This window comes from Perognathus longimembris, chromosome 18 (assembly GCF_023159225.1).
Source record: "Perognathus longimembris pacificus isolate PPM17 chromosome 18, ASM2315922v1, whole genome shotgun sequence".
In the NCBI taxonomy this organism is placed as follows: Eukaryota; Metazoa; Chordata; class Mammalia; order Rodentia; family Heteromyidae; genus Perognathus; species Perognathus longimembris.
In genome coordinates, this window is record NC_063178.1 from 23176635 (window position 1) to 23464992 (window position 288358).

Sequence of the window (288358 nt, forward strand, 5' to 3'; positions counted from 1 at the left end):
ATAATTAGAATAAGCAGATTATCTATCAGCACTATATACACAATACACACAGCAAAGCCAGAAGTGGAGCTGTGGCTCAAGTGGTAGAGTACTGGCCTTGAACTCAGAGAGGCTCCGGGACAGTGCCCTAGGCCCTGAGTTCAAGCCCCAGGACTGGCAAAAAAAAAAAAAAAAAGAAAAAGCACATGTCAAGATTTAGCTAACATGGGCTGGGAATATGGCCTAGTGGCAAGAGCGCTTGCCTCGTATACATGAAGCCCTGGGTTCGATTCCCCAGCACCACATATACAGAAAATGGCCAGAAGTGGCGCTGTGGCTCAAGTGGCAGAGTGCTAGCCTTGAGCAAAAGGAAGCCAGGGACAGTACTCAGGCCCTGAGTTCAAGGCCCAGGACTGGCCACAAAAAAAAAAAAAAAGATTTAGCTAACAGGTCATATCTTAAATCATTGAGGCTTTCAGCATACTCCTAAAAGAGCAAAATTTAAATTTCCAAGTACTGTAGGTAAGTTTTCTGTTAATAGTCTATTAAGTACTATTGTTCATTTGCACATTGGTTTTAGTGTCTTTACTTTCCGTTACCACTCAACCTTATTAAAATATAGTTGATGAGGATAATGCAGGTTTAAAATTATTATAGAGATAGTTTAAATAGTCATTACAGTGACCATTATAATCAGGGCTATGTCATTGAAGCCATGGGTTAATGGTTTTGTGGAATTTATTTTTATAATAACTACTAGATTTAGTGTTTCTAATAGTTACTCTTTCTAATAAAAATGTTCAAACTAGTATTATAACTTCAACTTTTTTCCTATTTGAGAGCATAGAATTAACAATTGTCCTTTTATGCTGTGTCAAATAGTAGGAAGAAAAAATGTCTGTGGAATGAAAGACAGATGGCTAAAACCATTCTTCCCCTACAGGCCTTGGACAAGTTAATTCGGAGCACTGTGTAGTGGGGATTACTACTGATGATTATTTTGGAATGGGCAGAGCAGATTAAAGAACAAGCCGGTGGCTACCCAGGATTTCAGTCTGATAAGACTTAAAACCTTACTGGAAAAATAGGAGAAATGTACAATGAGCCTGTTCCAATGCAAAGTGCAAAGCCCTTTAGTACAACCTTACAGTTTGCCATTACTTACCCGGCATGTGCAGCTACAGTCACCTGAAATTCTGCTACCAGGTGTGGCATATTGTAATGGTGTATAGAGAGAATAAGCGATTTGCTGTCTAAATTTTACAACATTGTGGTTTCAGATTCTTGTTAAGGAGAAAAAGAGAAACAGAATAAGAGAACATTGACTACTCAGAAATCTGCACTTTTTTTTTTTTTAGAATTTGTCTCCCCAAATATGGCTCTTTGATGTAAATATCTTTTAGCTAAAGTCAATGAAGAAGCACCAATCACGAAAAATATTATCCTGTCTTTCTGCAGGTAGGATATGAATTCTCTATTACTAAAGACAACACTAGAGTTGTAGCCAAGCGTCAGGACCAGAAGAATATGCCTAAACCTTCCTGTCTCTATTTACCTTCCCAAAGTTCCTCACCCTTGGAATTACTTCCCCTTGTCCTACCCTCCTTCTCCACATGTGTTGTCCTTTGTTAAAGACACTATGTGAATCAGAGTTTTGGTTTTGGTTTTTTTGGTTGAGGTTGGGGGGGTGCGTGCGTGCGTGCGTGTGTGTGTGTGCGCGTGTGTCAGTACTAGGGCTTAAAACTCAGGGCCTTGTGCTCTTCACTCAGCTTTTTCACTTGCAGCCTGTGTTCTACCACTTGAGCCGCACCTCCCACCTTTTCCAGGCTAGTTGGAGATGAGGCCTCTCTGATTTTTCTGTCAAGGCTGGCTTGGAAACATGATCCTTATCCCTTAGCTTCCTAAATAGCTAGGGTTACAGGCATGCGCTTCTGCTGCTCACCGCGCTTACACGAAGAGTTTTAAGCTACTGCTTTACTTTCATTGTATTTTCCTCTGGAAGATATGCATGGCACAATTAATATGCTTTCCCATGGTTAATGTTTTTGTTACAAGGCGGCATCCCAAGTCAGCACTTGAGAGGGTTAAGGAAAAAGGTAAATCCCCTCCCAACAGCTACTATACAGTTTTAATAGAGAATAATTTTCTTTCTGCTCCTACTAAATGTTAAAAATATGTATACAGAAAATGTTTGAAAAAAGTGCTTATGTCACTCAGCCTACTTATGTTAGAATTAAAGATGATGAAGAACTTAGCAAACATAAAGGATGCTTAATAAATAATTTTTTTGAACCCTTAGAGGTCTACTACTTCTTGAAATGTTTGCTTTAATGCTGGATGTGGGAAAAGGGTAACCTGGACATTAATGCTCTGAAAGATCCTGAAGGACACTGAAGCCCCATAATCATCCATTTGCCAAAAAGTACTATATTATTTTCAGCCAGTCACAAACATGCTCAGAACCCAGATCTACAACCTCTCCCAAGATGTTGAGAGCAAGAATCTGACCAGGAGTTTAAGCAAGAGTTTTGGGAGAGTAGTGTCTAAGGATTTTAACCCCAAGAGATCTTTTAAAATATCCTTCAAAGCTAAGCACCAGTGGCTCATGCCTGTAATCCTAGTAATTCAGAAAGCTGAGATCTGAGGATTGCGGTTCAAAGCTAGCCCCAGCAGAAAAGTCACTGTGAGACTCTTTTTTTTTTTTTTTTTGGCCAGTCCTGGGGCTTGGACTCAGGGCCTGAGCACTGTCCCTGGCTTCTTTTTGCTCAAGGCTAGCACTCTACCACTTGAGCTACAGCGCCACTTCTGGCCACTTTTTATTTATGTGGTGCTGGGGAATCAAACCCTTGGCTTCATGTATATGAGGCAAGCACTCTTGCCACTAGGCCATATTCCCAGCCCCCGACTGTGCGACTCTTATCTCCAATAAACTACTCAGAAAAAGCCAGAAGTGCTGTGGCTCAAGTAGTAGGGTACTAGCCTTGGACACAAAAAGGCTCAGGGACAGTGCATAGGCCCTGAGTTCAAGCCCCAGGAGCAGAAAAAGCATCCAGCCATGATGATACAGCCTATGCCCAGTGCTTGGGAGGTAAAAAGCAAGAGCATCTCAAGTTCAAGGTCAGGCTTGGCTACATAACAAGATCCTCTCCCCAAAACAGACAAGTCCAAGATACGCTTAATCTCTAACCAGCAAACTGCCAGAAGTGGAGGTGTGGCTCATGTGAGTAGAGCACTGGCCCTGAGTAAAAAAGCCAAGTGATAGCACAAGGCCTCGAGTCCAAGATCCAGTCATAGTAGGGAGAAGCAAAGAAGAAGGAAAGAAAAAAAAAAACAACCCACAAAGATACATCAAAGATTCGAACTTTAAATAGCTCATCCAGAAGCCCATGAATGAAGCTTACCATTTCTAAACCCCACTCAGCCACTGATCAGCATTTCAGTTCATTCATAAACATCAGAAGATCAAGAATACTTGGAGATCTTGTGGCTGGGGATATGGCCTACTGGTAAGAGTGCCTGCCTCATATACATGAGGCCCTGGGTTCAATTCCCCAGCACCACATATACAGAAAATGGCCAGAAGCGGTGCTGTGGCTCAAGTGGCAGAGTGCTAGCCTTGAGCAAAAAGAAGCCAGGGACAGTGCTCAGGCCCAGAGTCCAAGCCCCAGGACTGGCCAAAAAAAAGAATACTTGGAGATCTGGAGAAAAGTCTCTTAAAAGATAGAGGGGGAGGGCTGTGAATATGGCCTAGTGGCAAGAGTGCTTGCCTCCTACACATGAAGCTCTCGGTTTGATTCCCCAGCACCACATATATGGGGGGAAACGGCCAGAAGGGGCGCTGTGGCTCAGGTGGCAGAGTGCTAGCCTTGAGCGAGAAGAAGCCAGGGACGGTGCTCAGGCCCTGAGTCCAAGACCCAGGACTGGCCAAAAAAAAAAGCTAGAGGGGGAGATGAAGGTGTAGCTCTGTGGTAGAGCATGCATTTGGCATATGTAGCCTTCAGTTTAATCCCCATACCAAAAAAGAGAAAAAGAGCCAGGTGCCGGTGACTCAGACCTGTAATCCTAGCCATTCAACAGGCTGAGAGCTGAGGAGCCCGTGGTTCAATGTCAGCCCAGACCAAAAAAAAACAAACAACCGTGAGACTCCTATCTCCAGTAGACTACTCAGAAAAAGCCGGAAGTGGCGCTGTGGCTCAAGTGGTAGAGTGCTAGCCTTGAGCAAAAAGGCTCAGGGACATTGTCCAGGCCCTAAGTTAAAACTCAAAACCAGCAAAAAAAAAAAAAAAAAAGTAACTTGTAGGCTATATGGATATTTTACACAGGAACCTGTAAAGTATTACCACTGCCAGCTGCTGGTGACTCACACCTAGTTGCTCTGGATGCTGAAATCTGAGGACAGCAATTAGAAACCAGACTAGGCAGGAAGGTCCACAAGACTCTTATCTCCAATTAAACTCCAAAAAGCTGGGAGTGGAGCTGTAGCTCAACTGGAAAAGTGTTATATTATTAATATAACTGGACATTGAAAAAGATGCTGCAACATCGATGACAGCTGATTGCTGATAGGAGAAGGGAAAGCAATAGTGAAGGTTATTTGCACATCATGAAGTACCATAGTGAAATCCGTTGTTGTTGCTGATGTATACTTGAAAGGACAGGAAAATAAAACAGGCTTGGATGTAGGCACCAACAGAAGCATAGAGGGCTAAGGAACAGGCTGAAGGAAGATGGGTATAGTCTGTGTAGTTTCCATGTATGAAAATAGAACAATGGATCTAGATGTGTAGCAACCATCTTGCAGGCATAACAGAAAAACTTAAGTATGGCAGAAGACAGAAGAACCCTAACTCCTGAACAAGACTGTAAAAGCACCATACCAACTCTAGGTTTCCTACCTCTGGATTTCTTGACCAAAAACATTTGGTCAAGCCATCCAATTTTTACAAGCAGCAGACACTGATGTTCTTTTTTTTTTAAAGCAATACTGAAATTCAACTCCAGTGCCTTGAGCTTGCTAGGCAAGTATTCTAGCACTTGAACTTTGTCCCCAGTCTTTTAAAAACAACTGTGTGTGTGTGTGTGTGTGTTGACAGTAGTTTGAACTCAGGGCCTCATGTTCAGCTTGTTTGCTTGGCTGATGCTATACTACCTAAGTCACATCTCCAACTCTGCCTTTTGTTGGTTATGTTGGACTTTTTATGTCCAGACTTTTTTTTTGCCTGTGCTGGCTTTAAACGTTGATCCCTCCAAGTAGTTACAATTATAGATATGAACAACAGATGTCCAGATATTTTTCTTAATTTAGTTTTTGAGATAAAATCTTAACTGTGATCTCAAATGAAGATCCTCCTATCTCTACCTCCAAATAGTGGGGAGCAAGGTGTAAGCCACCAAGGCCGGCTTGGAGTACTTACATTTTGTTTAACCTTATTTTTGTGTGTGCATATGCCAATCCTGGGGCTTGAACTCAGAGCCTAGGCACTGTTTCTGAGCTTTTTCACTGTAGGCTGGTGCTCTACCACTTAAGACATGGTTCCACTTCCAGCTTTTTGGTGGTTAATTGAACCGTTCAGGGACTGTCCTGCCTGTGCTGGCTCCAAAATGTGATCCTCAGATCTCAGCCTCCAGAGTAGCAAGGATTACAGGCTGAGCACTTGTATCTTTAAAAAATGCAAGAGGAAGAAAAAAAAATCCAAGAGGAGGGGCTGGGAATATGATCTAGTAGTAAAGTGCTCGCCTTGTATACAAGAAGCCCTGGGTTCGATTCCTCAGCACCACATATATAGAAAAAAGCCGGAAGTGGTGCTGAGGTAGAGTGCAAAAAGAAGGCAGGGACAGTGCTCAGGCCCTGAGTCCACGCCCCAGAACTGGCAACAAAAACAAAAACAAAATCAAAGAAGTTAACATTTTTACCACTATCTGTACAGTTACGTGTACTAAAAACAGAATTCTTTCACTGTTAAAAGACCAATGGTATATATTCAAGGTGTCTGTTTAAGAGTATATTGAAGGGCTGGGGATATGGCCTAGTGGCAAGAATGCTTGTCTCGTATACATGAGGCCCTGGGTTCAATTCCCCAGCACCACATATACAGAAAATGGCCAGAAGTGGCGCTGTGGCTCAAGTGGCAGAGTGCTAGCCTTGAGCAAAAAGAAGCCAGGGACAGTGCTCAGGCCCTGAGTCCAAGCCCCAGGACTGGCAAAAAAAAAAAAGAGTTTATTGAAGACAAATGGGACTACTACAAATTAAAAAGTTTCTGCACAGCTAAGGACATAGCCACCAAAACAGAAAGACAGCCAACGATATGGGAAAGGATATTTACCAGCACAGTAACAGACAAAGGCCTGATATCGGTCATCTACAGAGAACTCAAAAAACTTAAGCCCCTCCAAGCCTAATAAACCTATTAGGAAATGGGCAAAAGAGCTAAAGAGAGACTTCACAAGAGAAGATATAAAAATGGCAAAGAAACATATGAGGAAATGCTCAACATCCCTGCTAGTAAAGGAAATGCAAATAAAAACAACCCTGAGATACCACCTCACCCCAGTTAGAATGGCCTATACTCTGAACTCAGGCAACAACAAATGCTGGAGGGGCTGTGGGGAAAGAGGAACCCTTCTCCACTGTTGGTGGGAGTGCAAATTAGTACAACCACTTTGGAGAACAGTATGGAGGTTTCTCAAAAAGCTCAATATAGGGCTGGGAATATGGCCTAGTGGCAAGAGTGCTTGCCTCCTACACATGAAGCTCTTGGTTCGATTCCCCAGCACCACATATATGTAAAACGGCCAAAAGGGGCGCTGTGGCTCAAGTGGCAGAGTGCTAGCCTTGAGCGGGAAGAAGCCAGGGACAGTGCTCAGGCCCTGAGTCCAAGGCCCAGGACTGGCCAAAAAAAAAAAAAAAAAAAGCTCAATATAGACCTACCCTATGACCCAGCCATACCACTCCTAGGCATCTATCCTAAACAGCAAAATCCAAGATATCAAAAAGGCATTTGTACTTCCATGTTTATCGCTGCACAATTCACAATAGCCACAGTATGGAAACTACCCAGATGCCCCTCCACAGACGAATGGATCCAAAAAATATGGTACTTATACACAATGGAATACTACATAGCGATTAGGAATGGTGAAATACTGTTATTCGCAGGGAAATGGTCAGAACTTGAACAAATAATGTTGAGTGAGACAAGCCTAGAACACAGAAAACAAAGGGGCATGATCTCCCTGATATATGACTGTTAACAAAGGGAGACGGAGAGACAGTAGAGACCAGGTCTGTGAAACCAAAAACTGCTTGTCAAATGGTATTCCCCACAGGATTGGGGCAGCGACCCAACAGTATGTAACTAAAACCAAACAATTACTCAATATATAAAGGTCAAAAATTGACCTCTCAGTGGAATACAATAGCTCAAAAGCTATGTATGTACGTTCATATAAGACTACTGTCAACATATTGTCTAATGTCGACATTACGTTTAAAGCCCTAGGCGAATTTTCTTGGGCGTAGGCTACTGTATATGTTCTTGGTACATTGTGTATTGTATATATGTCTACCTGACCTAGGGAAGGGAAAGAAAAACAGGACGTAAGATATCACAAGAAATTTACTCACTGCCCTACTATGTAACTGTACCCTTTTTGCACAACACCTTGTCAAAACATTTTTGTTTAATTAAGAACTAAATTACAATAAATAATAAATTACAGAAAAAAAAAAGAGAAGAGCCATCAGGGCAGGGATAGGAAACATGCTAATGAGGCAAAAGGATATACACAGAAATGAAAAGGTGGTTTCTTCTAATGTTTCACGGTAATTATTTATATTGTAAGCACATTTCATTTTTTAATGGTTTTGTTTCAAAAGCATCCCCAAATTATTTTCTTCCTTGCATGTTTATTAGAAAGTATACTCAACTTCAGTGGTTTGTCATGCAGTAAACAATGTAGTTTTCTGTATGGTCAATTTTATTAACAAGGAAGAATTTTTTCTTACGTTGAGATAAATATGTTTTCTATACTACAGAATTACCATAGGATGGGAAACACTAGTGTGTGGGCATTCAGCTTTTTGCCACCATGCTTTTAAAAGAAGTTGTAGTGTTCACAAGTCAGTGAAAGAAATGGAGGAACACAGGGTGAACAAATTTAGCAGTGGTACTTAGTAGAAACTACATTGAAAATGAACTACATTGCTTGGAGTGGAGACAGAGGAAAAAACTGGGAAAGAACAAAGAAGAGGTGACATTGTCCAAAAAGGAGTCTGATGGGTGACCACAGGACTCTGGCACTATCGGTTTATTTTGAGCAAGAGAAGAAAGAACATTAATGAAAGTAGAAGTGATTGAAAAGCTTTTTATTACTGGACTAAAGAGTAATTACAGTCAACAGGAGGAAAGTTACATAAGATTCAGTTCTTCAGGAAATGCAAAGTATGATGACTTTGTACACCTGACTAGGCCACTGTATACAGATTTTATGAATCAATTAAGTTCTGGAATTAGTTTCCCTCACCTACCAAATAAAAAACTGACCTAGATTAGTGGCTTTCAAACATTTTCAACTAAAATCCCTAGCAGGGAATTCAAGCTGTCTTGCAGCCTCTGGGTGTGTGTATTATGGGTGAGTGTGGAGTTATGTTCAAGATAGGATCATGCTCTACGCAAGTCTCCTATTTGTGCTTTCCCATGTTGCTGGGGATGACAAGCTTACACCTCTGAGTCCAACCATTGTTAGAGATAGAGTATCAAGAAAGCTTTGCTGTTGTTGTTTTGAGGAACTAGGGTGGGGGGTAGGTGGGGGAATGGGCCTGGGGCTGGCCTTGAAATGTCATTTCTATCTCTCAAGTAGCTAGAATGAAATTGAGCCACCACATCTGGCTATGCATCATACATTTAAAAAAAAACAAAAAACGGGGCTGGGGATATAGCCTAGTGGCAAGAGTGCCTGCCTCGGATACACGAGGCCCTAGGTTCGATTCCCCAGCACCACATATACAGAAAACGGCCAGAAGCGGCACTGTGGCTCAAGTGGCGGAGTGCTAGCCTTGAGTGGGAAGAAGCCAGGGACAGTGCTCAGGCCCTGAGTCCAAGGCCCAGGACTGGCCAAAAAAAAAAAAAAAAAAACAGAGTTTATTGAAGGGCGATAGGAAATTATTTACTTGGTATAAGAAAACTAAAATTTTGATTGAATCATTAATAGTCTCATGCCAGTTTCTGGTTTTTATCAAATTAACAGCATGGCTATATTTAGTCATGATTATATGAATTCCTACTATTCTGATTTAATCCTTAGAACACAGTTAATGCAGTAACAGTGACAAGTAACAAAAACCATCTCATTTCTCATTAACCTTTTATTTTTAATTTAGTTTTACAATAAAGAAACAGAAAAGTAGTTGATAGTTTAAAAAATACCATAGCTGTCAATTTAAGATTCAAAATGAGGTTCTTGTTAAATAAAACATTAATACTATACCCTAATTACACCTTTTATATACAAGAACTGTGTGCAAAGTGCTTTTCAAACTATAAAATAAAACTTTGGAATAAGATGCAATTTATCCCTAGGAGTTAGTTAACCTTGACTGCTTGTAATGAATCACAACTGTTTTCAGTCTTAATTTACATTTTACTCATTTACAGACTAAGAAAAACCCACCATTATCTGATACCAAGTTGATATCTAATTAAAAAAAAAAAAAAGCCCTGATCCACAGATCTAAACTTTGTCTTTACACCTAATTCAGTTTCTTGCTTCATTTTTTTCTAGTTAAGTAGAGGATAGTTGTTACTTTTTCAGCAAAGATTAGTAGATCCTTTTGGACAGACCTATTTTAATCAAGGTGGGATTTAAATTTGTTTTTCTTTAAATCATCAAGTTTAGGCAAAGCAAATTGTATTTTCATATTTTTTCTTCAAAGCTCTACCCTGTATATGAGAAATGGATTCTTTCTCTTTTAACCCTCTGAACACAATGCTAACCGCACCATCATCCGTACTAAGAATGCTCAAACCATTTGCTAGGAAAACTTTAAATCAAAGAAATCAGTAAAATACAAAGAATGGCTGAGTATGGAGTTTGGGAAAATACAGAGGAAAGATGATTTTCCAATTACAGCCTTCAAGGATCTTCCTTTTGGTCTAAAGGTGAAGGGTGGGATAAAGAGACTTCAATTTCCACTAGTGAGACATGCCTTACATATATGGAAGCATACGGTCTGTTCACTTGCAAATCTTTCTGACATTCCTGTGAAACAGGTACATACACATATTATACCCCGAAGGAAAAACTGAGGCACTAAGAGGTTAGGAGTCCAGTCTATGTGGTTCAACAGTTGCAGAAAGTGATTTTCATGTTTCCTTTATAACCTTGGTTAAAAACAGTATAAATAAGTTTTTGTTGGATATTTTAAAGCACCCTAAGAAGCAGAAACCAGATATCCTCACTTAAAGAAAAATGATTACAAAGAAAGAAATGCATGTGTTTAACTTAAAATCTTAGTAATCATCTGCAGGCCCAATATACTTTGAAACCTACACTAGGATTTAAAAAAAATTTTTTTCATTCTTCATCATTTCCATCAGCAGGTTATGTATGTTGATGAATTATTTGCAAAAATTAAGTCTAGTACAAAGGACTCTGATTTATAATCATGATGTCTGAACACCAGCTCTGAGTTATGAGTGTCCAAGAAGATTACACACAGCCCAGAAAGGAGCGTAAAGGAGATTCTTCTTCTGGTAGTTTCCTACTTCTCAGCATGGCCAGTCACTAATATCAATCAATTTCACCTTATTTGAAATTCACACTTCATTTTCATTCTCTCTCATATTTAGTTCCAAAAATGAAAAATATTTACTTATGTATCTGATCTCATAATCACAATTGTACCTTTGGAAAGCAGCTTATATTTCTCTATGCAACATAATCAGGTAAACTACCATAATTAATAATTTAATGTCTTTCAAGTTCAAGAGAGTAGGGTAAATCTTTGTATGCTACTTATAACCTAGTTGAGACTGATTATTCAAGTATCAGCAATATGAGTCCTTAAAATGTTATCATTGTGTAGTGCCAAAAATATATATGTATATATGTACACAAACCAAACTACTGGACAACACCAAAAAAAAAAGAAATGTAATCATCACAAACTAAGATTTTCTTGTGAATTCCACATCCATTTCATTCTTAAGTCATCCAGGCCCGGCAGTCTTCTTGGGTAAAATTATTTCTTCAGTTCAGTTTTCTTTAAAAAAGAAAATAGAAATCAATTTCCTTTGAGTATAAATGTAACATGAATAAGAAGCACATCTCTACCAAAGAATGTGCTGGATGGTAATAGGGTAATGTTCCAATTTAAGATAAAATTACAAATGATAATATGACTTAGCCCAATAGAGAAAATAGCCTGTGCTAACTTTAGCAGTTTTATTTATTCATTTTTAGAATTTATGATTCTGGGACTGAGTCCAGGACATCTTGCATACTAAGGACACACTCTACCACATGCTATTCCATCACCACTCAGTTTTATCCTTGTGTTTTGTTTTTTGCTGCCAAAGGCTTGGGTAATGTCCCTGAACTTCTTTTGCTCAAGGCTGTCTATCTTGATAGACTGACATCCAGTTAAATGATTGATAGACAGATAGATGTAGTAATGATTTCAATGACAGCAGAATTAATGACCTATTAGAAAAAACAATAACTGGGGCTGGGGCTATGGCCTAGAGGCAAGAGAGCTTGCCTCGTATACATGAGGCCCTGGGTTCAATTCCCCAGCACCACATATACAGAAAACGGCCAGAAGTGGCGCTGTGGCTCAAGTGGCAGAGTGCTAGCCTTGAGCAAAAGGAAGCCAGGGACAGTGCTCAGGCCCTGAGTCCAAGGCCCAGGATGGCCAAAAAAAAAAGAAAGAAAGAAAAAACGATATCCTTGTTAACAAAGAACACAACAATCTCTCAAGGTTCAATGCTATAAAATCTCCATACTCTCCCTAGCACTCTAGATGCTGAAACGCCTGAAACTGATGACAAACTCATTTGTCTCTAGAAATACTCCTATGCACCTCCCTTTGGCGGCAGGAGGGTTGTTTTAAACAATCAGATTATTCCTTGTGTTCGGCAGTGTTCGGCAGTAATCCTCTTACGTACACCACCTTTAGTGTGAATGACATTATAAATAATTCAATCATTTTGCACCTTGCAGCAGGAAGAAAATAGGCCCTGGAGAAAGAGACCTGAAATGGTTGGCAAAGTCAAGGCACATGTGGTTAGTTCTAAAGGCAATCTGCTCTGCAGTTGTAGTTGCTACAAAGTCATCAGCAGATTTACAATAGGGTAACAATTTGGTTTCAGAATCCACAGTCTTCTAATAGACTAGAATAAACATAAATCATCACCTTCAAAACCTCAGAACTTTTTTCAAGCTTCAAGCTCTTAAGATGTTTGGGGGTAGGGTACAGAAGAAAAAATAAGGCCTAAAGGGGAATCTAAGGTTTAATACTTAGCACAAACAACATTCTGAATACTAAAAGCATCACTGGCAACCCAAAGGACAAGGGTTTTCTTTGTAAGGCAGGATTTTACTATGCACCCATGGCTGGCCTTGAACTCCCAAGTGATGGGACAAAAGGCAACTCTGAAAACTACTGATTTGAAGGCAAAGTTGCTTCTAATCACTTTTCTTTCCTGCTCTGTTCCAATTCATAAATTTACTATAGTTTCATTAGAGACACTGAACCTTTAATCAAGAGGTCATAAATAAAAACCGGTTGGGAGTGGGAAGGATATCAGGAGGAATATTCTTTAGGCTGGGGAAATGGAGGGAGAGGCAGGTAGAAGTCAGACCCATAGGGAGGGAAATGAACCTTCATGTGCAGCCAATATGGAGGCGCTTTCTGGGTGAGAGGCAAAGGCTGAATTAATGTCTGCTATCTTTTCTGTTGTTCTCTGTGACTTCTTTACCCCCCAATATCCACCCTCTAGTCTCCATTTTATAAGTCAAACACACCTACACACACATACAAAAGAAAATTAAAAACAGAATATAGAATATGTGAACAGAGGTATTCACAGGATCATCTGAAGAACTGAAAGAGATGCTTAGGTGAAATAACCTTTTACAATACTTACACCAGCAATAAGCAATGTGTATGTGTAGATGTGTGAACTGTGGATTCAACTCAAGCCCTGACTCTTGGATTTTTGGTCAAGGTTAGTGCTCTACTGCTTCCAGCTTTTTGGTGGTTAGTAGGAAATAAGTCCCATAGACGTATCTGCCCAGGTTGGCTTTGAACCATGATCCTCACATCTCAGCCTCCTGAGTAGCTAAGATGACAGGTGTGCTCACTCCAGTTAGAATGACCTATACTCTGAACTCAGGCAACAACAAATTCTGGAGGGGGTGCGGGGAAAGAGGAACCCTTCTCCATTGTTGGTGGGAGTGCAAATTAGTACAACCACTTTGGAGAACAGTATGGAGGTTTCTCAAAAAGCTCAATATAGACCTACCCTATGACCCAGCCATACCACTCCTAGGCATCTATCCTGAACAGCAGGTCCCAAGATATCAGACATTTGCACTTCCATGTTTATCGCTGCACAATTCACAATAGCCACAATATAGAATCAACCCAGATGCCTCTCCACAGATGAATGGATCCAAAAAGTATGGTACCTATACACAATGGAATACTACATAGCGATTAGGAATGGTGAAATACTGTTATTCGCAGGGAAATGGTCAGAACTTGAACAAATAATGTTGAGTGAGACAAGCCTAGAACACAGAAAACAAAGTGGCATGATCTCCCTGATATATGACTGTTAAGATGGGGTGACGGAGAGACAGTAGAGACCAGGTCTGTGAAACCAAAAACTGCTTGTCAAATGGTATTTCCCACAGGATTGGGGCAGTGACCCAACAGTATGTAACTAAAACCAAACAATTACTCAACATATAAAGGTCAAAAATTGACCTCTCAGTGGAATACAATAGCTCAAAAGCTATGTATGTACGTTCATATGACTACTGTCGACATAATGTCTAATGTCGACATTACATTTAAAGCCCTAGGCAAATTTTCTTGGGCGTAGGCCACGTGGCTACTGTATATGTTCTTGGTACATTGTGTATTGTATATATGTCTACCTGACCTAGGGTAGGGAAAGAAAAACAGAGTGTAAGATATCACAAGATATGTACTCACTGCCCTACTATGTAACTGTACCCTTTTTGCACAACACCTTGTCAAAACATTTTTGTTTAATTAATAAATAAATTACAAAAAAAAGATTACAGGTGTGAGCCACTAGCACTTGGTTCTATTAAAGTTATTTTCAAGTGGACATATGGAGTCTACGTGGACGTAGCAGAAACTTAATTGGTTCATTCAAACACAAATCAATAATAGTGAACAAGGAGCCGGAGGCTGGAGGCTCACACCTGTAATCCTAGCTACTCAGGAGGCTGAGATCTGACGATTGTGGTTCAAAGGCAGCTGGAGCAGAAAAGTCCCCTTGCGACTCATCTCCATTCAAAAACTGGAAGGGGGCTGTTGCTCAAAGTGGCTTAAAGTAGTAGAGCACTAACCTTGAGCAAAAGAGCTCAGGGACAGCAACTAGGCCCTGAGTTCAAGCCCCATGACTGCCAAAAAAGAAAAAGAGAAAGAAAGAATGAACAAGGAAGACTGAAATAGCTCACTCAAGGTATGGGAATTTCGGTCTGTCACATATTGTAACTGAAGCAGTGGAACACTGCTTACCCATTTTACATAATAAAATAGCATACTGTAATCCAAAAATTTGGGAGACTGAGGCAGGAATAATAAGAAACTTGTAACTAGTTAGAGAATATGTGTTTACTACACATTCTCATCGCTGTCCCATTGCTTTTCCCCACGTGTTGTGACTTCCTGTGACATGGTGATGAAACACTAAACACTTAACCAGTGCGGCCACTTGCGAAGTACTGGTCCTGTCCACCCAACCAATGGACAGTAATTCAGTTTATACAGCTTTCAGCTGACAGTACTTTTCAGATTTGAGGATTTTCCTGGCCTCGGGTTTATTTCTGAATAGATGAACTCAAGGCTCTTTGAGAGATTTTAGTCTATTATTCCCAGACCTATTTGTGTTACCTCCTGTCAAACCAAACTACTCTCCTGGCCTCATAGTAATCCCTAAATCTAGACATACTCAAACATCAGACTGAAATTTTTTCTACCATCAATATCTGTATTTCAAAGGTTGTTAACATCAAAGGGCCAAAAATAAACATGATTTTTTTTTTTTTGCCATTCCTGGGGCTTGAACACAGGGCCTGAGCACTGTCCCTGGTGTCTTTCTGCTTTAGGCTAGCACTCTGCCACTTGAGCCACAGCGCCACGTCTCGCTTTTTCTGCTTATGTGGTACTGAACCCAGGGCTTCATGTATTCAAGGCAAGCACATTACTACTAAGCCATATTCCCAGCCTCAACATCAGATTTTAAGAGTGTTATTTCCTCAAAAGTCACAAAACTGAAGCATAAAGTCTTCACCTTGTTGTATAAATTAAAGTTGTAAAACTAGGTCCAACGATCCCATGTGAACAATTTTCAAGTCTAACAAGTACTCAGAAATCCAGATGACATTTCCCAAGTTTTGTAATCTCAACATCCATATGAATCTTTCAGTCTATGAAATAATCTATTACTTTAATTGCTGCTTAAATACTGTCTACTATAAGTTGTAAGAGTTTATATACTATTTCAAATTATAAAACCATAGTATTACCTTCTCCTTCTTTGATAATATAAATGCACCAACCACTGGGCAATGAAAGGCCATATAATAGCAAAAGTGAATGCACCAGGAGACATCTCAAAGGGCCACCAAGATGGTCGCTGAGGGGGGAAAAAAGCTGTCATTAATCTACTTACTACTGCATGCACAAATTTAAAAACATGCCAGAATTTTATAACTAAAACTATTGACAAATCTTTCCTGATAAAGAAAAGAGGGTATTTTTCATTCCACAGCATAATTCAGCACCTCATAAAGTACACTTCAAACTTAGATAAGCATATCCCAAAAGACTTTTATAACTTTAATGCTCTAACTGGTAGACTTTATTTGAAATGATTTAAGTAGATCATATAATCTAAATCTATTGTAATTTATATAAAACCCTGACAAGTTGTACAAGTCATTTCTTACCTGTGAGGAGGGCTGGCTACTAGTCTGTGATGCTGCTGATTTTGCCTGTGAATATAGATCAAAGGAACTTAGCCTTGATAAAGCAACAACACATCGTTATTTATGTATTTATTTATTTATTTATTTTTGGTGGGTCGTGGAGCTTTAACTCAGGGCCTGGGGACCGTCTTTGAGCTCTTTTTGCTAAAGGCTAGTGCTCTACCACTTTGAGCCACAGTGCCACTTCTGGGTTTCTGGTGGTTAATTGGAGATAAGAGTATCATGGACTTTTCTGCCTGGGCTGGCTTTGAACTGCAGTCCTCAGTTCTCAGCCTTCTGAATAGCTAGGATTATAGGCATGAGCCCACCAGTGGTTCACAGTAATTTTTTTAAATTTCCTACCTTTTCATAAAATAAAGGGCTAAAATAGTTTATTGATTGTCCTAAAACCCATACTGCCCAAAAAACAAAATCCTTAAAACTGTAAGCTGAACATAAACCTTTCTATTTTATAATTCAAAGATAAATATATATACACACATATATATATGTATATACATATGTAGATAGATATCAAAATAAAACCTCAATTTGAGTCTAAACCCTTTCTTCTGAGTCCAAGTCTGGCTTTATAAAAGCTCATGCTGGCCTTAAGATCAATAATACCACATTAAAATAAAGAACCACTAGCTTCTCTTTGGTTTCTTTGCTGGTTTGTCAGTGCTGAGGATAACGCAGGGCTTTGCACATGCTTGTCAGACAATCTACCAGGAAGCCATATCCTCATCCCTATGGTAATGTTTATTTTGAAACAGGATCTTGAGGTACAGACTGGCCTTCAACTTATTATGTAGCTCAGGCAGGACTTGCACTTGCAATCCTTCTTTAGCCTTCCAAGTAACTGGGATTACAGATGTGTACCACCATGTTGGGCTCAAAAACAGGACTTTTTGGGCTGGGGATACAGCCTAGTGGCAAGAGTGCTTGCCTTGTATAAATGAGGCCCTGGGTTCAATTCCCCAGCACCACATATACAGAAAATGGCCAGAAGTGGCGCTGTGGCTCAAGTGGCAGAGTGCTAGCCTTGAGCGGGAAGAAGCCAGGGACAGCGCTCAGGCCCTGAGTCCAAGGCCCAAGGCCCAGGACTGGCCAAAACCAAAAAAAAAAAACAGGACTTTTTAATGACCTTACACATTAGTAAAGGTTTATTAGTTCATCAAACTGCAGTGTTTAGCAGCAATTATTTTTCGAATACTAAGTATCCGATCCTTTCCCACAATGTAGTTCTACCACTTTGTGCTCTGAAAATTTCCTGTTACTTTAAGCGGTATTTAGCTTTTAAGACAGTATTCCCAAAAGTCGGTCCTTTTTACTATTCATAAAAGTCTCCCCACATTCGTGATTTCTGTGATTCTGAGCAGCACCACATATATACGGCTTTACAAGGACCAGCAAGCGAAGAGACGCACCCCGAAGCCTTACCTGCGAGGCAGTTAGGGTTTCCAGTTTGTGAAGTCTCTGGAGGACATTCTGCATGTCCTCCTGCAACCTCATGAGCACCAGAGCGATCTGCTCGTTGAGGCTGCCTCTTGATCCTCGGTCAGAGCCCCAGCGTTCCCCGTCACCTCCGCTTCCCATCTGCCGGCCCTTGGATCCTTCACTCAGGTGTGGGGTTCTGGGTCCTGTTTGAAAGCAGTCACACAAGTTAGCCTTAAATGAGACTTGTAGAAGCAGACACTATATACATGTTCCTGTCATTTCTTTAAGACCTTACTACAAAATAGAAGAAACCATGATATAACTTTTAGGATTAAAGAAACATACAGCCAGGGCCTACTGGCTCAAACCTGTAATCCTAGCTACTCAGGAGGCTGATATCTGAGGATCATGGTTCAAAGCCAGTCAGGGCAGGAAAGCTCATGAGACTCTTATCTCCAATTAAGCGCCAAAAAGCTAAAAATGGGGCTGGGAATATGGTCTAGTGGTAAAGTATTCGCCTCGTATACAGGAAGCCCTGGGTTCGATTCCTCAGCACCACATATATAGAAAAAGGCTGGAAGTGGCACTGTGGCTTACGTGGTAGAACGCTAGCCTTGAGCAAAAAGAAGACAGGGACAGTGCTCAGACCCTGAGTTCAAGCCCCAGGACTAGCAAAAAAAAAAAAAGATAGAAAAACCACACTGCCCTACTATGTAACTATACCCTTTTTGCACAACAACTTGTCAAAAAATTTGTGTTCAATTAATAAATAAATTAAATTTTAAAAAAAGATAGAAAAAGCTGGAAATGGAGCTGTAGCACTAGTGGTAGAAAGCTGTCTTTCAGCAACTGGTACTCAAGGACAGCACCCAGGCCCTGAGTTCAAGCCGCAAGACTGGTGAAAAAAAAAGGAATATATAAACTATCAATATATATTTAAATTACTTACAAAAAGCCTATGTGTAATATACTAGTATATTACTACATGGATATAATTTGCAAATAACACACATGTTCACAGGAGAGGCTACAAAAATTTTTTTCCTAAAAAGTTAACAAGATTCAAATTCCTCTCAATTGCTAGAATTTCAGGTATAAAATCTTAATCTATGGGGCTGGGAATGTGGCTTAGTGGTAGAGTGCTTGCCTAGCATGCTTGAAACCTTGGGTTCGATTCCTCAGTACTACATAAACAAAAAGCTGGAAGTGGCGCTGTGACTCAAGTAGTAGAGCACAGAGAGGTTCAGGGACAGTGCCCAGGCCCTGAGTTCAAGCCCCAGGACTGGCAAAAAAAAAAAAGAAAAAAGAAATCCTAATTACTCTTGAAAATGTCACCATGCCTTGCTGTGTGAAAGGGTTCTAGCAAGGCTCAGTCATACACATCTACAGTCTCAGTGACTTAAGAGGCAGAGATCAGGAGGACTGCAGGCCAGTCTGGCTAAAAAGTTAGCAACGCCCCTTCTCAAGGAGGAAGGTGTGGCGGTGTGTGCCTACTGTAACCACAGTGACACGACAGGTAGAAGGCCTGCAGTCTAGCTAGGCCTGGGGAAAAAAAGGTCAGATCCTCTCCAAGAAAATAACCAAAGCCAAAAAGATCTGGGAGAGTGGCTCAAGTTGTAGAGTGCTTGCCTGCTAGTGTGAGATCATGAGTTCAAACCACCCGCGCATACACAAAAAGATTCTATCTGAACACTATGCGTTCTCTAACTCAAGGCACTATTGCAGCCAGTCTGCTGCCCATTATACTGAGTTTTAAAAAATTTCATCAATTCAACTTCCTCTTCATTGAATTACTTCGTATACAAGAAGGGAATGCATTTCCTATGTATCCTCAAAAAGACTCTGTAGCTTTCTACTAATTCTCCATTCCTTTTTTTTTGTTTTGTTTTGTTTTGTTTTTTTGGCCAGTCCTGGGCCTTGGACTCAGGGCCTGAGCACTGTCCCTGGCTTCTTCCCGCTCAAGGCTAGCACTCTGCCACTTGAGCCACAGCGCCGCTTCTGGCCGTTTTCTGTATATGTGGTGCTGGGGAATCGAACCTAGGGCCTCGTATATCCGAGGCAGGCACTCTTGCCACTAGGCTATATCCCCAGCCCCTCTCCATTCCTTTTTGATTACTGGAAAATGTCATAGTCTAAAGCCAAATTCTTTACCTAGTTTCAGGATCTGACATGGTAAGTTTTTTTTTATTGAGTAGAGAGATATGTAATGCCCATGCATACATTTTACTCTCCCCAGAAGTCTCTAAAGCTTTTCACTTACTGATTTATAGTGTGCTGACGAAGTTACTGATCATACACTATATTCAGAACCCTAAAAGTTCTAAGAGATAAGAGCAGTGAGCAAAACACAAGGATATTAAATTCCTGTGATTACAGTTAAATGTGGCTGGGCATGGTGACATATACTTATAATCTCAGCACTTGGGAGACTGAAACAGAACGATCACTTGAGCCCATGAATTTGAGGTCAGCCTTAGCAACATAGTGAGACGCTTACTTAAAAAAAAAAAAAAGGTCTCTAGAAGAGTGAAAAAGGAAAACCATAGCCTGGCTATTAAAATGGTAAGGAAAATAATACGGAATAAACATTACAAGTTTATATATTGGATCAAATGCAAAAAAGGAGAATCAATGTTGCTAATAAATAAAGTTTAAAAATAGAATCGTTTTTCCTAATATTTTCAGGAATGAACTACCATGTCCGAGGAGAGAACTGGCCTAAAGAAAAGTAAGCAGACATTATGCAAGGATAACTGACCTTCAGATAACAATTGCACATCAAATATAACGGTGCTGCTCTGATCTAGAACTTCTCCCTTTTCTCTTTTAGTTTCTAAACCAAGGGCGCGGTGGGTGAGGGGAAGCGCACCTCTTCCTCTTCTGGCAGAGAACTCCTCGCTTTCTCCCCCTCGCTTCTCGCGGTGTGGTGTTCCACTGTTACTTCTGCCATCTTCCCCGCCATGCTTTACTTCACCCTTCCCTTCAACCGCTGCCATCTGCGCGTTCCCAAGACTGCCAGTTCCAGAAAGTCCTTGAATATCTTCAGGAAAACCATAATTTTCCAAGTGCTGTTTGGGATGACCAGCCGAGTAATATTGAAAGGGTCCATTATTTGATGTAAAGCTGTCAAAAGACTACAAATTTAAAATGAGGTTTCATTAAATGTGAACATACTTTGTTTTGTTTTGGGGTTTTTTTTGTTTGTTTGGTTGCTTGCCAGTCCTGGAGACTGAACTCAGGGCCTGGGTGCTGTCCCTGAGCTTCTTTGTGCTCAAGGCTAGCGCTCTACCACTTGAGCCACAGTGCTACTTCAGGCTTTTCCTGTGTAGTTTACTGGACATAAGAATTTCAGAATTTTCTGCCCGTGCTGGCTTCGAACCATGATCCTCAGATCTCAGCCTCCTAAGTAGCTAGGATTACAGTCATGAGCCTGTGCCTGGCTCAAGTGAACATAAATTATATAGCACCAAGTTTTCCTGATAAAATAAATATTTTCCTAAAAGAAAATGTGTTCAATTCATATTTGACTTCCTAGATACAAAAAAAAATGTGGCAAGGAATGGTGTTATCTCTAAGTATACAAACCAAAAAAAAAAAAAGAAGAAAAAATGGCATCTAGTGTTTTTATCGTTTATTGTTTTCAGTTTTCACTAATTTCAGTTTGGCCTCTGTCTCTCTTTTTTTTTTTTAATTTTTTCTGGTCCTAGGCCTTAAACTCCAGGCCTGGGCATTGTCCATGGGCTCCTTTTGCTCAAGGCTAGCACTCTCCTACTTGAGCTACAGTGCCATTTCTGTGGTTAAATGCAGATAAGAATCTTACAGACTTTCCTGCTCAGGCTGTCTTTGAACCATGATCTTAGCCTCCTGAGTAGCTATGACTACAGGCATGGGCCACTGGTACCCAGCTGTCTTTATAATGTGTATGTGTGTGCAACCACACACACGTACACACATGTATATAGGTTCTGGGGCTTGAACCCAGGGCCTCTTGTTTTCACTCAACTTTCTTTATCAAAGCTGGTGTTCTACTAGAGTCACATCTCTAGTCCAGCATTTTGCTGGTTTCTTGGAGATAAAGTCTCTTGGACTTTTCTGCCCAGATTGTCTTTGAACCTTGATCCTCTAGACCTCGGCTTCCTGAGTGTCAAGGATTATGGATATGAGCCATTGATCCCTGGTTTATCATTATTTTGCCTATCTGTGCCACTCCTTTGTATGACCTTAGTTTTAAAGTTCTTTATGCGCTTTAAATTTTTGAGAAAACTAAAAGATTCAAATACATTTATGAAAAGAGGGAAACAGAAAATTAAAAATATCATTTCAAGAAGGCAAAAGATAAATGATAGGATACCTTGAACTTCTTTAATTCAACAGGGGTAGAGGAAAAGGTGGATAGACATAAAAACGCCAAAATCAGATATAATTTTCAAAAACACTTTCACAATTATCAGAAATAGTTGTAGTAGAAAGAAAAATAATAAACTTTTAAATAATAAATTTTTAAACTTTTTCTTTCATTCCAGAGTGTTAACTAAATTTTGAAGATATTTCCACTAATTCTTTTTTGTGTCTATACTGAGACTAGAACTCAGGGCCTCGACGTCCCTTAGATTTTTCACTCAAGGATCATGTTATCTCACTTGAACCACACCTCCACTTTTGCTCTACTGGTACTTAATTGGAGATCATGGACTTCCCTGCCCCGGCTGGCTTCAAACCAGGATTCTCAGATCTCAGCCTCCTCAGTAACTAGGTTCTGGCGTGAGCTACTGACACCTGGCTTCTACTGAAAACTTGAATGCAGTGGACTGTAGTCGATATGACAAACAGACTTGCTTGCTTGCAAACCATTCCCTTTCCCTCATCGGTCAGTGTTCGTCAAGGATGCTTGCCCCACAATTCCCGGAACACTCATAAACATGCATGTATTACAAGTTATAATAGAAAATTAACTGTTATTAAGTGTTCTTTGGATACTTTAGAATGATATACATTTTAAACCACAAAATATAAATATTCGAACATTTTAAGGTTATGTTTTTCAAGGTGATAGACAGAATGTACATCTGCTATTAACAGAAGTTCTGAAGCACATTCTGATATACCACTCTGAAACCTTACCAATCAAAAAATGTCATTTTTACCTCTTCTTGTCCAAACTGTTCCATAGAATCACAGTAAACTTCACTGTCTGAATCACTTGTCAAATGCTGAATTCCTGAAATATCTTCAACATGATCATCATTTATATCTAAATATGAACAAATGTCCAGGTAGGATAATTATATTCTAATAGAAGAAAAATTCACTTTTATATTTCATTTTCAAAATTAATCCGCTCTATATTATGTCCATACTGGGAGACAAATTTGATTTTTTACATCACACTCTATCTACTCTATCTATCTATCTATCTATCTATCTATCTATCTATCTATCTATCTATCCCATATAGCCTCAAACTCACAATCCTCCTGCCTCAGCCTTCTAAGTGCTGGAATTCCAGGCATACAACCACTTCTAAGTTATATTATTTATTTTTTTATTTTTATTTTTTGCTAGTCCTGGGCCTTGAACTCAGGGCCTGAGCACTGTCCTTGGCTTCTTTTTGCTCAAGGCTAGCACTCTACCACTTGAGTCATGGTGCCACTTCCGGCTTTTTCTATATATGTGATACTGAGGAATCGAACCCAGAGCTTCATGTATATGAGGCGAGCACTTTACCACTAGGCCATATTCCCAGCCCTAGTCAGTAATTCTTATTTGAAAACATTGCAAAGTATTTCCTATTGAATTCTATGAAGCCATTGTCTGGATAAAACCTTAGAAAAATTAATAATCATATAAGACAAAAACAACTACCACACAGGAAGTCTAATTTGAAATGTAAATACTCAAATTTGTTACACATTGGTTTCTGGGTAGAATTACAGCAACAGTAATGATTGTGTACAGACATACCATTGACTCACTCTAGACCTCTAGAAGATAAAAGACTAGCCAAGTGCCAGTGGCTCACACCTACTCAGAAGGCTGAGATCTGAGGATTATGGTTCGAAGCCAGGCCAGGCAGGAAAGTCTGCAAGACTTGTCTACAATTAACCACCAGAAAACTGGAAGTGGCACGGTGGCTCAAGTGGTAGAGCACTAGCCTTGAGCAAAAAAGCTCAGGGACCATGGAAAAAGGGAGGAAGTGAGAGATGGAGGAAAATCCTATCAGGAGAACTGGAGGCGTGGTTGAGGTGACAGAGCACTTGACCTGTAAACTGCAGGTCATGAGGTCAATCTCCAGTACTGTCAAACAGCAACAAGAATAACAAAAATAGATCAGGAATAAAAATGTCAAAGATTTTTAAAGTATCATGTAAGAACATAGTAAGAATATGTCCTAACAAGAGCTCTGGACCCAGAGGCATGATGGAATATGCCTAGAATCCCAGCACTTGAGAGGGTGAAGCCAGAGGATCACAAATTCACAGCCAGCCTGTGATGCATAGGAACACTATGTCTTAAGGAAAAAAAATCCTGATAGTAATTCTCTGCCTCTCAAAGCTACACATTCTTTTCAAATTTATTATGTGTGTGCATGTGTGTGTGTGTGTGTGTGTGTGTACATGTAATTGTATTGTTGTTATTAAGGTAACGAACAGAGGGGTTACCATTTCCTAAGTCTGTTAAGGACTTGTACAATGTCACCTCTTCTTTTGCTTCCCCCCAGTTTCCCCCTCCCGTCCCTGCCCACAAATTGCATAGTAGTTCATTTTCCACATTATCTACTGAATACCATGAGTGCATTTGTTCACCCGTCTTCCCTCCCTTTCTGCACCACCTCTTTAAAGAAAGCAAAAACAAACAACAATAACAAAAAGTCATGGTTTCCATTTTTCTGGAATTCATTTTGATAAAATATTTCAAATGTTCACAGGAGTTCTACCTTTGGCTTTCTCCCCTAAGAGCATCCTCCTTTTGTAGAACTGTTTGTAAGTGAATGCCTAGAGTCCTGTATACATTATCATGTCCAGTTTTATTTTAGATCTTCAGAGCTAAACATTCATACTATTAATAAACTCTTAAGATATTACTCAGTAAGTTTTGCTGAATATCTCAAAATTATTAAGAGAATAGTGGAGTCATAGGAAAATGACTAGACAAAGAAGTATTTGAAGATAATACCTTCATGAACACAGACAGCAGTGTTTCCAGTTGGCTCCAAGTGCTGCTCTATGGCTTTTCCTTCTTCATCATTTCTGCCTTTCAGGGAAAAATCAGGATGAACTTTATGCTGCATATCCTGAACAAAGCTGTCTTTGTCACAGCCATTAGTGACAATAAGTTCCACATTCTTATCTGCAGATTTCTTCATTTTCTTATCTTTTATGATAAGAGAGATTCAGAAAAGTTCACAATAAGTCAACTCTTGCATAAAATATACTAATAGCCATTAGTCATTTCCCTCTCAAGGATCAGGGAGATAGGGGCTGGAAATATGGCCTAGTGGCAAGAGTGCTTGCCTCCTATACATGAAGCCCTGGGTTCAACTCCTCAGCACCACATATATAGAAAAAAGCTGGAAGTGGCACTGTGGCTCAAGTGGTAGAATGCTAGCCTTGAGCAAAAAGGAAGCCAGGGACAGTGCTCAGGCCCTGAGTTCAAGCCCCAGGAATGGAAAAAAAAAAAAAAAAACACCAAAATCTCAGGCCAAAGATCAATGGCTCATGCCTATTATGCTGCCTACTCAGGTAGATGAGATCCTGAGGGCTGCATTTAAAGCCGTCCTAGGCAGAAAAGTCTACAAGAATCTATCTCCAAAATAATCAACAAAAAGCAGAGCTGGAGGCATGACTCAATGGACGGCACCAGCCAAGCAATCAAGTTTGGGGCCTAGAACTTAAGCCTGGTACTAGCAAAAGGAAAAAAAAAAAAAACGCTCAAAGGCTGGAAAGTGAAGACAAAGCTAAATTGCACAGTGTGTTTTAACTCTTAGTGTTTATTTTTAATTTCTAAAATTACCTTCCCATAAGTCACAGAAACTCCTAACAAAGTTTTCTGAATGTACTACCCCCATAATTCCAGTGTGCCCTCTCCATCAACATAAGCCTAAATATTAGGGACAGAGTACTTGCCTAGCATGTATGAGGTCCTGAGTTTGATTCTCAGGGCTGCAAAAAACAAAAGCAAGCTGGGGAAAGGTGGCTCAAACCTGTAATATTAGCTACCCAGGAAACTGAAATCTGAGAATCACAGTTCAAAGCCAGCCCAGGCAGGAAAGACTGTAAGACTTCTAGCTCTAATTAACCAGCAAAAAGCCAGAAGTAGAGGTATGGGTTAAGTGGTATAGTACCAAGCAAGAACCTGAGGCCCTCAGTTCAAGCCCCAGTACTGTCCCTGGCTCGTACTCATGTGCACGCCATGCACACGCACGCACCACTTAACTTACTATGCAAACCTGTATTCTATTCTCTGGGGTCCACTTTAATCTTGACAAGATCCTGAGAGTTTAAATTGTTTCTGGTTCTTGGTAACATGTGCATATCCATATCAGAAACACTACCTTTTAAATTGCATGTCTTGTAGTAGGTGAATTTCCTGTGGTGTACCCCCTGTGGTCACTGTATATGATTTTGGCACATTGGATATTGTATATATGCTTATCTGAACTAGGGAAGGGAAAGAAAAATGAGGGAGGGTGTAACAAATATGACAAGAAATGTACTCACTACCTTATTATGTAACTGTACCCCCTCTGTATATCACCTTGTCAATCAAATTTAATTAAAAAAATAAAAATAAATAAATTGCATGTCTTGGCATGTACTATACTTGGTCTATTCCAGTCAGCCTTCAATTAACACTGTTTTATTTATGTGTAAGCCTGGATATAGCAGAGCCATTTGACCAACAGGCCACATCCCACGAGGTGCACTAATCTCATACAGTATCTAATCATGGCAATGTCTCAACAGTTTTTTTTTTGCCAGTGCTGGGAACTGAACTCAGAGCCTGGGCACTGTCCCTGGAGCTTCATTTTTTTAGTCAAGGCCAGCGCTCTACCACTTGAGCTACAGAACCGCTTCCAGGTTTTTCTGAGTAAGAGTCTCATGGATTTTCCTGCCCAGTCTAGCTTCAGATTGTCAGATCTCAGCCAAGATGAGAGGCATGAGTCAGCAGCACCTGGTTTGAATAACCTCTTATTTGCATAAAATTATTAACCTGACATCCAAAACTTACCATTATCACTTTGTTTTGCTCCCTTTACTTCTTCTTGGGGCTCATCTTCCTCAGACTCAGCTCCACTGTCACTGCTTTCTGCTTTGCCATTAACAGTCTTGACATTTGGAGTAGAAGTTAGAACATTACCAAGATCTAAAACAAATTGATCACTTACATCACTAATGTAGTAATAGATAATGTTTTAATTTTTAATGAATAAAACAATTTGGAGTTAATCTAGGATTTTATATATCATAGTATTCTTTTCTTGGACGCTATACATGCATCAATCAATAGACATACTCTTTCAATTACCAGTTTAAAACAAAAATGATAAAACTATCTTAAATAGTATTTGAACAAGGCATGGAATAATTGTTTTTAAGTCAGCATCATCTGAAATGGTAAAGTTAAGAGATAAATCATTTTCTTTGTAAATGATGAGACACTAGGTTGCTAAAAACCATAATGCTGTTTTTGACCATTCTAACAATCTCATCAGCGTTCTAGTTGGACTCCATTTTAAAACTTTTTGTGGGGGGAGGGGGGGAGGTGCTGGGCCCTCACACTTTCCCTTAGCTTTTTTGATCAAAGCAAGTGCTCTACCACTTGAGCCACACCTATGCTGTGGTTAACTGAAGATAGTCTCTCAGACTTTTTCAACCCTGACTGGCTGCAAACCTTGATCCTCTGATTTCAGCCTCCTGAGTAGCTATGATTACAGCCATGAAGCAGTAGCAACTTGGCCTTTCAGAATAGTTTTTGTGCGCTGGGAATGTGGCTTAATGGTAGATTGCCTGCCTAGCATACATGAAGGCCTCAGTTTGATTCCTCAGTACCCACATAAACAGAAGTGGTGCTGTGGCTCAAGTGGCAGAGTGCTAGTTAGCCTTGAACAAATGAAGCTCAGGGACAGTGCCCAGGCACTGAGTTCAAGCCCCAGGACTGGCAAACAGTTTTTGTAACGGTTTATTTATAGGGTACTGGGGATCAAACCTAGTGCCTTATGCATGCTAGGCAGATACTGACTGCCCCACTGAAATACATCTCGGTTCATATTATAAACTAAATCTTTACTTCAGTGTTGGGCTCAAATCTGAAGTCATGTGCGTGCTAGGCACAAAAGAATCATAGTTCTTTTTTTGTTTTTCCATCTCCCTCACTTTCCCTGACAGCCTAGAAAAAAATCATAATTAAAAGCAATGCTGTGCTGGTGGCTCATGCTTCTAATCCGAGCCACTAAGGAAGCTGATATCTGAGGAGTCAAGCACAGGGAGGAAAAGACCATGAGACTCTTTATCTTTAGTAAAAGAACAAAAGTGAAAAACTCTGAGTAGCTAGGTATAATCCTAGCTATTCAGGAGGCTGAGATCTAAAGACCTCGGTTCAAAGCCAGCCCAGGCAGGACAGTGAGACTCTTATCTCCAATTACCAACAAAGAAACCAGAAGTGGCACTGTGGCTCAAGAGAAAGGAAGAAAGGAAGGGAGGGAGGGAGGGACGGAGGGAGGAAGGAAGGGAAATAATAAATAAAAACATCCTTCAAAAGAAAACATGAAAAGAAATTTTTTTTTTTTTTTTTTGGCCAGTCCTGGGCCTTGGACTCAGGGCCTGAGCACTGTCCCTGGCTTCTTCCCGCTCAAGGCTAGCACTCTGCCACTTGAGCCACAGCGCCGCTTCTGGCCGTTTTCTGTATATGTGGTGCTGGGGAATCGAACCTAGGGCCTCGTGTATCCGAGGCAGGCACTCTTGCCACTAGGCTATATCCCCAGCCTGAAAAGAAAATTTTTTATATCACACACACACAACAGCCGGGCACTGGTGGCTCATGCCTGGAATCCTAGCTATTCAGGATGCTGAGATTTGAGGATCACAGTTCAAATCTTGCACAGGCAAAAAAAAAGTCAGTGAGATTTACCTCCAATTTACCAGCAAAAAGCCAGAAGCAAAGCTGTGACTTAAGCAGTAGAGCCCAGGCCTTGGGTGAAAAAGCTCAAGAAGTGTATCCAGGCCCTGAGTTCAAGTCCCAGTACCAACATTCAAATATACACACACACACACACAAAAATCACACATAAAAAAACAGTAAGTCATTTAATGTCTTAGATTAGTTTGCTATATTATAGTTAAACCATACCATAAATATACCCACATTTAAAATAAACTAGAACATCATTTAATCCATGGTATTGTAATATAACATAAAGCAACACAGAAAATAATTCAGCAAAACACAACTATAATTCGCTATAATTTTGTATATACTAAATGAACCACATAGGATGTTTTCATAACTTATCATTTAAGGATTTAAACTTTAAGAGTTTATAGTATTTAGAACTTCAGAGAATGTGTTTTCTTGGAATGGGAATTCCTGAGTGACAAATTTATATGCTCTGGAATATTGAAAATGTTATATAGATTTAATTATTCCTACCTTCTAAGTATTTAGAGATTTTATCCAATCGGACTAGCATGTAAAAAGTAAAAGAAAAAATTAGACATTTAAGCATCAGTGCATGCATAATAGGTTAGTTTCTAAATTTAAAAGGTTAACAAAAAGTCAGGCACAATGGCGCACACCTATAATCCCAGTACTCTGGAGGCTAATGGCAGGAAGATTGTGAATTTGAGGCTAGCATAAGCTAGGAAGGCCAGCCTGAACTAGAGTAATATCCTCTCTCAAAAAAATAAAAAAAGAAGGTAAAAAAAGTCCAACCTGAGGTTAAATCAGAACTCTTGCCACATTTATTATCTTCTACAATTTCATAAAATGGACCTATTACTTGCAGCAGCTCTTCAACTTTCTCAGTCATGGGCATAGTTTCAATAATCTGTAATCAAAAGGAAATAAACATTGTGAGAGCTTTGTACAACCACTTAAAGGTAATAAAATTTTTTAAAGGAAAGGTAAAAAAGCAACATTTAAACCAAAGTAATTTTTCCAGGTTTATTCTGCTTGTGTTTTTTTGTGTTTTACTTTGTTTTTTTTTTTTTTGTTTTTTTTTTTTTTTTTGCCAGTACTGGGGTTTGAGCCCAGGGCCTTAACTCTTACTTGGCTTTTTCACTCAACGGTGGTGTTCCACCACTTGAACCATGCTTTCAATTCTGGTTTTTTACTGGTAAACTGAAGATAAAAGTACCCATTTCATAAGATCTTATAAGACATGAAGGATTGCAGTTCGAGGCCAGTCAGGGCAAAAAAAGTACACTAAAATCCATCTCCCAAATAACGTGTCAAAAGTATGTAAGGATAGCCCAGATATAAGGCCTAAGGCCCAGAGTTCAAAACTCTAGTACTAAGAGAGAGAGAGAGAGAGAGAGAGCGAGAGAGAGAGAGAGAGAGCGCAGGAAGTAAGGAGAGAAGGAAATAGTTACAGAAATCCATAGGTAACAGGAGTATTTTAAGATATCTGAAACTCAGCATTATAGTTTAACTTTAAAGTCAAATACGCATTATTTCATCACCTCATTTGAAACTGTGATTATACCAGTAAACTGTAATGATGTCATTATGTAATAGAACTGGATATGAAAAATGGGTATACTTTAATATGAGAATTCAATTTTTTTTGCAGTCCTGGGGCTTGAACTCAGGGCCTGAGCAATGTCCCTGACTTTCTTTTGCTCAACCACTTGAGCCACAGTGCCACTTCTGGCTTTTTCTGTTTGTGTGGTATTGAGGAATCAAACCCAGGGCTTCATGCATGCTAGGCCAGCACTGTACCACTAAGCCACATTCCCAGCCTGGGAATTCCATTTTGTAATATAGAAGTATAGACTAAACTTTCTGTTTGTGTATGTGTGTAGGATTTGAACTCAGCCCTTGGGTACTGTCCCTTACAATTTCCACTCAGAGCTGGCTGCTACTTGAGCTACAGCTCCACTTCTGGCTTTCTGCTGGTTAATTGAAGATAAAGAGTCTCACAGACTTTTCTGCCTGGCCTGGCTTTGAATCGTGGGATCTTCAGATCGCAGCGTCCTCAGTCGCTTAGCTATGATTATAGGCGTGAGCCACCAGCACCCACCCTCTATTAAACTGAATGTAACTGGAATGGTTACCAAATGCAAAAGGCTTCAGATTCTCCTCTCTCTCCCTTTGAAAGAGTCCTTTGTTTCTGTGTTCCTGATTAGTCAACAGCCAAAAGAATTCATCTCTGCCCTCTGTATTAAAGTCCACTAAATAAAGATTGTGAAAATGTAACAAAGGGCACAACTTTGAACTGTGTATAATGAGATTAGAAAACAGCAGTGGGGGTAGAGAGCAAGGAAACAGGGGAGAGGGGAGAATGGGAGGAAGGGAGGAGAAGAGACGAGGAACCAGGCCAAGCCCAGCTGGAGTGAATGGTAGAAAAGCTGGGACTACTACTCTGGACCACACACTCCAGATTGTCCAGTGTCACACAATGCCAGCTGGGCTTAAAAGTCATTCAGTAGGGAAGATAAAGGTCTGTACTAAAAGAGAAGGAGGAAAGACCACAAGGAAAGGCAGCCAGTAAGCAGCAAGTAGATAAGATAGTCCAAAAAGCTATGACTAAGGCAGGCACCAGTAGATCATGTCTGTAATAACATTATGACTACAATGTGAAACAACTTTAAGAAAAAATACTCACCTTAAGATGAACTTCAATAAAGTAGAAAAAAACTAATAAAATTTCTTAATCTATGACTTATAGTAACATATTGTGCTATTCTTGTTTCTTAATACAAACTACCTGCATTGTCTGATAAATTATAAATCAAGTACCAGTGGCTCATGCCTGTAATCCTAGCTACTTAGAAGGCTGAGATCTGAGAATCATGGTTCAAAGTCAGGCAAGAAAGGCTGTGAGACTCTTATCTCTAGTTAATTATCAAAAAGTCAAAAGTAGAACTGTGGCCCAAGTGGTAGAGCACCAGCCTTGAGTGAAAAAGCTAAGAGACAGATTCCAAGCTCTGAGTTTAAACCCCAGTATTGGCTAAATAAATGAACAATTAAGAGCAGCTACAGATAAAGCTTAGTGAGAAACACTGCAGTATCAGGCCCTGGGCTCAAGCCCCAAAATGCCACAAAAATAAAGATAAACTAGATCGGCTTTACATACTTCTATTCTCCAATAAGAATTATTTTCCCTACCTTTTTCATTTCTTCAACATAGGCAATCATTGCCTCTTCTTTGGTCATATCACCCAATGAATTCCAAGCATCCCTAGAAATAAAATATTTTTTTAAAAGACATAAAGGTCCGTAATTTTCATTGTCTTTGTCTTTTTTTTTTTTTTTTTTTTGCCAGTCCTGGGCCTTGAACTCAGGGCCTGAGCACTGTCCCTGTCCCAGATCTTCTATTTCTTTTAAGGTGACACATTTATTTATTTATTTATTTTTATTTATTTATTTTTTTGCCAGTCCTGGGCCTTGGACTCAGGGCCTAAGCACTGTCCCTGGCTTCTTTTTGCTCAAGGCTAGCACTCTGCCACTTGAGCCACAGTGCCATTTCTGGCCATTTTCTATGTATGTGGTGCTGGGGAATCGAACCCAGGGCTTCATGTATAGGAGGCAAGCACTCTTACCACTAGGCCATATTACCAGCCATGACACATTTATTTTTTAAAATGTGTTGGAAATGTATCATGACTTAAAGTAAAACCTATTTTACGTTATGACTATCAATTATCATCAACTATCAATTATATTCTCTTCAATTGAAAATTACGTGCCTTTGGGCTGGGAATATGGTCTAGTGGCAAAAGTGCTCGCCCCGTACACATGAAGCCCTGGGTTTGATTCCCCAGCACCACATACATAGAAAACGGCCAGAAGTGGTGTTGTGGCTCAAGTGGCAGAGTGCTAGCCTTGAACTGAAGACCTCAGGGACAGGGCCCAGGCCCAGAGTTCAAGCCCCATGACCAACAAAAACAAAAACAAAAACGAGTTACTAGACTGGTAAATTAAATAGCATTTTAAAACAATTAGGTATTTAACCATCGAGTAGCTTACACCTAGAGTCCTAGCTATTTGAGACTGAGATGAGGAGAATTGCAGTTCATAGCTCAGACAAAAGTTCAAAAGTCCCCTTTACAACCAGTTCCTGAGTATGGTGACATAGGTCTGTCTTCCCAGCTAAGGGAAAATGCTAAAAGCAGAAGGACTGAAGTCCAGGAATATAACTGGGCAAATAGGGAGAATAAATGTATGAATGAATGAATGAATGAAGGGAGACTCTATGTCAAAAATAACTGGAGTAGCCAGGCATCCAGTGGCTCACACCTGTCATCCTAGCTACTCAGGAGGCTGAGATCTGAGGATTGTGGCTCAAGGTCTTTGAGATTCATCTCCAAATAACCACCAAAAAGCAGGAAGTGGATGTGTGGCTCAAGTGGCAGAGCATTAGGCTTGAGCCAAAAAGCTGAGATAGTGCCCAAACCCTGAGTTCAAGCCCCAGGACCAGCACAAAAGAGAGAAAAAGAGGGGCTGGGGATATAGCCTAGTGGCAAGAGTGCTTGCCATGAGGCCCTGGGTTCAATTCCCCAGCACCACATATACAGAAAATGGCCAGAAGTGGCGCTGTGGCTCAAGTGGTAGAGTGCTAGCCTTGAGCAAAAAGAAGCCTGGGACAGTGCTCAGGCCCTGAGTCCAAGCCCCAGGACTGGCCAAAAAAAAAAAAAAAAGAGAGAGAGAGAGAAAAAGAGAGAAGAAAAAACTGAACATGCTTTCCATCACTGATATACCTATACAAACCCCTGTTGGTTTTACTGTCTTTTTCAAGTCTTTCCTTATTTGTATGAAATTGTATTAAGAGCACTTGAAGGATAAAATTTCTATGTAGTACCTAGAACTCTGTATGCATAGAATAATATGTAATACTACTAGTAATAGCTATATCATAATCATGTCATTAAAATGGAATCTCTTTAGTTCTCTAAGTAAAATTACCATTTGTATCTTCCAATAGGATCCCAGAACCCAGGCCTTGAAAGTTTACAGGGTCCTTCAGTCGCTTGTTTATAGAAGCTATAAAACTTGAGCATCATTTCATTTGTTGGCTGGAATGATCCTGTTGAAAACATTAACGGATAACCTTACATTATATATTAGCTTAGCCATACTGTACTAATAGATATTTTACATTTAATTAGTAGTTCAGATCATTTATTTTTACCTTACTTAGGAACCAAAGTTAATTTCTCTACTCCTTTGATTAAAAAAAAAACTCTGAAATCCGAAACTTCAATAATGAAAATAAATCAGTAAGTTATACTAATATATGTTAAAATGTAGAATAACATTATTCAAAGCAGATGACAAATCAAACTTGATTAGCATAAATAAAAATTTACATGTATACTCTAGTTAATAAAAGTATAACAGTGGCTGGGAATATGGCCTAGTGGCAAGAGTGCTTACCTCGTATACATGAAGCCCTGGGTTCAATTCCTCAGCACCACATATATAGAAAACAGCCAGAAGTGGCACTGTGGCTCAAGTGGCTGAGTGCTAGCCTTGAGCAAACAGAAGCCAGGGACAGTGCTCACGCCCTGAGTTCAAAGCCCAGGACTGGCAAAATAAATAAATAAATAAATAAAAGTATAACAGTAAAAAAAAACCTGAAGTTTCCTCGGCCAAATTTTCATTTATCATTGGATAGGGAACTTTGAGTAAAGCTAACTAGTGTGTATTTTGGTAGAAAAATAATATAACAAATGTCTATAACTGACTATCTCTAAAATTTTTAAATTGTATAAACAAGCATGATAAGGTGGTTTAGTACTAATAAAGGTGGAAAAAGGAATGTTTAACATTCATAAATTGCTAAAAATTATGATATGCACATAACAGTAATTTGTAACTATGGTCCTAAAAGTTGCATTGTAGAAAAACTTTAATAATGGCACTAAGAACTTTCATATTCTATTACAAAATGAGGTTTAAAAAAAAAGCAGTTTAAAAAAGAAGATATACAAAATAGTCTATTTTTCCAAAACAACTATCAATATATACAACAAAGGATTATAGCATTTACATCAATATTAAAAGAGGTGATCCTAGGTGATCTCAGTTACTCAGAAGCCAGAGGCTGAGAGGATAGAGAAGAGGGAGATGAGACAGCAAGGCATGACCCTCATCAACAAATGGCTGGCTATCCCAGCTGTGCACAAAGAGTAAATAGGAGGGTTATGGTCCAGGCAGGCAGGCCCAGGCAGATTTGCAAAACCCTATACCAAAAAGTAACTAAGTCAGGTTGCCGCCGCCGCTGCCGCCATCGTGCCAGCCCCTCGGGTCTCAGCGAGGCTGGGTGACGCTCCAGGATGGGAGACAAGCCAATTTGGGAGCAGATTGGATCCAGCTTCATTTAACATTACTACCAGTTATTTGATAATGACAGAACCCAACTAGGAGCAGTTTATATTGATGCATCATGCCTTACGTGGGAAGGACAGCAGTTCCAGGGAAAAGCTGCCATTGTGGAGAAGTTGCCTAGCCTTCCCTTCCAGAAAATCCAGCACACTGTCACTGCTCAGGACCATCAGCCCCCACCAGACAGCTGTATCATCAGCATGATTGTGGGCCAGCTCAAGGCTGATGAAGACCCCATCATGGGGTTCCACCAGATGTTTCTATTAAAGAACATCGATGATGCTTGGGTTTGCACCAATGACATGTTCAGGCTTGCCCTGCACAACTTTGGCTGACCTCCTCCTGACCGCTTACTTATTCACGCTGTTTCCTCCTCCCTCCTTTTTCCGATACTATCACACTCCTCCAGATGCTCCAAATATCATACACAAATGAGCAAGGCTGAGGTGGGAGTAGGTGCAGTGCTCTGCCCCCACCAAGGTGTTGTGCATGATGTTTGGATGTTAGATTAGTTGCATCTTACAGGAGAAGTTTGTGTTGTACCAGCGCATGCCTTGGAAAGACTTAAGTAATGCAACAGGTTGTCTTTTTTTTTTTAATCTACTGACAAGATGCTCTAGTAACCCAAAGAAGTGAAGGAGAAAGCAGCTGCCTCACCGCCCAGATATTGATTTGTTCAGATGTTTCAAATGCCTCATGATACAATAAAACCACAAAAATTTTCTTAACAGTTTAAAAAAAAAAGTAACTAAGTCAGGAAGGGCTGGAGGCATGAATCAAGTAGTCAAGAATCTACCCAGAAAGCAAAAAGGACTTGGATTTAGCCCCCAGCACCATCAAAAAGAAAGAAGAAAGCTAAAAAGAGATATTCTTTGGATAGTAGCTATAGAGCCTATTTTATTTTTTCTTTTCACTTACCTGTGTTTTAATTTTTAATATCAAGTATGTTTTTTAAAACAAAACGTACTGTAAAGAATTAGAGGACCGGGAATGTGTTTTAGTGGTAGAGTGCTTGCCTAGCATACATGAAGCCTGGTTCAATTCCTTAACACCATATAAATAGAAAAAGCTGGAAGTGGCACTGTGGCTCAAGTGGTAGAGTGCTGGCCTTGAGTAAAAGAAGCTCAGCAACAGTGCCCAGGCCCTGAGTTCAAGCCCTAGAACTGGCACACAACACACAACACACACACACACAAAAGTATTAAAGACATAGGGTATGAGGTATAGCTCAGTGGTAGAATGCCTGGCTTGTAATCACAAGATTCTAGGTTTAAACCACAGTATTATTTTAAAAAATTAGAAATGTGACCTCTCAGTGGATCACAATAGCTCAAAAGCTATGTATGTATGTTCATATAAGACAAGGATAAGCAAACTCTATTGTTGACATTACATTTAAAGTCCTAGGTGAATTTCCTTTGGTGTAGGCCACGTGGCTACTGTATATGTTTTTGGTATACTATATAATGTATATATGTCTACCTGATCCAGGGAAGGGAAAGAAAAACAGGGTGTAAGATATCACAAGAAATGTACACACTGCCCTATTATGTAACTGTACCCCTTTTGCACAACACCTTGTCAAAAATTTTTTAATTAATAAATAAAAAATAAAATAAATTAGAAATGTAAAGACATTTTAAAAACTTGGTAGAAGGCAGACGTGGTTGTACACCCCTGTAACCCCAGCACATGGGAGGCTGATACAGTTAGCGCTGAAGTTTATGGGCAGTCTGAGAAATATTGGAAGATCTTGCCTTTAAAAAAAACAACAAACAACCCTGGGGGTTGGAGGCATGGCTCAGGTGGTAGAAAGGTGGCCAACAAGCAAAAATGTTCAATACCAAGCTTGAGTCTGAGCCTCAGAAATTTGAGAACAAAACACCAAAACCCAAAAATCTGTATACTAAACCTTGTATACTAAAAAAATGGGTAACATGTAGTAATCAAAAGCTAGTAGTTTATAAAAGCCACGGAAATTACAACATAGACAAGTTCAGAGCTGGTGTTTCAGGTTTGGTGAAGAGTGCATAATTAATTCTGAAATCACAGTAATAATTATTTACACAATATATATAAAATTAAGAGTATCTATTAGCAAACAGGGTTTCTATGATCAAATTGCTCTTTATAAAGCAGAGCGGAAAAATACAGAAGAATGGTAATCAATATATAGTACAAATCAAATGTAACAATTCAAAAACCTCCTATAATAACTTCAATAGGCCAACTTGAGTTCATTGGCTCAGATGAATGATATATACATTATAACACATAAAAACAAAAACATGTATTGGATGCATCTGTGTGACTGAGAATAAAGCAAGATAAAGTATGATCTGGCCTTAAGGTGCTTGCATATGATAATTTGAATATATGGATTTGAAAATTATGTAAGACTTCATATTCCTTTCTTTTTCTTTTTTCTTTTTGGTCGGTCATGGGGCTTGAATTCAGGGCCTGGGTGCTGTCCCTGAGCTCTTCAGACTAGCGCTCTACCATGTCCAGTTTCTTTCCACTATCACTATCATTTCTCTGGTGATTAATTGGAGCTCAGAGTATCACAGACTTTTTTGCCTGGGGTTGGCTTTGAACCATGATCCTCATATCCCATCCTCCTGAGTAGCTAGGATTACAGGCCTGAGCCACCAGTGCCCAGCTGTCTTTACATTTCTAAAGGCTAAGGTTTTATCAATCACCAATGTGATTGGATTAATTATTACCTGGGGTTCAGCTATATCAGCTTGGTTTGGGTAGGATAACAGAACCCTAAATGCTGTCCAAAAGTGCCTCTTTGGGACCCAGCACCTGTATGCTAAACACCTACTTTGCCACTGAGCTACAATTTCTAACCTCCATTTTTGCAGTGCTAGGGATCAAAGCTAGGGTCTTAGGCAATCTAACACTCTCCCCCTCACAAGTGCCATCTGACAAGTTATCTGCAATTCCTTTGTCTGTGTGTGTGTGTGTGTGTGTGTGTGTGTGTGTGTGTGACATAGAACTTGTCACCTGCCTGCTTCAGTTTCCCAAATTCTGGGATTACAAATTTGCAATACCTTTTCAAGTAAAAGGAATGCAAATTTTGCCCGGAGCTTGTTGTTCACACCAGTCAACTGAGCTCCTATAGAAGGCTGAGATCTGAGGATCACAGTCTGAAGCCAGCCTAGGCAGGAAAGTCCACGAGATTCTTAAAACTAATTAACTTAAAAAAAATTGGGACAGGGAATGTGGTTTAGCAGTAGAATGCTTGCCTGGCATGCATGAAGCACTGGGTTTGATTCCTCAGCATCACATAAACAGAAAAAGCAAGAAGTGGTGCTGTGGCTCAATAGGTAGAGTGGATAGCCCTGAGCAAAAAGAAGCTCAGGGACAGTGCCTAGTCCCTGAGTCCAAGCCCCAGGACTGGCAAAAAAAAAAAAAGAATTCAAGCCCCAGAATACACAAACACACTGAAAACTAATTTTCACAGGTTTCTTAAGAAGATAATTTTTAAGTAGGCTAAAGAAATAAAATCTAGCTAGTTTTATCAGTTTTTTTTTTTTTTTTTGGCCTGTCCTGGGCCTTGGACTCAGGGCCTGAGCACTGTCCCTGGCTTCTTTTTGCTCAAGGCTAGCACTCTGCCACTTGAGCCACAGCGCCCCTTCTGACCGTTTTCCATATATGTGGTGCTGGGGAATTGAACTGAGAGCTTCATGTGTAGGAGGCAAGCACTCTTGCCACTAGGCCATATTCCCAGCCCCGTTTTATCAGTTTTTAAAATACTACAATGGGTGCAATTTGTAACCCTAACTATATAGGAAGCTGAGCTCTGAGGATCTCCTTTTGAAGCCAGGAGAGACAGTGAAGTCCACGAAACTTATCTTTTGGCTATAGCAAAAAGCCAGAAATGGAGGTGTGACTCAAATGGTAGAGTGGCAGCCTTGAATGAAAAACCTAAGCCTCAGTATCTGAAAATACACCCTCCACACACCCCTCCCCCAAAATGCATGGTTTAGAAAAGTGAATGTATTATTTACATAAAACTCTTAGAACCATATCTTTCTATAAACTTTTTTTTTCCCTACCATGCATGAAACCCTGAGTTCGATTCCTCAGTACCACATAAACAGAAAAGGCTGGAAGTGGTGCTGTCAAGTGGTATAGGGCTACCCTTGAGCAAAAGGTCAGGGACAGTGCCCAGGCTCTGAGTTCAAGCCCCAGGACAGGCAAAAAAAAAAAAGTCATATAATTCAAAAGCACCTGACTTGAAAACTGTCTTCCTTTTCATGCTTCTCCACTTAGAAAAGAAAGACAGATAAATAAGTAGAAAAAAACTAATGGCTGAAAACTTCTAAGAACTAGTCAGACAAAAACAACACAGGCAAAAAGCTCTGCAAACGGAGAAAAAGACAAATACGAAGTAGACACATCACCATCAAATTACTGCAAACCAACGATGAAGATTTAAAAAAGAAAAATCTTGGAAAATACAGAAAAAGCACATTAAATCCAACACAACAACTCTGACTTTTCTCCCAAGGTGTAAAAAAAACACCCAGAATGAAAAGTGTGCAAAGTGTAAACACTAGCACGATGGGATTGATTACCTGCACCAAAGTAATAACTATATAGCCAGGGAGATGAACATCAATCGTTGTACAAAGGGCTAAGGGTTCTTCCCTTTCCTATCAGAAGTGTTCAGAGGTTTGAATTGTAGGCACCTGGCAAGTCTATCCCATTATTATTATTATTATTATTTTTTGTCAGTCCTGGGTCTTGGACTCAGGGCCTGAGCACTGTCCCTGGCTTCCTTTTGCTCAAGGCTAGCACTCTGCCACTTGAGCCACAGCGGCACTTCTGGCCATTTTCTATATATGTGGTGCTGGGGAATCGAACCCAGGGCTTCATGTATACGAGGCAAGCACTCTTGCCACTAGGCCATACTCCCAGCCCTATAACATTATTTTAAAATCGACTCGAATGCCACGAATCCGGGAGAACACTTGTTTACGCTCATGCAAGTGCTTTGGGTCTGATCTCCGGGCTGGGACCCGGGCGGGGGAGAGGTCGGGCACCTGCTCTCTCCATCGGAAACTTCGCCTCCCGTCACTCTCCTCCTCCGAGGGGAAAGAGGAGACGCTGGCTGGACTGGAACCCCCAAGACCGAAGGGAGGCGGGCGGGGGGGGGCACGGGGGAGGTTCCGACCCCGGGGCCTCCGCGGAAAGCCGCTCGGGCGGGGGCCCGGACACGCACCATTTTTCGGCAAGCTCTGGATCACCTTCACCGCCGCCTCGAACCTGGTTTCGTGCACCGATCGTGTGTCCGCCATGGTCAGCGGCCGGCGCCGGCCCCGGTCCCCAGGTCTGGCGGCGGGGATCAGGCAGCAGCAGCAGCAGCACCAGCTTCCCCAGAAGCCTGCATGGAACTGGAACATGGAGCGCAACCGCGGATCAACAAGCCCCGAGGAGGGGTGGAGGCACCGCGGCGCCGCGGGGCAGCCCTCGGCCGCCCTGCCCTATCCTAGCCGCTCGGCCCGGTGGCCCGGCTCCTTCCCCCTCCCCCCCGAGGGCGTGACCGCGGCCCACGAGCCGGCCCCCGAGCGAGCCCGGCCCCGCTCGCCGCCCGGAAGAGCATCCCTAGCGGCCACACCCCCCATCCCGCCTAGCCCGAGGGTCCCGGGCGCCCGCTCCGCACTCTCCCCCGAGGAGCCGCCCGCGGTCGCCGCGGTCGCCGCAGACCCCGTCGTGACGCGCGGCCGCCGCGGGGAGGGAGGACGAGTCCCCCCCCCCCGGCCGTGCGTCCCGGAGACCCCGGGACCCGGGGCCGCCTGCCCGACGACCCGCTCGCTGCTCGGTTTCGCTCGGGGGCTGCAAACCGCGGCGAGGCTGGACCGCGGACACCCAGGGGCGCGTTTCGGGGTGCGGTGGGGTGCGGCGTCCGGACCCGAAGCGGCCCGACCGCTCCTGAGAAAGGGGGACCGAAACGAACGGCCCGGAGGGAGCGCTCCGAGAGGTGGCGGCTGGGGGGAGGCGACGGGCGGGGCCGCCGGGGAGGGTGGGCGATCCCCACCGTGTGAGTTCCGAGACCGAGGGCCGTTCCCTGACCACCCCCCCTCCCCCGGCAACGTCACCCCACCGCCCCGGGGGAGGCAGGCTGGGGGACGTGCTTAGCAGTGCTTGGCCCGCACACCTTGGACGGCTTCCGCTAACCCGAGATCGGTACGCCCGAGCCGGCCCGCGACCCCGAGGAAAGGCGGCCGAGGGGACTCATCCCTTCCTCCGGTCCCTGGAAGCCGGGACACAGCCTTCCCGCCCTGCGGACGAGGACGTTAGGCTCTGGGAGCGAAATCCGCTTGGCTAGTCGGTCCCAGAAAGGGGTGCCCAGGGCCTTGGCCCACCAGCACCGGCCGCGCGCCCCCGGGCATGTACACAGCACCCCCAGGCGTATGGGGGAAGCGGACAGGGGTACCGCGGGGGGCGGGGGGGGGCGGACCGGCGTCCCGCGGCCCCGAAACCTCAAGGGTCGCCCGGTTATAAACGTCTTTATCGGCTCAGGACGGGTCAAGGGGGTGACTAACACAAATCTAGATGTGGACCGTAGGTGACTCCGGGCCTCGGAGCCGCGAGGCCGGCATTTACCTTGGTACTTGCCGGGCAGGGCCCGTCCGGTAAGGTCCCCGACGCCCGCCCCTCGCCCGGCCCCGCGGGCTTGTGGGAAATGTAGTCCTCCCCGCAGCACTTCCGCACTCTGCCTTCCGCCCACTGGTGTTCCTCCCACCTCTTCCGGTCTTGCCGGAACTCCTATTTGGGCGGGGCGGGGCGGGGGGTGGGGGGGAGAGAGTGATGGGAATGTCTTCTTCTCGCCGGGTCGCGTTAGACACTGTGTGCCGGGAATGCAGAGACTGCCCTTCTGACTGTCTGATGATCCGAGGTCGCCCGAGGGTGTCTCCAGTGAGGAAACCGAGACAGATAAAAGCTTGACTTGCCCCAGGTCCCACAATTTAACCAGTAGCAGAGCCAGGAGTCAGTCAACCCTCCAGCGGGAGACAGAACTTTCCTAATGTAGTCTATGCATTGCTCCCTCTTTTTATTTTCTTCTTGTTCTTAGGTACGTCTCAAGCGTGCATACTTATATATAAAAAAAAAGGACTTGGGGGTTTTATTTCTAACCTAAGACTTCATTTTAATAAGGCTGATGTTTAAGGCCACCTCACAGGTTATGTTAACCTTTAGGTAATTTAGTGTCTGCATTTTCTAGTGATTGCATTGAATTCCATTAGATGGTTGTATGGATTTTCTGTTGTGGAGAATAAGGATAACTTGTAAACAAAGAAAAGTTATTCAGGTTAATGAAAGGCAGCTTTTTTTGCTAAGAAGTGTAAACGATCTGTGTCTACTAATGGATGAATACAGAAAATGTGTGTATGGGGGCTGGGGATATGGCCTAGTGGCAAGAGTGCTTGCCTCGTATACATGAGGCCCTGGGTTCGATTCCCCAGCACCACATATACAAAAAACGGCCAGAAGTGGCGCTGTGGCTCAAGTGGCAGAATGCTAGCCTTGAGCAAAAAGAAGCCAGGGACAGTGCTCAGGCCCTGAGTCCAAGCCCCAGGACTGGCCAAAAAAAAAAAAAAAAAAGAAAGAAAGAAAGAAAATGTGTGTATGTATGCACTGAAATACTATTCGACTTTAAGAAGTGAAATCCTGTCATATGTGATAACAGAACTTAGAGATCATTAGATTCGACGAAATAGGCTCGGCACAGAAAGGCTCTCTGCAGGTGTGGAATATAAAAAGTTAAACTCGGAATTTGAGAGGTGCAAGGTACTTACCAGAACTTGCAGTAGAGAGACTGGGAAAAGTTTGGTAAGTGATTACTAAGTTAGAGTTACTTAAGGGCAAGAAGTTCAGATGTGATTACACAGTAGAATGTTTACAGATAGTGATCATGTACTATATATGTCAAAAATGTAGACTATGCCAGGCGCTGTTGGCTCATGCCTCTAATCCTACCTACTCAGGAGGCTGAAATCTGAGGATCTCGACTCCAAGCCAGCCCGGGAAAGTACATCAGATTCTTGCCTACAATCAACCACCAGAAAACCAGAAGTGGTGCTGTGACTCAAGTGGTAGAATGCTGACCTTGAGCTGAAGTGTGCCAAGCCCAGAGTTCAGACCCCATGACCGACAAAAAAAAAAGTAGGTTAAAAAGTTTGAGATTGGGGCTGGGAAAATGCCTAGTGGTAGAGTGCTTGCCTCACATACATGAAGCCCTGGGTTCAATTCCTCAGCACCACACAGATAGAAAAAGCAAGAAGTGGTGGTGTGTCTCAAGTGGTAGAGTGCTAGCCTTGAGCAAAAAGAAGCGAGGGACAGTGCTCAGGCCCTGAGTTCAAGCCCCAGGACTGGCAAAAAGAAAAAAAGTTTGAGGTTCTCACCATAAAAAGATATGAAAAGTGAGCAGGATGCTGGTGGCTCATGCCTATAATCCTAGCGACTCAAGAGGCTGAGCTCTAATAATTGCAGTTTAAAGCCAACGCCAGCAGGGAAGTCCTTGAGACTCTCATCTGTAACAAACTACTTAGAAAAAGCTGGAAATGGTCCTGTGATTCAAGCAGTAGAGTGCTATCTTTGTTTTGTTTGTTTTTTGCCAGTCCTGGCGCTTGAAATCAGGGCCTGAGCACTGTCCCTGGCTTCTTTTTGCTCAAGGCTAGCACTCTACCACTTGAGCCACAGCGACACTTCTGGCCGTTTTCTGTATATGTGGTGCTGAGGAATCGAACCCAGGGCCTCATGTATATGAGGCAAGCACTCTTGCCACTAGGCCATATCCCCAGCCCCCCATTAACTTTTTTTTTTTTTTTTTTTTTTGCCAGTCCTGGGCCTTGGACTCAGGGCCTGAGCACTGTCCCTGGCCTCTTTTTTGCTCAAGGCTAGCACTCTGCCACTTGAGCCACAGCGCCCCTTCTGGCCGTTTTCTGTATATGTGGTGCTGGGGAATCGAACCTAGGGCCTCGTGTATCCGAGGCAGGCACTCTTGCCACTAGGCTATATCCCCAGCCCCCCATTAACTTTTTTTAATGATCCTCTTAGGTACTCCTTGAGAGTATCTAGAGATTACAAATCTTTTCAAGAAAGTTACATATAGGGCTGGGGATTTATCTACTCAGGTAGCTGAGATCTGAAGACTGCAGTTCGAAACCAGCCCAGGAAGCAGTGAGACCTTATCTCCAATTAACCACTAAAAAGTCAAAAGGAGAGACAGGCCTCAAGTGGCAAGATTTCAGCCTTGAATGAAAAAGCCCAAGCCCTGAGTTCAAGCCCCAGTACTAGCACACATACAAAAAAATGGGGGCGGGGGGGGGGGAGCAGGCAAAAGAGTTTAAGGCCAGTTTGGGCCACATAGTGAAATTCATTCTATCTGAAAAAAAGAAGCAAAAAGAAAAAAGTCAAGCATAGAATCCTAGCTGCTTGGGAGGCCGAGATGGGTTGAGGGGGGCGGTTGAGAGGGGGGCAGTTGAGAGGGGGGCAGTTGGCCTCAAACTGAGGGAAAAGAAGTTTGTGCAACTCCATCCCAATAGATGACTGGGCCCAGAGGTGCCCTGTCACCCACAGGACAACGAGAAGCCCAAGGAGGACAATCAGAACCCAGCCCAGCCCAGGCAGAAGTAGCGACACTGTGGAAAACAATCCCTTGTGGAAAGCACTGGAGGTGTGGCCCGCGTGAATCCGTGCCCCCCTAACAAATGCTGAGACCCCAAGCTCAGTCCTCAGTACTGAAAACAAAAACGTTGTCATTCAAGTCATATTTTTGTGGAGAATTCAAGTCTTTGTACTTATTTCGGGGAAGACAAATTCAGTGAACTGTTTTCAGCCAAAATTAGAACTAAAAGGCTGTACTGTTTCTCCTTAGAGACTAAAGACTTTCCTTCCTGCAATAGACCAGCGCGTTCAATAGCAGGGAAAATGGAATAGCCCTGAACAAAAACACCCCAAAAACCTAGTTCTCAGCCTGGTGTTTATAACGTATGCCTCACGCCTGTAATCCTAGCTATTCAGAAAGCAAGGATCTAAGGATTGTGGTTCGAACCCAGCCCACGTAGACCAGTCAGCCTGGGCCAGGAAAGTCCATGGGACTCTTACCTCCAATTATACAGGTGTTTTTTTTTCCCCCCTCTGGTGTTTGTTTTTATTCACCATGTTTCCTAAGGGAGTTTTAATTTCTGTTATCCACTGAGAAGTTGGAAGAAAGCACTGCCTAGATTCCTCTTCATGATTTCGGTCTTCTCTACACAGTGGCTCACAGACAACCTCAATCTCCACACATCTAAATTCTGCTTCTGACACACACAAAAATGTTTTCAAATTTTGGAAATCCTTTTCTCACAAGAAACATCTGAGTTTCACGACTTGCTACAGAAAAGAAAATGGGAAAACGGACATTCTCTTTTCATTCTTGACATAATAGTTTACTTTCTCTCCAGAGAAAATCAATATCTCAAAATAAAGGTAGAAAAATAAGATTAAGTCACATCCTGTGTGGTAGGAAAAAAGCACATTACATGTTTGTTTTTTTTGTATGCCTTGGAAACACAGGCATAATTTATTTTGAACTATCAAGGAGGAGGACAAGAGCTGCTTCCTGAAAGTGTATAAAGCACTTTTGTGTTTATTTATTTATTAACTTACCACTCAGACTGCATTCTTTCACACCTACTCTCCCCAAGGAAGAGAAGACAGTCATCAGTGGAAAATAGAAGTTGTACAAAAGCAACCACACCTAGAGCCGGCTTCACACTCAAGTGTTAGTATGGTTCCTCAGCTTTTCATGATGAGACACTTTTCTTTTTCTTTATCGGGGAGGAGAGGACAAAAAGTCAGTCCTGGGCTTGAACTCAGGGCCTGAGCGTTGTCTCTGGGCTTCTTTTGCTCAAGGCTAGTGCTCTACCACTTGAGCCACAGCTCCATTTCTAGCTTTTTTTGGTAATTTAGTGTGATAACCATCTCGCTGTCCTTCTTTCCAGGGCTGTAGGCAAACCCAGATCCTCAGGTCTCAGCCTCCCCAGTAGCAGGGATTAAAGGTGTGACCAATGCCACTCAGTTTGAAACACTTTTCTAGTACTGAACAAATAGAAAAGGTCTCTGAAAGACCACCTTTTGTGCGTTTTCTTTCTTTCTTCATTACTTGATTTGTTTATTGTGTGTGTATGTACTGGTCCTAGGGGTTGAACTCATAGCCTAAGTGCTGTCCCTGAGTTTTTTTGCTCAAAGCTATCACTCTTCTACTTGAGCCACAGTTCCATTTCTGTTTTTTTTGTTTTGGGGGGGGTTGGGGTTTTTTTTTAGTGGTTAATTGGAGATAAGAGAAATTGCCCATGCTAGCTTTGAATCAAGATCCTTAGATCTCAGCCTCCTGAGTAGCTAGGATTACTGACCTGAGCCCCAGGCACTGGCTTTATTTTATTTGTTGTTTGTTCTTGTACTGATGCGAGATATCAGGAGCTTACCATCTCTCGCTTTTTTTTTTTTTCTGCTGAAAGCTGTCACTTAAGCTTCCACTTTTGGCTTTTTGCTGGCTAATTGGAGATGATAATCATTCTGATTTGGCTTTGAACCTTAATCTGCAGATGTCAGCCTCCAGAGTAACTACGATTACAGATGTGTGTCCCCAGCACCTAGCTGGGCTAATTTTATTTTAAAACTTTTTGTTGTTGTTGTTTTTGTGTGTGTGTGTGTGTGTGTGTGTGTGTGTGTGTGTGTGTGTGTGTAAATTAAAGCCAGGGCCTCACACACACTGAACAACAGTCATTACACTGCTGTCCACCCTCAACCTGTGCTAAGCTTAAAAGGGTATCTTTTCCTCTGAGTGACTGCCACCCAAGCATTGGCTTTCAGCGTGGCCACCTACCTAGATCCTACAGCCAGGCATGTAGGTAATACCAGTACACAATGGTCTTGGATAGTGCCAAGATAATGTACATATTTATTGTAAAATCTCCCCAGGTTGAAATTGGCAGCTATGATCGTTGTTCCTTTGATTGTCTTCTCTCACATTGAGAACTTCTTCACTAATGTCAGAATAATGCAGTTACCTTTCGGCCACTGCTGTTTCTCTCTCTCTCTCTCTCTCTCTCTCTCTCTCTCTCTCTCTCTCTCTCTCTCTCTCTCTCTCTCTCTCTCTCTGTTTTTGCCAGTGCTGGGCCTTGAACTCAGGGCTTGAGCACTGTCCCTGGCTTCTTTTTGCTCAAGGCTAGCACTCTACCACTTGAGCTACAGCACCACTCCGGCGTTTTCTGTTTATGTGGTGCTGAGGAATCGAACCCAAGGCTTCATGCATGCTTGGCAAGCACACTACCACTAAGCCACATTCCCAGCCCCAGATTTTCTTTTTGAGGAACATGGATTTCATACTCAGTAATTTAAAAATTATTGAAAAGAATCAATGTAAGATATCACAGGAAATGTACACACTGCCCTATTATGTAACTGTCTCCCTTTTGCACAACACCTTGTCAAAAAATTTAATAAATAAATAAATTTTAACCCACAAAAAAAGGAAAATAATCAAATCTCAGATTCTTTTTCAGTCATGGGGCTTGAACTCTGTACCTGAGCTCTGTCCTTGACCTATGTCCCTGAACTCTTCAGCTCAAGGCTAGTGCTCTACCACTTGAGCCATAGTGCCACTTGCAGTTTTCTGCTGATTAATTGGAGATAAGAATCTCAAGTAATTTCCTGCTCAGGCTAGCTTTGAACCATGATCCTCAGATCTCTGCCTCCTGAGTAGCTAGGATCACAGCCAGGAGCCACTGGTGCCTGGCTCAAGTTCTTTCCCCCCCCACCCCCCAGTCCTGGGGCTTGAACTCAGTGCCTGAGTAGTGTCCCTAGCTTCTTTTTGCTCAAAGCTAGCACTCTACCTCTTGAGCCACACAACTTCTGGTTTTCTGGTTGTTAATTGGAGATAAGAGTCTCACAGGCTTTCCTGTGCAGTCTGGCTTTGAACCCTGATCCTCAGATCTCAGCCTCCTGAGTAGCTAGCATTACAGGTGTGAGCCTCCAGCTCCCCTTTTTAGAACTTTTTTTTTTTTTAACTCATAGCAAGCATTCTACCACTCGAGCGACACTTCCACTTTTGGCTTTTTTGCTAGTTAATTGGAGACAACAGTCTTACAGACTTCTTTGTGCAGGCTGCCTTTGAACCGAGATCCCCTTCCCTGCCTCCCCTCCAACAATATTTATTTGTTTATTTTGGTGACAGTACTGTGGCTTGAACTTCACTACTGATGCTGTCCTGTATCTTTTTTTTTTTTTTTTTGCCCCACAATGGTGCTCTGCCACTTGAGCCACAGCTCTACTTCTGGCTCTCTGGTGGCTAGTTGGAGACAAGAGTCTCATGGAGGGGCTGGGGATATGGCCTAGTGGCAAGAGTGCTTGCCTCGTACATGAAGCCCTGGGTTCGATTCCCCAGCACCACATAGATAGAAAATGGCCAGAAGTCGGGGCTGGGGATATGGCCTAGTGGCAAGAGTGCCTGTCTCATATACATGAGGCCCTGGGTTCAATTCCCCAGAACCACATATACAGAAAATGGCCAGAAGTGGCGCTGTGGCTCAAGTGGCAGAGTGCTAGCCTTGAGCAAAAAGAAGCCAGGGACAGTGCTCAGGCCCAGAGTCCAAGCCCCAGGACTGGCCAAAAAAAAAAAAATGGCCAGAAGTGGCGCTGTGACTCAAGTGGTAGAGTGCTAGCCTTGAGCAAAAAAGAAGCCAGGGACAGTGCTCAGGCCCTGAGTCCAAGGCCCAGGACTGGCAAAAGAAAGAAAAAAAGAGTCTCATGGATTTTCCTGCCTGGGCTGGCTTCAAGCCGTGATCTGTGATCCTCACATCTCAGCTTCCTGAGTAGCAAGGATTACAGGTGTGAGCCACCAGAGCCCAGCTTGGTAATGTTATTTCAATAAGAAAGAAGGAAAAGAAATAAATTGAAGGCTGGAGTCGGTCACTCACACCTCTAATACCTAGCTTCTTGGGAGGCTGAGATCTGAGAATCATGGTTGAAAGCTAGCCAGACCAAACAACTCTGTGAGACTCTCATCTCCTATTAACTAACAAAAAGTTAAGAAATGGAATTATGGCTTAGTGGTAGAGATCCAGCTGTGAATGGAAGAACCCAAAGAGGAGTGCAAAGCTTTGCCAGGAGTTGGTGGCTTAGAGGCTGAGATCTGAGGATGGCAGTTCAGAGCCAGCATGGCCAGGGAAGTCTCTGAGACTCTTATCTCCAATTAAGCACCACAAAAACAGTAAATAGAGCTGTGGGTCAAGTGGTAGAGCATTAGATTTGGGCAGAAAAGCTCAAGGACAGAGACCAGGGTCTGAATTCAAGCCCCAGGACCAACACACACACACACACACACACACACACACACACACACACAGTGGTCGAATTTCAGAATGTCACTTAACTCCCTGTTATATTTTAGATATGAAATGTCCCCCTACAGTGTTCATGTGTTGTAAGTTTGGTCTTCAGTTGTTGGTATTAGGAGAGGGGAGAGGACTATGAGGGTGCTAACTTCTTCAATGGATTAACCTACTCAGTTCTGGCTAAGCGGGGCCGTGGAAAGAGGTAGGTTACAGGGAACCTGCATTTGGAAGGCATGTCTTGTTGCCTGACGAGTTTTTCTCTTTCTCTGCTTCCTGGCATCAGAAGATAAGCTTTGTTCCAATGTACACTCCCTGACAAGATGTTCTGATTTATCTCATGCCCACAGCAATGGGACCAAGTGACGGGGGACTGAAATCTCTGAAACAGAGCCAAAAGAAATATTTCCTCCTTCAAGTTGTTTTCCTCAGGGATTTTGTCACACGCTAGGCAGATGATTAATGCTCCTTCGAAATCAAATGTATAGGATTTTTTTTCTGAATTAAATAAATGTTTTTATTTCTCCCATTTTAGAAATGTCAACATTCAGGCTGGGAATATGGGCTAGTGGCAAGAGTGCTTGCCTCCCATACATGAAGCCCTGGGTTGGATTCCCCAGCACCACATATATAGAAAATGGCCAAAAGTGGCGCTGTGGCTCAAGTGGTAGAGTGCTAGCCTTGAGCAAGAAGAAGCCAGGGGCAGTGCTCAGGCCCTGAGTCCAAGGTCCAGGACTGGTAAAAAAAAAAAAAAAAAAGAAAGAAAGAAAGTGAACATTGGGGCTGGGGATATGGCCTAGTGGCAAGAGTGCCTGCCTCATATACATGAGGCCTTGGGTTCGATTCCCCAGAACCACATATACAGAAAATGGCCAGAAGTGGTGCTGTGGCTCAAGTGGCAGAGTGCTGGCCTTGAGCAAAAAGAAGCCAGGGACAGTGCTCAGGCCCTGAGTCCAAGCCCCAGGACTGGCCAAAAAAACAAAAAAAAAAAACAAAAAAAAAACAAAGAAAGTGAACATTCTGAGATAAGCCAGTCTACTTTCAAGTGACTTCTTCATTAGGTCTCAGTTCCCGTCTAGATAACATACTCTTGTCCCGGAAGGCAGTTAGCTTTTCGTCACTCTTTTTGTCTAGATAACATCCAAGTAAAAATCCTGAAGGGACCAATATATGAACCCAATGGTCACGTACAAGCTGAAGGAAATTAACCATGACTGCTGCAGCCCGACCCAGCCCGAGTGCCGACCACAACCAGACCACCAAGGGCAGCTGCAGCGGACTCTGTGACCTGCACAGGCAGTCAAATGTATAGGTTTAACCCCCACTATATGAGATGTGATTGTACTACGTAGTTAATAAAGTAATAATGTAACTAGATGTTAGTAGTTCATCCCTGTATTTCATAGCTTCTCAGAAGCTGAGATCCGGAAGATGGTAATTCAAAGGCAGCCTGAGAAGGAAAGTAATGAGACTTTATCTCCAAAATAACCAGGAAAAAACCAGGCTGAAAGCATGGCTCAAGTGGTAGAGCACCACCTGAAGAAACAAATCAAGCAAGCTTAGGAACCTAAGAGGAACAAAAAGGAAAAGAAAAAAGACAGGAAAACAAAGGAAGCTAGTACGGCTGGGAGCGTGGCTTAGTGGTAGGTAGAGTGCGTGCCTAGCATGCATGAAGCCCTGGGTTCGATTCCTCAGGACCACATAAACAGAAAAAGCCAAAAATGGTGCTGTGGCTCAAGTGGTAGAGGAATAGCCTTGACATAGAAAGGCTGGGACAGAGCCCAGGCCCTGAGTTCAAGCCCCAGGACTGGCAAAAAAAAAAAAATTAAAAAGGAAACTAGGTACCAGGGGCTCATGCCTATAATCCTAGCTACTCTGGAGATTCGAAGTCAGCCCACGTAGAAAAAGTCCGTGGGAGCCTCTTATCTCCACCTAGCCACTCAAAAGCTGGAAGTGGAGCTGTGGCTCAAAGATGGTAGGGTGTTAGCCTTGAGAAGCTACCAGGATATAAAGACACAGGATGAAGACAAGCATCGGCCAAGTCAAAGAGCGAAACCTCAGGAGAAACCAAACCTGGCAACAACTGTCGTGGAGCCGTCAGCCTCTAGAACTGGGGAAAAGTGTTCTGTTATGGCAACCTTCGCAGACTAAGAAATGTGATGCTTGGAAGTTGCTCACTGCCATAACCAAAACCTAACTGTGGGGAACAGAAACTTTGGAGAACTGAGTATTAATGTTTAGGCATTATTTAATGCTTAGTATGTGGAGGTAATATTCACAGTGCAGACATATGTCTTTCATGGCCTAGCAGTGCCACCTTTGAGTACAAGACTTCCCTGGGGCTGGGAATATGGCCTAGTGGCAAGAGTGCTTGCCTCCTACACATGAAGCTCTCGGTTCAATTCCCCAGCACCACATATATGGAAAACGGCCAGAAGTGGCGCTGTGGCTCAGGTGGCAGAGTGCTAGCCTTGAGCAAAAAGAAGCCAGGGACAGTGCTCAAGCCCTGAGTCCAAGCCCCAGGACTGGCCAAAAAAAAAAAAAGAAAACAAAACAAATTTTTAAAAAAGGAAGTTGCAATATTGTCTTATTCACTGTAATCCTAATTATAGCAGTGGCAGACACAAAGACCTTGTCATGGGAGTTCAGGGAAGTGTTTGGTTTTTTGTTTTTGTTTTTGTTTTTTTACCAGTCCTGGGCCTTGGACTCAGGGCCTGAGCACTGTCCCTTGCTTCTTTTTGCTCAAGGCTAGCACTCTACCACTTGAGCCACAGCGCCACTTCTGGCCGTTTTCTGTATATGTGGTGCTGGGGAACTGAACCCAGGGCTTCATGTATAGGAGGTGAGCACTCTTGCCACTAGGCCATATTCCCAGTCCCAGATGTCATTTTTATTTTTATTTTTCCAGTCCTGGGTTTAGGAACTCAGGGCCTGAGCACTGTCCCTGGTTTCTTTTTTGCTCAAGGCTAGCACTCTGCCACTTGAGCCACTGCTGGTCTTTTCTATATATGTGGTGCTGAGGTACAAGAGGCAAGCACTCTTCCCACCAGGCCATATTCCCAGCCCCTAAGTCAGTTTCTCTTTCAGATCTTGGACACTCTTTTTTTTTTTTTTTTTTCTGATTTGGAATGGAGTTTGAACCGAGTCCCTGACTTGTGAGGCAGGCAGTGTACCTCTGGAGCCGCACCTCCCGTCCCCTTAGATACTTTTCAATAGCTCATTCTTCCGGAAGAACGTGATGTTCCCGAGGAAGGCTCGACATAAAGGATCTCTTGAGACTCTCCCGAAGCCAGGGATGCTGGAAAACAAAAAAAGGACTGTGCCCAACCGAGGGAGAAGCAGCAAGTGTGCACGCCCGAAGAACTGAAGGAAGACGGACGCAGAGTCCGAGATGAAAGGGGACAGAAAGGCAGTGGGAATATGTGTGTTTATGTTAAAATTGTGATTTTTTTTTTTTTAAGAGTGCAAGGCGTCCTGGTGTAACTCGTGCCTCCAGTGTCCAGCGCAGGGCTCGGGGATTTCCTGAACCTCCCACGGATCGCTGGGGGCCGATCGGAGCCCGAGCCCCACGTGCTCGCTCAGAGGACACGGGGGAAGGTTTTCATGGGTGGACGGCCCTGACTGATCCACTGACATTTCCCTGATGGATCAAGCTGTGCCAAGTTCCTCGCTCTTCCCCGGGCACCGCACCGACGGCCGTCCTCTGGAATCACTCCCTAGCGCCACCTCCTGGCGCCATCAGGAAACTTCGAACCTAAACCACCGCGGTGGGTGGGACTTGACTTGCCAATCCTCCGGGCGCATGCGCTTTGAGGAGGAAGCCACATTGTGCGAAACTACAATTCCCAGAAGCCCATGCTACAAGGAAATAACCCCCCCCACAAACCCGTGCGTGGAGTCCCGTGGGAGGTGGGGGGGGAGGGGAGAAGGAAGGGCAGAAAAAAAAAAAAAACAACGAAGACTCGCGAGAGAATGAGGTTCTGGCGGCTGCGCGCAGAGGGTGGAGGAGGGCGGGGCGCGTGAGGAGGAAGGGGAGGCGGCGCCGTCCCACAATACCCGGCGGGAGGGCGGGCGCGCGGCGGGTATCCGGGCTGCGGGGCGGCGCGAGCCTCGGCGGACCGTGCCGCCTCTTGTGTCTCCGGAACGCGAGAGGAAGCGATGCGGAGCGGTGGAAAATGGCAGAGCTGCAGATGTTGCTAGAGGAGGAGATCCCGTCCGGCAAGAGGGCGCTGATAGAGAGTTACCAGAACCTGACGCGGGTGGCGGACTACTGTGAGAACAACTACATACAGGTGAGGCGCGCGGGCCGGCCGGCGGGCGGGCCGAGCGGGGACCCGCGGCCGGAGGGACCGGCCCACCGGGCGGGGTGGGGGAGCTGCCCCGGACCCCCGCCGCCGCCGCCGCCCCGGCCGGGCCCCCCGGCCCCCTGGCCCCCGGCCCCGGCGGGGAGCCAGCCCGCGGCCGGGCGGAGGGAGTCGGGCTGCCATACAGGAAGTGGCTGCGGTTCCAGCCGCCCGGAGCCCAGAGAAAATGGGCGAGGGAGCCCTCAGCCCTCAGCCCGCAACCGGGCGTCCCCCCCACCCCACCCCGCCGCCGGCTCCCCCGCGGGCTCGCTCCCCGCAGGCTGCGCGGCTCCCCTCCTCGCCCCAGCAGCCTCCCGCTCGCGGGGGGGGGGGTCCCGTCGGGGGGCGGAGGGGGACCCCCTAACTGCCACTCCGCCGTCTCTGCGCCCGGACAGGGCTCTAGAGGAAAGGGCCGGGACGAGGTGCGGGGCGCAGCCGAAGAAGGGAGCGGAAAAGGCAGTGTGTGTGAGTGTGTGAGTGTGTGTGAGTGTGTCTGGGCCGAGGGTGGGGTGGGGGCGGTTATGTCAGTGCAGCCGAGAGGGTGTGTCCTTTATTTATTTATTTATTTTTAAGAATTTTTGTCGTGAGTCACATCGCGCAGACCTCCCCGAGGGGAGAAGGAAGCGGGCGTGTGAGCCAAGTTCATCTTAAAAATGCCTTTAATTGAGGGTTTGTCAATCTGCGTGCTTGCCCATTTAAAAAAGAAATGTTTCCCGTCCCTTCTCAGCATTTTCACTTCTGCCTCTCGTATATGTTGTATTCTCGTTATTATTAAACAGAGGTTAGTGAATACTACTTGGGGGGGAAAAATGTCTTAAATATTCTCTTCTTCCTCCCCAAAGTTCTTCAACTCCTGGCTTCAGGAGTTAACTTACAATAGAAATACCTGTTATTGTCAATGGATTAGACAACTCTTGGAACCTTCATTGTAACAGGTTCTCATTGGTTTCTTTTTTAGTTTGGTGATTTGGAACGAATTGTTGCGCATGATCATTTTAGCCTGTGGATCTCTAATTGTGTGAACTTAACAGCTTTCAGCAGAAGCAGCCTTTTGTATCAATATTAAAGGTGAAAAGTTAGCTTGTTGTTGGTAAGGCAAGACCTAAAGTTGTTTTGAAAGGTTGGAGTTACTACAGTTTAGAACAAATATGTATACCACGTGATTAATCATGATTTTTTTTAATCATAAGTTTAATCAGTAGTTTCTGTGTTGGCAAATTCTTCTTTGTTTTATTAGTGGGTGATGCTGTCTTCAGAATATGTTGAGTGTTTCTCAGAGTCTATGTTAGTAACATTGTACCTTCAGTAGCACTACTAGGAGTTTATCTTTGCAACTTTTTTTTTCAAGCTTTCAATTTAAGGAATTTTACTGATAAGTAAACTTGTTGAATGCTTGCCATGTTTCTAGACATGGTGTTTTTCCAAGTGTGATTTAGCCTTTAAAAACGTCTTTTAAAACCTTGTAGAAATAGGGATAAAGTGTGAAAACAGAAAAGGGATCTTGTAACTTACTAATATTAAACATGTGCAACTTCCGTTCAACATAATGTAAAGATTTTGACCTGAGATGGCCCTTGATATTCTAAAAGTTTTAAAAAAGATCATGAAAATAGCTGGGGCCCTGGTGGCAGGAGGCTGAGATCTAAGGATCACTATTAGAAGCCAGCTGGCCCAGGAAAGTCTGTGAGACTCCATTTAACCACCAAAAAACCAGAAGTGGAACGGTGACTCAAGAGGTAGAATGTTAATCTTGAGCAGAAAATATCAGTGACAATTCCCAGGCCCTGAATTCAAGCCTCATGACTGGCACACACACAGGCACGCACACAGATAGATGATGTTGAAAAGGAAACCAAAGGAAATGAAATTGCCTTGCTTTTGAATACTCATTTCTTCTCTGTATGTAAGTCAGCAGATAAGTACTCTATGGAGGGTGGCTTCTTTCTGTTTTGCATATTGGGAAATCTGACAAGTACATTGTGTGGTAACTGGTACTTGTTGCCAACTGTTGGTAACCCTAACGTGTTTTAACCTGTTGGTTGTCTATTTCTTTTTTCAGGTAGTCATGTTCTGCAGTGCTATTTCCTCACCTCTGAGCCCCCTTACCTTTTCTCCTGCTAATGTCACGTAACGTAGAAGCACTTAAAAACTTCATTAGTAATATTCCTGATAGGAAAGATCATGCTAATAATCACATAGTTTCTTATATTAACAAATATTGGAGCCTAGTGCTCAGAACCAGACTCAGTGGCCCTAAGGTTGTGGGGGTTTTGTTTGTTTTTTTGGTCCTAAACCTGACTCATGAGGTATTCCCCTCTTACTGGGTTGAAATGTGGGTGGGGAAGTAAGATTCACACATAGATAGCAATGATTATCACAATACCTTTGTAGCTCTTAAACTCTGTGAAGTAGGCCATTAGTTGTCTTGCTAAGGAGTTTAGAGGGGTCAAGCTCAGACAAGCTCAAAAAATGATGTATATGTTCATGTGGTTGGTGTTGCTGCTGATTTTGGTGTTATGAATGAGGAACAAATAGTACTAGAAATAGCCATTTGGGTGTCTGTTGAGATCTTATTATAGCCTTTCTGTGACTGATTGGGCTATAAATAATACTCTTCATAAATGTATTTCTTCTTAGGGAAAGGATGTAGATACTTATGTTTTGAGTTTTTTTTTTCCTTCTTTTTTTTTGTACGTGTCTCAGGCCAGCTTCACTCTCCAGATCCTCTTATCTCAGCCTCTTGAAGCAAAGTGTGGGATTACAGAGATAGATATACTACATACCCAGCTGAGAAACTGTGTGTGCTTGTGCGTGCGTGTACATACATATTCTGACTAAGTTTTGAACTCAGGACCTTGGGCTCTTTCCAGTTTTTTGTTTACAGCTGATACTTTGCCACCTAAGCCAGGCCTCTACTCTGGCATTTTTACTGGTTAATTGCAGATGGAATCTCCCAGACTTTTTTGCTCAGGTTGAGTTTGAACCAGGATTCTCCAGGTCTCTGTCTCCTAAATAGCTGGTATTATGGGCGTGAGTTCAGCTTCCAGCTTGAGAATTTTTACACTCTCCGTGAATTGTTACTGCTTTCATTTTTTCCCTCTTTTTGGGGGGGCGGCTGGGTTTTTAAAATCCTTGGCTTGATAGGCAGGCTAGACTGCCACTTGAGCCATGTCCCCAGCCCTTTTTACTTGGTTGTTTTTTACATAGAGTTACCATTATTCTCCCCTGGCCCAACTTGGGCCACTGTGTATGCTGCCCATGTAGATGGGATGACAGGCACATAGCGCCACACCCAGCTTGTTCGTTGGGATGGAGTCTCAAAAACTTTTTTTTTTTGCCAGGAATGGCCTCAATTTTCCTTCCTTTCTAAATACACCTCATGTGTAGGTGAGATGTAATTGGGATTGAAATGTGAGCACTTTCTTTATTGGGTGATTTTTATCGCGACAATTCAGTATTTTCTCATATGTTTTGAAAGTGCAGTCTTGTTCCACTAAAATGTTTTGGCTGTAGTGAAGTTGAATCATTGGAGCTGCTTATTAAATGCTTTTGGTGCCTTATTGACTTGAACTGTATTATTAATATCAGAAATACTCAAAAGATTACACTGACTTATAAAGAGGACAAAATGTAAAAGATATGGAAGTGATATTAAAAATAATGTTTTTATATAAACAAATATTTGGCATTCCCATCTTCTATTGGTTAGAACAAGATCAAATTTTTTCTTACAAGTTATAGCAAGGACAATCACTGCTTACCTTGAGCACACTTAGGTATCTGCCTTTACTCTGTTCTTGGTTTCTGTTATGGGGACTATTTTGAGGAATAGGAAGAAAAGAAAGCTAAGTGAAGAGGAGTAGAAATTACTTAAGAAAAGTTTCTCAGGGTACAGATTATTAGGTTGGGTAATGACAGGGAAGTGTTCTATATAACTTAACTTTTCAATTTGATTTAATTTTTCTGCTGGGAATTCTAACAACAAGAGCTTTAATGAGGTAACAGGTATGTTCTAATCATTAGTCTCATAGTGGTCTTATAGTGAGCACATTAGTTTGTTTCACACAGTTCCCATGACATTTGCTTCCTTTACACATTCAGTTGTGGATAGGAGGTAAATTATGAGTAGGAGCAGGTTGGGGAAAGCCTGATCTTTTTGTTGATAGACCATTTATGCTACATAATGGACTATATCACTTAATTTTTTTAATTAAACTTTTTTCTTTATTGTCAAAGTGTGGTACAGAGGGGTTACAGATTCATATGTAAGGCAGTGAGTACATTTCTTGTTATATCACTCAATTCTTGTCTGTGCTTTTCTCCCACTCCTTTTTCCTGTCCTTTTCTTTCTCCTCTCTCACCTTTCTTTCCTTTTTACTTTGTCTTTCGGTAACAGATGAATAATCTGTTTGAAGACATTAAACATCTATCCTAAAGTTCAGTAGTTGTATGAAATAATGCATAGAGTCAGACCTAGATTTTCAAATTCTGAAACTTAAATTTTGTGTGTGTATTGGTACTTGGACATGAACTCAAGGCCTTGCACTTTTTGAGTTTCAGGACTGGTGTTGTTCTACTTCAGCTGTGTGTATACACTTTCAGCTTTTTGCTGGTTAACTGGAGTCTCATGAATTTGTCTGCTTGGCCTGGCCTCAAACCTTGATCCTCAGAGCTCAGCCTCCTGAGTAGCTGAGACTACAGGTGTGAGCCAACAGTACCTGGCTCTTAGTGTATTATTTTTTTTTTAATAAGTCATGAATAGGTTGCTTCTTGCAACATTGGGGTTAAAAAAGGATGTGTAAAGGGCTGGGAGTACAGCTCCGTGGTAGTGGGTCTAGAGTGTATGTTTAGCATGCTCAGACTTTAGCACCAAACAAACAGAAAATGTATGTGAAGAGGATGGATAGAGTAGAGGGTGTATTGTATTCTCATTCCTTAGTGACCAGGATGTAGGACCCCAGAGGATACTAAAAAAAAAAAATCCCTGGGTGTTCAAATTCCTTATAAGAAATGGCATAGTATTTAACATATAACCTACGTACATCCCATATATTTTAAATGATTCCTAGTTTAGTTGAACAGAGTACAATGTAAATGCTATGTAAATGGTATGTAGTACTGTCCAGTGAGTAGTGGCGATAAAGTGTGTACATATCCAATACAGATTAAGGTTTTTAAAAATAATACTTTGGATGAATGGTTGGTTGAATTCACAACTGCTGAACCTGCAGAAAAGGAGGGCAGACTGCAATTGATTGTGTTTAGTGAGTGAATATCTACTCTGTCATAATATTTTATAGTTGCTTTGTACTTAATCCATATGAATATTCCATGATAAGTGATGCTCTCTTATAGGTGAGGAAATTAGAACTCAGACAAGCTAAATTTTGTTTTGTATAACAGTTATTAACGGGAGGACAGAATTTCTGTCGAACTCTGACAAACTACGGGCTATGCACTTTTCATATCATTGTTTCCACATGAATGAATCTAGAACTCAGACTAGTTCAGAAATGAATAGACTCTTGTTGGACAAGTGTGGGAGCCTAACAACTCTTGTACAGTTGAACAATTTTTCTGAATTATAAAACAGGTATGTTTAAAATTTGGAGACTTGCTTGTAAAGTTTCCAAGAAAGATAGTAGTTTCAGCATTTGAAATGTTGACTATAGGAACAGCCTAATTTTTTCATTCAGCTCTGGATTCTCTTCCTTTCTGTGCCTCTCTTTGCTTGTTTTGATTTGGTGTTGCAGGTTTTTTAAAAAAAAATTATTTTTGCTAGTCCTGGGGCTTGAATTCAGGGCCTGGGCACTGTCCCTGAGGTTCCTTTGCACACGGCTGGCACTCTACCACTTGAGCCACAGCACCACTTCCGTCTTTTCCCATTTATACTAGGCAAGCACTAAGCCACATTCCCAGCCCGATGTTGCAGTTGGTATAAGACAATTTGTAGAGTAAATAGAGGCTAACCAAATAAATGTCTTGATATTTTGAATAAATCTGATTTATGTACAAACCAGATATGAGGAAATTCAAAATGATTGAGAAGGAAAAGTTAGAAGTTTTAGAGTTGGGGCTAGGAATATAGCTTAGTGGTAGAGTGCTTGCCTAGCATGTGTGAAGCCCTGGGTTCCATTCCTCAGTAGTACTACATAAACAGAAAAAGCCAGAAGTGGTAATATGGCTCAAGTGGTAGAGTGCTAGCCTTAAGCAAAAAGAAGCCAGGGACAGTGCTCAGGCCCTGAGTTCAAGCCCCAGGACTGGCACACACACAAAAATAAATTTAGAGTTGCACTTTGAAAGATTTAGTAAAGCAGTAGCTAGAAAAGTTGAGATGTAAATTGAACATTTAACTGAAGTAGGCCTGGGTTTTTTGTTGTTGTTGTTTTTTGCCAGTCCTGGGCCTTGGACTCAGGGCCTGAGCACTGTCCCTGGCTTCTTTTTTTTTTTTCTCAAGGCTAGCACTCTGCCACTTGAGCCGCAGCGCCACTTCTGGCCATTTTCTGTATATGTGGTGCTGGGGAATCGAACTGAGGGCTTCATGTATACGAGTCAAGCGCTCTTGCCACTAGGCCATATCCCCAGCCCAGGCCTGGGTTTTTTATGAGAGATCCTCAGGTACTTGTTCAGGTGACCCATACCACGTCACAGTGTGCTTAATGCTTTTGCCAAGCATGTAGGGCGGAGCAGGACCTGACCTATCATCTGAACAGTGTTCACGAATGTCTCAGGTTGTAGATGAGTAAACAAGTTTAGTGTAAGGCGCTGAGTGTAAGCCCTGATGCTGGCAGAAAGAAAGAAAAAAGGGAATGAAAAATGGCAGGCAAATTACAACTAAATGTTATTATAAGATACTTGAAATGTTTTTTCTAATGTTTTTTATGTTGATTGTAATGTTTTGAAGTTATGCTTTGACAGTACTAACAGTTGAGCGTCCAAACTGTAGTCATTGAGATCTTGCTATTTAAGTAAGGTACAAAGATAGAAATTAGTGATAGAAAGTTAGGAATTTTTTTCAGCACATGATGGAGAAGATAAGACACCAGAATAATACCATTTATTGGATTTTTTTTTCATTTATTGGATTTTGATTTAATAATAAGTTGGTCTTTTTTTTTTCTGAGTAGTGGTGGTAAAGGGGCTTGAATTTAGGGCTTTTACTTGGCTTTTTCACTCAAGGCTGGCATTCTACCACTTGAGCTACATCTCCACTGAATCACATCTCCTCTTCCAGCTTCTACTGATTAATAAAGCGTCTCATGATTTGTCTGCCCAGTCTGGCTTTGGACCTCAATCCTCAGATCTCAGCTCCTGAGTAGCTAGCATTATGGCATGAACCACTAGCACCTGGCTTACTTCTTACATCTTCTCATTCCTTCTCTGTTACTGAACTTGTGAAGTTGAAATGGAAATGTTTCATGTCACTCCCATATAAGAAAACTCCTTCATTCACCCATCTAGTAACTAACCTAACTTTTCCTTTATGGCTTAACCAACTTTAATTAAAACAGTTGCCAAAATCTTTCTCCATCTACCAGTTTGCATTTGCTGTTTTATTTAAGTTATCATTCATTTCTACTGCTTCACTGAATTTTGCTCAGTATCTTTCATGATGGAAAGCTTTTTGGACATTATTTCTTTCTCATCTTGTCGTCTTAGCATCATTTCACATTCTTCCCCTCCTCTCCCTCTACCCCGTCCCCACCCCACCCCCATGGGATCTAGCTATGCTTAGGCTGACTCAAATTTGGATCTTCCTGTGTGGCTGGAATTATAAGTTTGCCTACGGAGTCCATGAGACATTTATCTTCAATTAACTCAGAAAATGGTGAAGGTGAAGCTGTGGTTCAAGTGGTAGAGTGTGAGCCTTAAGCAAAAAAGCTCAGGGACAGTGCCTAGGTCCTGAGTTCAAGCCCCAGTGGACTGGACAAAGAAAAAAGTTTTGAGAGAATAAAGTTGGCTCACTTGCCCTTCAGCTGTCTGCAATATGAGGACATAGCCAGAGCCCTTTATCAGACTCAATGTGGTCACTACTTTAATCTTGTTTCTCAGACTTTAGAACTGTGTAAAATAACTTTCTGTTGTTTATAAATTACTCATTTTAGTATTTTGCTGTAATAGTACAAACTGACTAAAATACAGGATTCCCTCAGTGTGGTCTAAGAATCTTTATATAACAGCTTTTGTTGCTTTACGCTTGCTGCATTCATCTCATTGGACTCATGTTACAAGTTTTATTGGCTTTTTAGTTAAAAACAAAACAAAAAAAAGGGCTGGGAACATGGCCTAGTGGTATAATGTTTCCCTCCTATACATGAAGCCCTGTGTTCGATTCCCCAGCACCACATATATAGAAAACGGCCAGAGGTGGCGCTGTGGCCCAAGTGGCAGAGTGCTAGCCTTGAGCAAAAAGAAGCCAGGGACAGTGCTCAAGCCCTGAGTTCAAGCCCCAGGACTGACAACAAACTACAAACAACCTCTCATTCTGCTCAGCAAATGTTTTCTGACTCGAAAACTCATTCCTTTTGATCTGAATATTACTCATTTGTTAGATTTTTCCTTGTAGTTCATACATTAACTACTCATTTGGTAAAAATCCTCTGAATACCTACGTGTTAGTTACTATTTTAGGTATATAGAGATACAAATACTGAGCATGACCAAGTCCATATTCTTAGGAAGTTTTCCTTATGGAAAAGAGGGGATAGATAATATACACCAAAAAATTTAGTATTTCAGATAAATGAAGTTGTGCTTAAATAATTAAGTACAATGAGATGGGGCTAGAATATGGGGGTTGGGAAGGAGAACTTTGTTATGAAGGTTAGGAAGTCCTTGGAGGTAATTAGCTAAAATTTGAGGCATTGAAAAGACATCTTCAGTGTGAATATATATGGAATAGTTGTGATACAAGAAAGATCTTTCTAAGGGTATTGTGACCCAGGGGCAGTTATTGAGAGACCAGAAGAGAGAGTGGGGAGATTACCAGAGGCCAGTTTATGTAATGCCCTGTGGGTCTTGGGAGGAGGTTACATTTATTGTGAGTATGATGGAGTTATCATTGGAAATACTGAAGCTCTTCTGTATTTTTTTTTTTTTTTTTTGGCCAGTCCTGGGCCTTGGACTCAGGGCCTGAGCACTGTCCCTGGCTTCTTCCCGCTCAAGGCTAGCACTCTGCCACTTGAGCCACAGCGCCGCTTCTGGCCGTTTTCTGTATATGTGGTGCTGGGGAATCGAACCTAGGGCCTCGTGTATCCGAGGCAGGTACTCTTGCCACTAGGCTATATCCCCAGCCCCATCTCTCCTGTATTTTTGGTATTAATACTGGAGTTTGAACTCAGGGATTTGCACTCTTGCTTTTTTTTTTTTTTTCCCTCAAGGCTGGTATACTACCACTTGAGCCACACTTCTACATCTAGCTTTTTTTTTTTATTGTCAAAGTGAAGTACAGGTGGGTTGCAGTTTCATATGTAAGGCAAATATATTTTTTTCTATTTATTTTTTAATTAAATTTTATTGACAAGGTGATGTGCAAAGGGGGTACAGTTACATAATAAGGTAGTGAGCACATTTCTTGTTACACCCTCATTTTTCTTTCCCTTCCCTAGTTCAGGTAAGCATATATACAATATCCAGTGTACCAAAATCATATACAGTAACCACGTAGGGTATGCCACAGGAAATTCACTTAGAACATTAAACGTACTGACAACAATAGAATCCTTCTGTGTCCTTCTCTTGGAGTTATTTTTGCTTATCTTCATCTTATATAATCATGTGTACATAGCTGTTGAGCTATTGTGATCCACTGATAGGTCTATCCTAGACCATTTTATGTTTGTTTAGTAGTGTTTGGTTTTACATAATGTAAAGTTGCTGACCCAAACGTGGAAATACCATTTGAAAAGAAGTTTGTTATTTTGCAGACCTGGTCTCTACTGTCTCCCCCCGCCTCCCCAACAGTCAAGGAGACCCTGGTTCTAGGCTTGTCTCGCTCAACATTATTTGTTCAAGCTCTGACCATTTCCCTGTGAATACCAATATTTTATCATTTCTAATCGCTCTGTAGTATTCCATTGTGTACAGGTACCACATTTTTCTACATCTAGCTTTTTGCTGGTTTAAGAGGACATAAGAGTATCAAGATACATATGCCTAGGCTGGCTTCAAATGGCATTCCTTAGATCTCAGCCACCTGAGTAACTAGGATTACAGATGTGGGCCCCCAATACTCAGCAGATGTAAAGTTGTTTATGCAAGAATTCTCTTAGCATAGTATGTATTCTATGCTATGCTAATTATTTTGTATAGATACCTAAATTCGGGGTCTTACTGTTGTGTAAATTTCACCTCTGATGAAACTGCTGTGCTACTTTGTATAGATTTTAGCCCTACCAAAAATTTAGTAATGTTTGTATAAGTTTGATTCTTAAGCAGTTCAAATGATATGAAGCTGTAAGAAATACTGACTTTAAATACTAACTTTAAAATGATGTAATAAAGAGGCATAGTGAGTGCTACAAACCTACAATCTCAGCATTTGTAAGACTGAGACAAGATAATCTTGAGCCTGGGCTACATAGTGAGAACCGGTCTCAAAAAATGGAACAAGGAGTCAGAAGGCTCATGTAGTAGAATGCTTCCTTAGCAAGCTCTAGGGTCTGAGATCAGTGTTGTTAAAAAAAACAAAACACCCCACAACAAACAAACAGAAACACCAGGAACTACCTCAAGTGGTGGAATGTTTGCTTAGCAAGTGCCAGACCTGAAGTCAACACCTGACCTCCCCCCCCATAGCAAAATATGCAGTAATCATTTATCTCTAATCCTGTTCTCAGGTTATCTTAGTTTCTTTTTCTTTTTTTTTTTTTTTTTTTGGCCAGTCCTGGGGCTTGGATTCAGGGCCTGAGCACTGTCCCTGGCTTCTTCTTGCTCAAGGCTAGCACTCTGCCACTTGAGCCACAGCGCCACTTCTGGCCGTTTTCTGTATATGTGGTGCTGGGGAATCGAACCCAGGGCCTCATGTATACGAGGCAAGCACTCTAGCCACTAGGCCATATCCCCAGCCCCTTGCCATCCTTTTTGTTTTTGCTTTTCTTATTTCTCCTTTCTTTCCCTTTCCCTTTCCCTTCCCCTCCTTCCTTTCATTATTTCTCTTCCTCTCTCTCCTTCCTTTACCCTGCCCCTTTTTTTGAGACAGGGATCTCACTAAGTTGCCCAACTTGCCCTCAAAGTTCAGGTTCCAAATGATCCTGCACTTCAGCCTCTCAAGTAGTTGGCATTATGATTGTGTAGCATAGTATGCCTGGCTCAGCAGGTTTTTACATCCTTATGTGTGTCAGAGCAGGTTGGCAATTACATATAATCTTTTTCCTCAGGGGATTTTCTTTTGTGTCCTCTACTGATCAAGTAGATCATAAAGTATAATTATACCCAAGGAAAGCACTTGTTGATATGAGGCTATATCTTAGGTGCCTCTAGTGAGCTTGGTGTGGCAAAGAAGTAATATTGGAGTGCATATCTGAAAAATGAATATGAATTAACACTTGGTAATAAGAGGATTAGCATGTACACAGGTCCAAAGGTGAGAGAAAGCAAAGTGCCTCTTTGAACACTATATAAGGTGGTGTAGCGAGAACAATGAATAGAGCATGATCTTTCAGGATGTAGGGAGGAACCTTAGTAAGCAAGGCCCAGTCTGCTGTGTTAAGAATTTTTGTCTTTTCTGGTGAGGGTGATGGGAGGGCATTGCAAGTTTTATGCAGTGCAGTGACACCTTTTTAAGAAAAATATTACTTTTATTGAGAATGGAGAACAGATCGTAAGGAGTATTGTATTATAGATTTGAGGAAAGTCAATGATTGAGGAGGAAAAGTTAGAATTTTTAGAATTGGGGCTAGGAATGTGGCTTAGCGTTAGAGTGCTTGCCTAGCATGCATGAAGCCCTGGGTTCCATTCCTCAGCACCACATAAACAGAAAAATCCAGAACTGGCACCGTCGCTCGAGGTAGAGTGCTAGCCTTGAGCAAAAAGAAGCCAGGAATAGTGCTCAGGCCCTGAGTTCCAAGTATTTATTCATTTAATTAAAAAATTTTTTTTTTTTTTTTTTGCCAGTCCTGGGGTGTGGACTTGGGGCCTGAGCACTGTCCTTGGCTTCTTCTTCTTTTTTTTTTTTTGGCCAGTCCTGGGCCTTGGTCTCAGGGCCTGAGCACCGTTCCTGGCTTCTTCCCGCTCAAGGCTAGCACTCTGCCACCTGAGCCACAGCGCCCCTTCTGACCGTTTTCCATATATGTGGTGCTGGGGAATTGAACTGAGAGCTTCATGTGTAGGAAGCAAGCACTCTTACCACTAGGCCATATTCCCAGCCCCTTGGCTTCTTTTGATCAAGGCTAGCACTCTATCTCTTGAGCCACAGCGCCACTTCCAGCTTTTTTCTATATATGCGGTGCTGAGGAATCGAACCCAGGGCTTCATGTATACGAGTCGAGCACTTTGCCACTAGGCCATATTCCCAGCCCCCAAGTATTTATATATAAATAAGGAAATAGTCTCTATAAAATAAATGTGTTTTGAAATGTGTGTATGTATGTGTGTGTGTGTGTGTGTGTGTGCCCATCCTGGGGCTTGAACTCAGGTCCTGGGCACTGTCTCTGAGCCTTTTTGCTCAACACTAATAATCTACCACTTGAACCACAGCTGCACTTTTGGATTTTTTTGTGGTTAGAGACCAGAGCCTTATGGTCTTTCTTTCTGGGTGGGCTTCAAACCACGATCTTCAGATCTCAGCCTTCTGAGTAGCTAGGATTATGGGCACAAGCCACCAGTGCTTTGGCCTTTTTGAATAGTTTTTAGTTTGGGCAGTGAGAATTTTGAGAAAGAGAAAATGTCAAGCAACATTAAAAAAGTATAAAGGTAATTAATATGATCCTACAAAAGATTGAAATAATACGGTTGTAACAAAAGCAAAACCTAAATCTTCTTTCTTTTCTCTGTTCTGTATTTATCCTCCGCTCCCAGACTGTTGTCAAGTTTGTTTCATATGATTCCAGTTTTTGTACAGAAGATGAGGTTACTTGGGAAGACTTATCTTGCCTTAGTGCAGGCTAGATTGAAGAGGAGACAGATTGGATTCACTGACCAGATAAACTTAAATTTGTCAAGATGTTAAGAGGGTTTTTTTGTTTTGTTTTGGTGCCAGTCCTGAGGCTTGAGCTCAGGGTTTAATTGGAGATAAGAGTCTCACAGATTTTTTTTTTTTTGGTCTGGGCTGGCTTCAAACTGTGATCTGCAGATCTTAGCCTGAGTTAGCTAGGATTACAGGTGTGAACAACTGGTGCCTGGCTATAAAGAGTATTTCTTGAGTTGAGATAGCTATAGTGAGATTGGAAAAAGGAAGGCAAGAAACAGGAATCCTTTGAAAGAGATATGGGTTCTCCAAAGAAAAAGCTGACTGGGTGTGCTGGTGCATAACTACAATGCCAGAGCTTAGGAGGCTGAGTTAGGGGGATCCCAGTTTGAGGCTATCCTGGGCTACATAGACCCTTAGGGCCAGTGGGGGAGTGGGGAAGAGCTAGGGGAGCCGGGAACGTGCATGCAAGTGCTCAAAAATGTCTTATTTGACCTGAATGGATTGTCTTCTACCATAAAGTTAATACGCCTACAGCAAGTAATTTGCAGTCACAGAAGTGAGTCTATAGACCTCTTTTTCAGCGGTTAGTACACAGTTGGTTCCTGACACTTTCCAGCTTGTACTCCTCCACAATGGGATTGATTGGCAGAGCAGTGGGTTGGAGAGTAGGAATGAGGCTTGACTGTTAGCTGGCTGTGTAGGCAGACGTGGGAAGAGGAGGGGAGAAAGGAGAGAAAGACAGGAAAGGGATTCCAAGGTCTCTGACAATGTTCTATTGTGGCAGGAGATACAGGTTTCTCCTTCTAATACTCATTTTGATGTTCTATATTATCGAATATTGACATTTTTATACATTTACAAATAATACCAAAACATATATGATTTACTGTATGAATTGAAACTCTCCCTCTCTGAAAGGAACTTTTAGAAAGGATTTTAAGGAATAAGGATGTTGGATGTGCTATCTCAGGGAAAGCTCATGAAGAATAAGTTTAGTACTGGGGTTATTGGCATATGACTATAAACCCAGTACATGGCAAGTGGTGGGAAGATAGATCTTGAATTGGAGACCAGCATATGCTAGTGAGACCCTGTTTCTAAAACAAAACATTACAGAAAAAGAATGTGTTTAGTTCAGTCTTCAATTTAGTGAGTTAAGGGTGTGAGTAGGTTGAGAGGTAAGATATGCAAGTAGTAAAATCAGTATGACAATAAGACTGTCCAGTAGTGTCATGCAAAGGATGGTAGTAGAAGAGATGAACTAGACAGGAGAACATGGCTCAAGTGGTAGAACACATGCCCAACCGGGATGAAGCCCTGAGTTTAATTCCCAGTACTACACATACATGCTTATGTATATATATGCGCACACATAAATACATGTGTACACACATACACAGTATATACATACGCACACATATGTTGTTGAACTATCACTAAACTGTAGAAAAGCAAGCAGTCCAGTGTTGCCTACATTTAAAAATATAAACTATGATTTAAATGTAACTGGCAAGATGCAATTATGCTTTGCTGTATCCTGACATAGCTGTTATTTTGTCAAGATACTTGGTATAACCAACAAAAACCATTGAATAAATGCAGTAGAAAAGAATTACAGGCAATCTACCACTTGATCCATGCTCCTAGTCCTTACTTTGATTATTTTTAGATTTAGTTGTATTTAGATTGGATCTTTGCCTAGGGCTAGCCTTAGCTCAAGATCTTCCTAGCTGGGATTACAGGAATGTGTCACCATATCTAGTTTATTGAAGTCGATTTTAACTAGCTTTTTGTGTGAGCTGGTCTCAAGCCACTATCCTTTTGTTCTCTACTGCCTGAGTAACTGAGATCACAGGTGCGAGCTCTTGTACCAGCGCAGCTCCTGCGAATGTCCACCTAGAGCTTTTTTGTTGTTGTTGTTTGCTTGCTTTTTTTTGGCCAGTCCTGGGCCTTGGTCTCAGGGCCTGAGCACTGTCCCTGGCTTCTTCCCGCTCAAGGCTAGCACTCTGCCACCTGAGCCACAGCGCCCCTTCTGGCCGTTTTCCATGTATGTGGTGCTGGGGAATCGAACAGAGAGCTTCATGTGTAGGAGACAAGCACTCTTGCCACTAGGCCATATTCCCAGCCCTGCTTGCTCTTTTTTTTTTTTTTTTTTTTTGACAGTCTTGGGGCTTGAACTCAGGGCATGAGCACTATCTGGTTTCCTTTTGCTCAAGGCTAGCACTCTGTCACTTGAGCCACAATGCCAATTCTGGCCTTTTCATGGTGCTGAGGAATCAAACCCAGGGCTTCATGTATACAAGGCAAGCACTCTACCACTAGGCCGTATTCCCAGCCGTGCTTGTTCTTCACAGGCTATCCTTATAAAAGCAAAAAATAAATCTATCTGATAGGAGAGTTAGGGCAGGGGTGTATCTCAGTGGCAAAGCACTTGCCTAGCAAGAGCAACATCCTGGGTTTAATCCCCAGTTCCATAAAAGAAAAGACAAAAAAAATCCCTGATAGGGGAGTTAGTGTCAAAACCTATAGAAAGTCATAGTAGAAAAGAGGCTGGTTTATTTTTTTGCTAGTCCTGGAATTTGAGACTCCAGGCGCACTGTCCCTGGCTTCCTTTTGCTCAAGGCTAGCACTCTCCCACTTGAGCCACAGCGCCACTTCTGGCTTTTTCTGTTTATGTGGCACTGAGGAATCGAACCCAGAGCTTCATGCATGACAGACAAGCACTCTACCACTAAGCCACATTCCCAGCCCTATTTTTTAAATTTATTTTTTATTTTTATTTATTTTTATTTTTTTGTGGGTCATGGGGCTTCAGCCTCATGGCCTGGGTGCTATCCATGAATTTTACACTCAAGGCTAGCTACCTCTTTGAGCCACAGTGTCACTTCCGGTTTTCTGTTGGGAGAGCCTCACTTTCCTGCCTGGGCTGTCTGTACTATGATCTTTAGTTTCCAGCCTCCTGAGTAGGATTACAAGTGTGAGCCACCAGTGCCCAGCTCCATCTGATTTTTAAAATGTGTAAAAATTTTGAATACTTTCCTATGAAAATGTAAAAATGGACCAACAGGCATATGAAAAGATACCCAATGTAATTACTAATCAAGGAGGAAATGAAAATCAAAACCATTGTGAGGTATTATCTTAACACCTGTTAGTATGGCTGTTACAAAAAAGTCAGAGGGGGGCTGGGGATATAGCCTAGTGGCAAGAGTGCCTGCCTCGGATACACGATGCCCTAGGTTCGATTCCCCAGCACCACATATACAGAAAAGGCCAGAAGCGGCGCTGTGGCTCAAGTGGCAGAGTGCTAGCCTTGAGCGGGAAGAAGCCAGGGACAGTGCTCAGGCCCTGAGTCCAAGGCCCAGGACTGGCCAAAAAAAAAAAAAAAAAAGTCAGAGGGCTACAGATGTAACTCAGTGGTTAAACGAGGACTTGCCTGTGTGTGTAAGGCCCTGGGTTTGACCTCTAAGACCACACAAAAAAACCAAAACACAAAAAACAAACCAAACCCCAAAAACCCTAAGAGAAATACAATACTGAGCTACTTCTCAATCTTGATCTTCAGATTTTGGCCTCCTTAGTAGCTAGGATTATAGACATGAGTCACTGGTGCTCAGCTAGTCCTTTTAATAATTCTACCAACTCCCAATAGCCTCATAGGTTAACAACAAAGGTGTGTGTGTGTGTGTGTGTGTGTGTGTGTGTGTGTGTGTGTGTCCAGGGCCTTGAACTCAGGGCCTGAATGCTGTCCCTCAGCATCTTTGCTCAAGACTAGCTATTCTACCACTGGAGCCACAACTTCATTTCTGTCTTTTTGATGATTAATTGCTGATAGGAATCTCATAGATGTTCCTGCCCAGGCTGACTTTAAACCATGATCCTCAGATCTCAGCTTCCTGAGTAGTTAGGATTACAGTCAAGAACCCTTGGTGTTTGGCAGCTACCCAGCTTTTAATGCCATAGCGCAAATGAAATAAAAACATCAATTAAAAAAAAAAGTGGTTACCAAGGTTGGGTAGAAATAGGAAGATGTTAGGTCAGAAGTAGTAATAATAGCAATTTGGAGGAAAAAGATCTGATTAACTGGGTAGAGACTATAGTTAATAAAAGTGAACTGGGTGCTGGTGGCTCACAACTGTAATCCTGTTTATTAAGGAAGTTGAGATCTGGGGATTGTAGTTAAAAGCCAGCTTGGGCAAGAAAGTCCATGAGATTTCTTTTGCCAGTTAATCATCAGAAAGCCAGAGTGAGGGCTGGGAATATGGCTTTGCAGTAGGGTGCTTGCCTAGTAGGCATGAAGCCCTGGGTTTGTTTCTTGAGCACCACATACACAGAAAAAGCCAGAAGTGGAGCTGTGGCTCAAGTGGTTGAGTGCTAGCCTCGAGTAAAAAAGAAGCCAGGGACAGTGCTTAGGCCCTGAGTTCAAGCCTCAGGACCAGCACGAAAATAAATGAATGAATGAATGAATGAATGTAGTGTACTATATTTGAGATTCCTCTTAAATATGTAGATTTTAACTGCTCTTTCCATAAAAATTAGTCAAAGTATGTGAAAAGTTTTTTTGTACGTGTGTCTGCAGGTTCTAGGGCTTGCACTCATGGCCTGGGTGCTGTCCTTGAAATTTTTTTGCTCAAAGCTAGCACTCTACCATTTGAATCACAGCTCCACTTAAGGCTTCCTGGTGGTTAATTAGAGATAAGTCACAGACTTTCCTCCGTAGGCTGGCTTTGAACCATAATTAATCCTCATGTCTCAGTTTCCTGAGTAGCTAGAATTACAGTCATGAGCCACTGGTGCTTGTTTTTTCTTTGCAAGTCCTGCGGCTTGGACTCAGGGCCTGAGCACTGTCTCTGGCTTCATTTTTGGGCAAGATTAGCACTCTACCACTTAAGCCACAGCGCCACTTCTGGCTTTTTCTATGTATGGGGTGGGTGCTGAGGAATCAAACCCAGAGCTTCATGTATGTGAGGCAAGCATGCTACCGCTAGGCCATATTCCCAGCCCCCCCCTTTTTTTTGCCAGTCTGGGGGTTTGAACTCAGGGCCTAGGCACTGTTCCCTGAGCTTTTTGCCCAAGGCTAGTACTTTACCACTGGGCCACAGTGACACTTCTGGCCTTTGCTGTTTATCTGGTACTGAGGAATTGAACCTAGGGCTTCATGCTAGGCAAGCACTCTATCACTAAGCCGCATTCCCAGCCCTGGTGCCCGCCTTGAGCTAACATTTTTTTTGCTTATTATTTTTTTATTTTATGTTCTTCCCACATTTGTTCATTTCCCCAGATGTATTGTTTAAATTTGAACAGCCTTCCAAAAGATCCCACGGGAATGACATTTCTCAGAGCTTCAAGGAAAGAACAGTTAAAGGTTATTGTCACACAAGCCTGGAAAGCCTTCTAGGTTATTCTTTCCCCACAAACCCTCGATCTCTGGGACTGGATGAAAGGTGGTTGTGTCACTACATGCAATATTACCATTTTTGGAGGTTTGTGCTCCTCCTGGGACTTGACCTCAGGCTCTGGGTGCTGTCCTTGATCCTTTTTTTTTTTTCCAGCTAACATTTTTAAAGATAGGGTCTTGACATGTAGACTGACCAGTTTTAGTTCCAGATTGGCCTGAAATTCCTTTTGTAGTGGAGACTGGCCTCATTCTTACTCACCTCACTTGTGTCTCCATCCTGGGATTATAGGTGTTCACGCAGTGAATTACTTGCTCCCTTTTTAATGCTGTATCATCTCTTATGGTTTTCTCTGTTTCTGTTTTACAGTTAATACGTTCAATATCAGGAACAGGAAACACTGAAGAGCATATAGTAATTTTGTTTTTTTGTTTTTGTGCAACAGTTGGTCCAGGTTGGCCCAGATGTGAAACCACTCTCAGCTTGTCTTACCTTTTAGATCATAATCATGACAAGGTGTTTTCTTTCTTTTTTGGGCTATTAAGTATTTATATGTAATAACGAGAAAGATTTTTTTCCCCATAGTATGGTAATAAGTGACGGTTGAAGTCAGTGAAGAAGAGGAAAGGCAGTAATAAATGATCATAATAAGTTGAAATAAAGGTATAGCGATGGAAGAGAGAATAATTTTACTTCAGGAAGTAAAAAAGAGATTACTTTGCCTGTGAGTTTTGTTACCTTTAGGAGTGCGAAAAAGATTTAGAGACCTATATATTGCTGCACCTAGAAGATCTTGATAGTAAAAGCTATATTTTCTTAGGTAGATGAGGAGAAAGGAGAGAGTTTAATGTTTGAGATGTTCATAAAGTTCAATTATCTAAGGTATTTCCTGTTTGGTTTATTTTAAGTACATTGACTACATTGTTTATTTTAAGTTAAGCTATTTTAAATAGTTGAGTTTTCTTTTACAGCTGAATATGTTTGATTCCATCTTAAAGGCATAAGACAGTGATGGCAAATGGGTTTCCTATCACATGTCCAGTTCTAGAGCAATTAGTTAAGAATATTGAGAATTTGCATAGAAGACTTGTATAATTAAAATCTGTTTCAATTTCTTGGAGAAATGCTTCCTGTTTTAATCATTTTGCATTACCCTTGGAGTATGCTAAGGAAAAAATAACTCTTGGATACTAAATTTATTGTGGGACAAATACTGTGACAACAGTAATTTTTAAATCAGATTTAACTTTTAAATTCAGAATCCTTGGAGGAAATTAACTGTCTACAACTGTACTCTCTAATAAGGTAGTCATAGTCCTTGTGTGGATTTTGAACAAGGAGAAACTGAACTTTTAAGATTTTTTTTTTTTTGGCCAGTCCTGGGCCTTGGACTCAGGGCCTGAGCACTGTCCCTGGCTTCTTTTTGCTCAAGGCTAGCCCTCTGACACTTGAGCCACAGCGCCACTTCTGGCCGTTTCCTATATATGTGGTGCTGGGGAATCGAACCCGGGGTTTCATGTATAGGAGGCAGGCACTCTTGCCACTAGGCCATATTCCCAGCCCAACTTTTAAGATTTTTTAGTCTTAATTATTTTAAGTTAAAAAAATAAAACATATACAGTATTGTCTTTGGTCAAACTTGGTTTATTGTGCCAAAATATGAATGGAAAGTTTCTTACGTTAAGGTCTAGAAGTAGAACCATTTCTGCTAATACATTATTGATAATACTTAGCTAAATAATTTTGAAATAAAGGAATTTGGGAAACATAAGGAGAAATAAATAGATTTTAGTTCAAAGTGGCATTTTTCTCCCACTTTTTGGGGGGACATTGCCTCTCTATCCAGTTCTGCTGGCCTAGAACTTACTCTCTACCCCTTGCTGAGTTCAACCTCTCAGTTATCCAGTCTTAAGTCTCCCAAGTAACTTCTTTTTTTTTTTTTTTTTTTTTTTTTTTTGGCCAGTCCTGGGCCTTGGACTCAGGGCCTGAGCACTGTCCCTGGCTTCTTCCCGCTCAAGGCTAGCACTCTGCCACTTGAGCCACAGCGCCACTTCTGGCCGTTTTCTGTATATGTGGTGCTGGGGAATCGAACCTAGGGCCTCGTGTATCCGAGGCAGGCACTCTTGCCACTAGGCTATATCCCCAGCCCCCAAGTAACTTCTTGCTTTTTCCATTTTTGGAGGTGTGTGTGTGCGTGAAACATACCTGAAATTATAAAAACAGGCTAATGGGTTTCTAGAATAAGATAATTGCTGAAAATAACCAAATCTTATTCAAGATTAAACTTAATTAGTTTTATCAAGAAACTTAGAAGGGTACTTCCTGAAGTCTCTTAAAGGATATCTGTATTATGCCTATATTTTGTGGGGTTTAAAATTTTTGTTTTGGGCTGGAAATGTGGCTTAGTGATAGAGTACTTGTCTAGCATACATGATGCCCTGGGTTCAATTCCTCAGTAACACAGAAACGAAAAAGCTGGAAGTGGCGCTGAGGCTCAAGTGGTAGAGTGCTAGCCTTGAGCAAAAGAAAGAAGCTCAGGGACAGTGCCCAGGCCCTGAGTTTAAGCCCAGAGTACTGACCAAAAAACCCCCAAAAACCAAAAAAACCCAACACCCCCCCAACCCCTCTGTCTGTAAACTTAATGAGGCTATTCTCAGATTTGTACACTATATTTTTAATTGAATTGAGCTTTTTTAGAAGTAAAAATCAGTAATTTTGCTTTTCTGTAGAATGTATTCTATGAATGTTAACTGAAATAAATATTGTTTATTTGTTTTTCAGGCTACAGACAAGAGAAAAGCTTTAGAAGAGACCAAAGCATATACAACCCAATCTCTAGCTAGCGTTGCTTATCAAATAAATGCATTGGCCAACAATGTTTTACAGTTGCTGGATATCCAGGCCTCTCAGCTTCGGAGAATGGAGTCTTCTATCAATCATATCTCACAGGTACAACTTGTAAAAATCTTTAAATTTACATGTACTTAAATGGCAGCATATGTCTAAGAAGTAGTCTCAAAATTGCATAGTGACTGGTGCATTCTGGAAAATCTCAGGCAAGTTGAGTGATCAACTTTGCCCTCTTGATTCAATTAAACCAAGCTGTATGAGGTTGGTGCTGATTTGATGGTATCCTTGATTTACAGACTTTCTTTTTAGTAAGTAGAGTATACTCTTTAATAGTGATAAAATGTATAATATTAATGCATAATGTATAAGGTGAATGCATAATTCAGTAGCATAATTGTGTGCTATCATCAAATACTATGTAACATAGAAAGTTGTATATGCTATCCTTACAATTGGAATTAAGTAGATATATTTTCATCAGCTTCACAGAAAAACGAGTAATGTATTAATAAGAGGACATTATGACATCACTAGGCACTAAGAGGTTCTTTTGCTTTATTTTCTTCTTCTTCTTTTTTTTTTTTTTGCCAGTCCTGGGCCTTGAACTCAGGGCCTGAGCACTGTCCCTGGCTCCTTTCTGCTCAAGGATAGCACTCTGCCAACTTGAGCCACAGCGCTACTTCTGGCCATTTTCTATATATGTGGTGCTGGGGAATCGAACCCAGGGCTTCATGTATACAAGGCAAGCACTCTTGCCACTAGGCCATATTCCCAGCCCCTGCTTTATTTTTTTGCTTGGCCTTTTCTGCTCATGGATGACACTCTACCTCTTGAACCATACCTTTACATCAGCGTTTTGCTGGCTAATTGTAGATAAGAGGCTTTTGAATTTGTCTGCCTGGGCTGTCTTTGAACCATGATCCTCAAATCTCAGTCTCCTAAGTACCTAGGACGATACATGTGAACCACTAGCGCCTAGCTAAATTCATTAGACTTTTTCTTCTTTTTGTTGGGGGCGGTTATTTAGGAGTTAATTCTGGGCTTTGTACTTGCTAGGCAGATGCTCTACCACTTGAGCATCAAGCCTCAGATTTTCAGATCTTGCAATCTTAGGGGAACACTGATATACCATATTTTACCACTGGCAAAAATTAATTCATTGATGACTGTACATAGCTCGGAATTAGGAATTCCATACTCATTTTTTTCTGACTGATTTATAGTTATTATATTTACCTTAGTTTAACAAACATTTTTATTTTTGAGACAAGGTCTCACTATCTAGCCTAGTCTTTCCATCTTTTGTGTGATCTTTCCATCTTAGCCTTCCAAGTACTGGAATTACAGTTACGGACTATTATACCTGGCTCTACCTTTTTTTGGGGTTGGGGGTCAGTCCTGGAGCTTGAACTCAGGGTCTGGGCACTGTCCCTGAACTTATTTTGCTCAAAGCTAGCACTTTACCACTTGAGCCACAGTGCTAGTTCCTGTTTTTTTCTGTTTCCGTGTTACTGAGGAATTGAACCCAGGGCTTCATGCATGCTAGGCGTTACTCTACCACTAAACCACATACTCAGTCCTACTTTTTTTTTTGTTGTTGCTTCTTAAATCCTTTTTAAAAATTGTAGTAAAATAAACAGTTTTACCATTTTAAGTGTGCAGATCAGTCACATTAAGTATATTTAGGTTGTATAGCTGTTGCCACTATTCTTTATATGTGTGTGTGCGTGTGCATGTATACGTGTGTGTGTGCGCGCGCATGTGTGCCATGGGGGGTTGAACCCAAGGCCTCATGCGTGCTAACAAAATGCTCTGCCATTATATTATATCTCTAGAGCGTGCTCTGTCTGTCTGTCTGTCTCTCTCTTTCTCTCTCTTTATATATATACATATATATGTATGTATGTGTGTGTGTGTGTGTGTGTGTATATATATATGTGTATATTTAGTTTTTTGCCACTTTTGGGGTTTGAACTCAGGGGCTGAGCACTGTCCCTGGCTTCTTTTTGCTCAAGGCTAGCACTCTACCACTTGAGCCACAGCGCCACTTCTGGCTTTTTCTATATATGTGTTGCTGAGGAATCGAACCCAGGGCTTCATGTATGCAAGGCAAGCACTCTTGCCACTAGGCCATATTCCCAACCCTCTTCTCCAGCTTTTATTTTTTATTTATTTATTTATTTTTGCCAGTCCTGGGCCTTGGAATCAGGGCCTGAGCACTGTCCCTGGCTTCCTTTTGCTCAAGGCTAGCACTCTGCCACTTGAGCCACAGCGCCCCTCTTCTCCAGCTTTTAAAAGAAGTTTTGAGATAGCGTCTTGTTAAGTTGCCTTGTTGGGCACAACTCAAGATTCTCCTGCCCTCAGCCTCCCAAGTAGCTAAAATTACAGATATGTGTCACCATGCCTGGCCTAATAGCTTCTTTTGAGGTAAAATAAATGGGGCCTAATTAAAGCTTACAGTTTTCTTGTAGATTTTGACAGCACTTGTGTCTATGAGATCATCAACATTCAAGTTAATGACCATGTATTCTTTTGTAGCTCCTCCTTCCTATTCCCTGCCCTTAGGCTTTCTGTATGTAGGAGTTTAATTTTGTAGAATTATATATACATGGAGTCATATAATATATATCTTTTTATTTTCTTTTTTTGGTTTGCACTCAATCATTCTGAGATTCATCCATGTTGTTGCATGTAAAAAGAGCCCACATTCCCCCCCCCCCCCCATCCTGGGGCTTGAACTCTAGGCCTGGGCACTGTCCCTGAGCACTTTAGCTCGAGGCTAGTTAGTGCTTTACCACTTGAGCCATAGCACCTCTTCCAGCTTTTTCTGTGATTAATTGGAAATAAGAGTCTCATAGACTTTCCTGCCTGGCTTTGAACTACGATCCTCAGATCTCAGCCTCCTGAGTAGCTAGGATTATAGGTGTGAGCCACTGGTGCCTGGCAAGAGTTCACTTTTTATAGCTGAGTATTTTCTTTTTTGTTTTGTTACTTTTTAAAAAAAATTTATTGACAAGGTGATGTACAGAGGGGGTACGGTTACACAGTAAGGTAGTGAGTACATTTCTCGTCATATTTGTTAAACCCTCCCTCATTTTTCTTTCCTTTCTCTAGTTCAGATAAGCATATATACATTATCCAGTGTACCAAAGTCATATACAGTAGCCACAGGGGGTACACCACAGGAAATTCATCTAGTACATTAAACCTAATGACAATGATAAAATCCTCCTGTTTCCATCTCTTGGAGTTCATTTTGCTTAGCCTCATCTTATATAATCATATGTATGTATAGCTGAGTATTTTCTGTTGTTACATATTTTGTAACATTTGTTGGAAATGTGTTAGCTATTATTAAATAAAAAATTCATGAACATTTGCGCATAGATGTTTGTATGGTCAAATATTTTTGTTTCTTTTTGATAAATACCTCTGTGTGCATTGAATACTTCACATGGTATAAGGTATCTGTTTGACTTTATAAAAAAAAAACCTGCTAGATTCTTTTCCAGAGTGGTTGGTTTCTCTAAGGATATTATCAGGAATGGATTATAGGTTTTATTAAATACTTTCTGTGTATCTTCTGAAATCTATATACTATTTCTATGTATATCTGTTGAAATTGATACTCTTTCTAGTCTGTTAATATAAAGTGAAATATATATGAGATATTATATATATATATAATATCTATGCTAAAAATATATGCGTGTGCGTGCGCGTGCATGTGTGTGCCCACTGGTCCTAAAACTTGAACTTTAAACTCAGGGCCTGGCCACTGTCCCTGAGCTTTTGTGCTGAAGCCTACCACTTGAGCCACATCCCCACTTCTGTTTTTTTTTCTTTTGCTAGATAACTGGAGGTAAGATTCTTATGGAGTTTAATGTCCAGGCTGGCTTCAAACCTAGTCCCCCTCATATTGCAGCCTCCTGAATAGGTAGATTACAGCCACCCACGCCAGGCATGAGGAATTATTTTATTACCCATAGTTCTGATGGTCTTTATTCCTCTCATATTCTTTTTTTTTTTTTTGCTAGTCCTGGTTTGGACTCAGGGCCTGAGCACTGTCCCTGGCTTCTCTACTCAAGGCTAGCCCTCTTCCACTTGAGCCACAGCGCCCCTTCCAGCTTTTTCTGTATTTGTGGTACTGAGGAATCAAACTCAGGGCTTCATGTATGCTAGGCAAGCACTCTACCACTAGGCCACATTCCTAGTCCCTCCTTTCTTTTTTTTTTTTTGCCAGTCCTGGGCCTTGGACTCAGGGCCTGAGCACTGTCCCTGGCTTCTTCCTGCTCAAGGCTAGCACTCTGCCACTTGAGCCACAACGCCACTTCTGGCCGTTTTCCATATATGTGGTACTGGGGAATTGAACCCAGGGCTTCAAGTATACGAGGCAGGCTCTCTTGCCACTCGGCCATATTCCCAGCTTCCTAGTCCCTCCTTTCATATTCTTTAACTTGAAATGTTGTGTTGGAATCATGATAATGAATTTTGTGTGCTTTTGTATGTCTGAAAAAGTTTCACTTTGTTTTTTTCCTTTCATTGTTGTTTAAAATATATGTAACATAAATTAACTATTCTAACCATTTTTAAATGTATAGTTCAGTGACATTAAGTACATTTACACTGCTTATCAACCACCACCACTATCCATCTCTGGAATTTTTTTCATCTGCCTGAACTAAAGCTTTGTATCTGTTAAACACAAATTTCTATTCATCAAAAAAATCCTTTCACTAATCATTGACAAGCACAATTCTATTCTCAATTTCTCTGAATTTGACTTGCCTAGGTATTTTGCATAAGTAGAATCACATGGCATTGTCTTTTTATATTTGGCTTATTTTACTTACCATAATGTCCTCAAAGTTAATTCATGTATCAGAATTTTCATCTTTAGTATAGATGAATAAAATTCTAGTTTATGTATATGCCACATCTTATGTTTTTTTTTGTGTGTGTGTGTGTTAGAAATAACTAACTTTTGGCTATAGTGGATAGTGCTATTGTGAACCTGTGTTTTGTAAACATGCCTTGGAGACCTTTTCTTTTGGGTGTGTAGTTTGAAGGGAATTACAGGTTCATATAGTAGTTCTATGTTCAATTTTTTTTGTGGAACCATTTCACTGTTGATGTTTTGGGATGTATTTTTCCCTGAATTTTAGAACAAAATTTATGTAGGCTGGGACTTTGCTAAAATAATATTCCATGTAGTAGAGAATGTACTGTGGAGGACACCTGGAAGTCAACTAGCTGGCCCCGCCTGTTTCTCAGTCTTGGGGCCACGAGTGGCTAAGATGGCAGCGCCTAACAATAACGCGCAGCTGCTACAAGTGTCTTTGGTTATAACCCAAAGGCGGTTCTGTGGGCTGTGACACCCTGGCTCTTCCGCCCTTGATGGACAGCTCATCCCTCCCCTTCCTGCCAATCTTAGACCTGATTGGCTCCTGTGCCTTATGTTAGTGGCTTGTACTTCCCCAATAAACGAGATCTTGCTTTGACTTGACTCCCAGGCCGTCTGATTGTCCTCCGGTGAGGGAGGGCTGGGTGCAGGTGGTCTGCCGACAGTTTCCTTTCTTGGCTCATCCGGTCAGGGCATGCCTCCCTGGTCTCTCCCTCGGGGAGGCGGGGGGGGGGGGGGCTAGAGACCCTGACAATTGGCGCCCAATGTGGGGCTCGAGGAAGCGTAGGTTTAAGCTTTAGACACCCAGAGGTAAGGGTATCCCCGAAAAGATGGGGCAGTCTCACACTAAGCTTTAGATGACCCGAGGTAAGGGTATCCCCGAAAAGATGGGGCAATCTTACACTAAGCTTTAGACGACAGGAAAATGAACCAAAGACTGTTTAAGGAAGGAGAGAGGAGGGGTGTGAAGTGGAGTGGAGTGGAACCTGACGGACTGGAGGAGCAGAGTGGAAAGCTGAGTCCGGCTGCCTTGAGGAGTGGGGCAGAGCCCACCGGAGCCGGCCAGAGGAATGAGATCCAGGAGGAGGCCGCCAAGAGGAGAAGCAGCAGCAAGAAGGGCAAGAGGAAAGGGGGCCGGCCGTGCCCGGGAGCAAGCACAAGGGATTTTGCGCACCTCAAGGGCATCCGCCCCTGGAACAAGAGCAGCCTGGTGTGGGACGCGGCCTCCCACGGCTGGCAGCAGGCGAGGGAGCGTGTGGCGGGGAATGGCGCTGCGGGACAATGCGCAGCTGCTCCTCAACCGGCTGTGGGGCCCCGGTGGGAGTGTATGCAGGGAAATGGCGGCCCTGAGAACGCCGAAGACGTGACCTGCTGCTGGGCGCTGAGGAGCTCCATCGAGGACAGCTGCCCCGTGCAGTAACAGGACTCCCTCTTGAGTGTCAATCTCCCCCCTACCACCCCCCAGTAAAACAAAAAGGGGGAGATGTGGGGCACACCTGGAAGTCAACTAGCTGGCCCCGCCTGTTTCTCAGTCTTGGGGCCACATGTGGCTAAGATGGCAGCGCCTAATAACAATGCGCAGCTGCTACAAGTGTCTTTGGTTATAACCCGGAGGCGGTTCTATGGGCTGTGACACCCTGGCTCTCCTGCCCTTGATGGACAGCTCATCCCTCCCCTTCCTGCCAATCTTAGACCTGATTGGCTCCTGTGCCTTATGTTAGTGGCTTGTACTTCCCCAATAAACGAGATCTTGCTTTGACTTGACTCCCAGGCCGTCTGATTGTCCTCTGGTGAGGGAGGGCTGGGTGTGGGCGGTCTGTCGACCCTTCTCCTTTCTTGGCTCATCCGGTTGGGGTGTGCCTTCTTGGTCTCTCCCACGGGTCGGGGGAGCGCAGGGGGCCAGAGACCCCGACATGTACTATTACACAATCCAACCTGAATCTGGAGGTCTTGCACAATGCCTGACAGTGGAATGGTTTGCAGTAAATATTTACTGAATTAAAAGAAATTTCTCCTCCCCTCTTCAGGAGAAACCCCCCCTCATAAAACCCTTAGGAAAACTATAATAGAACCTTAGTTTTTGTATGATTCCTATTATAAACACTCACATATTTTGTGTAAAGATATTTGTTACTTTCCATGTTTATTAGAAATAATTAAAAGAGATCATACCGGCCACTTTCTCATTGTTAGAGTAAGTTATGTATAAAACAGACGTATTTCCTCTGCCTGGCAAATTGCCATGTCACTTTCTAAGTGGGTCAGCAATTTAACAACTTATTCTTTGGGTTTTGTATTGTGAAATAACCTCAGAATTCCTTCCTTCCTTCTTTTTTTTCTTTTCTTTTTTCTTTTTTTTTTTGGCCAGACCTGGGGCTTTAACTCAGGGCCTGAGCACCGTCTCTGGCTTCTTTTTGCACAAGGCTAGCACTCTGCTACCTTGAGCCACAGCGCCACTTCTGGCCTTTTCTATACATGTGGTGCTGAGGAATTGAACCCAGGGCCTCATGAATACGAGGCAGGCACTCTAGCCACTAGGCCATATCCCCAGCCCCTTTTTTTGTCCATTGTGGGGCTTGAACTCAAAGCCTGGGCACTGTCCTTGAGTTCTTTTGCTCAAGTCTGGCACTCTACCACTTTGAACCACAGTACCACTTCCAGTTTCCTAGTGGTTAGTTGGAGATAAAGTGTCATGGACTTTCTTTCTGGGGCTGGCTGTGAACTGTGGTTCTTAGCCTCCTTAGTGGCTAGGATTACAGGAGTGAGCCACATGAGTTTCTTTAGTATGAGAACATCACTTTATATGTAATATAATCTCAGCTACTTTGTTCCTTTATGTTAATAAGTTTACTTAGTGTTCCTCTGGCTGCATATATGTCAAGTGACAGCATTGTTGAACACTCCTTTATCCAACTATGTCTTCTAGAAGCCCTTTCAAATTCAGTTCAAATTTCACTTGTAGCATTATCACCTTTTTTATTTTTTGCTTTTGTTTTTGTGCCAGTCCTGGGATTTGAACTCAGGGCCTGGGCACTGTCCCTGAGCTGCTTTACTCAAAGCTAGCACTCCACTCTTGTGCCATAGCTCCACTTCCAGCTTTTTGGTAGTTATTGGAGATGTAGAGTCTGATGGACTTCCCTGCTCTGCTCCTGGTGGCTTTGAATCACGATCTGTAGATGTCAGTCTCCTAAATAGCTAGGATACAGGCATGAACCACAGATGACCCAGCTGCATTACAATTCTTATGTCTTTGAAGCAGTTTCATCATTGTAGTTTGTTCTCTTCTAGTATCTGCTTTTGTAAAATAACACAGTAGCTTACTGAGGGAGAAGGAGGCATGCGAAGTGTATACTTTGCAGCTGAATAATGGAGGTATAATCTCACCAGATAAACTTTGAAACAGTGACATAATTGGTTACTCGTCATGTTGCTCATTTGTTAGGTATGTGGTGATTTGTAGATTGAAGAGCTAGCAACAGTGTTTGTACTTGACGTAATTACAGTTCTTGTAACTGAAACTTGAGCTGTGTCATTGGGACTGTTGAAATTCATGCATCTCAGAATTGTGTAAAACAAGGACTTCAAATATGTTTCTCTGTAATAGTGAAATATTTAAAATTATTTCCCCTCTTGAACAGTATATGCTCTTTGTATATTTTAGTAAGTCTGTTAACAGTTTGCCAAATTAAGTTTGGGTGTAGTGATACATTTGTGTGATCCCCACACTGGGGAGGCTGAGGCAAGAGAATATAGAGTTTGAGGCTAGCCTGGGTGGGCTATATAGGTGAGACCCTGTCTAAAGGGTAAACAAACAAGCAATAAGGTTGCCAAATTCAGTTCTCATTCAGCAGAAGATATTGTAATTCGTATATATGGCTTTAAAAATAAGTTTTATAAAGTAATGGAGCTAGTAGTTGACTTGCTGAGGAGTCATGCAAAAATGTAAAGTGATAATATGACATTTTATTTGTAAGTTTCCTGGAAAATTTTATAACTGTTAAACAGAACTTAAGTTTACTTAGAAAAGGGTTTTCTTGGGTTGGGAATGATAGAGTGCTTCCCTAGCATGCGTGAAACCCTGGGTTCAATTCCTCAGTACCACATTAGCAGAAAAAGCCAGAAGTGGTACTATAGTGTAAGTGGTAGAGTGCAGAAAGAAGCCAGGGACAGTGTTCAGGCCCTGAGTTTAAGCCCAGGACTGGCCAAAAAAAAAGGGGGGGGGGGGAAGAAAAGGGTTTTCTTGGAGGCATATATTCTTAGTGGGGAAGTAAAAAAGCTTTCTTTGCGGTTCCAAATTGTTGTTCTTTAGCTATTACTTGAGTAAAGTTACAAGGAATGAAAGAACATTTCAGAACTTTGTTAGAGATTCATTTTGGTCTTAGTTTGCATGCTGGAAGGTACGAGTTTAGTTAAAATTCTTTAATGTAGCCTAAGGTTTGTTGTTTTGTTTTAGAGGTTGAGCACTTTACCAGTAGGCCATATTCCCAGCCCCTGTAGCCTAAGTTTTGTGCCAGTTAGAACATAATTTCATAATTTGGGACAAGACTTCTTGGTTTTCAATTTCAGAAAAGAAAAAAAATCACAGGCTATTCTATTAGTTTAGGGATAATTCTTCAATTATGGTGGGAAAAGTCCCTTCTCAGTGTGGATCTATGGGGAAGAGGAAGCACAATAGCTAGGTGCAGTGATACTATTTGTAATTCCCAGGGACACAGGGTAGCATAAATATGAGACCAGCCCCAGTCATAAAGGAATTGCCCTACCTTAAAAATAATGGTTACAAAAAGGAGCTGGAGACATGGCTCAAGTGGTAGAGTATTCCCTCCCTTCCCCTTAAATAAAGGACACCTCATAGGGAATGATTTAATTTTACATAGGCAAGCTTAGTTTTAGTACAGGTTACTGGAGTGATAGTATAGATTTCTAGAATTGAAGACCTAATGTTTGTGTTTTGGATCTTTTTTTTTTTGCCAGTCCTGGGGCTTGGACTCAGTGCCTGAGCACTGTCCCTGGCTTCTTTATGTTCAGGGCAAGCACTCTACCACTTGAGCCACAGCGCCACTTCTGGCTTTTTCTGTTTATGTAGTACTATTGAGGAATGGAACTCAGGGCTTCATGCATGCTAGGCAAGCACTCTACCACTAAGCCATCTTCCCAGCCCTGTTTTGGATCTTTTTTTTTTTTGGCCAGTCCTGGGGCTTGGACTCAGGGCTTGAGCACTGTCCCTGGCTTCTTTTTGCTCAAGGCTAGCACTCTGCCACTTGAGCCACAGCGCCACTTCTGGCCATTTTCTATATATGTGGTTCTGGGGAATCGAACCCAGGGCCTCATGTATATGAGGCAGGCACTCTTGCCACTAGGCCATATCCCCAGCCCTGTTTTGGATCTTTTTATATGCTAAAGTATGTAGTTGGGCCTTCAAATACCCGAAATTAGCACAGCAATTAAACATTTACTAGCTCATTTAGCATGAAAATAAAGTTATTGAAAATTAATACAAATACTTTACTTTTAGTTGATTTGAACTTAGACTTTTATATTTGTTAGGTAGACATTCTAAACCACTTGAGGCACTCCCACAGCCTATTTTTTCCTTTAGTTCTTTTCAGATAGGGTCTGGTGTTTTTGTCTGGAGCCAGCCCGGGATTATCCTAATCCTGCCTACTAGATGTGATTATCGGCACATACCACCCTATCCAGTTTTTTGAAGTCTCCCATCTCTCCTATCTTTTTGCCTAGTTTGCCTTAGATCCCCATATCTTTGTTTTCTCTGAGCAGCTAAGGGTATGGACATGTGCCATATCTTACATGTAACATTTTAATGAAAAAAGCTGTTGATGCATTTTTTTGGTGAGAATAGCATTATTTTTCCTCCAATCTCTTTTTCATGTTATTTATTTATTTATTTTTTTTGCCAGTCCTCGGGCTTGGACTCAGGGCCGGAGCACTGTCCCTGGCTTCTTTTATGTTCAAGGCTAGCACTCTACCACTTGAGCCACAGCTCCACTTCTGGCTGTTTTCTATATATGTGGTGCTGAGGAATCGAACCCAGGGCTTCATGTATACGAGGCAAGCACTCTTGCCACTAGGCCATATTCCCAGCCCCTGTAATCATTGATTTTTAAACTTAGCGTGATAGCTCGTAGAGACGAAGAATTCATGAGATATGGTTGAGAATTTCAAGATACTTTGTGTAGTTTCATCTGTCATTAATTTTCTCATGTATCTGAGGCTCTAGTATACTTGTCACAGTTTGCTAGTCTGTCTTAGACGGGTATTTTTTACTTTCTGTCCTTGTGTTTCTTGCTCTGAAAGATGTTACTTGTTCAGTTGATGTATGAGTCAAATTCCAGGAAATGGAATCCATTCCAGCTATTTTAAGTATGACTTAGGTCTTCATGAGTAAGTCTCAGCACTTGGTTAAATCTCCTCTATGGAAGCAATAAACCACTGGTGGTGTGTCACTGGAATTACTGAGTTTGAGTATCCGGTTACAGTTGTTTTTTTTTTTTTATTTTGCCAGTCCTGGGGCTTGAATTCAGGGCCTGAGCACTGTCCCTGGCTTCTTTTTGCTGAAGGCTAGCAGTCTACCCCTTGAGCCACAGTGCCCTTCTGGCCTTTTCTATATATGTGGTGCTGAGGAATCGAACCCAGGGCTTCATGTATATGAGGCAAGCACTCTACTACTAGGCTATATTCCGATTGGAGATTTTTGAAGCCAAGACAGAAATCTTTCGCCACTGTCACTGGCTGAGCTGCCACTTGGAGTCGTCATCTCCAATGCTAGATTCCTTCAATATCCAAAGAATTGGAAAATGTGCTCTTAGAAGAACATTTAGGGGGAAAAATTCTTACTTGCCAACAGGAAATAACCTAAAAGCTTATGGTAAGATATCTTCATTGGGTTTTAATTTCTATATCTCATCAGAGTATTTCATTGATAGATTAGACATTGTGTCCAGAATTCTAATGTTGATTTTACCTTTTTAACTTCTGCCATAGAAGAAGATACTCTTGAGGTAAGGGGTTGGGAGGTTGGAGTGAAGATTGAATGAGCTGGTTTTACATATGTTTAAGTTACATATCTTTAGTACTTAACATATACTATATATCATATGTAACACATTTCATGCCACATTATTTTTTCTTGTACTTTTGAAAAACAGATTGTATCACTAATTTTTTTTTTTTTTGCCAGTCCTGGGACTTGAACTCAAGGGCCTGAGCTACTGCCCCTGGCTTCTTTTTGCTAAAGACTGTCACTCTGCCACTTGAGCCACAGCACCACTTTGGCTTTTCCTGTATAATAGTGGTGCGGAGGAACTGAACCCAGGGCTCATCTATACAAGGCGAGCACTCTACCACTAGGCCATATTCCCAGCCCCTGTAGTAATTAATTTTTAAACTTAGCATGATAGCTGGCGTAGATGAAGAATTCATGAGATATGCTTTAGAAAATTTTGTTTGTGAGGGGTTGGTATGTATGCTGTTAAATACAAAACAGAGAAGTAGTTTGAAGGAATTACCTCTCCCCTCTTGGCGCAATTTTCTTATACATCTAAAGGTGGCATATGAAGTATTGACCTGCACCCTGTTATTGCAGGTACATACGGGTATCAGGCAAAATTTCAGGTATGCGTGGATGTGCTTGATGTGCAGGCAGGGGAATCCTGACCTAAGCCTGTCCTTACACCTTCCATTGTGGGCCTCACCAAAAGTTCCTGCCTCCCCAGCTCGAATAGCCTTCTCGATAACCTCTGTCTCCTTGCTCAGACCCCAGAAAAGCCTAACTCCAACCCCACCTCCTTGCACAACCAACCTCTAGTCTCATGGGAAGGTTGCTGCCCCTTCCTGGTGTGCCTTGCTTCTGTGCCTCAATAGACAGTCCTTGCCTGTCCTTTTTCCTTTTTCCTAACATTGTTAATAACTGTGATCAAGAAAAAAGTGCTATGGGCATACAGTTTAAATGGCATTGAAAGGACCACATTTCAGTTGTGTTTTAGAGAAAGCCTGTGCATTTGTGATTTGACATTGGAGTACAAATCATTACCAGTCGAAAGTAATTGTGTTTAGACCAAGACATGAGTGGCCCTTAAGGGTCAGTATGAGTAGGATGTAGACTCTCATGTTTGGAATGAGGCATATACATGGAGATTAGTTTTGAAAAATAGCTCTGAAATGCTAAATGACTCTAAATTCCCCTCCCCCCCTTTTTTTTGTATTGGTAGGCACTAAGCAAGGGAAGGCATCTTTAGGAAAACACTAATACACTTGAAGTGTGGTTTGATAGGACTCAAGTAACCAGTCAAGATCACTTGAGTCCTTTGACTCAGTCTTTAGTAAACTTAAACTTGGCTTGAACTGAGTATGCTCAAAAGCATTTGTGTCTGCCATCATCTTTGTATTTTTTGCCATTCCTGGGGCTTGAACCTCAGGACCAAGGCACTGTTCCTGAGCTTCTTTTGCTCAAAGCTGTCACTCTACCACTTGAGCCACAGTGTCACTTCCAGCCTTTTCTGGTTATGTGGTACTGAGAAATCAAACCCATGGCCTCATGCATGCTAGACAAGCACTCTGAGCAGTTCAGAAATGTGACTACTATATACTTCATTTTTTCTTCCTTCTCAACTCCCTCCTCCCCTCCATTGAGTCTGGATTAAAGGAAAAATAGCATGTTTTAGAAATTGGAGACTCTGTGTTTTACTTTCCAGGAAAACAGCAAATTATCTGTATTAAACTTCTGTTAAATATGCTTTTTGGAGAAATGAATCCTCCAAACACATTGTTTTAAATCTGTTTATGACATTGAGGAAATAAACTGCTAATCTCTCTGTTGCTTCTAAGTTTGGACTAAACCATTTATTTGTTGTACTCTAGCTAATACTATAAAGAGATTGTTTTCTTCACACATAGAATAAAAACTACCTTTTATGAAAAAAGAAACTTTGAAACTATCCTCCTTACAGCCTGATTATAAATAGCCAGTTTGTGAGTCTCATTCTAGATCCCATATTCTTTTGGCTGTTTATAAGACTTCAAACGATAGCTCAAACCTCCTGATCTATTGCTGAGTCTTCACAGTAGCTTAATCCTCTTTCAAAGTCTGGAAATAGTTCTTTCACTTCCTATAGTTTACAGTTCAGATTACTCAGCCTGGCTTGAAGGGCTCTTTGATCTGGTGTTTTCAACTTTCATCCACTTTATGCTGTAGTCAGCATCATAATGTATTCTAAACTCACATATTTTTGTGTCTTTCTGCGTTTCTGCTGTGTATTTGTCTTACCTGGAACTCATTTTATCTTCAGTTTTCTGCTTAACACCAGCACCATGGGAAGTCTTGGTCATCTCAGGACTGGTTCTCTTTTCTAGCCAATTTGTCTCTATTTCTATCAGTGATTTTAGATGTATGTGTTTCCTTTTTTTTTTTTTTCCCAGTTCTTTCTGGGCCTTGGACTCAGGGCCTGAGCACTGTCCCTGGCTTCTTTTTGCTCAAGGCTAGCACTCTGCCATTTGAGCCACAGTGCCACTTCTGGACATTTTCTCTATATGTGGTGCTGGCATATTGAACCCAGGGCTTCATGTGTAGGAGGCAAGCACTCTTGCCACTAGGCCATATTCCCAGCCCTTCCCTGTTTTATTTTTTTTTTAAGGTAAAGATCATGTTTATTTATCAATATATTTTCAATAAGTAATAACTGACACTTAAGGCAGTATGAGATGCTGTGTGTTGGGATCATAAAGACCTATTTTTGAATCTAAGTTCTGTTCTCATGATTTGTTTAGATTACGTAATTTCTTTGAATTTAGTTTTTCCATGTACAAAAGTAGCACAGTAATGTTAACCTTAGAGATTCAGTGAGAAATTGTATATATAAAACTTTTAGTTGCCGGGTGCTGGTGGTTTATGCCTGTAATCCTATCTACTCAGGAGGTTGAGATCTGGGGATCGTTGTTCAAAACAGCTTGTCCTGGGCAGGACAAATTGTGAGACCCTAATCTCCAGCTGACCACCAGAACACTGGAAGTGGAACTAGAAGTGGCTCAAAGTAGAGGAATACTAGCCTTGAGCAAAAAGAGCTCAGTGACAATCCCCAAGTCCCAGGACAGACAAAACAAAACAACCCCCCCCCAAAAACAACAACAACAACAACAACAACATTTAGTTGAGGGAAGTAAATAAGTAAGCCTATAAATAAACATAGTAACAAAGTGTTGCCATTATTAGTCATTTTGTCAACTACCCTTTCTTTTGTAAAATTAACCCCTCTTGTGTTCCCACTGTCTTCTATTCAACCTTGTGTTTGCTTCTATCAAAATTTAAGCACATGGATTTTTTTCCTCAAGATAAGCTTTCTTAACTGTGTCATTTTAGATACTACCTTTTTTCTCCAGTTTATAATGTAAGTTGTTGAATACATTATCTCCTGGCACTTCTTTCTTCAAACATACGTGTGCCTCAATCCATTGTGATTTGACATTTTTTTTCCCCTTCCACTTGGTGGATGGTTTTTTGTAGAGATCTCAATTTTGTAGAGCTCTCAATTTTATCTATAATTCTAGTAACATTTTGAAGCCTTCTCCTTTTGCCTTTTTTATTTGTTGTGATGTTTATATATTTATTCCCGTCTTTTGAGGTAATTTTTAATAATTATTAGCTTTATTAAGTTGAAGAGTGACCTGTTTAGTGGTTTCTCTTGTTTGGCGAGGAATAGATTCTCAAGTCTTCAAATTATTAATGTGTTGCTTTGGAAAATCTGTAATCCTTTGCAAATAGGGCATAGATATTAATTTTGTTTTTAGAAGATTCTTCCTTTCAAAAGTAAAATTGAATTACAAGCTATTTGGTTCAGAATCATAAGTAGTTTGCCAGTCCTTCAAAATTGTCAATGTAGAGAATGAAAGCATCAGATGAAGTGAATTTGGATTTCTATACATTCCCACTCTGCCTTGTGTTTTTTTCCTTTTCTTTTCTCATGATAGTATTGAGGTTTGAACAGAGGCCTCATGCTTGCTAGGTGGGTGCTGTATTAGTTGACCTCTGTCTTGAATTCCTTTTTGGTTTAACTATTTTCACATAGTCTATAGAGTCTTGCATTTTTGTGAGGGCAGGGACTAGACCAAGATCCTCTTATCTACTCTGCTGAAAAGCTGGGATCAACTACCAGGGCCAGCTATTAGTTAAGATAAGTTCTTGCCAACTCTTTGACTATGGTGAAATCTAATCACCATCCTCCTGACCTCCCTACCTCCCATGTAGCTGGGATTATGTGTGTGAGCCACTGTGCCTGACAGTTCTTGTGAAAATAGCAGGTATGAGCTATTCAAATATGAAATATAGCAAATTTACTTGTACTATGTAAAAACAACAATAGCAAAACTAATAGAAAAGCAAACAAAAACCAAAAATCTAAACTCGGTGCCTGTTACTTTTACTGGAAACTCACATTTACTTCTATCAGATGATGTCATGTCAGTACGCAAACTTTGCCTTCAGGGGAAAGACTAGATTGCAACTATGGTATTTTGAAGCAAGCATGATCTTGTTTCCCTTTGCTTTTCTAGCTTCATTCCTTAACCATTTTTGCTTCATAATCTCTGTTTCAAACATCCCAATTTACTTACTGGTTTTTTTTTTGCCAGTCCTGGGGCTTGAATTCTGGGCCTGGGTGCTGTCCTTGAGCCTCTTTGTGTTCAAAGCTAGTGGTCTACCGCTTTACTACTTGAGCCAGTGTCATTTTCAGCTTTTTCTGAGTGGTTTATTGGAGTTAAGAGTCGGGCTGGCTTTCAAAACAATCCTCAGATCTCAGCCTCCTGAGTAGCTGAGTAGCTGCCTTCTCCCTGCTTCAGCTTTTTTGGGCCAGTTCTGGGTCTATGAACTCAGGGCCTGAGCACTGTCCCTGGCTTCTTTTTGCTTAAGGCTAGCACTCTACCACTTGAGCCACAGTGCCACTTCCGGCTTTTTCTATATATGTGGTGCTGAGGAATCAAACCCAGGTCTTCATACATAAGAGGCAAGTACTCTACCACTACGCCATATTCCCAGCCCTCTTTGTACTTTTTTTGTTTTTTGTTTGGCCAGTCTTGGGGCTTGAACTTAGGGTCTAGGCACAGTCCCTGAGCTTCTTTTGCACAAGGCCAGCCAGCACTGTACCACGTGAGCCACAGCGCCACTTCCAGCCTTTTTTGTTTATGTGGTACTGAGAAATCGAACCCAGGGCTTCATGCGTCCTAGGCAAGCACTGTACCACTAAGCCACATTCCCAGCTCTGTAATAAGATTTTTTTTTTTTTTTTTGCCAGTCCTGGGGCTTGAACTCAGGGCCTGAGCACTGTCCCTGGCTTCTTTTGCTCAAGGCTAGCACTTTGCCACTTGAGCCACAGCGCCACTTCTGGCCATTTTCTGTATATGTGGTGCTAGGGAATCGAACCCAGGGCTTCATGTATACGAGGCAAGCACTCTTGCCACTAGGCCATATTTCCAGCCCTGTAATAAGAATTTTTTTTTTTATTAATTGAACATAAATTTTTTTACAAGGTGTTGTGCAAAGAGGGTGCAGTTACATAGTAGGGCACTGTGTACATTTCTTGTGATATCTTACAACCTGTTTTTCCATCCCTTGTCTAGGTCAGGTAGACACATATGCAATATACAATGTATCAAGAACATATACAGTGTTCACAGACTTGGTCTCTACTGTCTCTCTGTCTCCCTTTGTTAACAGTCATATATCAGGGAGATCATGCCCCTTTGTTTTCTGTGTTCTAGGCCTGTCTCACTCAACATTATTTGTTCGAGTTCTGACCATTTCCCTGCGAATAACAATATGTAATAAGAATTTTTAATCCAACTAATCAAGAATGGTTTATTTTTGGTATAATTTGCCATTAATGCCATCTCTGATTGAAAATTCTTTGGCTTTTGAATTACCAGTGACACTTGAAAACCCTTAGGACATAAATATTTAATTATGCAGAACTTATTTTTAAAATAAAAACAAATTGTACAACATTTTACTTTTTCCTCTAGCTCTAAGATAATTTGAAAAGCCCATGGAGGCTGTCAGAATTACTGTTCTAAGTCTATTTTTAGCTTGCTTCCCCTTTCACTGGTCTCCTTTTTCGCCACCTGCAGTTTTCAATGCAGTTGCATGTGTTCATTCTGTTCAAACTCCCACCCAAACTAGCTTGGCATAGAAGTAGCTTCCCAAGTGCTTTAGAAACATGTTAGTTCTTTTTTCTTTTTATTAGGTAATGTTAGTTATAGGAGGGAATTTCCTTTGCTAAATTTCCACAGATTTTACAATGTATTCTAAATCATTCTCACCCTTTCTCTAACTCTCCTTTTCCACCCTTTTTCTAACTCTCCTTTTTGTTTGTTTGTTTTTTTTGGCCAGTCCTGGGGCTTGGACTCAGGGCCTGAGCACTGTCCCTGGCTTCTTTTTGCTCAAGGCTAGCACTCTGCCACTTGAGCCACAGCGCCACTTCTGGCCGTTTTCTGTATATGTGGTGCTGGGGAATTGAACCCAGGGCCTCATGTATAGGAGGCAAGCACTCTTGCCTCTAGGCCATATCCCCAGCCCTCTTAACTCTCCTTTTTTCCTTTCCGAGTTTCAACATTTTTCATTGTTGAGACATTTATTATTTGAGGATCATGTATAAATTACAAAGACTCCGCTGATTATTTAGTTCATTTAAATATTTTTGAGAAAACAAATTATTTTGAATTAAAAGGCCCTTTACCTCTCAGAATACTTTGATTATAGTTTATCTTGATATTATATTAATATGCTACATATTAACATACAGAGTATATCTTTTCCATTCTTTTACTTGCAGCTTTTGTTTTTTGTTTTTGCTTGTCCTGGGGCTTGGACTCAGGGCCTGAGCACTGTCCCTGGCTTCTTTTTGCTCAAGGCTAGCACTCTATCACTTGAGCCACAGTGCCGCTTCCAGCCTTTTCTGTTTATGTGGGGCTGAGGAATTGAACCCAGGGCTTCATGCATGCTAGGCAAGCACTCAACCACACATTCCCAGCCCTTGTTACATTTTTTAAAAAAGGTCTCTCTTCAGGGTATTTTAAGTGGATTAAAATATTAACCTGTGGTTAATGTATGTGATCGTAGGTACTGAGGATGATGAGATCTGAGGATCAGGGTTTGAAGCCTGGGCCGGAAAAGTCCGTGAGACTCTGGTCCCCAATTAACCACAAAAAAAATCAAAAGTGGACCTGTGGGGCTAGGAATATGGCCTAGTGGTAAGAGTGCTTGCCTCGTATACATGAGGCCCTGGGTTCGATTCCTCAGCACCACATATACAGAAAATGGCCAGAAGGGGCACTGTGGCTCAAGTGGTAGAGTGCTAGCCTTGAGCAAAAAAGAAGCCAGGGACAGTGCTCAGGCCCTGAGTTCACGGCCTAGTTCTGGCCAAAACAAAAAAAAAAAGTGGACCTGTGACTCAAGTGGTACAGTGCTAGCCTTGATCAAAAGTGCTCTGGGATAGTACCAGGGCCCTGAGTTCAAGCCCTGGATTAGCACATACACAAATACATTGTGATATATATATTTTTGTTTTGTTTTGTTTTGTTTTTGCCAGTCCTGGGCCTTGGACTCAGGGGCTGAGCACCATCCCTGGCTTCTTCCCGCTCAAGGCTAGCACTCTGCCACCTGAGCCACAGCGCCCCTTCTGGCCGTTTTCCATATATGTGGTGCTGGGGAATCAAACCGAGAGCTTCATGTGTAGGAGGCAAGCACTCTTGCCACTAGGCCATATTCCCAGCCCTACATTGTGATATTTTAATGGAGTATTTTATTTATATTTAATATAGATACAATTTGAGTTTAAATGAACCACCCTTATTTTATCTGCTTCTGTTATCTATTCTGTTTCTTTCTCCTAATGTCTTATTTTCTCCTATTAAGTATTTGACTATGAGATTTTGTTTTTATTTTCTATGATGGTGCTTTAAACTTGTCATTCATGGCTCACACCTATATTCCTAACCATTTGGAAGGCTGAGACCAAAAGTCTATCTTTTGAGGTCAGCTTGGACAGAAAAGTTGAAGAGACCCTGTCTTGAAGATAGCTACCAAACCAGGCTCATGACTATAATCCTAGATACTCAGCAGGTTGAGGTCCAAGGATCATGGTGTGAAGCTAGCCTGGGTGGAGAAATAGGAGAGATTCTCAATCTCTAGTCAACCAGACAAAATAGAGAACTGGAGCTGGAGGCTTAGCTCAAGTGATAGAACATCAGCCATGAACAAAAAAGCTGATCGAAAATTTGGGGCTGGGAATATGGCCTAGTGGCAAAAGCACTTGTCTCGTGTACATGAAGCCCTGGGTTCGATTCCCCAGCACCACATATATAGAAAATGGCCAGAAGTGGCGCTGTGGCTCAAGGGTCAGAGTGCTAGCCTTGAGCAAAAAGAAGCCAGGGACAGTGCTCAGGCCCTGAGTCCAAGGCCCAGGACTGGCAAAAAAAAAAAAAAAAAAAAAAAAAAAAAAAGAATTCAAGCCCCGGTACTGTTAGAAAAAGAAAGAAAAGTAAAGAAAATAGCCAGCCAAAACACAGGGCTGGAGACGTGGCTCAAGTGGTAAAGCATTAGCCTAGCAAGCATGAAGCCCAAGTTAAAAACCCCAATACTGCAAAAACAAAAACACAAAATCCCAAAACGGAACAACAAGAGCTTTTTAAAAGTTTTTCTTTTTCATTTTGAGACAGGGGTCTTGCTAGGTAGCCCAGGTTGGCTTTGGATTCTTTAACCATCTTGCCCTACTGTCTTGAATGCTTCTATTACAGGTGTGTACCATCATGTTTGACTGATTCTAGAGTTTTTTTGTATGTAATTTGTCTTCTCTATGGAAACTTTTAGGATATTTTTTTAGTTGTGGTGGTTTGAAATTTCATAGCGACATACTTTGTCATTGATGTTTACAAAGCATTATTGTGCTGTTCTAGTTTCTGGAATATCTGTTTTGATGATTTCTTCTGCCACACTCTTCCTCTTTTTAGATCCCAGATTGTTTGGGTTTTAATATTCTTTTCCATCCTACCTTTATCTTTGGGTATCTTCCTCAACTTTATGTCTAGTGCATCTATTGTTTGTAATAATTTTTAAACTTCTTCTTAAGGAGTTTCTTGACCTCTGCTTTCTTTTCTAAAATTTCAGTTCTTGGTGAATGGATTCTTTATTTAATTCTTCATTTAAGTTCTTTATTTTTAAATGTTCCTCATATAGGTGATGAAAAAATGATTCTTCCAGTATGGATACGGTATACACAATTTATGTTCAGTGAATTGATAAATTAAGAACTATACCTCTTAGTGGTAATATGATATCCCACATCTATACAATTGCAGAACATTTAGAAATAATTCTTATTACTCAGCTATAATCTGGTATAGACTTTATGAGCCAATTTGATGAAAACAATGATAGAGTGAGTCTTCCTTATTTTTGGGTTTGTTATATATAAAGGATTAAGCATGGTCAAAACAACTAAATGAACACAAGTGACAATGTTAATATTATTTTATTAGCATATACTAGTTGTACAATTGGAGGGGGGTGCTTATTGTGACATTTCCATACATGGAAACAGTGTACTTCATCAAACTCACTGTCACTCTACTTTATTGCCCCTTTTCCTTTTTAAACAAATTTCAGCAGGTTTCATGGTCAAAACCAAAAATTTTCACGTGCTCATTATGTAGGTCGAAATGTTCTCATTTTTGCTTGTCTCCCTCTCCCCCTTTGGATCTGTCATTTGCGCCATCCTTCCCACCAACATAATTCCCTCTATACTATCATCAGTTTTGTTTAAATTGTTTTATGGTCTGTTGAGTGTTTCTGTATTCTAAAATTTCTAAAATGTCCTCCTAAAAGCACTTGGTTCCCCAAAAGCAAAGTAAAAGTTAATGTGCTTAATTGTAAGTGATAAAGCAAAAATTTTAGGTTTGTTAAAAAGCTACCGTACAGTCAGGAATGTGGCCTAGTGGGGAAGTGCTTGACTAGCTGGCATGAAGCCCTGGGTTCGATTCCTCGGTACCACATACACAGAAAAAGCCAGAAGTGCTGTTGTGACTCAAGTGGTAGAGCACTAGCCTTGAGCAGAAGAAATTCAAGGACAATGCCCAGGCTCTGAGTTCAAGCCCCATGACTGGCTAGATAAATAAATAAATAAATTGCTACCTTACCTCCATTTGCTTTCTAATATACAAATTTTATTGGAATTTCTTGTCCACTGATTCGTTCCCTTATCCTCCAGAAAAGAATGTATTGAAATAAATGAATTCTGTATCAGTCATTTTGGTGGCATTTCCAAATGCCAACCTGTGCTTTTAAATATACCCTCAGTATAAATATACCCAGTTGTGGCCATTACTTCAAAGAATTGTAGATCTGAAATACTCATTATGATGCAAAAAGAAATGAGTAGTCTCAGAGTAGGCTCCCATTGAGCATAATCCAAATTCTTTAAGTGATAGATTTCAACCTTAGTTTTTGAGACTGCAAATTTGCAGTCTGATAAATCTATATATGTATATCTATATCCATATCTATATCTGTGTCTATATATAAAGTATAGGTGAACATCATAATAATTTCTAGTTTTTTATTATCTTGAATTCTGGGCTTTGTGTTCTTGTGTGACTTTTTTACTCTGCCTAGCTCTACCATTTGGGCCACATTGCCAGTTTCAGCTTTTTACTAGTTAATTGGAAATGAGGTTCACAGATTTGTCTGCCTAGGCTAGCTTTGAATGAGGATTCTCAGATCACAGCCTCCTGAGTAGCTTGTATTATCGATGTGAGCCAACAGCACTCAGCTAATAATTTCTAATTGTTAAAATTTCAAATATTTATTTAAATACTTAGTGTTAATTTTTTACTAGTTTGAGGTCAAGTAAATTTAAAGTTGAACACTTGATATGGATGGGGGAACAGAGCAATTAATAGTAAAACTAATATTTGCTGACTTCTTTCTACATGCCAGAAATGATGAAATCCTTTACATATACTAACTTACTTAATCCTGACAATAATTGTGTGAGAGAATTCAGATCTTCAGTTGTATACTATGATAATAAAACTGAAATCACAGGTAGATTAAGCAATTTACTGCAAGATCATATACTAATGGTAGAGTCTTATTTTTGGTGGTATCTGTATATTAATTAAGTAACTAAGTGTACCAAACTACACCTCCAGTTTTAGAACTATTTATTTATTTATTCTTTTATGTTTTTATGTCAGTGTCTGGTTATATATACCCCAAGGGGTCCTTGAATATGTGATCTTTGGGGGGAGGGCAGTCCTGGGGCTTGGACTCGCCTGAGCACTGTCCCTGGCTTCTTTTTACCTCAAGGCTAGCACTCTGCCACTTGAGCCACAGCACCACTTCTGGTCATTTTCTGTATATGTGGTGCTGAGGAATTGAACCCAGGGTTTCATGTATATGAGGCAAGCACTCTTGCCACTAGGCCATATCCCCAGCCCTGAATATGTGATCTTGCATCAGCCTCCACATAGTCATTGAACTAAACTGCCTGATACTTCCAGAGAAAATTTGTTTGTGTGTGTGTGTGTGTGTGTGTGTGTGTGTGTGCTGGTTTTGAGTCTTGAACTCAGGGCTTGGGCACTATTCCTGAGATTTTTGCTCAAGGATAGTGCTCTATCACTTGAGCCACAGGCCCGCATCTAGCTTTTTGGTAGATAAGTAGAGGTAGAGGTGTCATAGACTTTCCTGCCTAGCTTCAAACATTGATATTCAGATCTCAGCTTCCTCAGAAGCTAGAATTGCAGGTGTGAGACACTGGCACCTGGTAACTATAATTAATTATGAATGTGTTCTGTACTTTGTCTTAACATTCTTTTAAAGTTTTAATTATTTTTAATAATCATTAGTTGTACCAGGGGGTTCGACTGAACATTTCAGTGTATGAGTATGGTTCATCTTGATCAGTGTCACACCTGTCACTTATCTCTCCCAAACCCATGGGTTACATTCTCAAATAGATCAGAGTTAGAAAATGGTGTTGGCTGGTTCTGAAATTTGAGGCATGAAGCAAAATATTAGTAACAGAACCATTTCTTACCAGGAGACAGTATTTCAGAATAAGTTGGATTCAATTTTTTATTACATGTTTTCAACCAGAGTCCAATTTTGGAGTTTATCTTTTTTTTGGCCAGTCCTGGGGCTTGGACTCAAGGCCTGAGCACTGTCCCTGGCTTCTTTTTGCTCAAGGCTAGCATTCTGCCACTTGAGTCACAGCGCCACTTCTGGCCATTTTCTGTATATGTGGTGCTGGGGAATCGAACCCAGGGCCTCATGTATATGAAGCAGGCACTCTTGCCACTAGGCCATATCCCCAGCCCCTGGAGTTTATCTTTTAAAATAAATCTATTATAGTGTAATATATATATATATGTATGTGTGTATATATATATGTCATTTAGAATCAAGTTAACTTTGAAGCTGATTGGGACCTTGTTTTCAGCTTATTGAACAAAGCCCTGTAACACAGAATTTTGGGCGTAGAGCCATTTCTGAAGACTGAGCCAAATAAGCAGCAACAGAGAGAGATTGTCTTTTTCTTGGCTGAAGGCTTTCTCAAAGTGTAGCTTGTCTTGGGGTTCTTTAACTTTTTCTATTTTTTAAAATTCAGGGTACAAATGTATTTTGATTTTCATTATGTAGTTACATTTCAGCAAGCATTTATTGTGATTTATTTCTATATAAAGGTTTTTGCTTGAAATCCATGCTGCATCCCTTAAATGGCAGTTCTAAGGGTAGCATGCCTCCTAATCTCATATCATGGAAGATATGTGAAATACCAAATAGTGTTGCTGTGCTGTTCTTTCCTGCCTGTCTTTGATATGACAGATTTTTCTGGAAGATCCTTAAAAAAGGCATATGTTTTTTTTTTCTTCCTAAAACAACAAGGGCAAGAAAAGAGAACACAGAGCAACATATTTCTTCCTTTCTTTTTCTTTCATTCGTTTGTTCATTAATTCATTCATTCTTTCAACCTGCCATTTCTGGGGCTTGAACTATGGGACTGGGCATTATCCCTGAGCTTTTTTTGTTCAAGGCTAGCACTCCTACCACACTTGAGCCACAGTTCTACTTCCAGCTCTTTGGTGGTTAATTGGAAATCCGTCTCACAGCTTTCTTGCCTGGTCTGGCTACAAACCAGATCTCAATACTCAGATCTCAAGTCTCTTTGGAAGCTAGGATCACAGGCAAAAGTCTTCAAAAGCACTAAAATCCCAAGATTCTATGAATTCACCACTAAAACTAAGAAGTAAAAAGTAGCCAGTTTTGCACCTTCTGCCTACTTGCTTTTCTCTAAACCCTGAAGGAAATTTTTATCATTTTCTTGTCCATAATTTTTTAAATCACATGTATGTATACATATATATATACACACATATATATCAACCATTTGTTGTTTAATTTTTCTTGTGTTTGCTGTTTTAAAATGGGTTCATGCTCTATATAATCTAGGTTGGCTTGTTTTTAAAACATTCAAGACGAGCTGAGTGATCTAAGACGAGCCATGTGATCTAAGGATTCGAAGCCAGCCTGCGCGGGATAGCCCATGAGACTCTTCCTCCAGTTACCTCTACAAAAAAGCTGGAAGCAGCGCTGTGGCTCAAGTAGTAGAGCACTAGCCATGAGCAAAAAAAGCTCAGGGACAGTGCCCAGGCCCTGAGTTTAGGACCAGCACCCCCCCCCCCAAAAAAAATAATCCAAAAAACAAAAAAGGACTCAACTGTGTAATTTCTGATTAATTCATATACATATAGATAGTTCTTTCATAATAATTTATTCATTCTATTTTTTTTTCTAGTGGTAGGAATTGAACCCAGGGCAAATGACCCACTACTTTGAGCCATGTTGGTCCTCTCTCTCTATAGATACATATATATAGACACACACATTGCCTGCTGATGCTGGGCTTCCTGGGTGCTGTCCCTGAGCTTCTTTCTGCTCAAGGCCTACATTCTACCACTTGAGCCACAGCGCCATTTCTAACCTTTCTGTTTATGTGGTGCTGAGAAGTCAAACCCAGGCTTCATGCATGCTTAGGCAAGCACTCTACCACTAAGCCACATTCTCAGCCCCTACTAAGGCTTTATAATGAATCTTAGTAGGCAAGTTATCCTACTTCTTATTTTTTTCCAATTATCTCTTATAATTTCTTTCATATACTTTTTGATACCATAAAAAGCTCTGTTGGGATTTTAGTGGAGATGCCTTGAAGTTATAGCTCAGTTTTGGAAAACTTGGCATCAATACTGCATTGTGTAGAAGTGGGGCATCGAATGTGTTTGGTAGGTGTGGGAGTGTTACACCTAGTTTTGAAGGGCATATAACTTTTTTCTTTTTGTTTTTTAGATTTCTCTTTTAAACTTTTTTGTACTGTTCCCTTATTTTTCTCTTACTAGAAGTAAGATACATAAATGCACAGAGGAATTTTTGCAGACTTTTCTTCAGGGTGTGTTCTAATTTTGTGGGAAGGATATATTTCTATTATCATGTTTGCTTTTGCTGTTCTCTTCCAACAGCTCTTGATCATATCCTGAGTAAGCCAAAAGAGCTTTCTAGCTGTATTATATGTAGATTTTGTTTCATCTATTACACTTGATATGCAAAACCTTGGTTTGTGCTTTGTGTTTCTTTGTTACTGGCCCTTTGCTGTAGTTTGTTTTTTTTTGGTTGTGGGGCTTGTTCTCGGCCTGGGCACTGTCCCTGGCTTCTTTTTGCGCAAGGTGAGCACTCTACACTTGAACCACAGCACGACTTCTGTGGTGCTGAGGAATCGAACCCAGGGCTTCATGAATGCGAAGCAAGCACTCTACGACCAGGCCATATGCCCAGTCCCCAAAATAGTTTTTATATTAACATCAGTGACTCTATTAGATGATCATCAGAATTAATGAGGGAAGGTGGTCAGAGATGTAACTTGTTTCATTATAAAAACAGTTGTTTTAAGGACTAAGTATTTGAGATTTTTGTCTTTTATGCAGTCTAATAAGTAGCCTGCCACAGTTTTAAAGATTACAGGTGAAAGATAATAGGACTCATGGATTAGAAACACAGGACTTTACTTATGAGCACAGCAGAATGTGGTTATTTGCCAAGCTCTCAGCTCTGCAGAGGAATGTGAAGGGGACTGAGGGCCATCCATCTCTTGTACTGCAATCCTGTCTATTATAGGAGAGTGCTCTAGGATAGGGAACATAGAATTTAATAGTGAGTGGTAAGCCTACCTGATCTTTAACCTGGAGGATGATGACATTTTTATTATACTTGACAATAAACAAACCTGATCTTTGGTTCTTAGGATACCTTATTTCTATACTTCAAGACTGTTTCTTAAATAAACATACTGTAACAAAATAGTATGGAATGAGATTCAATATCTCTACTTACAAGATGTACCAAAATGAGTGATCTAAGTATAATTGTCTTCTAGCAAGATTTACTCTTCCTGTCTGTGTAACTTCTTGGCTAGTAATAGTTCATTTAGTTATGCTACTTCATTGGTCACTGATTAATCCTTACAACAGAGGCTTGAACCAGATATTGTCTGATATGACCTTTAATTGAGGTTACTATCCACAGGATAGCAGGATGAGGCCAAACTGCAGCATTGACCTCAATTGTGCTCCCCAGGATTTGAGACCCAGATAGCTGAACAAATGTGGAGAACTTTTAGAGTCAGTATTAGCCATCTGGCTTTCTTTGTGCCCTGACTTTCAAATTGACCTAAGGCTTTAATCTAGGTACTGTAGGGTATATTTCTCAGGTTTGGCCTTGTTTTGCAAGAAGGAAGTATTAGGGCTGTTCTGTCAACCAAAACAGTTCTGTCTGTTGATGCTTGTAGGGCCACGGTGATGTCATTGATTCCTTCAGTTAAAAAGTCTGGAGCAAATTGCACACCAAATTGGATGACTTCCATTGTAGCAATAATTGCCCCAGAATGCATATGATTAACTTGTTAATTTTCTGTGTGAGCACTTTCCCCTACCAGCCTTGCTTCATAGTTGTCTGTGACATTATATAGTCTACTAGTGGTGCTTCCTTAACTTTAAGGTTTTGGATGAGTGCCCTCTAATTATATAAGTCACTACATTTTTTGTTTGTTTTTTTAAGGATGAGTTCACCTTTACTGAAAACCAAAAGTTTCCTTTCTCCCAATTCGTAAAGTCACTACATTTTTTTTGTTGTTGTTGTTTTGCAAGTCCTGGGGCTTGAACTCAGGGCCTGAGCACTGTCACTGGCTTCTTTTTGCTCAAGGCTAGCACTCTACCACTTGAGCCACAGCGCCACTTCTGGTCATTTTCTATATAGGTGGTGCTGCGGAATTGAACCCAGGGCTTTCATGTACGTGAGGCAAGCACTTTAACACTAGGCCATATTCCCAGCCCCAGTGACTACATTTTTTTGAAGGAAGCAAGTTAATACTTGATTTTTATATTAGAAGTATTCCAAGGCTGCATATTCCTTATAGTAATATGTGCTATAAAGAATGTGTTATTTACAACTTTTGCCTAGGTAATTCCTCCCCATGAGCGCTCAGGCTGACAGTTTGTACTGTATGGGCCTCCTTGGATGGGGTCATTGGCCTTAGGCTTTCCAGTTCAGTATGTATAATTGAATCTTATACTTACTTTTTTTTGAAGAGATAACCTGAAGCAACTGGTCCAGTATGTCCTTGTCTGTGCCCCTAGCCTGGTGGTATTCATTTAGCTATAGGAATGTGAGTAGAAAAGACATCATATGTGTTTTGTGTGGGAAATACAAGATCATGCTCCACTGCTCCCAAGAGAATTCTCTATGAGGTTAAGAAGAATTGTGATTAGAGCTGTCTGGCAAGGTGTGGGCAGGCCATGAAGTGCAGTCATTGAAATTTAAAGTTTGCAGTTTCTTGGGTCCATACCAGGGAATTTTCCTTTGTGAGAAAGGCTCTAGGAGTGATTTTCTTTTTTCTTTTAACTTTTTATAGTTATTATAAAAGTAATGTACAGAGGGGTTACAGTTACATTTGCTCTTTGGACAATGTCACTCCTTCCCTTGCTCTTTGCCAGTTTTTCCCTCCTGGCTCCAACCACAAGTTGTATAGTTCGTTTTCAACATAGTGTTTAGTGAGTACCACTGTTGCATTTGTTCACCCTTTTTTCACCCTCTATTTTTGTGCCTTTCTTACTCTCCCAAAGACACAGATGAAAGAACAAACAAGATAAAAAGAAAACAAAACCAACAACAAAGAAAAACTCTTTTTTTCTATTTCCTGGAGTTCATTTAGTTAGACAAGTACTTTTTTATATGATCAGAAGCACATAGACATTGAGCCTTTGTGTTCCTCCCTAAAGAATATCCAGAAGTGATTTTCAAAGAGAGAAATCACTAACATCCTTACTTTTTCCTTACCTCCTGAAGTTGTTTCTCTTTCTTCCACAAGGGCTAGGATTGTTTAGTTGTTTATTTTCTTATATTGGCACAAAGTTGACGTATTCCATTCCAATAGTTAACTTTACCTTTTGCTTGCTATTCCTGGCTTGTACCCAGACAACTTTTTTCTGGAATGATCAGGTATAAGAGCAAAAAGGGCATTTGTGTGTGTGTGTGTGCGCGCGCGCGCGTGCGCACGTGTCTGTGCACACATACATGTTCTGGAATTGAAGACAAGGCTTTAGGAGACTCTGCATGACTTTGGCGGGGGGTGGGGGTGGTGTCTTTTCTTTTTTGGTACTGGGGATTGAACCCAGGATGTTGCACTTGCTAGGCAAACGCTTTGCCACTGAGCTACATCCCAGCTCTGTGCTTTTTTTTTTTTTTTTAATTCCTCAAGTCTAGCACTCTACCACTTGAGCCATTTCTAGCTCTTTGGTGGTTCACGGGAGATAAGAGTCTCAAGGACTTTTCCTGCCCAGACTGGCTTTGAACTGTGATCCTCAGATTTCAGCCTCCTGAATAGTTAGGATTATAGGTGTGAGCCATTGCCACCCTGTGAAAAGGACATTTTTATTAAACTTAACAGATATTCTCTTAGGTCTTTTAATGGGAGGACTTGTGGAGCAGTGTACTTGATCAAGTGGTCATTATCTTTCCAAATCTTCTTTGGGAGAATGTTTGTTATTTATTGTAAAGGTGATGTGTACAGAGTGGTTACAGTTACATAAGTCAGGTAATGAGTACATTTCTTTTGGAACAGTGCCACTCTCTATTTCATTTTCTTCCATTTTTTTCCCTCCTGACCTCCTTCCTCCAAGTTCATTTCCAACATAGTGTCTAGTGACTATTGGAGGAATGTGTATTTAATGCAATGCTGGGAATCACTAGCATCACAGAGCATTGTGCATGCGAAAGCACACATACTTACCACAGAGCTATGCCCATAACCATCCTTTGCCCATCTTTTTGGAGCTAGGTTTTCCTTTTTTTTGTTTGTTTTGCCAGTTCTGGTGTTTGAACTCTGGGCCTGAGCACTGTCCCTGGTTTATTTTTGCTCAAGGCTAGCACTCTACCACTTGAGCTGCAGCACCACTTCTGGCTTTTTCTATTTATATGTTGCTGAGGAATCGAACCCAGGGCTTCATGTATATGAGACGAGCACTTTACCACTAGGCCATATTCCCAGCCCCTAGATTTTGCTTTATGTTGTTGAGTATTTTGAGGAGATTGTTTCAGCATTTAGATATGTTTGTGGGTACTTTGAAAAAGTGTCATCAGGGGCTGGGGATATAGCCTAGTGGCAAGAGTGCCTGCCTCGGATACACGAGGCCCTAGGTTCGATTCCCCAGCACCACATATACACAAAACGGCCAGAAGCGGCGCTGTGGCTCAAGTGGCAGAGTGCTAGCCTTGAGCGGGAAGAAGCCAGGGACAGTGCTCAGGCCCTGAGTCCAAGGCCCAGGACTGGCCAAAAAAAAAAGTGTCATCAGCAGTGCAGCACCACTGACTACTAGAAGGGGAACATCAAAGGTTTGATGTAGCCATTCAGCCACTAGCTTGCAGAAGGACTGTTTTTGCAGGGTTTATCAGTCTAGAATGAGATGGTAACTTATTTTTTTATCAGGAGCACAAGCTTTTATTTTGTGTCTACTCTTTGAATATAGATGTATCATTATGTCTGGTATGATGATGGAATGGTGGCATTGGTAACAGTCTAAGCAGTGCAGACTTTATCTCACTTGATTTTATCAGACCATGACCTTTACTATAGTCATTTATATTGACCCAGCTAGTGACTCGAGAAGGCTTCTCCATCCCTGCAGAGATTGCTGCTCAAAGGGCTCATAAGAATGTGGGATAAATCCACTCATGCTATTATGTATGTATGGGCTTTTAAAAAAGTGGGCAAAATCCCTTGGGAGCTTAGGTGTGTTCACAATATGAGTAAGTAAAATGTCAACCATTAGGATATATACTCACTGATGGAAACCACAACATTTATACATTGAGTGGGTTCCAAGAGCCCCACTGGAAAGGTGGAATTAGCTTCTTTTCCCTGATGTGAACCCTGCTCAAGGCAGGTAACTTATCTCTCCAAAGTACTATTTCTTGTTCTATCAGTGCCCAAAGAGTTTGCTAAAATTATATAACATAGGTATACTTGGTCTTCATCTTTTCTTGGAAACTTTAAACAAAAATAAGGCCCACATCATCCCCAATTGTCCTTTTTCTTTAAAGCATTTGATGTTGAGATATGGAGGATGTTAGGAAGGAAGACCTCTGCAACATTGAATAAAGGCCATTTACTCTTATTTTTGAATGGTGTGGTAGCTGCATACTGATCAAATAAAACTGATGATTTTTGGTCCATTAAAAGAATAATGTATTGTGTGATAACCTCATCATTACTATTATCCATTTTTGATTGTGAATATCTTAAGTCAACAGCTATAGCCACATTGCTTTTTGGCAGGGACATTAAGTTTTGCTCTTGTAGTCTGACTTGGGTTTCACTTGCATAGTGGCATTATTAATTTTGGGAGTTCACCTTAATGTGGACTATTGTCCCATTGACAAGGTAATATCTCTTAAAATCTTTATCCTTTTTGTTGTTGGTGGTGGTTGTGGGGTTTGAACTCTGGGCCTGGGCGCTGTCCTTGAGCTCTTCAGCTCAAGGTTAGTGCTCAGCTATTTGAACAACAGTGCCACTTCCAGTTTTCTGGTGGTTAATTGAGGCAAGAGCCTCAATTTCTTGCCCATGCTAGCTTGGAACGGTGATCCTCAGATGTCAGCCTCCTGAGTAACTAGGATTATAGGAATGAGCCACTGGTGCCCCAGCCTATTTTTTGTTGTTGTTGTTTGTCCTGGGGCTTGAACTCAGGGACAAGGTACTGTTTCTGGGCTCTTTCTTTTTCTATTTTTTTTTTTTTTTGCCAGTCCTAGGCCTAGAACTCAGGATCTAGACTCTGTCCTTGATGGTCTAGGCTAGAACTCTACCACTTGAGCCACAGTGCCACTTCCCCTTTTCTGTTTATGTGGTACTGAGTAATTGAACCCAAGGCTTCATGCATGCTAGCAAGCACTCTACCACTAAGCCACATTCTCAGCCTTTTTATATAAGGCTGGCACTCTACCACTTGAGCAACAGCTCTACTGTTTGGTGGTTAATTGGAGATAAGAGTCTGGACTTTCCTGCCCAAGCTGGCTTCAAATCACGATGGTCAGATCTCAGCCTCTCGAGTAGTTAGGATTGTAGCTTTGAGCCACCAGTGCACAGAAGGTTCTTGATACAGTTAGGAGCATTAGAACTGAGGCTAAGAATTTTCTAGATTTTTAAAACAGTATATCTTTTCCAGTGAATCACCTTCATCAGCATTTTAATCTCATCCATTATAAAGTAATTTGGCTAATCAGTGCTTAGTGGGGTTTGTCTAAGAGAAAATCTTCCTAGAGGGCTAGTGCTTTATCCTATTAGATAGGACACACTACCAAAATTGCTGAGGCCTTGACTTGCCAGTTCACAAGGACTGAACGTTGGTTAGATAGACTGCAGGAGAAGTTGGGCACTAAGATAATGAGTTTTGTCATTCTTTAACACCTGTCATCATCTTAGACGCAAACTAGCCAAAGATTTGTCTGATGCTACCCAAAGTAGCTGCAGAATCTTCTCCTTTTCACATTCAGTATAGATAGATGTCCCTGTAACTATCATCTGAAATGAAACAGGACCTCATGTGCTTTTCTCTCCTTCTACCAGACAAATTTTAATTCAGGTTGTTTATGGGGCAGGCCTATGAGACTGTCAGCTTGATGAAGAACATCTCCCATCTGGCAGAGAGTTGGCAATACCAGGGAGTCATTCCGGCTGCTGTCTGAATCTACCTACTTCTTGGTACTCAGCTTGAAAGTCTCTGTTAATTTAGCCTTATTATTAATAAGCAGTAAGTAAAAGGGAGGACAATTTAACAATTCTCATGGATTTTTCTGAATTCCTATTAATCAGCTTTTCCTTCCATTATTACAAAGTTTGGTCTCGCCAGCATTCCGTTTTCATTGCCAAAACTCATAAATTGTGGAGTAGTTGGAGACTTTACTTTTGTAAACTAATAAGCTAATAACCCTAGCACAATTTCATGGATTTTATTAGAAGATGTGAAGCTTATGGCCAGCAACCAAAGGATATCATCTCTCATGGCAATTACAGTAGCCACAGTGTCAGCAATTGCACGTCTCAGTTTCATTGAGTATTACAAAGAGAGACAGTTTGCCTGCACGTCGTCCAGTGCATTACAGGGAAAGGCCTGCAGGTTTAGGGAACCACATCTTTCATAATAGGCAACAAACCTTTGGGACCTTTAGTATTGCTTGTTTGCTTTCTCACCTACTCTACCATAATTGCCTCCACCTTTTTATCTTCAATACCTCTGTCAGGAGGATCTTTTGAAAATGCAGGTGTGATGTTTGTAATTCAAGTTAAATTTTGTTTCTCATGATGACTTCTTCCTATTATGAGAAAGTTTAAGCTGTTAAGTGGTACTGTGACTTTACTATCCAGTTTTTTCTTTTTCTTTTTTCTTGCATTGCAATGCTAGAGATTGAACCAAGGGCCTTATGCATGCTAGACAAGTTCTCTGTCATGAGCCCTGCTATTCTGAGCTCTTCTAGTCTCTGTTAATGGTTTCTATCAACCAGCAGTTCTATCAGCCATCCCCCTCCCCTCCTCCATTCTCCCCTTTCCCTCTCTTCCTCCTCTCCATTTCTCTGTTCCTCCTCTTTCCCCTTCCCACTCTCCCTCCCTGTTCTCCTCCTCCCTCTCCCTTTTTCCCTTTCTCCCTCCTCCTCTCTTCCCCCTCTTTCCCTCTTCCTCTCTCTTTCCCCTCTCTCCTTCCCTTTCCCCCCTTCCCCCCCCCCCTTGTGGCTGGTACTGGGGTTTTTAACTCAGGGCCTTGAAAACTCACTCATCTGGCTTTTTTAGCTGGCACTCCACCACCTGCGCCAAATTTTAGCCTGGTTTTTGCAGATGATTTTGGAGAAGAAATCTGACAGACTTTGAATTATGATCCTCCAAATCTAAGCCTCCTGAGTAGCTAGGATTAAAGTGTGGGTCACTGACACTTGACTGTTATCCAGTTTTTAAATATGGATGGCTGAGTAATAATGTTTCAAATAATAATTATTGCTGTTATTATTAGCTTGGTCCTGAGGTAGAACTCAGGTTCTTCTACAGGTACTACTACAGAGCTAATTTACTAGTCTCTCTTTAAAAAAATAGACACACACACAGAGAATAAGCTTAAAAATTCTTCTTTGAGGGCTGGGGATATGGCCTAGTGGCAAGAGTGCTTGCCTCGTATACATGAAGCCCTGGGTTCAATTCCCCAGCACCACATATATAGAAAAAGTCCATAAGTGGCGCTGTGTGGCTCAAGTGGCAGAGTGCCAGCCTTGAGCAAAAAGAAGCCAGGGACAGTGCTCAGGCCCTGAGTCCAAGGCCCAGGACTGGCCAAAAAAAATCATCTTTGAGATCTAGTGCACAACACAGTGACAATAGCTAACGATTATGTATTGCACATTTCAATATAAGTGGAACAAATCTTAAAAATATTTTAAAAACACATACAGGACATTATTGAGTAGGCTGTACCAAGCAGCAGGTATGTAGGCTACTTATTCACAGGTTATAACTTTTGCTCCTATCATTTTTTTGGGGGGAGGAGCTTTGGCCTTTATTTATTTATTTATTTGTAATTTATTTATTAATTAAACAAAATTTTTTGACAAGGTGTTGTACAAAAAGGGTACAGTTACATAGTAGGGCAGTGTGTACATTTCTTGTGATATCTTACACCCTGTTTTTCTTTCCCTTCCCTAGGTCAGGTAGACATATATACAATACACAATGTACCAAGAATGTATACAGTAGCCACGTGGCCTACGCCCAAGAAAATTCGCCTAGGGCTTTAAATGTAATGTCGACATTAGACATATGTCGACAGTAGTCTTATATGAACGTACATACATAGCTTTTGAGCTATTGTATTCCACTGAGAGGTCAATTCATTTTTCCCTTTATGTGTTTGTAGTGTGAGGTTTAAAAAATAAAATTTAATGCATGTTCACACAACCTATGAACTCAAGACAATCGGGAGAAGAGGGCTTTCATAGAAAATTAAGCCCATTATCATCCTTGAATCCTGCAGTATAGTTTGTGTCTTTCATAATCTCCATATTATATTCCTGCTTACCCTTTAAAATTTATCTTCTCTGTAAAGGCTTTAACAGAATTCTTTTCAGCCTAGTTTGTCTTGCTTGGAATAGCAATTTCAAATAATCTACACATGTGTCATAGCAGTACTTAACCTCTTTGTGTTGTAAATACTAAGGGTGTGTGTGTGTGTGTGTGTGTGTGTGTGTGTGTGTGTGTGTGTATGTTTCATGTCCACTGAATGGAATGTAAGCTTATACAATGGGACTCCTCTCTTACATACTCCCAGGTTTTTAGGAAACAAATTGCTTTCCTGGCAGTTACCTTAGAATCAAAATCCAATAAATTAGTTTTTAAAATTACCTTTAAGTATTTCCTGATTTGAGCCTTGAGGAAATTAATTTTGAAGGGAAAGATAAAATATCCACTGGAAAATTTCCACATGGTACAGTCCCAAAATACAACCTATATACCCAATATATATTCAGTATATATGGACACCACATATGTAGTTTGAATATTTTCTTGCTTTGTTCACATTTAAAATATAGACTGTGGATATTCATAAAGAGAAAGTGGCTCGAAGAGAGATTGGAATTTTGACAACAAATAAGAATACTTCAAGAACTCACAAAATAATAGCACCTGCAAATATGGAGCGCCCTGTACGATATATTCGGAAGCCTATCGATTACACAGTTCTAGATGATGTGGGTCATGGTGTCAAGGTAAGCTTTTTTTTGTTGTTGTTACGTTTACTTGAACTAAGAACTAATTTGTATTCTCAAATATTATAGATAGGAAGCATATTAGAAGTATTTTCTTGATGGATTTCTTTTAGTAACTAATTTACATAAAACATTTAATATGTATTTTATTAAGCCTGGAGCAGAATTTTAGCTGATGAGAAGGCTATATTAAACATGTACTAAAACTTGAAATAGCTATTCATTAAATAAACCATTTCACTTACAGATTACTGTTAGAAATTTGTTTTGAATGCCTTATTTTGCCTTTACTACCGAATAAATGCTTTAAACATACTGGCTTTCCAAAATTGGTTTAGGAAATAAGTTACACTTTTGTCTTTGCATCTCTAAATATGTGTATATAGTTGTGTCCCTGTATATATGACAGTGTTATTCAGCACCTTAGAAAAAATGAAAGGACCTACCCCTGCAGAAAAGAAAAGCCATACTGGAGTATAATTAGCTGATCTTGAGGTTTGTGTCAATTTGCAAATATTGATAGTGACCTAAATTCTGTGTAGGATAAACTGTTTCTCAGAAATACATTAGTAGTCGCCTTGAGTTATGTTTCTAGTCTTTAAGATATTTTATAATAAATTTTAAGAAGTTAGCTAAAATTGCCTTCTTTTCTGATGGCTCTGATTAATGCTCATTTTAGATTTGTTGCATTCTAACTTTGCTTCATGTTCTGGTTGAGAGGAGAATAGCCAGCGTCACTGACTTTAGTATGTTCTTTTCCGGGACTTGTGGAGTTACATGTGAATTTATAGGAGTTAACAAATGGTAGATTACTTTTTGCTTGTATTTATCCGGTGTGCGTAGGGCTGTATAAGAGCTTAATTTAATCTAAGAATTTAAAATTAATTATATTTGAAGATATTTTAGACTAATAGGTCTATGAATTTGAATGTGAAAGTATGGGAAAGGCTTTTTTTTTGTATTATTACCTACTTTTGGATTAAAGAAAGATAAATACATATAGATTCCACTGTATAAGTGTGTGTATGTATATATATGTTTACATGTTTGCCCATAAAAACCTTTTGTTTATACTGACTTTCTTACCAAAACAATACATAAAGGCTTCTGTTTGCTTGTTTTAAGCTTCAAAAAGACTATGTGATCTAGTTGCTGTTACACTTAATTAAAGTAAATTTAGATGTGAAATATTTAAAGGACAGTGATTCATGAATTGGGTGGCTTCAGACCACATTGGGGGTGGCGTGAGAGGAAATTGAAGGAAGTATATCAAAGAAATTTGATTTGGAGTACATTCTGATTTGTAGTCTCTAGAGATTAGTTGGGTTTCTAATTGATTATATGGTTTTAGTTTACTTAGTTAGGACCTCAGGACACTGAATCTACCTTAGCATGATGACCTTTTAATTTTTGTTTAATAGCATAGACAGTAAAGCTTTAAAATATTTACATAGGTTTTTTTTTTAAGTTTTTGATTTTTGAAGTGAGCTGCAGTCATTTCAAAGAAAAAAAATTGCCTTGCTGACATTTAGTATGATGATCTATTAAGGCATATAAAATAGAGAGGAATAAAAAAGTTTTGCTGTTTTTATTCAAAGATTTCTAGGCAAATGGTAAAAGTATTCATCTGTAAGGATAAATGTTAAGAAATGGCAGTGAGATCTTAAGGAAATAATAAACTATCTTATTTTGAGTGTGTTTTAGGGATATTTAGGTTGGCATGTAGCTTACATTATTATTGGTTTCTGGGTTATAAGATATAAAGATTACTTTTTTCCAACACTTCCATTTTTAACAGTCTGCACACATTCCACTTAATAATTAGAGAAAGCTAAACTACAAAATACTGAAGGTTACACTTGAATAGTAGCAGAGTTCAACTAGAATTTTAATTCCCAGTTACATTCTTCATTCATTCTTTAATTTGGGTCTGGTTTTCCACATGAATGCTAATTTTTTGGTTTCCTCTAGACTTGAAAGAGATGGAAGGGAAGGCTAAGTATAGCTGCAAGTTCATGTAATCCTAGCTATGCAGCAGGTGGAGTAGGAGTAGGAGGTCAGTCCTGGGCAAAAATGTGAGACCCTGTCTGGAAAACAGACTCAAGGCTTATGTGATATAAGGTTCTGAATTTAAATCCTAATTCTACTGAAAAAGCAGCAGCAGCAGCAGCTGTGCCAGTGGCTCAAGCCTGTAATTCTAGTGACTCAGGAGGCTGACATCTGAGGATCGTGGTTCAGAGCCAGCTCGAGAAGGAATGTCTGTGAGACTCTTGAGTCTCTGCTTAATGGCCAAAAAGCCACAAGTGGCAGGAGCTGTGGCTCAAGTGGTAGAGTGCAAGCCTTGGTTACAGAAAGCTCAGTACAATGCCCAGACCCTGTGTTGAAGCTTCAGGAGTAGCACAGAAAGAAAGAAGAAATGAGAAAAGATATGAATGTGTTTAGAATATTTGCTTTATATATACTTTAGGATAATTTATTATAATGGATATGTATTACATTATAAGATAGACATTTGTGTGCATATACTATAGCCAGAATGTACATATACATAGACTAATAAATAGATTAAGATATATTAGTACATCTAGTTATCAAGGATCCTGATGTTACTCAAATGTATTATATAAATCCAGGTGTGAAATGTAGTGGTTAGGTAGGGCTCCAGATGTTTTCTAGATGAAAGGGAGAAATACCAATTTTTAAGCAAACATTAAAGAATCCAAAATTTCAGATACAGCTATAAGTGAGAGTATATCAAAGAGAGAGCACATTCCTTCACAGGGAAATTTCTGTTACTGTTGTCTTTATGTTGTCATGTGAAAAATGGTAGATAACTTGAAATGGCATATGTTATAGAAATAACTTGACACTTCAGAATTCCATAGGATCTTATGACTCTAAATAGAAACTGAAGAATTGTCCCCCCTCCCTTTCACCCCCCTTCCCCCTCCCCTCCATCTCCCCTTTCCCTTCCTTTCCCTCCCTCCCTCTCTCCCTCCCTTTTTTTTGTTTTTTTTTTTTTTTGGTGCTGCCACTGGAACTTGAACTCGGAGTCTTGGACTCTTGCTTAGCTCTGCTCAAGGCTACTACTTTTGAGTGATTAGTTGGAGATAGAGTTTCAATCTTTTCTGCCTGGCTTGTTTCTAACTGCAGTCCTCAGATCTGCACATTTTGAGTAGCTAAGATTACAGGCATGAGCCACCAGCACCTGGCTTCTCTTGGATTTTTCTACCTGTGCTGGTTTTGAACATTACTCCTCAGATCTTAACCTCCTGAGCAGCTAGGATTTACAGGCATGTCACCAGCACTAGGCTAAGGATTTTTTTCTTTATTGCAATGGGTATATCTAGATATACATGTTGTTTCATGTATATAGATTGGCATCTTCCACAGAAGAAGTCTTTCAGGCAATTTTTCTTTTAATTTTTTTCTGAATAATTATTGTCGAAGTGATGTACAGAGGGGTTACAGTTTCATACATAAGGCAGTGGGTACATTTCTTGTACAGTTTGTTACCTCCTCCCTCATTTCTTTTAATTTTGAATTTTTATTAATCTGGTTCAGAATGAAACTTTCAACTAAAGCAGCATGTATCTTAGTGTTGTTGGTCTGCTCAGAATTTGAATAGAAAAGATAAGATTTTCCAGTCTGTTTGTCAGTTAGAATCTGGCTGCAAGCTATTAATGTGCATGATGACTTTTTCAGTGCTTGTTATTTAAACTCAGGACCAACGCTGGGCACTGGTGGCTCACACCTGTAATTCTAGCAACCTGTAGTCCTAGCTACTCAGGAGACTAAGACTTGATGATCATGGTTCAAAGCCATCCACAGCAGAAAAGTCTGTGCTCTTTTTTCCTTATTTTATTTTTATTTTTTGCCAGTCCTGGGGCTTAACCTCAGGACCTGAGCACTGTTCCTGGCTTCCTTTTGCTCAAGGCTAGCACTCTACCACTTGAGCCACAGCGCCACTTCCGCTTTTTTTCTGTTTATGTGGTGCTGAGGAATGGAACGCAGGGCTTCATGTGTGCTAGGCAAGCACTCTACCACTAGGCCATATTCCCAGTTCCTCTGTGGACTCTTTATCTCCAATTAACCACCAGAAATCTGGAAGTGGCCCTGTGGCTCCAAGCCTTGAGCGAAAAAGCTCAGGGACAGTGCCCAGGTCCTGAGTTCAAGCCCCACAACCACAAAAAAAAAAAAAAAAAAACCTAAACAACACCCAGGGTGTTGTATGTTAGTTAAGTACTCTATTAGTGAGCTTCGTAGCCAACCTATCTATGATTTCATTCTTAAATATTAAGATGCTACATTCTTTCCTGGATTAGAAAATAACTTATGATTTTGAATTTTGTATGTTATACTGCCATTTAAGTAATGAATTTTCATATTTGGGCATTCATTATCTAATAAAGTCTTAGATCTTGAATAGTGATTCATTTAAATGGCTTTAGATCTAGTGTGTTCTTGAATTTTATCTCAAAGTTGTTCCCCCCCCCCCCCCTTTTAGGTCTCTAATTCATTTGGGATAGTTGTGTAGGATAAAATATTGACTTAAGAAATTATTGAGCTTGCATGATATTGGTATAATTAAGTGGTGGTTTTCTTATGAATATATTTCTTTTGAAACATAGAACATATGAATAATCTTGTAGTACTTTTGAATATAAAATACTTGGAATGTGACTGGATAAAACTTAATTAGAATGAATAACTATAAATGTAAACCTGTCCTGTCAGATATAACTTACCTAGAATTAATTTCTACTTTTCCCCCTCTTTTTTTGCCAACATAAAGTGGCTAAAAGCCAAGGTAAGAGACATTACTTATCATTTGATCCACAGTACTTCCTCTATATTGATAGAGGCTGCAGAGCCACTAAAATTTGAAAACTTTCCTTATGTCTGTCTGCTTTTTCCTTTAGGATTTATATAGACTGAATGTATTCCAACTCAGTTCAAATCAGCAACATTTAGCTTGGCTGTGTTAATATATCAAGGATATATTGACATTTGCATTGATAGAGGAACATTAATTTTGCTAACATTTTTGCTTTGCTCATATTTTGATAGTTGCCTTGCTTTCATTGACTTACAATTAGGAGGTTTCCCAGACATCATAATGTGACTTTGTTACTGAATTGTTAGAATAAAATTTTCAGATGGGTGTTTTAGTAGATCGACAGTGAGATCTGTAGTTTGTTTTTTCACACATTCGAAAAATTTGAGAAGCCATATAGTTGAGTGCAGATAAATTTAATCTGAGTGAACACGTTTAGTGATAAATTAATAGACAAAGGCTCACCTGCATTTTGCCAAAAGCTCTTATGAATGGCACAAAATGCTAGGAAATACTTGAATGCAAATGGTTCCTTAACTTTTTAAAATGTAGTACCAAAGTCTTTATTAGACTGCCTGGGAATCCTTACTTCACATACTGTTATTAAAAAAAATAATACATAGTGTTAAAACACCAAGAGAACAATTTGATATAAAAATAAAAGCTCTGTTTCCACATTTTAGCATGGAAATAATCAGCCTGCAAGAACTGGCACACTGTCGAGAACAAATCCTCCTACTCAGAAACCACCAAGTCCTCCCATGTCAGGCCGGGGAACGTTGGGGTGAGAATTCAACTGTATTTTACAAAAGAATTTCTATGCTAAAGAAAAGGATGTTTCTGGGCTGGGAATATGGCCTCGTGGCAAGAGCGCTTGCCTTGTATACATGAAGCTCTGGGTTCGATTCCCCAGCACCACATATATAGAAAACAGCCAGAAGTGGTGCTGTGGCTCAAGTGGCAGAGTGTTAGCCTTGAGCAAAAAGAAGCCAGGGACAGTGCTCAGGCCCTGAGTCCAAGCCCCAGGACTGGCCAAAAAAGAAAAAAGAAAAGGATGTTTTTGTCACTTAGATAAATGTATGGGTCTTTGTCTTAGAACCTTCTGTCCATGATGCTACCTTTTTTCCAATTCATTTAAATTTTTACTCTCTGCACAGGATTCAAAATGAATCTTCCTGCTTTAATAAGTCTTTATAGAAGTCTGTACTTGGAATATTCTTTTATAATTTCTATAAATGAATATAGTGCTTTTTTGTCTAATTTTTAAATATTACCAGCTTTGAATAAGTGGGCTGTTCTCTGTCGTTTGGTTTAGTATTTGCACCTCTTCTTGCTTCCCTATTTTGACACTTAAAAAATTATAACCCTTTAAAAATTAGTAATAAGGTTAGAACTTTAAATTACTCTTTTGTAAGAAAACATAATAAATTTTAGTTTTTATGTTGAAGTAATATTTGTATACCTCAGTTTAGAATAAAAAATTAGTATATTAAAATTTAAAATATGTTATAATTACTCACAAAAGATAATTACAAATTTGGGGTGTTTCTATGCTTTACTTTCCTTACTCAATATTCCTTTCTCTATTGTTTTTTAGGCGGAATACTCCTTATAAAACCCTGGAGCCTGTTAAACCCCCAACAGTTCCTAATGACTACATGACTAGCCCTGCAAGGCTTGGAAGTCAGCATAGTCCAGGAAGGACGGCTTCATTAAATCAGAGACCAAGGACACACAGGTAAACCATCAAGTTTCACTTAAGATTACATGTTATTGAGTAACCAACTCCTAAAAAAGGGCTGGGTGAAAGTAAAGTTCTACTTTAATACTGCATGTAAATATTGAAGGTGATAGTACTATGTGTTTCTATGAATTTACATTGTAATTGCTGCTTTTTAGAGTTTTAAAATACCCTGAACAGGGCATTAGTTATTTCCTCTTTGACAACAGAAGTATATTTGGATTAAAACTAAGGAATGTTTTAAAAAATTGTCTTTAAAGAGTGCAAAGTAGGGCTGGGGATATAGCCTAGTGGCAAGAGTGCCTGCCTCGGACACACGAGGCCCTAGGTTCGATTCCCCAGCACCACATATACAGAAAACGGCCAGAAGCGGTGCTGTGGCTCAAGTGGCAGAGTGCTAGCCTTGAGCTGGAAGAAGCCAGGGACAGTGCTCAGGCCCTGAGTCCAAGGCCCAGGACTGGCCAAATAAATAAATAAATAAATAAATAAATAAATAAATAAATAAATAAATAAATAAATAAATAAATAAATAAATAAATAAATAAATAAATAAATAAATAAATAAATAAATAAATAAATAAATAAATAAATAAATAGTGCAAAGTAGGGTCGGGGGTTGTGGTCGCTGGTAGAATATGTACTTAGCGTGCAAGAAGCTCTGAGTTCAGAGGACTGAACTGTACTACTGTCCTCAATCTTTCCCCTGAAAAGCGTAAGAGAATTTTTTTTATTTTGTCCATCCTGGGGCCTGTATGCCATCCCTGAGCTTTTTTTCTCAAGGCTAGCACTCTACCACTTGGTCCACAGTTCCACTTCCAAGTTTTCTACTTCCTGTCTGGCTTTGACCGGAGATCCTCAGATCTCAGCTTCCTGTCTAGCGAGGATTACAGGTGTGAGCCACTATCACCTGGTTTGACAACCATTTTTAGATATATTTGGATGAAAGGTTGAATACCATAGAAGTTATGGAATATGGTTTAAATTTTAAAAACTTGGGGGACAGATCATTTATCTTATTTTTGAGGATGAATTTTAGGAGAGTTGTTACACTAGAGAGTATTATTGTCTGTATCACTTAAAATATTCTGTGTGGGGCTTGCAGCCTTAGCTACTCAGGAAGCTGAGATGTGGAATACAGCTATTTGGGAGCAACCTGGATAGTAAAGAACTTGTGCTCTTGCTTAACTTGCTTGCACAGAGCTGGCACTCTACCATTTGTGCCATTCCTCCATCTCTTCTTTTTGCTAGTTAATTGGAAATGGTGTCTTGGGGACTTCTCTGCCAAGTTGACTTTGAGTCTTGGTCCTCAGGATCAGGCTTTTGTTTTGTTTTGTTTTTGGCCATTCCTGGGGCTTGGACTCAGGGCCTGGCACTGTCCCTGAGCTTTTATGCTCAAGGCCAGCACTATTTCACTTGAGCTACAGCTCTGCTTCTGGCTTTTGGTTGTTTAGTGGAGACAAGAGTCTCATGGACTTCTCTATCTGAGCTAGCTTTGAGCTGGTCCTCAGATCTCAGCCTCCTGAATAGTGAAGATTACAGTTGTGAGCCATGAGTGTCTCCCATAAAGTGGTTCTTTCTTGCTTGTTCCTTGTGTCTTTTTTTTTCTTGTTTGTTTGTTTCTGAGATAGTCTATAGTCTTGCCCTATATCCCAAACAAGCATTGAACTCAAGCTTTCCCACCGTAGCCTCCCATGTGCTAGGATTACAGCACGGCTATTCACTGTTCTTTTTAGTGAGTTTGGTCACACACTGTACTGTAAGATTTTAACATCTTTCTTCCTTTTTTGCCTTTTTTGTTTTGTTTTGTTTTCTGTCGGTTGTGGAGCTTGGGTGTTGTCCCTGAGCTCTTCAGCTCATGGCTAGTGTTCTACCACTTTGAGCCATAGCACCACTTCCAGATTTTAATATTTCTTAGTAAAGATGGTTTGAGGGGGCTGGGGATATGGCCTAGTGGCAAGAGAGCTTGCTTCGTATACATGAGGCCCTGGGTTCGATTCCCCAGCACCACATATACAGAAAACGGCCAGAAGTGGCGCTGTGGCTCAAGTGGCAGAGTGCTACCCTTGAGCAAAAGGAAGCCAGGGACAGTGCTCAGGCCCTGAGTCCAAGGCCCAGGACTGGCCAAAAAAAAAAAAAAAAAAAAACAAGATGGTTTGAGTATTATATTGGTTTCAGATTTTGAGAAGAAAAATGAAACAAGTTGAAAATCAAGCATTATTAGGGTGAAGGTTTGTCACAGAAAATTAGATTTTTTTTGTTTATACACACATACATAAATATATGCACACGTCCGAAAAGGAGTGTTTAAAAAGGCTTCCAGTTTATTGCAACTTTTCTTTTTTTGTGGAACTGAGGCTTAAATTCATGGCCTTGAACGGTTAGGGCAGGCACTCTGCCACGTAAAAGCCAAGCCCCCAGCCCTTTCTCCTTTATTTTTCTGGTAGAGTCTTGCATTCCTGCTCAGGACTGGCCTTGGTTGTTGACATTTCTCTCTATGCCTTCCACCTAGCTGGAATCACAGGCATGATATCATTCCTGGCTTATTTGTTGAGATGGGGGTTTTGCTAACTTTGCCCAGGCTGTCCTCAAATTAGTTATCCTCCCACTCTCCACCTAATGAGTAGCTGTAATTAATGATTCTGATTTTCTTCCTAAATATGCATGGTTGTTATTTTCAGTTATTTTTTCTTGTCATGTAGTGGAAGTAGTGGAGGAAGTGGAAGCCGAGAAAACAGTGGAAGCAGTAGTATTGGCATTCCCATTGCTGTGCCTACACCCTCTCCACCCACTATCGGACCAGGTATATTATTTGTTATTCTGTGTTTAATATATGGTAATATAAATACTTTAATTATTAGATAGAAGTATTAATTTGTAATTATCGTGAGAATAAAGGCTAATAACAAATTTCTGTGTTTCATGAAATTATTAGAATTTTACTAGCTCTGTCTCCATTTATATATATACACATATATACATTTATATATATACATATACAGTGCATATTAAGTAACTGTTTAAAAATGTAGTCAAGTTTGCTTTAGAGAAGCTTGTTTTTGTCAGTAGTCAAGAATCACATTCTTCAAGAGCAAGTCAACTATATACATTTCATCCAAAGGACCAGTGCCTAAAAGGCAAACTATGTCTTAAGAGAGTCTTGCTGTTGTCTTAATTTAGGCCAGAATTTCAACTCTGATGCTTACTTTTCTGTGACTTAATTACATTTATGTGCAATGAATGTAAGCTGAGATTAAAAGTTCTTTTATTTTTTTAGAAAAGGAAGACATTCTTGGCAAACATTAAATTAGCCCCTTGATTTTTAGCAAAGAAAATGGAACACTTTTTTGCGGGGGATGTGAGGATCCATAGGGTTTTGCTATGTGTGTATATATATAGTCTAGGCTTGCTTAGAAGGGAGTTATTAATGCACATTTAAAAATTAAGTATTGTAATGTTAGGGAAAAGTTGTTAGCTTTTCCAGCCTACTGTTGAAGGGAAAAAGTGACTTATAAAAAGACAGGCACATTTGCTAGTCCGTACAGTTATCAATTCAGTTTGATCTAGCGGAATTCTTATTCATGTGGACATGTGTGACATACGGGTGTTTCTTTTTCTTTTCTTTCTTCTTTCCAATACGTTGTATTTTCCTGCTGTTTCCGAATGTCTCGTTCTCTTTTCTTGCACTCTGACCTGAATTATAAACTATTTTATTAGAAACCATTTCTGTCCCTCCTCCTTCTGGAGCTCCACCAGCACCACCTCTGGCGCCACTTCTCCCAGTGAGCACTGTGATAGGTGAGACTGCATAACCCTCGGAGCCATGGGCCTTCCTTCGCGTAGTCCTTACTGAGTTCCTCCGTAGCTAAGAGAATGCAAGGCTGCAGAGTGTAATGCAAAGGTTAAAGTAGTAAATCTAATTTGCACTAATTTCTTCTAGTGAAAGAACTTATACAGTAACACTATAGAGAATAACCTCTTCTGTAATGTGAAATGCTTCTATGTGTGGTTTACAGTCAACGTAAGATGATTTTTATTTTTTTGTTCAGAGTTTTCTAAAAGAAGTGTAGTAGTGATTGCTCAAAAAAAAAAAAATCTAAGTTAGTAATGGAATACCCCCCCCCCCCCCACAGTGGAACTTGATTAGAGCTCCCTGGCATGCACAGCAGTCAGAAGACTGTGGTAAAAGAGGCATCCAGAGGAGAAAAAAAGACAGCAAAATGATGTGGGATTGTGGGGCCCTCCAATGCTTTACTGTAGGTTATCGTTTTTATGCAACAGTTTTCTGAATAAAATGTATTTAATCTGTGTTTCCAAGTTGAAAAGTAAAATGAGCATGTAAAGGACTTCACATATAGTCAATATAAAAACCATTTGCTCTAACTGTTACTGTGTACTTTTACTGTTACAGTAAAAGTAATCCAGGTAGAAATGGATAGTGAGGTCTTTTAAATAATGAGAGCCAAAAAGTGGGGAAGGAGGTAGTTAAACAATCCAGAACTTTGATAATAGAAATTGTTAACATAAGAAGATTTATGTGGAAATCAAATGTGTTTAGCCTAATTAGGAAAATTAAAGCCACCATAGGATTCTGTTTGTGAGTAGGTAAAAATGGTAAAAGTGCACACATACTAATATTGGTGAGGATGTGTGATAACAGGAAAGCATATCACTGGCAGTGTCACCAGTTGATATACTCGCTTTGCAAATGAACTCAGGTTGAACTTGCTTAATAAATTTTATGATAGATATTTGCCCTGGAGCACTAGTTCTCAGAATATAGTTAAAGGAACATGTGGGGTTCCAAGATCCTTTCATAGTGAGTTTGAGGCGAAGAACTCTATTCATGATTTGTCTTTTTTATTCTGTATTAGAAGTATGTTGAGGAATTTTCCAGAGGCTACATGAAGTAGGATAAAGTCACCGCTTTGACAGCTAATGGAATGTGTGTGTACTTTATTATTCATGTGTTTCAAAGATATGTATTTAAATATCTAATATGGTGATCACTTATAACTGTAATCCACATAAAAGCTTTTCTTTTTTTTTTTTGAGGTTCTCTAATTTTAGAATTGACTCTAAAGCTTAAAAGTTTGAAAACTCGTAGAGCAGTAGTCATGTTCCCTAATACTCAACATCTGGGAAGTAGTTACAACTATAAGCTTTCAGATCCCATTCTAGGCCTATTCATTCAAAAAGTCCTTGATTGCCCTAGCAGTCTGTACTATCTCTACAATAAGCTCTCAAGGAGGATGTTCTGGTTAGTGCTAAAATTTAAGAATGGTTGCTTAATGGAAATTGAGGAACCATATATACCTATGAATGTTCATTCCTAAATAAGTAAAAGTATTCCTACATGGTAGTATTAATAATATAAATCTCAACACAATCTAAATGTTTCAATATTAAATTTGGTATATTCATCTGTGGCTAAAAGCTATATAGAAAACAAAGTGTTCAATATAGAGAAGGGACACCTAAGAAGCTTCAGAGACTGGTTAATATTGTATTAATGGAGCTTGATATTTGTTCATTTAAAAAGTGGTGGTGTCTCACACCCGTAATTCTAGCTACTTAGGAGCCTGGGATCTGAGAATCACTGTTTGGAAGGGCAAGAAAGTCTGTGAGACTCTAACCTCCAATTAATCACAAAAATTGTCTGAAGTAGATCTGTGGCTCACGTGGTAGAAGGTTAGCTTCGATCAGAAAAGCACAGGGATAGCACCCAGACCCTGAGTTCAGGCCCCAGGACCAAACACACACTCCCACCCCCAAGCCAGGTGCTGGTGTTTCACAGTTGTAATCCTAGCTACTCATGAGGCTCAGATCTGAGGATCTTGGTTCAGAGCCAGCCTGGGAGAAGGGTCCATGAGACTTACCTCCAGTTAACTCCCCCCACCCCACCTTCAAAAAAGCTGAAAGTGGAGCTGTGGCTTGAGCAAAAAAGCCAACTAACCAAGAGCTCAAGATCCCAAGTTCAAGTCCCAGTGCCAGTACAAAAATAAAAGGTTTTTCTTTCCCTCATTTTTATCAGGGAGAATAATAAACGTAGATTCTAATTCTGACATTATGTATGTTTTAAAAATAGAAATAACACTTTGCAATGATTCTACTGTAATATGTACTGATACCATTATCTGCTAAGTCAAAAATTTAAGTACAGGTAATATTTTTATCATGTAATTTGGATTTAGCCAGACAGATTTTTTTTGGTCCAGGACCAGGATTCGAACTCAGTATCTGGCACTCACTCATTGCCTGGTGCACCACCATCTGAGCTGTGCCTCCAACCCCCAGTTTTATTTTGTAAATGAAAATTCTGAGAATTTGTAAACCAGATATGAATACATTTACATCTGAAGACTTGACACTTTGCATCTCAAACTATCCTTCTGTGCTAATTTTGTTGGAGAGACAAATGTACATATAAGAGACAAGTTTACATATAAAAGCTGTGCACAGTTGTCGTTCATTTCCATAGGGAGTTGGTTACACAACTCCTCAGATACCAAAATCCTCCAGCTGCTTATATAAAACGGGTGATACTTTCATATAACACACCCTCTCTTAATATGCTTTAAATCATCTAGATTAGTTATCACATTTAATGCAATGTAAATACTATGAATACTTAAGGAATGACAAGAAAAAAATGCCCATGTTTAGTGTGGATGCAGGTCCCCTTCCTCCTCAAGTGTTTTCCATCTGAGCTTGATTGAATAAACAGATGTGGATCCCATTGGTACAGAGCCACTGTTACATGTGCAGAAATTTATAGGTAGTGTTAGCAAAATACCATGTGGGATTATGTTTATTGGAAAGGTTTAAAAGAATATTATGTACTTACTTTTGTAGTTTCCCACACAGTACCTATTTTGCCTTGTTACTGACTTCAGAAGTAGAGTTTTTGATCTTTCTCTTTGTTTTGTATTTGTGGGCTTTGTAAAGTAATATTTCTTACTGAGAATCCCCCCTCTTTGTTCCGCCCCTGAGGTGATCCCATGCTCAAGTCTCTTTGTTGGTTGCCTTTGACTAATGCTTTTCAGCAGCCCCGGGCTCAGCTCCTGGCTCCCAGTATGGCACAATGACCAGGCAGATTTCTCGACACAACTCTACCACTTCCTCGACCTCTTCTGGTGGATATAGACGAACTCCCTCTGTGACCGCTCAGTTTTCCGCTCAGCCTCATGTTAATGGAGGGCCACTTTACTCTCAGAACTCAAGTAAGCTTGGGCTCCGCAGGCGTCCACGGGCTCCTTTTGAAGGACGGTTTTTGAAATTGTTATTCTTGCCAGTGATAGACAACAATTGAAACCATATTTACTGCATGTTTGTTTTTGGTTTACAGTTAGTCCGTGAACCATAAATACTATTGATTGCTGATTGCTTTTTCCAGATTTCAGACTTGAGTATGCCTGTCATATATCAAAATCAGTGCTTACCGCTGCCATTTTAATTACTACAGTATAAGTAAAAGTAGAGAAGAAAAACACTACAACACATTTGTTTTTATTGGCACGCTTTCCAAAACAGTTGAGTGACGACAAAGATACATGCAAAAGTTTTCTGTTAAAATAATGAAATTAAATTGCTGGCTATCACTTTGAAGGTAGTTAAAACTTATATTAAAATGAGTTCAAAACCAATTAAAAAACACTTGGGATACCTGCTTAATTATTCTGTCTTTGAATAACTCTAACAGTGGGAAGGATTTGCTTTGATTTCTTTTTCATCTCAGTACTAATTGTAGTTACTGTTTAAAGGTTTATTAGTAAGATTAAACATAGTTTTAGTGTATAATGTTAGGAAGTTTACAGTAGTCCTTAAGTTCACTTTTCATATTAAGATGTTTAATGCAAACAAAAATTTGAAAATTAGTCTCCTGCCCAGTATTGCTTGACTGTGGTTTCTGGGCACCAGGGCAGCATTCCCCATGAAGCTTTGATGGCTATTTTCTGGAGCTGCCTGCCATATATTTTACTTAAACATCAAACATTCTGTTTGCATAGCATAGGTTAGTGTAAATTCCTTTTAAAAAAATTGCATATCCTGAACATTCATTTTAAAACAGAAATAGCAGGAACTCATTCACTTTTCACTTAAATTAAGATTGTGTTACAGCATGATTGAAAGTCACTTTAGTGTATGTCTAGAAATTCACAAATAATCTTAGATTACTTCAACCTTCCAGACTAATATTTTCATTTTACTCTCATTTTCTTTGGGCTCCTTTTGGTATTTAAAGGGTAGTTAATGTCTGCATGTTCCACAAATGAATAATTCACCTCATTAGTTTTATTAGCTTTGGTTTCTTTTAATACTTTACTTTGCTTTTTATTTTTTATTTTTTGCTAGTCCTGGGCCTTGAACTCAAGGCCTGAGCCACTGTCCCTGGCTTCTTTTTGCTCAAGGCTAGCACTCTACCACTTGAGCCACAGCGCCACTTCCGGCTTTTTCTATATATCCGGTGCTGAGGAATCAAACCCAGGGCTTCATGTATACGAAGAACTCTTGCCACTAGGCCATATTCCCAGCCCGATACTTTGCATTTTTAAATCCCATCTTTATGTTCATAATTTTTCTTTATACCACAGACTTGTACTTTACACTGCAAATAAGGTTTTTATTTCCCCTAATACATGTTTGTGTAGTTTTATTTTAACAGTACTTGAGGGGCTAAGTTTCAAAGGCAATTTAGTGAATATCGACATTCTTTGCAATGTTGGAAAGCAAATATGGTCTCAAACTTAATGTATTATGTTTTATGTAATTATTCTTAAAAGTTGGCTTTTGGTGTAGTTTTAGTAGTATGTAAATGTTTTTAGTGTTTTGATGTGCATAGTTTCCCTTCTGTCTAAATGTGATGCCAGTAATGATGAGCATAGGTTTTTCTTTTTCTTACTAACCAGCATGGCTAGTCACTAAAAGGTTATTTATTTTTGAAATTAGGTTTGTAGGAGTTTTGTTGTAAATCAAAACCGCTAATCTTTTCTTTAGCAATCTCCTACCTACTACTCAGTAGGAAAAAGGGCCAGTTACTTATTAGTAAATTGAGTATTACTTTTAGCCAAACAAATATTAATGCACAATATTGCTTTTGTTAAGTTGTTGCTTCTTTGAACCTGGAATCTATTGAAAATTTCTAATGCTTATCAACAAAATTTTGAACTAATTGTATAAATAGGAGCAACCTTTTGATGAAATGAACTTTGAGAACCAATAAGTTGTTTTCTTCTCTGACAATTTAGTATCACTTACTGGTGACTACCAGATGACTGAATTTTATCATCGAATTCTATTGAATTTTCTTTGGCAAATTGTTGTCTTGTTAAAAATTAAAGAAAACACAGGATTGTTTACTTCTAGTTTATATTCCAATAATTAATATATTTGTTGTTCACATGAGCATTTGACATGAATTTCCAATGAATTATGTCCTTTCCTGAAAGAAGTTTGAATATACTTCAATCTAGCCAATGACTTATTAGGAATTAAGATAAATAACACAGATACTTGCATATTTTAACTTATTGGAGGTCAAATTTCCCTTTTCAGATCAGTGATAAAAGGGTCACTTTTGAGTGTCTTATCCCTTAAAACTCAGAATGCTCAACATGGAATATGGAAACCCTTCACTCCTTAGTAAATTGAAGAGTGATATCTTTAAAAATAAAATTGCCAACTTAAAAATAATAACCTTGTTTTTATAAGCAAGGGCTTTTCCTGGAGTGTGTAAATTCAGCGTTATAACGACAACTGTATAAAAGAAACCTGAGATTAACATATTGATTTATTCATGTAACCAATAGCTATCATATAATTGCATTTATTTGGGTTCTGATTTACAATATTACCTTAAGATAGGCCAGTTTACAGTAAAACCACGACATTCTCAAAACCTGTATTTTATTATTAGCTACGTTAGGAATTTTTCTGTTGAATTTGAAAACCATTGGACTAAAATGTTTTGGTGAATTAAAATGTTCCCCAAATAATATTAGAATTATTTGAAGTACATTTATTCTTATATGTATTTAACCCCCAGTTGGCTAAGTACTATTTGGCTTTAGGTTTGCTTGTGTGTGGGACATGAACTTGATGAAGTTTCTGCAGGTTTTTGTTTTGTTTTGTTTTGTTTCGTTTCGTTTCATTTGCAAACTGTTCTTTGCATACTTATGTTTGTGGTCTTTGTAACTGACTTCTGCTTTTTGTTTGTTTCCTTTTCTTTTCCTTTATCTGTTTTACTTCCCCCATACTGTGTTGTTGCTACCAGTTTCTATTGCTCCACCCCCTCCCCCTATGCCTCAATTGACTCCACAGATACCTCTCACAGGCTTCGTGGCCAGGGTGCAGGAAAACAGTAAGTTTGCAAACACTGAGCTATCAAAGAATAGAGGCTGTCTCCTTATAGCATGCATGGCTGATGAGTCATCATTTTCCTCACTTTTATTGAGAAGCTAATCTTACCTTGAAAATCCGATCAGCTCTGTATGTCATTGAAACTGAAGAGCAAGGCCTTCAGTTTTCTCTCTTGTGTGCATGATTTACTGACCCATAGAAATTTCAAAACTGCAACTTTCCTAAGTATTTACATGATCTTTGCTTATTGCCTAAAGAGTATTCAGACACAAAGACTCAGATTAGTAGACTTTATAACTTTATTTTAACCGTGAGATTAAGTTCATTAGGAAATTAAATTAGGACAGGTTTTTATTCCCTCTTTACATAGTATTTTAGAGAAGACTTGTAGCATCTGATCTTTATATTTGAATGACTTTGATCCTGCATAAAGGTTCATCCTTCCAGAAAAGCAAATGCATTCACTCTCTCTCCATTTAAGGCTGGCTGACTGATAAGGAATATAGGGCTATTTTGAAAGCCCCTGAGGATATCACTGAATATGTAACTCTGTCAGTGACTTTTAAAGATCTTGTTTGAATGAAGATAAGGTTTGATGATTATTTTTGTTAATTGTTTTTAATATATGGATTTAATCTGGACAGACTAGTTTATTCTGCTCCCTAATTAATTTCAAGGTCCCAGAAGATACATAATCCCAACTTCATGATCACAGTGACTATTGTGTGGCAAAATGAAAAATGCCATTACTACTGAATCATATTATTCTAGAAAAGCTATTGAAATTTAAATGACATCCCTTATATAACTATTTGAAGATAATAATAGTAATAATAATAAACACAAAATCTATTCATTTTGCTATGGAGATGGCATAATTTACCTCATTCAGAGCCATCACTATGAAAATAAATGACAGGATGATTTGAACAAATGGGCAGCCACATGAACCAATCCATTTTTTAGAAAGATATATTGTGACAAATTTCAGTTCAGCTTTTGCCAACTATGTTGGGTTAGTCTTCCCATTCCCTCCCTCTCACCAGTGAAATACTTACTGGCTTTGGGAAGAAAACAGTTTAAGATAGTCCTTTTCTTCCAGTGAAATATGACCCAGTGGGCTTATTACAAAACATAACTTCAGTTTTGAAAATTTCTGAATATAAACCATCCTTACGAATCTATTTGAAAAAACTTTTGGGTTCAGACATTTAAAAATAAGTGAATTTTAAGTCTTAAAAAATAGGTGAATAGGGTAAATTGCGTGCATGTGTGTGACCAGAGGTCAAGCAGGGTTTTTAAGTGCATTCTAGGCAAGTATTACCACTGATCCCTCCCCCCTCCCCCCTTGTTGTTTTGTTTTTAAGATGGCGTCTTGCTATAGCGCTGAGGCTGCCCTTGAGATCCTCTTGGCTTCTGCTTTATAAGTGCTGGGATAATAGACTGGTATTCCCCATGTACCACCATGCTGGCTCAATTGCTGGTCCTAAATGCTGCAGCAGTTTTTACCAAGCCTGAAGCAGCTTAAAAACCAAGGCAGTTCAGCTTTTTTTTGGGGGGGGTTACTGCCATATCACTTAGAATTATTAGAAAATAATTTATGTTACCATAGTGAACATTAATTTTGTGAACCCAATGATCATTAACTTTTTTGGTAACTTTTAGAAAATAGAAATCATGTACTTATGTACATTACTACTACATGACTCGGCACAACTATTTTATTTCTTAGTTTTTTTTTTGTGGAGTGTGTGTATGTGCGTGTATAGCACATGCATGCTCACTGGTAGTAGGATTTGAACTCTCTGAATGTTTGTTCATGCTCTACCAACCACTTGAGCCACACTTGCAGTTTTTGGTGATAAATAGGGAGGTGAGAGTCTCTTCGATTTGTCTGTTGGGAACTGCTGTCCTCAGATTTCAGTCTCCTGAGTAGTTAGGATTGTTGAAAGGCATGAGCCTTTAACACCCGGGCAAACCATTTCTGTTTCTTCTTGGTATTGATCCTGGGGTTTGAACCTCAGGGTCTCTTATTCTCTTGTGTTTTTTGCTCAATGCTGGTCCTCTACCACTTGAACCACATCTCTGTGTTCCTATTTTAGTTTCTTTTCTACAAAGATGTGAACTTAAACCAGCCTCTTGTGCCAGTTGATTTACTAAGCTTATTTGATATTTTTTCTTGCAAACAAGACAATTATTCTGTACCAGCACTTCAGATGTTTTTTAAAGCAGAAATATTTTCTTTTCTAAATAGTTTGTTTGCACTGAATGTGAGTGACACCATGCATGTATCTTTTTGCCTAATAATAATACGTGTTTTAAGATATGAGCTCTCAATTTAGTAGTGTGCTTATAGCTTTTTATGATTAACATCCATCACAAAGCTTTTTCTTTTTTTGGCCAGTCCTGGGGCTTGGACTCAGGGCCTGAGCACTGTCCCTGGCTTCTTTTTGCTCAAGGCTAGTACTCTGCCACTTGAGCCATAGCGCCACTTCTGGCTGTTTTCTGTATATGTGGTGCTGGGGAATTGAACCCAGGGCCTCATGTATAGGAGGCAAGCACTCTTGCCACTAGGCCATATCCCCAGCCCCACAAAGCTTTTTTGAACTAAGTAGGCATGGTGTTAGTGTTGTACAGGGAATTATAATTTCAAGATATGCCAATGTAGATTTATCGTAGATAGACATAAAGACAATTGAACAAAAACATAAAGTTGTATAAATCAAGAACAGTGGCACTTTAGGGATTTAGGCAGATGTGTAGTTTTACATTATGCCAAATTAAGAATATGACCTGTAACTATCTAATGTTAAGATGGTGAATCCCATTTTTCTCTCTTCTGTGTTAGCTTTGTTGAAGGGCAATGAGCATATACGTATAAATGGGTATATGCAAAGGAAAAATAAATTATACACTTGTTTGACAGGTATTAGAGTGTTATACCACTCAGAATTTGCCTTTTAATAGTTTTTTCATCCCTCAAGGGATAAAACTACAATTATAAAATTAAAGGAGTGTGAAAATAAGGCTACTACTTGCAAATGTTTTAAATATTTAAATATAGAGCTTTTTGTATTATTTTCAGCTCTATATATTCCAGCTCTGGGTGGAGTAAATTTAAAAACGTTTATCATTTCAGATGAAAACATTTCAGTTTGACTTTTGGACTTCTAAAGAAATTTGTGGACTAGAAATTTAAGCACTATATGTTCCGACTTTGAATTCTTTAGTGTTTGGAGCACTTGTCACCTGATATCATAGTTCAGTGAATATAGTCCCAGCCTGACATTATTAACACCTCTGATTATTTAAAGCACACAGACAAACACACACCACACAGCTTTTAGAACTTGAGGTATGAGTCATTTTTATTGTTTCATTTGGTATAAGTTTTGTTTTGTTTCTTTTATTATTATTACATCTTCCTTCAACACTTTCTGTTTAAATCTTAATCATGGTTGTATTAGAAAATTGGATCTTTAGGGTCTAGTCTTTCTGTCATCTCCTGCTTTTATTATAATAATGCCCCTAAAAAGTACTCCTAAAAAACCTAGCTTTAATTCTTTCTTCAAATTTTGATACTGAGTTTTCAAAGTTTCTTGTGGTTGCGAATTATCTTTTTCCTACAAAAATAAAGAACTTACACAAAGAAGCTTATCATCTTTTCTCTCCACTGAAGTAAACAATAATAAATAAGCATGTCTGTTTGAAACTTAATTTTTCAGGCACTAAAGCTTATATTAAATAGCCAAAATCAAATGCTAGTGGTTCACATCTGTAACCCTAGCTACTCAGGAGCCTGAAATCCAAAGTGTGGAGGTTAAGTCAGCCTGGGCAGAAAAGTTGTAGAGATTCCATCTCCAAAATAACCAGTAAAAAGCTGGACTGAAGGGATAGCTTGAATGGTAGAGTGTCAGCCAAGACAAAAGGCCAACCCAGAGGACAGGCAAGTGCGAGGTCCTGAGTTCAAATCCTAGTTCCAACAAAAATAAAAATACACAATCAGAGGCACAAAAAAAAAAGTTGTCAACCCACCAGTGTAATCTTGCAATATTTATTTGTTTATTTTTTGGCCAGTCCTAGGCCGTGAAGTCAGGGCCTGAGCACTGTCCCTGGCTTCTTTTTTGCTCAAGGCTAGCACTCTGCCACTTGAGCCACAGCACCACTTCTGGCCATTTTCTGTATATGTGGTGCTGAGGAATCGAACCCAGGGCCTCATGTATATGAGGCAAGCAAGCACTCTTGCCACTAGGCCATATTCCCAGCCCCCATCTTGTAATATTTAATACTACTTTTTGGGAGCCAAAATAAATGACTTAAGCCTAAATAGTGACATTTGAGAGGTTCCCCCCCCCCCTTTCTTCTCTTTTGGTGCTACTGCAGTTTGAACTCAGGGCCTTAACTTGTGTAGGCAAGTGCTCTACCACTTGAGCCATGCCCCAGCCTGTTTTGACTTTTGACCTTTGTTTTGACTTAAGCCTTGGAATAAGGAAACTTCCTTCTGTAGTCCTATGAGAAGAGACATTGTGTCCTAACTAACCTCTTGTATTAATTATTTTTGTAGTGCTTCTTGATGCTTTTATTATTGTATTATTCTTAGGAATAGCATACACTTTAACACACCAAGCTTTTCTAATCATTGCATGTTTAATTATAGTGCATGCTGTACATGGGTTAGAACTTCCTTGACTTCTAGTTTACACATTAACCAGCTGCTTTCGGATTCACACGGTCTGGATCTTTGCAGTTGCTGATAGCCCTACTCCTCCGCCGCCACCGCCGCCTGACGACATTCCCATGTTTGATGATTCGCCTCCGCCCCCGCCGCCACCGCCAGTGGACTACGAAGATGAGGAAGCGGCCGTCGTTCAGTACAATGATCCATATGCCGATGGGGATCCCGCGTGGGCCCCCAAGAACTACATTGAGAAAGGTGAGGGTGCCCTTACCATGGAACTGATGTAGCTTTGTACCCACAGAACCATCTTGTCCAGCATTTCTCAGTGTAAGCTGCCCTGCCAACCCAGGTGACTTACTTCAAACTTCCTTAATATAAAAGGGGGATATTCTTTATAATTTAAATTAACATTGTGATAGGTACACTTTTCAAACTGCATTACAGCTTCAGATTGTCTACTTGATTAGATGAAACAAGACAAAAAGTGGCTAAATGACTTACTGAAGTCATATGTGCTTAGTAAATAAAGTTTTTTCCAACTCAATTATATTTAAATATTTTCACATATACTGGTACTATCATGAGAAAAATACTTAAAGATTTTCAGTTAAAAAAAAGTCTTTTAAGGGGGGCTGGGAATATGGCCTAGTGGCAAGAGTGCTTGCCTCCTACACATGAAGCTCTCGGTTCAATTCCCCAGCACCGCATATATTGAAAAGGGCCAGAAGGGGCGCTGTGGCTCAGGTGGTAGAGTGCTAGCCTTGAGCGGGAAGAAGCCAGGGACAGTGCTCAGGCCCTGAGTCCAAGGCCCAGGACTGGCCAAAAAAAAAAAAGTCTTTTAAGTCTTTACTGGGGCTTGAACTCAGGAATTTACACTCATTTGGCTTTCTTTCCTGATAGCTGGTGCTCTACAATTTGAGGAATGCCTCCACTTGACTTTTTGCTGGCTCACTGGAGTCCCTCCCCCCACAACTTTTCTGCCTGGGCTGGCTATGCTCCTTAGGTTCGCAGCCTCCTGAGTGGCTAAGATTACAGTAGACTTGAGCCACAGATGACCAGATAGATGATTATAAGAGATAAATAGGATTTTATTTCATGAAATTAATTCTAAAATCCCAAGTTTATCTGTAAATATCTGATACTATCTATTTAAAATGATAACTAATCTGGTTTCTAGAGAATTTTTTCTCATTTTCCCATCTATATTTCTGTACAGATCTTGAAAATGCTTGTCATTTGACAGTTTTCTTTGCCTTTGAAATAGATTGCCTTCTATTTGCTTTATTGGGTTAACTGACTTATATGGAGACCAGCAACATTCTTTCCCCAAAGTTAATTTTAAAAAGTAATTTTACTTAGGACAACTCGAATATTCTGCTTATTTTTAGAGTCTCATGTATCTCCTAACAGAAATTTGTTGTTACTGTGAGGATAATAGATTTGAGTGGCATTGAATTCTGTTTTTATCCCTATTTTTTTTACTTGGGCAAATACAGCTTTCTAACGAAAAATGTACTATTGTATAAATTGGCAAATGTGGAATGGTAGTGGTTAATGTACTTGAGCAGGATACAAAAATACCTTCACAAGCTGAAATAAGTACTAAGTCAGGGGTCAGCATACTTAATATATTACAAGGCCAGGTAGTAAGTATTTAGTTTTACTGGCTATACTTACATATCTTTGTGTGTGTGGCGGGGAGGGGGCGTTGGTTGGTTGTGGGGCTTGAACTCAGTGCCTGTGTGCTGCCCTAGCCTCTTTGGCTCAAGGCTAGCACTCTACCACTTGAGACACAGCGCCACTGTTGAGTTTCGAGTCTCACAGGAATTTTTCTGCCCCAGCTGGCTTGAAACTGTGATCCTCCGGTCTCTCTAGGGTTTTAGTGTGAGCCACTCGCAGCTGGCACATACCCCTTTTTTTGTAACGCAAAAGCAAGCATAGACAGTAATAAAGGAACAGATACAGCTCTATTGCAACAAAACTGTATTTACAGAAGTGAAAAAAGAAAGGTTTAGATTTGTCCGTGGGCAGTTGTTTTCTGACTGCTAGTTGTAAGTCACCATGATCATTATTCAGTAGGGTTATAGTCATTTTTGTAATGACAAGATAAAATAACCTGCTAGTTAATTGAATTTCATTTGAATTTGTGAATCAACAATGTAAGACATGACTTTTCCAGCAGCAGTTTTTAGGGTATGTTAACTCAGTTTTAGCCTAATCGGATGTGTATTAAAGCAATAGACTTTAGGATCCCAGTGAACCTTATAGTACATATAGAAGAAAGAGTTTGACCTTTTATCCGGATTAGATCCTGGGGAGATAGCAGCTTGTTACCGGGAGTAAGAAATTATATGAATTATGATAGGTGTTTTGAGAGAAGTGAGATCAAGGAGGAAGCTGATCTGGCTCACTGCTTTTACTAGTAAGTGGAACCAAGAACATGAGATGATTTTTTTTTTTTAAATGCCAGGGTCCAGTGGCTAATGCCTCTGATCTTAGGCAACTATGATCTTTGCCCAATAATTAATTTTGACAGTCATTGATTCTGTGGACAATAAAATTGCGTGAATGAATAGAAATACTTACATTCTAAGAGCAGTTTTAAAAGATTGGTAAATTATGTTGACTGTAGTGTAATCAAATTGTCTATTTGATCTGCCACTGGTCTTTTGCTGGTGTAATAATTAAGGCTCTTCATAAAAAGATGGGTCTGTTATACTATAAATTTGTCATTAAATTTTAAAACCCAAGTAAATGCTGGATATGGCATTCATGTGAAATTTCCATTGTTTCCTCCATAGTTGTTGCAATATATGATTACACAAAAGACAAGGATGACGAGCTGTCATTCATGGAGGGTGCGATCATTTATGTTATAAAGAAGAATGACGACGGCTGGTATGAAGGCGTCTGCAATCGAGTGACTGGTCTCTTCCCTGGGAACTATGTTGAATCAATCATGCACTATACTGATTAATTCTTTTTGCTTTTAAAATAGGTTCTTATTACTCAGTCATACTGTGGGACTCTATGGTTAACAGAATTGTCTTAATGTTTAAAAATGTGCCCATATTTTCAGGATATGCTGTTTTGTTGGTATATTTGAATGTGTACCTATAAGCATAAATCTTTGAGGCAGTTTGGTTATTGCTAAATAGCAATTCATACAAACCCTGTCTGTAACTGATTATGCTTATGTAATGACTTACACATTGATAACTTTATGACCAGCCTAAATATTCTGGGGATGTGGGGTATACTATTTAACAATCATGATTCCTATTGTACCATTACATGTTTCAGTGCAGCATGGTTACTAATGCTATGTCAGACTAATACTAAAATCAGAAAACTTAAATACTGGTGCTGGTCATACCTTTTGTTTAGATTCTCTCTTTTTTAAAATACTGTTTGCTTAAAAGCATGCATAAAAATTTATGTATTGAAGTATACTAAAAATTCCAAGATGCTTCCAATTTGTGTAATGCCTCGAGTACTCATACTTACACGAGCCTCTGAGGTCTCCGTGGGAAACAAGTATCTGCCATGTTGTAATTTGTATCTTAATTTTTTTAATGAGTGAAACTTGAATTCTAAATTTTTTTTTCCATTCCTAAATATGTAAGTGAACCAAAGGTTTTTGTCCTTCCCTTAGTGGTTTGCTTTAACACACACACACGCACACGCGCACACACACACGCCCTTGATATATTGAAGAAATCTAGAAAATAGTTCTATTTTCTCAATGTCATAACATGGAAAAGAAATTTTAGCCTTATCTTATTAATCTGTCTCAACACGGAGACAGATTTTTGCAGATTTAAAATCTGATTTACAAGTCAAATCTACTGAATGAATTCCTTTTTAAAAGTAATTTTTGAAGCTAAGAAAATGTGTCAAAGTGTGCACATCATCCTATAGGTAAAATTCTCGAGGATTGCCATATTAGTCCTTCAGTTTTACAGTGGACTATTGTACACTGGTTCAATGAGAGAAAATTATCTTTTTACATGTTGTAAAAGTGGGATGCAATTTGTGAATAGGCACTATGTAACCTATTGGCACTAGCAACAATGAGATTTTGAGTAAAATAATTGGGAAAGGTAGGTATTAATCAGTGAACAGAGATATAATTAACCAACAGATTTGTATTATCTTTTGACATAACTGAAATGCAACACATGCACTTTGTGTGTCTCCTCTTAATTTAACGGAGGATTAGAGGGATGTTTTTTCTTCTGTGTATAATTCTGTATTGCTTAGGATATTAAAATAGAGCACTCAAGTGTGGGTTTCTGTGTATTGAGGATTCATTTGGATTTCAAATTACAGTTATGTACTGATGTTACAGACTTATATCAGCATAGTGAATGGTGAGACTAGTGCAAAACATTTACTTCTGAAAATTAAAGACCTTTATTGCTACCAAATCAATGTGACTTTCATATGAATTTTTCCTTTGTTAATTTTAAAGTATCATAGTGATCAGCTAGCTACCTTTTACTTTGCCTTTTTCAAGTGGAATGTTCTTTTAATTTGTATATAACCTGTTGTCTAAATCTTATGTACAGATTTTTATAATAAACCATTCTCCTATATGAAATTTTGGATACTGTTAAAATATAACTAATGAGGACTTAAGTGCAGACTTCAGTTTTTTTTTTCCTTCACCTCCTGTGGTAAAATAAGACACCATTTGAATTTTAACATTATTTATTTGTGTAATGGCTTTACATGTGGATATTAACAGTGTAAACAATACCACATATAACCATCAAGATACCTCGATTAGAATTTGTAGAACTACAATGACAGATTCAGGTGATTTAATTACATTTACAAAGTTTTCTGAAAAACTGCCAATAAAAAAAATTGCCCACCAATGTATTATTTTTGGAAATGATTTTTGGTTATGTGCACGTGAAGCAGTGTATTCCACAAAATTCTTTAGGCACAGTCTGGTAAAATAGCTGCCAGAAAGAAGAGAAATAATTGTCACTTATCTCTTGTGAGCACAATTTCTGAGAGCTGAATGAGGGCGTCTCTTTCCGGGGACGCTCGGAGCTTACTGATCTCGCTTACTGCTTCATGGCAGTACTGCTGCGCGAGGTAGGTTGTTTGTTGCACACCATCACTCTATGGGACACAATAAAAAACAGAAGCAACCATCTTAGAAATCTGCTATACAAATTAAAATACACTTTTGAGATCAGATGAGCCAAACAATGTTCTTGATTCTTTCATGCTATATACTATCGACTATGTAGGGGGACCCCCCCCCCCCCCTAGTTCTGGGGCTTGGGCACTGTCCCTGAACTTCTTCTGCTCAAGGCTAGTGCTCTACCACTCGAGTCACAAGTTCAAGTTCCAGCCCTTCTGAGTAGTTTATTGGAGATGAGAGTCGCACAAACCTTCCTGGCCTGGCTTTGAACTGTGATCCTCCTATCTCAGCCTCCTTAGTAGCCAGGATTGCAGGCATGAGTCACTAGTTTTCAGCGTAACGTTTATGTTTTATTAGGTGTAATAATCTAGGGGTGATTAAGGATAGAGGATATACACATGCTATATGCAATATCTCAAGCCATTTTATTCAAGGAGGCTTTGTTTTTGATGGTACTAGGGTTTGAAATCAATGCCTCAGCCTTGCTAGGCGGGCTGTCTACCAACTGAGCCGCAGGTCAGATTGTGTTTTGCTGTGTGCGCGCACGTGCGCCTGTGCCAGTACTGGGGGCTCAAACTCCTGTGCTCTTGCTTAGCTTTTTTCACTCAGGGCTGGCATTTTGCCAACACCATGCCTCTACTTCTAGCTTTTGCCAGTTAACTGGAGATAAGAGTGTAGGATTTGTCTAACCAGTCTGGCTTCAAACACTGACCCTCTGGCTGAGATTACAGGTGTGAGTCACAGATGCCCAAGAATGTCTTGCTTCTTACGCAGGCTGCCCGGGTCTTCGGTCCTGTTGCTGCTTCCCAGGTAGCTGGGATAAGCATGAGCTACCACACCTATCATTTTATTGGCTGAGGTGGATTCTGAGGACTTTTTGCCCAGACTGGTCTTGAACTTCAGTCCTCCTAATCTCAGCCTCCCAAGTATTGTTAGGCTTACTGGCAAGAGACATCATACCTAGCTTATATAGAGTTTTGAATACTTAAGGATTTGGGTATCCAAGATGGGGCCCCAGGAATCAACCCCTCAAAGGACAGTGAGGGATAATTATACTATTATTTCTACACCCAGAACCTCAGGAATGCTGACTCTGTGGCCTTAAGATGAATGAATTTGGAAAGTCACCGATGCTGAAAACATGCAAAAGATTTAGCTTCCATAGAGTGGTTAAGATATACAGAAGCACATCAGACACAAGCTTCTAGCCCCTGAACAGGGTTCCGTGGAACTTCCTTGGATAGAAAAATTATTTGCTTCAAATCCCATCTACCTACATCTGTCCATCCATCCATCTCTTGGTGCCAGATCTAGGGCTTGAATGCAGGGCTGGCTGGCCTTGAGCTTTTTCGCTCAACACTGGCATTCTACCAGTTGAACCACAGCTCCATTTATGGCTTTTTTGCGGTTAGCAGGAGATAAGAGTCTCGTGGGCTTTCCTGCTGGGTTGGCTTCTAAACATGATCACCAGAGCCCAGCTTCTTGGCTAGTTAGGATTACAGGTGCGAGCCACTGGCACCAAGCTTGGTTTCAAGTTTTTAATGCTAGAGTTCTTTAACAGCAGTTATGTATGGCAAATGAGGAATGAGCACTTGTGAGTAGACTATATATGTATATGCCTCAAGGATGAGAGCTTGGACTAGGTTGGAGGCCCGCCTGGGTGAGTGGAGACCATAGCTTTGGTCCTTAGCAAACAAGGTCTCAACTATGAGGATTAAGTGAACATCTCCAAAGTATTATACAAAGAAATGGAAATGAAAACACGAAATTCAAAAAGAAAAAGGAGCTTTCTTAGTTTGATTTCTTCTGGTATTCTACTGCTTGCTAGGCGGGTGATCTACCACTCAGCCACACTCCCAGCCTTTTTGGTTCTTTTTCAGGTAGGGTCTGGCAGTTTTGCCTGAGACAAGCCATCAACTGTGCCGATCACTCGTGCTTCCTGCACAGGTGACACGCCAGGAGTGTGCCACTACTCACACTTGCAGTGTCTGCCAAATAATTGAGAAAACAGCATTGTATCTAAAACTCAATTCTTGGTTAATGTATTTGTTAGCTTAGAGAACTATACCACGTTGTACCCACTGCTGCCTCTTTTACAAATAATCTTACCTGTAAGACGTATTGCCGAGCTCTGTCCACATCTCCTGGCAAACTGAACCGTCTCATTATCATTGCGTTCATTTCTGGGAACTAAATATAAAGAAAGGACTTAGTGCTCTTGGAGAAATCAAGTGTCCCAATGTTAGGAGATTATAGGAAATAAACACAGTTAAATGTCTGGGTGGTACAGGGAGCACTAAACCATAGCATTCTTTTAAATAGTAATTTCTTCCAAGTTCCTCAACTATTAAGCCGAGCTAGAAGGCCTCCCTCGTCTGTCTGGGGGTTGTGGCGGTCCTTGCTCATATGATCTGCCTTTAGTCCAGCCCTGAGTGAAGAACAGCACACCTGTCACATCTCGCCGATTTCACTGCCGGTTGGGAAGCTTCCCGTGCTGAGGATCACTGGGCCTGTGCAAGTATTTCTAAGATGGCGCGGACACCGCTGGCCCACGCTAACATTCTGAGGACCACGGCTGCTGGATAAGGATCGGAATTCGGTGCACTCCTTCAAATCCTAGCCCTGAAAGCTACTGACATTTGGTCAGGCAGAGCATTATGTGCAGAGCATTGCTAACTCAAGCTTCGTGGTGGCTGCATCTGGGGTCCGCGGAGGTTCAAGTACAGTTGCCCAGATCCTGCGCCCAAAGATTTTCTCCTCACTGCCCCAGGACTTAGCGTGGGCTTCTTTCCCAAAGCTCCCAGGTAGTTTTTCTTACTGTTTGTATTTGGCTTTTTTATTGGGGGGGGGGGGGTACTAGGATTTGAACTCAGGGCCTGGTGCTCACTAGCTAAGTACTGCACCACCCGAGCCACACACCGTGAGTCCAGTTTGGTCTCTCAAGGCTCACTTTTGTCCAGGTTGGCCTCAGTTCGCTTCCACCTCCAGCCTCCCGTGCTGTTGGGACCGTGGCGTGGGCCGCCGCCCTCCGTTTATGGATTAAAATGGGGTCCTCACTACCTTTTTGCCTCAGACTGAGATCTTTCTGACCCAACCTCCACTGACCCAAGTAGCAGCTTGGATTACAGGAATGAACCACTGCACCCAACTCCCCATGGCGTTACTGTGCAGTCAAAGTTGAGAACCACTGAATTAGAGGAGTTAAAAGAGGTGGAGTTGTATTGTAATAAGTTAGGAAACTAGAATTAAGCTGACAGCAACAAGAAATTTAAAAAACTGTGCAAAAGGCAATAAAGATAGAAAATCTGTATTCATTTCTCAGCAGCTACATAGAACGGACCCCATTCCATTAGCAAAATCAGGCAGTCGGGACAATAAATGATTTCCTAGAGCTTAGCCCTAGTCTCGGTATGGCCGCGGTGCTCCGGCGGGGAAGGGGGAGGTCCTGTCCTCGTCCCGGGAGTCTTGGCCTTGTCGGTCCCATGGTGTGAAGCCTCACTGCAGAAGGTTAAGCCGTGCTTGGCTTGAGCTCGCCAGTGCTCCTGGCAGGTGGCAGCTCTCCTCTGGCAGTGAGCCTGAAGGGTGAACCAGTTGTCCTGTAAACGTCACCATGGTATCAGTGGAAGAACAGGACACACAGAGAAGCCTCCATCAAACGATGGTGCATGGGGAAGAACGTTCTTTTCTGAGCAATGCTAGGCGTTAGATCCAGGTTCTCTGAGCAGCGTGCTTAGAGAATTTAAAGAGCCAGTAAACAGCTGAACAGGAAGTGAAAACCAGCAGGTTGTTTGAAGTGCTGTTAGTAAGCTTGGGGGGGAGGGAGTGGGAGGGAGGTGAGAGAAAAATGGAGGAGTTTGATAAGAAATGTACTCATTGCTTTACCTATGAAACTGTAAGCCCTCCCTACAAGACTTTGATAATATATTAATTAGAAAAATAAGCCTAAGCAAGCTAAGAAAGTTTCAATTAACTTTTGGTGCTAAAAAGCCAAAGGTAGGCATTTCTTTTAGCTTTTAAATACAAAATTCTGCAATTGGCTATAAGATTGTATTACAGCTGGGGGCGGTGGCTTATACCTGTAATCCTAGCTACTCAGGAGGCTGAGATCTGAGGATCTTAGTTCAAACCCAGCCCAGGCAGGAAAGTCCGTGAGACTCTCATCTCCAATCCGTTCAAAAACCAGAAGTGGCGCTGTGGCTCAAGTGGTAGAGCGCTAGCCTTGAGCACAAAGAGACTCAGGAGCAGCGCCCAGGCCCGGGTTCAAGCCCCACAACTGGGGTAAAAAAAACAGACTATCATTCCCTGAAACTGATGTGACCCTGTCTTGCACCATTAGTAAAATTACCTTATTAGTGTGTATGCTTTTTCTCTAATACCAAGTATCGTAACGTGCTATTGGGCGGCTTTTCAGATTTTTTTTAATTGTAAAAAGCATGGAGAAATAAAAAGAATGGCATTGGTGGTGATGGAATCTTTTTGAGAAAAGTTTAGTCTTAATGTGCAAATATCACATTGTTGCCACACGTGGAGGAATGCGTGTCCGCCGTGGGTTTAGTGAGAAGCAAGCGTCTCGTTTCCCTCGGCTCTGCTGCGCGGGGAAGAGCTTGTGAAGGAATCCGGTTCTCTGTGAGATCCACTCGTGTACAGAACTCCAGAGGTGATGAGCACATGCGAGCATTGATTCACATAAACCTCGCCAACCGAGGCACCAACGAGTCACCACAGTGACAGAAGCCCGGGCAGCTGGTGCAGGGCTGGTGATGGGATCTGGAAATATGGCTACATCCTGACATTTAGCTCTAGTGACTTAATGGATTGGAGAAGCAGAAGGACGGGAAGTTAAGGATCTTGAGGAATGAAATATTTCCATTTTATCTTTGAAGATCTTTTTGAAGATTTCAGTCAATAAATTCCCTCCCTCCCCTCCATTTTGAAGATGGAGTCTACCAAACGTTTCTGCCTCAATTGGCCTCAAGCTGGAACCTCCATAGCAATTCAGTCAATTGAGTTGTGAAAGATTTAAGATGAGGGTTTTGTTCTTAAAGAAAATGTGTACACACAAATACACATGATATTCTTATTGCTGCTTCTCCCCACAAATCTTGAAACTGTTAATTCATTCTACTGTGCCTTTATTTTGGTGCTGGTACTGGGCTTGAGTTCAAGGACTCACATTCATGCTATTGCTTAGATTTTTCACGCAAGGCTGGTTGTGTACCCGAGCCACGCCTCCATTCCTGGCCTTTTGCTGGTGAATTGGAGCTAGTAGACTGGGGTTTGTCTGCCTGGGCTGGTTTCTAACCCTGGTCCTCACATCTCAGACTCTTGGGTAGCTGTTTAGAGACAGTCAGAGCCACCAACCAGTGCTGTGGATCACAGTTCCATACAAGCCAGCGCTGTGCCACTGCGCTGCGGTCTCCTGAAACTCCGTAAGTCCCCCTTACCCACAGTTTTCAAGAAACTCCTTGATTTGGAGGTTAGCTCAAGTGGTAGCCCAAGGCCTTGAGTTCAAACCCCAGCACACAAAAAACGGAGTTGCAAGGAGAGGGAGTTTCTGCCATGTCCCCTTGTCACACGCTGACCAGAGAGTTCCAAGATAACCAACGTGCCAAGTGAACAAGAAAAGGACAATTCCAAGATGGGTGTCCTAGTCTAGTCAGATTGTTCTCAAGTAGTTATGTTCCAAGGCTAACCTACGATGACAATCCACCATTTTGGAAAGGGTTGCAGACACCCGGGAGCTCCCTTCCCACACAGCCCTTGCAGCGCAAAGCGGAGGACGCAGACCTGCCAGCGCGCGCTCAGAGGACGCGCGGACGGTGGCCAGCTGCCTTCTGGGCCATTTACTGGATGCTTCGTTTTGGCCAGCTTTGAAGCTGTTTCTTATTTGTAGAATAGAGATTGTAATAACTACTACATAGAAGAGTTATGAGGCTAGAAGTGATGTAAGAAACATTCCTTTACAAGTGACACATGCATTTTTATTCAATGAAGATACTGAATACTCAGGTTACTTTTACCCATAATTATTGTTTTTTGATGCCAGTACTGAGCCTTGAACTCAGGGCCTCATAATCTTACTTTAGCTTTTGGCTCAAGGGTAGCATTCTGTCACTTGAGCCACACCTCCACTTCTGGCTTTTTGCTGGTTAGCTGGAGATGACAATCTCATAACTTTGTCTGCCTGTGCTGGCTTCAAATCTTGATCCTCAAATCTTAGTCTTCCGAGTTGCTAGGATTAAGAGTGTGAGACACTAGCACCTAGCTACAAAGTTAGTATTAAGCCTTATAAGTCTTTTGATGACCGCTTGCTAAAGAATCACTTTGAGAGGATCATCCACAGTGAAGTCTCAACTTGTGTTATTGGAAGTAATTTATACATATTTGATGATCCTCCCTGTGCCACACAAGACAGAAAACCCAGCCTGTCTATGAAACGAGTCCTAGCCAGAGTCACTTCCTCTTCATCATGTGTTCTCTTTTCTGAGGCTGCGTGTGTGTGTGTGTGTGTGTGTGTGTGCAAGCATGTGCGAGTGAGTCACGGGGCTTGAACTCAGGGCCTGTCTCTGAGCTGCTTTATGCTCAAAGCTAGCACTCTGCCACTTGAACCGCAGCACCACTTTGGGCCTTTTCTGCGTAGTTTAGTGGAGGTAAGAGTCTCTCTCTCATGGACTTTCCTGGCTGGACCGACTTGGAACCATGATTGTCGGATCTCAGCCTCCTGAGTGCTGGCTGCAGATTGGCGTGAGCCGCCAGCGCTCAGCAAGGGTTCCCTGTAATCCCCGCTCCTCCCACGTGCCTCGGGCGCGGGAGACAGCACTGTCTGGTGAGAGGAGAGCGAGACTGGGATTTCCCAGCCAGGCACACAAAAAACCATGCTTAGGGGCCATGTAACCCTTCATTCGCTCCTTTTCCCCCGCTCCATCTTAAACAAAGAAGCAAACTAGCACTTTCCCATCTATTATAGGTTACTAACCGATGTATAAGCTACATCTGTTTAAGGGGGCCCGTTCCAAGCACCCACTCGCTCTGTCCCATTACAATCAATGTTCACTGGTTTGGATAGAGGATGGTACATTCATTTCTTTTGAGATATGTTTACAGAAAGCAATCAGAAGAGGCCAGCCTAAAGTAGGATTTGGCTATTACTATTCATGGAGTTCACAACAAGTATTTATAATTTTTAAAGCTGTACCAATAAAACTGATTAGACTGTAAACTTTTGCAGGGAAGCTTTGTTCTTTAGTAGCCTTGGTAATGTCGGGGCCTAGCTAAATAAATCCTTATTGAGCTAGCTGGATTTCAGCATTCTAAGTCTTCCATAGCACTGTTCCTCACTCCTGTTACTAACCTACATCTGAGATTATGGTTTGTAACTGTACCACAAATGGTAGCCAGTGTTAACTTTTTCTAGCCTCAGCATACCTTTATATTTACGTGGCTCATGAGTACTTTGTCTCTGTGTGTGTGTGTGTGTGTGTGTGTGTGTGTGTGTGTGTGTATGGGTTCCCGGTACAACAGAAAATATTCCTCACTCGTGCCTTAATGTATGAAAGAGGGTTTTATAAATGTTGTCTGAACTTGGCACACATATGAATAGTCTGCCTGAGTTTTAGACTGGTGATTTCTGTCTCTGGGAAAAAGGACCCTTTCATAGTATACTATTTTGTTTGCAGTCCACAGACTGTAATAACTACTACAAAGAAGTAGCTACTTGTAGTAGTTTTAAAATTATTTATATAGTTAGCGATTTGTGTCTGGGCCAACCATGGATGGGGCTTAGATTCAGAGCCTTTTGCTCACAACTGGTGCTCTACCAATTGAGTTGCTCCCCCAGCTCTTTTTTGCTGTTTACTGGAAATAAACTGTCTGGGTTTATCAGCCCAGGATGGCTTTGAGCGGATCCTCCGCTCTCGGCCTCCCGAGCAGCTAGGAGCAGAGGCGCGGAGCTGGGGTACCAGGCGGGCACCTCTTCTCATTTTCGAGGCCCGAGCATGGCCGTGCTGAGGACAAGTGCTCAGCGGCCCTCCAGCCTCATTCCCGCCCCCCCCCCCCCCGATTCCCGACCCCCCAAGCAGCTCTCCCTCGAGGACCGCGCCCAGCAGCGGCTCAGCTAAACAACGCGCGGGATGAGCTCCACTGTTTTCAATCAGAAACGAACTGGACGCGAGGCCGTTGCTTTGTAAACCACAAGGGACCACCGCGTTCCCTAAGACATGGCTTACCTTGGTAAATTTTAAGAAAGAACAGGCAAAAAAAATCTCTAAAAGGCTACTAAAACTTGCTAAAATTTTTAGATTAAAAAGCTAGTTTAAAAATTTGAGGCACGGGGTTGGGGATATGGCCTAGTGGCAAGAGTGCCTGCCTCGGATACACGAGGCCCTAGGTTCGATTCCCCAGCACCACATATACAGAAAACGGCCAGAAGCGGCGCTGTGGCTCAAGTGGCAGAGTGCTAGCCTTGAGCGGGAAGAAGCCAGGGACAGTGCTCAGGCCCTGAGTCCAAGGCCCAGGACTGGCCAAAAAAAAAAAAAATTTGAGGCAAACGATCTCCCTACATTAACAAACAATGAAATGCAACTGAGAGGAAAATCTTTCTTAGTATATCCAGGCATCAACGAGTGCCCCACTTATTTCAAGTGCCATCTGGCACAGCCGAGGGCGAGGTGTGCGCAGCAGGCGTGCGAGGTGTGCGGTCCCTTGCTGCCCCGTCTCCTAAGGCTCCCTAAGCTCCCGGTGGAAACCGAGGAGAGCATGAGGGCATGCCTCTCGTCTGGAGTATTCCACTGACACCCTGGCCCTCTCGAGCGAATGGCTGAAGCTCGAAGGCCTTCCAGGGGAGCCAGCTGTCCCCGTAAATTTGCAGAACTTCGGAACTTCTCCTAATTGCTTAGGCCTAGAGGATCTTGATGCTTCCTGTGCCTTTTAAGAGGAAAGCAGCCCTAAAAACCAAGCTGTAGAGACTGGTGGCCTCGCTAATGCTACAGTACGCCGCGATACCAGTGCTACGTTCACCGCGCAGGGCGCGTCAGCGCTTACAAGGAGTTATTCCACACCACGCTGGGGCCAGCGGAGGCCCGGCTTGAGGAGGACAGCAGCTGCGAACAAGCAAACCAGCCAGGCCAGTCCCAGCACCAAAAGGAAAAAGAAGAAACAAAAGAACCCTGGGAAGAAAACTGTAATTTCTGTTTTACACATTTAGCCTTAAAAAGGTGAAATGAGAAGCCTCAAGATCTCAAATCTGGATGTGCAACCCCTTACCGAAAGGGCCCCCCGCTGTTCCCTAGGCCAGCCTTCCTACCGGCTGCGCAGGGCCCCCAGCTTTCTGCCACCAATGGAGAGTGCGGGTCCTACCTGCTGACAGGCAAACAGCACCGGGCCGGTGGCTAAGCCGAGCTTCAGATCAGCAGCAGTTGGTTTGCCCATCTGGTCAGCACAGGCGGTAAAGTCCAGCACATCGTCTATGAGCTAGCAAAGGGAGACAGGGCGGTAAGAACACCACCAGGGCTACACCACGACGGCCCTTCTGAACCGGAAGCATACCAACCTGAAAAGCGATCCCCACGTTCTTTCCGTATTGATAGGCGATCTCATGCACCACTGGGTCAGGGCAACTTAGGATAGAAACCTGAAACAAACACGCAGGATTCAGAGCTAAGGCTCTGGTGGCCAGAATGAAGGCAGCCATGCCCGGACACATTTCCATAAGAGGAGTAAACCTTGAGCAAGGACAACCAGTAGACACCAATAGGAACCAGACCACACAGACGCAGACACGCTTCTTCCTTGCTGTCCTGGGAAGTGAATGTAGGGTCTTGCACGTGCTAGGGAAGCACTTCTACTAGTGATCACCACTTCCACCTCCCCCCTTCTCTTCAGTTCCAAGCCCTCTGGCCCCCCTCTTTCAAGCTGGATAAGCAGTCTTAGGCAAAATGGAGCCATGGGAGACGGGACAGCGGGAAAGACGCTGAGCAGATCTTCTGGCAGGCAGACCCTCGCCCCAGTGCTGCCTTGCAGTGCGCTCCGGCACGCAGACCCTCGCCCCAGTGCTGCCTTGCAGTGCGCTCCGGCACGCAGACCCTCGCCCCAGTGCTGCCTTGCAGTGCGCTCCCCTGCGGCTTTAATACCACGCTCCCACTGTCCCTCCGGTGGGAGACAGATTCCTAATCACATCCGCATGCCGCCACGAACGGCCGCACCGCTCAGCAGCCGCTGAGGATCAGTGAGTTGGCTCACTGCTGAATGCGGCTGTTTCTTGCTATGTCCACCCCAGCCGCAAGCCTCAGGCTTTGGGTAAATGCGCTTTCATGACAAGAGTCTTCCTGCTCCTGCTTCCGTTTTGCTCTCACAAGTAACTGAACCGTATGCAAACCATCTTTTGCCCCCTTCTTCAGTGGGTGAAGAAATAGGCCTTCAAAAATCTTTTCTTTTCTTTAAATTCCAAAAAAACTAGCTGGCCTCCGCCCCTTGAGGCGATTTCCCACCGCTCTGCTAAGCAGTGCAGACACGCTTCCAGAATACCAGACCCGACAGGAACAAAAGCGGGCCGGGAGAGCGTTCCGCTCCAGCGGACACCAACGGCGGTATGGACTCCACCACAAAGCTACCCGGCCTGCTCAGTCTGCGTCTGTGCTGGTCGCTGATGATAAATAACTCGATTGCTGACCTTGAACCCCTATCTCTGTGGCGCGCATTTGGGGGCCGTATTTTGCTCCGGCATCAGCACAGTACGGTGGGGCAGGCCCTTCCTTCGGCCTGCTAGGGTAAGGGTTATGTCCCTTACGGCTGCCGATGGCTTTGGCATGTCAAGCTTTCTGTTGGTCTCCTCAGGTATAGAATGTAGGATTAAAAGCACTCACCCCACAGGGGGTGGGAAGATGAATGTCAGGCTGTCCTTGAACTATCACTAGTTTTGCATGGTATCTGGCTAGGACGGAGAATGGTCACTGGTGGTGCAGCCCTGAATCCCAACACTGGGAGGCTGAGATCTGGAGGCCGGGAGTTTGAGGCCAGTCCGAGCAGTAAAGATCATGAGAGTCTATCTCCAAATTAACTAGCAATAAGCTGGGCTGGGAAGCAAGCTTGGGGCCCTGTGTTTAAACTCTGGTACTGAGAAAACTTAACCAAACCAAAATTAGACATAGTTGAAAACTAACAGTTACTGGTGGCTAGGATTACAGGCGTGAGCCACCGGCACCTGTAATTCTAGCTACGCAGGAGGTTGAGATCTGGAAGACTGAGATTCAAAAACTAGCAAAAGCAAGATTCCCTGTCCAAAATAACCAGAAAACAATGCCAGGCTGGAAGCATGGTGCAGATGATAGTCTGCCAGCCAAGCTAGTCAAACAAGTGCCAGGCCCTCAGTTCAAATCCTGGTACCAGGGGAAAAAAAAATCCCATCAAGCTCAGGCATGGTGGCACAAAGCAGAACTTCCAACACCTGGAGGCTGGATCTTCCAGGCACTTCGGTGGACCTTGAGTCCAGGACCAGCCTGGGCAACATAATGAGGCCCTGCTGTAAAACAATCTACTACAGAAAAAAGGTCTCCTCAGGGTCCAGGCACCTCTGTCACTCTGCCACTTGAGTCCCAGTGCCACTTCCGGCTTTTTCTATATATGTGGCGTGGAGGAATCGAACCCAGGGCTTCATGTCTACGAGGTGAGCACTCTACCACTAAGCCAGCTCCCTTGAGAATGATTTTTGTGGACTAGGGTCTCGCTATAATGCTTATAAGTGCTTAGTAAAATAGCATATACACAGAGTCAAGCAGCCATCGGGTGAATAAAAAAATCAACTTACAACTGCTTTCAATGACAATGACCGAACCTGTGGGCTACACAGAGAGCACAGAGAGACCATGTACAAACTGAAGGAAGCCAAGACACCCATCAAGTTAGTTCAGAGAATATGAGCCAGGCAAGGTTTGGCAGCCGGGGATACACTAAGCTCAGAATAGGATGGTCCCTCTGACCTTTCCCAGACTGTAATAACTGATAACGAAGCAGCATCCTAAAATTGACACTCATGACACACATTCAATGAACACTTTGCATTATTTTACAGAAATCTCCCAATAGCACATAAATATTTACTATGTGGCTCACCATGTACCTGGCACTTAGGTTTTTGAAGTGAGTCACGAGGTTAGAGGAGCTGAGGGTCCCAGGTATTACATGGCTAAGAGGAGCCAGAGTCCATCGGACTCCAAATGGCTGTTTCTAGACACTGTTCTCTTAATCACTTGTACTCTTCTTGTAATGGACACCAGAGTGAAAACTCAAAAAGGTCAAGAAAGGTGTCCAAGTCAGCACAAAGCTGTGACATCTACCTGCACACATGCCACCACAGACTACCAAACATGCCTCAGTGACTAACCAAACGGCTGCAGGGACAAGTCAGGTGACAGAGCGCTTGCCTAGCACACTGGACAAGGCTCTGGGCTCAATCCCCCGTGCAGGAAAAAACAAAACAAACACGTGCTCAAGAACTGAGAACTGAGGCCAAATTCACCCTAGAAAAATGGCCAAAAGACATACAGACAAAAACCGACAAATAAAAATAATCCTTAACCACATAAAATGTTGCACTTCATTGATAAACGAGATGAAAACTGAAGCATCACTGTGACATGCTACCTCATAAATTTGATTAGCAAACTTAAAAAGTGAAAGGGATTTTCGGTTGGGGAGGCCATGGGGAAAGAGCCCCCTCAGAAGCTGCAGCTCCTGGTGTGCAGCACTTGTCTTAGATTCCTGCGCCAAACTCGTAATCTGAATCTAATCTTGAGAAAGATAAACTCACCTCGATCAATAGAGAAGAACACCACCACAACACAGTATTCTGCTCATAGGATTACAAAATGCCCTAGTGAGATTCCGGATCGTGAGTTTAGGACAGCCTCAGTAACTTCTTACGCTGCTGATCAGAAAGAGAAAGAAGGGAGAGCGGGAGAGGGAGAAGCGAGCAAGAGAGAAAGGGGCTCCTTTCCCAGTTCCGGCCTCAGCTTCCAGGTTAGCCGTGGCCTAAAGAAAATCCGGCAGGCCGTCAGACCTTACAAGTCTCACTTCCCTCAGGTGTTCTGCGGAACAGCCCATACAATGCACATAGCCGCCGCCTCAGGCAAGTCAGTTTAATTCTATTTCCTTATCAGTCACCAAAGAACCCTTCTATGGACAGCCATCGCTAAGATGTTAATATTATTTCTTCTAAAAAAAATCCTAGTAGAATCAAGTACAATCTAGTACTATTCCTTCAAATTCTCAAAACACTTTTTTTTTTTTTGCCAGTCCTGGGGCTTGGACTCAGGGCCTGAGCACTGTCCCTGGCTTCTTCTTGCTCAAGGCTAGCACTCTGCCACTTGAGCCACAGCGCCACTTCTGGCCATTTTCTGTATATGTGGTGCCGGGGAATCGAACCCAGGGCCTCGTGTATATGAGGCAGGCACTCTTGCCACTAGGCCATATCCACAGCCCCTCAAAACACTTTGGAATCCCATTAATATTCCTGTGATAATTCTGACTTTACACTTATCTCTACTTTCTGGCATGTCTAATTTGTTTTGCATTCCTTTGGAGCTCCGTTTTTGAACTTTAAATACTAAGGGTAAATAAACATGGCAATTCTGAATACGTGACACTTCTGGAATATTTCCTCCCATGGGCACTTAAATCTAGAAACTCGGATGCAGAGAACTCACACTGGGGTCTGCTCTAGGGGTTAGGAATAAATCACATGAAAAGCTGGTGGTCTGGGACGTGCCAATGCACACACCAATGGACAGCAGTGAAAGTACTTGTCTTTTTCTTTCTTTCTCCCTCCTTTCCTTTCTCACTCTCTTTTAGCCCCTCTGTGAGACTGAACCCAAGACTCCACTGTGCTACATCTCCAGCCTTCCTAATACTTTTTTTGTTTTGGTCGTCATAGGGCTTGAACTCGGGGCCTAAGTGAGCCACAGCGACACTTCTGGTTTCCTGGTGGTTCACTGGAGGTAAGAATCTCATGGACTTTCCTGTCTGGGCTGGCTTCAAACAGCGAACCTCAGGTTTCAGCCTCCTGAGTAAGTTAGGATTGTGGACGTGAGCCATTAGCCCCTAGCTTACACTTCATTTTTAGTAAGGGTTGATTCACGTAAGCATACATTCACTGTTTAATTGCCTATCTTGTGCTTTATTTTTAAAAAATACATATGAGATCTCAAGCTTCTTCTTCTTCCTCTTCCTGGGGCTTGGACTCAGGGTCTGAGCACTGTCCCTGGCTTCTTTTTGCTCAAGGCTAGCACTCTGTCACTTGAGCCAAAGCACCACTTCTGGCTTTTTCTATATATGTGGTGCTGGGGAATCAAACCCAGGGCTTCATGTATACGAGGCAAGCACTCTATCACTAGGCCATATCCCCAGCCCCCTCAAGCTGCTTAAGCAGAGGGTACTGACCCAAATTGAGCCTCTTCTCAATGACATCTCCTTGGACCCTTAGTGGGATGCCATTGCTAGAAGAATGGTTAGCTGTTCATGCCTCAAGCAGTGGTGTTTCTGGGTAGAGGATGTCCACTTTGCGTTTCACACTCCAACAGCCCCACCACTTGCCAGCACTTACAAACTGCAGCTTCGGGCTTAGGAAATTTCAATTAACACACTAGTGCGTCTTAATGAGGATGTATTATATAGGAGATTTTGACCAACACAGGTATAATAATAATATTAACAATGAATGTAACAGTTTTAAAGGTACCTATCATAAATAGACCATTCTTTTATTTAGCATTTAACATCTATCATATTTTTATGTCACTAAAAAACAGTAATACCTTAGGGGACAAATAGGAGAGAAGAAGGAAAGGGGGTGATATTGCTCAGGAAGCATTGTACTCATAACCTGGCTTCTGGGACTGAAATCCCTTTGTACAATTCATGTTTGGAACCCTAGCTACTCAGGAGGCTAAGTTCTGAAGATTGCATTTCGAAGTCAGTTCAGGGAGGAAGCCACCAAAAAGCTGGAAGTGGAGCTGTGGCTCAAGTGGTAGAGCGTTAGCCTTGAACAAAAAAGCTCAAGGACAGCGCCCAGACATTTGTACTTTTTTGCCAGTAAAACGTAATATTCCTTTCAGTAAAAAGATAAAAATGGTTGACATTGTCACCAGCATGTTTTATATAACTCATATCCCCTTAGGTTCCAATTAGATCATTTCACAAAGTGTCCTTATTCCTTTTGTCTTGCAATTATATATATTTCTTGTCACTTGTCAAAACAGAGATAGTATCAGCAAAAGACTAAAAGCTCTCTTTCATTTGACCCTTAGAGGTCTTCTTTCCTTATTATTATTATTATTATTTTATTTTATTTTTTGCCAGTCCTGGGGCTTGGACTCACGGCTTCTTTTTGCTCAAGGCTAGCACTCTACCACTTGAGCCACAGCACCAAGTTTATGTGGTGCTGAGGAATCGAACCCAGGGCGTAGAGCATGCTAGGCAAGCACTCTACCACTAAACCACATTCCCAGCCCCTCCTTATTGTTTCAATAACATAGAACTAGTACTCTCCCAAGTTTCTTCTCTGAATATATTAGGCTGAAAGATGCTCAGATGAACAATTCTATGGGTGGACTGTTTCATATTCAATGAACTCTACTCGTTTTAGTCTACAGGTAAAAAATTTTGATTTAAATATGTATACACATACACATGTGAGAGAAGGAATGAATGAATATGAACAGAGAAAAGGCCAGGGTAAATGAGGAAAAATATTTATGGTTCATATTCAGTTTATATCCTAAAGAATTATGGCTTCTGTATAGGTTATGTAATAATATTAGTAAGATCTATTGTTTATGAAAAAGTGTGTATAATTTAAGACATTTTTCTCTAGGGTAAATATTTGCCTTTTTTTTTTTTTTCTTTTTTCCTGCTCTAGGCTAGCACTCTGCCACTTGAGACACAGCACCACTTCTGGCCATTTACTGTATACGTGGTGCTGGGGAATCGAACGCAGGGCTTCATGTATATCAGGCAAGCACTCTTGCCACTAGGCCACATTCCCAGCCCTAGGGTAAATATTTGGGAACACAGCACTCCATAACTTTTTACAAGGTGAAATGGCAGGAGTAGCAAGTGTTAAAAACAATTGCAATAAAATGCTATCTGTTGTTCAGAATGTTATAGTTCGGAAATTCAGCTATGGAATACATTATAAAACTCATTTTGATTGAATTCTTGTGAGAAAAGATGAAAGAAAAGCTAGTGTTTGTATACTAAAGAGATTAAAAGTAAAAACTTCAGCAATTCTCTGTTGTTGAGAAATGTCATTCTTTCCTTATTAACCTTTTTGGATTTTGAGTAGTACTTTAAGGTTCTCCCATGAAGTATTTCCTAGGAGACTTAGCTACCAAGAAAGAGCTGTGGGCTTTTTTTTTTTTTTTTTTTTTTGGCCAGTCCTGGGCCTTGGACTCAGGGCCTGAGCACTGTCCCTGGCTTCTTCCCGCTCAAGGCTAGCATTCTGCCACGTGAGCCACAGCGCCGCTTCTGGCCGTTTTTTCTGTATATGTGGTGCTGGGGAATCGAACCTAGGGCCTCGTGTATCCGAGGCAGGCACTCTTGCCACTAGGCTATATCCCCAGCCCGGCTTTTTTTTTTTTTTAACCTGAAAAAAGACAGAACGTACATACTGCTTTACAACTGTTGGCTATTAGACTTGCAGTCTTCTTGAAGGTCTTTTCAAGGTAGTGAGCAAATCTTTCATTCTCATTTTCTTTTGACCCTAGCTGAAGAAATTCACCTGTAAAGAAGAAAAGGGGTCACTTGAGATACAGCTTTACTCCTGATTTAAATACCAAGATTGAATTAAAAAAGAAATCAGAATTAACCTACCACGGACCAAATCTTCCATAACTCCAGTAAAAATACTTAACACAGCTGTGTTTCCAATCCTTGCCAAAGCTACAGATGCTGCAGAAAGAATCAAATCTCCAGCAAGAACAGCCTAAAAGAAGGAATAAACTTTGCAGATAAAACAACAACAAACCCCCAGAGCAATGGAGCCAACAATGAAGCAGACTTGTCAGAGAGTAAGAACAGAATGGGAGGGTCATCTTGGAGGTAAATCCCCAACCCTTCCTTTTCTCAGCCCGATTATGTAACAATCTAGACCTGGGCCATTGTTTGACCTGGACTGCTAACTCACAAGAGAGGATCTTGTTGTATCCCAGTGTATGTACGTGGAAGGGCTGCAGCTTACTCTCTACCTTCAGCCCTCCCACGCACACGTCCAGTTGCATTAGACCATCTCAATGTACCCTCCCGATTACTGTTCCTTCTGCTCAAAAAGTCCTTGGACTGGATTCCATCCCACCATGGTCACAAGAAGAATAAAGTCTTTCTCCCTCTTTACTTAGTAGACTCATTTGCACAATCACTGACCATTGCAGAAGCTTTCCCTGATCTGGCAGTGTGATCCGATGGCTCACTTCTGAGCAAGCACTACCCCTGACCCCTGACCCCTGAGGCCGTGTGCTGGGTCCCGGCTGGAAGGTATCACACTGTTACCTTCCAGTGAGGACACACTCAGAGGGTCAATGTTCTTAGCACTATCGCACACCCGTCTTTCATTCTTAGACCCCCTGTGGCTCAAGTGGTAGAGTGCTAGCTTTGAGCAAAAGAAGTTCAAGGACAGTGCCCAGGCCCTGAGTTCAAGCCCCAGGACTGGCAAAAAAAAAAAAAAAGAAAAGAAAAGAAGTGCATTAAATTTTAGTTATAACTTCCTATAGCACTCATGAATTTTAGTTATTTTAAATCACAAATTTCAACATAACTGTACTAGGTATTGTCTGTCTCTGGCATCTACAACAACGATGTTTCCTGTCTCAATGGATCATCTTTTTAGCATGGATACATCATATAAACTATCTCCTATAACTACACACAATCATTTCATAGACTATGACATATATTCACACACTTGTGTCCACCTACCTACTCTCTATACCATTAGCAGCTCAGGGCCTGACATCCTTTGAGCCTTTATCTCCCTTTTCTACTGGACCCACTTTAAGCATATGGAACTGAAGCAATAAGCGGTAAGGAGGGAGAAGAGCTGGGAGGCCGCGCTCACGGTGAAGGAGGCACCGAATGGACATTTGGAGTGGTAACATCGTAGTTGTGCATCAGGGGCAGAAAAGGGAGGAGATTGGCAGGGGGACTTGTGCTAGGCACATCTTTCTCCAAGCTGAAAGGTCCAGGGAACTGTGGCAAGCACCCGTTAAAACTGCACTCAGAACTCTGCTCCTAACAGCAGAGGCAGACACAGAAGGCATCTGTCAAGGACAAGATCATAATTTATTTTCTACGTCTTACTCTCCTGGCCCTGCCTGAACAGTCATACATTAAGTCATCTGTGCCCTCTCCCAAATAAAATTCTATCCTCCTGTTACCATCACTCATATATGTGCGTGCATGTCAGAGTATGTATATAAAATTCTGTCCTTAGGACATAAAGCCTTTCAACTTAGAAATTGAAATAAAAGGCTTACATACATGATGTTGAAAGATTCTAATTCACACCAGTCCTTCTTATTAAAGCAAAACCAGCATGTGAAAGTAAGGACAATCAAATGGGAAAGAGCTAGATAAAATACCCGAGTGAAAGGAGGGAAGGTGAGCTATGTTTGCATAAGCTTTGGCTTGGTCTTCCACTGTGCAAGACTGGCAATGGAGGCAAACGGTGTGGAACAATGCCTGCTCTCACGAGGCCTGCACACACATCCCTGTTTCCATTCATTCAATCTGAACCTTGTTACTGAATTTACAATTTATACAGCCTTAAAAAAAGTTCCTATTTTACACGCTCATGGAATGCGAATTAAAAATATGGAAATATGCTTACTTCCTATTGTCTCTACTTCTAAAGATAACATTTTCATAGAAGAGTATTCAAGTAATCCTTGAAGATTTTCCTTTTTATCTTTTAATTTTGTCTAATACTCTTATAGTTATATAACATAATTATACAATTTTAATTATGAACCAAAAGTAAATGTATGATTCCTCATAAAATATACTTTTTTGGATCCACATTAAAATCCCTTTCCTTGTAAGAAAAAGGCATTCTCTATGAAATGATGAATCATCAGAAAGGTAAATATTTCTATAGTACCTCATGCTGTCTATCAAATACTTAAATACCAAAGTGACATAAATTCTTCTCTGAAATTTAGAAGACCACAGTTGAGTAAGAATGTTGTTTTCAATGATACAAGTCTGAAAAGTAACTGTGATCCCCAAAGCACATGATTTGGCAAAGATTTGTCAAAACTAACAGGAACACCATACCTTCTTTTCTCCCCAGATGTTATTAACCGTGTGCTTTCCTCTTCGAGATCTTGCATTGTCAATAACGTCGTCGTGAACCAGACTAGCAGTGTGGATCATTTCTGCAACTAAGGCTACGGAGCGCTGGTTGGCTTGCACATCTCTAATTAACAGAAAGCAATGCTTTTTAACAGAGATGCCGCCTAGAACCTTCTCAGCAATCATCTTGTGAAAACTGGACATCGGATCTAGGACAAAGAATTTTATTTCTCTAAGAGAAACTGTATTAAAAACATTGGCTTGGGGCTGGGAATATGGCCTAGTGGTAGAGTGCTCGCCTTGTATACATGAAGCCCTGGGTTCGAGTCTCCAGCACCACATATATAGAATAAGGCAGAAGTGGCGCTGTGGCTCAAGTGGCAGAGTGCTAGCCTTGAGCAAAAAGAAGCCAGGGACAGTGCTCAGGCCCTGAGTTCAAGCCCTACGACTGGCAAAAACAAAAAACAAATTGGCTTCCTTTCAGAGCCATTTCTATCCTTTGGAGAACATTGTAAAATTGTATAAGACCCTGGCAAGACTCGCTTCCACCCGACATTAGCAAATAGAAGCTTAGTTACAAAACAAAACAAAACAGTATACATTGCAGGAGTCTGGCCACCAGATTAAAAAAACTTCATGCCCTATGAATACCATCTCCTAATGTTTGGACCATGTTGGTCTGTGGTCCAAGTTTATAGTTAGGCTACAGTTAAATTTCTGGGTTGTATGTGAAAGACAGATACAAAGTGTTTTATCAAGGAGTGAAGAGGATGGAAAGATGTTACATGCATAAACATCTATGATTACAGCAAAATAAAACCCGCCAAACACGAGAAAGCGAGGAGGACAGAAAGCAAGGAGAATGGAAGAAGGTGAATTTTTTGAAAGTACGCTAGGTACATATATAGAAATACCACAACGAAACCCTCTCATATTACAAATGTACATTAACCCCCAAAACAAAAGTAAAGTACTGTCACTATGTTCAAATCTTTTAATGTATCTTAAAATGAATGTTGAGTATGACATCAATAACCAAGACAGTGTAAATTTTCTTCCAACTCAGATTTGATCTTATATTAGAAATCTTAACTTTTATTTCCAAATCGAATACAAATTATAGAACAAGCACTTTCAATACACTGTTGTGAATTTTACAGTTAAAAGGAAATGCTCTCACTCCTTTATACTGAGACAGGCTCTTGTTATGCTCTCCAGGCCGGACTCAAACACGTGGGCCTACCCAACGCTTTTCCCTTAATCTCTCCAGTGGGTGGGGCTATAACCTTCTGCACTGCACTCTACTCCCCGTTTTCTTTTCTTCTTTTTTTTGGGTGCTGGTCCTTGGGTTTGAACTCAAGGTTTGGGTGCTGTCCCTGAGCTTTTGTGCTCAAGGCTGGGCTTTACCAGTTGGGCTGTAGTTGATTTGCGGCTTTATTGGGCTGGGGATGTGACTAATTGGAGATAAGCCTTTCCTGCCCAGGTTGGTTTTTAACTGAAATCCTCAGATCTCAGCCTCCTCAGTAGCTATAATTGTAGGGGTGAGCCCTGGCACCTGGCTTCCAGTTCCTTTTAAAATCAGAGTCATCACTGTGACCATCTATGGGAATTAAAAAAAACACAACAACACTGAATTTCAATAAAACCTGACTAGAGAAACAGCCTAAAATTAAAACCGACCTAGTCAATTACTTCAAGGCTTACTTTTAATAACTTCAGGTTGTATTCTTGAGAAGGGAAAGTGCAGTGAAATGATTTTTTTCTTCAAAAAAATCAAATCCTGCCAGGCACTGGTTGCTCCCATCTGTAATCCTACTCAGGAGGCTGAGTCTCAGGATCATGGTTTGAAGCCAGCCTGGGCAGGACTGTCTGTGAGACTCTTAACTAAACTACCAAAAAGACTGAAGTAGCTCAAGTGGTAGAACACTAGCCCTGAGCTCAAGAAGCTCAGAGACAGAGCCTAGACCATGTGTTCAAGCCCTAGGTCCTACACCAAGAAAACCCCTACAGCAAAACGACAGAAAAACCCACCAAAACAAATCTGAACATCTGCACATTCTAACTACCCAGACCCAGAGTCATAAAAAATGAAGAAAACTATCTACTAGATATGTGCATTTAACTACAGACACCAGCATGTTAATAGCCTGTGATCCTACTTCAAAAAGAATTTAAGGAAAAATTAAAACATTATGCTTTGTTAGCTCTTCTTACCTAAGGTCTTCAATAAACTTCAGAATATTCTAACTGCTTTCCCAGGAATCGACTGTAAAGGGCTGCTCATTACTTGTTAATATTTTATAATAACAGCAACAGCTTTTGTTTCTGTTTGTAGTAGTAGAGATTGAATCCAGGACTTGACACATGGTAGGTAAGTGCTTTAGTACCTGAGCCACACACACATCCCAGGCCCAGAAGCCCAATATAACAGGTGTGTGTGTGTGTGTGTGTGTGTGTGTGTGTGTGTGTTTGTGCATGGTGACATGGGGCTCCAACTCAGAGCTCAGCTTGTGCTCTCCCACCTGTGTCACACCCCTGTTCAGTTGTTTGCACCTCTGTCCAGCCGTTTTGCTAATTCAATGGAGATAGTCTTAAGGACTTCTCTGCCCCGACTGGCTTTAAATTGTGATTCTCAGATTTCGGCCTTCTGAATAGCTGGGATTACAAGCATGAGCCCCGCCACTAGTGGCCGGCTCAACATAACAATTGTTAACAGATCTACAAGACTCTCCCATGGAAAAAGAAGTAAAGCTAAAGCCAAGGAATTTAGGGACAAACCACCATACACAACTGCTTCAGTGATGTTAGTTAGCCATGTGCTTATGACCATGTGTCAGGCCTTTGGTTCAATCCCAGCAACTAAACAATAACAAACCACTTCAGGAAAGGAGAAAACAGAAGTTCAGATGACTTACAGAAGTTTCTCTGAAACCCTCCATGAGATCTCAGAACTTATGTTGAGAAACTTACATATTTTTTCAGGTAAATTTACTAGGCACCATTCTCTCTAAGCTGAATTATCAGGAAAAGATAGCAACCTTCACAACAAGTTAGTTTTAAATATAAAGGCTATATTTATAGTATTTTCTGAACTGGGTTTTATTTTTTGGGGGGGGAGGGGGTCAATTGTGGGGCTTGAACTCAGGGCCTGGGTACAGTCCCTAAGCCTCTTTGTGCTCAAGGCTACCATTCTACCACTTGAGCAACAGTGCTACTTCCAGTTGGTTTGTGAGTGGTTAATTGGAGATAAGAGTCTCATGGGGACTTTTCTGCCCAGGCTGGCTTCAAACTGCGATTCTCAGATCTCAGCCTCCTGAGTAGCTAGGATTATAGGCATGAACCACTAGCACCCAGCCAGAAGTGCCTAATAAAACACACATCTCAGAGCTGGGAATATGGCCTAGTGGCAAGAGTGCTTGCCTCGTATGCATAAAGCCCTAGGTTCGATTCCCCAGCACCACATATATAGAAACTGTCAGAAGTAGCGCTGTGGCTCAAGTTGGCAGAAGTAGCGCTGTGGCTCAAGTTGGCAGAAGTAGCGCTGTGGCTCAAGTTGGCAGCCTTGAGCAAAAAGAAGGCAGGGACAGTGCTCAGGCTCGGAGTCAGAGCCCCAGGACTGGCAAAAATCAAAAACAACAAAAAACCCAACTAGGTTTTAACACGTGTTAATTTATACTTTATTACCTTTCACACAGTATCACAGTGGCATAGATGACCAAATTTACAGATTACAGAAAGAGTTTACACTATTTACGAAGAAATGTGTAAAGTACCAGACTGAGTCATGACTCCAAGAAGCTGGGCACCATTCCTACTTCCTGCTGTGAAAAAGCTGCCACACCTTCCCTGTTCTTCTGAGAGGCGGCAGGCAAGGAAGCACTGTCTCCCGGGAGAGGCGACAGGCAAGGAAGCACTGTCTCCCGGGAGAGGCGACAGGCAAGGAAGAGGCTGTCTGGATAGCTGGCTACATCTTCTTTATGCTGTGATTCAGAAATGACTTAAGGCACTTTCTCCCATTAGATTAAAAAATGTTTACAATAATTTCAAACATAAAAACAGATGAAATAGGCTGGGAATGTGGGTTAGTGACAGAGTGCTTGCATGAAGCCCCAGGTTCGATTCCTCAGTTCTACACAAACAAGTGGCGCTGTGGCTCAAGTGGTAGAGCGCTAGCCTTGAACAAAAGCAGCTCACGAACAGTGCCCAAGCCCTGAGTTCAAGCACCAGGACTGGCAAAAATAAATAAGTTATAAAATAAGATGAAATACAACACAGACCCTTCATGTAGTTTACATGTGGCTTTTTATTAATCCATTAAATTAAGTAATTAAGTGGAAGGTCTCAATTTGTTGCCCAGGTTGGCCTTGAACTCCTGGAGCTAAAAAAAATCTCCTGCCTCAACGTGTTGAATAGCTGAGACTATAGGCCTGTACAACCACACTTGGCTTACATTTCACTTAATTTTTTTTCTCCATGTATACTAACACATTATGTAAAATCTTAAACTAATGATAATTATACCTACAGTGTGAAGAGATGCTAAGGGTACTGATATCAAAGATGCCTTTAAGCTGACTATGGAAGTATACAAGCATAATCCTGCAACTTGAATGGCTGAAGGAGGAGCCCAAGTTTCAGGACACACAAAAGATGCCATCCATTTGTTAAATGGCAGCACAGGATGCAGAATGTGAAGTCAACCACTGTCCTTGCTTACTCCCTACTCTTCTTCATAAACCTAAACCAGCATCTCAGGCTCAGAGTGTAGTCTCTCTCTCTCTCTCTTTTTTTGTAAATATGGCAATTTTCTTTAAAGCCTGATTGTAAAACCCAGATTCATTGGCAGTTTTACTATCAAAAGGCATGAAAAAAGAAAGCTGCAACTCCTGAACATTTTCAATTACCCTCCAGATAAAATGGATGTCTGCAAGGATATATCATAAATGATGTGGGGCTTATACAACCAAAATTTTCTTGCTACTGAAGCACTTCAGAGGCTTCTGAATTTGAACATATTGAACCCCCAACTATCCACTCTCTACCCATGGCGAGATCTTTGATCTGTAACTTATGCAGACAGCTTTCTCCCCAGAATGCAGAGGACTACAGAGAAATGCAGCATTCTGTTTGTCAGAGAGGTCACAATGAGTCAAAGTACAGAAGTTGATTCCTTTGTAGACAGATCAGCCTCAGCTTGGTACCTGGACAACCTTCACAAACCTTTAAGCCCACTGGCTCTCAGAATTGATCTTACGCTTGAACTTGAACTCACCAAAGCAATGGATGACCATCTTCTCATCAAAATCTCCTCCACCTTAGTGAGTGTATCCCTTACTGTAGACTTTACTTCAAAGATCCACTTTAATAGTGAGTATGGACACATCAAAAGTGCCATCTCCTAGGTTAAAGATAAAAACAGTTCTTTTGGCACCAACCTTCTTAAGCAACAGCAGCTATAGCTGGCTCAATGGTTTGGAATACATAGAAACCGTACAGAGATCTCGAGTTGTTAGTGTCCTGGCCTTAGAACCATTAAAGTGAGCTGGTGTTGTAATGGCCATGTTAGTCTTCCCAAAGTAGGCTTTAATAAACTCCTTTGGTTTCACAGAACCATTACAGTTACTTCCTGAGAGCCTGAGGATTTTTTTTAATTTTCAAATGTGGAAAGAGCTTCTTATAAAATGGCCGTTTAGTCACTAACCCCAGCTTTAAAAACTGGACCAGTGAGACCCAATGTAACTCGATGGCTTGCACAATCAAAACCAATAGAGCTGCGCGCAACATTTGGGCATTCCTGTTACCCAGATCTTTGGTAGAGAGAATCATGTTGGACTTATCAAAGTTTTTATTGTGTCAGCCAGTAGGTCCATTCAATGAGGCTGCTGAGAAGGATAACTTTGGGGGAAAATGTAGCGATAGCTCTGCTGAATTCGGTGAGTGAAGAGATTTTATAAAATTTATGAAATATTATAGAAAAAAATCACCCACATTTTTTTTATGATGGCAACTTGGTATGTTGCCCGGGCTGATTTCAACAATTCTTATAATACACTTTTTTAAAAATCTGGATTCTATGATGAAATGAAGTCCTGGCCTACAGTTTGGGTTTTGCTGAACTCTAAAACTGAATGTTGGGTTCTCTAAGAAGCAGAGTGAAGCAGAAGACAGGATATTTACTCAGGAGTGCCTTGGGATCAAGACCTGAGGAGAAGGTGAAACAAAAACAGGGCTGCCACGCAGACCCATCAACAGAATGACACCAAAGTGTGCCCTTCAGAAAGTCCTTGAGCAGTGCCTGGACATGGGCTACCTCAACAAGATACACAGCCCGTGCTGTGGTAGGGATTCTTTGCAGCAGAGGCATTCTTTAAATGGGGTTAGGAACTAAATGGCACCAGACACCAAAAAGCATTTGGAATGGCAGTTGGGGCAGAGTGCTTCATTGATATTCCTCTTAGAAGATACAACTCTCTGTTTACTGAACATTTCAAATATGAACCATTCTTTGGAGTGTAGTGGTTATCAGGATACAGAGAAACACATAAAGCTTTTCAGCTTCAGGACCATTCAGTTCCCAAGGATACCTTTTCCTAGAAAAATCCAAATTACACCAAAAATTTGCATATAAATTTCCTTGACTTCAAAGAACCCTGTAACTCCCCAAGGACCCAGGTTAAGAATTCCCAGCAAAGACATTAAGCAGAAAACATTTAATTGGCTAACAAAAACTTCATGAAGGAAAAATAATTTTTAAGACTATCTTTTCTATTGGCTAAGATTACTATTAGTCCACTTAACATACACCTCAGAAGCAAGAAGATGGTGTCTGATAAGCCTTATAGGAACAGTTTAACTTTGTCAAGGAACAGAGGATCAGTGAACATGTGACGTAAAGGAACAGGTCCAGTGTCACTTGGGACAGAGGATTCTCTGGTGGCAATCACTAAAAAGAGGTGGTATGTGATACTGCTAAAGAATCTTTATTCTTTTTTTCCATATTGCTGTAATCTTTTCTCAGCAAGCAAGCTCTTTAGAAACTTCCTGCCTCTTCTTTTAAATGTCATGGGTAGAAGAGCTAGATACTTAGTCTACTGAAGGCCTGATCCAAAAGTAGGCTTAAGAATTATCAGCTAAGTGCCAGTGGCTCACACTTATGATCCTAGCTACTCAGAAGGCTGAAATACCAGGATCATGGTTCAAAGATAAGCCCAGCAGAAAGTCTGTGAGACTCAATATCACCAATTAACCACCAAAAAGCCAGAAGTGGAAGTGTGACTCAGAGGTAAAGCACCAACCTCCAGGGACAATGTTAAGGAGCAGCACCTAGTTCCTGAGTTCAAGCCCCAATACCAGCACAACAAGCAAAGAAAGGAAGAAAGGAGTATATACTCCAGCTGGGCACTTGGTGGGTCACACATGTAATCCCAGCTACTGAGGAAGCTGAGATGAGGATCCCAGTTAGAAGCTAGGGCAGGAAAATTCATGAAACTATTATCTCCAATTAACCTGTAAAAAGTGAGAAAGGAGCTGTGGCTCAAGTGGTAGAGCACAAGCCTTGGGTGAAAAAGCCAACAAGAACATGAGGGCCTGAATTCAAGCACCAGTGTTGACAGAGAGAGAGAGAGAGAGAGAGAGAGAGAGAGAGAGACAGACAGACAGACAGACAGACAAAGAGACAGAGAACTAAGTATTCTCCAGAAGTCAAGACTTTTAGAGTAATGCTGGGGTTTTAGAGTAATGGGGTGCTAGCACACCCCAAAGAAGCCAAAATCCTGACTCAGATTCCATAGCCAAACACTGCCTTTGTCCTATTGCGTTCATAAACTCTCCTCTTTTCCAACCTGGGAAAATGAACCTGCAGCTCAGATGCAATACTGCAGTTGAGAAACAATACTGAACTTACTGTTAAATGAGCAACAGTTTTCTGTATGATATTCTTCTATGTTATCTGCAACCAAGAGTTTATGCAACTTCAACAAGGCAAAGTAAAAAATAAAATGAAACTTTCAACTATGGGGATAAAGGCTGGCAGGATTTTAGGCAATGAAGAACATGTTCCTTTTCATATTTCCTCTGAAGGTAATAAACTATACTAAGTATTAGTCTGAAGTTAAAAGTATATACTTTCAAGACACATGTTGATGGCTCAAGCCTGTAATCCCAGCTACTCAGGAGGCTGAGGTCTGAGGATCTTGGTTAGAAGCCAGTCTGGGCAGAAAAGTCCATGAGACTCTTATCTCTAGTTAACCAGTAAAAAGCCAGAGTGGAGCTGTGGCTCAAGTGGTAGAGCACTAGACTTGTGCACAAAAGCTCAGGGCAGTACCCAGGCTGGAGTTCAAGCCCCAGGACCAGCACACACACACAAAATAATACAAACTTGCTTTCTATCAGTGACGTTTGCTCTTCATAGGACATTTGGGAAAGTCTATTGTGAACAGAGAGGCCAAGGATGGTGCTAAGTGTCCTGAAATGCAAGGCATAGCACCCTGGTCCCCCACAAAAAGAGTGATCTGTCAAAAGGTCAGCCGTGCCAAAGCAGAGAAACTGCTACAGGTCCAATGAAGATGGACTTCAAATGTGTTTTTGAAGAAGCACTTGTGTTGCTTGGTCTGGCTGATGGCGAAAAGGCCATTGCCAGAGATCTCAGTGCTTGTTTGAAATAGCCCGAGAGCTCTCTGAAAATCTCAGTTGAAGTGAAAGCCAACTCGGAGCAAGGTGTGATTATGCTAGACCCAAAACGCACAGCTGCAGGGGAATGAAAGGCTCTGAGCAGAGATGGCATTTGTAAGAGGCAGTATCCAGTACTTATTCACAGAGCATCATCATTAATTTAGTACTGACAAATCTCAGGCATTCCTTAAGGAATGGAGGAAAGAGAAAACACGGGGGAGAGGTATCCATATAGCTGATTACAGAGTATAATTATAAAGATATTTTGGCAATGTGGCTGAGTTTGAAAACATTGACAGATAAAATAGAACACAAAAGTACTGAATGATGGAAGAATGGAAGGGAAAAAGAATGAGAAAAAGGAATGATTATACAGGCAATGCAGAAATTTTTAACATCTCCTTTCTTTTTTTGTGGCAGTCCTGGGTGCTGTCCTTTATGCTCAAGGCTAGCACTCTACCACTTGAGCCACAGCTCCACTTCTGCTATTTTTTTTTGGGGGGGGGGGCGCGGGGGGAGTGTTTAATTGAAGAGTCTCACAACCTTTCCTGCCCAGACTGGCTTTGAACTTTGATCCTCAGATCTCAGCCTCCTGATTTGCTAGGATTACAGACATGAGCCACTGGTACCTGGCAAAAAATTTTCTTTAATGTAAAAAACAATGTAGTTGTTTTAATATTTAACCTTTTTATTTATATTTAAAAGATAAAATTTCAAGATTATCAAAGTGTCTTCTCCAAATATTTCTTTTTTTTTTTTTTTTCTTATTCAGGAGGCTGAGATCTAAGGAATGTAGTTTGAAACCCGCCCAGGCAGGAAATTCCTAGAGACTCTTGTTTCCAATTAATCAGCAAAAAGCCAGAAGAGGAGGTGTGGCTCAAGTGGTAGAACACTAGTGTTGAGCAAAAACCCAAAGTTCAAGTATCATTCCTAGCATCAAAAAGAAGGAATAAGGGTTGGGGATATGGCCTAGTGGCAAGAGTGCTTGCCTTGTATACATGAGGCCCTGTTCGATTCCCCAGCACCACATATACAGAAAATGGCCAGAAGTGGCCAGAAGTGGCACTGTGGCTCAAGTGGCAGAGTGCTAGCCTTGAGCAAAAAGAAGCCAGGGACAGTGCTCAGGCCCTGAGTTCAAGGCTCAGGACTGGCCAAAAAAAAAAAAAAAAAAAAAAAGAAGGAATAAAAGGTTTCTCTGCTGTCCAATTCAGACGGCTAGAGGAAGGCAGGTGATCCAGGGGGCAGCTGCCCAAGTTGGCAAAGCTCACTTTTAGAATAATCCATCTTTGGACTAACTGTCCCAAATGTACATTCATTTACCCAGGTATGTTTTATGCTTTACATTGGGAAAATGTCTGGATTTAACCTTTTTTTCCTAAGATGTTTACTGGTAGTTATAGCTGAGCTACAAGGGATGAAAAAGTCTGCCAAAGGAAGATGTCAGATTAGAATCTAGAGGGACATTAGTGACTTAATATCAGATCCTACCCATTGCAAAGTGAATTTTTGATAGATCTTCTTCAGTTTTGTATCGTATTATAGAGTTGAACTCAGGACCTTGCATTTGGTAGGTAGAAGCTCAACCACTTGAGCCTATAATGTAGCTCTTTTTATTCTGCTTATTTTTGAATTTATACTCAGGCTGGCTTAGATCGTAACCCATTTACATTTCCCATGTAGCTGATGAGGACAGGTGCATACCACCATGCTCAGTTTTTACTGTTTGTTTATTTGTTTTGTTTTTGTTGCCAGTCCTGGGGTTGAACTCAGGGCCTGAGCACTGTCTCTGGCTTCCTTTTGCTGTTTTTACTGTTTGAGATGGGGTCTTATGGCCTATTCTTTGCTCAGACTGGCCTCAAACCTCTATCTTCCCAATTTACCTCCTGAGTAGCTTTGTTGGTGAGACACCATGCCCAGCCTAGAGGTTACTTACTAAATGGAAATGTAACAGTTCAGTTTGGGAAGGAAGGCTTCTCAAATGAAAAATAAGAGGTACAAAAATAAGTAACTCACCGTGAGTTATTATGATGAATATTACATGCTCGGGCCATTAGCACCACGATAATTGGTCGGAAGCCTTTGCCTTTTCCATCAAAGTAGTACTCAGACATTTCCTTAAGTTCTGTGGTAGATACGAAGACTTCCTAAAATAAAGTTTTGTTTTGTCACATGACAATTGCATAGAAAATTGACATTTTCTCTTCCTTTTTTTTTTTTTTTTTTTTTTTGGCCAGTACTAGGCTTTGTACTCGGCGATATGTACTTCCTTGGCTTGCTTGCTAGGATGGTGCTCTATTCCTTGAGCCTCACCTCCAGCCAGGCTTTTTGCTGGTTAATTAGAGATAGAATCTCACAGGCATTTCTGCCTGGGCTGGCTCTGAACCACAAACCTTTGAATCTCACCTATTTATTCATTTCAATTGAGAAATTTCACACTCAGCTGGACAAGGTTCCCAACACTACATAAACCTGACTGCCCTACAGGGCAAACACTGATTGGCTCAGCCCCCTAAATGATCTCAAGAGCCAGATGCCAGTGGCTCTCACTTAAATCCTAGCTACATAGGAGGCAGAGATCAGAGAGATTCTTATCTCCAATTAACTGGTAAAAAGCGGGAAGTGGAGGCATGGCTCAAGTGGCAGAGCACCAGCAGTGAGTGAAAAATGTCAACAGAGTACAAGACTCTGAGTTCAAGATCTAGTACCAGCAGTGCACACACGTGCATACACACAGGCATGCATGTGGCCTCAAGGATAGAGCTAGTGCTACCACCTGCTCCACGGACAGCATCAGACACCAAGCAATCGTAACACAGATGGGAAAAAGCACAGGGGGGCCCAACAATTCTGAGCTAGTGACAGCTGGACATAGAAAGATGCCAGGGCTGGGGAGAAGACTGCAGGAAAGGAGTAAGCTATGGGAATCTATGAAGTAGGATGGCAATGCTGTATATCAAGGACAGGAAGACAGACAAGAGGGCACTGGGGAGAAAAGTGTGGGGTCAGTATACCAGGCCACCTCTTTATTTAGCAGAAGATATTTCAAATGTTCGTAGAGGAAACATATAGCATGGATTGCCTGACTGCAAAGGAGCTTACCAATGAGTTCAGGAGATAAGTATCTAAAAAATACAAGGCGTCCAAATGGATAAAACAGGGGTAACTTGAACAAGAAAACTTCTGTCCAATTCAAAAGGTCACAGGAGGGCAGGTGATGCACAATGTGTGCCCGGCAGCACTGAACAGCACAGTTCAACTTTACAACACTAACCTTTGGACTAAATGTTCACATGTATAATGATCAAATATTTTCATTCACACACTTGATATTCTTGGCTTCCTAGTGAGAAAAATAAATGTGGCTTCAGAGGAGCCAAAGGAAGATTAGTAGGGTTTTGATTTGTAAGAAGCAGAGAGGGCGTCTTGTGGGGGTATGTGAACCAGTCTTGAGAGCTAGTAAATACTGCAGGTCCATCATTAATACGCTGTAAAAAAACAAAAACAAACAAACAAAAAAAAAAAACAGCAGAGGTCACAAACATAAGAAGACCCTTGCCACAGGAAGCCCTAGGTCTATCAGGGGTGGGGGATAGTTCAGGGCTGGTGAAATCCTTTGGCCTGGCCCTGCCAAGACAACCACAGGTGTGACTCAAAATTGGGCCTTTAAATGATGTCATCAATAAGCAAACGAGGGAGCTGAGAATATGGCCTAGTGGCAAGAGTGCTTGCCTCGTATACATGAAGCCCTGGGTTCCATTCCTCAGCACTACATATATAGAAAAGGCCAGAAGGGGCGCTGTGGCTCAAGTGGTAGAGTGCTAGCTCTGAGCAAAAAGAAGCCAGGGACAGTGCTCAGGCCCTGAGTCCACGCCCCAGGACTGGCAAAAAAAAAAAAAAAAAAAGTAAATAAATAAGCAAACGGTCCTTGGCAGAAAGAAGGCTCTCCACCCCTGGTCTAGATGGAGAAGTAAACAAGAAGTGCAGTTAAATTAAAGGAGGTAAAGGCAGTGGCCCTAAGAGTACAAAGGAACTCTCAGACTGAGAAAGCAGTAATTACAGCAAGAAGTGGCCTGACTAGAGGTAGTACTGAAGACTACATAGAACTGAAGGACATGAGGGGAAAAGGAAAGGGACAACTTGAAGACACTTCCTAGGTGATACCTTCAACGCCTAGGGCTATGGGGTGAGGGCAGTTTTCGTTTGTGATGGAAAAGGAGTTTCATGCATGTTAAGAGTGCAATGGAGCTGGGAACTGGTGGCTCACACCTGCAATGCCAGCTCCTCAGGAGGCTGAGATCTAAGGATTTCAGTTCAAAGACAGCCCAGGCAGGAAAGTCTGTGAGACTCTTATCTCCAATAAAACTGGAAGTGGTGCTGTGGTCCAAGTGGTAGAACACTAGCCTTGAACTGAGGAGCTCAGGGGCAGTGCCCAGGGCTAGAGTTTAAGAGTGCCATGGACACTCCTTAGAGTTACTTACTTCATATATTTAGGAAATAAAATCAAATCTGAAGTAGAGATACTACTTATGAGTCCTAAATACAGATATGAATAAATATATAAACAGCTAGGTATGGTGGCCCACAGTTATAATCCCACAAAGGAAAGCAAATCAAAAGATCAAGTAAGCCTGGGCTATATAATAGACTGTCTTAAAAAAGAAGAAAAAGAAATATGTAGAGGACACAGAGAGATGGGAGAACAGAACTCCAAACAGAGGGGAGTGAGGAAACCGAGGAAACCAAGAAGCAACCTGAGGAACAGCCTAAGGATCTGGTGAACAAGGAACATGGAAACCAAGGGAACAATTTCAAGGAAGGGGTATGGCCAATGGTACTAAAAAGAAAATCAAGGCAGATGAGAACAGGAAATGTCTCCTGTATTTAGTAAAAAGATGTGATTAGTGACCTGGACAGAAGCAATTTCCGGGAAAGCTGAGGTGGTAAATATGAAAGACAAGAGTAAGCCAGAAGGTCAAAGTCACATATGGTGGTACTTACCTGTTGTCCCCGAACAGTAGGATCTGCAGTGTGAGGCCTGCCTAAGCAGTTAAAAGATGGTTTCAAAAGTAAGATAAAACCAAAGGACAGAGGGCACAGACCCCCAAGAAGGAAGAGGACACTGGTGTCCTGGAGGCTGGAGAAAGGGAGGCGAGGCAAGTCCATCCAGGTATGGATAGAGCGGGAGCCTAGGGTGCTCTTCCTGCAAGACCTTTACTAGGTCCACTAAACAGGAAGTGGTAGGCTACAAAGAGCTAAGTGACAGGCTGCTGGCCTAGTATGTGGGAAACAAAAAGGAAGTAGTGCCTCTGTGAGGCTGAGAGCCAGTAGGTTGAAAACTTGGGAATGAAGTAGAAATTCGGAGTTGGGAAGGAAACTGATAAAGGGCATATGGACATTTTTGTAGGATTTAATAAATGTGTAATTTTCTTTGGTAGTACTGAGCTTGCTTGACACATGCTCTATCACTTGGGCCATACGTCCAGCTCTTTTGGCTATGGCTATTTTTGGAATAGGCTGTCACTTTTTGCAGGAGCTGGCTTAGATCACAATCCTCCTGCTTTTATTTCCTGGAGAAGCTGGGATGACAAGTGTGCACCACTCCTTTTTTTGCGCAGGCCCGCTTGGCACTGTGATCTTCCTGATCTGTCTCCCATACATCTAAGAAGACAGGTATGTACCACCATGACCAGCTACCTGTTGAGACGGGGTCTGACAAATTTTAGCTTGGGCTGGCCTAAATCAAGATCTCCCCAATGTCTACCTCCTTAATAGCCAGGGCTGTGGGGGTGAGTGACCAACATCTTGCTTAATTTATTTGTATTTAATTTTTCCACTGTGCAATCTACTTCAGTGTCAGCAGCCTATGGTCACACAGGCTAAGCCTCTGTGTAAGGCTCTGGCATGGGGTACCATGATAGGCCCAGGGAGACAGACCTGCCACAATCCAAAAGCATGCGTTGGGCAGGAATCCACATGCAACTGCGGGCCACTTAAAAGTTTTTGTGAGAAAAGAATTTAGCAAGGAAAGCCATTCAGCATTAGATAGGAAGGATAGTTGCAGGAGTCACTGGGTGGTACTGGGTAAGAAGGGAAGTTAGGTAACTCAGTGGACCATTTTTTTCAGTTTCCCAACCCTATAGTATAGTCTTTCTAGATAAGAACTTTTACTGCTTCCTTCATGTTCCCTAGAATCCTTTACTGCATTCTCCAATGGTGGTTGCTTACCATGGAAACCTGACATGTAAATCAAGTTTGCAACAGCACTGTACATATCTGAAAAGCTGCACTGTGTTTTCACAATTCTAAAATGTCACTAGACTTCATAAACTAAAACATCACCTCATATCAGAGTAAAAAAAAAGCCTTACCTTTCTAATGTCCTCATATAGACCTTTCAAATCTTTCCAGCCAAGTTTAAAAGGATCAGTGTATTTCTCACCACTCTGCGTTTTACTACAGCAGAACACTGCTGGTGTCCTGTGATAAAACCTAGGATAAGTGAAAATACACAAGGTATCATTTTGAAGTGAGAATTTCATTTATATGTATATGTAGTAGAAACAAATTAAACACGAATCTTAAAAGGTTGTTATAATTTTGAAAAACACGTTATTAACAAAAAAAATGGGCCTTGAGAACTGACAATATCAAAGAAAGACTAAATTGTATTTCCTGTTTTTGGTTGAGTTCAAATGTTTTATATTCCAATTTTTTGAAAAGGTAGAGATGACATGGAGCAGATACTGTGACACTGAAGCATCTTAATAAATTGTTGGCCTAGCTGGGCACTGGTGGCTCATGCTTCTAATCCTCGCTATTTCAGAGGCTGAGATCTGAGGAATGCAGTTCTAAGTCAGCCCAGGCAGACAAATCTAGGAAACTTTTATCTCTTGATTAACCACCAAAACACCAGTAGTAGACTTGTGGCTCAAGTGGTAGAGTGCTGGCCTTGAGCAAAAAAGCCAACTAAGAGTGAGGTCCTGAGTTCAAATTCCAATACTTTGCAACCACTGAGCTGCATTAGTGCCTGCAGGAAGTTTTTTTGACAACACTGAATCAAAACTGCATGTAAAACCCCCACAGGTCAGACTTACTGTATAAACGTACCTTGATATACTATGCACATTTGGAAAGGCAGATGTTAAATTCTTCACAAGACTAAAATAGGGTATCTAGAAAATAAAAGTATCAAGAATCTTATAAGGATATTTTTAAAAAACTTGTAACACAGGACAATACCCCCTATTATTCAGAATAACCACAATCTTTTAATCACCCATTTATAGGTGGATTGCAAACATCCAAAAAAGGTCAACGTAAAATGTTTCCTTTGTTTCGAAAGCAATATATTTGTCATTACAGAAAACCTAAGGAAAAAAAACAGGAAAAAATCATCTATAATCTATCTCCCTACCAAAAGCCAATTTCCACATTCCTTATCTAGACCTGAAAAATAATTTTAAAACAATTCCTTTCTGGGACTGGGAATATGGCCTAGTGGCAAGAGTGCTTGCCTCCTACACATGAAGCTCTGGGTTCGATTCCCCAGCACCACATACATGGAAAACGGCCAGAAGGGGTGCTGTGGCTCGGGTGGCAGAGTGCTAGCCTTGAGCGGGAAGAAGTCAGGGATGGTGCTCAGGCCGAGTCCAAGGCCCAGGACTGGCCAAAAAAAAAAAAATTCCTTTCTACTACAACTGAGAAGAGTGGTTTATTTCCATTCTATAATCCCCAAACTTGGAAGGCTAAATTCAAGGCCAGCTGGGAAGTCACTGAGAAATCTTTCCTTTAAACCTACCTACTTGGAAGGTGGAGATGAGGGATGGAGGTTCGACTAGCTCCATTTCACTCGATGGCTACGTGCAATGGCATGCGCCTGTTGACCTCAGCTACTGGGGAAGCAGTAAGAAGAGGATGCAGCCCCAGCCTGCTTAGGCATAAACTATTTTGAAAATAAAACCAAAAGGGCCTGGAGGTGTGGCTCAAATAGTAGAACATTTCCTTTACAAACACAAAGCTGAGTTCAATCCCCTGTACGACACATACACAAAAGTCACAGTGCTTTGCCTACCAAGCCAATGCAATCAAAAAAGGAGAAATGAAAAAAAGTTTTATCTAGGTGAGTAAAAAAAGATTTTACTCTTAAGTAAGTTATTGTTACACCTAGGGATTGAACTCAGGGCCTGGGCACCAACCTACTTGGTGCTCAAGTGGAGCCACACCTCCACTTCCGGGTTTTTTGGTAGTTAATTGTAGATAAGAGTCTCATGGACTTTCCTGCCTGGGCTGGCTTTGAATCCCAACCCTGGTATCTCAGCCTCCTTAGATGCTAAGATTACAGATGTGAGCCTGCTGTCAGGCTCAAAAAGTGGTTACTTTAGATTAAATAATAGTGTGGACGCTTTTTGTTTTGTTCATTTTCATTATATTTAAAAATCTTTTTTGTTAATGAACATATAATGCTTTAGTTATTAAAATGACAGTAAATGTTGACTTTTACAGTGTCCGAGAATACTTGGCATTCATTCTATCCACTGAAGCATTATTTATCCATTAAGCCAATTAGAACATTTATAACATCCAGGAAATTGTGTTCCAAGGAAAGAAATAACCCTCATTTTTTATTTTACCATTACATGAGAACCTGCTTTTTCTTTTTTTCTTTTTGAAATAGGAATATGTTACTATGATGTTGCGCAGTCCTGCTTCAACGACCCAAAGATGGGATTATAGGCCATCTGCCATGGTGCTTCTTTCAGTTTTCACGGGTAATAAATTTACAAACTCACTATTTTATTGCAACATATATATATAAATAAGGATATGTTCAGGGAAGATGTATTCACTCTGAGACCTAGTGACATTTCTCTAAACTGGGAGGAAATGTTTAAATTAATGTAGTACCAGTACATAGTACGGTTAACAGCATATGACCTTTGGAGGATAACACAGCTTGGTTCAAATCTCAACATTGCTTGGACCCATCTAAGCAACTGTCATCCTAATGACAACTTCCTAGTGATAAAGAACCATGGCATGATCATGCGGAAATTAATATGGGATACAGTATATGGAAAGTGCTTGGCTCAAAGCCTAGCAAACAACATTCGGTTTATCTTTATTTTGAAGGGTTGGGCGTCAACCTGGGACCTTGCCCATGCTAGGGAAGTACTCTACCATGTAAGACTCATTTAAAACAATATCTATTCCATCAAGCTGTGTTCTCTTTAATAGTACTCCAGGGCAATGTTTTCCAAAGTGACAGCAGAGGCTCTCCCAAGAGCAGTAGTGTATTAAAAGGAATAGCTCTAGGTCTATAACTCATTGCTAGCCATAGAGAAAATAATTTTCCATTTCCAGTTTCTTCTCCCCATTACTTACTCTCCCTGAAAGTTAATCTAGCCACTCAGGAACTTTTTAATCCCTCCTGTACTTGCTGATGTGGCAAATGCTTTACCACTTGAGTTACACTCCTAGTTTAGGAACTCATTTTTTAAAGTAAGAGAAAATGTTTGATAGGAATCAGACATACTGACAAGTGATTTATTATTACACACAAATGCACGTTGATATTTTACTCCCTCACAGATTTGTTAATACTTCAGGGACATCTCAGGACAAAATACAAATATCTGGAAGGAGCACAGCTATGTTGGAGATTCAAACCTGGCTTAATTATTATTTCTCTTTGTCCCCAAAGACAACTTAGGTCCTGAGACTTGGAAGTAGCCACAACACACTGGTCTGATTCGGACACCCTGGTGGTAAGCGGCCGGGGGGAGGGGGGGATCTCACATGCACAGAAATTAGAAATAGTACTGCCATCATCAGTACTATCTATGTACTGCATAGTACTGTATGCAGCCCCTCCTTGTGGTCCAGAAGCCTGATATGGAAGCCATGACTCAACTTTTACTTCGAGAAGTCAGAGGTGACATTTAAAATCGGCCCCAAGGTTTCTCTCCTACCACCTTCTGGCCGATCTCCTTCTCGTGCCCTTCCAGCTGCATCCAGACGCGCGCTTTCCGAAGCACCAGTTCTGTGACAGAGGCCCCGTGTACCACAGCGCGCATCAGCCCGGCTGTCCCCGCCTGACCCTCCCCGCAACGACCCAAGGCCAAGGCAATCCGGAGCCGCTCGGGCCGAGTGACCTCAGAGGACCCCCCGAAGTCTACCAGAGTCTGCCGCCGGAAGCCGGCTCGAGCCGGAAAGGCACACGGCGGCGGAGGGTCCCCAGGCGTCGCTCCCCCCCCCCCCCGACCACCCCGCCGCCTCCCTCGGGCCCCAGGTCCCCCCGCAGCTCCTCTCCCGATCCCCGCCCGCCGCCCCCTCAGCTCCCGGGCCGCCGCCGCTCGGCACCTGCTTCGGGCGCACGCGAGACTCGCCCGCCCCCCGCTCCCGGGGCGACCCCCCGTCTCCGGCGCACGTGCGCGCCGCTCCCATTCATTCCGCCGCGCCGCTGTCATTGGCGCGGTGACCTCTGCGGCGGAGCGGGGCTCGGCCCTCCCGGCCTCACCTGCGCGCGGACGTCCGGAGCGGCGCGCGGCCCGGGCCACCCCGCACGGTCCCGACAGCCGGGCCCGGGGTTCCGCGCCGCCGGCCGCCAGCAGCGGTCGTGTCGCCACCGCCACCAGCGCGCGGCCATGGTTCGAGTCTGAAAGTCGCGGCAGGGCGGCAGCTCCGCCTCTAGCCCCACGGCCCTCCTCCCGGAGCCCGGAGCCGGAAGCCCCGCCCCGGAAGTGCTGGGGTGCGCGTCCGGGTGGCGCCGCCCCGCTCCGGCCCCCGCGCGCTTGGTTCCGGGTGGCGGCCGCGGCCCAGCGGGGGAGTGGGAAAGGAGTTCTACTGAATATGAATAAAAAGAAACCCAAATCAGCCAATTTTATATTGCTTTTCCAAGGTTTATATAGAAGACCGTAAAGTAACATTAAGTATTTTAAAAGTAAAGGTTGTTAATGTGCCTATTTTGGTACAGATTAGATCTATGTGTTAAGAAATACCCAAGAGGAGTTTGCCAAAGTACACTGTAGCAATAAACTCATTACACTGTGACAATCTTATAATTAGTAGGTCATCACACACACTATTACAAACACAAACAGATGTACAGATAGAGCGGAATGAAGCCACAGTTGGCAGTGTGCCGCTAGGCAGTTCTGTGAGTTCTGCTGGGCCAGGCTAACCTCAAAAGTCCTGACATCTTTCTCTCCCTCTCCTTTTCCCTCTTCCTCCTCCTGCCTCTCCTCCTTGATCCTCAGATCTCAGTTTCCCCCTGGGCAGCTCAGATTACAAGCACCAGCTGCTAGTGCCCAACGGTTCCCTTCATTCCCTGTAAGCTTCCTGAGGTATAGCACCCACATGTCACAGGGCCTAGAATATTCTGGATCCACTGAGTGGACTTGAATTGTAATTCTAACACTGAAATGCAGCTCGTCTCATTTTACTCATTTTCCCATTTATAAAAATGTTACATATCCTATTATAGACAGGATATGTATCCTGTTGTGTAAAAAAAAAAATTGTGTCCTATCTTTTTTGATAGATCCATTTACAGGTCAAGTGTCCCTTATCTGAAATGTTTGAATCAGAAGTGTTTGGGGTCAGGTGCTAGTAGTGGCTGAGGCCTATAATCTTAGCTACTGGACAATCTTATTTCAAAACCAAACGTGGGCAGAAAAGTCTTTGAGACTCCATCCCCAATTAATCAGTGAAAACTCATCACGCTGGAGCTATGGCTTAAATGGTAGAGCACCATCAGTGTAGCAAGGTGAATAGTTGAGTTCAAGCCCTGGTGCTGGCCAAGAAAAGTATTTTGGATTTATGAAGATTTTAGAATATTTACATAAACACAGTGATATATATTGGAGATGGGGCCCAAGTCTACACATAAATTCATTTCTATTTGACAAAGCCTTTACATTGCCAAAAGATAACTGTTCAGTATATTTGGTGCAGCTCCATTTCAGATAAAGGATTTTCACTGGAGGCATAATGTAGATGCTGCGAGAGTGTAGAATTTTGGGGAAATTTTGAGTTTTGCACCATCACATTCGTGTTGCTTAATGTATACTATATTGTGTGAGTACTGGAGAGAGTTGAAATTGATAAAGTAAAATTGTCTTCTGAATTATGAGATCTGATGGTAGTTTGAAGAGCCATAGCTCTTCAAAGGAATGGGAATATTGTATACGAAACAGATGAGAACATTAAGAAGGGTTATGTTTTCTTTTCTGTTAATCATATGTGTTGCCAGTTGATCCTGTTAATGAAAATTACGTTCGTAAAGTGAAAAACTGTATTTTTTTCAGTTGCCTTCCCTACTCCTTTTCAAATCAAAAGTACGTCTGGTAGCAGTTTCAAAGGTTAGACTTTATTTTTTTATACCACAAATAGTTTTACTAAATCAAGCACTTTCTTAGTGTTAATATTGTTCATGTCTTGATACATGACGATCATTGTACTTAAAAGATACTGGAAATGTATTAGAAACTATTATTCTTTTTTTGTTTTTGTTGCCAGTCCTGGGGCTTGGACTCAGGGCCTGAGCACTGTCCCTGGCTTATTTTTGCTCAAGGCTAGCACTCTGCCACTTGAGCCACAGTGCCACTTCTGGCTTTTATCTATTATATGTGGTGCTGAGGAGTCAAACCCAGGGCTTCATGTATACGAGGCGAGCACTTTACCACTAAGCCATATTCCCAGCCCCTGAAACTATTATTCTTATGAATCACTTTTTGATTCTTATTCTTGAAGTGTGTTGTCACTTTCATCTTCATCTTATAGGAAACCACTTTCATGGAAAAAAAAAGTTCAATTCTCACCGTAGACAACGTTTAGAAACAGTCACTAATAACAAATTCTAAATTGTTCTCTCATGTAATAATTGAATTTTAAATTATAAGCTGGGTATTTACTTCTTTTTAGTTCTTTTTTTTTTTTTTTTTTTTTTTTTTGGCCAGTCCTGGGCCTTGGACTCAGGGCCTGAGCACTGTCCCTGGCTTCTTCCCGCTCAAGGCTAGCACTCTGCCACTTGAGCCACAGCGCCGCTTCTGACCATTTTCTGTATATGTGGTGCTGGGGAATCGAACCTAGGGCCTCGTGTATCCGAGGCAGGCACTCTTGCCACTAGGCTATATCCCCAGCCCTTTTTAGTTCTTTTTAGAAAGCATGTACTAGGTAAATATTGTTTTACTGTGCATCACAGGAAATTCATGAAAATGTTTTTACTATCTACTAGAGCTCATTTTATTCCAAACCAGTAATAGGAAGTATAAAAAAGTATTCATAAAATATTTTGGGGAGAGATTTATTCTTGTCATTTTCTTCCATTGGTCTTTATAGTCTTAGGTTTGTAAGAGGAAAAGATTCTTAAGTTTGTAAATCTTTCTCCCCTGTACTAGGAAGTTTTAGAAGATATTTTGGACCTCAGTTTATCTGTCTCAGAAACAGACGATTTTATTCAGCTTGTAAGTGGCGGAAAGATAGTGTTTGGATCCGTTCCACTGGCTCATTGATATGGCAGTCATCAGGAGAGAGAGGAAACATCATTGCTTCCTGGATATAAGTAGAAACACATTTGGTGGAAATGTTGCCTTATTAAATTATTTTGCAATTATTTTTCTATTTTTAGCATATTGGCACATCAACAAGATGTGTCTAGAAGAATGTCATCCTAAACTGCTTATGCAATTTCTTGCTGTGATAAAGCTAGTTTGGGCTTTTTCAGTATGGACTGGGAAATACGTCCATGATAAATACTTAGCACGTGTGAAACCCTGGGTTTGATCCCCAGTACTGCAAAAACAAATGGCAGACCCTACACACTTAAACTTTTAAAACGGGCCTGAGAAAACTGGAGCAGCACAGATATAGCTTTTCTGTCAATTATTGCTAAACAACTCATGAAGTACAACATTAGCTAAGAGATTTTTTTTTTTTTTTTTTTTTTTTTTTTTTTTTTTGGCCAGTCCTGGGCCTTGGACTCAGGGCCTGAGCACTGTCCCTGGCTTCTTCTGGCTAAAGGCTAGCACTCTGCCACTTGAGCCACAGCGCCGCTTCTGGCCGTTTTTTTCTGTATATGTGGTGCTGGGGAATCGAACCTAGGGCCTCGTGTATCCGAGGCAGGCACTCTTGCCACTAGGCTATATCCCCAGCCCCCTAGCTAAGAGATTTAAGGAAAAGCCAAGTAGCATGATGTGTCAATATAAAAGGATAAGCATATTATAATTTTGCCAGGGTAATTGTAAAGCAGGGTTATAGAACTACAAATGCAATAAACCAGGATTCATTGTGAGAAAGTGTAATGCATACATTCAGGAAGCAATTAGAAATGAAGCAAGATGTTGAACAATTCAGAGTACAGGATCATTAGAAAGATAAGCCATGGAAACATAGGCTCAATTGTTAAGTTCCTGTCCTTTCTGTCTAAGCCAGAAACAGTTAAGTACTCGGCTTTCGTCTGGAGTTGTAGTAATTCTGGCTTAATAGAGAATTAGATTCAGGTCCATCAATAGGTGTAAGGATTAACTTAGGAAATATGTGAAAAATGCTTATGTGTCAGCTGTTAAACTAATTCTTATTCCATCAGGCTCTGGTTTGTTGGACTAGTTAGTTCTTTTCTTCTTCAAAATCCCATACACAGGCTGGGAATGTGGCCTAGTGGCAAGAGTGCTTGCCTCCTATACAAGAAGCCCTGGGTTCGATTCCTCAGCACCACATAAACAGAAAAGGCTAGAAGTGGTGCTGTGGCTCAAGTGGTACAGTGCTAGCCTTGAGCAAAAAGAAGCCAGGGACAGTGCTCAGGCGCTGAGTTCAGCCCCAGAACTGGCAAAAAACCCCACAAAACAACAACAACCCCCGCCCCTCACAAAATCCCATAGACTTTGGTGCAGAGTTGTACATACAATTATGACTGAGAAGGAAGAGAGAGTTGACCGAGATCATTGTAGGTTTTGTGGAAAGTGTCTCAGCAAAGAAATCTGCTTAATTTTCTTTAATATCGTTTTCTAAAACTACTCGATGGTAGGGTTTTGTTATCAACGTTTCATTGAACTGTGTTTCTCAATTTAGGAACTACTGTAGTAAATGATCCTTATAGTCATTTCTAGTGCTCAAATACAGAGAGGGATTCTATGCTTTATAAGTTGTCTCATATTCAGGGTAAACCTATGTGAAAGTAATTTAAACCTATACTCACATGTACTGTTAAAGCACAAATACAAGCTTGAAGCCCTACAGATTTTTGTTAACTATGGTTAACTTTTTTTGTGCAATTTTTGTAGTGTAGTGCACTAGATTAAATTAAAACTTTAAAAAATCAATTTCATATATTCTTGTGTCCGCCCAGCCTGAAATTATGTGCAATCAGTGATGTCCTTTTCATTGATGAGAAACTAGCTTGTGAATTTCCTGATCTCACTCCTAGCACTGAATTCATCATTCTTTCTCCTTTCTTCATATATCATATATCCTACTCCATATATAAACATAAATACACACATGTATATATACACATACATACGTGCATGTATATGTGTATGTGTGTATTTTTTTTCTGGTTCTATAGCCTAAGCTCAGGACCTTACATTTATTTGGTTTGCTTGCTCACGGCTGCGCTCTACCATTTAAGCCATTTCCATTTCGGCATTTTGCTAGTTAATTGGAGATAAAGTTTTGAGGACTTTTCTGCCCAGGCTGGCTTTGAGCCACTATTCTCCGAGTCTCAGCCTCCTGAGTAGTTAGGATTATAAACGTGAGTTACAGCATTTGGCTCTAGTACATATATATATATGTATATATATATATATATCAATTAAGCATTAACAACTTTTAATTTTGCAATATGATGGAAAAGGAACGAATTGCTCAATTTATATTCACATATGTACGCACACACATATATTTGGCAGAACTAGAATTTGAGCTCTAGAGCTGACCAGGTGCTTTTCCTGCTGAGCCATACCTAGTCCTGATTTGTGCTGGCTCTTTTTGAGATAGGGTTTTGCTTACTGTTTCGGCACATGCCCAGATGTAATCTACCTATGCTAAGCTTCCTATTGTAGCTAGGATAATAGGCACATGATATTACATTCAGCTCTTAATTGAGAAGGTGTTTCATGAAATATTCTGCCTGTGTTGTCCTTAAACCTCAGTCTTTCCAATGTTAGTCACCCTAGTTTGTATTTTATTAAGTGAATTTTATTTAATAAAATGTTTTAAGTGAAAATATAGTGAATTTGTTTTCCATCACTACTATTCTAGTTATTGATGACTACCATGCTAAAAATGTAATTTCATATTCTCGATTTTTTTTGGCCAGACAACATTAGCTTTAAAAATGACTGCCCAAGCTGTAAAGATGATAGATATAGCTAATTTTCCTTTTTGTCTCCTTTAGTTTGGGATATGGGCAGATCAGCTTGGGGATGGAAGAGCCCACCTTATTGGAATTTACATGAACAGGTAGCACATATTTTCTCGTATAATCACTCCTCTGCTAGTAACATGAACCTTCATATATGTATGTATGTACACACATATATGTCTCTCTGTGTGTATACATTTATTTGTTTGTTTAAAGGCAGGGTGAAAAGTGGGAACTCCAGTTAAAAGGCTCAGGAAGAACTCCATATTCACGGTAGGGTTTGGCAATATCTTTAGTCATCTAAGTAAGACTCGATGTTGACTTAACTACAGAGGAAAATCTGTTCGAGTGTGTTTCTCCCAGGCATGGTGCTGGCAGGGCAGGTGCTCGGTTCTTCAGTGAGAGAATTTCTGTGCAGTGAGGCAATGCACCATCTCGGAATTCCCACTAGCAGAGCTGTGAGGCGATTCTGTCATTGAAGTTAACGTTCAGGACTGCATCACGTTAGCTCTAGAACTGTCTCAGTAGTTGAGCAGATAAATCCCTAGTAGCATGATTTCTTTTCTTAAATCTTGTATTTTTTATTGTCATTACATAAGTCAGGCAAAGATTCCGTTTCCTTTGGGAAAATGTCACCCCTTCCCTTGCTCTCTCCCAGTTTCTCCCTCCCATCTCCACGCACTAGGTGTGTAGGTTATTTTTAACACAGTGTCTAGTGAGTACCACGGCTACATTTGTTCACTCTTTTCCCCTGCATTTCTGTAATAGCAAGATTTCTTATGGTTTCTTGGCATGTCAAGTATTCTGAATGGCTTGAGAGCAGTTAAAATGTTGTCTTCTCTTTCCCTTTCAGCCTGGTTGTAAGTGATGATGAAGTATGGCGAGATCAGTTCTACAATGGAAATGTTACGAAAGAACAAGGTAACAGTGTTTAGAATGCTTACACAAAAATTGAACTAAAATTTCTTGAGCAATGCATCTGGGTGTCTTTGTAATTTTCTTAAAAATGACCCAAGGAGGGCTGGGGATATAGCCTAGCGGCAAGAGTGCCTGCCTGGGATACACGAGGCCCTAGGTTCGATTCCCCAGCACCACATATATGGAAAATGGCCAGAAGCGGCGCTGTGGCTCAAGTGGCAGAGTGCTAGCCTTGAGCGGGAAGAAGCCAGGGACAGTGCTCAGGCCCTGAGTCCAAGGCCCAGGACTGGCAAAAAAAAAAAAAAAAAAAAAAAAATGACCCAAGGACATGTCTCCAAGATATAATCTTTAACAGTAGACTATTATAATCGGATAGCCTGTTCCACATCTTTACATCACAATTCCACACATTTCAGAGTAAACATCTAGGAAGTGGGCAAACGTGTCTGAGCAGCTGACACCATATCACAAAGGCAGTACAGGAAGGGCATTTCTCCACAGGAAGTCCCCTAAGACCTCACCTCAGAGCCTGATCGCTCTTCCTTCCTGTTCTCATTTAATATGTTCAGTTAACTTCCTTCATGCTAAGCAGTTTAGAAGTAAAATAGCTTAGAAGAAAGAGAATGAGAAATGTGCTGTAGAAGGACAACTAAAGAGGCCGGGGTGGGGGGGTGGGGGGGGGAGACAGAGAAAAGTTTCTCTCAGTAGTGAGTCTAGTGACTCCCATTGATGCACTTGTTTACTTTTTGCCCCTCCATTTTTGTGCCCTTCTTACTGTCCCCAAGAGAGATAAAAGAACAAACAATACAAAAAGAAAAGAAAACAAAAACAACAACAAAGAAAAAAAAATCTCTTGTTTCCACTTCTTGGAGTTCATTTAGATATTATTTTATGTGATTAGAGACATATAAGCATTGCATCTTTGTGTTCTTCCCCTAAGAGTATCCTCCTTTGGTCTCTCCGTGTGTGAATGCTTAGAGCCTTACATCATTTATCATGTCTGGGAGTATTTTAGATCTAGCTTCTGCATATTGTTCCACACTCTTACACCATCTTTTGGGTGATTAGATTTCAACATTTGAATTTGGGTAGGTTGCAAACTTTCATACTATAGCAACACATTTTTTTAAAAATAAGATTTTCATAAAAAATAGTACCCTGAGAATGAAAATATTCATGTTTAATGAAACTAATGGTTATTTCTTTTTACAACATCTTTTTCTCCTGTTAATATCATTGCATAAAATAATACTGTTTCACAAAGGCTTATAATAACAATTTAAGTTTCTTTGTTGATGGTAATATGAAATTCCAATCACAGACTGTTGTAAGGTTTGTACAACATGTTACTTTTATGGCTACGATTTCTATAGATAGTCTATTTGAATTCTGAGTCATAGTCTTAAAGATTTCAAATAATCCCATTAGGCTATTGATATCATTTTCACTCATAGCATGCACAAAAAAATATTTTACTATTACTCTGATATTTTCCCAAGAGCCACTGTGCACTTAAGGCAGTAGGAAAAAAACACAAACAAAAACATCCCCACAACCTCTTGACCCTTTATGGGACGAATATTAGTTGTTTTCTAAGTAAATTCAATGATTATGTTCTCTACTAAAATAATTTTATCTTAAGGAAAACAAAACTTTAATCTTGACTATATAGGTTAAAATCATCTTATGCTAAAATACAGTTTCTTTTTAAAGGTGCAGTGGTGTTGCGTGTTGCAAAATCATGGTTTAGAATTGGATCGTTAGAAATTTCTGTGAGGACGATGGAGGAACGGTTGCTTCAAGAGATCAAAAGCAATAAATTCCTACCCTCAAGGTAGGCATTTCAGCTTCCATCTCATTTAATGCAGTTGGCTCTAGTGACTTGTTCATTAGCTAGAATAAGGATTCAAATAGGGAATAGGCAGGGCGCTGGTAGCTCACATTTGTAATCCTAGTTACTCAGGAGGCTGAGATCTGAGGACCAAAGTTTGAAGCTAGCTGGGCAGGAAAGCTCATATGAGATTATTATCTTCAATTAACCACCAAGAAGCTGGAAATGGAGATGGGGGTCAAGTGGTAGAGGGCTGTCCTTGAGTGAAAAGGTTCAGGGACCGGCACTAGGCCTTGAGTTCAAATTGTAGGACTGGTAAACACACACACACACACACATACACACAGGCACGCAAGCACATATAATATGTGTTATATATATATAATGTATAATGAATGTGCCCTTTTGGGGGGGGGAGCTGGTCCTGGGGTTTGGGTGCTGCCCCTAATCACCTTATGCTCAAGGCTAGTGTTCTACCACTTGAGCCACAACCACACTTCTGGCTTTTTCTGAGTACTTTATTGGAGATAAAAGTCTCATGAATTTTTCTGTCCAAGCTAGCTTTGAGCCATGATCCTCAGATCTCAGCCTCCTGGGTAGTTAGGATGATAGTTGTGAGCCACCAGGACCTGGGCATGAGTATATTTCTTAAAAAAAAAATTTTTTTTGTCAGTTGTAGGGCTTGAACTCAGGGCCTGGGCACTGTCTTTGAGCTATTGTGCTTAAGGTTAGCACTCTATCACTTTGAGCCACAGCACCACTTCCACGTTTACATATTTTAACTGCAGACATTTGTCAATTAAAAAAAATCACCTCATTTATGAAGCCTTAAATGACTTTCCGTATATAAATAAAAATAATCATTCCCTATTCTGGCTGTAGCTTTTACACATTGGTGCCATTGTATTTCTGTACAGTATTGTTATGATTTCTGTACATATTCTCCTCCTCCACCCTCCCCAAGAGACTCTTGGAGGTTTGGATCTTATTGTTCTTTTTTCCTGGAACTTTCCTATGGCTCAAATACATGAGGGCCTCAATAGATGTTTCTTGAACTGATCTGAATTTATAACATAGTAAGGTAAAATTTAATATAATCTTTGAGACACACTTACATTTTTATTGTTATTCAGGAAACTATATCTCATTGGTTTCTTTGGAGTAAAAGGTTTTAAGTTGAAGGCTGATGTGATGACCTTATAAATATCAAGGGTAGACTACAGCGCTTGGGGTTGACTTTATTTCCTTAGGACTCTGACACCATCTTCTTTTAATTTCCAGGGCACTATCAGACTTCATCATACGGGAATATTTCCCCTCAGTTGATATAAGAGGATCTAATAGATATGTGGCAAGTTTTTAAAGAGAAAAGGTGATGATAGTTCATTAACATCTTTCATTGGCTTTCCTACATTAGAGATTATAATTTACAGAAGCCATCCTGGGAAGGGAGGTGTAGGGCATTTTGAACATTTTGTTAGAGGGAGACGAGATGAATCACATCATAGACATTACAGTTGTGTTTGCAAGATGCCAAGAAAAAAAGAGAACAGGTGTTCTGACATCTCAACTGTAAGTTCTTTTTTGAGTGACATTTATAACTTACCACAAGTACGATTTCCTCACATTAGGTATATGGCATTTTATAGTACTATTTTTAAAATATGCAGAATTGGGCATTAGTGGCTCATGCCTACAATTGTAGCTATTCAAGAGGCCGAGATCTGAGGATTATGGTTCAGTGAAGGCTGGAAGTAGAGCTGTGGTTCACATTGTATAGCACCAGACTGCGTGAAAAAGCCAAGTAAGTGCCCCAGGCTGGAGTTCACGCTCAAGTACTGTTACAAAACAAACAAAACACAACACATGGGCTGAGAATGTGGCTGGGTGGTTGAGTGTTTGCCTAGCATGCACGAAGCCCTGGGTTCAATTCCATAGCACCACATAAACAGAAAAAGCCAGACTTGGCGCTGTGGCTCAAGAGGTAGAGTGCTAGCCTTGAGAAAAAAGAAGCCAGGGACGGTGCTCAGGCCCTGAGTTCAAGTCCCAGGACTGGCAAAAAACCCCACCAAAAACACAATAAACAATAGGAAAATGTTTCTTCAGTTGTGGGGAGTATTTTTTTTATCTTTATAAGTGATTTTCATTCTTTTAATAGTTATAGAAAAAGGAATTGGTCTTTTATTTTGGCTCATATTGTAAAGTTTACCAGTCACATTGCTTTAACTCCCTTGTGAATTTTATTCCCTTTACTTTTCTTATTGAATATGAAGAATGCAGATCCTACTATACTGTAGTTGTTTCTGTGTTATATCTTGTTAAGTTTACTTCCATTTTTCTTACATTGTACTTATTTTCTTTCTTTTAATCACCTTTTGCCCAAACTTGAGTTGGCTCCATATTTTCCTCAAATATTAGACTGTACGTGTTGGAGGATGCACAAGGTTATACTGTAAACTACTAAAATCCTGAAAATGTGGAATTTTATTGCAGGATGTCTTTTCTGCTGTGGTATCGGAGATGGCACAGCTCAGGGCTTGTGGATGTCTGTTGGTTTTGCTCATGGTGCGTTACCTGTTGACAATTGCTCTGCCCCCCCCCCCCCACCAAAAATAATTGCTGCCAGTGGGCTTCTGAATATTTTAAATATACAATTTATTTTTAGCAAGCCACAGAGAAAAACGTTTTTCATGTTTTCGATGGATTTTGTTGGTAGGCAAGTGGGGACAGCGTATCTAGGGGGGTTAATGATAGCAGGAAGTGGGGGAGATGACAAAGGAGAGTGACTGAAAATGGGTGCTGGGGTGATTTTGAGGGGGGGTGGGGTGAGGGAGAGCAATGGAGGTTGATCAGGATACACTCTTGGCTTGTGGGGAAAAGTCACCATGGAACCCCCTCGGACAACTCACGTATGTGGATAAAGTAAATAAAGAAATGGGGTGGGAAAGAAAAAATCGTATTTGAACGGAGTCATAATCACAAACTAGGGCAATGTCACCTCTGAAGGTTTTTTGTTTTGTTTTTGTGGTGGTAGGATTTAAACTCAGGGCTTCATGCTTTCTAACACTTGGGCCATTTATTTATTTATTTATTACTTTATTCTCTCCTCTGGTTTTTTTTTGTTGTTTGTTTGTTTGTTTTGGCAGTCCTGGGGCTTGAACTCAGGGCATGAGCACTGTCCCTGGCTTCTTTTTACTCAAGGCTAGCACTCTACCACTTGAGCCACAGCGCCACTTCTGGCTGTTTTCTGTATATGAGGTGCTGGGGAATTGAACCCAGGGCTTCATGTATTTGAGGCAAGCACTCTTGCCACTAGGCCATATCCCCAGCCCCCTCTTCTCTGGTTATTAAGAGATGAGGTCTTGCCATCTCTAAAATAGGGCTGGCTGGCTTTGTCATAGCTATGATGACACGTGTATACCACCGTATCCAGCTTTGTTTATTTGTTTGTTTACAGAGGGTCTCATGAACTTTTATGCCCAGGTTGTCCTAAAACCACAAGGCTAACCCAAAGTTAGCCTTTCAAATAACTGGGGTGAGAGGCTTGTACTACTGCCTCTAGTTATGGATCGAGATGGGGGTCTCAGGAACTTTTTGCCATCAGCACCCAGCATTGTGAGGTGTTTTTTTTTTTTTTTTTAGCATTATTATATGTATGAATATATATTACATTTAGAGCTTTTTTATTATTATGTTTAGAGCTTTATTATTATATATGAGTGTATATTACGTTTGGAGCTTTTAAAAGCTATTAAAATTTAATTATAAAGCACTACATGCTTGTGGAGAATAATTCAAAACACAAAGAAGTGATAGTTCATGCTCCAGTTTTGTATCAGTTTTTCTTTTTTTTTTTTCCCGTTCTTTCTTTCTTTTTGCTGAGGAATCGAACCCAGGGCTTCATGTATACGGGGTGAGCCCTTTACCACTAGGCCATATTCCTAGCCCCAATTGACCCTATTCTTTAATAGATAAGCATCTCCAGCAATCTCCTCCCCGAGAAAAAAAGATCCTTGCCCCCTCGCCCAAATGCGATTTTTAAAATAATAATATTAACATATGTTAAGCTATTTAATGTTACCAGTTAAACTTTCTACTGAAAAATTAATTTAATTTTTGTTTGTTTTGTTTTTTGCCAGTCCTGGGCCTTGGGACTCAGGGCCTGAGCACTGTCCCTGGCTTCTTTTGCTCAAGGCTAGCACTCTACCACTTGAGCCCCAGCACCATTTCTGGCTTTTTCTATATATGTGGTGCTGAGGAATCGAACCCAGGGCCTCATGTATACGAGGCGAGCACTCTACCACTAGGCCATATTCCCAGCCCTAATTTATTTTTTTCTCTAACACAAATGATATATCTGAAACCTTTTACGTTTTATTCTGGATAGGTTATAGAATTAAAGAAAAATACATTATCGCTATGTTTTTGGACTTTTTTGTTGTTTTAGGTGTGTGCAATACTGATAACTTCAGTGTGTTGTCTATTACAATTGACTATGGTCCATTTGGTTTTATGGAGACCTATAGTCCAGGTATGTGTGATTTACATAGATGTGTGTTTCTTTCCACAGGTTAATTTTAGATTGAGTTTTTGTGGATAGTACTGTGGGAGAGAAGAGAAACAGTGGGCAGGGTTCATGCATAGACATCTGCCTTCTGGCCATGTGAAGTCATACAAAGATGAACCCTTCCGGCCTATTCTCCGGCAATTACACACTCGGAAAAAAGAGATGAACAGAGCCAGGATGTGTCCTTATGCAGCCATGGCTGTGGGTTTTGGCATTTGGCTTTTAACGTCTCTGTGTCTTGGGAGGAAACTTTCTTCTTAAACTACTAACATAAAATTCAGTAAAGGTTGCACATGACTACCCATGACTAGAGCTTTGTGGAAGGCATGCTACTGGAGTTAGGAATTTAAAATACATACATGTGCTGGGCATGTAGCTCAGTGGTAGAGCACTTGCCTAGCATGGACAAGGCCTTAGGTGTAATCCTCAGGACTGTAAGAAAAAAAAATGCAGAAAGGAAGGAGGAAGGAAGGAAGAAAGAAAAAAGACATTTGACAAAGTGGAAATTCTTGTAGGTTAAAATTTTATTTATTTATTTTGCCAGTCCTGGACTCAGGGCCTGAGCACTGTCCCTGGCTTCTTTATGCTCAAGGCTAGCACTCTGTCACTTGAGCCAAAGCACCACTTTTGGCTTTTTCTATATATGTGGTGCTGAGGAGTTGAACCCAGGGCTTCATGTATACGAGGCAAGCACTCTACCACTAGGCCATATTCCCAGCCCCTGGTTAAAAATTCATAAATCAGTTAACTGAAGTATTGTAGACTCTATGGAGAGCACAAACTATATATTTCTTTAGAAAGACTAAGTCAAAGCCCAATAAAATAAATACTAAGAAATGGGCACTTGCAAAGGGAGTGGGCAAAGAGGAAAGGGGTGGAAAAATGAATCAGGGAAAGAAGTGGAATGCAGGCAAGAATGCATCGTATATGACACAAGACTGAGGAACATAAGGGAAGAGGTGGGTGGAAGGGGGTGAAGATGTTGAAGGGCTGACACAGATCAAGAGGCATCGTATACATAAATTGCTTTGCGGGGCTGGGAATATGGCCTAGTGGCAAGAGTGCTTGCCTCCTATACATGAAGCCCTGGGTTCAATTCCCCAGCACCACATATATAGAAAACGGCCAGACGTGGCGCTGAGGCTCAAGTGGCAGAGTGCTAGCCTTGAGCAAAAAGAAGCCAGGGACAGTGCTCAGGCCCTAAGTCCAAGGTCCACGACTGGCCAAAAACTAAAAAAAACAAACATAAACTGCTTTGCTAAATGGCAAAAAGTTAAATACATAACCTAAAAATTAAGAAAAGTGGGGGAGGGTTGGGGTGAGAGGGGTGAGTGAGAATGTTAAAGGGGTGACATTGATCAAGAGGCACTGTATTCATAAACTGCTTTGTTAAATGGTAACTCCGTTACAGCTATTAAGGATAATAAAAAATGTAAATGTATTCATCTATTCAGCAAATGTTCATATTTTGTTCAGTGATTGATTGGTTGATGCCAGTACTGGGGTCTGAACTCAGGACCTTGATGTTGTGGTAGCCAGCCAAATGGTTGTATTTTAAAGGCTTTTAGTGTGTATGACTATTATCGTTTCTATTACCTTTTAGTTAACTATTTCATGCCAGAAAATGCTTACCTAGGGAATATAAACTTATTTAGTTTAAATATAAGCTTAAAAACATAGGGTATTTTCTATAATTATCCTCCTACAAAGTTATAATATTTTTTTTAAAACCGATTTTGTGCCACACACATCTGATGATGAAAGGAGATATAAAACAGGAAATCAGGTCAACATTGGAATGTTAAATTTAAACAAGTTGTTACAAGCTCTCAACCTATTGCTTGATCCTGTGCAAAAGCAGCTGTGAGTAAATCCTAAATCTACTAATGAAATCAATGTCAACATGTATTGCATGACAATCACTGTGGTCAATCAAGGTAGCTTATGCCTGTGAGCCTAGCTTTTCAGAAGGTGGAGAACAGAAGGATCATGGTTTGAGTTCATCCTGGGCAATAAGTTCAGGAGACCTATCTTAGACAATAGCAGTTGTGGTGACATGTACCTGTTATTCCAGCTAAGTGAGAGGTTGCAGTTGGGAGACTCATGGTTCCAGTCTAGCCTGGGAGAAAAAAAAAATGTCTGTGAGACTCTATCTTAACAGAAGAAGTAGGCATTATAGCACATGCCTGTCATTCCAGCTATCATAGCAAGTGTCAATAAAAGGATTACAGTCCAGACCACTCCAGGCCAAAAAATAAAAAAAGAGATTCTATTTAAAAAATATACAGATCACACAAGATATGTATTCACTGCCTTATTATGTAACTGTACCCCCTTTGCACAACACCTTGTCAAAAAATTAATAAAAAATAAAAAATATACAGATCAAAAAGGTCTGGAAGTATATATAGCTCAAGGAGTAGAGTGCCTGCCTAGCAAGTGTGAAGCCCTGAGTTCAAACTCCAGTACCACCAAAATAAATATGTTGTACAGTACCTTCGGAGATAAGTTCTATGTCCTAATATATGAATGCTGGGAGGGAGGGGTTTGGAATTTTCAAGGGAGAAACAGTAAAGACTTGGATGTTAGGCCATTGGCAACTGGCATATAGCTGGCAAAGATCTTCTGCTGTTCTATAGGCTGTCTTATTAGTTGTTAACTATGTCCTTCCTTATGCAGAAACAACTCCTCCTCCTCCTCTTCCTCTTCCTTCTCCTCCTTTGTCAGTTGTAGGGTTTGAACTCAATACCTGGGTGCTATCCCTGAGCTTTGGCATGGGAGGCTAATGCTGTACCACTTTGAGCCACTACTTCCAGTTTTCTGGTGGTTAATTGGAAATGAGAGTCTTATGGACTTTTCTTGCCTGGGCTGGCTCTGAACCTTTGTCCTCAGATTTCAGCCTCCTGAGTAGCTAGGATTATAGGAGTTAGCCACTGGCACCTGGCCCAAGAATGTTAATTTAAATGATAGCTTACCTGTCTTTCCTTTTCATCCCCCAGGGCTGCTTAGATTCTTGATGGGTACCCTACTCTTTATTATACAAGGTTTGTCATTTTGGAATCTGGATACTAAAGTACCTTGGTTGGTTTGAGGACTATTCATAAAATAGTAAGGATTGTAATAGTATGGTGGCATTTCTCCTTTCAGATTTAGAAAATTATTCAAAGCCAAATTGGGATTCCTTGGAGAAGGAGATGGTGATGATGAATTAATTGCATTTCTCCTACAGGTGAGTTCACATTTATCTTCTTTGTCCCAATTAACATTCTGCTAGCATATGTTTATACACTGTGTTTAAATGTTTTCAGCAAATGTTTATATGTTATCAGTATTCCAATAGTGTGTTTTAAAAGAACTGAGATCACTACATGTGATTACTTTCTTTAGCTCATGGAAAAGACAGAAGCTGATTTTACCATGACGTTTCGGCAGCTCAGTGAGATTACTGAGAGCCAATTGCAGGAGCTCAACATTTCCCAGGTAATAACTGTGCCATTTGGCTTTTTCTTTCTTTCTTTTTTTTTTTTTTTTTGCCAGTCCTGGGTCTTGGACTCAGGGCCTGAGCACTGTCCCTGGCTAGCACTCTGCCACTTGAGCCACAGCGCCCCTTCTGGCCGTTTTCTGTATATGTGGTGCTGGGGAATCGAACCTAGGGCCTCGTGTATCCGAGGCAGGCACTCTTGCCACTAGGCTATATCCCCAGCCCCCATTTGGCTTTTTCTAAGCACAGGTTTATAGGCATATATCCTTTACATATCACAAAATCCCACTCACTTATCTGTACAATTCATTAGTAAAAAATAAGTAGTAGATTTGTGTCCTTGTTATGGTTCAGTTTTAGAATAATTCTTTTTTTTTTGTAATCACATGAGAGTCTTTTTTGCAAGCTGGAGCCTGGGCTCACGATTGTCACCAACGCAGCGGGTCTGAATCGAGAGCCCCGACTCTCCAGTTTTAGAATAATTCTATCCTTCTAGAAAGACCCTTGCATCCATCTGCACTCAATCCCTGCTTCCACTTCCAGCACCAGACAACTGCTAACTCATTTTCTGTCCTTAAAGGTTTTCACTTTCCAGATATGTACACATACAAGATGGGATCTTTTGATCTAGCTTCTTCTCTTGGCATATATTTTTTGGGCTTAGCCATATTGTAACTTACTTCCAATTTTTGTTTTTCATTACTGGACAAATAGTCTTGTATGGGATATACCATATTTTTCTTGTCTAATTACCAATTGATAGACATCAGCCTGTTTCTGTTTATTCATGCTATTATGAATCAATGCCACTATGAATATTACTAAACAAAAATTTGTGTGGCCAAATTTTTCATTTCTCTTGGGTAGATACTAATTAAATTGTTGGATCCTTTAACAAATTTATGTTCAACTTTTTTTTTTTTTTGCCAGTCCTGGGCCTTGAACTCAGGGCCTGAGCACTGTCCCTGGCTTCTTTTTGCTCAAGGCTAGCACTCTGCCACTTGAGTCACAGCGCCACTTCTGGCCGTTTTCTATGTATGTGGTACTGGGGAATTGAACCCAGGGCTTCATGTATATGAGGCAAGCATTCTACTACTAGGCCATATTCCCAGCTCCTTATGTTCGACTTTTAAAGAAACTGACAAGCTGTTTGCAAAGTGACCGTTAGAATATGCATTGTTTCTTTATTTCCATATTAAATATTAATGGGATAATGGAATGAGGAGGGGGATTGCCAGTTTCCTATGTATTGTAGCATTTAGAAGCATAAATTTATTTATAATACCCAAATGTGTGTATGTGTATGTGTGTGAGAGAGAGAATGAGAGAGAGAGAGAGGAAGAGAGAGAGAGAGAGAGAGAGAGAGAGAGAGAGAGAGAGAGAGAGAGAGAGAGAGAGAGAGAGCACACATCATACTGCTCCTGGCACTTGAACTGAGCCTAAGATCTCTTTGAACTTTTTTGCTCAAGGTTAGTGCTCTCCCACTTGAGCCACAGATCTACTTCTAGATTTTTGGGGGATTAATTGGACATAAGAGTCTTTCAGCTTTTCCTGCTCAGGCTGGCTTGGCCCATGATCCTCAGATCGCAGCTAGGATTACAGGTGTGAGCCACCAGCTTCCGCTGGCCTAAACCTTTTAGATGGGAAACACCTAATGATCCTTACATTTGTTGAGATGAAAGCCTAGTTTTATTTTGTTTTTGTGGCACTGAGGTTTGAAGTCAGGACTGTGTACTTGCTAGGCCAGTGTTCTACCACTTGAGCTGTGCCTTCAGCTGCTTTAGTGTATTTGAAATCATCTCTAGATGGCTCATCATGTCTAATGCAATGTAAACAATTGCTATACTGTATTGTGTGGGGGAGAATGGCAGGCAAAAGCCCACAGATGTTTAGAACAGGTGATTTATTTTTCCCTGTATATTTTGGATCTGCGGTTGGTTGAATCTGCCAGTGTGGAACCTGCAGATGAATAGTATTGGATGTCTTTCTTTTTAAGAAGGAAACATTTATTAAAAGAATAGATTGCTGGATGCTGGTGGTTCACGCCTGTAATCCTAGCTACTCAGGCAGCTGAGAGCTGAGGATTTTGTGGTTCAAAGCCAGCCCAGGCGTCTGTAAGACTCTTAACTTCAATTAGCCACCAGAAAACTGGAAGTGGCACTGAGGCTCCAAGTGGTAGAGCACTAGCCTTGAATAAAAGAGCTCAGGGACAGTGTCCAAGCCCTGAGTTCAAGCCCTACAATTGACAAAAAAAAAAGGTTAAAATAGATACTGGAGAAAATATTATGATTGTATTGAAGATTTAATTCCCTGACATTCTTTTTTTTTTTTTTTTTTTTTTGGCTTGTTTTGTTTTTTTGCCACTCCCGGGGCTTGAACTCAGGGCCTGAGCATTGTCCCTGGCTTCTTTTTGCTCAAGGCTAGCATTCTACCACTTGAGCCACAGAGCCACTTCTGGCTTTTTCTATATATGTGGTGCTGAGCAATCGAACCCAGGGCTTCATGTACACTAGGTGAGTACTTTGCCATTAGGCCATATTCCCAGCCCCCTCCCTGACATTCTTGATCTATTTGTTAAAATAATCTCAGACCTAGAATCATGAGATTTAACATTGAAAATGGACCCTAAAGATCAATTCACCTTACAATATGGACACATATGACTTTCCAGATTCGAGGAGCAAGTTATTACAAAGTCAATCAGGAAATTCTGATTCTGTCAGATCTTTCTTTGACTTTCCATTATTTTACTTTACTAAAAATCAGCCTCTGTATTTACACATCAGGCAAGAAAAGATGAATTTTAATCAATATTTTTAAGGAGAAGTTTACTGTAGTGATTGCAGGTTAGGTGGCTACAGATATTACCTTCACTTGCTTCATCTATAAGCAGGATTTTGATGGATAATACCTGCCTCAAGTGGACTCAGTATTTAGTGATCCATAGGTCAGAGAGGCACTGGTGATTCTCTTAAATCTCAGTCCTCTGGCTTGGGGTGTAATCTCAGGTAGAGTTCACCTGAGGTTTACAGGTAAAGCTACTGTGTTGCAAGCTGTGTTGGCAAGAGATGTCAGCTCTTTATGCAATATTCTACAATTACTGCACAGGAGTGGCTGTTTTCAGCACAGGAAGTTGGAGTTCAGCTAGTGTTGTAAGAAAAAGAAACAGATCAATTATCATTGTAACAGTAGGTAAGGATTATGCTAATTATAAGGCAACATTATTCTTATAGATATGAAATAGCTCTGTGTGTGTGTGTGTGTGTGTGTGTGTGTGTGTGTGTATAATGTGCTGGTACTAGAGCTCGAATTTAGGGTCTAGATGACCTTGCTGTTCCCCAGCTTTTTCACTTAAGGTTAGTGCTCTACTATCTGTGCCATAGCTTCACTTCTGGCATTTTGGTGCTAAGTTGGTAAAGAAGAGTCTCCCGAAGGTTCCTGTCTGGGCTGACTTTGAACTTCCATCCTCAGATCTCAGCCTCCTGAGAAGCTAGGATGACAGGCGTGAGCCACTGGTGCCTGGATTGTCTTAATTTCCTTACCCTTCCCACCTGGGCATGGCACACCGTTCATGAATAAATTAATTCATGGACTAAGTTAAGTAAGTGCTAAAATAATAAGATAACTAAATAAACTGCAGTTGCAGATTAAGTTTATAAAAGCAAATTATGCTTGTATGTATGAATTCCTGTCTCCATTTATTATTTTTTGTAACATGGAAGAGCCAACTTTATTTAAACAATAACCTCAGAATCATAAAGCTATTATAGTTATCCTCTGCACACTCCCAAGGTACTTAAAATGATTATTTTTTTTGGTCTATAGATGAACGATGATCATAATCCAAGTGTATCATCTGAACAGCCTCATTTTGTGTGTATGCCAATCCTGGCGCTTGAACCCAGGGCATGGGCACTGCCGTTAATCATCTTTGTGGGTTTTTTTTTTTGGTTGTTTTTCTGCTCAAGACTAGCACTCTACCACTTGAGTCAGAGCTCCATTTCTGGCATTTTGGTGGTTAACTGGAGATCAGAGTCTCACGGACTTTCGTGCCAGGCTGGCTTTGAATGGCAATCCTCAGATCTCAGCCTCCTGAGTAGCTAGGATTACAGACACCAGCCTCTTAATCCCCATTTCTCTCCAGAGTGAGGGAAGAGATTGGTAGGGAAAGGATGAGTGAGAATGTTAAAAGGGGTGACATAGATCAAGAAATATTGTATTTATGGGCTGGGGATATAGCCTAGTGGCAAGAGTGCCTGCCTCGGATACACGAGGCCCTAGGTTCGATTCCCCAGCACCACATATACAGAAAACGGCCAGAAGCGGCGCTGTGGCTCAAGTGGCAGAGTGCTAGCCTTGAGTGGGAAGAAGCCAGGGACAGTGCTCAGGCCCTGAGTCCAAGGCCCAGGACTGGCCAAAAAAAAAAAAAAAAAAGAAATATTGTATTTATGAACTGCTGTGTTAAATGTCAGCTCCTTTGTACAACTACTTATAGATAATGCTAAAAAATTACAAAATAAAAAAATCATGCCATTGAATGGATTTCTACAAATGAACATTTTAGAGTGAATGATAAATAAAGGAAAAATATTCTTTTTTGTGTTACTTAAACTCATATTCTACATTAAATGCTGGCAAAGTTATTAAAGAAGCGAAAGATAAAAAGAAACATGAACTGAAGAGAAACTGAACAATTACTAGTATCAGCAATGTATTGCTGTTTTGTCATTTAGCAATTCTGGGTATTGAAGAGAGTGTCAGAGCATGAACTCTTTGCCACCTGGCTGTCCCGGTCCCTTCTGAGACTGAAGAGGTAACATCTTATCACTCCCCAGGAGCGTTCGGTGCACTGTGCACCTTCGCCAGCCTTCAAGTTAATGCTCTGCCTTCTGGGTGTCCAGCATTTCCTTTCCACCCCTGGGGCACTGGGTGCCGGGTGAAGCATCTCTGATAATGCTTCACAGGTGCAGAATGCCCGCCTGTCCCATGGCTTTGCAGTTTGGAAGCGCTAAAGGAGGGCCTTCCGCCATTCCTCACTGTCACATCTGTTGCCATTGCAAGTCACCTCGGATTCTTGATTCACAATGAGTCAGGAGCAACGAATGCGAAGGATTAAAGGAGTTGGAGGCACTGGGGACTTCAGGGACGAACACAGTGTGCTCAGAAGCAAACAGTCCTTCAGATTAAAGAGGACCCTAGTGGGTGTTGGTGGCTCCAGGCCTAGAATCCTGGCTACTCACGAGGCTGAGATTTGCAGATCATGGTTTGAAGCCAGCCTGGATAGGAAAGTCTGAGGCTCTTAGCTCCAGCTAACCACCCCTCCTCCCAAAGGAAAAACAAACGCTGGAAGTGGCGCTGTGGCTCAAGTGGCAGAGCGCTAGCCTTGAGCAGAAGAGCTCAGGGACAGTGCCTAGGCCCTGAGTTCAAGCCCCAGGACTGGCACCAAACATAGTTAAAGAGAACCTCGAGCAGGGTAAAAAGTTAAATTATGACCAGGAAACTATGTTTAAGCCTAGGAAAGCTATCAGATGAGTTACATTAAAAATATTTTTGTTATCTTTAGGTAGTTGTACAAAGGGATCACCATGAAAGAAATCAGTTTATAAGTACAATGCCTCTTGATCAATGTCACCCTTTTCATAATTCTCCCCATCCCTCCCAATCCAACTTACATTTTTAAAAACAAAATGTTCTATAATTGGTTAAATGAAGCTGAAATTTTTGTCTAAAACAACTAAATAAGGCAGTATCTTATATATTTTTTAATCAGATCAGACTTAATAACTACCCCAATAGGTATATCTCACTGTGTCTTCTCTCCTTCTTCCTTTCCTGTGTAATTTTTTTTTTTTGGTTCTGGGGTTTGAACTCCAGGCCTTGCATTTTGTCATGGCTCAACTACTTGAGGCACACCCTCATCCTGTTTGGCTTTAGTTGCTTTTGATAGGCATTTGCACTTTGGTTCTGGTCAGAGTCAGAGAACAATGGTATTACTTTGCAGTAACTGAGATTACAGGTGTGATTCACCACATCTGATTTTTTTTTTTAAGACCGAGTTTTGCTAACTCTTGCCTCAGCTGGCTTTGAGACATGATCTTCCTGTTTGTACCTCCCAGGTAGCTGAGATTACAGACCTGCACCACCATGCCCAGTCTTCAGTAGGTTTTGTCAATATTTATCTTGTGATATATCCTCCTGTTTGAAAAAAGAATGTAATTTAGGGAGATAATGGTTACCTTTGTTTTTTGCTTTATTCATTTCTTAGTAATATGAATGACACAGATTCTGAAAGAAGGAAAAGAGTGACAAGTAAATAATCCTTTTATTAACTTCAAAGATTACTATATAAAAACAGCCTTATAGGGGCTGGGAATATGGCCTAGTGGTAGAGTGCTTGCCTTGTATATATGAAGCTCTGGGTTTGATTCCTCAGCATCACATATACAGAAAAAAAAAAAAAAAAAAAGGCCAGAAGTGGCGCTGTGGCTCAAGTGGTAGAGTGCTAGCGTTGAGCAGAAAGAACTCAGGCCCTGAGTTCAAGCCCCAGGACTGGCACAAATACAAACAAACAAAATAGCCTTATAATCTGAGCACTAGAAAGACTAAGGCAGGAGAATTGTGAGTTCAAGGCCTATCTGGTAGCTTGAAATACAAAACGAGAAAAAAAAATCATGCAGAGACTAGGAAAATGGTGGAAAGAACATGAGTTTTATAATCCAGAATATTAAATTCTGTCTGCTACTTTTTAACTTTCCAGTCTGAAAGATATTTAACTCTCCAAGTCTGAAGACTCTTAGCTGTACTAAACTGGTGATATTTTACAAGGATATAATGGTGAACATACGTATGTGTATAAAGAATATTGTTATAATGTTTAGGCCATAATAGACATTTAATAAAGATAGGTAAAGAAAATAGTTTTAGAAAAGACTGACTTCAGGGGCTGGAAATATGGCCTAGTGGTAAAGTGCTTGCCTCATATACATGAAGCCCTGGGTTCGATTCCTCAGCACCACATATATAGCAAAAAGCCAGAAGTGGCGCTGTGGCTCAAGTGGCAGAGTGCTAGCCTGGAGCAAAAAGAAGCCAGGGACAGTGCTCAAGCCCTGAATTCAAGCCCCAGGACTGGCAAAAGAACAAAACAGAAAAAAAAAAAAAAAAAAGAAAAGACTGACTTCAAATAGAGACACAGTGCCTGGAAATCTATGTGTGCTGGTATTGGTGGTGCTTGAATTCAAGGCTTGAAGCTCTAACTTAGTTTTTTTCTTTCAAGGCCGGCACTCTACTAACTGAGCTACAGCTCCACTTCTGGCTTTTTGATGATTAACTGGAGGTAAGAGTCTTATGGACTTTTCTGCCTGGGTTGGCTTCAAACTGTGATCCTAAGATCTCAGCCTCCTGAGTAGTTACAATTATAGGTGTGAGCCACTGGTACCTAGTTTATTACAATGCTTTTTTTTTTTTTTGGCCAGTCCTGGGCCTTGGACTCAGGGCCTGAGCACTGTCCCTGGCTTCTTTTTTGCTCAAGGCTAGCACTCTGCCACTTGAGCCACAGCGCCACTTCTGGCCATTTTCTGTATATGTGGTGCTGAGGAATAGAACCCAGGGCCTCATGTATATGAGGCAAGCACTCTTGCCACTAGGCCATATTCCCAGCCCCTACAATGCTTTTTTAATATGAAAAAATGCATGTTACTGTCAGAAATTCAGATTTATAAAATGTTTTGTCACATGGCCCTTCTGTTTACTCTCGGGCAACACATATAGTCTGCAGAGGTTCTGATGCAGACTTATAGTCTGTGCTGCAGATAAATAAAGGCAGCATCTATTTTTATTCGGTTCTTTCACCCTCCATCTTGTCTACTGGGCCTACTTCAGATGAATTATCTGCTTCATTTTCACCTAGCATAGTGAAATAAACCAGATTAATTATGATACTCCCCAAATAGAACAGAACATATTGATCAAAATGCTCCCAAACTACTGTTCTGCTCCAGAATAATAAATATACAACATTGTCTTAAATATTGAAAATTGATCTTTCTTTTAGGACCCTTTAAGCAAAGTTCTTAAAGATGAGCCTAATTGCACTTGGCTCGGGGTGATGCAGTGATTTATTGTTCTAAGATGTCCTTTTCCTCCAGCTTTCAGCTGTTAACCCCAGGTATGTGCTGAGAAACTGGATGTCTGAATCTGCAGTCCAGAGAGCAGAAAGAAATGATTTCTCAGAGGGAAGATGTTTAATGTTTCTCACTTATTTTTATTCATTTAGAATGTATTGTATTTTAAACAAAATTATTTCTGCTTACAAGCACACTAAAGTAATACCACTACCCACACCAACTTTCCAGCTTTCTCCTTCTGCGGTGTCTTCTGTTTATCAGTGAATCATCTTCTAATATTTTCTACCTATTTGGTAATGTGCTTAATTGTGTGTGTGTGTGTGTGTGTGTGTGTGTGATTATGTGTTGGTTCCAGGGCTTGAACTCAGGACCTAGAATTCTTACTTGGCCTTTTCTCTCACAGCTAGTGCTCTACATCTTGAGCCAAACCTCCATTCTGGCATTTTTCTGGTTAGTTGAAATGAAGAGTTTCTCAGACTTAAAGTTTTGGGTTTTTTTTGCCAGTCCTGGGACTTGAACTCGGGGCTTGAGCACTGTCCCTGGCTTCTTTTTGCTCAAGGCTAGTACGCTATCACTTGAGCCACAGCACCACTTCCAGTTTTTTGTTTATGTGGTGCTGAGGAATTGAACCAAGGGCTTTGTGCATGCTAGGCAAGCACTCTACCGCTAAGCCACATTCCCAGCTCAAAGTTTTTTTTTTTTTGCCAGTCCCAGCCTTGGACTCAGGGCCTGAGCACTGTCCCTGGCTTCTTTTTGCTCAAGGCTAGCACTCTGCCACTTGAGTCACAGCACCGCTTCTGGCCATTTTCTGTATATGTGGTGCTGGGGAATTGAACCCAGGGCTTCAATTATGCGAGGCAAGCGCTCTTGCCACTAGGCCATATCCCCAGCCCGCAGCTCAAAGTTTTAAATGTTTATTCTCCCAAAAAATCTTCCCATGCATACATTATTTGAACTTCTGAGAGGTTGATTCTGCTGTTTATTATTTGTGTTTTGGTGTTTGGATTTCAGTCTTTGAAATCTGGCCATGCCCGAGTAGATGATTAGCATTTGTTTCCTCCAGGTTAGAAATAGCATTTGCTCTTGCTGTGGTTCTGTCAACCTGGGACCCATCATAAATGCTTTTGACAGCAAAGATGAACAAACTCGATCTATGGGCATTAGTGTGGGTAGATCTCACATAATATAATGCTAAGCAAAACAAGCCAGTAAGCTAGTTTTGTATAAACAGGGTGAGATTTAAACAGGATAAAGCATGCAAAGCCATTTCAACAACATGCAATATGCTTCCAACTCTATTTCCTATCGGAAGCAGAATGAGGATTCCCAGGTGCTCATTGCATAAGTCTGCATATGTGGTCAAATCTGTCACAGTTAATTGTTTCAGTGTGCATCACAGGGAATGATGCTTTTGCTCAGAGTTAGAATTCTTGTCTATCATTCAATGAGACATGAGACTCTAGGTTCCATCCCCAGCAGCTCAAAAGCAAGAATCTTGGGCGCCAGCAGTTCATACCTTATACTACTTAGTTGCTCAGGAGGCTGAGATCTGAGTAGCATGGTTCAGAGCCAGCCCAGGCAGACAAATTGAAGAGATTCTCACTAGCCCAAAGCTGGAAAAGCCAAGTGAGAATGGAGGCCCTGAGTTCAAACCCCAAAACGGGCACAGAACCTTTACAAGAATGGCTTTGGTGCTGTGCCACTGCTTCCCATCCTGCATTTGGTCCAGACCACGTGACGACCATGACACACACTCTCTCTTTCCCGAAACTTCAAAGGCTCAAATCCGGCTCAGCATACCACACCATCAAGCCACTACCAAACAAACGGTCAGGGCTGGCATGGGGTGGAAATGATTTTTGCTACTTCTAATTTGGAACTCGCCTTAACTGTTTAGTTCAGCAGTTGAATGAGCTTTGACAAGTTTCAGATTTTTCCTTTCAGAAAATGGAATATTTTTATTTTTATTTTTTTTTGCTTTCTTAACGCTATTTTATTTTGCTTTGATGTAGTATGAGCTCAGGCAATAAAAATAACAATGAAACTGGCAGATCCTTTGGAAGTACATGGCTAAGTCACTATACTATATAAACCCATATTAATGTTTTAGGTTAAATATACTATGATGAAAAGCCTAAATGTCTTCTAGATACTTTTCTTGAGAGCACTTAGGAAAATGTTGCCCAGATTTCTCCTTACCCTTCTTCCCTAAGATGTTTAGCTGGTGAAATAAATAAGAAAAAATAAAGTGAAAATGTGCAATGGCAAAAAGTATGCATTTACCATTTACCATATCTTTTTCTTCCTTTTCACTTTTCCTCCCAAAGTTTTAGGTCATTTCACTATTGACAGTAAGTTCTGAATTTCATACGCTGCAAGTATTAACATTTGTAAACTCCCCTAGTACTTTGATATTTACCAAAAGGTTTCACAGCCCATCTCTAAACTTTTCTTTAAACCACAGATTGCTACCTATCTATCTTCCATCTCTGCCAGAAAATGGAATATTTTTAGATGGAATCTTTTCATGGCATAAAGGAAAAACAAAAGGAGAGGAGACAACCCAGTACTTATTATTAGATAAATTCGTCTAAGCTAGAAGACTAAGCAGTATTTATTATACGTTGTTTTATTGGTCTGCTTTTCCTTCCTTTCCATCTTCCAAATTATATTTGAATGATGTATTGCTTATTGGGGAGGGGGGCAGGACCTCCCTCCCTCCCTCCCTCCCTCCCTCCCTCCCTCCCTCCCTCTCTCTCTCTCTCTCTCTTTCTTTCTTTCATGTGACAGTCCAGGGGCTTGAACTGTCCTGAACTTCTTTTTCTCAAGGCTAGTACTCTACCACTTTAAGCCACAGTGCCACTTCTAGGCTTTTGCTTGAAGTAAGAGTCTCATGAACTTTCCTGCTTGGACTGGCTTCAAACTATGATCCTTAGCTCTCAGTCTCCTGAGTAGCTAGGATTTTAGGTGTGAACCATTGGTTCCTGGCTTGCGGTGAGATATCTTAGGTCTAGGTCAACATTTGGATTCATCTGAGCTTTATTTTTTAACCTGGTGTTGGGGATGGAATCCAGGATCTCATTCATGCTAGGTAAAGCGCTGTCCCACTAGCTGTAACCCCAGCTCTGTGTGAGTAGTTTAAGACCCTTGTTGGGCCCCATTACCACAGAGAGGTTGGGATAAGCCTATAGCTTACAAGAGAAGCTTTAGGTTTCTATGCAGGTGTTTGTGCAATGGCTAGGGGTCCAGCTTGGGTACAAGGAAATCAGTCACACTGGGAAGATGCAGGGACTGCCCTTGCTTAGAAGTGACACACTCCACAGAAAACAGCATCTCTGGAAACAATTCTGGAAGCCCAGTTTCCAAAGACACTATAGTAATGTCAACCCTCAGGAGAGCAAAAGCATACATGAATGCTATCAGAGGCTGTCATTTCTCACAGTCCAAAGGCTCTTGTTACTCATAGTCCAAAGCTATATGCTGTTCCCATACCTCCTGCTCAGGTTACCAAGGATCAGACTTAGAAAGTTCACTGAAGGTCACATTCCCACACAGAAGAGGAAGAGGATTATTATCTTAAGCCCCTGTATACACAGCCTTTACACCTGTTTTCTTTTAATCAAATACTGAGAAATCCCTTAATGCAAGTTGCTGTGGAGAAGTCTAAAAATCTACCTAGCTGCTTTTACACTAGTAGGTGAGACCGATAGGTGTAGAATTAACTTCAACCAAAGGCTATATCTGGAAGATACCCAGGGAGATATCTCAGAGGGACTGTAATATCATGTGCTTATGATGATGCAATCCTTCTGTTAATTAGTAAAGCCAAGCATGGTGGTATATACCTGTAGTCCCAGCATTTGAGAGGCAGAGACAGGAGGTTTGTGAGTTTGAGGTCAATCTGAGCTGTGGAGTAAGGTGCTATCTCAAAAAAGCAAAACAAAACTAATTTGTGAGAATGTAGGGAGCTGTGGCACATGCCTGTAGCTCTGGAACTTGGGAGGCCAAGCAGGAGAAAGGAATGGACCCTGATATTTGAGGCCAGTATCACAAGACGTGTCTCAAATAAAAAAGTCAAGCAAGCAAACAAAAATCAACGAAATAGTAATGCACTCTAGTTACTCTATTTAATTTCTTGATTTTTGTTTTCCCTCCCTCCCTCTCCTCCTCTACCTTTTTCCCTTTCTCCCTCTCCCTTTCCTTCTCTCCTTCTTCCTCTCTCCTTCCCTTCTCTCTCTCCCTTTCCTTTGTCTTTTCCTCCCTCTCTCTTCTTTCTCTCCTTCCTCTCTCCCCCTCTTCTTGCTTATCCAGGGGCTTGAACTCAGGGCCTGGGTTCTCTCCCTGAACGTTTTTGATCAAAGCTAGCACTCTACCCCTTGAGCCACAGCTCCACTTTCAGCTTTTTTAGTGGTTCACTGGACATTAGAGTCTCATGGGTTTTCCTTCTTGGATCACAATTCTCAGATTTCAGTCTCCTGAGTAACTAGGATTACAGGCAGAAGCCACTGGTGCCTGGCTAGTGCTACACATTTTCAACTGCCTTGACTTTGCACAGGGTTAGTAGCTATTGTCCCGTGGCTGAGAGTCCTCTATCTGGCCACTGAAAGCTCCACTAAAATTTTAAGTAAACAAACTACCATGGGTCTTGATGCCAGCATTCCAGTTTCTGCTCTTAGTATTATTTATATTAGCAAGTTCAGTCCACTTTCTAGGCACTGTGTCTCAACTAAAGTTAAGGCCCATGGGGAACGTGCACTTTCTCTCCAGCCCACTGGATCATGGAGTCAGAGTTTTAGCTGTGGCTTTTGGGGTACTGAAACCAATGGTGATCTTCTTTGTTTTGAGGGGAGATGCCTCGTGTGCACTCTGAAGTGAAAATATCATCCTATCCTATGTTCACTTGCCTCCTCTGTAAGCTGTCATTGTGAGCAATACGCTCTTGGCACCTGCTCAGGCCTCCTCTCTTGGGTGTTTCTTGAAAAAGCCAGAAGAAGATGTCCTAAGAAAGCCCTGACCACCAGTTGTAATGTTGCTTGGCTATCATACGAAGGGGGTGACCAGACCCATCTCCGTCTCCTGGCCTCTCAGCACTGGCTGCGGGCAGAGGACATTCTGTACTAGGCGAGTCTGCTGCTTTCCATGTGCAACGGTTATTTGAACATTTAATTTAGACCTCAAACAAAATCCCAGGAGCAGAAGATGACACCGGGGCATAGAGACAAGCTTTGAGTGAGATTCTGCACGCCAGGGGTTGCATTCCAGACACTGGAACACCAGTCATTTGGGGTGGGGGGTGATCCCCCTTCCATCAAAACAAGGTGATGTTGCTTCACGCTCTTACTTTAGAATTCATAAACCCAAGATGGTACGTTGTTGCCGGATTAAAGTTTGGCATGATTTATAACCAACAGAAGATATGGGGCGTAAGCAGGAAAATACAGCTTAGTGATGATGTTAGCTGAAGTGTAAAGAGTCTCCTAGAAATATTATTGTATTTGTGTGTGGATATTCCAGAACCAGGCCTTGAACTCAAGGTCTGAGGCTCCTACTATGAGATTATTGTTGAAAGATGCTTCTTTGATGTCTGAGTTTATGACCATGGGCCAAATCACCATGTAGAAATGACATGGACTGAAATTTTTGTCCTTGGTCTGCCAAGATTACAAATCATTAAAATTCTTTTTATTTTGGTAAATATCTTAATTAGTTAGCTAATGATTTAAGTGATGGTACTGGGGTTTGAACCCAAGGCCTCGCACTTTCACCTGGCTTTTTGGCTCAAGGCTGGTGTTCTGCTAGTTAAGCCACACCTCCCCTTCTGGCTTTTTGCTGATAAATTAGAGATAAGGGTCTCCCAGACTTTTCTGCCTAGGCTGGCTTCCATTGTAGGTGTGGAGCCACCAGCCCCCGGCTTTTAGTAAATAGTTTAAAAAAATTACAAGTCTCTTATGGTTGTGAAGGAATCTGGAAATGTCTGAAATGTATTGGTAGACTTCATAGCCCTGTAGATACTCACTCTCTTATTTTTGTGGATGTTGTACTTCCTGTGAAATAATAAAAATTCTAAGTGATAACTGTAGTTCAGGTTTTAATAAAACAAATGGTAAGGGTGGGGAGGGGGCTGGGAATGTGGTTTAGTGGTAGAGTGCTTGCCGAGCATGCATGAAGCCCTGGGTTCGATTCCTCAGCACCACATACACAGAACAACAACAAAAAAGGCCAGAAGTGGCGCTTGTGACTCAAGTGGTGGAGTGCTAACCTTGAGCAAAAAGAAGCCAAGGGACAATGCTCAAGCCCTGAGTTCGAGCCTCAGGACTGGCAAACAAAACAAAACAAAATAAAAAAAAACAAACCCACCAAGTGGTAAGCAGGGCACTGGTGGCTCACACCTGTAATCCTAGCTGAGAGCTGAGGATTCTGGCTCAAAGCCAGCCCAGTCTGGAAAGTCCTTGAGACTCTTACTTCTAATTAACCACCCAAAACCTGGAAGTGGAGCTGTGGCTTAAGTGGCAGAGCACTATCCTTGAGCAAAAAACGCTCAGGGACAGCACCTAGGCTTAGAATGTAAACTCGAGGTTATGAATTTAGTACCTAGGACAGGTACAAAAACAAAGTTAAAAAAAAACAAACCCTGGAAACAAAAACCAAACAACAACAAAAATCCCAAACACATAAATGACACAAATATTTTCCAGATAATTTAAATTTTATCCTGCTGTGTAAAAAAAATTAGAAACTAAGTGTTCTGAGCAAGAAAATCTGAATTTGTCTCCCTGAATTGTTTTCCTGGGTCTGTTTTCTGTGCAACAAGTACTTGGAAGGCCTTTCCAGAGACATCCTGCCACCCAGAGAGTGGGCTACCCCTCACCCGCCCCTTCCTGGGCTAAAGGTCTCAGAGTCAGCTGCTCATCTTAACTTAAGAAACATAAACGAAAGAACACTTTTGTGGTTGAACTCAACCTTACCTATTGAGTTGATGCTTAATGATTTCCCACATTTTGATGACAATTCCACATTTGGTAATAACGATAAAAAATTAAAAAAAATATTTTAAGCCGAATAAACTGGACCTTGGTAGAGGCTTCATGATTATTTTTGTTTCTAGTTGATAACTTTAATTAAGTTGATTACTTTAATTAAGTTGATTAACTATAAGATTTCTTTTTTAAAAATGTAATTTTGTTTTTATTGTTAGGGTGTTGTACAGAGGGGTTATCATTTCATAATTCAAGTAACGAATACATTTCTCTTTTGGACAATAAGATTTGTTAATCATTGACATTAGTTCATCTATCTATCTTATTTTCTGTGCGGCAGTACTGGGGTTTGAACTCAGGGTCTGGGCACTTTTTTTTTTTTTTGCTGAAGACTGGCACTCTACTACATAGCTCCACTTGTTTACTTTTTGTGTATGGTTATTTGGATGAAAGAATCTCATGGGTTTGCGTGCCTGGGCTGGCTTCCGATCTTGATCTTCAGATCTTAGCTTCCTGAGTAGTTAGGATTACAGGTATGTATTCCCAGAAATCCTTTATATTTTGGAAAATCTAGAAGTTCAATACTTGGGAGTCACTGATTTGACAAAAATACTTATCATGAGAAGGCAAATGTGTATATCAATCACAAGGTGAATCATCTCTGCCTCTGTGTCACTGCAATCATTATCTTTCCTGCAGGTTCAAGCACGGTTACAAATGACACTATATCATTTACATCTGGATGCTGGAGGCTCACACCAGTAATCTTAGCTACTCAGGAGGCAGAGATCTGAGGATCCTGGTTCAAAGGCAGCCTGGGCAGGAAAGTCTATAAGACTCCTTGTCTTTTAACTAATCAGCAAAAATGTTATAAGTAGAGTTGTGACTCAAGTGATAGAGAGCTAGTCTTGAGTTCCCCCCCCCCCAAAAAAAAAAGTGAGGGCCCCGAGTTCAAGCCCCAGGATTGGCACACACACATGCACAAAAAATGATGACAATACCATCTGTTACCTGGAATCACTCAGGAAAAAAAAAATAATAGAAAAATCCAGACAAGCAGAGAAGATTAAACAAGATGCTATATGATATATAAGAATAAAAAATAAGATAAGAATCCTTTCACAAGGATAAAAAATAAAAAAATAAGAAAACAAATTTGCCAGCTTATGTAAGATAAATGATCACCGGACTAGATAGAAATAAAGACAAAAATCTATGTATCTACATCATTTCTAAGTGGAAAAACTAGAAGGCAGTGACAGAAACTCTGAAGTGAACGAATCAAGAGATCAGGCAACTCACCTGAGGAAGGATTGTAGTGGTATGAATAAATATGAAAACCACAGGATGATGTATTTGCTTGACTGTGTCAGAATATGTAAGGCAGGTCTCCCAAGCAATGAAGGGATTTTGACAACTCACGCTTGTCCAAGGTTGTCCTTTTCAAGAAATTGATTTTAATATTTAAAATTTAAATGATTTTAATAAATTACTGGGCAAAGCCAATCAGATGTTAAGCTGGGGAAGACTGAAACAACACACTTGCCAAAACCAAACCAAAGAGACCCAATGTATATTGTTTGCGTGAGTGTGTTTGTGTGTGAGTGTGTACTGGCACTGGGGCTTGAATGTCATTTAGCTCTTCCACCCAACTCCAGTCCTGGCTTTTGCTGTCTAACTGGAGATGAGAAGAGTCTCTCCGGGTTGGTCTGGGCTGGCTTTGAACTGTGATCCTCCGATTCCGGCCTCCTGAATGGGGTCACAGGCAGGCCCGGCCCATGCCTTTCCTTTCCCTTCTAGTTTTGATTTTTCGGAAAGTTCTGAAGGTCACCTGGAAATGGGAAACGGGAGAACAGCCAAGGCTTATGAAGGCGGAGGCGGCTTTGGAAAGTTACTATTATTTTTTAATTTTAATTTTTTTTTTTAGAAAGTCAGACATCCTGCAAGGCAGCAACGGATGGGATAGTTCTAGAAATGCCGTTTTCAGAAAGGAAGAAAAAAAAAAAAAAGATGTATTAGCTGGAGTGTTCTGCACACACGAAGGGAGGAAGGGGGGTGGCCCGGGGGCGCAGCAGGGGTGTCAGGAGAGGGTCCACGCGGGCCGGGCGCCCCCCCCCCCCGCCCCCCCCCCACTACAGCAGGTGTCCCCGCTTCTTCTGCAGGGCTCGGGTCAGGTCGGACATGAAGTCCTGCTCCGCGCTCCCCGCCGCGCCGGGGGGCCGCAGGATCTCGGATTTGGGGGGGGGCACGGGCGGGCGTTTGGCCACGGCGGGGCCGGGCGGCGGCCGGGGGGCGTCCGGGGCGGGGCCGGGCGGCGGCGGCGGCGGCCAAGGGGCGTCCGGGGCGGGGCCGGGCGGCGGCTTGGGGGGCCGGGGGGCGGGGCCGGGCGGAGGCGGCTTGGGCGTCCGGGGGGCGGGGCCGGGCGGCGGCGGCCGGGGGGCGTCCGGGGCGGGGCCGGGCGGCGGCGGCTTGGGCGTCCGGGGGGCGGGGCCGGGCGGCGGCGGCTTGGGCGTCCGGGGGGCGTCGGGGGCGGGGCCGGGCGGCGGCGGCACGAAGTCCGGGGGCGCCTCGAGGAGCTCGGGCGGCGGCGGCGGCGGCAGCTCCGGGTCCTCCGGGGGCGGCGGCGAGGGCGGCCGCGGGGCGGCGGGGGCCGCGGCCGCCCGGGTTTTGGGGGGCAGCGACGGGGGGCCGCCCCGGTCGGAAGAGCGGCGCAGCGGGGGCGGCGGCGGCAGCACCGGCTTCCGGGCGTGGCTGCCCGGGCCGGGGTCCGGGCTGCTCAGGTCCGGCTTCAGGTCCTCCAAGGAAGCACAGCAGCGTTATTTATTATTATTATTATTATTATTATTATTATTATTATTATTATTATTACTATCATGATTATTGTTACCCCTATCATCACTACTGTGATGATTACGTTATAGTTGGATGGATAGTTGGTCCTCAAGGGACCAAACTGAGGTGGAGCACATACTTCTGAAAGGCATGGGCCTTGTTGGTAAAGAAGTTTCCAGTGCTCCGACTTGGGGTTCGCTCATCTTGGACCCAGGAATTGGGAACTGAACCCCTCAACATGGCCTCCAGTTAGGGAAGCACAGAGGCGGTAAGAATTAGGGGGACTCCTCCTTCCTTCCCTGAGAACAAAGGTCGCGGCGAGTAAAACTGGATTATTTCCTTCACAAATCCTAGATGATGGGACTGGATCGGTGCAGTGTCTGCCGGCATCTGCGGGGGGGACAGGGCACATCTGACACCCCCAGATGGGACGCTCAAAGGTCGTTTCGGAACAAGCAGTCACAACCTAACGATCATCCTGCCTCACAATTGTGGTAATAACAAAAAACCACAAAGCCCATCCTGTTTCTTCCCTTGTAATGCAGCTGGTCTGATAATCAGAACACGGTCGCCATGCGGGCGCAAACATTTCTTCCCACACCCCAAACACCAATGTTAGAGGGAAACAGCCTCCTGGAGAGGAATTGTGTTGGCCTCATTAGAGGTTAAAGCTGCATGGGTTCCCGCTGATGGATAAGCTATAACACGCCAGTAAAAACTTCTCTAATTCATTGTATCAGATGGATGGATCCCTAGACAAAACAGCCCCTGAAACAGACCTTAGCACAGAAGCCTGAATTCACGACCGCAATGTCCTGGGCCTCATACCTAACCAATCAAAGGGCACTGGAGATCTGTCCTTGCTGTGGAGATACGGGCTACTTCACATTTACGTAGTATTTGCAGCATATAACATTACAGATTCATAAACCATAATTAACTTGTGAAAACTGTACTGATTTTTTTTTTTTGCCTTTAGTGATAAGAAAACTAGTGGAACAGGCCACTCCTCAAAGCATGGAACATTTAAAAAAAACAACAACTTTGCCTAGTATGAAAAAAAAACAAAACAGGGGCTGGGAATATGGCCTAGTGGTAGAGTGCTTGCCCTGGGGTTGATTCCTCAGCACCACATATATAGAAAAAGCCAGAAGTGGCGCCGTGGCTCAAGTGGCAGAGTGCTAGCCTTGAGCAAAAAGAAGCCAGGGACAGTGCTCAGGCTCTGAGTTCAAGTCCCAGAACTGGCACAAAAAAGGTTTTAGGAAAAAACAAAACAAGTATAGCAATTACACATGGAATGGTAACCTCCAAAGTAATACAATATTGTCTTGAAAGGTACAAGTATGTTGTACCTGGAGCTTAAGCAGCACAGTCACCTTGGTCTCACAACCAGCATCTATTTTTCTTGATGAAGCAGCCCACATGGAGCTAACATGAACATTATTATGCTCTGCAGTTGGGCAGGTTCAATCACCCAGCCGCTGAGACTAACTAGTTATTGCTGAGCTCATCTTCCCTCTGAGATGGAGGAATGCCTAAATTGACTAGTCCTTTACCATTACCTGTGACTTCTGGACATGCAAATCTCAGCAAGATCCAACCCTGTTCAGTGAATTCAAATAATGCCTCTTTTCTCTCCAGAGCCTACCTTCCACAGGAGTTGTAGCTCTAAAATGGTTTTGCTCCTCTACCACATCCTCCACAGTAGAGGGGTGGAAGAGAGACTTCCTTGCAAAAATCTTACTTTCATATCCTATCCGATCAAGACAAAGCACACAAAAGGGAGGAATGGATGGAAAGAGTTCTTTCAGGACTACAGGTGGCTGTTGAGTAACTGAGCAGCAAGAGTCTCTTTCCTGCAGAGACATGCCCCACCTGCTCTTGGATCGGTACTGGGAGAACAAAGGTTCCTGCCCTGCCCTGTGACCTGCTGGGGAAGTGCCCATGATAAGCTTTGTTCCAACTGCCATAAAGATTTAGTGGACTATGTGGAAAATGAACTATACAACTTGTGGGTGGGGACGGGAGGGAAACACTGGCAAAGAGCAAGGGAAGGGTTGATACTGCCCAAAAAGAAATGTACTCTTTATTTGACTTATGTAACTGTATCTCCTTTGTATGTCACCTTTACAATAACAATAAAAAATAATAAAAAGGGCTTTAGGAGAAGCATGGCAGGCTGGGAAAAGCAGGACTCTTGATCTGTAATCTCAGTTTCTTCCTTCTCCTTCTTTTTCCTCTGGTACTGGGGCTTGAACTCAGTGCCTCATGGTCTCACTTGGCCTTTCCATTCAAGGTTGGTGTTGTACCATGGAAGCCACTCCTCTACTTCCTGCTGCAACCCATCAAAACTGGGAGCAAGGCAGGAAGGGAAACCAGACTGTGGAACTGGTTTTGGGGGCACCAGGGAGCCTGTGCCTCTCACCAGTAACAGATGCCCCAAGGTCCCTTTAACAGGGTCTTTGATTTGGGGAGTATATGCAGAAAGTAAGGTAGCCACCTCTTTGAAGTTACGTTCACCAGCATGTGAAACTATCCTAGAATGGGTGACTGCCCTATCTTAGGAAGGGGAGGCAAGCAGCAAACAACTACAATTTGCATAGCCTTTATCAAACTCCAAGGTCCAGGAAAGTTTGGGTTCTGATTAACTCACAATTAGGGTACAATCTTGGGTCTCTGTAATGCTAGGAGCAATTGAGCTTTCTGAGTCAGAGAATGGCATTCCAACTCTTTTTTTTTTTTGGCCAGTTGTGGGCCTTGGACTCAGGGCCTGAGCACTGTCCCTGGCTTCTTTTTGCTCAAGGCTAGCACTCTGCCACTTGAGCTACAGTGCCACTTCTGGCTGTTTTCTGTATATGTGGTGCTAGGGAATTGAACCCAGGGCTTCATGTATACGAGGCAAGCACCCTTGCCACTAGGCCATATTCCCAGCCCCTCAACTCTTTTTTATTAGACTTCATGGTTTGGTATTCACAGATTCCCCAAAACTTCTGGCTTTTGGTGGTTCATTGAAATAAAAATGTCTCATAGACTCTCCTGCCTGGACTGGTTTTGAACTTCTGTCCTCACATCTCAGCCTCCTGAGGAATTCAGATTACAAGAGGGAGCTACGAGTGGCTAGCTCACTTTCCTTCTTCTTAAATGGTGTGAAAGGTCTAACATGGATGCTGTAATTTCTGTTTTATCTATGAGATTCAGTGAGGTAAGTACGTGGGTGAGTTCTGTAAGGTAAAATCACCAAGCATGTCTACTGGGACAAAATAGTAGATCATCAAACCTGGCTGAAGTCCCACAGGAACTGACAGAAGAATTGATAATAACCACCTTATGTATTTACATAATACATCTTCCTCAAGTCTTTCAAGAAGATTTGAATACCTTTGTTTTAGTGATAATTACGACTGCAATTTCCATTTCCATCAAGTTTCCACTTTCTTTGCTTAACAACCTCTTACCATTGAAGATTAAATTTAGAAGTTTTTCTTTTTCTAACAAAATGCTTTATGATGAGTTTCTAATTTTATTTCTTTTAGTTACTTAGCACGATAACTGGTGATGTATTTTTTTCCCTAAAGATCTGTCCTCAGCAGGCAGTATGTGGTGCTTGGTGTTTATACACAGGTAAATAATAATTTTGATTCTAGGGTTCTTTTATTTCTTTGGGTCTTTTATAATACTCTCTTCGGAATTAACTTTATAGACATAATGAATATATTATATATGTATACAGGTATATATATTATATATATATCGTAAAAGCAGAACGTGCTTTGTGTGACAAGATTGTCAGGCTTGGGAAGGGAAGAACTTGAGAGAAGCATAATTTTTATAAGGTTTACAATAGTTTTCAAAAATTATAGGTCACGGGGCTGGGGATATGGCCTAGTGGCAAGAGTGCTTGCCTCGTATACATGAGGCCCTGGGTTCAATTCCCCAGCACCACATATACAGAAAATGGCCAGAAGTGGCGCTGTGGCTCAAGCGGCAGAGGGCTAGCCTTGAGCAAAAGGAGGCCAGGGCAGTGCTCAGACCCTGAGTCCAAGCCCCAGGACTGGCCAAAAATAAGTAAATAAATAAATAAAAAAAATTATAGGTCACGAGGCTGGGAATGTGGCTTAATGCTAGAGTGCTTGCCTACCACACCTGAAGCCCTGGGTTTGATTCCTCAGTACCACATAAACAGAAAAAACTGTGGCTCAAGTAGTAGAGTGCTAGCCTTGAGCAAAAGGAGCTCAGGGACAGTGCTCAGGTGCTGAGTTCAAGCCCCAGAGCAGGCAAAAAAAAAAAGTCACTCAGTAAATACTGAGATGAATTGTTTCTAGAAGCTATGCAGACTAAGTTTGATAGCTACTGTCATAGTTATTTAAAGCTGGTTTGAGATATTCCATGGATTTTAGTCATTTGAAGTATTCTCAACTAATGAGTAACTAAATGACATAGTCAACTAAATTATTAGCTGTGGATTTTAGATAGTTTATAATAAAACTCCAAACATCTCTTTTATTTAAAAAAGTTAAGGAGAATATTCTATCTATCTATCTATCTATCTATCTATCTATCTATCTATCTATCTATCGTCTCACCTTCTATTATCTGTATCATTGATTCATCTCTCTGGTGGTGCTGGGGACAGAACCCACTTCTCTACAACTGATCTGTATCCCCAACTGTCGGCTATGATTTTATTTTTTGGTGCTGGTACAGGGGTTTGAATTCAGGGTCTGAGTGCTATCCCTTAGCTTTTTGGCTCAAGGCTAGCACGCTACCATTTGAGCCACAGTTCTACTTCCAGCTTTTTGTTGGTTTGAGACAAGAGTTTTGAGGATTTGTGTGCCTGGGCTGGCTTCAGACTCCAGTTTTCAGAGCTCAGTCTCCTGAGTAGCTAGGATTATAAGCAAGAACAACTGAGGCAGGACTTTTGGCTATTAATTAATTATTTCATTTATTTATTTTTTGTGCTGGTCATTGGGCTTGAACTCAGGGCCTGTGCACTGTATCTGAGCTTTTCTGTTCAAGGATAGAGCTCTACCACCGAGCCACAGCTCCATTTTTAGCTTTTTAGTGGTTAATTGGAGAGAAGAGTCTCACAGACTTTTCTGCCCGGAATGGCTTTGAATCGCAATCCTCAGATCTCAGCCTCCTGAGCGGCTAGGATTATAGGTGTGAGCCACCTGTGCCTGGCATAGTGATTATTCTAAATGTACTTTTTTTTTCTCCAACACCCTCAGCATGTATGTAGGACATAAACATTTGATGCTCATATTGTAATGTAAGCCATTCGTTACCTTTTCTAATGTGATTTTGGGGTACACTTTGCATTTTATATAGGGCTTCTGACTAACTGGATATTCTCCTTTACTTAGAAAAAAAATTCCCAATAAAGCTGGGCACCGGTGGCTCACGCCTATAATCCTAGCTACTCTGGAGGGTGAGATCTGAGGATTGCAGTTCAAAGCCAGCCAGGGCAGGAAAGTCCATGAGGCTCTTCTCTCCAACCAATCACAGAAAAAGCTGGAAGTGGTGCTGTGGCCCAAGTGGTAGAGTGATAGCCTTGAGCAAAAAAGATTCCAGAGTCAGCATCCAGGCCCAGAATTCAAGGCCCAGGACCTGGAAAAAAAAAATCCCAAGAGCACACAGCTTAGGTGTGATACTTTCAGAGAGTTCTAGATCATTAAGCTCAGAAAACCAGTTCTATCTAAATAAATGTAGCTAAGAACGTCCAGCATCTAACAAGTAGGTGTACACTTTCACAAAGCAGCGTAGGAACTATGGTTTTTAACTTTTGATGGCTTAGCTTTAGTAAGTAACTTGAAGACAAAATATAATTACCCAAATGAAATGACAAGACAGCAGCTTAGCAGGTGTTGGGAGCCACCGTCCTTCTCTAGAATGGTTCAGAAGATTGGCTTACCACGGGGAGACTGTTTCTGTCCCTCTCTGATCTTACCTTTGTTGTTTCCACATGTCCCTGGGTCTCTTGGTGGATAGCACTGCCAGGAATGGAAGCCTGGGGGATCTGACCATTTGGCTGGCTGGGGCCTGAAGGGCAAGAAGAGAGAAGAGCTGTCATTTTCAGCATTCTGGAAAGTGAGTCTGAACGTTCACACCAGTTTCCATTACTATAGGTTCATCACTGTAATCTAGGAGAAGTGTGGTCACGTGGCTTTATGAAGTTCTGCTGAGAGCAGAAGGGGAGCAGCAGAACATATATGTTTAGCATATGGGAGGCCTCACACAAGGTATGTCCATACCGAGCACTTAGAAAATAAGGAAGGCTCATGCCTATAATCCTAGCTACTCAGAAGGCTGAGATCCATGGTGGACAGTGACCCGGCAAATCACAATTGAGAACTGCTTGCCATGAGGTCTTGTGTCTATATCTCTGCCTCTTAAGGAATTCGCAGGATGAGAGCTGGGGCCTGCATATGGGAGGGGGTCCCCAACAATGATAAAAACACCCCCAAGTCTGGAATTCTGGAATTCACTGATTCTGGAATTTCATTGTGAGAAACCCATCATAAGCAGAAACATAGCAATCTCCAATTGATTACTGATGTCTCAGCTAGGAACCACTGCAGCTTAGCCATGCAGCATGCTGGAGAGGACCTGTTGTTCACTCCCATAATCTGTTCCTGGCAGCAGGCTGACGGCCACTGTCCAGCAGGGAAGGGGGAGAATCAGGCAAGAATTCATGGTTTATCCTATGAAATTAACAGAAGTGCGACAAGGCCTGGGTGGGAAGGGAAGGATGAGAAAGTTGGAAGGCGTGACCTTGATCAAGATGCACTGTGTTCGTACACTGCTTTGTGAAATGGCAACTCCATTACAAAAAAAAACTTTAAAAAGAAAGAAAACGCGCAGAGCCAGAACATCCCAAAGAAGACCAAGTCTCCAAGACGGTGACGTGGCCGGCTTGGAATCATGATTCTCAGCTCTCAGCCTCCTGAGTTGCTGGGATTACAGGCATGAGCTCCTGCTGCCCAGCACATTTGTTTTATGGAATGCATTGGCTACACTTTGGACTTGAGCTCCGAGCTCGAAATGCATGTTGGAACATCTCGGTTTGTACCTGGAGCTGGCGGAGCTGTGTTCGTGCCCAGGCTGGTCCAGCGGGCGGCGAGTCCAGCCCTCTCCAGAGCCCGCTGATAGTTGTCGTAGAGAGTCCTTCCATACTGGAGAGAGGAAGCAAAAGGAGGAAGACAGGGATCCATTTATTAAATTCTGCAATCCACTGGAATATACACTGAAAAAGATACTCTACGAATATGCTTTTCACTCCTTGTGCAAGTGTTGTTGTATGTTTCAATAAGAAAATTCAGAAAAGGTGAACTGTCCAGCTTAGCATACTTCTGTATCCACATGAGACATGATGCAACTGGGATTCCGCGTCTTCTCGTTCTACTGTAGAATCCATCTTGTCTTACTTTGGTTTTGGATGTTGGTACTGGGGCTTGAACTCAGGCCCTTGAGTTCTCTACTCACTCATGCTCAATGCTCTATCATGTGAGCCACACCTCTGGTTCTGGCTTTTATTTTTTGCTGGTTAATTGGAGATAAAAAAATCTTTATGGATTTGTTTACCTAAGCTGACTTCAAATCATGATCCTCAGATCTCAGTCTCTTGAGTAGCTAGGATTATAGATATGAGCCATGGGCCACCAGCTTGTGTGTTTACGTGTGTGTGTGTGTGTGTGTGTGTGTGTGTGTGTGTGTGTGTGTGGTGTGTGCTGGAGTTAGAACCCAGGCTTTTCACATGGTTGGCAAGCACTCTACTACTAAGCTACACACCCAGCCCGATCTTGTGTTTCTTAGTTGCACACAAAGCCTACACTCTTCCCATGGATTACCATGGATTAGTATTTTTTTTTTTTTTTTTTTTTGGCCAGTCGTGGGCCTTGGACTCAGGGCCTGAGCACTGTCCCTGGCTTCTTCCCCCTCAAGGCTAGCACTCTGCCACTTGAGCCACAGCGCCGCTTCTGGCCGTTTTCTGTATATGTGGTGCTGGGGAATCGAACCTAGGGCCTCGTGTATCCGAGGCAGGCACTCTTGCCACTAGGCTATATCCCCAGCCCATGGATTAGTATTTGAAAGGTCACATCTATCATGTCTTTATCCCTCAAGGAAATCTGAGTGGCTTCTGTATCTGACACAAGGGAACAATATGTTCCTGATGACACAAATCAAGCCTCTATTCTTAGGTCTGTGGGTAGGTTTATGTTCATATCACTCCTAGGTAAAGAAACCTGATGGGCTGATAAATGAGATAATATGTATGGCTGGACCCCAAGTGGGTCACCTGTTTCACTGTGACTTGAAAACTGGAGCCAGGTCAGGAAACTGGACGTCTGGGTGCCGTCTGAAGGCGCTCTTACCTTGGCGATCCGTATTCCCATGACCCATTGCTTGAGAGTTCTCGCGTCGTCACAGCAGAGATACTTAATGTAATGAGACTCCTTCTGAATTTGAGGGTGCTAGGAAGAAGCAGTTTTGAAGACAATTTATAAGCTTCATCTACCAGACTTGAAACGTCTATCAAAATAACTTGAAATGAAATTTCTACACGTGACCTTCCAAGGTAGTGGCAACAAAAATTACTGGTGGCAATTAGAAGGGTTACATTTTTTTTTTTTTTTTTGGCCAGTCCTGGGCCTTGGACTCCGGGCCTGAGCACTGTCCCTGGCTTCTTCCCGCTCAAGGCTAGCACTCTGCCACGTGAGCCACAGCGCCGCTTCTGGCCGTTTTCTGTATATGTGGTGCTGGGGAATCGAACCTAGGGCCTCGTGTATCCGAGGCAGGCACTCTTGCCACTAGGCTATATCCCCAGCCCATGAAGGGTTACATTTTTAAAAATTTCTTTTGAAATTGAGGGTCTCAGTTTGGTTCCTAGGCTGGTCTTGAGCTTGCTATCCTCCTGCTTTAGGAGTAGATGAGATTATAGGAATGTACCAACCCAGCTGGCTATGGGCACTTTTTAAAAATGGCTACACTTTGGAAGGACTTAAGCAATCTGTTATATAGTTTACCATAAACACTTTTTACTTTATTGTTTTTGTGCGTGGTACTAGGGCCTTGTACTTGCTAGGCAGGTGTTCTACTATTTGAGCCACAATTCCAGTCCCTGTTTTTTTTTTCATTGGCTATTTTCAAGACAGCATCTATCTTGCTTTATGCTCAGGGCCAGTGGAAGTGAAATCCTCCTATTTGTTCTTGATTTTAATGCTGGAGTGACAAACATGTGCCCTGTGCCCAATCGTTGCTTGAGTCTTGTGAGCTATTGTGCCTGATTTGGCCTCAAACTGTAATACTCAGATCTCTGCCTATCAAGGAGCTAGGATTACAGGCGTGAGCCATAGCACTTGGCCTTATTAACTTTGAAAAGTCATCACATCTATCATGTCTTTATCCCTCAAGGAAATCTGAGTGGCTTCTGTATCTGAGACAGGGGAACAATATGTTCCTTATGACACAAATTGATTATGGTCTTGCGATTGCCAAAACTTGATCTGAGTGTTATTTATGCTATCAAGAACTCAAGAGTTTTGCAATGACCTCCCTCCTTTCGTATTAGCAGGAGAAATGTGTTTCTAGGTGGCATGGAGCCATAGCTTGCGGAAGGGTGAACAGATGGGATCCAGGTCTCCTAACATGGCGGACAGGAAAGAGAAAGAGACACTTGCCACTCTTCTCTCTTAAACATACTGCCCTTGTTTTTGTGTTTCTGCCTGTGATACACTGTGTGGACCAATAAGGGTAGGAATGCTATTTTATTTGTTGTTGAAGAGTTTCCTGTGCTAACGTGCCTGGTGTACCATGAGTATTCCAGTATAACTGGTTGTTAAAAAATACAAATAACCACTTTTCCTGATCACTCACAAATATTCTGGATCATTTCATAGGTGATGGACAAGCAAGCAAGCTCAGTTACCAACCGCCACCATCACTGCGTGTATGTGTGGGTGTTACCACCTAGATTTATCTATGCATTAATGGGCAGGAAAGAAGCAAGGAGACTCAGTCCTGTTTTAGGGTGCTACATAGATACTTCCACTTCTGCTTTCAGCATAATCATGGACTTGCAAAGACGTGAGCTGAGAATAGAGCATTGTGTCTTTGAACTTCCACGGAAATCAGAGAGGCAATGTCTGCACCTGTTGGAGGTCCCCATCACCCAGCCTCTCTGATACTGGATTTACTCAGAAAGGCTCAGGAGACACAGAGCCTGTCAGACCTTCAGGAAACTTCAGTCATTTTCAGTTTTACACATGAGAAAAATTAGTGATTATTGTATATGTCTTGACCTTCTACCTGGAATTTCTGTATTTATCTTAAGCAATTAAGCCAAAATGTTAACATTAAAGATACCAGAGAGGGGCTGGGAATATGGCCTAGTGGCAAGAGTGCTCGCCTCCTATACATGAAGCCCTGGGTTCGATTCCCCAGTACCACATATATAGAAAATGGCCAGAAGTGGTGCTGTGGTTCAAGTGGCAGAGTGCTAGCCTTGAGCAAAAAGAAGCCAGGGACAGTGCTCAGGCCCTGAGTCCAAGCCCCAGGACTGGGAAAAAAAAAAAGATACCAGAGAAAAATGTAAAATAAAATCTCTCTTTCCTTCTTTCCTTCTTTCCTTCTCCTTCCTTCCTTCCTTCCTTCCTCCTTCCTTCCTTCCTTCCTTCCTTCCTTCCTTCCTTCCTTCCTTCCTTCCTTCCTTCCTTCCTTTCCTCCCTCCCTCCCTCCCTCCCTCCCTCCCTCCCTCCCTCCCTCCCTCCCTCCCTCTCTCCATCTCTCTCTGTTTCTTCTTTTGCTCAAGGCTAGTGCTCTACCACTTGAGCCACAGTTCCCGAATTTTGGTAGTTTATTGGAGATAAAGAGTCTCATAGACTTTCCTGCCCAGGTTGGCACTGAACCATGATCCTCAGATCTCAGCCCCTGAGTATCTAGAACTATAAGTGTGAACCATGGTGCCTGATTCTTTTACATTTGTTACATAGACAGATTCCTTATTTATATTCTTCAGCCTCAGAATCTGCAGAGCAAGGTGTCAAGAGGGCCAGTCCCTATCTGGTTGGGCAGCAGAGTCCTTTCTTCTGAATGCTGCTGTAGTTTTCCAGTATGACCAGCAGATGGTAGCAAACACTTTGGAATAGGTGATGCTTGCTTTGCTTGCAGTTGAATGCTTGCTCAATAATGTTAAATTTTAGCTTTGCAAATGTTCCTCCAATAATCATGCTCCTTTGGTGGCTCTTCATGTTGGAAATACGTATCCACTCAGATAATGTAGCCCAATAGCAAACATTATTAACCAGAAGGTCAGATTGACAAACATTATGGAATGTGATAATTCACAAATACCTGCAGCATTGTCTCCCGACAGTAAAACAACAAACCAAACCAAAGCCCTTGTCTTTCAGCAGCAGAAGCAGCTCCTTAACTGCATTCTTGGTCTGGGTTTCAGTAAGGGAAACAAGCATTGGTCTCTTTAGCAAATAATGTTTATAATTGTTTATAGAAAGTGACTTCTTCCTGGATACCGGTGGCTCACGCCTGTAATCCCAGCTATGCACGAGGCTGAGATCTAAGGGACCTAGTTCAAACCTGCCAGGGCAGACGAATCAGAAACTCTTATCTCCAATTAACCAGTAAAAAGCTGAAAATAGAGATGTGGCTCAGTTAGTGGGCAAAAGCTAATTAATATGTGCAAGGCCCTGAGTTCAAGTTCCAGTACTGACCGACAAAACAAGTGACTTGTTCTTTTTGAGATATTACGTTGACTTTTTTTTTTTAACCTTCATATAGTTATTGTTTTGCTAGTTTTTGTTTGGGGGACATGTTATTTTAAGAGTTAATTTTCTGGGGCTGGGAATATGGCCTAGTGGTAAAGTGCTTGCCTGGCATACTTGAAGCCCTGGGTTCGATTCCTCAGCACCACATACATAGAAAAAGCTGGAAGTGGCGCTGTGGCTCAAGTGGCAGAGTGCTAGCCTCGAGCAAAAAGAAGCCAGGGACAGTGCTCAGGCCCTGAGTTTAAGCCCCAGGACTGGCAACAAAACAAAACAAAAACAAGTGTTAAATTTCAGGGAGCTAAATCATACTTGCAACAAAATGTTTTTATGCAATTGTTTGCTTTGAGGCCTCCATTTAAGCAACACAATAAACAATTTAAGTATCTTATTAGTTCAAATACAGTACAATATAGCCATTTCTTTAAATGAGGAACATTCTTCCCCTCCCCCTCTCCGGTACTGGGGATTGAACCCAGGGCTTCTCCCATGCTAGGTAAATGCTCAACCACTTCAACCATGTCCCCAGCTCTTTTGTTTTAATTTTTATTTTTGAGACAGGGTCTTTTTCCAGCTTATCCTTCAGCTTGAGATTAGGTGGAACTTGAGAACCATCTTCCTTCACCTCCCAAGTAGCTGGGATTACAGTTTTGCACTACCGTGCCCGGATTTCAATAAAACAGCTTTGAACATAAACCAGATCCTTCTAATGCCTCTCATGGTCCTCAGGTTTTGTTGCTCTAAGGTGAGCTACCTAGTGGGCAGCAGGCTCTTTGTAGCTCCTAGGACCTCCCAGAGCTTGTGTCCATGTTGGGGTTCCATCACACCTTGTGCTTTCTGCCTCACTGAGCCTTTGACTGGAAAGTTATTTGCCAAGGGGTTTAAGAAATCACTGGGGGGCTGGGGATATGGCCTAGTGGCAAGAGTGCTTGCCTTGTATACATGAGGCCCTGGGTTCGATTCCCCAGCACCACTTATACAGAAAACGGCCAGAAGTGGCGCTGTGGCTCAAGTGGCAGAGTGCTAGCCTTGAGCAAGAAGAAGCCAGGGACAGTGCTCAGGCCCTGAGTCCAAGGCCCAGGACTGGCAAAAAAAAAAAAAAAAAAAAAAAAAAAAAGAAATCACTGGGTGATATTCAACTGGTATCAATATGTCAAGATATGCATTGCATAATACCACTTAATAAACTAAAATGTAGTTTTATAAAAAACCACAACTTTTCTAATTAAGTTTGGTTAAAATATGTTCAAACTAAATTAGGTAACTCATCAATTTTGATAAAACTTGACAAATGCAATAAAATTATGTTATACTTCAAAGGTACTCTTAATTTTCATAGAAGTGTTTATTTTAAGTGTATTAGCACATCATGTTTTATTATATATGGTTTAGCAATATTACTGTATTTCAATTTTAGTTTTATGTATATACATATTGAGTAAAAAGTATGGTTTAGAAGTATTCAAGAATTCTATAAATAAATATTTATTGAATATATTAAATATTATTTAAATATATTAAATATTTATTAAATATGTATTAACTTAATATGTTATATGTACATTTACTAAATTTTTATTAATTAAATATATGTAAGCAATGTAAAAAAAAAAAAAGAATTCACTGGGTGAATGGGACTGGGCAGATTCTTCCTCAGTGATTTGATTGTTCCTGACTGGGAAAAGAGAGAAGCTCTTTTAGCACATGAAGGGGGAGGCTACAGGCCCTTGCAGAACATTATTGCTAAAAGGGATATTGCAGGTCCTGTAAACTTACACAAGGAACCAACCGAGGTCAAGGAAATGAAGCAATTTGTCCAAGGCCAAAGGTAGAGGTAGAACCATCACTAGAATAAAGACATGAGCATTTGTTCCACAAATACTGCTGGAAGCTGAGAAGTAGGCTAATTCCTGGTTATACAAAGAGGACTAAGGAGCAGGAGACATGGTGGCTCTCAGCTATAATCCCAGCACCCAAGGGGCTGAGGCAGGAGAACCTCAAGCTCAAGGCAAGCTTGGGCTACACAGCAAGTTCCAGCAAGCCCGGCTTATATAGTGAGATTCTGTTTCAAAACAACAACAACAATAACCCCAAAAATGGAAGTGTAAGGAATAGTTCACTCTATAATTCCATGGGAGACAAAGGTGAACAAATATGTGATGAACTCTATGGCATGGCAGACACGGTAACAAAAGTTTGAAAGTAGAGGCTAAGGCTTTGTGATGTGAGCGCAAGTTGTCTGATACTTAGGGAATATGAAAAAATTCTATGTGGCCAAGGTCTGCAAACCGTGGGAAGAGGCAGAATCTCCAAGAGGATTTGGAGTCAAGAGATTTAGGTTGAAACAGAATCATTTTCTAGGTCTTGGAGGTCATGGGACTTTCTAGAACTTTCTAGACTTTCAGGAAGTGACTCTGGCTGACAGTGGCTGGACTTGTGGCGAGGAATAAGGCCGAAAAGAGGGAGGGCAGAGTGAAACAATGATGGAAAAATCATAAGATTTTGTGTCTCAGGACCCTTGTAAAAGATACAATTCCAACCCCTGGAGTCCTACAAATGCCCTTACAGTCTTCACAGGCATTGTCAGGATGAAGACATACTGAGTTAGCTCGGCTCTAAACCCAATGGGGCCAATGTCCTTCCAAGAAGAGTGAGGACACGCAGGGGGAAGACGCCCAGGGAGCCAGTAGGCTGGCATTATGCAGCTATAAGCCTAGGAAGAGAAGAATCTGGGGAAAGGCCCTAAGTTTAAACCAGTAAAATCCCCTAACACGAGAGGCCCTGACTAAGTTTATAAACCTTGGTCGAATGTCTGTTTCTTTTTCTTTTCTTTCTCTCTTTTCTTTTTTTTTTAGCCAGTCCTGGGCCTTGAACTCAGGGCCTGATCACTGTCCCTGGCTTCTTTTTGCTCAAGGCTAGCACTCTGCCACTTGAGCCACAGCGCCACTTCTGGCCATTTTCTATATATGTGGTACTGAGGAATCGAACCCAGGGCTTCATGTGTATGAGGCAAGCACTCTTTGCCACTAGGCCATATTCCCAGCCCCGAGTGTCTGTTTCTATACTTATCACTTCAGAATAATAATACCTCCTCTGAAGATTAAATGAAATAATATGAGAAAGGGAACCAAAACACTAGCCTGTAACATGCCAAGTATACTATTACTGTTCATATTAGTGACGGAACCAGATTTTAAAGAGCTGTAGGACTGGAGGCCAGTTGTGCTTTTCTGGTAATTAATAAATTAATGTTAATTCATCCATTCATCCACATCTGATAAGATGTATACTTAGAACAATGTGTCAAATATTGATCCTGGTGCTGGAAGAAGATAGCAAGATTCCTGTTCTCTGGGCATAGATAATCTCCTAAGGGAGAAAGCCAATAAAAGTACAAAACATGAATATAATTTTATATTATGAAAAATATCAGGAAGAAGTGCATCAGAGTAAAGGGTGGGCTATACGTGAGTGACAGAGAAGAACTCCAGGGCTTCTTCTATGATGCTCTTAACAGATTTCCAGAAGAGCCTGACTTCCCCTAGAGGGTAATTTACCTCCGTTGCTCATCACAGGTAGCCATGAGATGGAGTAAGACAGAACCCACACACAGACGAACTTCATTGGAAGCTCAGAATGGGAATGTGTATCAAACACAGAAGGAAAAGGATTCGTGTGTGTGTGTGTGTGTGTGTGTGTGTGTGTGTGTGTGTGTGTGTGGTGTGTTGATACAGGGGTTTGAACTGGGCACTGTCCCTAAGCTTTATCACTCAATGCTGGGCTGGCACTCTACCACTTGAACCACAACTCTACTGTTGACTTTTTGCTTGTTAGGTGGGGATAAGAGTCTCATAAAATTTTCTGCCTGGGCTGACTTTGAGTTGTGACCTCTAGATCTCAGCCTCCTGAGTAGCTAGGGTTATAGGCATGAACCACTGGTGCCCACCTAGGAAAATAATTCTTGACTGCTAAGTGCTTCCTTTGGATTCTGGTGGCTGTGCCTTTGAGTGTCTCTTTAGAAATGGGAGATGCCTAGTCCATCTTTTTAGAGTGTGGTCCTAAGGCCAGAAACATCAGTATTAGTTAGAAAAGCAAACTCCTGGGTTTGATCTCAGATTCACTGAATCAGAGGCTCAAGAGACCTAGCAATCCGTGTCTTAGCATTCCTCTAAAAGATGTATTTCTTTCAAAGATCCTGATACATACTGTGGTTTGGTAATCACTGACAATAAAAATATTTATTTAGGGTTTGAAGTTATAGTTCATTGCTTTCTCTCTGTATATGTGTATATATATGTACATGTTTATGTATCACTTGTAGAGTACTAATATATTTTAGATATTATCACAGTGGAGGGGTCTATATGCATAGCTTACTTGGTCCTCACAAGAAGGGCTGGAATTGACCTGCAGATGAGGTACTGTGACGTGGATCTCAACGTGCCTCACATCACAGTAGGTGACAAGGTGAAGAGTGAAACCTCAGTAGTTCTGACTATCACTCTTACCCCCATGAATTGTCACAATCACACCCAAATCACCCCTGGATTCCCACACTGAAGAAATTCTGGCCTGGCATTTATCAACTGGTATATGTCCCGGGAATCAGGCAACCTCTTTCCTGAAAATATGGTTGGCATGTTCCACCTGTCCTTGAGACACTAGAGCAAGAGTTAAGCATTGTTAGGGCAGGGACAGGAGTTAGGCACTGTTAAAATACTATTTATCAAGAGCTTGTTATTGTAAACACCCCATTGGAAAAAATCTTTCATATGTCCTCTAGAAAATCTTGGTAAATCCTTAATTTCTAAAGTGTGAACCCAATAAATGAATCAAGAACCATAAATGTACCTATCTTATTGATAAAATTATAAATTAATTTCCTCAAATATGGAAGAAGTGATTAGGAACCGCTAGAGAAATTTCAAGATTTTGATTCTGATAGCATATTTTGGGGGAAATATCTCAAATGGAACAAAAAAAATTCTATTATGAGACACTGGCAGTTAACTATATCATCTAGGGCATCTTTTTCTCTCAGAAGAAAATATGAACCCACAAATCTAAAGCAGGAACTTCTTACAACATACCTTTAAAACAAAGCAGTGGTCGGTGGGTGCTTTGTATTTCATTTTACACTGAATCCCATAGTAAACGTTGACATTTGCAAACTGAATAAAGCATGCTAAATCTCGGGATGTCTGGAAAAGAGAGGAAACAATAACCTCAGCTGACATGACAGTGAATCATTTCCTAAGGCTCTTCTTGATGGCACAACAAAGAGCTTCATTTTAATAGAGAAAATGTTGAGTCTTCTAGATAATGTATAGGAACGTCTATCACTTATGGTTTCCTCAAAGCTATGCCTGCGTAAAAGATGAATGACAAGGAGTGTGACCAGATGTGACAGTATGCCACCGGCCCTGAAATGCAGTGACAGATTGATAGCACCTGCATGCGCTTGTGTTAGGGCTATTCATTCAATCAAGGGAGGACGGCCACCAAGACAGAAACCTCATTTTGGCTTTTGCTGTTCGACGTCAGTGATGGAATTTAGGATTGAGCACAAATAACAACAAAAGAACCCAAATCCCTCTCAGGGAGAAGAACTGGAGGTGAATTTGATGCTCAGAAAATTAGCACACACGCCATGCTCTTTTCTGCTTTCCGGTTCCTGCCAGAGGGGTTTCCATGGAAACAGCAACCTCTCCTCCACAGATAATAGGCAAGCTCTAATCTACAGATTTGCTCGCACATCAATAGCACATTTGCTTCATTACAGTTTTTTTCCTCTTTCTCATTTTATAATTATTTACTTTGTTATTGAATGAAAGACAGAAACGGCTACACTTCAAGGCATAAAATATTCCTTTTGTAAAAAATAAATAAATACATTTTTCCCTCAAAAATTTCCTAGATTTTTGCACTTTTTTTTTTTTTTTTTTTTTTTTTGGCCAGTCCTGGGCCTTGGACTCAGGGCCTGAGCACTGTCCCTGGCTTCTTCCCGCTCAAGGCTAGCACTCTGCCACTTGAGCCACAGCGCCGCTTCTGGCCGTTTTCTGTATATGTGGTGCTGGGGAATCGAACCTAGGGCCTCGTGTATCCGAGGCAGGCACTCTTGCCACTAGGCTATATCCCCAGCCCCAGATTTTTGCACTTTTAATTTTATAAATTACACAATAGTGCATAGGCATCATAATTAAAAGATAAAATACACATGTTTTCCTTCTCTAGCTCTTTTTCTTACTCTTCTTCAGAGGGGAGTAGTTTGTAAGTCTTTTTCCAAATGTTTGTGAATAGACACTTATGCACATATATTTAGGTGGGAACAACGGTAGTTTGGTCATATTCTTCCAAATATTTGTGGGTAGATTATTCATATGCATATATTTAAATGGACCTGCATTTATTTATTGATTTATTTAGCCAGTACTGGGGCTTGAACTCAGAATCTTGTGCTCACTCTGCTGGTTCTCTACCACTTGAGCCATACCTCCAGCTTAGTATTTTGCTGGTTGGTTGAAGATGGAGTTTTCTGTCTGGAGTTGGCTTCAAATAGTGATCTTCTGAATTTCAGCCCCTGAGGGGTCTGGTTTCATATATTTATACATAGACATATTTTTTTTTTAAATGTTGCAGCTGAGGTTGGAACTCAGGGCTTTTGTTATGGTATCACTGAGCTACAGCCCTAGCCCAATAGGCAAAACATTTCAAAGCATGAATGGGATATTACTAAAACACTGTCCCGACACTTGTTTCTTTTTTGAAAATATTGTGTCTTGGGGGTCTATGTCAGGACCATGAATGAATATATGACACCCTGCACCGCTCTCCACTGAATGGGAAAAGTCATTTATTTTTCACCATTAGAGAGATTTTTTCCCCCCAGTATTTTACTATTATAAAAATATACTACATCTCAGCAAATATTTCTGTGATACAATATCAAATATACCACTGACACTTAAGAAGGCGTTCCCTTTCCCATATATTTGCATATTCGCATAGGTTTTGCTAAGGTAGCTTCCCATTTTCTGTACCATTTTATAATCCAACCTTTCATACACAAGAGCATCCTTTTTCCTTAACGAAGTTGGATGTCAATATTATTAATTTTTATCAGTCTCATGAGAAATAATAGCTCTGTATTTCATTTGTATTTGTCTGGTTAGTAGAAAGATAAAACAACACACAGTGGCTTTCAGTGTTTTTCTGTGATTTTTCAATTAGCTTTGCCATTTTTCTTCCTAAAAAAAGTTTATCTTTTCCTTGTTGGAATCTTTACATATTATAGATCATCATTCTAAGCTGGGAATGTGGTTTCTGGGTCTGTAGTTTGTTTGGTAACTTTGGCCATAGGAATTTAAGACAAATTTATAGAGTCAAAGCTGTCAATTTCCTTCTTTGTAATTTTGAGTTTAACCATGTCGGAATTATAAATTATATTTTTATACTATTGTATGCAATTTTTTGAGAATATTTTAATCAATCTAAGATTTAATTTGGTACATGGAATGAGCTGGGAACTGATTTTTCTACATGGATGTATCATTATTTCAACACTATTGAATACCACTTCATTTCCCCACTTTGTAAAATGTTGATTTTAACACCCTTTGTATTAGATGGCTCTCTTTTTATCTGTTCACTCTTTAAGTCTTTTAAAAAAAATCTAATACTTTGACTTCGGGTAGAGGGGACTTTAGCTCAATGTTCTTCAAAATTGTAGGGAGTCGACTTTGGAATAGTATCTCCATCTGATTAATTTTACAATGAACCTGAAGTTTTAACAAAAAAAAATCTTATTGGAATTTTTTCTTTTTTTTCCCCCCCTTTATTGTCAAAGTGAAGTACAGAGAGGTCACAGTTTCATATGTAAGGCAGTGAGTACATTTCTTGTTCAACTTGTTACCTCCTCCTTCATTTTTCCCCCGCCTCCCCTCCCCCTGATGAATTGTACAGTTGGTTTACACCACATGGTTTTGTAAGTATTGCTTCTGGAATTGTTTGTCTTTTTATCCGTTGCCTCTCAATTTTATTAGAATTTTATAGAGATTGCATGTAACTTAAAAAAGAAAATTGAGGCGAATCATTAACTTTTCATCTGGCAACATGGCACATCTATTCAGGTTTACTTTGCTTTCTATGTAAGTTTCTCTATATTTTTTCTGTCCTATAGGATATATAGCTGTCTAAACACTGTAATACCATGGGGTCCCAAAGAACAGTTTGTATTTATATTGTCACCTGAAGTTTTTATTCTCATGAATGTGTTTTTGTCTTAAAGTGCCTTATGTTTTTATTTATTTTGTTGCTGTTGTTCTTATTTTTGTGACTGTGTTAGTGTGTATCTGGGATGTCTCCCAATGTCCTATTTGTTAAAGGTTTGGGCCCAATTGGGGGCTGGTGGAGCATTTAGGAGATGGAGACTAGTGTAAGGAAGTTATGTCACTGGAGGCATTGTCTCCAGGAGCATTATGGGAATTTGGTCTTCCCTCTCTTTCTTTTTGGCATCTGGCTAGGAGGCGAGGCTTTTCTCTGCTGTGCTCTTGCAGTGATGTATGTGCTCATCACAGGCCCAAAACACTGGGCTAGTCAGCCTTGCACTAAAACCTCCCAAACGGTGAGACTTTACTTTTAAAAAGTTGATTAGCTCAGCTATTTTGTTACAATCATGGAAAGATGACTAAGATTGTATACTAACCTTAGTCTTTCCTTTGGGTACATAATATATCCCAGAAGCCCGTAAAAGAAAATAGCGCCTTTTCCAGGATTTCTTTCCATCTTCTTTCAAATAAAGAGCTGCTTCAAGTTCCGGTACGATGATGGATGTTCCACAGAAATTTTCCTGAAAGCAAGATTCCAAAGACAGAAAACACAGGAAAGATTAAACATACCTTCTTATTTACATTTAAACAGAATTTCAAGTTAGCTTTACCCTAAAGTCAGTTTTGTCTACAACTCTGATTGGGGGCACATATTATATGCACATATTGCCCAAAAGGAGAAAAGAATATCAGGAGTCCTAACTCTGAGTCAGACCAGTCATTGGTGGTCATGAGCCATTAACTTCAGCTCCTTTAGTTCTAAAAAATAGAATAGTAACCAGCTTCAAGAGGTCAGTTGTGAGTGCTGTCTTGGCATATTATAAAAGTAAGTATTTCATAAAGTCTTGCTATAAGTTAGAAAAATGGAGAGATTAGTACTTTCCAGGTAAGTAAGAAAATGACTATTTCACTATTAGTGAATACAACAACTATAATATAAACTTCTACACGTAAAGTAAGAGTGGGATAGTTTCAGTGAAGAAGGAAAAATGTAATGCTACAATATCATAAAGTAAAAACAAGTGGTTGCTCCATACATATGTGTGTGTGCATGTGATTTTTTTTCAAAACTGGGAAGTGGCATGTATTCACAAATAAATTTCACATCTATCAGTTTCTATCAGCATGAGATATGCTCAGAATCTTGCCTCCTCTGTCCTCACAGACACCAGATACCTGACTACCTGACCCATGGCCAACCTCCAACTGGTAAGTGCCATTTCTGGCAAGAGCCACGAGCCAGAACCCAAAGCGCATGCTCAGACTTACGGAGCAGTGACAAGTTCTGGTGTCTGTTTTATTTGGTCCAGGGTGGCTAGAACCCGGACAGGGACCAGCAACATGCCCAGGGGCCTGGGCAGGACCTGGATGAGCCAGAAAAGAGAGCTCATCAGCACCAGCGAACTGGCCCAAGGGGTAATGAATGGGGTGCTGACTTTTCAAGAGCAGGCCAAAATGTGCTAACTAGAGAAAGAGTCAACACTATTGGGGGCACAGTAAACCAATGTGTCTGGGACTTTAGCATGCCTGTTATGGCCTGTGATCTGACATTCATTTCTTCTACAGTTTGGGCTGGGAATAGAGGCTCAGGTTACTATGTGAAAATTCACTCAGGGTTTCAAAAAAAAAAATCAATCACTTTGGGAACATAATCCAGGAGTGCTCATGACAGACATCTGAGCTGTCACTTGGTTCCTGGATTTCTGTGGTGATCTAATTCAGGGCGGGTTCAGCTCTCTGTCTCTTGGGCCAGTACTGAGGCTTGAACTCAGGGCCAGGACATTCTTCCTTTGCTGTTTTTGCTCAAAGCTGGAACTCTATTACTTGAGCCCCAAAGTTCACTTCTAGCATTTTACTGGTTAATTGAAAATGAGAGTGGCCACAAGATTCCTTTTGCCTGGTTTGGCTTCCAACCTTGATCCTCAGATCTCAGCCTTATAAGTAGCTAGGATTACAGGTGTGAGTCACTGGTGCCAGCTTTCAATCTGTTATAGAAACTAAGCTTCATGTGAAGGTTGTAAACCTCATGGTTTTACCAAATGTGACTACTGGAAGAACAATTCAGAATAGTCATAGTTTTGAAATTCCTTGTATCTCATTCCCATGGAGCAATTAAGTAATGGGGCATATGGAATATTCTCAGATGAGTTTTGGGAGGGTTCATTTCTTTTTAGTCAAGAATTACTGGGCTGGGGATATAGCCTAGTGGCAAGAGTGCCTGCCTCGGTATACCCGAGGCCCTAGGTTCGATTCCCCAGCACCATATATACAGAAAACGGCCAGAAGCGGCGCTGTGGCTCAAGTGGCAGAGTGCTAGCCTTGAGCAGGAAGAAGCCAGGGACAGTGCTTAGGCCCCGAGTCCAAGGCCCAGGACTGGCCAAAAAAAAAAAAAAAAAAAAGAATTACTAATCCAATGGGTACCAGTAGCTCACACCTGTAATCCTACCTACTAAGTAGGCTGAGATCTGAGGACTAAGATTAGAAGCCGGCCTGGGCAGACAAATCCTAGAGACTCCTATCTCTAATTGGCCAACAAAAAGCCACTGAAAATGGAGATATGGCTCAAGTGTACAGTGCCAGTCTTGAGCAGAAAAGAATTACTAATCTAACTTCATGAAAACAAAATATATTGTCTAAAGCCATAGTTTATTATAATTGACCCAGAGAAACAGTTGAATGATCTAAACAGCAATACTTCAGTCAAGATTAAGAAATTTTATTTATTCATTGTTTTTGGTCCCAGCACTGGGGCTCAATTGAGCTCAGGGCTTGAACTCTGTCCCTTAAGCTTTTTCTTTTTTTTTTTTTTTTTTTTTTTTTTGCCAGTCCTGGGCCTTGGACTCAGGGCCTGAGCACTGTCCCTGGCTTCTTCCCGCTCAAGGCTAGCACTCTGCCACTTGAGCCACAGCGCCGCTTCTGGCCGTTTTCTGTATATGTGGTGCTGGGGAATCGAACCCAGGGCCTCGTGTATCCGAGGCAGGCACTCTTGCCACTAGGCCATATCCCCAGCCCTCCCTTAAGCTTTTTCACTCTGCCATTTGAGCCACAGCTCCACTGGGGCGTTGTGCTGATTATTGGAGATAAGAATTTCATGAAGGCTTCGAACCTTGATTTTCATATCTCAGCCTCCTGAGTAGATAGGATTACAAGCTTGAGCCTCCAGTGCTCAGCAGTAATGATTTTTATTAAAAAAAACCCCAAGTTAAAATTCCAGTACTGTCTCAGAATTTTTCACTGTCCCAGGGAACAACTTTAAAACCAGATACAGCAAATGTTCTCTTTTCTTCTATTCTGCAAAATGAGGCTTACCTCAAGTAAGGTTTCCTTGTTTTTAGCATTCATTTTCTCACTGGTTTCCTTGGCTTCTCTTCCTTTGTTATCCAAGTAGAAATTCTACATAAAAAGTTAAGAGATCAATTCAGTAAGTGTTCATTATTCTAGGAATCATTGCAAGGAACGCGTCTCGCTGGAGAGAGAAGATAATCTTGTGTGAAATAAACATCTCATGGCTGGCACCGATGGTTCACGCCTGGAATCCTAGCTACTCAAGAGGCTGAGATCTGAGGATCATGGTTCAAAGCCAGCCTGGGCAGGAAAGTCCATGAGCCTCTGATCTCCAGTTAAGCACTAGAAAACTGGAAGCAGTGCTGTGGCTCATAGTGAGAGAGTGCTAGCCTTGAGCAGAAGAGCTCGGGGACAGAGCCCAGGCCCAGAGTTCAAGCCCCAAGATGGCAAAAAACAAACAGACAAACACACAAAGATAAAAGAGACACTACAGAAGACATTGTGAACCCACCAGGAGAATTAACTGTGCAAACCTGTCCCCCCACACCCCCCTCCAATGCAGTACAAGGAAAAAACCCACACACGGAGCTGTGGCTCAAGTGGTAGAGTACTAGCCTAGAGCAAAAAACCCCTTGGGGATAGCACCTAGGCCCAGAGTTCAAGTCCCAGGACAATACACAAACACATACACATACACACACACACACACACAAGCACACATAAATGGGGGATGTCTCTGATGTGGTTAGTAATCATCTATGTATCTGAATACCAATACGATGGCTAAAAATAAAGGGTGTCAGTTTCCATATAACCATTAGCACTCAAGGGTTAATTTCTTACTAATTCCTGCACTGATTTTTATGCAGCCACTACAGCTGATTATGCAAGCTCCAAGCACAGAATGTAACTGGGTGACCTCTGTCACAGTGCTTTAGATTTTTAGGGTGAAAACAGAATTTTATAAAATATCATGGAGAAGACAGGATGGTACTCAGAGTAGCAATCACACATGGAGAACATAGTGACCCAAATACCCATTCCACAGCAATGCTTTCCCGCGTGTGATTCCAGTGAGCCTTCATGCTCAAGGAAAGGTATGTGTGCAAGCTCCCTTACTACTGAACTGAAGGTTGGGGTGGGCCTGGGAATCTGCACTGCAATATATTTCCTGAGTAACTGTCATACACACAGTGTTCTAAGAAGAACAAATAGATGCTTGGATGCTTAAACAGTAATACAAGTGGCTAGTGTTGGTACTCAAATAATTTCCCGCCATCAGAACTAGTACTCAGTCCTTAGATTTCGCTCTCTCTTTCTCTATTTCTTGCATACATGCACAGGCTTTTGTTTCAAGTGATAAGATGTAGGGCACGTATTTGAACATTTGAGAAATTAAAAGCAACTTTTGTGGTCATGAAGCAGGCTGTAAAAGACTTCTTTGACCTTATTGTAAAGTAGGCCAGAGATCTAAAGATCCTCAAAAGAAAACTTCCTGTTCTAATCTCAAGCAGAAAACTACGTCTCTGTCTCTGAAGTCACAGGACCCAAAGAATCTGAACAAGCAGGCTTTGCTAATTTCGCTGGGTGATATCATTGGATCTTATTCTTTGATTCTCCAATCATATGTGACTGTGTCAAAAAAATCAGCAACACAACTCAATTCTCCCTGTTTTATTTTATTTTATTTTTTGCAAGGAAAGGTGTCTTTATTTCTGAAGTCTGTGTTACATGCTGGGCCCTGGTGGTTCATGCCTATAATCCTAGCTATTCAGGAGGCTGAGATCTGAGAATAGCAGTTCAAAGCTGAGATCTGAGGATAGCAGTTCAAAGCCAGCCCAAGCAGGAAAGTCCATGAAACTCTTATCTCCAATTAACCACCAGAAAACCAGAAGTGGCACTGTGGCTCAAAGTGGTAGAGTGCTAGCCTTGAGTTGAAGAGCTCAGGGACAGTGCCCAAGTCCTGAATTCAAGCCCCACGACCGACTGGGTGCCAGTTACTCCCATCTCTAATTCTAGTAACTCAGAAGGCTGAGATCTGAGGATCAAAGTTTGAAGCCAACCCAGGCAGGAAAGCCCACGAAACTCTCATCTCTAATTAATGATCAATAAGCTGTAAGTGGAGTTGTGCCTCAAGTGGTAGAGCACCAGCTGTAGGCAAAAAAAAGGTTCAGGAAGCGTGCCCAGGCCTTGAATTCAAGTCCCAGCGCTCCCTCCCCTACCCACCCTGACACGTACACAAACTTGTATTAACTTGTAGTAAAAGAACTGTGTGTTCTTCTCTTGTTAATCTGTTATCCATTATAGAGATCTCAGCCATAAACTTGGTGGTGAGCAAGGGAAAAAAAAAGATCTTGCCTCCCCTACGGAGGTAATGTTAGTGATCTTTGCACACTTGGTCATGAAAAGCTGCTTTCAGTGAGGCAATGATGTTCTACTGCCTCAACTCATTTTCCCCAGAAGGAGCAATGTCACCTGGGAAGATGGACTCCTATTGCAAACACATATGAGAGGAAAGCGTCACTCCTTTACTTAATCCAAGTTTTATGTCCTAGGGGAGCCTTTAGAAATATTCAGGGAAAACTGTATTTTTATACGAAGTCTGAGAAAAAAGTGGTCACTGTGGACACACTTTGGATGAAGCCAAACATGCTATCACGATAATATAGCAATGGCGGGAGGAGTGTCCAGATTCCACGAGGCCTGTCTGTCTGTATTCCTTTCTGTGTCGGTCAGACATTTCTCCCCGAGGCTGGGAGCCGGCTACTCACCCTTTGAGGGCCTGAATGAGGGAAAGGAGGAGATCCAAGAGTGGTCTTCCGGGGTTTTTATGGCTTGCTTTGAGAAGAACTCTAGTTTCTAAAACTTGCTCTGGGGACTCGATGGAGAAAGGGGAAAGGCGGGTAGGAGACAGTCACAGAGAACGTTTGCAGTCTTTCAGTGCCAAAAGCTAGTAAGCCAAGGCTATATGCTTTGCGGTATCACCGTCAGAGTTGCTATGGCCCTGCGCTGGTCTCCTGCTTTAGGGGGCTTCTTCTGGAACCCCCACCTAGTCACTCCTCAGAATGGTAAATGGTAGGACCCAAGGACACGCTATCTGAAGCTATGATCCCTCCCCGCACCTTGCAGTCCAAACTCCACGAATCCAGAGTCTTGGGTTTTCTGTCCATGAGCTGATGATGCAGCCTGAGGTTAGATCGATAGCTACACTTCTTTAATCTTCCTGGCTATAATTCCCTTCATCACAGCTCATAGTCTGGGTGGGTCAAGCCAATTGTGAGCAGCCATCCCAGAACACACCTCCCTGGGTAATTGCAAACATCCTCCCAGCCTCCTCGCATTCCGGTCCCTCGTTTCCATTGTTCTCTGCAGGAAATTGGGCAAAGCTAGCAATACTGTGATGAGCACTATTGCTCACAATCACTAAGACCTTCAATTCTCGCAGTACATCCTCATACAGAAGGGCCCCCATTGTCAAGCGAGAACGTAGAGTACGTGGGCGAAGCCTCTCCAGGAACACTCTGGCACTTGTTTCTACATCTTCAACCTCTCGGGATACTTTTTCCCCCCTCCCTAAAGCAGATCTGCCTTGAGATTGGACAGGTCTCACCTCAATGATCTTTCCACGTTTTAGAAAGGAAAAGGCAACTCTTACACTCACAAGGACCTTTCTGTCCTGGGGTTGAAGCTCAAAGGCCCCAAACAAAGGGATGAGTTGAAATACTATTTTTTAAAAATGGAGAAGATTTATGACTAATCCTCCTGGAAGCCAAGTGATTTCTAATTCTTTGTACCTAGCACAATAGAAGGGACCTAATTATCTCATCAGCCAGTGGATGAAAACAGCCACCCCTGATCCTTCTGTGACTTTTAGCTAATAATTTGGAAGGAGGTCAAAGAGCTGAATGTCACTGCCTCCGTTCCTATCTACTTGTTAATGTGAACAAAGTTTTTCAATACTTTCATCTATAAAAAATGTGCTTAAACAGGTGTAAAATGAAGGATACAATTGATATAGAACCTTCATCTCTAGATCCTTGAATTAATGGGAGGGAGGTTCCGTCGATTTATATCATTATGAGATGTTCCACAATTTTTACTTTTTATTTTAATCCACTGTCAAAGAGTTTAAATGTCTTTTTATTGTAAGCCACTGTATGATTTGAGTACTTTTTTCTGACACTATGGCCTTATGGTGACTAAAAATGACTTCTTACTTATTGACTTATAAATACGATTTGTTGAAGAACAGTATAAGAAATGAAGACTTTCAGGCATATAAATGGATTATACAGTAAGGGTAAATCTGTTGAGAGAATGGAATGCAAATCGTTCAAGCAGGCAACGAGGGAACAATGTAAAGTATTCCAAATGTTTAAAAAGTGTATCGTGCAATATCAAGAGTGACCTCTAAGCTGCGCGTTGGTGGCTCACACCTGAACCCTAGCTACTCAGGACTCTGAGATGGGGAAGACTGGAGTTCAAAGCCATCCTAGGCAGCCAAGCGCACTAGACCCCGCCTCCAGTTAACCAAAGCTAGTCTGTAGGAGTGACGTAAGTGGTAGAATGCCAGCTCTGAGCAAGAAAGCTGAACAGAAGGCCTTGAGTTCAAGCCCCAGTACTGGCAAAAAGAAAGAGAGAAAGTCAGTGGACGACACAAATGAGTCAGGGTAGAGTTTTTGAGGCTCACAAACACCAGGATGGTGAGACATGCTGACCTTGGGTAGGCTGTGTATGTTGGAAAACAGGGATTTATTTATAGGCCCTAAACAATTTTTGCTCGCTAGCAAAATAAAGTCTATTACAAAAACAAAACCTTACTCAGATGCGTCTTCAAAAAACGCTGAAGTGGGCATGGTAGTTCAGGCCTATAATCCCAGCTGCTTGGGAAGTGACGATGAGGGCATCTATCTTGGTTTATAGCCAGCTTGAATATAAAGGTCACGAGGCTCCCTTTCAACCAATGGCGGGGTGCTGTAGGGTGCACCTGTCATCCCCAGCATAATAGGGCAATACAGGTGAGAGGAACCCAGCCTAGGCTGGCCTGGGCATAAAGTGAGGCCCTACCTCAATAATAATAAATGCTAGCAACGAATGGGTTGGTGACGTGGTTCAAGTGGTAGAGCACCTGCCTAGCAAATGAGAGGCCCTGAGTTCATCCCCTAGTATCTGCGAACAAAAAAAATGCATGTTGGCAAAAAGCCAGTTAACATTCAACTATATTTCGTTTCCACTGGATAATGTCTACACCAGACATTGCATTCTTAGCATCTACTCAAAGTTCTAATGAGAACTTTGGATGTCCACAGACAAACTTATGTGGTAATCTATGAACATCTAAGGGATATGCAAACACAAATCCCTGCGGTGTATTCACAGATGCAGTCACCACCCGAGGCTGGCAGGAAGTGGGTGAATGAGCAGAGAAAGGGGTCTCTCAAGATGGCGAGCAATGACCACGTGCAGGGCAGACAGAGAATGGCAGGGCTGACGGTCTAAGGGAGGCATCTGTGAAATCCGTCATGCTCCATCCCCAGTTCTGCTAGCTGGAAGGTCTGATCATCCTGATGACCACTCGCTCCATGATCTGCCTCTGTATCCTTTCAACCATCATTGTGGATGAATTCCGGATAGAGTCCTAGCTGCTCTCCTCATAATACTATATGGCCTGGAGCTGATAGCATGTGTACACTGAAGGCTCAGCCATGGCCATGCAGAACCGCCAAGGCTCATGGTCCTCACTGGAGCTGGAGCTAGTTGTAGTCCAATGTGACTCCTTCTTTCAGGGAGTAAAGCTAAAACGAAGACTTCCACAAAGTGTTGTCTCTCTTCAATGGGACAGAGCACAGCAGAACTGGCAGGAAATGCCTTAGCACCCACTCTGTTCTTCATTTTGGACTGGGGTGACCTGTGACTTCACACACAATCTAGACGAGTCAACTTGTTGGAATTCCTTCCTAATTAAGCATCTTTTGGCCCACAAATTTGCAAACTGATTTCTCTCCTTAAGCTCTTTTTTTTTTTTTAAAGATAATTGATGATGAATAATGTCATTTGAAATTAAACCACTTTACTTTTGTTGTTATTATTGTTGACAGTGCTGGGGCTTGAACTCAGGGCCTGGGTGCTGTCCCTGCGCTTCTTTTGCGCTAGGCTAGTGCTCTACCACTTGAGCCACAGCTCAACTTCTGGCTTTTTTTTTTTTTTTTGGCAGTTTAGTGGAGATAAGAGTCTCTCAGACTTTCCTGCCCAAGCTGGCTTTGAACCCGTGGATCTTGAGATCTCAGCCTCCTAAGTAGCTAGGATTATAGCCTGGCTCTGCTTTCCTTCCATTCATAACTTCGTGTCATGTCCAGTGAATTTCATGTTGGAGTGGATGCTCTGAGACACCAAGTGTGACAGCAGAAGCATTTTACAAATTGGAAAACTAAATTCAAGTGTATCTGAGTGCATACCTTGTCACACAGTCAGCATGTGACAATTGCTGCTGACACCTGGGGATGTGAAGTCCCTTTTCCAGTCATGAGTGGAAGCAGAGGCCTTATAACTACGACTTTGCGAGCACACCATGAACATTGGAGACTCTTGTGAGGAACAAATCCAGTGAAAACTCCCCTAGTCTTCCCCATGAACAGGGCCTCTCCGCTGGCTTGCGACCTCTTGCTAGGCCCTGCTAGATTCCACCTCCCAACACCACCACACAGAAGACGCAGTTCCCAACCAACTGAACGGACTATGTGGACAAGCCATAGCACTGTGCATGTATGTGGTGGACAGGGCTTTCCTTAGGCTTAGGGCTTCGGCAGGTAGGAACAGCTCCGGTCTTAGTTTCACTGCTCCACTGAGCTGGCACAGTCACTAACCCTGACTGCGTCATCTTGGAACTTACCAACGAATGTAGTGATTAACAAACTACAAGTACCAGCAGAGATCACTACTGAAACTCTTCTGCCTGGGTGATAGCATTGTGTCCTTTTATGTCTTTTATGGGGGAGGGGGAGAATTGGGTTCAGCCTCCTACTTGCTAAGCAAGTTGAACCCTGTCTCTAGCCCTTGGTACTTCATCCTAAGAATATACCATGCTTCTGGGTCTGGCGGCTTGTGCCTGTAATTCTAGCTACTCAAGAGGCTAAGCTCCGAGGATTGTGGTTCAGAGACAGCCTGGACAAAAAAGTGCATGAGATGCTTGTCTCCACTTACTTAGCAAAAAGGCGGAAGTGGAGCTGTGGCTCAAGTGGTAAAGCACTGGCCAGAAATGTTAGGGACAGTGCTTGGTGCCCAGGCCCTGAGTTCGAGTGCCAGGACTAATGTGCAAGCGCACACACGTACACACACACACATATTCCATACTGATGCTGGCTACAGTGGCACACGCCTGTAATCTTAGCACTCAAGAGGCTGAAGCAGGAGGATCCCGAGTTTAGGGCCTGCCTGGGCTACAGAGTGAGTTCTAGGCCAGCCTGGGCTAAAGAGTGAGACCTGTGTCTCATGAAAAACAAAACCAAAAACAAAACCAGAAACAACAAGAGGAAAACAAAACCTAAAATCGCACCCCATTCTGTACCCTGTCCTAACAGAGCTCCCATTTCAAACCTGGAAGTTAGGCTTCAATTATTTTTGCACATGGCTTGTTTGTCTCCAGCTAGACTGTAAATTACTTGAGAGTAAAGGTAGTTTAATCTGTTAATTGTCCATGAATAGTACAAAGCTATGCGTGGAACAGATGCTCGTAGATGCCTGCGAAAGCCAAAGACCTATGGGAATAGATTCCATGAGAGGATTCTCGTGTAAGTCGATGTTGATAACTTTTTGTGGAGACTACTGAATAAATGACACAGAACTCATCTTTTGTGCAGCCCCGTGTGCAGAGTTAGTTTTTAACTAGCTCTTACAATATTTTGGAGTCAGTACCATGGTTTGGCACAGCTGGACGGGAAGGTCACACATATATGCTCACAGACACAGAAGGGCCTGAATTGTGGGTAGAAACTCACAAATGAGGCCAAGGTGGGAAGTTAGACTTCAGGCTGCACTTCCAACCTCAGTGAAATGCAAGAGTTTTAGATGTCTGAATTAACTACTTGAGACACTGCTTAGAGGATATCCACAGCAACTCAATGAAAGGATTTCCTCTGGAAATATACTTCTCTAGTGCATTCATTCTTTTTGGATTAGGACTAGGTTTTAGTATTAGAAAAAAAAAGATTCATGTTACAAATCCACCAAAAGCTTTCAACATTAGGCTACTTTTGTTGTTGTTGGTCCGGTCTTGGGACTTGAACTCAGGGCCTGAGCACTGTCCATGAGCTTTGTTTTTGCTTAAGATTACTGCTCTTCCACTTGAGCCACCACTATACTTCTGGCTTTGGTGGTTATTTGGAAATGAGAATCCCCCAGACTTCCTCCTGGGCTGGCTTTGATCCTCAGATCGTAGCCTCCTAAGAAGCTAGGATTATTTATAGGTGTGAGCCACCAGTGCCTGCCTGGCCCATAATTTTAGTGATTTCAAAAACCACCAGAAAATCTTTTTTGTAGGGGCCATGACATCTGGATGAAAAAGGGTAGTTTTTTTTCCCCCTCACTGGTCAGTAATGAAAGCACTCAGCCCAACACTGAGGGAAGAAAAATCAGCTATTGGAGGAGGAAACAAGTTTGACAAGAAATGTACTCACTACCTTATGAACGTAACTGTAACCCCCCTGTACATCACCTTGACAATAAAAATTAAGAAAAAAGAAGAAAGTAAAAAAAAAAAAAACACTTCCACCTCAATTTTGGTCTTTCCCTAGGATAACAGGCGAGTTATCCCATCTTTAAGACTATATTGTTATCCAGTAGAATTCATGAGGAGGGTGTCTGCTTCCCCTCTGATAAAGTGGCTAGGAGCAAAGCAAAGCTACATGAAAACCGCTAGATAAGGGCAGGTTTTTAAAAAGATAGATTTCTGTGAACGTTTTGGACAACTGCAAAGATGGTGGCCTCAGGGATGAAGAGCTAAGAGAGAGTGGGCTGGAGACATGGCTCAGGTGGTAGAGGGTCGGCCGGTGGGTGGAAGTGTCAGATCAAGAGTTTGAGTCCGGGTCTTGGTGGGGGAAGGGAGGGTGTTCCAGTCCCTTTGAGAGATATCAACATTGGCTGGTACTTAAATGGAACTGAAAAGTTGGAAAAGGATTTGAAGAGACATTTCACAAAAGTGGATATTCAAAGGCACAATAACACTTGAACAACTTTGAAACACTGATACTGAAAGGAAAAAAAAAAAGTCACTTAAAGGCAGGCGAAATACCACTCAATGCCCATAGAGTGGTTAAAGTTTAAGATCAAAGAAGGAAGCAACATCAAGGACTGCCAAGGGTGTAGAACAATAACCATTTTTATACAATGCTAAAGAAACAGCAAATTAGTTTATCTGGAAAACTATTCAGCAGTGTTTACTAAGCATAAGCATAACCAAGAAATTGATCCAGCAATCTCACTCATAGGTAAATAGGTAGGAGAAATGTCAAGTGTATATTCAACAAGATAGATCCAAGATATTTCCACTAGCATTAATTGCTTAAGCTCTGAACTAGAAACAAGTCAAATGTCCATTAGTGCAATGAATAAGTACATTTTGGTAGTCAGGCAGTGGAATACTAAATGGCAAAGAAAAAGAATAAACAGCTGTATGCAATGAGAATAGCAACTGCCTTCTTAATGAGGAGTAAATACCGGGAGGGGCTGGGGAACTCCACTAATATTCCGCACCTTGAGGTGGGTGGTAGTTACAATGCCGCCGCAATCATAGTGTGTAGGAAGCATGAATCAACTGGTTAAGCACCATGCAAACTGCAGAGCCCCATTCATACTCATTCCCCTCTTGGTTATAGAAATATTGCACAACTCCTGGGTGCCATGTTTAATGGTCTCAGGATGAAAGGTATTTTGTGGAGGAGTTATGCACAGTAGTGACCCTGAATATAATTCCCTCACGTTAGCTGTGCCTATGGTTACTCAAATAGCCACCATGTTCCCTGGCTTCTCTTCTAGCACGATCACACCATGTTAGTAGAGTCTGGCCAATGGGATGTAAGCAGAAAGAAGCTGGGTTGTGTGTCCCCGGAATCATTCCTTTCTTCCTTTGGATGAGCAAATGGCCAGGTGAGGAAGCTCAAAGAGGAGGATGTTGTAAGCTGAGGACAGAAGAAAAGTTCTTCTAGATCCACCCACCTGTGTGTGGACCAGGATGTGACAAGGACATCAGCTTCTAGCCATAGATTAGGGGATGACTTCATTACAGCATCTTGGGTGGTAACCTTCACTACGTATAGACATTGAGGCAAAGTACTGAAGGATGAACACTTGGTACATTCTATTTTTGGTAGTTATTTGAAACAATAGTATTTAATTGCTTTGTTGTTAGTCAGCCCCATAGCCCAGAGAAAGCCTAAGAAACTAACATGCTGCAGGGGGAGGGGCATTTTTCTAGAAAGAAGCTTCCTGGAATATCCTACTTCTAGTGATGCAGGATTGGTGTGTGTGTGTGTGTGTGTGTGTGTGTGTGTGTGTGTGTGTGTGTGTTCTCTGCCATTCAAGCCTTTGCTTGAAAAACATTCTAATGATTCCCATGAAACATGGCTGCCTGAGGCCACAGTGGAAAAAACTTAGACTTCTCAGTAACATCCTTGTACAAGACTGGACTTGAGAGTAGCATATTAAAATTTGCATAATGCTTTTACTTGTGTTGATCATTTGTAGGAGGAAATCACAACAAATCTGTGCATTTCCAAATGCACCCTCGAGTTATCCAAGCATTAAAAGACTCCAAATATGAATAATAAAGAAACTGTTCATAGCAGAAAAATTTAACAATCAACAGTGTATCAGTTTTATACTGGCTTAATGGAGCCCAAGAGAAATTCAGACAAACGAGAAAGGCTAGACAAAAACACAGAGATATGGTCTGGATCTTGGATTTAAAATAGTGAGTTTTTTTCTTTCTCAATCTTTCAAAGGATCCATAGTTTAAAATTGAATTTGTGTTTACTTGAAAGAACTATAGTTATGATATTTTGTGATGTAATAGTTCACTCATTATGCAAATGACATTAAGAAAGGCACCATTCTTTACATACTTTCACAATATGGGGTCCTCTTACCTGGGGGTTTTTAAATACATCATATTTTTCCTCCTTCTCCAGAAATAGCACTTTATTTTCTGTGTCTCTTGTCCAGTCTGTTAAGATTTCAACAACATTTTCATGGTCTTCCAAAAACCTCTCTGATGAAATAAAAAAGAAAGGTTCTTTCTGACCTAAGACATCAGCGTTTCAAACTGAAAAGCAAGCTACTATTGAACGAAACACTGCCACACTATTCTCATCATGGTTTCTAGACTTCTTAATTTTTACATGATGTCATTCTGTCATACTTTTATGGACACTCAGCTTTTTTAGTTGTTGTTGTCAGCCCTGGGGCTTGAACTCAGGGCCTGAGCACTGTCCCTGCCTTCTTTTTGCTCAAGGCTAGCACTTTACCACTTGAGCCATAGTGTCACTTCCAGCCTTTTTTGTTTATTTGGTGCTGAGGAATCGAACCCAGGGCTTCATGTATGCAAGGCAAGCACTCTTGCCACTAGGCCATATTCCCAGCCCACAGCACCTAGTTTTTTGTTTTTGTTTTTTTCATTAATGTTAGTATGTTTTACTTTAAATAACCCCAAGTTAACATATGCTTTCTCTTTGTGGGGAAGATGATAAAGCAATAATTGACCAAACATTTTGAAATTGTGAAACCCAGAAAACATCATTCCCTAAAACTCTGAACCGAATAAAAACCTAAAAGAAGCCTTCTGCCTGGAAGGCAATGGTCCCTGGAGTTCTATTATGAATGAGGAGGAAAAGAACACTTCTCAAATGCCTTGAAAATGCCATCGATTTCTAACCCTATCCTTTGGTCTCGGGGGCTGAGACTCTTCCACGAGACAGGTTAGGCCCGTGAGAGGGAGGAGGAAGGGGACACGTGCAGATGAGAGGCCTGGAACAGAATCCCACTGGGCTTTCAGGAAGCAACCTGCGAAGCCACCTCGGAACAGATGCCCAGCCTCCCGACAATCTGCTTGGCTTACTAAGCATGCAGTAAGAAGAATCCTCCTGCCACTGTCTTTCCCTTATGGAGCCATTAGAGAGATGGCGATAATCACGCGTCTATTCCCCAAGGTCCAGCCACCTGCTCCAATCTGTCCATAGCACAAAGTAATATGAAGAGGTAAGCATCAGTATCCTATAGGGCAGCGACGCCCAGGGTATTCTGAGAGCCTTGAACCAAAGCCCCACACAAAGCACACCCACACCCACAAACCCTTTTTTGAGTCCAGTGTGTTTCTGGGGAAGGGACTCACCGATGTGTAATTCTGGGTATACTTCATAAAGGCACCAATCGACATTGCAGTCACAATGGGTTTTTTCAAACAGATTCTCCAGAATATCGCGGGCCAACTGCCGCTCATCCACCATCAGTGACTTCGTGCTGTTGTCATTCATGTGCACCTTGACCACGAGCTGAGGAGAAAGCCACACACAAGCAAGTGCATTTCAAAACCTGGATGGGCCTGGTTACTTAGGGTTCCAACATGGCGATCGCTTCTGCGGATGGAAGAAGGAAGCCCTTGTATGCATAAGAATGTGGAGGCGAGACACCAATTCACAAAATCAAAAGCAAGCCAGCAAGCCATGGATCTCTCATCAAGGCTGCCTGCTACAGGTGAGACAGAAAACAGAACGAGATCGGGCTGCCTTCTATGGTTTTATAATATCTCCTCTTTTGTTTAGTCTGAAAACATTAGATAAGATCAAGCTAGTTTACGGATGATGACCACGTCTTTACATAGCCCAGACTGGCTTCAAACTCCTGCCTCAGTTTCCAAAGTGCTACTGGATTTAAAGTCATACGTCACTATGCTTGGTAGCTCATCTACCATTCTCATCTACTACACAGGAACAATGTCACTAAAGAACCTCACGGAGAGGCTGATTGTGTTTAAGAAAAGCAGAAATCAAAGGTGGATTAAGGAAAACAGATGTAGCTAGAGAAGCCAGCTGCTCTGGAAGGAGGCAGGCAAATGATTTTACATTGTATTCAATGAAAACGTGTCCTGGATGCATTTGTAATCGAGTTGGAAGTTGCCAAATCTGGAGTCTTGCTGGAACCTGAATTACATATTTTCAATAAGGACAAAGGGCATCCCTGGATTTTCCAGGCATTTTTTTTTGTCTGATTCCTCTAAAGGATCATGATTGTGAAGGTAATGAAGAAGAATTAATTCATAAAGGAATGCATCAAGGGTTTGGGTTTTCTTTGGGATCAGTGTATTTGTAGTATATTTACAGAATGTTACTCCTGGTCATTTCCCAGTGAGACTTACCTTTATTTTTGAGAAAATAAAATACGTGTTGGTGTTTTCTTCTTCTTTTTAATTGAGAGGAAAAAGTGTTCAACTGTATAATTTCACAATGAAGAAAGAGGATTTTTTTTGGGGGGGGCAAAAACTGCAAAGTAGATTAGATCCAAATATCCACAATTATAGAATTTAGCAAACACAAAAGCCAAGAGAAGGCTGGTGGCTTTTTAACAGAAAGAAATTTCCCTGTTCTTCACATATCATATCCTATTTTGTCATATTTGCTAGCTGGTGAGTAACACTATACCAACCCATAAGAGCATATTGAGTCACAGTTACGGCTCATGATTTAGCAAGCTAAGTGTTTCGTGTGTGTGTGTGTGTGTTTTTAATTTACACAGTGTTCTGTGGGACAAAATGATTCACAGATAGAAAGAAAATCATTGCTTTTCTAATTTATTATTGAAGTTATTGTATAGTATAAAAATCACTTGTTTCTTATCTTTTATTTGAAAGCTATTAAATCCTCAAACATCCTACTCCTAAATGATTTACACTTTCTTTTTTGCTTCTTAAATGAAATTTACAAATGGGATTGTTCTTCTGTATTCCAAAGCTTTGGAAGAAATAAGTAATTATTGAATGCATCTGATACTGTTCCTGATTCCAAAAGTTTTGCAGCACAAGCTATGTATATTATACATAATTCCAAATGATGTTAGTACTCCACAGAATGTCTGGGAATGAAGTGTATTTGATTTCTATAAAAACATGTCGTAGTCCTTGGGTGTTCCTCTTCTAAAGTGTAAGCGCCTCAGTTATTTTTCTCCTATCCTGGGCCTGCTAGGTTTTTGTTTTTAAAAATACATTTGGAAGCGAGGCACTGGAGACTAAGGTCTGTAATCCTAAAAACTCAGGCGCTGAGATCTGAGGAGCGCAGTTTGAACCCAGACCAGGCAGGCAGGTCCAGGGGACTCTTATCTCCAACTAACTACCACAAAGCAGGAAGTGGAGCTGTGGCTCATGTGGTAGAAGTCTAGCCTTGAGCAAGAAAATTTAAAAAAAAAAAAAAGGAGCTCAGGGGCAGTATCAAAGCTCTGGTGCGTAAGCCATAGGACCAGCGCAAAAAAAAAAAAAAAAAAAAGACGCACCCACATTTGGAGCGTTCAACTCATTTTGGCAAGTTTCTTTCCCTTCCTAGGATTAGAGTGGCTTCGTTTGTGCAACTTCCTTGTCTGGTCAAGACAGACTGTGCTTTGCGTTTATCCTCATCATTCATCTAAGCCAACGATGGTACCGCCCTCTTGCTTTGTGAGAGATGGCAAGAAATCGCGGCTACATCCTCCAGTTCTCGGGGGCGGGGGGGGGGGGTGGTGAGGCAGGTGGAGCAGACATACTGCATCCGCTCCCTGATTTACCTGTGTATGTGAAAAGCAATTTCTCTGTTCATTTCTATCCTGAAAATACATGCGATGTGGCCCTTATTTTGTTAAATATAATTTTGTTATTATTTTTTGTTTATGTGGTACTGAGAAATCAAACCCAGGGTCTCATGCATACTAGGCCAACACTCTGCCACTGAGCCACATTCCAAGTCCTGTGGCCTTTATTTTTATAAACAATCTAGTAGTTTGAAATAGTCTAACTATGAATTTTGTTTTTATTTATTCTCTCTGCTTTTATTCTCTCTTTGCAGGTCTAGGGATTGAACCTAGGGCCTTGTAAATGCTAGTCAAGTGGTCTACTTCAGAGCTACATCTTTAGCCCTTGCCAGGAATATGTATTCCTGGGGGAGAAAAATAACCTATGTTTTGCAAAAATTGCACAATAGGGCTGGGAATATGGCCTGCTGGTAAAGTGCTCGCCTCATATACATGAGGCCCAGGGTTTGATTCCTCAGCACCACATATATAGAAAAGGCTGGAAGTAGCGCTGTGGCTCAAGTGGTAGAGTGCTAGCCTTGAACAAAAAGAAGCCAGGGACAGTGCTCAGGCCCTGAGTTCAAGCCCCAGGACTGGCAAAAAAACAAAACAAAACAAAAAAAGGTGCACAATAAAATTACAGGCTTTGGGGAAAGTAAGTTTAGGAGCAGATTACTCAAAATCTTGGCAATGTAGAAACCTGAAAATAAACAAAAACATTTGATTTCCCTGAGATATGACTTGAACAACCAGAGTAAGCAACAGGGTTTCAGGCTTCTCCCAGGGGGTGTGAAAAAACAAAAACAAAACCCAAGTAACCGTGGAAACAAGAGACAACTGAAGCCACGCTCTGACCCCATTAAGGCCGGCTCAGAAGGTAGTGCCACCTTCTGGTGAGTCAGGAGAAGCACATCTCTTAGCAGAAGCAGCTCTGGATGTACAGATTGGTTTAAAAAAAATTCAAAATAGGCCTGGACAGAAGGGGTCAGGCTTATGTGTCAGCCCAGCCAAGGGTCTTTTCTTATGTAAGAGAAATGCAACTTCCATGATTCCACCTAAAAAAAAAGTGTATCAACCAAAGGGGGAAAAAAAAACCACCCATGTACAAACCAAGAAACTTCCACTGCTACACAAAAATGGCAATCCCTCATACACGAGCAATAATATTGTAAGAAGAAAAACCATAAGCGTTGCCTTTGTCCTTAGAATTAAAAATATCGATAACTATTTGGAATGTACCACTTGAAGTTCTATTATATATAATATGTAACATTAAATATTATACATATAGTGTGTGTGTGTGTGTGAGCACGCGCGCGTGCTGCTTTCAGGGCTTGAACTCAGGGTCTCAAGCTCTCGCCTGGCCTTCTTGCTCATGGCTGGTGCTCTACCTCTTGAGTCACACCTCCAGTCTGGCCTTATATTGCTGGTTATCTGGAGATGGAATCTTGCACGTGTTTCTGCCAGTCTGGCTTTGTATCTTGATCCTCCAGGTCTCAGCCTCCTGAGTAGCGAGGATTACTAGCTAGGCATGAACTGCTGGTACCCAGTGAGAACTTGATTTTCATTCTGACCAAAGAGGCCTTGTGTTCCTCTCTGTTGGCCATGCTGCTTTGAACTCAGGACTGTATGTTTGTAAGGCACTGTTGAGCCATGCCTTCAGCCCCTAAGTTTTGTTGTTGAGGGTGGTATTCGGGTGTGAATTCAGGGCCTCTGATTTACTTGGCAAGCACTTTACCACTTGAGCCATGCCTCCAACCCAAGTACAGCTATTTTAACTTCCCCCATGTAAAAGCGATTCACAGTTTACCTTCTTAACCTTGGCCTCCTTCAGTTTTTCCAATGCCAGCTTAATTTTATCAGCTTTGGCTTGCGCTTCTTCTTCTTCCTGTAAAATGGCAAGATATTCAGCACAGTCCATTAGTACCAGTAAGAACTCCTGCTTTTTGCTGATGTCTTTGCCACTCTGTCAGAGGGTACTTAGTTTCACATACTCATAAACTTCACAGTTTAAGTGACTATAACCAAAATACTCAACCCTGAGCTATAGAAAGTAGACGTCATTTATTAGCATGCAATTTCAATGTCAAAGATGACCTTAGAGTGCCTTGCTGTTTCCAACTACAGAGGTCTTCCGTGGCTGACACGCAGCGTGGGGGACAATAGAAGGGAATCCCTGAAGGAGCCCATCTCGAAGGCCCTGAGCACTTCCTGAAGTTACAGGCAGCATCTTGGATTGGGATGTCTTTTTGGAGGAGTCTTAGTTTTTATTACAGCGGTTTTGGATGTTGGGAGAGTTTGAGACAGGGTCTTGCTATGTAGTTCAGGCTGGTCTGGAACTTCTCATCCTCCCGCATCAACTTCCTGAACGCCAGAATTACCGGCATGTACCACCAAGTCTCACTGCCTTGTGGGGTGGGGTGTGTGTGTGTGTGTGTGTGTGTGTGTGTGTGTGTATGCACTTAGGAGTGAGGCTTGAACTCAGGGCCTTGCACTCTCATTCTGCTATTTTGCTCATGGCTGGCACCCTACCATCTGAGCTACATTTCCAGGTTGGCTTTTTAACAGGTTACTTGCTGATGAGAACCTCTAGGATTTATCTACACAGGCTGGCCTCAAACCTCAAGTCTCAAATTTTAAGCCTCTTGAATAGGCAGGATTAGAGGAGTGAGCCACTGGTACCTGACTTCTTGCTGTTTTTATCAGATACTTCAAATAGACCTTAACTCCCCTAAAGTTAGGACTTCAGCAACCATTTAACCTCATAAATTACTAAAACAACAGCAAAAAACATTGAGGAATACACATAGGCAGAAAGAGAAAACAGTGAGATATTTTACGGGCTCAAACTCCTTTAAAAATTGCAAGTTAAAATGATGAGAATTGGATCATTAAGGGTCTCTGTGTATAATATGCAAAATGAGCTGTTCTGGTTATATTCTGATTGCTTGAGATATGTACTAGGCCAGGACCAAACACATGGAAATATGTAAATCAGTTCCACAGGCCATGCATGATAATAATGAAGTCCCCAAAAGTTGAATATTATCAAGAATATGTATGTATGTATATATATATGTATAATTTCAAAGCAAACTGTCATAAATTCTAGATATGGCCTTAAAATGCTCTTTTTCTTTTTAAGGAGGAAAGGTTCATTTTGGCTCATGGTTTCAGTGTTTTAGTCCATAGTCACTTCTTTCTCTTGTTTCTTTTCTTTTTTTCTCCCTCCTTCCTTCACACTCTCCCTTATTCGCTTTCATCCTCCCTCCCTTCCTCCCTCCCTCCCTCCCTCCCTGCCTCCCTTCCTTCCTTTCTTCTTTCTTTTCTTGCTTATGTAGCACAGAATGACTTTGAACTCAGGATCCTCCTGTCTGTCTCTGTCTCTCAATTGCTGGGATTATAGGTTTGCACCAAGTACTCTCTCTCTCTCTTTCCCTTTTCTTCTCCCTCTCTCCTTGAAAACCATAACTCATTTTTGAGTCTTTTTTTTTTTTTGCCAGTCCTGGGCCTTGAACTCAGGGCCTGAGCACTGTCCCTGGCTTCTTTTTGCTCAAGGCTAGCACTCTGCCACTTGAGCCACAGCGCCCCTTCTGGCCTTCTCTATGCATGTGGTAATGTGGTGCTGAGGAATCGAACCCATCATGTATAGGAGGCAAGCCCTCTTGCCACTAGGCCATATTCCCAGCCCCCCTAACTCATTTTTAATTCTGATTTTAGTATGTGGTTTCCCCAAAGTATATGCAAAGGCACAGCAACCCCTCTTTATGTTCTTTATACACCCTTCATGTGGTTTGAATGTCATCACCAAAATACCAGTTGAAATGTAATCTCCTTGGTGAGATTAAACTAGAAGGTGGAACTGGGTGGGACGTTTAGAAAGGTCCCTGTGTCACGAGGACGGGGTGCACTGACTCACGTCTGAATGGAGTAGTAAAGGAGTGGCCCCGGGGGGCACATCTGTCCGTCCCACCAGGCGATCTTAGGGTGCAGCAGGAGTGCCTCACACTAGATGCCAAGAAGATGCTGGTCCCACACGGATGTCCAGCCTTCAGAACTGTGAGCCAGATGAGCTTGGTAGACCTCATGCCTTGCCCTGCACTCCCAGAACACAGCCTGAGCCACCCTCTTGGCTTCCTGTGCGGGGGTGGGAGGGGCCTCTGGCTTTGCAGTGAGCATGCTCCGCCCTGGTCTTGGCTGCTCTAAGCTTTGGGCATACACGCTTACAGATGAATGTCATGATCCCTGCAAAGAAGGCCAAAGATGACGGAAAGCAGAAGCCCGTGGTCCTTCCATGACTGCCCCTCTCACTCACGGGAGAAAGAGGCTTCGGGGGTGGCGGAGGTGGTGGAAGGTCGGCCGCTGGGAGGGGTGGGGCACCCTCACCCCGGCTGACAGTCCTGGCAGCCCCCGCAGAGGCCGAGGGGCGCTGATGCTCCGTGGGTTCCTTCGGTGCCTGTAGGGTCATCTGCTCAGCCTCGCTTATGTCTGCCATCAGATCCGCCATGAGGGCATCTAAATCTTGGTCCTCCAGTGCAAGCAGGGACTCTGGGAGGGAAAATCATACGACTGATAGAAACCGTTTGCCTCTGGAAACTCTACAAGCTGATCACTTTAATAGTAGTATTTGAATAGTGGAGAATCATATTTAAACTTGTGTGTGTGTGTGTGTGTGTGTGTGTGTGTGTGTGTGTGTGTGCTAGTACTGGGGCTTGAACTCGTGGCCTAGGCACGGTCCCCTTAGCTTGTTCACTCAAGGCTGGTGCTCTAGCAGATGAATCACAGCACCCTTTCTGGCTTTCTTGCTGGTGAACTGGAGATAAGAGTCTCATGGACTTTCCTGCTTGAGCTGGCTTCGAACTAGGATCTTCAAATCTTAGACTCCTGAGTACTTAGTATTACAGGCGTGAGTCACTGGCACCCAGCTGCAAATCATTCTTTGGACATATATGTTATCATATAATGGAACCCGTTGAAAAAAATGTGTATTCAATGGCAAACACCCAGGTATGGGGATTCCTGAAATAATTATTGCTGCGTTTACAGAATGAGATGTGAGTGAGTTTCTAATAGGAAGATAAGAAAAGGACAAAATATGTTCCACACGGAGACACTTCCTAACTTGTTATAAAGTCAGATTAAAGAACAGGAACAGATGCCTAAGTCAGGGATTCATTTTCATTTTAGTGCAAGATCTGACTCGGGGCTTTAAAAAAGTAGGAGCCTGTAGATGCTGGGAAAAGCATGGAAAATGCTCCCAGGCATAAATATTTTGATAAATAGAGGAAGTGGATGGAAACTAACTGTGTTTTATATACTTTCAGGGAGTGTACATGGAAGTTCTGAAAGACAAAATTAACTTACACTAACTTATTATTTTGATAATATATCATGTAACCCGGGCTGGTCTTTGAACTTGTGATCATTCTGCCTCAGCCTCGTGAGTACTACTGGGATTATAGGTGATTGCCACTATACCCAACTTCAGTATATTCATTTTTGAAACTTCATGAATGTTACTCTCTCAGTGGAAATGACTGGCAGGGATAATAAGCTTATGTGGTAAATAGAAAAGGGTATAAGAAGGGAAAATCAAAAGAGACATGTTCTAGCTTAGAGAGAAACAGTTATGGGCATCAACTGGCTAATTAAAATATGACTGAAAATGGTAGAAACAAAGAAACTCAGGGAAGGACAGAAATAAACTTGGAACCTAGGATTTCCAGAATTGAGTTCCCCCTGCCCCCCATTTTTTACACTCTTGATGGTACTATAAATATTTGATAAATCTTCCTCAAGATTTCCAGTCCAAGTCTCGAAGTGATGACTTCAAGACTTTTGTAATTTGAACAGCATGTGAACTGAAGTTCATCTCTATATTAAATAAGATCTTTGTTAATAATGTCAATAGTATTACTCTTGGGGAGAACTGAAAATGTCAAACAGTAAATGACATATAAAACATTATATGCAAATAAAGATGTATTATATTTTAAACAAATTGTATTTTGAATTACTTATGTGTTATCAATAAATCATCTATCATTATGAAATGGACAACTAATTTTTATCCTTGAAGATAATTTCCTTGGGCTGGGAATATGGCCTAGTGGCAAGAGTGCTTGCCTTGTATACACAAAGCCCTGGGTTCGATTCCCTAGCACCACATACATAGAAAAAGGCCAGAAGTGGCGCTGTGGCTCAAGTGGCAGAGTGCTAGCTTTGAGCAAAAAGAAGCCAGGGACAGTGCTCAGGCCCTGACTTGAAGGCCCAGGACTGGCCAAAAAAAAAAAAAAAATCATTTTCTTATTAATCTTATACTGTTATGTAGTAGTAAGAAACTGTCACTTTCATTTTTATTTTATTTATTTATTTGCTAGTCCTGAGCCTTAAACTCAGGGCCTGAGCACTGTCCCTGGCTTCTTTTTGCTCAAGGCTAGTCCTCTGCCACTTGAGCCACAGCATCACTTCTGGCCTTTCTATATATGTGGTGCTGAGGAATCGAACCCAGGGCTTCATGTATACGAGGCAAGCTCTCTTGCTACTAGGCTATATTCCCATCCCCTCACTTTTATTTTTAAAAGAAGGACATTTTGAGACTTTTCACAAATGCAGATGGAGTTGTCAATATAGGAAAATTTGTAATTAATTTTTAAAATTAAAATTTTATTTTTTATTATCTGTAAATAGTTGTCCAAAAGAGTTTCAATTCAACATGTGCATGTATGAGTATAATCCATCTTGATCAGTGTTACCCCTACCACTGTTCTGTCTTAATCCAATTGACTTTCTTAATTTATTTTAGACACAGTAAAACACATTCTGAGCTCTAAGATGTAAACAGTATTTATCATGATGTCCAAGCACCTCTAATTTTATATTCAAACTGTTTTCACCACTGATTTTGGTCATCATGATGATTTCAAGTTACTTAAGAAAAAGAAATTTGTAAGGCTTACCATTTAAATCTTTGAAGCCCACACTGTAGTTAAATTCAGCACTGGGTGGTTTGGGGTCAGGGGGAGGAAGAGTGTCTACTCCCAAACTCTGAAACAGTTCAAAGAGTTATCATAGCAACGTTTCTACAGTACATGTTAAATAGCAAGCACCAAAACTTCATTATTCATCATATTTTCTCTTCATTCTCTGCAGATTCTTACCTGAAAATGTTTTATGTGATATCTTTCCTACAGAGAATTACAATTAAAAATTATTTTCTGAGAAACATCTTGAAACAGACCATTTTAACTGAGAATTATGATGAGATGGTTAATTCTAGTAAGCAATGAAGAAAACTTCTTATAATAATGAACATATATACTACATATAATCTTATAAAGACATAGGTATTGGCATCAAAAAAGGAAATATCTAGTCATTTGGAGGAGAAAAAAATGGTCCAGGGTGTAATCTGCCATTATTTAGTAAAATGTTATGCTTTTATGTTTATCTAATAAGACATCAAAAAAGAGATTAAAGGATGGGAATATAGCTCAGTGGTAGCGCTCTTGCCCAGTATGTGTGAGAATCTGAGTTCGATCCCCAGAGCTGAAAAAAGAAAGAAAAGAAATCAGGACAGAATAAGTGATTAGTTTTTGCACATAGTGTTCGTCTTACATGGGAATAATTGACTTCTTATGTGGTTTAAGAGCTATATGACATTCCAGTTTACATACCAAGGCCATTCTTACGTGTTGTGAGAAGTGGCTTTGGCTGTTCTCAAGCATGAATGTTTTTAGGACTGAGTATATCCCTTGATGTTCATCTGACTCGGGTAAGAAATGTTCCCGTTCACTTCTTAAGTTTCTGGAGGAAACCAATAAATATATCATTGAAAATAAATGAATGAAGCATAATCAATTTGCGTGTGTGTGTTTGTGTGTGCGCGCGTGTGCACGCATGCTGGTCCTGGGACTTGAACTCAAGGCCTGGGTGCTGTTTCTGAGTTTGTGTGCTCAAGGCTAGTGATCTATCACTTGAGCCACAGCTCCATTGCTAGCTTTTTGGGTAGTTAATTGGAGGTAAGAGTCTTCTGGACTTTCCTGCTGGGGCTGGCATTGAACTGAGATCCTCAGACCTCAGCCTCCTGATTAGCTAGGATTACAGGAGTGAGCCACTGGTGTCCAGTGAAGCATAATCAATTTTAAGCAAAAATAAAGCAAGAAATTTAAAAGATTTTAACCCGATCAGGCAAGAATCAAGTATAAAATGTAGGATGAGTGGCCATAGCTTGAGAATTCATTTTTAGACACAGAATAAACATGCAAAATATTGTCTAGAGAAGACCTTGATGGATAGGACAAACACCAGCACAAAAAACATAGTGACAGTACAAAAAAAATGAAATGAGTTTGTGTTTTAAGGTATCTACATTTCAGTAGAGCCAATTATTATTTTTTCAGAATATAATTTATTGTGTTGTTGAATGAAATTAGAAGAAGTTCTCTAGTAAATTGTTAATATGTAAATACAGATGTGTTTTCTCACACCTAGATTCTCAGCTACTTGAAAGGCAACGATTGGGAGGCTCACGATTCAATTAATAAACTAAGCCTGGTGGTTCACATCAGTAATCTATCCAGGAGGTTACAGGTAGGATGACCAAAGTCCAGGCTACTCTGGGCAAAAAGGTGCGACCCTGCTTCAAAAATAACTAAAGTCACCAAAGGGCTTTGTAGCATGGCTCAAGTGGTAGAGGACCTGCCTAGCAAGTATAGGGTTTTGAGTTTAAACTCCAAACTCTAGTACTGCCAAACAAAGAAAAAAGAGAGAAAGAAGAAAGAAGAACTAAAAAAAGAAAAAAGAGAGAAGGAAAGAAAGAAGAAAGAAACCAATTTGACTTTGTGATGAAACAAGTTTCTAGTATTTTGGGGTGGGGTGGGTAGAGGAAATGATTTTCCAAAAAAAGTCCATTAGTGGTAGAAAAGTTATTCAAAGCCCAGATGAAGTGAGGCATGCAAGACCTCTCTATGTCTGGTGGGGCTTGTGAAAAGGTTTTATGCACTATACAAAGGCACAACTATTTAACATGCAAATGACCTAGCATCCACTTGAATGCTTATTAAGAAAAAAATTAAATGAGAGCATCAAACCTTCTTCAGTTTAATTTAAAAACTGATTAAAGAGAAAGACTAAGAAATTATTACTACAAAAAAATAAAAGATGGCAATTTTGGCATTCGTCATGAAGGCAAATGACTGAAGTTCTCCAGTGCTGTCAACCCCTTGACAACCATATGCTTGAAGTGCATTTCCCTAGAACTCGCCTGCTGATAACTTCCGCTTCATCCCTTTCCAGTGCATAACTGGAATTTTTCTAGAAAGAACTTCCCCTAATAAATTATTTGTTTATTCCAAAGTATTGCTTAAAGAGGACTATCAAGAAGCTAAACTCAACACTTTATTTTTTCTCTTTATTTACATATTTCAGAATAATAATTTAATGATCTGGTGGTTTCCAATGGTGACAAATAAATAAGGGTGTGTTTTGTTTAGTGCTGGGGTTGGACCCAGAGCCCTGGGCATGCTGGGTAAATGTTGTTCCAGTTAGCTATTCCCTCAGCCTAGAAATTTGTTTTTTGTTGCCTTTGGTTACTTTTTTGGCATTGTTATGATCTGAAAGTTATGTTTTTAACTACCTAAAATATTAAAAACATGCTTGAAGTTACTTCAAAATAAAAATGCTCCGACTTTGTGAGTGTGTGGTGCGAGAGTTTGAACTGGGGCCTTTTTATGTGCTAGTCAAGTACCCCACCATTGAGTCACATCTTAGCCCACAAAAAGAGACTTTGACAATCACATTATTGCATTCTGGTTCCCTTGAATTTTTGCTTGTTTTGGGAAGTTAGAGAGACTTTGGCTACCTACTCCTCCCCTTCCAATCATACTTATTTATTAATCTGCATTAAGATATACATGTATATATTTATTTTTTCTACTTTATTTTATTGTTGTCTTAGAGGCAATGTTTAGTAGGGTTACCTTTTTCGTACGTCACGTAATAAATGCATTTCTTTTCTTGTAATGTTGTCTGTTCCCTCATTCTCTCCCATTCCCTCCCTTCTCATCTCTACCCATGAGTTGCAGAATTCCTTTTGTATCGATGTTCAGTGCGCTCTACTGCTGCACTACTGCTCTACTGACCTGCCTGGCTGAGTGGCCGCCTATGCGGATGACTCCCGTGCTCTTTTGAGGGGACTGATTTCTTCCGGTCTACACAGGAGGTCACCATCATTCCCACTCAAGTCTTTTAAACAGCATTTCCTCAAAGGTTGGTACACGTCTTGACTAAAGGTGATGTCACTGTCTCAGCCGCTCTCCATAATAAAGGTAACACCACAGATATGGCTCACCAGCGGTAGTTGCCTGGCTACTCAGGAGAGAGTAGATTTTCTCCAATGGCTATGGTAAGTACAAGCACTGCTATTACAGAATGCTTGTGTGAATGACATATTAAATTAACTGAACTCACAATAGTGAAATCAGGAAAAAGCTTTATTATTTTCCCATAACGGTCACAGTTCTATTAGGAATGTGATAGCTTCAAACTCCAGCTTTGTTTATCTATGTATTTATGTATATACTTACGTATGTATGTGTGTGTGTGTGTGTGTGTGTGTGTGTGTGTGTGTGTGTGTGTATGTATGTATTTTGTCAGTCCTGGGGCTTGAACTCAGGGCCTGGGCACTGTCCCAGGGCTTTTTTTGCTCAAGGCTAGCACACTACCACTTTAGCCGCAGCTCCATTTGTGGCTTTTTGGTGGTTAACTGGAGATAAGCGTCTCACAGACTTTCCTACCCAGGCTTGGCTTTGAACCCGTAAGCCTCAGATTTTGGCCTCTTGAGTAGCTAGGATTACAGGCATGAGCTATAGGCATCTGGCTAGCTCCAGCGTTTTGGAGACCGTATTCTTGTCATATTAATCAAATTCTAGGGACTATGTTCCCCTTGAATTTGAAGGTGAAGAAGAGAGTTTACCTGGGTCAGAAGATCCATCTCCCCCAGCAAAGTGCTGAACATTTGGTCTATATCTTCCTCGGACTCGTCCATCTGTGGAAGAAAGAAATCCAGACATGAAGAGTCTGATAAAAGCATTCCCAGGGCTGGCTGTCATGTTTCTTTCTTTTCTCTAAGGGCCAGTCTGTGAGCAGGCAAGCTGGCAAGAGAACGCTGCAGAAAGGAAGATTTGTTTTACTCTGAAATCCTTCCCTAAACACCATCTATTTTGCCTGGTCCCCAATTGAGCCAAACTTTGGGTTCAGCTGCCTGGCTAAAAACTGAACTTTGTTTCCCCAAATTGGACATTGCTCTTAACGTCACCTTGGCATAGGATAACCTTGTAGAAGACGAGAAAACCTCATTACCACCCCTCCCCCATTTGCCAGAGAAAAGTAAGACTTGTACCTCCATTAAAAAAATGTATGCTGAATCGATCTGCCAGTTATTCCTTTCAAAGATATTTCTGGAGTAAGTACTGCTTTGGGCATGTTTATTTGTGAGTACAGGATAGTGAACATTTGGAGCTAAGAGGGACACATGGACAAATAAAAAAAATGGAAAAAAGATTTTATATTACATTTTTTTCCCCCTAAGCCAAGTGAAGCAATTACGTAAGAGAGGAAAAAGCAGTGTTGCTTGGAGCTGGTGGCTCACGCCTGTAATCCCGTCTCCTCAGGGGGCTGAGATCTGAGGATCACAGTGGAAGCCTGCCCAGGCAGGCAAGTCTGTGAGACGCTTATCTCCAATTAACCACCAGACAATGAGAAGTGCAGCTGCGGCTCAAAGTGGTAGAGTGCTGGCCTTGAGCAAAAGAAGCTCAGGGACAGCGCCCGGGCCCCGAGTTCAAGCCCCAGGAGAGGTACACACATATGCTCTCTCCTCTCTCTTACACACACACACACACACACACGTTTGAACGTACCCATGATTCACCCAAGCACAGAACAAAAATATTCAAAAACTTTTCTGTGCTGAACACATTACATATTTTTTTAATCGTGATTTCCTGCCAAAACACAGTATGGCAACTACAGTCATGCATGACATAATGACCTGTAAGCTTTCATTTTTGTTTTATTTTAGGCCAACCAACAGTCTGTATAGTCCTCTAGGAACCTGTGATTCACTGGCCTGCTCATGCCCTAGTGTCTTAGCTTGTACAAGTCCATCTTATTGATGGACTCATGATGATGAGCCGGTCTAATGGGGCATCACTTGGAGTCTACCTCTATGATTAAGTGACGGGTGACTCATGACATAGACTGTGGTGACACTGTTTCAAGTGGTGTAATTAGCCTAGACGTGATGGGAAGTCCACAGGGATACGTGTACAAATGTCAGAGACTTGAGTATTCTCAGATTTGCGTGTCCACAGGGTTTCTTGGAAACAATTTCTGCAGACACTGCCAAACAAGGACATTTCCTCCAAACATGCTTAGCTGAGTATGCACATACATGTATTTGTTTTTATATGGAAACTTTAAAATGTGTGCATTATATACACACATACATATAATGTATGAATTCAAATATATGTATGCAGAATGATGTAATTGTTTACTTGTGACTCGACTTCAACAATGATCAACTCATACATTAAAAAATGTTCTTGGGGGGCTGGGAGTATGGCCTAGTGGCAAGAGTGCTTGCCTCGTATACATGAGGCCCTGGGTTCGATTCCTCAGCACCACATATACAGAAAATGGCCAGAAGTGGCGCTGTGGCTCAAGTGGCAGAGTGCTAGCCTTGAGCAAAAAAGAAGCCATGGACAGTGCTCAGGCCCTGAGTTCACGGCCTAGGACTGGCCAAACAAACAAACAAACAACAAAAAAAATGTTCTTGGGGCTGGGGATATGGCCTAGTGGCAAGAGTGCCTGCCTCATATACATGAGGCCCTGGGTTCGATTCCCCAGCACCACATATACAGAAAATGGCCAGAAGTGGCGCTGTGGCTCAAGTGGCAGAGTGCTAGCCTTGAGCAAAAAGAAGCCAGGGACAGTGCTCAGGCCCTGAGTTCAAGGCCCAGGACTGGCCACAAAAAAAAAAATGATCTTGGGCTGGGGATATGGCCTAGTGGTAGAGTGCTGGCCTTGTACACATGAAGCCCTGGGTTTGATTCCTCAGTACCACATATATAGAAAAAAAAAGTGGAAGTGTGCTGTGGCTCAAGTGGCAGAGTGCTAGCCTTGAGCAAAAAGAAGCCAGGGATAGTGCTCAGGCCCTGAGTTCAAGCCCCAGGACTGGCAAAAAACAAAACAAAACAAAACAAAATGTTCTCTACATTTTTCATGGCTTCAACTATTTTGTATTAGCATCAGTTGTATAAGGGGAAGTTCATTTTAGTATATCTATTTATGTAAACAATGCATTGTTTGGTTGTGTTGGTACTGGGATTTGGACTCGGCACCTGGGCACTGTCTCCTAGCTTTTTCTCTTAAGGCTGGCATTCTACCATTTGAGCTGTGGGGTGGCTTATTGGGGATAAGAATGTTATAGCTCCTTCTTGCCTGGGCTGGCTTTGAACCTTGAGCCTCAGATCTTACTCTCCTAAGTAGCTAGGATTACAGGTGTGAGTCACCAGCACCCGGCTACCAAGCATTTTGATCATAACCACCCTTTCCCTTCTCTCCTCCTTCTCCCTTCTCAAACCTGTCTCATCAAGTGTCCTTGCTCCATTTTTGCATAAGTACCTAAAGTCTTTTGACTATATTGGCCCCATCCACTCCCTCCACTAGTACCTACACCCCAGATGAGACATGTTTCAAATTCCTAATATAATTTCTTATGAAAGGGCAAGTCAACTATTCAAAGGGATTTCACTAACTCCTGGCCTTTTACATTAAAGGGTATCTCTATATCTTCCTTCAGAGATAGTAATGATGATGATGACAACACTTACTTTTTGAGACAAGAGTCTTGTAACATGACCAAGGATGGCTTGGAACTCACTAGGTAACCCAGGCTGACCTCAATTCATAATCCTTCTTCCTCAGCCTCCTGGATTGTGGGATTACAGGTGGCAATACTGCACATAATTTCTCAATGGAATATTATTATTGTTGTTATTGTTGTCGAGGGCCTTGGACTCAGGGCCTGGGTGCTATCCCTAAACTTTTCTGCTCAAAGCTAGTGCGCTACCACTTTGAGCCACAGCTCCATTTCCAGTTTTCTGGTAGTTAACTGGAGAAAAGAGAGCCTCATGGACTTTCCAGCTGGGACTGCCTTCAAATCTCTATCCTCAGATCTCAGCCTCCAGAGTAGCTAGGACTACAGACATGGGTCATCCTCACCTGGTGGTCAGTTTTTTAATAGATTATTTTAAGCAAATATTATTTTTCCATAAGCATCTCAGTATGTAGAGCTAAAAGATAAGGATTTAAAAAGCCACAATATTATCTATTGTTAATATAATAATTTATTATAGAATGATAGTATATAATATAGTAGTACTGTTATAATCGTATTATTAACTATTAATGTTATCTATTATCATCTATTAGATAATTCTATTATTTCTGCATGGATGTGTACATGTATATATTTATGTATTTGTGTTCAAAATAAGTTACTCGCTGAATTAAGCCAAGTCCAGGCCAATCTATTGTTTTCTAAAATAAATAATTCTAACATGTTTTTACTTTTCTTTTTCTGTCTCCAGGGCTTGAACTCAGGGCCTCATATTCTCATTGGACTTGTTCATGACTAGTATTCTACTACTTGAGCCAGTCTCATATTTTCCTGGTCAACTGGGAATAGACTGTCAAGGACTCTTCTGCCCAGGCTGGCTTTGAACCAGGTCTCTTCTTCCTGAATAGCCAGGATTACAGGTGTGCATCACCAGTATGTGACTTTCTTCTAAAATATGACAGCTCATACATTTTAATGTGATGATAATCAGAATGATGATTTTGCTTTTTGATGTCCAAATGATACTTCAGAGAAAGAGAGAGACAGAAAGAGAGAGAGAGAGATTACCAATTCACAGTTGGAGTAGAAAATTCATAATAAAGCAATAGATTGGGTGGAGTTAAAATCTTCTCCTGGGTATGTCATTTCTTGGAAAGAACATCAAATTGCTGATTAATAGGACACTAGCATCGTAATTTATCAGATTCCCTTGTGGGATTTTTTTTTAAGTGCAGGGTGAAGGCAGGGGGTGAATTAGGGAGCTAAGCCCAGTCTTGTACTCATCAATAGCAATATATACTTAAAATAGCAATATATACTTAAAAACTATCCAAACTACTACCCAAAGACATGTATGTGCATATTTATAGTAACCTCAAGTGATTAATTTTGTTGCAGGCAAGCTTCATTATTTTTCTAGATTAGCCCTTGGAGGAAGACCAGGAAAGCTCTTATCTTATCGGGCCGATAAAGCAGGCAGTTCAAGGTCCCGAGGGCATTTCCATGGAAGCAGGCCCAATTCCCTTCCTATGCCTTCTCCTCCTACGTGCTCTAACTTGGCCAGTGACCATCTATCATTCACTGTTTTTTTTTTTTTGGCCAGTCCTGGGGCTTGGACTCAGGGCCTGAGCATTGTCCCTGGCTTCTTTTTGCTCAAGGCTAGCACTCTGCCACTTGAGCCACAGCGCCACTTCTGGCCATTTTCTGTATATGTGGTGCTGGGGAATCGAACCCAGGGCCTCATGTATATGAGGCAGGCACTCTTGCCACTAGGCCATATCCCCAGCCCCCGTCATTCACTCTTTAGTCTGATTTACCAAGCATGGTTTAGTCTTTTGTTACTCCCATTTTTCCATTCAGTGACTTGAAGAATACTCGTGCTGGTTTTTCCTGGACGGATTTCTTCTTTCCTTTACCCTCAGCCACAGTTGAATACTTATCAGCTCATCAGGTGTCCAAGCCCCCTCTGCCACCCCACACACTACTAAAACCAACGTGATCTTGTCATTCTCCCCCTCAGAACCCTTCCAAGGCTGGTCTTGATGAAGTGGGGAGAGTGCAAACGTTTACCATGTCTGTAACATCCTTCCTAAGTTCCCCAACTACTACCGGGTTCAGTGCTTGTAACCTCTGTCTACATTTCCTGCAGAAAACCCTGCTCCTCATTCAAAACCCAGCTTTATGTCAACGCGTCTTTACATACTCCAGATCTGATTGCAGCCCTGGTCACAAGCTGGACACAACACAAAACTCCGTCACTCTCTGTGTCTGTCTGTCTCTAAGAGGATTACACTTGGAATATACACGGCTGAATTCCAACAATCACAACAGCTTGTGGGAGTTATGAGGCCACTCGTGTATAATGTGATTCAAAATAACATACACTATCTTTCCTCACTGTTCTCTTAGTAGCAGTTTTATTGAGGCACTACTGACATTCTAAAGCTACGTATGCTTAAATTGTGCAAACTGATAAGCTTTGCCCTATGGGTATACCCAAAGTAATGATCATTAGCCATCAGCTCCAAGACTCTTTTCTTTTTTTTTGCCAGTCCTGGGCCTTGAACTCAGGGCCTGAGCACTGTCCTTGGCTTCTTTTTGCTCAAGGCTAGCACTCTGCCACTTGAGCCACAGTGCCACTTCTGGCCGTTTTCCGTATATGTGGTGCTGGGGAATCGAATCCAGGGCTTCGTGTATACGAGGCAAGCACTCTTTGCCACTAGGCTATATTCCCAGCCCCAAGACTCTTGAATGATCATTTGTAATTATTCTCTCTCCTCCCCAGCTTGCAAACAAATACTCAACTGTTTTCTCTCACTATAAATGAGTTTGTGGTTTTTATAGTTTTCTATAACTAGAACCCCTAAAGTCATTTTGCCTCTTTTAAAAGAAATATTACTATAACTCATCATGAACTCAGGGCCTGGGTATGTCTTTGAGCTTTTGTACTCAAGGCTGACTCCACAGCTCCACGTCCAGCTTTTGGGTGGTTAATAGGAGGTAAGAGTCTTACAGACTTTTCTGCCTAGGCTGGCTTCCAAGCACAGTCCTCTCAGTAGTTAGGATTACAGGCATGGGCCTGGCAAAAGTAATAGAATTATTTTGAGATGATCTGTTTTGTGAGTCTGAATAGTAGTTATGGGATTTTTTTTATACTTTTATACTTGCTTATTTAAAACTTTTTAACGTCAGTTGTACAAAGGGGTTTCATTTGAACAGGTCTACTGATGTATACAACTCCCTTCAGCCATTTGAAAAGTTTAGAATATTGAATTTGATCTGATTCTTTCAGTGTAATATATATATTTCAAAAGGCAACAAGAGCAATCTTTCAAGAGGAAATGGCTCAGGGGCTGGAGTATCACGTGGTTAAGATTGCTGCAACTTTGAGAAGTTATGGGTTCTGTGTAATATAAAACAGGAAACAGAGCAGTGCTAAAATTACACACTATCTCAAATTAATTCCCTTGACAAAAAACGCAGCTACAGAATTTTCTGGGGTCTGCTGAATTAGCTCTTGACCCCATGTGTGAGATCAGTGAAAATCTTGAGAAACAGGCTAGCAAGGGCTCCTGAGATGACTGGACAGTCCCTGTGGTCAGATGACCAACAGGGACCAATCCAACACTTAGGCCCCGAGGGAATTTGCACAAACACATGGATAGTCAGGTAAGTCAGGCAAGACAATGCACACGGTTCTTTGAACAGCAACACTGTCCTGGGAAGTTAGATGGAAATAACCTTTGTAAAGGAAAATGTAATCATGGAATAATGTGATTTCTTTCAATAACTTAAGCACCAAAGGGCTGTTCTAAAAGCCTGAAGATTTCACTATTTAATTTTTTCACCCTTAGGGCTCGAATTTGACCTTGGGTTTGTTTGGCTTGCTTCTTAAGGCTGGGATTCTACCACTTGAGCCGCACCTCCAGCTCAATTTTTTGTTGGTTAAGTAGAGATGGAATCTCTCAGACTTTTCTTCTTGGGCTGGCTTGGAACTTCATATCTAAGTTACCTCAGCAGCTAGAATTACAGGCATGTGCTACTGATGCCTCGCTAAGAGATACCACTTTTTTTTTTTTTTTTTTTTTGGCCATTCCTGGGGCTTGGACTCAGGGCCTGAGCACTGTCCCTGGCTTCTTTTTGCTCAAGGCTAGCACTCTACCACTTGAGCCACAGCGCCACTTCTGGCCGTTTTCTGTATATGTGGTGCTGGGGAATCCAACCCAGGGCTTCATGTATACGAGGCAAGCGCTCTTCCCATTAGGCCATATCCCCAGCATCACCTTAATTTTTTTTTTTTGGCCAGTCCTGGGCCTTGGACTCAGGACCTGAGCACTGTCTCTGGTTTCTTTTTGCTCAAGGCTAGCACTCTGCCACTTGAGCCACAGCGCCACTTCTGGTCGTTTTCTGTATATGTGGTGCTGGGGAATTGAACCCAGGGCCTCATGTATACGAAGCAAGCACTCTTGCCACTAGGCCATATCCCCAGCCCGTCACTTTTTTTTTGTGACAGTTCTGGGGCTTGAACTCAGGGCTTAGGTGCTGTACTTGAGTTTTTTTTTTTTCTCCTCAAGGCTAGCAGTGTACCACTTGGGTCATGGCACTGAGCACTGTCCCTGGCTTCTTTTTGCTCAAGGCTAGCACTCTACCACTTGAGCCACAGCGCCACTTCTGGCCATTTTCTGTATATGTGGTGCTGGGGAATCGAACCCAGGGCTTCATGTATATGAAGCAGGCACTCTTGCCACTAGGCCATATCCCCAGCTCTCACCTTAGTTTTTGAAAGGGTGTTTTTTAAATGGAGTTATTGCCAAATGACTGATCTGTGTAAAAGCAAGGAAAGGGAAGGGACAGCACAGCACCCTGCTAGGTTGTGCTGTAGGGAACAGAAAAGGTAAGATGACTCAGGAAGACCAGAAAATATTCCACCAGAACTCAGAAGCAAAATAGAATGGGGCCCAGGAGGCGGAGGTCGAAACATTCTCGCATCCATCCAGTGCTAGCTTCCCTTTATCTCTGGATGAGAGATTGTGACTTGTTTCTCTTGGATTCACAGAGCTGGAAAGAATCTTCTCAATTTTGAGATTTTTCTGAAGTTCCCTTTTGACTCTGAGTATCTATTTGTGGAATGGGGAACTGTTGTTTTTGTTTTTGTTTTTTTGGCCAGTCCTGGGGCTTGGACTCAGGGCCTGAGCACTGTCCCTGGCCTCTTTTTGCTCAAGGCTAGCACTCTGCCATTTGAGCCACAGCACCACTTCTGGCCATTTTCTGTATATGTGGTGTTGGGGAATCGAACCCAGGGCCTCATGTATACGAGGCAAGCCCTCTTGCCACTAGGCCATATCCCCAGCCCGGGGAACTGTTGTTGTATATAAGACTAATTGTAGCATAAATCCAAACTGACCACATAATCTGACATTTATGAAGGAAAAAAAAAAAAAAAAACCAGGAACGATTACACTCACTTACTTTTTTTTTTTTTTTGGCCAGTCCTGGGCCTTGGACTCAGGACCTGAGCACTGTCTCTGGTTTCTTTTTGCTCAAGGCTAGCACTCTGCCACTTGAGCCACAGCGCCACTTCTGGTCGTTTTCTGTATATGTGGTGCTGGGGAATTGAACCCAGGGCCTCATGTATACGAAGCAAGCACTCTTGCCACTAGGCCATATCCCCAGCCCCTCACTTTTTTTTTGTGACAGTTCTGGGGCTTGAACTCAGGGCTTAGGTGCTGTACTTGAGTTTTTTTTTTTTCTCCTCAAGGCTAGCAGTGTACCACTTGGGTCATGGCTCCACTTCTAGCTTGCTTCCTTCCTTTCTTTTTCTTTCTTTCTTTCTTTTCTTTTGGTGGTTAATTGGAAGTAGGAGTCTCACGGCCTTACCTGCCCGGGTTGGCTTCAAACTGTGATCCTCAGATCTTAGCTTCCTGAGTAGCTGGGACTATAGGTAAGAGCCAACAGATCCCAGCTCCATTCACTTACTTTGTAAGTTACAAATGCCTTAATTTTCCTAAATAAAATACCTTTGCATAGTTATGTGTGTTTGCTGCCTCTCGTGTCTCCGTTTTCTCTTAAATCTACTCTGGTTGGGCCTTCTGTTCCTGTCTGGTCACCAAACTGGTGTCAAGGCTACCAATGGCTCTCAAGTTGCCAGATGTGGTGTTCAGGGCTAATCAGCAGCTCACACAGAATTTCCCATTGTTGCTCCCTCGCTCTGCACCTGGAGACTTCCTCAGCCACATCACTAATACTTAAGAAACAGAGAAGCCAGGCACGGTGTTGCACACCTCAAATCCCAGCTACTTAGGAGGCAGAGACAGGAACATCATGAGTTCTTGGCCACTTGGGTAAAGTTAGGAAGCATCTACCTTTGAAAAAGAAAATACAAACGCAGAAGGCATGGCTCAAATGTCTAGCATGTTTGAGGTCCTGTGTTCAGTCATCAGTGCTACATTTTTTCTTAAAGAATAGTGTTTGTACCGAATAGTGTATGTTTCAACTATTTTTTTAATCATTATGTTCCAAACAACAGAGTATGACAGCTATTCCCTTAGCATTTCCATTGCTTTTGGTGTTGGAAGCAATCTAGAGTTGGTTTAAGTATGGAGGAGGATGTACGCTGTTGGTCTGTGACACCACAGCATTTTATACACAGAACCCAGGCACTCTCGAGGGGCCTGCAACCATCCCCCAGGGGCCTGCAACCATCCCCCCTCCATACCAGGAATGACTGTACATTCTCCACTTGTGACTTCCTTATTTTTGGTCAGTCATGGGTTTTGAACTCAGGGGCCTGGGAGCTGTCCCTGAGCTCTTTTGCTCAAGGCTAGAGCTCTACCCCTTTGAGCCACAGTACCACTTCCAGTTTTCTGGTGGTTAACAGGAGATATTTATCTCACAGACCTTCCTGCACAGGCCACCTTCAAACCTTGATCCTCAGATCCCAGCCTCCTGAGTAGCCAGGATTACAAGCGTGAGCCACCAGCGCCCAGCCCCTTGTGGCTGACAGCTTTCTTGCCTGCTTTTCTTCCTAACAGAAACCAATTTACCTCAAATGTAACACCGCTTAAAGTCCTCACTTAAGGGGTTCTTGCTTGCATGTCCCTTCTGACACTCCTTTGGTCTCCACCACTGAAGTCTGCTCTGGGAATCTGCCCTGGTAGTGGTCACAGGACTGGGCGTGGAGCACTGGGGGTGGTTCACACTGCCTGAATTTCTCCCAGACTCCACCAAGAGCTTGCTATGTTGACTATCAAGGACATTGGACCCCCCTTTGCATCCCAAGAGGGTGATCCCAGGGTGGACGATGCTACCTGGGGTTACTTTGACTCACCAGGCTCCATGACTGCCTCATAGGACTCTCAGGACCAGTCTGCACTTACTTGGGAGAGGGTGGGCTGTGATGGTCCTGTGTCCCCACTGAGCTAGTCAGGGGCCCTGGGGGTCTTGTTCCTGGGCGAGAAGTACTGCCAGAGCAAGAGGCCACAGAGGAAGTGACACATAGCGCCTCAAAGTGGAGGGATGGCAGGCTGGAGCAAACGCTTTCAAAACTGTCAACCATAAGGAGGCTGAGATCTGGGGACTGAGAATCGGGGTTCAAAGCCAGCCTGGAAAGGGAAGTCTGTGGGATTCTTATGTCTAATTAACCACCAAAAGAAAAGCAAGAAGTGGAGCCGTGGCTCAAGTGGTAGAGCACCAGACACGAGCAAAAAAGTAAAGGGACAGCAGCCAGGCCCAGCCCCAATACTGACACGACATCGTAAATGCGTGAAATCAGAAGTCACGCAGTGGGATCCTAAAGGTTGCGAGGAACCAGCTTGTGCTACGGGTCCCAGCGTGCTCTGCAATGGGGTCCGCATTGAGGGAGCCAGCACGTACGTTCTCGGCAGTACGAAGAAGGGATGCCAATGCAATTCTAGTTATTGGTGGGGGAGCACCGGGGGAGGGAACAGAGCACCTGCAGAAACATCTGAGCAGGGCCTGGGGAGTGGCCCAGTGGGAAAGCATGGGTCTGTGTGTAAGGCCCTGGGTTTCATCCCAGAACTGAAAGGCCGGGGCAGGGGGTGGGGGTGGGGGGAAGAAGAAGAGTGGGTGGGAAACAGAAGATTGCTCTTCCATCCTTCGTCCACAGCCTTGGTGGATGACTTCCTCTCTGTCACTCAGAACTCCTGCACAGTTGCTTTCGGCATCCCAGACATCTTCCACAGGAGGGCACTGCACTGGAATTTCATCAGTTCTATGGCCGGGGATGAGTAGTTTGCTCTCCTTTCCTGGATCTAGCCAGATGTTCATCTGGAGGAAAGTTACCTGTAGCATTTCTTGCCTTTCTGTGGGGAGAAGGATTTTCTTTTTTTGCCAGTCCTGGGCCTTGAACTCAGGGCCTGAGCACTGTCCCTGGCTTCCTTTTGCTCATGGCTAGCACTCTGCCACTTGAGCCACAGCGCCACTTCCGGCTGTTTTCTATATATGTGGTGCTGAGGAATCGAACCCAGGGCTTCATGTATAGGAGGCAAGCACTCTTGCCACTAGGCCATATTCCCAGCCCGGGAGAAGGATTTTCTATGTTTTTGTCTTGGTCACTATTCTGCACCTGGCACTGAAAACCCCACAGAACCCAGGCTGTCTCTTTTTAATTTGATTTAAAAAGTCTTTAAATAGTTGTACAAAATTTCAGCTCAGCATTTAGGAGTACAGTGAACTTGATCAATGTTACCTCTTCCATCCATCTCCCCCATGCGTCCCCTCAATTCTCCAAGTTCCGTTTTTACATATCTATATGTCATATTATGACTTCATTCTCTTATTTCAAAGCAAAGAAGGAACTCAGTAATTTCTGTCTCAGATTTTAGGTGATTTATTCCTTAAAACAAAACAAAAATAATACATGGTATTTTGTCCAAAATTGTATTCCATAGTACTTCAGAGCACACAGTGTGACTTTTGTTTTATCCACATTTCCCTTGTGGTCTGTGGACCCCTCTAGGGAGAACCAAGAAGACACCTAAGCAGTACCGGGCTGGCTATACCCACCGTGAGAGGTGAGAACAGCGTTCAAAACCCAGTGCTTCCCCTTATTGGCTGTGTGATCTTGGGTAAGTTACTCTCTCAGTGTTTGTTATCTCATTTTTAAAAAGAGCTGTGATAAGTGGTTACTTTGTGGGGTCAAAGTGAGAATTCTATAGGTTACCACATGTAAAGTGCTAAGAAGAAAGCCTGGCTTGGACAAGAGCTTAGTAAGTGTTGCTCTTACTTCCCAGAGGCAATGTCATTATTCAGCCTCTCAGTGTGGAGCTGTGGTAGAGTGACAGCTTTGAGTAAGAAAAGCCAAGCAAGAAGGCGAGACCTGAGTTCAAGCCCCAGAACTGGTACATATGCACGCACATGCACACACACACACACACACACACACACACCAGACACACACAGAGTCATCATTTAGCTTCTCTGGACATCTGGAAGGCTGATGTGCAAAGACACAGGCTGAGATTGCCACTGCCCAAGAGGACAATGCCTAGGACATGTGGTGTTATTGAAGTTCACGTTTCTGAGGAAATGCCACCTTCTTGCCCACCAGGCAAAGCAACTGGCCCCAGAGAACTCTAATTGGCTGCAATTGGTGGGGGAGGTCTGTCAAGAGTTGAGAACAAAGGACAGCATTATTATTATTATTATTATTATTATTTTTGGCCAGTCCTGGGCCTTGGACTCAGGGCCTGAGCACTGTCCCTGGCTTCTTCCCGCTCAAGGCTAGCACTCTGCGACTTGAGCCACAGCGCCCCTTCTGGCCGTTTTCCATATATGTGGTGCTGGGGAATCGAACCGAGAGCTTCATGTGTAGGAGGCAAGCACTCTTGCCACTAGGCCATATTCCCAGTCCAAGGACAGCATTTTTTAAGCAGTGGTGGGGAGATTGATCTCTTGAGATGCTAAGAAAGCCAACAGCACAGATCTCTGCTCTGGTGTATGCTGGCCCTGCCTAGGTTGCACGCGATACCCACAGCAGCGGTGGGAAGGCAGAATCGGAAGGCGCTGCAGAAAGGACAGAGGTTAAATGGCCACAGGGACAAAGTGTAGTCCGTGGGTCAGCTGGACAGCACAGAATGTGTGGCAGGGACAATTACGTGTGAGATACACCCAGGACTCTGAATGAACAGAGAACGCTCAGGAGCAGAGTTTGCAGAGACACTGCAGAGGGGGCTCGGGCATGCCTGATTACTGTTACACAGTGTCGGTATTTCCAGATTATACCTTAGGGCAGGACCCAGACATGATGTAGACATGCACAAATGGTATGCAGAGTAACCCCATGCTTGTAACTCACACAAACCCTGTTACCTATACAGTGCCTGGTCAGGGTTTACACTATGGGTTTTTATTTTGAATTCACTTCTTCATTAGCTCAAGAAGCATTATGAAGTGCCACTCTCCACCAGGTGTTTGCTTTGCTTTGAATCATCAGCTTATGTGTCACGTGAATAAGTGAAGTTGAAAGTCATAAGAGGAGAGTAGGCACAAAATAACACGTGTTAACAAAAATATAAGAGGCATGGATAAATGACAAAGGAAGAGAGAGAGAGAGAAAGACTAGTAATTCTCTAGGGTGAGGGGTGGTTCTAGGCAGGCTAAGAGGATGGGTGGATTGTGTAGTTGTTAAGGTTGAGCGGTTATGAAAATGCTACCATAAAAGCCATTATTTTGTTCAGTTAACTCATACTAATTAATTTTCTCTTGTGTGTGTGTTCTAGTACTGGAACTTGAACTTCATGGCCTCACGCTCTGGTGGAATGTCTTTTCCCCCCTTGAGACTGATGTACAGCAGTTTCATCTTGACAAAAGTTTCTGGTTCTCTTGATGTGTTTACACATCCTTTTCTCAAGTCTCACCATCTACCTGGTGCACAAACATTCTCATATGGCGGTGCGCAGTGCAATCACATCTCAGGCTTGTTAATACAGATCAACTCTAACTCAGTAATTTTGAGGCGCGAGCCGAGCGCTGGTGGCTGGCACCTATAATCCTAGAGCCTCAGCCCCTTTGTCTGTGAATGGGAGTTTTTCTCTTGCTTTGGAATGGACTAAGTAAGAGAATGAGTACCACCTAGCCGATCCGTGGTAAATGTTAGCAAGAGTGACAGCTGTGTCTATTATAATGGCTGCCATCCTTATAGTTCGGGAGGGGGTGGGAATCTATTTCCGGCGAGGGCCATGTGGATATTCTAAACATCATTCATGGGCCAGACAAAATTATCAGTACAGGCAGATGGGCCACGGGCAGCCGATGACAAGGGTACGTGTCTGTCCTGCCATGTTCCAGATCACTTCCCAGGCCTCATACAGCCAGCAGGTGGGGGCTGTCCCCCCACCTACATTAATCTCCCGAGGACAGCAGCACTTGGAAGCTCGTGCAGGTCCATACAGTTGAGTTATCTTGAGAGGCCAACGCTCATCTGTGGGCTGAGTTCTGCATTTTTTTCTACAACAGTAGCCCCCGAAGTATGAGTCCCACCACATTCTGCACAGTACCTAGGCTCTTCTAGGAAATGCATCTCCATTTAAAAAATATTTTTTGCTGCCAGTACTGGAGCAGTGCTGTGCCTTAGCTCTTTCTGATCAAGGCTGAGGTTCAACCACTTGAGTCACAGATCCACTTCTGGATTTTGAGGGTTAATTGGATGTAAGAGTATCATGGATGTTCCTGCCCAAGCTGACTTCCAGCTTTAGTCCTAAGATTTCAGCCTCCTGAGCAGCTAGGATTATAGGTGCTAGCTACCAGCGCTCGGCTCTCACCTCAAAATTACTGAGTTAGAATTGATCTGTATTAACAAGCCTGAGATGAGATTGCACTGCGCACCACCATATGAGAATGTTGGTGCTCCAGGTAGATGGTGAGACTTGAGGAAAGGATGTGTAAACACATCAAGAGAACCAGAAACTTTTGTCAAGATGAAACTGCTTTACATCCGTCTCAAGGGGGAAAAAGACATTCACTTGCCCTCTATTTCAATGTGAAAGATATGTCAGGAATTACGTACTTTCATCACTTAGAGATGCAGAATAAAAAAAGAATCTGGTGTTGACCTATGTACTAGGCAATCAAGTTCATTTTTGCCATTAATGTTTCTGCCCTGGGCAACTGCATAATCTCCAGAAGCAAATATTCACTTAACTCTAGTAGGACTCTGGAGCTCTCCCTCTCTCCCTCCTTCCCCCCTCCCTCCCTCCCTCCCTCCTTCCTCCCTTCCTCCCTCCCTCCCTCCCTCCCGCTCCCTTTCTTCCTTTCTTTCTCTCTCTCTTTCTTTCTTTTCTCCCTCCTTCCCTCCCTCTCTGCTTCCCTTCCTTCCTTCTTCCTCTCTCTCTCCTATTTTTATTTTTGTGCCTGTCTTGGGACTTGAACTCACGGCCTGGGTTCTGTCCTTGAGCTTCTGTGCTCAATGCTAGCATTCTACCACTTGAGCCACCGCTCCACGTATAGCTGTTTTTGGTAGTTAATTGGAGATCAGTCTCATAGACTTTCCTGCCCAGGCTGACTTTGAACTGTAATCCTCAGATCTCAGCCTCCTCTGAGAATTACAGGTGTGAGCCTCTGGTACCTGGCCCTTTCTTTATTCTTACAGAAGCAGAGTCATATAATGCTTCCTTGTCTACAGTGTCCCTAACAGCAACTAGTTAAGATCTGAGCACATGGACAAAGCAAAAAAAGAGCTTATCCGTCTGATGGACATCTGACAATATTTAACTTGATTTTCTTAAATTTCTTCATGACAATTGTACTCACACACAATTTCCTATGGGTATTTTTCATATATGGAAAATGAGATTTTTTTTTTGTTGGTGGTACTGGGGATTGAACTCAGGGCTTTGTGGTTTCAAGGCAGCAGCTCTACAGCTTGAACCACTCTTGCAGCCTCTCTCTTCCCCACATGTTAATTTAATCACATTTTCTTCATATAGTCTACATGGGATCAGACCTGGTGTGCAGCTGCAAAATTTTCATTTCTCTCTTCCAGCTCTGAGGTAGCCTTGGTCTAGAATGGAACTAATGTATTTGAAAATATAGAATCCTCTAGAGTCTTCTGTCAGTTTTATTTAGAATGCTAAAACGAATTCTCTATTCAATTCATGTACCAACAACATAAACAATAAATTAGGAACTTAGAACTCTCCTTGATATTCTTCAAACGGTAGTCCTTGGGGTCTTGGTCTGGCATTAGCAAATGCATTAGGTGTGACTGTGACCAGTAAATGAGTCAGGCATGGATTTCATGCTAACTACTCTGTGAACAGCTTACTTACCCTAACCGTAGATGAACTTTGGATTTTGTTTTCATTTGTAAAATAGGGACAGGATAAACTAATTTATATAGTTGTTGCAAGGACTGACCTGGCACAATAACCAGCACACGCTGGTGCTTGAACACAGGTGGGTACATTTAAAATGCATTGAAAATTCCTAGTTCTCAGTATGGTGGTGACCACATGGTCCCCCCACCCCCAATTCCAGTGAATTGCTCCTTAGCCGTCTGAAAACAAGATTGGATGATAATGCCAGACCCACATCATTGAGAGATTCCTGCAAGCAGTTCAGAAGAAAGGTCTGTGTCCAGCGAATAACCAGAGCTAAGGCAGTGGCAGTCCAAAATGGATGTGGAGGAAGCTACTGAAGACAGAGCCAAGGAAGTACCAAGCTCATTACGTGCAGAACTGGAATGGAGGGACCCTCACTTGGAGGTGAAGAACTATTGAAAATACAATAAACCATTTGACTTGTCTTACACACACACACACACACACACACACACACACACACACACACACACACACACACCCCAATGAGCAGTTGTCTCTGGTCTAAAGTCATAGGAAGTTCCATCTTAACTATCACAGTGTCTTCTTGATTCCTAAGGGCTTTTCAACCTGAACCACCACTAGATCTAGATGGTGCCTAGAATGCTTAACATCCATTACAGACAGGGCAGGCAAAGTCTAGCCTGCCAACTGTCCTGTCAGCCAATCAAGGAGAAGAAAGTGGAAAAGGAACCGACTCCAGTCCCAACGTGGTGTTCTAGAAGCATCTCGGTGCTCCAGTTCCAGCACAAAGCTTTTCTGGCTTCAACAAACAGCACTCAGAAAAGAGGTCAGAAATGGAGCTTCCTAGCACACCTGAGTAGACAAACAGCAGCTTCTTATATTCTCATCCTTCAATGAAAATTATAAAACAGTAACCATGGGTATCTCCTTGTATACATGAAGCCCTGGGTTCGATTCCTCAGCACCACATACATAGAAAAAAAAAAAGCCAGAAGGGGCGCTGTGGCTCAAGGGGTAGAGTGCTAGCCTTGAGCAAAAAGTGTGGGAAAGTAAAACCAGTATATTTACCACTGAGGAAAAAAAAAACACAGGCATTTTTAAAAGGATTAAGATGACACAAAAACAAGACTAAGTTGCTCTTTTATAAAGCAGACAGGAAATGTAGATGACATATCAATATTACTTACCACTGCAGATGAAAAAATCCTCACTAAAAATTTGCAAAGTGGATTCTAGGAATCTATGAAAATAATACCCAAGATCCAGGAATGCACAGGCAGCTCACGAGTGGAAGATGTTAGAGTAATTCACTTGCTTAGAATATTAATGGACACAATGATCATCTCAAGCACAATGGAATGGCAGCCAGTATATAGCCCAATGCCCTCCTTGATAAAACCCTCTTACTTAGTAACACTGAAATGGTTAGTATTCCCCTTAACTTGGTAAAAGGTATCCATCAGAAACCAGTGGCAACCGTGATTCTAAAAGCAAAGTACTAAGTGCTTTGTGCTGGATTAAAGAGTGACCAGTGATTTTAGCTAACAGACCCTAGGGAAAAGACCAAAATTCACTATATATATAATATTTATATATATAACATAATTGTCTAAATAGAAAACTCCAAAACAATAAAAAGTTGAACTAATAAGACAGTATGAGGCAAATATAAACATATCAAATGTATTCCCATATACATAGTAATAAATTTCAAAAAAATAAGTCAAAATAAGCAAACACAGAAAAGCAACAAATGCTCTGAAAAGCACAGAAATAAAGAGCAATCAATTTTACAACTGGAGATGGAGACAATTATAACTACCTGACATAAAACATACTTGAACAGATGGAAGGAATACAGGGATAGGGGGATGTCCAATAGAGTAGAGATGTCACATTTCCCTAAATAAACATGAAATTGCAATTCCAATTAAATATTCAAATAGATTTTTGTTTTTATTTTTGTTTTTGGTGTCAGTCCTAGGGCTTGAACTCAGGGCCTCGGCACTTCCCTGAGCTTTTATGCTCAAGACTAGTGTTCTACCACTTTAAGTTACAGCTCCATTTCTGGCTTTTTAGCAGCTAATTGGAGATGAGTCTCAGGGACTTTCCCGCTCAAGCTGGCTTTGAACTGTGATCCTCAGGTCTCCGTTTCATGAGTAGCTAGGATTATAGGTATAAGCTACTGACACCTGGCCCAAATGGATTTTTAAGGGAATTGGTTTTCTGGGAAAAAGCATTATTGGCAAGTTATAACAGGAATTGAATTTTATGGAAAACTTAAAAAATACTTTCATACTTTACCATTCACACAAATAAATCAATGGAAAAGGATAGCTATTACAGAACTTAGATTTAATGTATTCCAAGAACAAATAATAGATTAGTTAATAAATGGTATTGAAACAATTGGCTATCCACTTGGATAGCCTATTATTAAACATGGAAACAATTCAATGTAGATTATGAATTTAAAGGTTAAAAACAACACTTTAAAAGGCATAGAAGAAAAGGTCTATCCTTCATCCCTCTTTTCTTTTCTTCTGCTGTCCTTCCCTTTTCCCTTTCCTTTCCTTTCTTTCTTTCTTTTTTTTTTTTTTGGCCACTCCTGGTCCTGGGCCTTGAACTCAGGGCCTGAGCACTGTCCCTGGCTTCTTTTTTTTGCTCAAGGCTAACACTCTACCACTTGAGTCACAGCACCCCTTCTGGCCATTTTCTATATATGTGGTGCTTGGGCTTCATGTACAGGAGGCAAGCACTCTTGCCACTAGGCCATATTCCCAGCCCCCCCTTCCTTTCTTTCATAACAATTTTGTAGCAGGTCCTATGGACTAGCTCTGAATAACTTCCCCAAGTGCAAGTATTTCTCAGATTCTCCTGCAATTAAATGCTACCTATGGTCAGACACAGCGGCATGGTGTGTGCGGCCTTGTGGTCAGGAATGAACAGTAGGAAGTGAAAACTGCATGTAGAGAAACAACGTTCTAGGGCAGAGGCCCTGTCTTCACATCTTAGATGGAGAAGTGCTCGTTGAGCTGCCAGCTTTCAGTCAGAACAATCCTAAAGGACAGGTTGTACTACTATTCCTGACTGTTCACATCAAGAATAACTCTCTGACCCTTGCTTGTGTTGAATACAGCCATGTACTTTGTAATCATTTCCTCTCTGTTAGAATACATTTGGTGTTCTGATCATTGTGAGAAATGAGGGCTTGTTCAAGCATGACATCAAATCTAGAAACTTCAAATGTGACTTTATTATATTTGTTCACTCACCAACCAATATTTACAATTGACATACCATGACATGCTCAATCATTTGGATTCCCTAGCTAAATCATTAGGAATTTACCTCAAAGAAAATTTGCAAAATGTTAAAAGAACTTTCTGTTCCTGGAGATGGAAACTGTAGCATTTTTGGAAGTTTAAAGCAATCTAAATATCAAACAAATATGGAAAGAGTTAATGAGCACACTTTAATAGGTAAGGACCCCCAGTGTCTTTTCTTGTTTCCTTAAAAATGATGACTGTAAGATTCACAATGCATGCTAAATGAAATAAACAGGACATCAAATAATTTATATCTTAATATTACAACAGTACAAGAAACTCAGGGACTACTAGATGAGGATGAATCACCACGAAAATAGTGTTTTCCTCTTTTTGTAATTTATTCCTATAATTTTGTGTTAACTTCATAATTTAAAATAGTCTTAAGTCTCAATCACCACACAACAAGCAACCACTGTTAATTCTAGTTGGGTTTATGATTTTCCTTCCCAGCTCATGTAGGAATGGTAACCCCAAAGTTCTAAATCAAGAGTGTTAAGATGTGGACATGTAATCCAATTATGATGTTTAGAGCTATGGCCTTTGGGAAGTGGATAGACTCGGGATTCAGTCATTAGGACAGAGATAAATGGACAGGAACATGAACATTCACATCATGATAAGATGAAACCAAGGGGTCTCCACCGGAACCTACATCTTGGCGTTTTGACTTTGAACCTCTGGAACCATGAGCCAAAATGACCTTCTTTTCTGTATAAAGTAGCCTGCTTCTATTATTTCGTTGTAATAATATAAAGCTGATTAACATAACAACTTAAAGTCCATGGTAACCAAACTACAGTAGAAAACAAAAAATTCCACTGAAAGCTGCTCATGAAAGAAAGGTAGAAACAACTGTTTTCTATTTAACTTTATTGTAGCTTTACTTTCCTAAGCAATGCCCAGGAATCAATTTGAGGAAGACAAGCTAAGTCCAACAAGAGTTTTCTTCACTCTTGTGGTTCATTGCTGTAATCCCAGGACCCAGAAGGCTGAAACAGGAGGATCATGAATTGAATGCCAGCCTAGACGCTACAGTAAAACTCTATTGCAAAAATAAAGAAAAAAGCCAGGTGCCAGTGGTTCACACCTGTAATCCTAGCTACTCAGGAAGCTGAGATCTGAGGATCATGAAGCATCATGGTTCAAAACCAGCCTGGGCAGGAAAGTCCAAGAGACTCTTTTCTCCAATAAACTACTCAGGAAAAGTGAAAAATGGCTCAAGTGGGTAGAGTGCTATCCTTGAGCCAAAGAAACTCAGGGTCCGTGCCTAGGCCTAGAGTTCAAGCCCCAGGACTATCAAAAAGAAAGGGGGGGGGGGGCTGGGGAGAGAAGGAAGATCTCAAATTTCTCAATAAAAAGAAGATGGAAAAACAAAATGTATCCTTCATGTGTTTTGTGTGGTGGGCAAATTTTCCGGACAATTTTTTTGTTGTTGAGACAGTGGTGTCTCTGTGGGCTTGGATCTGCAATCCTGAGTGCTGAGACTACAGGAATGTGCCACTGTGCTTGGCTTATGATAAAGAAGGGTGTTTTGTTTTTCTTGTTACTACTCAGTATCTTCCTAGAGAGTGTTTTTTTTTTTTTTTTTTTTTTTTTGTCATCAGCTAATTACTTTCTTTGCTTTTCTGGAGGCAGCAACTGTACTTAAAATTTTAGTATGATTTGTCTTGGTTTGGAATGATTCATCATTAACTTTTCTAGCCAAGAAATACTGTTTTGTTTAGAACAAATTATCTTGAGGAGAAAGTTCAATGTTTTATAGAAAACAATACTAAAGAGTTGGTTTACAAAATTATAACTTAACAGTGATAGCACATGTCCCATATTTGACTAATCAGTGGGGAATTAAAATATTACAGAGGATTTGAGTAAAAACTAGGTTTGTCTTATATTTACTAAAAACTAGTGATATACTAGTGATATCCCTAAAGAAGAAACTATACAGCCACTTTCTCTCACTAAAATGCAGAAGGAATGAATAGTACCAGATTAAACAAGTAAAAAAGCATTTTCCTAACAACTTTCAGAACAGAAAAGAGAGCTTGTAAAGGCCAATTCCAAGCTATTGAGAAAATAACCACAGTGAAACACATACACACACGCACACACGCACACACACACACACACACACACACAGGAAGGGAGAGGATTTCATAACTGAATCACAGTCAAAAACTTTTGGATCTGTTCATCTTCCCTAAGATTTAGCCCTTGTTGTTACTGTACTTGATTCTGGTACTTTGTGTATTTTATATAGGTCTGTCTGAACTAGGGAAGGGAAGGGGAACATTAAAATGGCAAGACAAAGGGTAAAGGCAAACTAATGCAAGAACAATATTTACAAGACAATATGTTGTAAAACTAATTGTACAACTCGGGGCAGGGGGACTGGGGAGGAGGGCAAGTGGGATTAAAATGAGGGAGAGGGGGGCTGGGGATATGGCCTAGTGGCAAGAGAGCTTGCCTCCCATACATGAAGCCCTAGGTTCAATTCCCCAGCACCACATATACAGAAAACGGCCAGAAGGGCGCTGTGGCTCAAGTGGCAGAGTGCTGGCCTTGAGCAAAAAGAAAGCCAGGGACAGTGCTCAGGCCCTGAGTCCAAGGCCCAGGACTGGTCAAAAAAAAAAAAAAAAGTCAGGGACGGTGCTCAGGCCCTGAGTCGAAGCCCCAGGACCGGCAAAAAAAAAAAAAAAGAAGGGGAGGGTAACAAGTTGGACAAGAAATGTACTCACTACCTAACATATGTAACCGTGACCCCTCTGTACTTCACCTTGACAATAAAAAAAGAGTTTTGGAGAAAGAAATAATGAAAGAACATTATCAGGATAGGAAAATAAAAGCGATGTTGGTAATAACAGAGTATAGAAATTTACTCGAGAAGATATTCCAGAAAGTAGTTCATGCTTTATAATTTTGCCAGAATTTCAGATATAAAATTCAATTAAATTTAGGGTCAGGTATGGTGGCTCACTCCTGTAATCGTAGCTACTCTAGTGGTAGAGGTGGGAGGACCATGGTTCAAGACTGGCCAGGACAAAAGTACACACCCTATATGAAAAATAAGATAAAACAAAGAGGGATGAGGGTGTGCGTGGTTCAAGTGGTAGAGCATTTTCCTGACATACACACAAGGCCCAGAGTTCAAACCCTAGTACTGCCAGGAAATGGGATAAAATTTTATTTTTTAAAGGGTAGAATATGATCGTCTTTGTGTAGCTTTAATCACTTGCTAAAGTAAAGGTCAAGAGTTTTTCCCTTCCAAAGGATAAAAAACATATATTATAGCCATTTTTTTTTTGCTGTGATCCAGATTATCTTTGGGGTAAACCCTCCCTGATCTTTGTTTTATATTACACATACGTCTGTTCTCTGACATTGCTGCAAAGGGCAGCAAAACCCTTACCTATGTGTGCCTTTCACTTGGCTTTTCCTTATGTTCTTATCAGCATCAGTACGTTGTACAGGGGTTTCATTTTGACACGTGCTTAGAGGCACGTGATGAGCCTTGATCAGTTACCAGCCACCTCACTCTAACTCTCTCCTCCAGCTCAAGTTCCAGGCCACCTGGCCCTCTTCCAGCATAGTCCCCTGGGGCTGCCACATCAGTTGTGGTTTTAAGCCAGAATTTATCTGGCAAAAGTCAGCTCCGAGAGGAAGCGAAGCAGAAGCCCACAGTAGGATGTGAGAAAGCAAAGGAGGCGAAGGCGAGGAAAGGCTCCGTGGGAGAGGCCCCCTAGCTTCGGGTGTGGGTCTGACTCCAGAGCGGGGGGTGTCTGCAACTACCAGGTGCGGGTTGGCCACCTAAGGTACAGGTGTCTACAGGAGCCAGGGAGACACAAACACCTCTCTCCTGGCATGGATCCCTCTCCCACAAAAGGAGAAATGAAATACAAAACAAACAGATAGTTATACATGACTTAACTAAAGTATAATAGGATCTATGAAGAAGGCAAATAGTATAATCCTCTAGAAAGACTAAGTCAGAGCCTCACAAAACGAGTACTGGGAAATGCATACCTGGAAAGGGAGGAGGTAAAGAGGAGAGGGGGAGAAGAATGAATGGGGGAAATGGGTAGAATGCAGGCAAGAACGCATTGTGTATGCCACCGAATTGGAAAAATAAGGGAAGGGGCGGGTGGAAGGGGGGTGAAGAGGTCGAAGGGCTGACACTGATCAAGAGACATTGAATACATGAACTGCTGTGTTAAACCACAAAAAATTCAATACCTAACCTAAAAATTAGGAAAAGTGATGGAAGTGACATTGATCAAGAGGTATTGCATTCATAAACGGCTCTGTTGAGTGGCACCCTCGTTTGCACAACTACTTTTATAGATTTTTTTTTTCCCCCAGAGCTGAGGACCGAACTCGGGGCCTTGCGCTCGCCAGGCAGGCGCTCTTCCCCTGAGCTAAACCCCCAGCCCCTGTACCATTACTTAAAGAAAATAAACATAGATTAAAAAAATAACCAGACCACATTCATTTATCTCCATCTACAGCCCTAAGCCATCTTGAGAGCATCTTAAGTCTCCAGTGTAGCTCATCTCGTCAACGCCATCTTCCCAATGCCCTTAAACTGTCCCCCTGTCACTCTACTCCACGACTCCGCCTTCAGCTTACTGTTTATCTTCCTACCGCACTTTCCAAATCAGCTTCTACTATGCTCCTTAGACCCAGCGCAGTTAAGATCCTTCCAATTAGCAAAGCTTTTCAATGCTTCTCTGCGGTCCGTAGTTTACTCCAATCTTCCTCATGGGGCTTTAATGCTTGTCCACAGTCCAGCCCTCCTCAAATTCTCCAATGTCATCGTTAACACCCATCCTGTTCTCATAAAACCCACCCGCTACAATACTCATTGTTTTCTTTAGTCCTTGGTACAGCAAATACTTCTGTCTACTGTCCAGAATTCAGGGCGCGGATGGCTCCCATTGCAATTAGTCCTTTTCCTCTTTCCAGTGACTTTTCGAATAGTTGATATGAACAAATTCATCCAAATAGTCTTACTTTATATGTAGATAAATTTGACTCTTCTGGACATTTCCAATAAAGGAATAAGTAAAAGATCATTTGCGTCTGGCTTCTTTCACTTCCTGTAATGAAGTCAAAGTTTACTGAAACTATAAAATGCCTCAAGATACCTTTTCCTTGGTTGTTAGACACTGAAGCTAAGGCCACTTTTCATGTTGTATACACACATTGCTGTGAACATTTGTGTCTGAGTATTTGCATGGGCCTATGTTTTAGTTTTTCCTCAGACTCCAAGGACTGGAACTGATGGGTTATATAGTGACTCTGAATTTAACTAAAGGAACCGGCTAACTGTTTCTGAGCTATGGCCCAGTTTCACAGTCCATCAACGGTCTACAACCAGTTTCTCATCAACTCTTGCTATTGTCTGTTCTCATCTGTGTGAAATGCTCTCTCACTGTAGTTTTGTGTTTCACTATGAGTAATGATAGTGCACATTGTTTTTTATACTTATATTGGTCATTTCTATATATTGGGAGGAATGACTACCCAGACCTTTTCCCCCACATTAAAAATAGATCATATGCCTTTTAAAAAATCATTGAGTTGTAAGAGGTCTTAGGTATTGCAGATACAAGTCTGTTATCTGACTGTGCTTTTAAAGAATTCCTTTCTGTGAATAATCTTTTTTTTTTTGGCCAGTCCTGGGGCTTGGACTCAGGGCCTGAGCACTGTCCCTGGCTTCTTTTTGCTCAAGGCTAGCACTCTGCCAATTGAGCCACAGCGCCACTTCTGGCCATTTTCTGTATATGTGGTGCTGGGGAATCGAACCCAGGGCCTCATGTATATGAGGCAAGCACTCTTGCCACTAGGCCATATCCCCAGCCCCTCTGTGAATAATCTTGATAGATTTGTTTGTGGTACAAGTGGTCTAAATTTGGGCATAGTTCAATTTATCATTTTTTCATGAATGATGTTTTGGATAACATATAATACATTTAAGAAACCATTATTTCGTCTTATTTTGTGTTTTTTCTTGGAGTTTTATAAGTTTTATAACTTAAACTCTTAGATTTAGGTCTCTGATCCATTTTTTTTTAGTTAGATTTGTGTAGGATGTGAGCCATCGCTTCTTGAGCCATGCTACTGAAAGTAAAGATTTTCTTTTAAAATACGTTAAAAAGTGCTCTTTCTTTTTTCTATGGTATGATAGTTAACAATTCTTTGAACACTCAATAATATGATTATGGAGTTGTACAAATGGTTTTTTGTCAGTGAAACAGTCCATTCAATAAAATAAAAAGCAGTATAACAGTATAGTACTACTGTCTAGGATTGATCCAAATGAATTTAAAGTGAATGTAACGTTCCTCCTTAATGAAGCAGAAGTGTGGTTCAGATTGAGTTTCTCCACAGAAAGATGCTTGCCTAAGATGTCATGGAAATTAAACTGGCCTTAAACACACACAAATTAGAAATCCCTGAGTCCACAAAAGCCTTTGATTTGATCCCCAGTGACACACACACACACACACACACACACACACACACACACACACAAAATCCCCTAAGCTTTCAAACAGCTTAATCAATAGAGAATAAAATGAGCCGCAGTAAGTGATGCATTTTCTATGTTTTTTATATAACAATTACCATGCAACTTTACTAAGTTGGACCGAAAACCCCAGAAACATTTCGTTTGGGTGACATACTCACACACAGGAATGAGTTACATGACTCTTGATATTTCAATTAGCTAAGCAATCGATTGATTTCTTGGCATCCCGCCCCTTTGTCTAGTAAACGAATCCTCCCTGTATCAACTCACTGCCTTGTTCCTGTACAACATGGAGGATCAGATAAATCCCTCGAAGGTCAATAGCCATCAAGATTAGTATTTCCTGAGGTCTTTTTTTCTAGAATGATCCGTCTATACCACAGCCCAGAGGAACAGGAGCACTTTCCAAGGCTAGTTAAGCAGAATGTCTGAGCATCAGGAAGTCCAAGGGGGACAACTATGGAAGCCAGGAAGTGCACATCAACTAGAGAAAGGCAAGCAGAAGGAGTGGACACTGGTATGGTCTGTCTAGTCAGGGAGCAGGTGGCGTTCAGTCTCTGATGCTCCGCTAGCCTCACCTCTCCCCAGCTAGCAGGAAAAGCTGCCGAACCAGCATCCCACAGGATGGGCTCTTCCACAACCCATCCTTGACACAAGACTCCAAATTCTCCTACAACTTCCCCTTATTAAACTTTGCTCGTCGAAGTGTGCAAAGGGTACAGGTTCCATGATGCCCTGTGTAGACTGTGGTTTTTCCTATACCTATATACACTTACGATAAGGTTTAAATAAACAATTAATGATAGCTAATGACAAAATATTCACTCAATATGCTACAATAAAATTGTCAGCTGAACTAGTCTTATGCTTTGGGGCTATTTTACTAAGTAAAAATAAGAGTTACCTGAGTTGGGTGCCAATGACTCACACCTATCATCCTAGCTACTCAAGAGGCTAAGATCTGAGGATCTAGGTTCAAAGCCAGCCAGGGCAGACGAATCTGAGAGACTCTTATCTCCAATTAACCAGCAAAGATATGAAGTAAGAGTGTAGCTCAATGGTACAGCATCAGCCTTGAGTGAAAAAGCTAAGGGAAAGCATCAAGCCCTAAATTCAAACTCTGGTACTGGCATTAAAAAAAACAAACACAGGGCTGGGAATATGGCCTAGTGGCAAGAGTGCTTGCTTTGTATACATGAAGCCCTGGGTTCGATTCCCCAGCACCACATATGTAGAAAACGGCCAGAGGTGGTGCTGTGGCTCAAGTGGCAGAGTGCTAGCCTTGAGCAAAGAGAAGTCAGGGACAGTGCTCAGGCCCTGAGTCCAAGGCCCAGGACTGGCAAAAAACCAAACCAAAACACACACACAACAAAACAACAACAACAACAACAAAACAAAAACGAGCTACTCAAACATGAGCAGTGTCATGTCAGGACTGTCAATCTGATAATCTAGACAGTAATTAAGTGATGGGTAGGTGGATGGTGTATACTGCATAGATCCACTGAGAATAGAATAGAAATGAATAGAGATGATTTATATTCTGGTGGGATAAGAGTTCACCAGGCTACTCAAAGCCATGCACAACTTGAAATTTATGAATTCTTTCTGGAATTTTCCACTTAATAGTTTTAG

General features: G+C 41.6%; 5 protein-coding genes and 3 pseudogenes across 22 annotated transcripts; 2 read left to right on the top strand and 6 right to left on the bottom strand.

Annotated features, from left to right (window-relative positions):
- Positions 1–9325: 9325 nt before the first annotated feature.
- Positions 9326–41923, bottom strand: Acbd5 (acyl-CoA binding domain containing 5). 5 transcript variants are annotated; one of them, XM_048367943.1, is made up of 13 exons: positions 41809–41923; positions 40424–40585; positions 33769–33889; positions 31972–32044; positions 29575–29689; positions 26875–27009; positions 24820–25017; positions 22791–22897; positions 20516–20780; positions 17650–17849; positions 16189–16233; positions 15766–15875; positions 9326–11239 (listed from the first exon to the last, which is right to left on the bottom strand). In XM_048367943.1, exons 2-13 carry the CDS (start codon positions 40497–40499, stop codon positions 11227–11229), a joined length of 1458 nt encoding a protein of 485 aa, XP_048223900.1. In that variant the 5' UTR covers positions 40500–40585; positions 41809–41923; the 3' UTR covers positions 9326–11226. The 5 variants fall into 5 exon arrangements, with proteins under 5 accessions (XP_048223900.1, XP_048223899.1, XP_048223901.1 ...); XM_048367942.1 differs by having other exon boundaries at positions 40424–40595; XM_048367944.1 differs by lacking the exon at positions 41809–41923 and adding an exon at positions 29293–29325 and having other exon boundaries at positions 40424–40714.
- Positions 35080–35913, top strand: LOC125367276 (annotated as a pseudogene).
- A 3933-nt stretch (positions 41924–45856) lies between the features above and the next one.
- LOC125367385 lies at positions 45857–46054 on the bottom strand (annotated as a pseudogene).
- Positions 46055–50624: 4570 nt separating this feature from the next.
- On the bottom strand, positions 50625–50866 carry LOC125367165 (NADH dehydrogenase [ubiquinone] 1 beta subcomplex subunit 1). Its single transcript, XM_048367793.1, has one exon. The coding sequence runs from the start codon at positions 50793–50795 to the stop codon at positions 50625–50627; it is 171 nt and encodes a 56-aa protein (XP_048223750.1). The 5' UTR covers positions 50796–50866.
- Positions 50867–53608: 2742 nt separating this feature from the next.
- Positions 53609–137814, top strand: Abi1 (abl interactor 1). Of its 12 annotated transcripts, XM_048367883.1 has the most exons (12): positions 53639–53875; positions 75233–75400; positions 111427–111603; positions 116399–116413; positions 117124–117224; positions 118038–118178; positions 120881–120981; positions 121896–121976; positions 125225–125401; positions 128452–128538; positions 133285–133470; positions 136017–137814. In XM_048367883.1, the coding sequence occupies exons 1-12, from the start codon at positions 53759–53761 to the stop codon at positions 136190–136192; spliced, it is 1527 nt and encodes a 508-aa protein (XP_048223840.1). In that variant the 5' UTR covers positions 53639–53758; the 3' UTR covers positions 136193–137814. The 12 variants fall into 12 exon arrangements, with proteins under 12 accessions (XP_048223837.1, XP_048223840.1, XP_048223841.1 ...); XM_048367884.1 differs by lacking the exon at positions 128452–128538; XM_048367874.1 differs by lacking the exon at positions 121896–121976 and having other exon boundaries at positions 53640–53875; positions 125228–125401.
- Positions 137815–137910: 96 nt separating this feature from the next.
- Positions 137911–177089, bottom strand: Pdss1 (decaprenyl diphosphate synthase subunit 1). Of its 3 annotated transcripts, XM_048367885.1 has the most exons (11): positions 176898–177089; positions 173489–173553; positions 172750–172870; positions 168395–168525; positions 157694–157835; positions 155237–155348; positions 155035–155144; positions 147924–148004; positions 147731–147844; positions 140486–140566; positions 137911–138351 (listed from the first exon to the last, which is right to left on the bottom strand). In XM_048367885.1, the coding sequence occupies exons 1-11, from the start codon at positions 177024–177026 to the stop codon at positions 138211–138213; spliced, it is 1227 nt and encodes a 408-aa protein (XP_048223842.1). In that variant the 5' UTR covers positions 177027–177089; the 3' UTR covers positions 137911–138210. The 3 variants fall into 3 exon arrangements, 2 of the variants coding, with proteins under 2 accessions (XP_048223842.1, XP_048223843.1); XR_007214023.1 differs by lacking the exons at positions 137911–138351; positions 140486–140566 and having other exon boundaries at positions 155031–155144; XM_048367886.1 differs by lacking the exons at positions 172750–172870; positions 173489–173553; positions 176898–177089 and having other exon boundaries at positions 157694–157920; positions 168395–168497.
- LOC125367377 lies at positions 172213–172337 on the bottom strand (annotated as a pseudogene).
- A 33681-nt stretch (positions 177090–210770) lies between the features above and the next one.
- LOC125366884 (amyloid beta precursor protein binding family B member 1 interacting protein) lies at positions 210771–260705 on the bottom strand. The gene is made up of 14 exons (XM_048367604.1): positions 260634–260705; positions 256618–256705; positions 253974–254206; positions 251469–251546; positions 247239–247398; positions 245998–246119; positions 234884–234967; positions 231952–232095; positions 228338–228448; positions 219843–219941; positions 218540–218642; positions 217418–217509; positions 211126–211433; positions 210771–210966 (listed from the first exon to the last, which is right to left on the bottom strand). Exons 1-14 carry the CDS (start codon positions 260703–260705, stop codon positions 210771–210773), a joined length of 1890 nt encoding a protein of 629 aa, XP_048223561.1.
- Between the last annotated feature and the right edge of the window lie 27653 nt (positions 260706–288358).

What these genes read in the sequence shown, in the direction of transcription:
- Acbd5 (XM_048367944.1), bottom strand. Translation starts at nt 40,604, where the DNA reads ATGTTCCAGTTCCATGCAGGCTTCTGGGGAAGCTGGTGCTGCTGCTGC. An exon ending in CCTATTGGAAGATACAAATG is followed by an intron (nt 32,045 to 33,768) that starts GTAATTTTACTT and finishes TTTTATTTCTAG; the next exon opens with GGATGCTTGGAATTCATTGG. An exon ending in CTCTGCCAGAAGAGGAAGAG is followed by an intron (nt 17,850 to 20,515) that starts GTGCGCTTCCCC and finishes GCTTTCAAACAG; the next exon opens with GACCCAGAACCCCACACCTG.
- LOC125367165 (XM_048367793.1), bottom strand. Translation starts at nt 50,795, where the DNA reads ATGGTTAATTTCCTTCAGCTTGTACGTGACCATTGGGTTCATATATTG.
- Abi1 (XM_048367883.1), top strand. Translation starts at nt 53,759, where the DNA reads ATGGCAGAGCTGCAGATGTTGCTAGAGGAGGAGATCCCGTCCGGCAAG. An exon ending in GTGAGAACAACTACATACAG is followed by an intron (nt 53,876 to 75,232) that starts GTGAGGCGCGCG and finishes TTTGTTTTTCAG; the next exon opens with GCTACAGACAAGAGAAAAGC. An exon ending in CTATCAATCATATCTCACAG is followed by an intron (nt 75,401 to 111,426) that starts GTACAACTTGTA and finishes TTTAAAATATAG; the next exon opens with ACTGTGGATATTCATAAAGA.
- Pdss1 (XM_048367885.1), bottom strand. Translation starts at nt 177,026, where the DNA reads ATGGCCGCGCGCTGGTGGCGGTGGCGACACGACCGCTGCTGGCGGCCG. An exon ending in CTCCGGACGTCCGCGCGCAG is followed by an intron (nt 173,554 to 176,897) that starts GTGAGGCCGGGA and finishes TTTATTTTCTAG; the next exon opens with ATACCCTATTTTAGTCTTGT. An exon ending in TATGGAAGATTTGGTCCGTG is followed by an intron (nt 155,145 to 155,236) that starts GTAGGTTAATTC and finishes TCTTCTTTACAG; the next exon opens with GTGAATTTCTTCAGCTAGGG.
- LOC125366884 (XM_048367604.1), bottom strand. Translation starts at nt 260,705, where the DNA reads ATGGACGAGTCCGAGGAAGATATAGACCAAATGTTCAGCACTTTGCTG. An exon ending in AGATGGATCTTCTGACCCAG is followed by an intron (nt 256,706 to 260,633) that starts GTAAACTCTCTT and finishes GAACTGTTTCAG; the next exon opens with AGTTTGGGAGTAGACACTCT. An exon ending in TGGGAATACGGATCGCCAAG is followed by an intron (nt 218,643 to 219,842) that starts GTAAGAGCGCCT and finishes TCCTCTCTCCAG; the next exon opens with TATGGAAGGACTCTCTACGA.